The sequence below is a fragment of the Semicossyphus pulcher genome, unplaced genomic scaffold, assembly GCF_022749685.1.
Source record: "Semicossyphus pulcher isolate SPU_LCO1_2020_fin unplaced genomic scaffold, fSemPul1.0.p SCAF_9, whole genome shotgun sequence".
Classification (NCBI taxonomy): domain Eukaryota; kingdom Metazoa; phylum Chordata; class Actinopteri; order Labriformes; family Labridae; genus Semicossyphus; species Semicossyphus pulcher.
The window spans coordinates 18,388,860-18,632,652 of NW_027211770.1; the positions used below are offsets into that span (position 1 = coordinate 18,388,860).

A 243,793-nucleotide genomic window follows, 5' to 3' on the forward strand; every position below is an offset into this window, starting at 1 on the left:
GATCTTTTTCACTGTAAGATCAGGTAGAATCAGAGAGAACATCAAAGGCAGGTGGGGCCTTAACACGATCATCCATAGAGGAAAGTTTCACGACTTTTCAGGTAAAAAAAACCCCAAATTCTCTGATGCTTTTTTCATGTTAAGGACATTTCAAAAAGTTTCTGGGTTAATGTTCATTCATTCAACATCATCATATTAATAGATTCATTGAAGTGTTCACGCCCTCAAAAGCAAATGTTAGCACACGATCACAGTGTAAATATACTGTAAAAAAGATCGCTCATCTTCCTGTGTGTCCCACAAAGCACATCATAGTTTCATAACCAGAAATAGTCCAGTACCCATAATGCCTCACCCCTGAGAACTACAACTTCCACAGACAGACGTCTTGGCTGTGACGTCCCTGCGGGAGTGCGTGTGCGCCGCTCTGAGCCGACTGCGTGCGTGGTTGCCTGGATAGTGATGTCATCACACAGACCGAGGCTGCGGTCAGCGAAGTGGGATTGAGGTTTTGGGACCGCGTGGAGCTGCAGCAGCTGGAGCAGACTCCCGAGGGAGAGCTGGGAAAGTGGCCACAAACCTCCACCCCCCCAAAGGAGAGAGAGCGAGGGACGACCCCGAACACAGCATGTTCATAGCGGATGTGTAATGATGCTTCTCTGTTGTTGTGCGCCACATTGTTGAGCGTAGTCACTGAAATCATCTTGTGTCTTTATGACTGTGGGTGTGTGTGTCGCGTTGAGCATGGTGACGCTCTCACACCGCCCACCATTGATATTACAAAGCTCAAGCTAGCGAGCGTCTGCCCTCCAACAAACACATGGAAAACTACCATAGAGCTGTGCTGTGGTTATACTGGTGAGTAAACTACCGAACACCGGCTCTGTAAAGGCTGAGTCAGGACACACTAGTCTCTGTATGTGTGTATCAGCGTGTGTTTGGGGACAGTGCAGAGATGATGGCAAAGCAAAGTGGTGTACACACACTCACATACTCCTCACAGGATAAACATCGATTTCCTCGACTGACGTTAACACCCTGTTGAGTAAACACACACCTTAACGCATACGACAGCCGCTGCGACACTCTGAGGCCTGTACGCACGTCGGCAGCGTCTACAGCCGTCTGGTTAACGGCGACAGGCCCAACAAACAGCGCCAGTTCAGGGTTCAGAGCAGCCTCGACGCAGCTCTCCCACACAGGTGACCACTGAACACAACAACACGTACCTGTATTATGGCTTTACGGCCTCCCATTGTCAACACCTTCACTGTCATGCCCGACAGGGACAGAGACAGAGAGGCACAGGTCACACTCCCTATGGTTCTTGCTGTCACACTCAAGGCCAGATCGTGTCTTTCATATTCAATTCAAAATCAAGCTAACATCAAAAAGACTGAAGCTATTTGCCCCATTAGCCTGTTGTGGTGCCTTGGGGCATAAATGTGCTCTTGAACTCACATAGCTGCAGTATAGCTATAAGCATAAATATGGGTCATAATGAGCTGCTTGCACAACTGATATCACACAAGGGGGAGTGCTGTTGTACTGAATATTAGCATGGCTGAAGATAATCACAGCCATGCTGATACTCTTATCATATAATCATTTCTATTTTATATCAAAACAGCACACGCTTTTGTTCTGTTTTTTTGTGTGTGTTTTGGTTTCAGGGCGACAAAACAATTTGACCTTTGATAAAGTGATTAATTATATATACCCAAATCAATTAACACAGTGAAGCAGGGGTCCTATGGGAGTCCGTTCAGTTTGTCAGCTGAGGCATTTACACTGTAATGAAAATGCTTGAATGATGTAGAAGGTAAGACTGTGAGATTGACAGAAGGGTTGGAGCAGCTTCAGCAGTTATGCGGGCGTTGTGCCGGACCATCGTGGTGAAGCAGGAGCTGACCCGTAAGGCGAAGCTCTCAATTTACCAGTCGATCTACGTTCCAACCCTCAGCGACGGTCATGAGCTTTGACCGAAAGAATGAGATCGTGGATACAAGCGGCCGAAATGAGTTACCCCCGCAGGGTGTCTGAGCCTTATACCCCTTTCCCACCAGGATTAGTACATTTACGCAGGTTTTTCAGACCCGGGAAGACCTGCTTATAGATGCCGATTGTTTCTGTTACCATTGCCAGTGAAGTATACTCCTGTAGGTCTCTTTTCTGCTGCGTCACCGTCTGACGTCACAAACGCGCCAGAGACAGGGTAAGTAAACAGTGAAGATGTTACGGTGGTTAGGTCTTTATTGCATCTATTACTCATTCAGTCTGTTTATCAAACTCGGCACACACAAATTTGGAACGATGCTCGAGTGCTGCCTGGATGGAGACGGGCGGAATTTGTAGCTGAGATGACAAGGAGTTGCAGAGGTTACTGACGGAGCACAGCATCGCGCCGGAGATGGGGCGGAGATTAGCGTGTCGACACGGGTTTTGTGTTCCCATCAATGCCGATCGGAGCCGAGGCAATAATTACCCGCAGTCTACTGCAGAGTCATTTGACCCAGGTCACCCATGCCGTTAAGCAAAAAAGCCGGGTGTTAGCAGGTTTTTTGACCAGTGGGAAAGCGGCTTTAGAGAGGAGCCAGTTGAGGTGGTTCGGGAATCTGATTAGGATGACTCCTGGGTCCCTCCCTGTGAAGGTTTTCCGGGCACGTCAAACTGGGAGGAGACCCCGGGGTAGACCCAGAGCTCGCTGGAGGGATTTTATACCCCACCTGACCTGGGAATGCCTCGGAATCCCCCAGGAGGAGCTGGAAAATGTTGCTGGGAAGAGGAACTAAGGGCTAACTTGCTCAGCCTGCTGCCACTGCGACCCGACCCCGGATAAGCGCAGGAAAATAGATGGATGGATGTAAAAGGTAAGACAACGAACAATCAGGTTTTATAACTTCAATTTGGCAATGGCAATGCCGAATCCAAAAGATGGAACATGAAAACAGCTTGTGAGGCAGAAATAAAGGCTGTTTAAAATCACAAACATTCTCACATGAAGACCACGATGGAATTTTGTGAGACTGTGAAGGGAAAGTTAGACTTCAGCTGCTCCCCTCAGGCGCGGGGCTGATAAAACTCTGAGCTCAGGACGTCAGTGATAGTTGTGAATACGTGTCTTTGGGCAAAGTGTGAAGTTGTTGTGCGTGTTTGGAAGAATTCTGAGAATTCTGTTTTTTTGGCCTCCTTTCATGAATAAGGGTCTCTTCCTGAATTGTGTCAGCGTGTGCTGGTGGTGTTTGTGCCCTACATGAATGAAGCACTTTCCTGTACCAGAAATACAAGCGTCAGGTGTTTCTGTGCGTGCAACATGCTACGTGTGAAGAGGGACGTTTCCAGGGGGAGGCCTGAGGTGGCTCCGGAACCAACAGAAATCTGATTATGACAAGTTACTGGGCTTTGTTTCAACAGGCTGGTCGTTACTTTTGTGGCATTTTAATGCAGCACATTTTCTTTTGTTGGTATTTTTTATTGTTGTCATTTTGCATCCTTAAAGCTCCTGTGAGGAGTATTTTGGTGGTTATGAAACAAACCAAAATTAATATTGATGCACTTATATGACCTACAAAAGTAAGCAAACCAATAGTGACAAGATTGATTATTTCTCTGTAGACATTTTCAGTGCCAGTAACTGCTGCTGGGGCGTAAGTGTCAGACGAGGAGATTGACAGCATGTGGGCGGAACAGCCTTTGTTTACATTTTTCACTGCAAAGATTCTCGATTAGTGATATGTTTAAATCATAAAAGAAAGGAGAAGAAGATTTTTCACCAGAAAACACAACTTACATGTGTACAGGACAAGATCAGCAAAGGCATAATAGGTACTTCTTTGTCCACAGGGGGCACCAAAATCGACACAAGAACTGAAAGTTCCTCACGGGAGTTTTAAAGATTTAACCATGGAAAATTCATGTAAGTTGGCACAATTGTGCAGTGGTTGGCACTGTCGCTTCGCGGCAAGAAGGTTCCTGGTTCGAATCTTACAGCTGGCAGAGGCCTTTCTGTGTGGAGTATTACATGTTCTCCCAGTTCTTGCAAGAGTTCTCTCCTGGTACTCCAGCTTCCTCCCACAGTGCAAAGACATGGTGACTCTAAATTGTCCATAGTTGTGGATGTGTGTGTGTACTGTTGTCTGTCAGCCCTGTGATCGATTGGCAGCTCGCCAATGTGTACCCTGCCTCTTGACCAATGACATCTGGGATCAGCTTCAGGCCCCCTGAGACATTGAATAAGATAAGCGGTATACATAATGGATGGATGGAGATTCGTAGGTTGCCACTCCACCTCATGCCACCCCTGCATAAGTCAGTGGCCACCCCAGTCTCAAAAGTCTAGACACGCCCCTGCATATGAACATGTGTATTCCTCAACTACATTTAAACCCCGTCACTTATCTCCCCTGTTTGTCCTGTCGTCCTCTCAACTTATCACTAAGTCAAGCCACGACAGAATCAGGGGTCGAGTCCCCTTCTCTCCTCTCATCAGACACATCTGTGAGAGGTAAGAAAAGACTGAAAAGCACACGCAGCGTCGAGGAGGGAATGTCCTGAATGTGCGAGTGTGAGGGGTGGAGGTGGGCTGGAGCGTGGTGGGGTTGGGTTTGCACTGGAACTTGCTAGAGGATAAGGCGTGTTCCCTTTGGCAGCGCAGCGCAGTGTAAATCCACCGGTGCCATCTGACGCCTGCGTTTGTGACGGTGCAACAGTGTGCAGCGGACGCTGAGAAAAGATCTGGCAGCTATAAATAGGCCGTGTGTTAAAGAGGAGCGTTGTAAATATAGTGCCCTGGTGTGGTGTCACTTTACACCCCTACCACCCACACCCCGCTCCCACCCTCATCCACCCCACCTCCTCTTGGTCTCGGCCCCAGTCTGTACTGGACTCCTCTTAACAGTTTCATTATGCCGGAGTGCGTCATGAGCGTTGGAAAAAAAAGGCTTGAAAACAGAGGAAGAAAGGAAGAAAGAAATGAAAGACGGGGTTGGGCAGCCCAAGTTGTGCGTGCGTGTGTGTGTGTGTGTGTGTGTGTGTGAGATGTAACTGAGGCTAGCCTCCTGAATCCTCTGGTGTCTGCAGGTACAAGAACACAGAGGTGTCCCATTGAGAGGGAGGTGAACCCTGACTCTCCTCCCTTCATGTCCTTGTCTTTCCTCCTTCCATCCTTCCTTCTCATCCTTCCTTAAACTTTGTTTCCTTTTCCTTTCTTCTTTTTTCATCTTCATATTCTTTCCTCTCCTTTTGTTTCCTTTCGCCTCCTAACTTTTCCTTCCTTTCCGCTTCCCTCCTTCTCTCTTTTCCACTCTCTCCCCTCTCATTTCCTCTTTCACTCTCTCTGCTCATCTCCTCTTCTTCTTCCTCTTATTCCCCCTTCTGTCCTCCCAGGTTTATCGTCTCCCTTTTTGCATCCTCTAATGTCCACTTGTTTCCTCTCCTCTCTCCCTTTTTGCATCCTCTCATGTCCACTTGTTTCCTCTCCTCTCTCCCTTTTTGCATCATCTTATGTCCGCTTGTTTCCTCTCCTCTTCCCCCCTTAGCATCCTCTCAAGTCCACTTGTTTCCTCTCATCTTCCCCTTTTGAATCCTCTTATGTCCACTTGTTTCCTCTCCCTTCCTCCTTTTTGCATCCTCTCATGTTCACTTCAATTCTCTTCTCTCCCCCCTTTTGCACCCTCTTATGTCCACTTGTTTCCTCTCCTCTTCCCCCTTTAGCATCTTATCAAGTCCACCTTTTTCCTCTCCTGTCCTCCCTTTTGCATTCTCTCATGTCCACTTGTTTCCTCTCATCTTCCCCTTTTGCATCCCCTTATGTCCACTTGTTTCCTCTCCTGTCCTCCCTTTTGCATCCTCAAGTCCACTTGTTTCCTTTCCTCTCCTCCTTTTGTATCCTCTCATGTCCACTTATTTCCTATCCTCTCCTCCCCATTTCATTCTCTCTTCTTGTTTCCTCTTCTCTTCCCCCTTTGCATGCTCTCCTTTCCTTTCCACTTGTTTCCTTTCCTTTCCAGTCCACTTGGTCCCTCTCCCCTTTACCCCTTTTGCATCCTCTCCTCATGTTTCCTCTCTCCTCTTCTATCCTTCAACTCATCTCCTCTGTCCTCTCCTTCCCCATTGCATCCTTTCCTCGTTTTTACTCCTCTAGTTTCCTTTCCTCTCCTCTCTGTTTGCCTCTACTGTTTCATTTTCTCTTGTTTCCTATCCTCTCCTTCCTTCTCTTGTATCTCCTCCTCTCTTCCTCCATTGTTTCCTTCACTCTCCTCCTGCCTTGCCTCCTCCTTACTTGTTTCCTCTCCTCTTCTCACCTGTCGCTTCCTCTTGTCTTTTCTTTCTTCTCCTCATCTCTCCCTTTGCTGTTTCTTCTCTTGTATCCTCCCTTCTTCTTGTTTCCTTTTCACTCCTTGCCTTTGCCTCTTCTTATTATTTCTCACCTATCCTCCACTTTGACTCTTCTTCCCTTGTTTCCTCTCCTCCGCTCCCTCCTCTCTCATGTCCTTTCTCTCCTCTCTTCTTCCCTCTCCATCTTCTTGCCTCACCCCCTCCTCTTTTCTTTCCTACTTTTTTCTCTCCGCAAACCTGTTGAAAAAGTTCTCTGCCGGGTGTGGTGTGGTCTGTCGGTAGTCAAACTCCAACCGCTGTGTCCACTGTGTTTTACACTGTGCGTTTGTGTGCGACTGTATGTGTGTATTACAGCGTGTATTAATGCGTAATGTGTGTGTGTTGGGGCGGATGAATTGCTCCTATCACATATAAAATCCTTCCTATGACATCACACAGTGACGTCCCTTGACATTCAAAGCTCCACTAAGCCTACTTTCAGGGTCACAGTGGTGGAGTGTGCGTGCGTGTGTGTGTGTGCGTGTGTGCGTGGTTGTGCTCTCCCACATCTGGCAAAGATTTTCAAGAGCTTTTCCCTCTTTGTTCCTTTTCAGCCCGAACAAGCCACTTCTTTACAAGACACAAGCCGGATACACTCTCCCTCTCTCTCTCTCTCTCTCTCTTTCGCACACACACACACACTGTGACGCAACAGCCACTGGTCATGTTCCCAAGGTCCTGTTCTCAGAGCAGTCTGACTGGAGGCCTTTGTCTGAGCTCACTTTAAAAATAAAACTGGAGCAGGGTTACCACACACACACACACACACACACACACACACACACACACACACACACACACACTTTGCGTATGAACTAAGCCTGACCTGAGGTGGAAAAGGAGCCCACTGCCAACTCATGATGCTGTTTAAGTAAAGTGTGTCTCTGTGTGCACGTATGTGTTCTCACATACTGTATTCATGTGTGCATTATTCCACCCAGCCTCCTCCTGTCAGTGTAATTACGGGCTTGTGTAACACCCATGTGTATACGACACACACACGTATGTGTATGCGCCTCACACACGATCACACCACCTGTCATTTTACAGCTGTGCACAGAAACAAGATCCCCCAAATCCCCTAAATTACAGGACGCTGATTAAAGTCGTCAAACTCTTCATAACACCTCATAAACTGAGGAGGCTTTCTGTTCCTACGGTGTCACTAATCGACACTCCCTGGATGGGATTAGATTAAAACTCTATGACCGTCTAATTTATAACTTCTTTACAAAACACATTACAGTAAGAAAAACATACAAATACATGAAGTGTACAGCCATAATCCACATCACAGAGAGCTTTGGGTGTTAGCCAAGCAGCACTAATGAGGATAAAAGGGCCACAATGATGCCTAACAAGGCAAAACATATGTTGTTTCCCCTCCAGCTGTAAAACAAGAGCGCTAAAGAAACTATAAAATATACAACGGTTCTTTAGATCCTGGAAGCTCGTTGGTATTCCTTCTGCCAAATCTATTCCAATCATGTGTAATCACCTTTCCATGATGGACACCCACAGCAGGGTTCAAACCCTTCGCTGTGCCATGTTTTTACTAATTAAGAAACACTTAATTAGCTTTTGTCAACTGACTCCGAGATCCTTTTTCCTTCTCCCTAAGCTTCCACTCCAAAAACACGTCGGCCGCAAATGAATCACTGCCACCCCGAAGGTTTGAAGGGTGCATGTCGCCAGTCAGAACAGATGATACCCAATGAGAGCTCTCACGGACGATTAGCAGAGCTTTGACACAACAAGGCCCCAGAGTTCTACATCAATGGTAATTAAGGTGGTTAATTGAGAGCCACTTGGTAAAATAATTGAGAAAATAGGCCTTCTTTCTAAATTTGTTCATGTAACTGTATTACTTATATGACTTATTGATCTGTCTTCAGACTATAAATAAAAGATAAATTGGTGAATATCCCTTTAAAATGTGTGTTTTAAAACCATTTCTCTGTTCTGATGGAGTAAGATTATCAATGAATGAAATGCTTTATAAGCAGTTGCGTTTCTATCGTGAGCCCTCAGCCCCCTCCCTTTGCCTAAAAAAACCCCTCATCCCCCTGGCTTCATACGATAGGTGTGAGTGTGACCCCTGGCAGGTCTGCCGCCGGGCCGCATCACAAGGCAAACCCTCCTCAGGACACTCAGACCCTTTCCAGGGAGCCAGAGAACAGCGAGGACATTCAGGGAGGGGGGGACACCTGCTGAATCAGGCGCTTCTACGCCACAGAGTGTGATGGAAACTGATCCACTAGTATCAGCCATGTGGCTATTAGTGCCCTGTACAAACACACTGCCGTCTATTAATACTGTAACCTGGCACACACACGCATTGCTCTATAAATGCACACTCACGCGGTGGCTGTCACACATACCTGATCTGGTTTCAGCTGCACAAACCTTCCCGGCAACACATTATACAAGCGAGTACATTGGCCCACACACACACACACACACACACACACACACACACACACACACACTAGTTGGCCGTGGCTCTCAGTAGTGTCCCGTTCAGCAGACACTTGAAAGGACACCCTAGAGAGGGGTCCTTTTCACAGTAATAGTGCCCAGCAGCACTTGGCGCGAACCCGGTGGCTCACTCCCACTGTAGTGAAGGAGATGAGGGTTCTCAATTCCACGGCAGCCCACTCTTCTCGTCCCGCTGAGTGGGGGAAGAAGAGTCTTTCATGGACACAGCACTCCACCGGCTGCACACTCACGCACACTCCAAAGCACTCACTCAGCCGCCGTCCACCGTGGAGTGCGAGATCTCAAATTTGAGTGACCGAACAAGTGGGAATTGGGGATGAGTGTGAAATATTTCTGATTATATTCAGATTGTTCACACTCAAAGCGCCGAAACTCAGCTGCCACAACAGAACGAGCGCATGATGAATGACCAGAATACACACACACAGAGGCTAGTGATGAGTTTTAGGACAAAACAACAAGAGACAGTGTCTCAGTAAGCTGTCGGGCGGCCATAAACTGCCAGAACAGCTTCAGGCTCTTTAAAGACAAACTCTCTTAGTTTCAAAAACTTGATTTTAATGGTATTCTCTCAATCTTTTTTATATTTCTGATGTGTGTTTTGATGTCCTTAATTTCTCTCGGGATCAATAAAGTATCTATCTACCTATAAATGTGGTGGAAAACATTGTTAAAGGCCACATCCTGATACGCATACTTTCTGTCAGAAACAGCTTAACTTGGCTTGACTTTTGTCATGACATAATGTGACCACAGACTGTGTTTAAGAAGTGGAAGTAGCCTCAGGGTCGGAAAAGTGAAGCCAGTACAGAATTGTCTTTAACCTGCATTCTTTGTAATGTCCAGCAGGGGACAACTCCAATGACGCAAAAAGTTGCTGCACTAAAAGACACTCAATGCGATTTTGTTTTATGTTTGATTTTTGCTAGCCAAATGAGCATTCCAGTTAATCTCAATGTGAACAGTTATAATTGATGCGCCTTGCTAGCCAAGCTAGCTAGCTAGCTAGCATTAGCTAATAACTAAGCATTTGCAAAGTGCAAATCGCTGCAGCTAGGTTTTAAAATTTTCCTAGGAAGCTTTTCCAGAAGAGCTGAGGCAGTTAGAAAAGACAACACAGTTTGAGTGAATAGTCGATTCTGACTGGACAATTATGGCATTCTACAGTCTGTTATTTTTATAGAGCACCAAATAACTGCTACGGGCGTAGTTTGGTTGTCTTTTTTAAAACAAATGAATCATTTAAATCAACATTTTGAGTCCATCTATTTATTTCTTCAGTAAGCGGTGTATTTTATTTTATTACGCAGCTGTGTTAAATACTTGATTCTGACTGGGTAATTACGGCATTCCGAGGTCTGCTATTTCTCGATGACAGACCGTTGCTATGAAGAACAGACTGTTGCTAGGGATTCAGCTCTAATTGCACAATCCGGAGGACTATCTGTAATCATATCAATCTGCCGAAAGAAGTCCAGTAAATTTGACGTCAGTCTGTTCACAGAGGGAAGAGAGGCTAAAAGATGCAATAAAATGTAAGCTACAACAGAGAGATCTGCAAAACTGGAGATGGCACATGAAGTAAGTGTAGTGTTACAGACCATTTTTAAATGGGAAACAGAAATATAATAATTTTTAAATGAATAAAATTATTTCTAAATTAATATTAGTAAGTAAATAGCTGTGTAATATGTAATGTATTTGTCTTATATCACATTTCATCACCCTGTTTATGTCTGTAATAATGACCTGCTCCCTGTACATTATCCCTCATATATATATGTTCAGGGGTTTGGACTGAGATGACAATCACAAAAAGGATTGTTTCGGTGTCTACATACTTTTGGCCATGTAATGTAGCTACCACCCTTATTGAAGGAAAATCTGTCTTGCTGCTTGTCTCTTCACCTGCTGACTCTGTGTTGTCTAAACACAGTGCAGTGCGGACCCTCACTTCACCCTGACAGTGGAAAAATTAGCCCCAGAGCAGCCTGAGGGTGAGGAGAGGGCCCACCTCTCATAACCACAGCAAGCAAACCCCACCTTTCAACAGGCTGTTTATCTCTCTTTCTTCTTCTTATCTCTCCTCAACATATTGTGCATATTTTGTGAACCTCTGTGGTATTCCCATGTGTGTTTGCCAGCTCAGCATCACTAATGGAATTCATCTCTCGTTGTTTGGCACGGCCGGGATTACAGCATTCCCTGCTGCTCAGTCACGACGTAAATTCAGCTCTTCAAAGTAGATAGCTGGGCTGGTTGGACTGTGTTTGTGTGGGTATGTTTCTTGGCGGAGGATCTAGACAGGATGAGCATAATACTAAGCCGTTAGGAATCAGGAAGATAGTTCCCCGGGATGCCTGGAATTCCTTCCGGAAACCTCGCCGTCTGACATGGAGGGTGAGTTAGAGTCCAGCGCGAGTGTGTGTTTGAAACGGAGGTTGAAAGTGAGAGTTACAGCGACTATCTCCCCCTCTCTCGCTCTTCCTTTTGAGGCCAGAGCCGGCTGTATCTACTCACGAGACTAGAATTATGGGACAGTTATTCAGAGGAGCCTATTATGGTATGAGGACACAAGACACACACACACACACACACACGCTCATAGACAGTTACACCATCGCAGGTGATAGGAATCAGGCCGTTCCACAGTTATCAGACCAGAATGTGATGATGCTGTGGATTCCTCAGATACCTAACTGGTCAGGTTTATTCCTCGCTATAGACGAGTTGTGCAGACAATTGCTTAATAGCGCTCCAAAGTGCAATAAAACTAAATCTACGATTGGTCGTAACGCTCATGAAGTCATGCAGAGAAAAAAGAAACAGGTCCACAGATGAAAGGAATGCAGAGGAGAGCGAGGAGCCGGACAGAGGCTGAGATAAACTACAAATACTCACAGGCTTTCTCCGTCCCATTAACCCATTTTTTTCAACTGTTTTACAGCGTGTTGACAAGAGAGACAGACAAGTGTTTACACAGGAATGTAATACCAAACTACTTAACTATGCCTTAAAGGAGGATTCCAGTCTATTTTCATAGCTGTGGTCATTATATCACTTATAATAACTTTGTACGCACAAGAGTGATGACTGTGATCTGAGTAACCAAACAGTATCACTACAGCAAACATGACCAGACAGTTTATGAACAAACGGAATAATCAAAAATTAGTTATAATATTGTCCACCAGAAATTGATGTAGTGATGTCATTTCAAAGGAGTATGATAGGTCAAAGTTGAACCAGAAAGTGGGTCTTTATACCACACTGAACATCATTTTAAAGGATGACAATAGGAAGTAATGAAGGAAAGGAAAAAAATATGCAGTAGTAGCTAAAATATCCTGACTTTTATTCTGAAGAATGAGTCAATTCATTATGAATTTTCCATAATGCAGTTCCAAGTCTATAGAGTCTTTAATCACACTCAAACATAAAAGGTACATGAACTACACTTAAAAAGCACTTTTCTTGTCTTCTGACCACATGTCACGTTCACCCTCACCCTTTGCCAATCTCTAATCAGGAACTAACTACATTCATTCATAGGGGTGGGAATCACAGGGTAACTCACAATACGATACGAGGCCCACTATCACGATAATATCAGGATACAGCGATTCTGTGATAAATGATATACTGCAAGACAATTATACAAAGATACTTCACGATATCTGATTAATTTCTTCTTTGGCCAATTCATTTCCGTTAATGTTAATCTCATTCATGTCTTAAAGGAGAAGTTTGGTATTTTTAAACCTGGGCCTATTTTTTTAGAAATTTGTCTGTCGAAATGACGCAGAGGAAAACTTTTGGAATCGGTCCAGTAGATGGCCTCAGCCGTAGCCGCAAAACGGCCGCAATGGCTGCAACATAATCCCCTGGCGCAATTGCACCCAATCAAAGTGCGTCCAGTAAAGTGCTTGTTTTTGCCACTGACAGGCTCAAATTAGTGTCCGACAACATTACAGAAATGATCCCTACCAGAAACAGAAAATCTCGCTCAAGCCGAGGTCTCGCTCTGAAATCTCGCGGGAAACCTGGAGGAACAATCTGAGCCTCTCAGTGGCAAAAACGAGCACTTTTAGTGGATCGCAGTTGCCCCTGAGGATTATGCTGCAGCCATTGCGGCATTGCGGAGGCCATCTACTTGACAGTTTTTGTTCCTATGAGTCATTTCGACACCCAAATTTGTAAAAAAATAGAGCCCGGCTTTAAAAGTACAAAACTTCTTCTTTAAGCGCCACTGGGAGGAGTCATGAAGTAGTGATATTCGGCGCCAGCCTATCAAATATTGTATAGCACGAGTCAGGATGACATATATTGCCGTATCAATATTTTATCCCAGCCCTACTCATACATGAAAGGCCATGCCTTTGGGAGAAATTTTGGGGCTCCCTGCTTTGCCCAAGGACACTACGACATGTAGACTGAAGCAGTCAGGGATCGAACAGCCAACCTTTTACGAATTGGAGATGACCAACTGAGCCACAGCCGCCCCACATCTGTCAAACTTTATGGCGCCAGCTTGTAACTTTCAAAGCCCAAGATGAGATACATTATGATGACGTCATTATTTTGAGCAGTGTCCGAAATCCCTTACCGTGCTCCCCAAACCAATATTGTGTACTGACGTGTGAAACACTTCCATCATAATGCATCTGCACTCACTTCCCAGGAGCATCTAAGAGCAATCTAACCGTCTGTCCTTCTGTCTGTCATGATTTCTGTCATAGCAGCTGAGACAAAGGACGTGGGTCATGTTCACCTGGCAGGCAGGAACTGATATTATCATGATTTCAGAAAAGGCACAGAGGCACACCTTGCTGGATGTTAGAGCGGTAAAGAGAGAGAGAACATGACACTCATATCTTACAACTCACTCTCACACACACACGCAAATATAGGGGGGTACAATGCCAGAGTCAGAACAAAGACAAACTGCGTTTTGGTGACTGCTTATAAAACTGATTTTTCCCACAGCACGAAACTCGCAGAGAGAGAATGCTCCAGTTTTTTTCACTTGGCTTTTTTGGCACTTTTTTCTACTTTCTCCAAAATGTTTGCAGCTTTCTTTCTAAAAAATCCACCATCAAATCTATTTTTCACACCCAGAATGCACTGGAAAGAATCCCTCCGTCACCATTTCCCACACCTCACCTACAGTAGGGCATGAGGGACAAAAGATGCATTCAAGAATGAATAGCTGGCAGCTTCCTGCAAACAGGGAACAGGGTGAAAGGATACTCCTATAAATTCACAGTCAGTCACATCGAGAACCTTTGAGGTCATTTGTTCTCAGGGCTCTTTTTCATACACTTATTTCTGTCCCAAATGCAACCTCCTCCTCTCTCTCTATTATACTGAGTCAGTTCACACAGTGATTCTGCATTTTTTCCTCTTCTCAAAAACACTCAAATCAGAGAGTTTGATGATTTTGAGTCCACAGAGACGCGACTGCAGCGTCTAACGGCCGTCTGACAGGACTGCGCTGATAACGAGGTCATTTTCTGTTTCTTCTAATAAATGGGCAGTCGCTTGTGATGAATGCTTTGATCTCAAAATGATCATCCACTGTGTGTGTGTGTGATATCTGTCACTCGGAGGCTCCCAGCACTATTATAACGAGCATACGGTTGGCGTCACACACGGCTCATATTAACCCGTTGGCTCTTTTTGTGTCTGCAAGATTGTGTGTTTGTATCTTCCACTCCATCTTCGCAAATGTACACACCAATCTTAGCGTAGGCGTGCGAGCGTCCTCGTCCACTAATGGCTAATGTAAGTGTTTTACTCATGTTTTAATGTCTGATTATGTGCAGTGAGTCAGGCAGAGGATGAGGCAAAGTCTTTGGCTCAGAGCTACGACTTGAGTGCCGCCTCGCTCTCCTCATCTCGCCTCATCATCCGTCTTTAAGCGAGCCCGCACCCTCCGGTCGCTGTCCTAAACTTTTTCGCGGTCAGCGCCCTGAGAGGAGTCAGCCGCGCGCCCGGAAAACTCCCTCACACACTCCCACAGCCGCTCAATAAGGACTATTCACTGCCGACAATATAGGCGGAAACAGAACAGAACATTATGCCGATGTAAGGGTGAGCCAGAGGTGAGCGAGAAACCCCAAGAAGACCCAATTGAGTTTCACAGAGATTTCAGTGGAAAAAAATCACAGAGACACAATGAGATGTTTCAAGTGCAGCTCGAGTCTCTGAAGAACTGCAGAGAAACATCCCGACGATCCCACACTCCCCTCCCTGCTCCGAGGCCGCTCTGCTGCGAGAACAAGATCCATGAGTGGCTCCTGCAGATATCTAACCTGGCAAGCATATGAATGTGTGTGTGTGTGTGTGTGTGTGTGTGTGTGTGTGTGTGTTCCTCCGGCCGTCCCACAGGGAATACGTGCGTCTCGTCTGTGAGTCACAGGCAGGGTCTGTGTCTGTGTAAGAGTCCATCAGAACACATCAGCGTCAACATCCCCTAGATCACCTCAGGCAGACACACACACACACACTTATATTGTACATGGTTAAACCTCCCCAGGGCTATGTGCTACCCCCCCACTCACACACACACACACAGACACACAGACACACACACATCCCCTCGAGCTCAAACCTCGGTTCCTCTCCTCCCTTCCAACATCCATGTCAGACAGGCCGTCCCTGCACGCCGGACAACTGCGAGCATATGCCGCTCGCCTGGGAAACCAGAGAGAGCTGTATGGGCCTGGATGAGACATTTCATAGCACACGCACACACACACACACACACACTTTCACCCAAGACACAGTACAGAAAACAGCACCAAATGGGTGCCCAGATTTTTTGAAAGCAGCACTGTTTTTACCTTCACGAAGAATTTATGTCATGACACACAGACACGCCTTTAACGTATTGGTTTCCAGGAAGTGAACATAATAAAGTTGTTTTTTTTGTTTTAGATTATTGTTTTGTTTTATTGACAGGATAGCTGAAGAAAGACAGGAAATGTGGTGAGTAGAGTGCGGGATCTGATTGGCAGACGGGGAGTCGTACCTGCGGTCAGTGCGTCGAGGACTGTAGCCTCTATACATGGGGCACCTGCTCTAACCGAGCTAAACCAGCGCCCAGATCGAGTTTTTTATGTTGTATAATTTTCACTTACAAACTGGGGATAATTAGCCAAAATTTATTTGTAGAAGAGACACAGCAAGCAGACAGGCACTGAGCGATGGAGACGAGGACAGACGAGGACAGTTCAGAAAGGTAGACAGGGAAACAGACAGAAGAACAAGAACAGGGAAACAGACGAAAAGGAGGAGAGCGTGGAGACAGGCAGGCGGACACACAGAGACAGGGAAGTGTAGAGACAGACGCATAAAAAGAAAACAGTGAAAGAGAGACAGAAACAGGGAGGTGTAGAGGCACAGTGACTGTGAGTGGACATCAGAGCTTCACTTTGTGTGCGCTGCTTCAGCGAGCCTCTCTGCGCTGAGAGTCATTATTGTTCTATGACACAGATGAATGGTACATTAGCATAAGCGAGGGCCTGACATGACACACGACAAACACAACTCAGTCTTTTGCTCCGTCACCTTTCTATGAGCTGTCTTACAACCAAACGTGGCCGTGACTTGTTTTTTTTTCATGTGAGTGCATGACTTCAACATCCACAGCACATGCAGAGAGGACAGGCCATTGTGCTGGATTGAGACAGCTGTGCAGTGTGTGTGCGTGTGCGTGTGTGTGTGTGTGTCAGAGAGAATAAAAGAGAATATAACAGCTCTGCAGAGCCTCACTTCACAGTGAGTGTTAGGTAAGAGCCTCTGTATGGACTTGTGGCCTTGTTTGGAGTGTGTTGTTCAGTGAAGAGGCTCTTAGAAAATACACACACACACACACTCACTCACTGCAAATGGTATCAATGGCTTTCTAGCACACGGAAAATGAGAGCATGTTTGGTGGGTGAAGGTCTTCCATCCGCTGATTGTTCTACATTCCTGTTAATAATTTCCAGCGTGTGTATCCGTGACGATTCCTGGCACGTGATGAGGACTTTTGTGTTGACAGGAACGAGTGCGTAGAGGGAAAGTCTCTTACTCTGGCTAAGCTCTAGGTTTCCGGTTCACTCTCTACATCTCTGCTGACTGCGTGGAAGTCACTTCTTGGCTTCTTCCTCGTCTTTGCTGACTCATCGGGCAAGGCAGTGTGTGTGTGTGTGTGTGTGTGTGTGTGCGTCCACAAAAATAGCAAGGGGATCCTTTGTGCGTATGAGGTGTCCTCCTGATGCGGTGGCATAGTGCCAGTTAAGCACCTTTGAGCCGGGAAAACACAGGGATTGCCCGGCCTATCCATGCAGTAATAATTGGATCAGCGTGTGTCCGAGGCGGCCCAGACAAGCCTGCTACAAACTAATGTCCTAATTGGATTAGTGAGTGAGGCAGTGTGTGTGTGTGTGTGTGAGGGCTTCCCCCGCCTTACCCTGTCCCCGGTGTGCATAGTAAATCTGCCGGAGTAAGACGTGCGTGTGGCGTCACTCTCTTAGGCAGATGTCCGGCCCATGTTGTGACCCGATGACTGCCTTTAGCCGGCTGCCACGACAACCCCAAACAGGAGATTCCATCAGCAGCGGAGGTCTGACGTCACTGCGCAAGAAGGGGAAGACAGGAAAACATTAATTTAACTGACAGGATCGGGACGAAGGAGGTTGTTAACGAGCGGCTAATGCTGCTAACAAATTAAGTCCTGACAGATGGTGCAGAAGCATGCTGTGTGGGACTGCCTGAGAGCCCCATAAACTCAAAGGAGTAAAGTTCAACATGGGGTCAAATAGATGACATTTACAGACATGTGTGTTTTTTTATTGTATTATTTTTGACCAAGAGGCGGGATCAGAAGTCAGCGCCCTTAATAGTCACTATGTCAGAGAAAGTAGATCCTGAGTTCTCCTCACATGACCCATTCATTTACAGTTTAAGTGAAGCACGTGAGAGAGAGGTGAACCGTCCAGGCTGTCACCCGCCTTTCACACTGACAGACTGACAGAGGGAACATTAATGGGATTACGCTCCAAGCTAAACCGTAGTGTAAAGGTAGAATAAGTAGGGACTTAGTGAAGTCAGTAAACAATCTACTTTTCTTTTTTTCCAGTGGTAAGATAGCCTTCATCTCATTATTTCATTTAGAGCACAACTGTCACTCTTAACCTCTGGGTTAACTGAAAGTGTGTCACTACTACCAGGCCTAGAGGTCTTAGAGGCTCCTCCACTCACGGAAGACTGTTTAATCCTTATAATAAATGTTAGAATACAATACAAATCACCAACACAACCATCCTTAAAGGTTGAATTATCTTTAAACCTATTGAAAGTCCATCCATCCATCTATTTTTTTCTGCTTATTCGGGGCCCGGTCGCGGTGGCAGAAGTCTAAGCAAGCTCCTCCTGAGGGATCCTGAGTCGTTCCCGGGCCAGATGGGATACATAATCCCTCCAGTGATCTCTTGGTCTGCCCCGGGGGGGTCTCCTCCCAGTTGGACATGCCCGGAAAACCTCCACAGGGAGGCGCACAGGGGGCATCCTAATCAGATGCCTGAACCACCTCCACTGGTTCCTTTCAATGCGAAGGAGTAGCGGCTCTACTTAGAGCTCCTTACCCTATCTCTAAGGCTGAGCCCAGACACCCTACGGAGGAAACTCATTTCGGCCACTTGTATCCGCGATGTCATTCTTTCGGTCACTACCCAAAGCTCATGACCATAGGTGAGGGTTGGGACACAGATCGACTGGTAAGTCAAAAGCTTTGCCTTCAGGCTCAGCTCCCTCTTCACCACGACGGTCCGGTACAACGCCCGCATTACTGCTGATGCTGCATCGATCCGTCGAGCAGAAAGCAGAAAGTCTGTTATTTCTAATTATATACAGAATTTCCAGAACAGAATAAATGCACACAAAGCTCTTCTTATATACCACTAACAGACATGACGTCATTATTGAACATGTACTTGAACAGAAACTATGTCCTCCTCTTGCAAAACTAAAGAATTGTTAGTTAGGGTCCAAGTTCATAGCATCTGTGAGGCCTTAGGTTATTGATATTGATCACTTTAAGCTTTAACACCAATGCACAGTTAACACATGTGACTTCCAATGATACATGTTCGCTTATATGAAAGAGCTCTCTGTGCGTGTTTGTGCTTAAGTTCTCCACAATACACAAACAAACAACAAAACAACTAAGTGGTTAGCATGACGGGACTGTTGTCCAGTTTGATTAGTGTTACTTGTGAACACAATAATACTCAAAGAGTAGCCCTCCTGTCACCTGACCGATGCAGCAAAGTCTGAATGTAGCTCGCTCCGGTGTTTGCATGTGTGGGCGAGTGAGTGGGGGCAGGGACGCTGAATGTGCCGATCCATAAGCCCCATCGACAGAAAAACTACTGTTCCTCAACCGGAAAGAGCATTGGAGGAGAAACACTCAAACTGCATGTCCTCAGAGCGGTTCAAACACACATATACACACACTAACACTCGCAGCGAGCAGGCAAGGATGTCAATACTGAATTTTGGCAAAAGAAACATTGGGCAGTGTGAGTGGGAGGAAAGGAAAGAGAACTTGTTAAAAAAACATCCTGAAACTTTGCTCCACTTTGTTTTTATATATTTTAGCTCATGACCGGAATATAAGGATTTGTGTAAAGGGTATCAGACATGTAGCTGGTACTAGGGCTGCACAATTAATTGGATATTAATCCGGATGTTGGCTTACAACGATTAAAAAAACATGACTGAGAGTGATATGAGCGTTAAAAATGCGCTGCATATTGAATCAAGTGCTTCCTAAACTAACAGCCACTCCCCTAGGGGGCGATCAGGAGGTTTGGCTTCACTTTTTTCGGGGAGCTGGCATGTCGTGTCATGAGCGCCTACCTTGCAGCTGCAGTTTAGAGTGGAAGAGGAAACAAAAGAGACCGGTCTTGGGAAATAAAAGTCAAATGTTTGGAACTGAAGTCCTTGGTTGTTTAAGCTATTTCGGATTAAGGGCAAGTGACGTTTAGCAGTTGTGTAAAAAGGCCAAGAGGAATTATGTCGCTACTTCCTGTCCTTGTCCAGCGACAAGTACAGTGTGACGCCCTATCCACCCAACTCCCAAAGACTTTAAATTGGAAATTACCAATTTTAAGCCCAATTGTATGTTTTAGTTCGATGCTATATTTGTGCAGGAGATGGAATGGAGCACAAAATGGGATTGAAAGCGTTACTCTGTTTCTTATTATTTATATTAGCATCATTTTGGCCATAATCGTGCAGCCCTAAATGGTAGATCCTTGCGTCTTGCTGTTAGCATTTTCCTCATAAATAAGTGGTTTGTGGTTGTCGTTCCATCACGCTTTTGCACTACAAATGGTCGATTTCCCCACAGTTTGGTCAAATCATTTTCTTATTCTCACACTTTCCATGTAGATTTGGTAGGAATTTGAGATATCACATGGATGTATTATAAGAACTGGATACTGATCTTCAAGATAAGGCCCGTGCATTCGCAGGACAATTGTTAGCACAGTGCTGAAGCTTAACCACGTCTCTGAGGCAGCAACAGTCTGTAAAAACCTGGGAAACAAAACTAAAACTATCACCAAAGTTTTCTGCACACCTAAACCAACAGTCTGATGATAGTTTGGACAAAGCAGTGTATTAATTTCTTCTGAAAACACACAAAATAAACAGCAGAACCGCAGCCGAGCGCATGGTGATTGAGGGAGTCCGTTTACAGCCGAGAAAAGCTGTTAGAATATGGAGAGCTTTAATGTGTGAGTGCAGGTGTGTGCCTGTGTTTGCTTGTGTTTAAGCGCTGGATGTGGCTTGTGACCACAGATCTTTCATGGCACCTTAATTAAACATCAGCTCTTCATCTAAACGGTCGATGAAGCAATGCTAACACTAAAGGGAACTCAAACATGAGGCCGCATCTTTCAGCACCTTGCTTTTTATCAAAGTAACGCCACAAACGGATCAAGTGAAGGCCACCAGATCCACCATGTCCTCTCCACGGCCCCTGTCAGCTTAAAGCCCTGAACCTACCAGCCGCACTCGTTCACACATCAATCAAACACCTCCGCTCTCCCAGACCACTACCACACACCAACTAACACACAATGCATGTGCGTATTTACAGCACATGGGTAATTAGGTACAGGACTGCACACGTCCTCTGACATTCTCATCCCAAAAAATACGACCTCAGGGTTTGCATGTTTGAATTATCCAAAGCGAGGTGGATCCTTTCAGCGTACTTGAGCGTAAAAGCCTTGCAGCCGCTGTCCTTACATACAAGTACGTGCACATACTCGGGGTGAAATTTATTTCTTCAGGCCTTCAGGAGGTTTAAAAAAAACTAATCTTGACAGCGTTTACAAAACCACTTCAGAGGGCAGGTGCAGCAACCTGCTTACTAACAAGAAGATTACAGGGCTGATAATTGTATTCTTTAATAGTGGAATAAAGATCAGGAGAAAACTTTTGTGCACTTCAAATAGGAAATTAGATTAGAATAAATGTGTCTATTTTGATTATTAAAACAAGAAAATTACATAGAATGTTAAAATCCACTTACTTTTAAATGTCATCTGTCAACAAAACGTATTAATTATTTCAGTTAAAAAAGATTAGAGGCACTGGTTTCAGCTCAGTTAGTACACACTTTTAATGCATTTTTTCCCATCTAAAAAGTGGGCTGCGTCCTATACACCGGTGCGACCAACATACCATATACCACCGTATAAAATGCAGAGAGAGGTATGTTATAGTGTTACTGTGAGTTACCCGGGCGATGGCGCTAGCCGGTTATTAAGTGGTGTTGTCACATCTCCGCATTAAACTGTTTCCGGGTCCAAGCCGCGGCAACGCCTCCTATTTACAATATGCCGCAGTGCTGTTTCGTGTTTTCCTCACTGTTCAAACTAACTTGATAGTTGCTAACGCATCGTCACGGACACGCACCCTCACGATCGCCATTTCAGCCGCCAACAATCAACATTACCGTAGGCTGCCAGCTGCCGCTAGCTACAGCACTGGTAGCTAGCAGGATTGCAAACTCGACATGGTGAAAACAGATGGTAGGCTGTAATTTGTGTGTGTACTGAGTGTGTTTTAAATGAAAATAAATTGTTGAAATAACTATACACATTAATAAATAGTTAGAACCCGCTGTAATACCCCCCAAAACAGACTGTGTCTAATATTACAGATTTTACGGTTTGAGTCCTTTTCTAGTCTTCCGTCACATATCACATCCATCCATTCGCACACACAGTCACACAATGACGACAAAGGCCTACGGGCCAGTCTCCAATCAGGATCTATTCACATTCATACCTGACGGCTACGCCTCCAGGAGCAGTTTGGGGTTCAGTGTCCTGCCCAAGGACACTTCAACATGCGACTGTGTCAGCCAGCGATCGAACCCCCAACCTCCCAAGTGAGAGACGACTGACTATACTCAGCCATAGAGCAGGCACCCCACATACAGTGCATCATCCCCACTCTCCTCCACTGTCCTGTCAAATAAAGGCAAAAGCCAAAATAATAATGTTAAAAAAATAATAATGAAAAGATTAAAATCAAACAATGTTAAATAATCAACAGTGAAAAGCATGAACTGTAAAGTGTTTGCATTAAGTGAGTGGGACAGTGAGTGTTTGTGTCATGGCTGAGGGAAGTATCATTTGTCACATTTCTGTTCCCTCACGTCAAGAAACGTGTGAATGACTTGTGAAGTCGCTGCAGTCAGATTTCGAAATGTGCTGTGTGACATCTTTGGAAAATAAAAACTGATTCTCTCCTGCCTTGGAAACAGGATGTTTTTATCAATTATCTCTGAGAAGAGGCCCACTGAGACCCCCTCAACACTCTGGCCCACATGCATAAACGTGCAAATGCACACACACACTAACACACACACACGTACTCCCACAACAAAAAGCACAGTGTCGCAACTACCTCAAAGACGCACAGACTTTACCAGCGAGAGGAGAGCTTCAACCAATCAGAGGGAGGAGGGCGATAGAGGAGGAAGTGTGGTCACACTGTATGTGTTCATCATCATCACTGACAGAAATAGCTCTGTCAGAGAGTAAACAACACATCCCATTCATAAAAAAAAGAGCGAACGCCTACTCCGCTACAGTGCAACGATAGGAGATAAGACATGGAGAGAGATAGAGACAGACATACACACAGACAGACGGGTAGTGTGCACAGACAGTCACAAAGAGAGGCGGAAATATAGACAGAAAAACAACAGAAAGAAACAAAAGAGTCGCGAGAACGAGTCTGATGATGACATCACATCCTCGTCACTGCTGGTTCCACTTCTTTGGTTTGGAAAACACCAGAGACCTGCGTCACGTGGTGAGACACCACTTTCCAACTCGCACTCTTTCTCGACAACTCACACACAAAATGACACACACACACTCGCACATAAATGTACACACACATGTAAAATCAAAGCTGTAAATATATCGTAGTAAGTTGTCACCCAGGACTTTGAGCATCCATGCGTGTTAAACCAGCTGTTTGCCAGCCCACACATTGTGCCATTACATCAAACCACTTTCCACTTACACACACAGGAAGACACGCAATACCAGATAAGGAAATTGTTAAGCGTTGTTAAGTTACATGCACCTATATGTGTGTGTGTGTGTGTGTGTGCACAGAAAGAGGAAGTGATGCAAGCTGCAATGGAAGGTGTATTTTTAGAAAAGAGCGGAAGTGTCCATCTCACTTCTCTTTCCAGGATCAGCAAATACACATGAAATACAGACGAGTGAACACACAAGAGCAGCCAGTGAAAGTGCACACTTCCTCGCCACAAACACCGACACAGTCTTCCAGTGGTGCACGGCGGATGACGTGATGCAATACGTAGTAGTTTTAAATCAAACTTGCAGGTAATTTTTTTTCAGTCAGTGTGGAAAACATATGCAAAGAGCATCCACCGATCAGAAGTGACTTGCTGTCACATGTACAGTACTTCACCCACACACTGTGTCATGTCAGCATCACCCAACCAACCAATCAGTAACCTTCTAACCCTACCTTCAGAAGTAGCCCACAGGTCTTCCCAGGTGAGAATAAAGCTGTGTCATTGCAAAACTGATGTCATATGACTGTCATGGCACCGAGTGGAGAGTGGGTGTTTTCACTTCCATTTACATCACATGGTAACAGCACGAAACCAGCAAGTGAGACTCAAGTGGGCGGCCACATTTCTACCTCGATCACTTGACCACAAACCTGCTCTGGGAGACATCCCATGACCGGAGGAGACACAGAGAAAGATGGCACATTGTTGAGGCGATGCCAGTCTTACAGATTAAACCTCAAGGCCTGTGAGAGTATCGAGAGTGTTGGCATCACTCTCACACAGCCTGGTTATGAAGCGTGGGTGTTACCTGGTCTGTTTTGTTTCACTTTATCATCAGGAATTACAATAGAGGACCTGTGTGAGAAGAAACAATGCAGTTAAAGTTTCTACCACAAACACACTAAAGCTGCCATTTTAAGAAAGCATTGGACGTAAAGAACATTGGGCATGTTTTTAGACTGACTTTTTGCAATCAACGTAGCCATTTGCTTTCATTTTTATAAGACAGAAGCACTTAGATCTTAGATTTACTAAACTGTTATGACTCTAAATGACTCTAATAAACACAGAGGCTGACAGTGGAGTTTGAAGCCTTAAGCATTCTGCATTCAAGGACGCCGGCTGCTCGTAGTGACTAGTGACTTGAAAATGCTCGGCAAATCAAGAAATAGTTCGAAGTTGGAGATCCCCACAAGCGCCCGAACGCATCAACAAACAAGGAGTTTTCAACATGATTCAGTTTTGAAGCTGCTTTACTACATGACGATGTTGCAACAATGACAAGACAAATAGACGAGCCAGTTCGCGATGACGGATCACATTTCCACATATTTTCATTGTGTAGTGAAATGAGTGGAAACCAAGGATCAGTCAGAAGTCTTCTGCGGCTCTTAAGGAGCTCAAAAAATAGACTGAGGATCTGAGCTTTGGACAGGAAACGTGAAAGAAACTGGAGATGAGGAGCTTGATTAAAGTCGGCAACAAAGATATTTTATGGACTTGAATTAAACAAACTTTTTAGTATTTCTGGAGCTTCACCCTTAAAGAAACAATCAGGATATATTGCACATCCTTACTCTCTCTCTAAACTATTAAAAGAACCACAAGTGTAAAGATAACTGAAATATTCTACTCAAGTAGAAGTTCTGATACTTGACTGAAATTGTACTCAAATAAAAATAAAAGTAGCTCACTTAAAAAGTAGTCAAAGTAAAAGGCACTTAGTTACTTTGGCAATTTATATAAACACATTTTCCCACAGGTGACCTTACACATGCATCCTATGCAATGAACCGAAAAGGAAGAGAGGGACTGACTGCACAGTTGGAACAATTAAAAGGTTTACGTAGTAATAGGTGTTCCAACTCGTGCCATGAACGGCTTCATAAAGCAGGGTTATGAACGCTTATTGTGTAATCTGCAGCTATAATTAAAATGACATATATATTTTACTCAGAAACAGATGGATGTACAAATGTAGTGAATTAGTTCACTTCATTTAAAGCAAACTTTAGTAAAAGTAAAATTACTGACTTGAACTTACTGAAAAATACACATATAAAGTACAAGTACACGTAAATGCTACTAAATTCCAGTAGCGTGAGTTCCACCTCTGAAAACAACCACCTACACCAGCTAAGGTAAGGAAACTGTTCTTGGTGTGTGACATCATAGAGTGAGCGATAGAGGATGTTTTGATAGAGAACAGCATCTCCAACCTTCCACCAACACACACGCAAACACACAAACACAAGCACACACTTCGCTCAAGTACAAGGCCCAATCCCCTCGCCTCCCTGCGGTGTTCCTCTGGGGGGGTTAATGGACGCACTCACTCACCCTGATACTTTCCTCCCCCCTTAAGCTCATCTTCCACTGCCCCTGTCCTCCCACTCCCCTTTTTTTTTCCCACTTCACGAGAGTTTTCCACCCCAGTGGAAACAAGGAGGGGTGGGTGGCACACCAGCATCTACAGTGTACACAGGAAAATGGGTCAGATACAGGAACGGAGGATGGAGGGGGGGGGCTTCTATCCCGATCGTGGAGCAGTGTACGTGGTGCTGGGGGCAGGGTGTGTGTTAGTGTGTGCGTGTTTGGAGGTGACAGGGGTGAGCTGGTGGTGAGAGCCCCCAGGCTGGCAGCACCTTCAGGCACATGCTGCTGGTAGTCCTCTCTCAAAGACACACGGACACAATCCATCACTTTCACCTTTAAAGATAAAAATACATCTTTCAGTATTTTTACTCATGATGTATGTTAAAGCATTTAAAACAATTGCATTTATATCTAAAAAAGATTCCAAACAGGGTGCGTGATGGTAAAATTAGCTGTTTTTCAGGCCTCATTTCCTACATCAGTCTAAGGAGGGAAACCGGCAGCCTAATTTTATCTCATAAACAAGTCTGTGAGCATATTTTGACACAGTTTAAATGTGTCGTATACGTCGTTGGCGTGTGGGCGTCTTTGTTGTGTGTGTGTGCGTGTGTGTGTTCGCATGAGCGCATGTGTGATGTTGATGCGTAGGAGACAGTTACGTGTTTTGGCTTACAACATGGTTGTCGATGACTTGAGTTGTCATGACGATTTTTAGTAGGACTTCACCATGGTGACCATGACTGGACACACACATATACACACACACACACACCGTACACACACTTTTAATCCTGTTCAAAGGAATATTCGGTTAAATAAGTGAATGACACACTTTTGTCTCTTTTTTTTCTTACTTTGGCTGACCCAGATTTTCAGACAGGAAAAGGCTTTTAGTCAAAATATCTGCTACACGATTGATCATTTTTAAACCAGATCAAAAGACTTTTATTATAAACATTTGGATGTGAAGTGGAGGACGAACTGGTCCACTCCAGAACCAGAGCCTGCAAGGTCCAAATCACTCTAAATCAAGGATCAATGATCAAGGACATCTTTATTACCCTGCAGGGCAATTTGTTTCACAGCCCACAGTACCGCACAACCATCACTCAAACAACAGAAAGAAATAAGAAGAAAAAAATACATGGATCATCAGTAAACACACTGATTAGGTTAAAAGTCTACTCTGGTCAGGCAGGGTCACAGTGTATTCTTGCAGCTCAAAGGTCTTTGTCACCGGCTTTGGTCCCTCGGATGAGACAGACAGTGTTTACTTCAGGAGAAAATGACATGTACTACTGCTGTTTTCGACCACAGCTGCTCTGCTTGCATCCAATGATCCTCAGATCTATTGGGATGGTCCCTTTTCGACAATCAGGTACCCCTCTTTTTTTATGCACGTCACGTTCAGTAGTTATTCCATTAATCTATGTTGGATCAGGCCCAAAGGCCTCTAGTCTGATGTAAAATGACAACAACAATCCAGCATCATTTAAATGTATCTTTTTTGCGTGATTTTTTTTGCCATCATTCCAATTCATAGAAATAAAATACAAGTTGGTGCGATTTTAAAATCTGACAAGAAACACAAGCAGTCACCAGACAGGTTTTAAATGAGGTACAGAGTAACCAGGGCCCTTAACAATGGAAATAGAAGGCATATTATTAAGCTGTACTATACTTGCTGTTGGAGAGTACACACATTTTTCCTTTGTTAGGATTCATTATTATGAACATTAAAGGTTCAGTTTGTTTATCAAACTCGGCGCCGACGAATTTGGAACGATGTTCGAGCGCTGCTCGGACGGAGATGGGCGGAATTTGCAGCTGAGATGACAAGGAGTCGCAGAAGTTACCGATGTATGGCATCACGCCAGAAAGGGGTAGGAGATGAGGGTTTTGTGTTCCCATCAATGCCGATCAAAGCCGAGGCGATAATTACCTGGGTCTACTGCAGAGTCATTTGACCCGGGTCTGAATGCCGATTGTAACCTTTCCCATTAAGCAAAAATGCTGGGTGTTAGCAGGTGTTAGCAGGCTTTTTGACCAGTGGGAAAGCAGTTTAAGTGTAAAAAGTGGAATTAATTTTAAGCTGCTCAGCCAATTTGTTATTTTAAGTTTAGTTTAAATCTATTTTTCATGTTGCCATTTTGTGGCTCCAGAGGTCTGATTTATTGTTATTATTGTTAGTTATGTTGGAGGACTAAAAACAGAAAGAAAACCTGGTGCAGAGGTGTAGAGACGAAAGAGGGACGCTCATCCGCCCTCTTCAGCCCGCTCCCATCTCTGCTGGAGGTAAAGCTCAAGGCTACATAGGCTGCTACTAGCATAACAAACATGAGTCTTTGACAGAAATGTTCAAACTTTAGGTGCATTGTGGGTTATGTAGGCGCCAGGATAAACAGGATATTGCTTGTTCCGCTGCATTAATAGTTATCTTCTTCTTTTTTTCAGATAATGTTTTATATCTGCAACTCTTAATTGTTGGAGTACTTTTAAAGGGGCCATATCTTTTAAATGGATATTCTCATATTTTACACGAGTTTCACTTGTGTTTATTGTTCACAGTGAAAAAGTGAAAACTGCATTAATACATGTTTTTCCAGAATTACATGTTTAAAAAGGTCGCCTCTGAAATGGGCCGTTCAGAACAGCTGCAGGTTTCTATGTAGAACCTTGCTTTCGCTGAAATCGACCAATCGTCATTCACCGTCATTCACCTCAGGTTGCCAACTTACCATTCCGATACCTCCTGGGAACTCCTGGGTTGCTGCACTTGCTCTGGTGTACTGTCCTCCAACTCAGGGTCAGATTCTGGCTCGTACATATAAGGCTGAATAACCGATCCTAGAGCGGCCATGTTTTCCACAACTTTGGAGGGACAGTGCAGTACGGCCGCTCCCTGACGTGGGATCGCACACGTGGGGGAGGTGCTACGCGGTCAGTCCAAATACTGTCAGCGAATCGTGGCTGAGGTCTAACCTTTGAATGTTAAAACGCGTTGGTTTCAGGAGGAAGGAGGAGCTCCGGTTAGTACAATGTTACCATAGCTGATATAATTGCTAGCATACACAGCAAAATTAAGATCCAAATTGTGACAAACCTGACTTTAAAAGAGAAAATCATAAAATATAAGTGTTGGTTTAATCTTTCCTTCTGTGTTCACATTTCTCATCTCTGATGCTACACCCAGCACTGGGTTAAACTTTAAAGTGCACAGTTTAACATATTACACATCTGCCTACACCAGTTCTGGGTCACTGTAAAGGTGAAACTCGCCTCAGTGACATACATGAGACATATTTTTACACTGCTGTGACAAAACAAATGCGAGTGATCTACTGTAAGGCACGAGGGCCCGGAGGTCAGTTGACCATTTCCACCGCGACACTTTGTGGCACCGAGAGCGACTCGACTCCCACAGAGCATCTCCCACACACACAGGACGCACTCAGACGTCAGCCAATCACACACAACAAAGCTCTGACATCATGGCTGACATGACAGCTAAGCAGGAACAGCTGTGTAGTAGTTACAGGCCACACCACAGGAGAGTGACGCAACAACGTGTGTGAGCGTAGGAGTGTGTGTGTGTTGGCATGCGTGCACTGTATGTGAGTCTAGGTCAGCAGTGCGTCTGAATGGGATATAGGACAGTGCTGGTGTGGTCAGTGTGGGAGAGATGAGTCACAAGGTCAAACAGAAGTTACACTTCAGCGAAGGGGGAAGAAGAAAAGAAAAGGTTTAGAGAAAGTGAAGTCAGATGTCAGACAGAGTCGGGGGAAGCAGACAGACACACAGACAGAAGCAGTGTATGTTTCACTGATCTGGTAACATCCTCATCATGCTAATCAACCTTTGGCCCAAAGCAGAGATCTCACGAACTGTGCGGCGAGGTTACATCCACATAGCTGGACATGTGTTTCATTGCTTTGCTGTGCTACGTGTTCATGTTGCGTACAGATAGCTGTGTTTCAATGGTCGACTCCGCTGGGGGAAAAGAGGGAATCCTGCCCGGACATTCCATGGCACGGATTCCCAAAGAGTTTCCACTACAAGTAACACACACGCACACACACGGCCTCTCAGGATGAATTCCTGTCTAATGGAGGATGGGAGTCAAAGGAAAAAGCAGAAGACAAGGACTTAAAAGAGGCACAGCACGGGCACTCTGACAGCTAATAATCTGTTGGTATATTAGTGTCATGCAGAGTGGCATAGACGCATTCAATCAGGCAGGTTGTTACAGTGAGCGCATAGCACCACAGCTAGCACCCAGCATGCAAATCTCTAACAGCACAGCTCCGAATGGGGCTTCCCATGATGCAAAGTAAGGACAGTCCCTCTGATACAGGAGTTAAAGGTACTTCTGTTCTGAAGAATAATATACTAAAACATGAACGCCCATGTGTACGTTCAAGTTATCATGCTTCAACAGTAACAGAAGGGATGTACTATCGCTGTATAGTGATATTATTGTTACTGTGGGCCATGTATGGCGTATCGTATCTTGAGTTATCTTGCGGTTCCCACCTCTGCATAGTCTGAAATATATTATTTGTTTTGTTTATAAGGTAATTATTTGGTTTTCTACTTGGGTTTAAAACATTTTCTTGTTGGGGGATGGGTGGTAAAGCTGGCTTTCATAGGCCTCATTGAACAAGCGACGTATGCCGACTATTCGCAGAGCTGATATGCTTTCGTGAGCTTTCATTTTGGGACCATGTCGGATTGTGTCTCCAGTTTTTGGACCTAGTATAGCTCTTTGAAAATGTCACCAAATTTGTGTGAAATAGATGAGTCAACATCTTCAGACGACAGCAGGATGTGTAAGGGAAAACGTCACTAAGGAACTGCCCACTGGGGCGCTGGTTTAGCTCAGTTGGTAGAGCAGGCGCCCCATGTACAGAGGCCATGGGTTCAATTCCAACTCGCAGCCCTTTGGTTCATGTCATCCCCTCTTTCTCTCATCCCCATTTCCGTCAGCTTTCCTGTCCAATAAAGGCAAAAAGGCCCCAAAAAAAAGAAACACAAAGGTTTTACAAATTATCAATTTCACAGCAACCCATCCAACAGTTGTTGGACATTTCCCTTAAAACCACAAATGTCAACGTCATGGTAACCCAAGAAGAAACATCAGAGGGTCACCAAAGTCATTGTAAAAAGTCATGTCATGTCAAAGTCATGTACATCTTCACCAAATTTCAGCGTAATAAGTCCAACTTTTGTTGAAATATCTTTAGCATTTACAAAAGTAGTAGGGCAACTGACTCAGCTTAAAATTGCAGTTGACAGTATAGAGCTACGAAACAAGACTATTTGAAGTTTGATCTGCTTGTTTTGGTAGTGAGACAGTTCAATGTTCCACTGTACAAATGCAGCAATAATCAGAAGCAACAAGAAACAAAGTGAGCTGTGACAGTGACATGACTTAAGCCTGTCACGTCGACTCTGCAGCCAAGTGAAAACAGAGAGGGTCTGCTTTACATAAGATTAAATTAGCACAATTTTTCCGCTCTCCTTCTGCCACCGTCTCTCTGGCAGTGCCGCAGCTCAACGGCTCCTCTTCTTCTTCTTCCAAACATCAGAGCTCCCGCTCCCCATTCATCCATCCGTTCGTCGGCCCGTCTCTCCGCCGCTGTCCCCACTGAGCAGAGTGGGGCAGTGGAGCATTTCCACAGTCGCAGCCAGGAGAGCTTCCAAGGCGTCACAGACACACACACACACATTTACAATCACACTATTGTAGTTCCACAAGCTTTCCAGATACACACACAGAAACTTAAAGCGCCAGGAATTATGTAAGTCCCAGGCATACCTTATATAAAGACCAGATATGTTCATGGAGAAAAGGAATATCTTGAGCATGGAAAAGGCATCTTTGACAGCCACACACACACACACACACTCACAACAAAGGCTACTGGTCATTGTTGAGGTAATGGCTACTGCTTACGCCACTGTGGTTACCTCATGCATTCTGTTTCTATTCCTGTCTGCTTTGAATACGATGAATCCGCCAGTGTTTCCTCTCTGTGTGCGCACGTGTGTGTGTTTGTTCCCCCAAAAGCTCCGACCTGCGTATCTCGTCTGTCCATTAATGCTGATAAGTAGCCAATTATAGCTGCTGTCTTTCAGGACAAGATCCAAAATAACACGCACATGCTGACAGATATAGACCTCTAGTTTGCATGCGGCAGTCGTTTCGGATGCTTGCAGGATGTTGAACTGTAATTTGAATGGGAGTGCCGCTAATGATTGATAGAGAGATAAAAAGCGATCTTTCTCTAATGCGTGTAAAAGCGTGTCCGGCCAGGCTATTGAAAGAAGCTGTATGGCAGCGAGAAAAAAGAAATAGTGTTATTGCTGCATGTTGTGAGAGTGTGAGAGTGGAAATGTGTGTGCGTGGATGGTGTGGAAAGTGAGCGGGAGCCGTGTTTCCACAGTGGAAGCCTGTTCCTGGATAGAAGCTGCAGTGGAAGTTCCCCCTCATGGAGCGAAGGGAACACAAGAAGGGAAAGAAGAGAGGGGAAGAGGAAAGACAGAGCAGGGGAAGGACTGAGTGCGGAGTTTAACGAGAGGGCAACAGCGAGAGGAGAGAGCACCGAGAGACAGCGAGAGAGGAACAAAGAGACAGAGAAGAGCGGAGAAGAGACAGTGACGAGGAAGGTGGAAGAGGAGGAGCAGGAGGGGGCTACTTGCATGGGTTAAGTTGGTCAGACTGAGGTCATGACCTGCCATTGACCTGGGTCTGCGCTGTCAACTTGCTGATAGATTGTACAAGCGTGGCCTCTTTGACTGAGACCAAATGCACATGTAAACAGCTGATTAAAGGCCTCCCATGGAGCTTGTGACCACTTGTGGTGCTGTGGAGCAACATTTAAACCACTATGTTCCTGTTTTACTTTCTTTTTCTTGACTCAACACGCACATGGAGGTGGTTTTTGAATGTTACACATTTAGTCTTTAGGTATTTATAGCTTAGCTTTTCACCTTTAATTGCTAAATTTGCAACCTGGGTTAAATGTTCATCATTTCAGGGAAGTGACATCAATAAGAAGGCATTGCAGTTGTAGTGAAAATCTAAGTGATTAATCTAATGCAATTTTTCAGAAATTTCACCACTTTAAAATGTTATGTTTACATATTTTCCCACTATTATTCTGGAAACCAAATCGGCCATTAAAAAAAACAAAACACTTTTTTTACAGTGTAGATTTTGAAAGTAAACATGCAGATAAAAGGGAGAATAAATGGAACTGTGGAACTCAACTCAACTGAGAGAAAGAGAAATAGCCGTTACAGTCATCACTGACACGGACTACAACTGTTAACCAGATACAAACTGCAAGTACAAACAGTAGTATTACTTTGTTACTCATTCTACAAGTCAGATAAAATGCAGCGAGTGCAGAATTCAGGGAGAAACGTGAGGACCTCTGAAGAACAGGTCGAACGTGGAGCTCAGCAGCTCAATCAGGCAGAACTGATGGAGCTTGAGGATCTCCGTCGACAAAATAAGCAGCAGAAGTTTGACTTGAGGACGTCACAAAATCAATGGCTTAAAACAAAAAAATTGAAAGATGTGTACATCGACAGGAGCAAACTGCAGAGGAAAGAGTTAGAGAAACTGCATTATTACAATGACGACGAAACCCTCAAACTAGGACAGAAAAAGATTACGAGGAGCTGCAGGTGGCACATTCAATCAGCCAGGAGAAGTTGATGAAGGAGCTGCAGCAGGAGAAGGAGAAGAACAAACTTCTCCAAGAAGACCTCGAAAACTTCAAAGTCTCTCACCAAAACCTCAGCCTTAAGTACGACACAGAAGTCCCCACTGTCAGACAGCAGGTTGACTTCCTGAACCGTGAACTGGAGAAGGAAGTCCAGACTCATGCTGATGAAGTGTTGGCGTACCAGACAGTCATTACTCATCTGAGGGTTGAGCAGGATGCCCTCCGTCAAAATATGGCGGAGGAGATCAACATCCTGGAGCAAACTGCTTTTGAAAAGGAGAGGGTTCTCTTGAAAGAGCTGGAAGAGCTGAGGGTTAAGGTGAACCTCCAGCAACTGCTCCAACAAGAGAACGAGGAGCTGAAAACTCGGCTCAGCATCCAGACCTCTCTCAACCTTGAGCTCTCTACAGAGCTCAAGGTTGAGCTCTCTACAGAGCTCAAGGCTGAGAGAGAGAAGCACATGCCTCCTCACACAAGTATCACCAGCTGTGAGGAGAAGCATGAGACTGCGCTATGCCAGCAGGACTCCTCCCTCCCTGATCCACCGGCAGTGGACCACCAGGAGGAAGTGACTGACTCTCAGGACGAGACCAAAAATCATGAGTCGTCCCTCCCTAGCCCACCGGCAGTCGAGCAACAGGAGGTAGTTAGAGACTCTCAGGACGAGACCGATAAGCAAGAGCTGTCCCTCCCTGGTCCACCGGCAGTCGTACTTCAGGAGAAAGTTGAAGACTCTACTCGTGAGTCATCCTTCCCTGATTTACCGGCAGTCGGCCGCCTGGAGGAAGTTACAGACTCTAAGGACGAGACCGACAGTCAAGCGTTGTCCCTCCCTGATCCCCCGGCAGTCGAACTCAGGGAGGAGGCTGGAGCTTCAGCTACAAGAAAGGAGCCTTCAATCTGGAAAAAAAATCCGGCACGCTTTGGGATTGAGGAAGCCAAAGAGGTGGAAGAAGAAGAAGGAGTCCACCACTCCTGATCCCCAACTCTCTGATCCCTCCTCAACCCCAATCTAGACCCTAGCTTCAAAATTCAGTCATTTGTGTTCCTGTAAACTTTCCTGATATTTGACTTGAAATTTGGGTGGTTAAGCTCAGATATCATGAAAATTACACGATTAGTTTCGCAAACAAACGTAGGAATAGTAACAAGGCAGCTGTTACCCCCAGCGTTAGCGTTGTCCTATTATATTTTTATATAGTTAATAGTTTATTATTGTTATTATTATTTATTTATTATTATAGTTTAGTTCTAATGTGGCACTAGCTAATGCTACTAAGTCATCATTTAATATTGCATTCATAGCCACAAGATTTAGTAGGGGGCATCTCAACTACAGTTGACTGTGCATGCTAACTGCTGACTATCCCATGATATTGTAGCATGAATTTTGTAACTTAAGTGACCAACTGCTTTGAGATATTTTTTATTGGAATGTCAGGTTGTTTAACATTATTTTAAATCTTTCAGGACATTTAGTCTTTAGGTATTTATAGCTTAGCTTTTCACCTTTAATTGCTAAATTTGCAACCTGGGTTAAATGTCAGGGAACTTCAGGGAAGTGACATCAATAAGAAGGCATTGCAGTTGTAGTGAATGTCATAAGGAATAACATTATTACATTCATTAAGCCGCAATGTGTAACAAGCTGAGGCTTTATTGTAAACAAAGACAACTTGGATTAAGGTCTTAACAGTGTATTATGATTGGTGCTGTAACCAAAAAACAAAGGGCTGTATTTTTCAAAACTTGGTTTGAAGTAAATGTGTATTCTCTGTGGTCGCGTTACAATCCAAAACAACAGCGTCACTCTGTGTCTGCAGAAATCCCAGCCCCCCTTTCTAAAGACCCCCCCTCCCCTAAAAACCACATATTGCACAGGCTCAAATGAAGTTATTTATCTGACAAGCCGAAACTTTCAAAACATTACACAACATTACTGACCAAACATTTAGACAACAGAGGCCTCTCTGAAGCAGAGTTAGTGAGGTGAATCACATCCGGTGAGTCAGCAGATTATTCAACAGAGAAAGAGGGAAGGAGTGTTGTCTTCTTCGTCCCAGTGACAGAGCTGATGGTCACTCCTACTATCACCACAGGATCAATGGCACACTATCACTGATATTTTACATCAATGCAATGGTGACTTAGAAGGAACAGCTCACTGTTACACTATTATAATAATACCATAACAGGGCAGTTTGAAAGTTTAAAACTTGACTACATTCTGCAACTAACATGTTTTTAACAAAGGTGCAAAATCTACTATTAAGGGGGAACGCCGTAAGGTCAACACACTACTGAGTTGCATAATGGGAACTTTAGCGGGTGGGATTTTGCGTTTTTGGAGATGGAAACTTCTGGAAAAAAGAAGTCAGCATAGCTCTGCCTTTCCTGCTTTGATTTTGGACTAATTTTTATGGAACTAAATAATCAAGAAAAAAGTAAACACCTGAGAAGTTTGTCAACCATATAGAGAGCAGCTGCTTCTGATCTTAAAGTTGTAATCTTGAAGATCTCAGTCTTGTTCTCTTTGGCGGCACCTATGGCGATAAACGGTAAGTGCGGGAGCACACTTCCCATATACCTAAACAGTTTTGCATGTGTAGCGTCCACGGTTGGCTCTGGCTGTAGATCTTGATTTTCCTCGCTGACGGTCGCTTTCCTTTTCAGACTGTTTGCTTCATCTGAGCGTCAAATTTGTTTCTTTTTCTTTGGATTTTCACTTATTTTTGAAGTTGTATCTTTAGTCATCCATCTTTCTTTGTTTGTTAAGCCATAGAAGATTACTGTTTATTCAAAACACTTGCAGAGACCAGAAAAGCAGCCGCTTAGCTCCGCCTACCCTCTCTGACAGACCAGCCACTGCTGGGAGATGGAAAACCAAATTTTCCATCACCCAGCGACACTCAGTCCGTAATACCGCAATTGCAAAGGCCTTCATCAGTGGGCCATAGGCTCAATCACCATTGTGTTCCCTCATACGGTGATAAATAGTGACTTAACAGACATTTATTTAAATAAAAATCGTAGAGATTATTACTTTAAAGACCCCAAACAATATCAAATGTACGAATCTATTACAGGTTTATCTAACAAAGGTTTATGAGAAGGTTTCAAATGATGTATTGTGGTTGCTTGATATCCAAATGTCACAATACCAGGAACTTTAAGATGTGCATCAAAGCACTGCAATCAAGCTCTCATTATGTGCACCACAGGTCTGAGCAGAGAAAGTAGGACCTCTGTGGTCTCGGACTGGGCAGAACACTGAGCCTCAAAAGCCTCCGCTCTGGTTGGAGCTCTCATGTGGTCATCTGAGTGTGTGCGGGGGAGGACACGAGCAGCGTAAGTCTTCTTCAAATGATGCAAGAAGATGGTTTTTTTATAAATATAATTGCACTTTTGTAATTACGCTTGCATGTGGGTGTCTGGATGTTGGCGTGCGTACAAAGAAGCAGATTTTTTTCGTTTCCAATATTCCTGAAAATTAGACATGACGCTGGAACTCCCTCTGAACAGCTTGCATCAGCAGCAGATTATGTCAGCATTTTTGGGCACTGCACTCCCACTCAACAAGTCAGCACTTCCAGTCATGGGGAGCGGCACGCGTAAATACTTGCTCTTCAGGTATGCAGCTGGCCGGGCATCAGAAGGGAAGTCCTGATGCTCCACTTTCACCGGACCAAATCTGTCTTATGGAAATTTCTGGGAGTGTCTCTCTTAGTGCGCACAGAGGGCTTCTGGGAAGATCACAATGGCGCATGTGGGTGGTTTGTGTTTATTGCCAGTTGGTGCCCACGCAGTATCCGCCATGTTGCATATGTCTGGTTCCCGTACCCAGGTTAATTGTTGAGCGCCAGGTTTCAATCGTGAGAAGCAGATAAAACTTAAATGTCAAAGTTTAGATGCAGTGAATCATCAGAAGTGAACTTTTTAAAAGAAAAGGTCAAGGTTGAGACGAGGCCAATTTTAAAAAAAAACAAAACGAATCCTCTTGAGCAACTCATAGCGAAAGGTTACTCGAGCGATGTTATCACGCTGTGGCACGACGACTTGTAGTTTCTGCAAAACAAACAGCCGGAGAGTGAAAAGAAGAGGACGGGCACATGGAAACTATATATTCATTTGAACAAGATCTAAAACAACAAATCAAACTTATTAAACTGAAAAGAGGATTGTTGCTGTCGACGATGACACGGCCGGAAGTGATGAGGTTACTTTGGGTCACTCCTGCATGCTGAAAGGTGCGCCTAACCTGCCTGAGTGTACGATTTGTATAACCTTACATGTATTGAAGAAAGATAGCATTTAAATCATTATAAATACATTAATATAACAAATATATACATTGGAATTATAGGCAGAAAAGCTTCTTTTTTTTTTACCTTTTATCTATTTTGTTACATTTTTGTTTTTCACTTACCTGTCCTTTCTATGCTTGTAGGTCTGATGTTTATCATTACATTTACAATACATACTTTTTTGCCTCTTTGCCTCCCATGCACATACTGTATCTGTTTATTTTTATCATTCTATGTATGTTACCATGACGTTTAATCTGAGCATACAAATTAACTGTTATATCAGCTTAAATGTTGTCCTTAAGATATAAAGCAAGAAACAAACTAGAGCTGAACAATTTTGAAAAAATATCTAATTGCATTTATTTAGACTTATATGGCAATTTCAATTTGCGATATTAAAGGGAATGATCATTTTTACATCGTTATTCTCATTTTCATTGAAAAACTTAAATTAAAATAATTTAAATGGTTATGGTGGATTTTAGCGGGGATCTGTCCCAAACAAAGATATTGACACTTAAGTCTGTGTATGATGTGTAGGTCAGAGCAGCACAATATTTAAATTTAAATGGTGTTTTGGGGGAGCTGGTTTAGCTCGGTTGGTAGAGCAGGCGCCCCATATACAGAGGCTCCGGTCCTTGACGCACTGATCGCAGGTTTGACTCCCGGCCTGCTGATCATTTGGTGCATGTCATCCCCCACTTTCTCCTTCCAAAATCTCCTGACTCTCTTCAATGGTCCTATAATAATAGTTTTTTAAATAAATAAATAAATAAAATGGTATCTTGACACACAATAGTAGTCAGTTGTCCATATTGTGATTTTGATAACATTTCGATGAATTCTTCAGCCCTAATACAAACAAAGCTTTTCATTGCAGTTTTCATAGCTGAGCAGTTTTCACATGTATATCTGTATGAATCACACGTTTCTTACACCGTTTGTTCTGTATATGGACACAGTTTAGATTTCAAAACAAATTTGTTTGTTTCTTCAAAAACAACACGTGTAATTTACATTTGTACAATACTGACTGAAGGCACGTAAGGCATGAGTCAATCAACAGACCTGACTACGCTGGTTCTAACATGGTCTATTACCTTATTGCTTTCAGGATGAAAAACTGAAATACCAACAGCTTTTAAAATACAACCTAATTAAGAAGTGAAACTGCTGTTTTGTTTCTGAGTTTTGAATGACTAATACGTGTCAGATGTCAAATGAAGAGACGTACATAAGGTCAGATGAGTTATGTATAAAGTAAAGTAAAGTAAAGTTATGTATAAAGTAAAAACTCCCAAAAGATTTAACTTTAAATTTATCTACAAACCTGACAAGGATCTTTTTTTTCCCTTTCATCACTTTAAAGTTTGTAGTGGAGAAAAACATTTACATATTAGCCATCAATAAAGACAGTTGACCTATAGATCCCCAAATGCCAGTTTAGCGAGTAGTCACCTTTGACATTAACAGAGTTGATGAGTAAAAGTTAAGACTGTGACACTACATTCAAAAACTATTTAAATCCCGCCCACCCACAACATACAAACTATCAAAAGGTCAGGGGGTTTCGACAAATGTGAGTCAACTTTTATATTACATGTACATGCAGGCTCGTACCACACACATGTGCAGTACACTCACAGACAGCCACAGGCACAGACGTGATTAGACAAGTTCTCCTTTAAGGCCGACATTAGCTGTTCCCTCTCCATGCTTAGCTGCACATACCTGAAGTTTATGGAGCATAAAGGTATTATGTCTCATTAACAATACACTATGCAGCATTTCATCCATGCACTGTGAGGGAGAGGGAGATCGGGGGCCTGGCTGGAAGTGTTGTCAGAATTTGTTCAGCCTTGGATAATTAATAAAAAAAACAAGTCATTAATAAAAGTCTGAAGAGGTCCCGGGGGTCCTGGGGGGCTCCGGGGTGGGTGAGGTTGTTTTCTTTCTCTCTCTCTTTCTGTCTTCTTTGTGTAATTTGTTGTTTTGTTGTATTTGATTATTATTATGGCTTGAATTACACTTATTTTTTTGTAAAAATTTTGAAAAAATAAAACATTTGATCAAAAAACAATTCAAGCTCTCAATAAAAGTCCTTATAATGCTATAGTGGAAACACAAATATTTACACAATCATCCACACTGTACGTCTTAATGTAACACCAGAGTGTGAGTTTGACAGTGTAAACATGGTTTAACACAGCAGAAAGTTTTCTCCCCTCTATTGAGGGAAGTTTCACCGAGTGCAGCTTTCTCTTTTTTTTTGCAGGAACGAACTCACATCACCCGATTACACACTTTCACACCTGGAGGCGGCACAACCACGGTCTGATCCTGATCTGTTCACCACTGAGCAGCTAAACCGGGGCAATGTGGCGTGTTCAGGGCCTTTGCTCGAGGGCGACTAGGAGGTGAAAGTGGGGCAAGGGCAAGTTTAGCTCTTTCACTTTGCCCTGGAAAAGATTATTAAAAATGTTAACTAGTTGCAACTTATTTTTTTTTTTTTATTGTCTTTTATCTGCCAACTATTATCTGAACAAATCTTTTTTTCGAGTAGCACACTATAACAAGCTATGTATCTAAATTAATATCACACATTTTACTTTGAAAATCATGCAAAATAAATCATAGCCAGCTGTACTTGATGTTGCAGTGTTACCATTTGTGTCATCATTATTATTGTTTTCATTTTAATTTGTAAAGCCAGAGGACAATATCAAACATAAATGTTACCATTTTAATGTATTGTATCGGAATCAGTGTCCATCTAGATAAGATATTTGTTTAACACAAGTGCGGTTTTCACAGCAGCCATGTTGGCAGGTCGCAGTCCGACGAGCACAGGTGAGAATAATAAAGTTAACGATGCATGCTTCAGGTTCGCGGTCCTGATATTGTTTATAATGACTCACTGTCATACTGTCATGAAGAAAGAGCCGTCGTTAGCGTGATTAGTAACACCTGTGCTTTTCCTATGACAATATAAAATGTGTGTTGTGAAAAAGGCAGCAGTAACACTTCACACTCACAAACACAAATCATACAGAAAAGGAAATAAAAACACAAAGCCATGTCATGTACATGTTATATTATATACACTGTGTGTGAGTGAGCAAATAGAAAGAGAAGGAAACTAGGATTGCATGTGCTGAGCTGAGTCCACTACAAGTTGACTGAGGATTAGAAACACATCAGATACTTCAAAAAGTATCAAAAGTGTGTCAGCAGGGGGGAATAGCCCAAACAAGGAAACTTTCCACCTCTGCCCACGGCTGTGACTCATTCAGAAATGCAGCCACTTGTTTATCTGTAAGTGTTAGTTGATGTGTGTGCGTGCGTGCGTCTGTATGCCCGTGTGCATGCCCATGTGGTCGATGTGTGACCCAGAGTGACATTACTCCACAGTAAGAGCGTCAGTGTCCGAGCACATATTTAGACCCCGATACGCTGATTAAAGAATCACAGAATAAACACACACACACACATACACACGCACACACACATTCTGCTCAAGTGTTGAATATCTGAAAGGCGACGAAGACACTGACTCAGCCTCCAAAATGTCATCACTCCTTTATATGAAGTAAGCCTGAACTACAATTACAAGCTGTCAGGCAGATACCTGGGCTGGAGCTGTGGGAGTGGAATGAGCAGAGGTGAAACTAATAGAGGTGTGCAGGGCGTGCAGCCAGACGGCATTATGGGATGTCTCCCCTAAGCAGGGCAGAGATGTGCAGAAATAAAGGGCAACTGTTTCTCACACAAACACACAATACATGTATGCCAAGCTGCACATTTTACACACACTTTTGCATGCAGCTGAATTCCTGCACTACAAAAATAACTTCCACCATCATGTTTAGTTTATTTACTGACTGCATGCAGCTATTTAGTTCGTCTTTCTTGCTCCATCGCCCACGCTGTGTTTTCAAGAGGACACCTCACCGCCTCCCAGCCCCGAGGAGATTCTGCTTGTTTGTTATCTCCGTCCCAATCTAATCACTTTTAAGAGGGGGAATCCTGCGATGTTTCAATTCCAGTGACTAAACCACATCACAGACACTAACATGCACACAAACACATACACACATACTATAACATGTTCCTGTTTCTGATCTCCTAGAAAATGCCCTTTAAACAACTGCCTACACAAAGGTGACTCATACACCCACTGTTCACATATTTCCACTCAGCAAAATTACACCCACGCACACTTAATTTCACCAGCGGCAGTTAAGTTGTAAACCAAATACCTGCAATAGTGACACAATTAGTTTTTCCAGTAACCTCATACAACAGGTCGACAGCCAGGCTCGGCAAGTATTGATTGACAGAATGTTTTTTTTCTTTTAATGCAAGATGATGCAAGCGGCGACAGACACAGACTCCCTATAGAAAACTAGAGCGATTTTGTTATTGCTCAACACAAAGATATTCAGATTCCAGTGGGTTTAATGTCCTCAGGGTGATGTACCGTGTCTGTCTTTTTTTGGCAGCTTTGCAAACTACTTTATCTTGTATGCAAAGTTAGGTTCAGAGCATCAAAGCCATAGGCATCATGGGACTTGATTCCCCCCCCCCCCCCAAAAAGTTCAATGACTTCATTAAAAATCCTTAAAATTACATCTAATCTTTCTGCATCATTGCAAAATCAAGACTCTATTAATATGCAGAATATAACTGCTGCACATGCTCTCCCATGTAGCTTATAGTGCTTACAGTTTCCATGCTTTAAACCGGTTATGCTCGTATGCACCTGTTGCAACTCAAATTGAAGTGAAGCACAGACAAACTTTCGCCTCTTAAAACATGATTATTAAAAAAAGCCTTCCAGTGTCCAACCCTGCACTTGCACCACCCTGCTACATGCAAGTGAAGTAACAAGAAGACAACACATTTCTGAGCTCAGGGGGAGTCCTCCGTCATTCTGCTCTGTCAGTGAAACCAGGATGTGAATAAGGAACATGTACATTTGTGCTGATGTTCAAAGCGCTGCGTGTTTCTCTTGAGTCAACAGCTGCGCCTCATGAGCGCACCGTCGACCTCATGGGATCCTTACTGTTTCGGAGCCTGTTTGATCTGTGCGTAACTGACATGAGTGATGACCCGTCAGTCAACAGTCCAAACCCCAACAATGCAAACCTATCTTTTAATTACTGATGTACTGTTTCACAGTGTCTCATTAAACAATACTACTGTTAGCCACGCTGTTGAATACAGTCAGCGTCTGAGACTGACAATAGTCGCGCCCATGCACATAACTGCAGACCTGCTATTAATGGAGATACCTGCCTCTTAACATACAGCTTAGAGGGTGTAGACACTTGCACTACTCATAATTACAATTATTATAAAGGAGTGGAGCCAGTTTCAATGATTAGCAGCTTTAATTCACAAAACCTGACAAAAACAGTACAATGTTTTTTTCCACCTTTAGCTTAAATATTAAATAATAACAAAATATAATGCAATTATGAATATTATACATCAGCTCATAGCCAATCACAGGAGATTCCAATTGGGGGGCGGAAATAATCGTGTAGTTACGAAGGGATGAACTCGCACACACTGTTATGTGCTGTAGCATGCTGGATCCTGCCTGACACACACCTGCTGCTTCAATACATACGTGTGTGTGTATGTGTGTGTGTGTGAGAGAGAGAGAGAGGGAGGGGGTTATATAGTGTTCTTTTCAAGTGGTTCTTAAAGAAGCTTCTACATAAGTGCTTCAGGACAGATGTCTGAGATGATGTAACGAGAGATACAGCACATAAGGACACTTCACCCTTTGACCCATCATTACTGTCAGGAAAAGCGCTTATCTTTGTACAGAAATGTATAGATGCACTGTGGGGGTCATTAGTATATTCATTCACAAACACAACCACATGTTCAAAAGAACTTATATCATGGTCTGTTTAGATTCTGCGTTTAGATAGTGGTTTTGCTGAAACAGCCCGTTCACGGTTCTTCATTAATTCACAGGCTACGTATCAGCCTGCATCTAAAACTGAAAGTCATCATAGCAGCAGAAACGCAGTCAAAGTGGTTTACAATTAATGCAACTTGTTTTCAAACTAACATCTAAATACATCATGTCGGGGGGGCGGAGCCGGACACCAAGCATGTGAGACGTGCTTCTCCCATGCTCTGTAGCTATGCGACACATTTAATCTATAAACAGTTTCCGAGCAACTTTTTTGGGCACAGTGTGACTCTTTTTTCTTCACATATCAGTTCGGCACACTTTTTTTTGGACTTTGATTCAACAATGTCCTCTGCTAGGCAGAGAACCGATACATCACATGCAGGCCGCAGCAAAGCCTCCCAGTTGACGCAACCACCGTCACTGCCGGGTGAAGCCGCTAGCACTAGCATGGCTAACATACCCGATCTACGGGCTCTACAGTCAATGCTGAATGCTCTGAAGGGGGACATATGTGACAGGATTGACTCATTGGCAACCAATTTAAGAACTAAATACATCATGTAGCGTCCTGGTACTCCTGATAATGGACACCTCGTCGGGCGTTATCCCTTACTCAGTCTTGGATCCCATCCGCTATAGTCTGACGACGATATAGCGCCTGGGGACACCTGTGAACATGCCAAGCGTCTAGCCTACAGTTAGGTTGAATCAATCTGATGCATTCAAGGAAGTCTGGAAATCTGAATGCTGAACGGCTTTCGTGACACCTCGTCAGGGAATTTATCTCAAGCTGAACTTTAGATCTAGAACAGATTGTTAGCTGTTAGCATGCAGATGTCTGTTTATAGAGATTAATAAGAAGATAAATCATCGTCAGATAGCCGCTGATGGGAGCCGGGATGTTATTATGGCGCATTATGTTCCGCCTGATTTTGCTCTCCACTCTCTTTCCTGCATACGTCACAGCCTGCTGATATGTGATTGGTCAATATTACACCGACTACAAGTGTAGTACAAACTGAAACCAGAACACTTGCCGTCCCGGAAATCCACGTCCCTGCCTACAGATTCTACATTTCTTTGTTGAATCTGTAAATAGAGATTATCCCTTAATGCACACTCAAACAAAGGAAACAAACATGGGGTTCTGCTTCTCTCACGCCGTCAAACAACATTTCAAAAAATCACCCACAGTGTTGAACCACGCTGTCAAATTTCATTGCAGGCACATAATACGAGAGTTGATAAATCTGCCAAGATGAAACGAGCGAGGGAAACTACAGAGTATTACGTACAGGCGAGTATAAGTCTTTCATCTCTCTGTCGGCACATACACATAAAGTGTAAAAAAACACACCATGATAACATCATATAATGGCCCTCACTGCCTGAGTGATATACAGTACACCTCCTGTGCTTCATGGAAACACTTCTCTACACTCCTCTCTCCTGTGTTTGGGCACTGGTGTGATAAGGCACTGATGGGTTGTATTACTTCACTTGGGTACTCCCAGGGGGAATCCCCCTAGTGTTGCTGTGTGTGTGTGAGTTGTCTGTGTGTGTGTGTGTGTGAGTGTGTGTGTGTGTGTGTCCCCACAGAAAGGGAAGAATGCCACCATTGAGCACCCTGCCATTGCGCCAGCAGTCCTCTCCCCCGCACCCCGCCCCTTCCCGTCCTCGCTTGCACTCTGACGTACAGTTGGAGCAGATTTGGTGACACGGAGATAAAAGCCTTCCTCTGTTTCTCTCTGTTTCTCTTTTTTTTCTTTTTCTCCAGTGTCACCAGAGCGCTGAGTGTGGCTGCCCTGGCCGTACCACATAGAGAGCTCATTCAAACTGACACAATCACTTTTCACTTTTGCTGTGTGATAAGCCAGAGTTCAGAGCGCCTCGCTGCAATATGCTCACCATATAGTCAGCGGCGCTGTACAGGAGGTCTAATGATGCTGGAAAACCACTGTATATACACTACAATTGTGCACTGACATGTGACAAGCAGCCCCACTGAAGCTCTGTCTATGCAAAGGACCCTACTTCCTCTGTCATAAATCTGACAACACTGAGAAGCCTGCAGAGGTTTAACAGTTCTGCACAGAGGCAGCAGACACTTAACCTGTCAGAGCAGTTCTTTATGGCCGGATAATTAGTTTTAGACGGAGGAAGAAAAAGAAGAACATAAAATTATTGATTTGATTTGACAAATTTCATTCGCCATCCAGGAAGAAGCGGTAACAAAGTCATTCATTCAAGATGTCCATCTTGTTCTCTTTCCAGGGAAGCCAAAATGAACTTTGACCTGAAGCAGATTTCAGAGACAACGGGACAGATTCACTTATTCTTTCACACGTTTTAAATATTCCTGTTTCTTGTATCTAAACCTGCATGCTGGACGAATGAATGCAGCAGATTCAAAGCAGTGTTGCAATGATGGCAGTGAGTACAAGGAAACAGATAAACAAAGAACAAGAACAAAGTGTTTTGATAAATAGGTCCATGCTTTTCAGGTTTTGACTTAAGACATAGGTGCCCTTAAAGCTTAAAGTAAAAAGAGGGGACAAAAAGCTGGACCCTAGATGGAAATGTAACTTATTTGTTCCTTATGTGGGTTAGGTGTAACTTAGATTGGAGGGTAAAGGTAGGTTAAGTGTCAAAGGAAATGAATGCAAATCAATCCAATATTCCCCTCAGTGAGTAAAGCAAGTGCTTGTGCTCGGGTGTGTGTGAGTCACCTGACACGAGATGCTGGTGGACGCAGTTGATTACCCACACGTCCAATTCTATTAAAAGGATACGTCATAATCTCTAATCGCTTCCACGTCTGGCGGAATAAGACTGCAGGTTAATCTGGATTACACGTCACTACGATGAGGTCACACAGCCGAGGCAGCTGATACCCCAACTGGCCAGGAAGAGCTGAAGAGGAAGACACCAGGTGAGGCACAAAGATGGGGGGGACAGAAACGAACAGTTAAGCAGATGAGTTTAAAAGACAATTAAAGGACAAATAATCCACTTAAAAGCAACATGACCACAGCATATTTACGGATACTAAGGAAACACGAAAGGAAAGTTATTGACATGAGATAGTACAAATATGAAAGCTCCTTTGATAAAACATAAACGACCCTTTTATCAGTTACCCTGGATGACCCTGACAAAGTGCAATAATTCTAACGAGAGAAAATAGTACAGGACATGCAAAAGAGCTTGTGATCTATGCCTATAGGATATGTTCAGCCTTAAAAACCCATATGGTTTGAATTAGGCCGGCTCATTATTTATTTATTTTTATTTAAAAAATGACAACATGAGAGCTGAAAATCATGCATTGGTGTTGGCAGTGTTACCCATGAACCCCTCCTGCAGTTTTTGCACTTGCACTATCAGGTGTTCACCCGCTACAGATGAAAGAAACAAATCAAACTATTCACAACTGCTCCAACAAGTGTGAAAATGTGAATTAAGAGGGTTAATTTAAGTTTAATTACAAATTATCTATGCAATCATGTTTTTGGTTTCCCTGGAAGTCTGAGGTCTGGTGGCATGTGATCTGCATGCCCTGCAGCTTATCCTATTTAACTGTGGGACTGACAGTATTTTCAGACATTAGCCATCAAACTCTCTGTAACAAGCATGTTGTGATGAATGTGATAAACAGGGACAACCTGCAGACCTGGTACGTTTGTTTGGATGAGAATAGCTTTGTTTTTATTAAGCACACATGCGCACAAAAATATGTGGCTTCCTTTTCTGCAGGTCAGAGAGCACGTGTAACACAGGAGAGGGGTTTCCCCAGGGCTGATGGGTAAACAGTTATCCAACGTGACTGCGTAAGGTGTGTACACTCGCCTTTCACGGCGTTTATTTCACCATTATTCGGAGTGCCTTTCGCCTAAAACTTTCGCCTAAAACTTTCGCCCAGACTGCGAAGTTCCCAAACAACAGCAGCAGCAGCAGCAGCGTAGCCGGACTACAGTGTTTTTTTCTCCGCCGGTGTTTTAAATGAAAACGCTCAGCTGGTGAAAGTGAAGCAGCGCTGTTATGCTAAGCTGCAAGCCATCACATTCACAAACCTGTTCTGTGTCTGCTTGTCGAGAGTACGGTCTTTCTCTCTCCCGCTTTCCAACCTTGTTCCCGGGCAGAGAGGGAACCTGTGACGGTCAGAGTTACTCTCGACAGCTCCTACACTTGTTTCTCTCTGACGGTCCTATCAGCTGACTGTAAAACTATCTCCTACTATCTAATATCAGGTTAACACTGAGCGTGCTGATTTTGGAGCCCTAGCTCGTTTCAAACTGTTTTCTGTATGGCCCAGGTTTCCTTCGCCGAATGAAAACGGGGACACGCTTTCCGGCTAAAAATACCTGTCTACGACTATATTTGGCTTGGCTGGATCACAATCACAACGCTAAAATAGTTGGGCCCGCCCCGGCTGCACAATGAATGGGCTCTCTGCTATCTCACTCAGCCTCCGTCCGCCAGCCAGGTGCTATATTTAGCAACGAGGCTTGCGTCAATCACGAGCTTAGTGCGTCAAGGCTTCCCCCGCCCCCCGTAGCTCGTCATTGGTCAAAATTAGGACGTTGACCGAAAAATACGCGCCTCGTGATTGGCTGTTGTGAATTATTGTTCTCAGAGGCTCCGGAGGTACTTTTTAGTTTTGAGGTTGCCGAGTTCGCCCGAAGGCTTTGGATTCTCCTGATATCCTGTTCACCGGGTGGAGTCTGCCTTACCTGGTTCGTTATAGTATTTTCACACTCTTGACGAAATTTACCTGCAAGTTTAAGTGACTGTAGTCAAAATTTCTTTAGTCAGGTATTATTGGTGTACGACCTTGGCTATAAAGGCCTATTTTCTCTATAGGTAGCTGTAGGTAAATTAAATGTTATTCTTCATTCAGAAATAAGTAAGAGAGTCTAATTATCAGCCTTCTTGATTAAATGTTTTTAAGTTAAAACAGGAGCTGCTAACAGGATAACATAAAACTGCTTGTTACCTCTGTAATTATCCTTGTTTTGTTACTATTCTTTGAATAAGTGTCAATGTCTTGAAGAATGGACACCGCCTTCCGGCTTTGGAGCGTAACCTGAAAAAACCTGATTTGTATTGAAAAAAGGGTCAAATTAAACAACTGGATCATTTTATGAAACAAAATAACATTTATGAGACCCTGTGATTTTAAATAACTTCAAGCTAGAACAACCAAAAAGAAGCAATTCAGATATCTTATCGGCTGATCTATATTGGTAGCTCTCAGTGTTCTGTGTCTTAACAAAAAAACACACAGATACTTATTACAACCCGGAGCTACAGAGTCTGTAGTGAACCTCTTCACAGGCAGGCTCATGTGTCCCAGAGAGCACACACTCTATTCAAGACACATTAATATTAGGAAGAGGATCCTTTTTTACACTTATTAACATTAGCCTTTTCTTATCATTACATCAGAAAACATACAAACTATAACAAAGATTTAGCTTCTTGCTCAAGGGCACTTGTGAAGTTGATAGGTTAGAAAGGATTCAGATGTTATGCACTTTAAAACATATTTTTACGTTAGTTTAAGCTGTAAAAGTAGTAACACCACAATGAAAAAATATAAAAGTATGTGCTAATATAGTAGTAATTAAAAAAAAGTAAAAATCTTTCAAAATGGCCTCTTTTTAAATGTTTTATTTCTATTAGCCTTTCAGTGCAGCTAAAAGTGCAGAAATTGTCTAAAGTGTAGTGAAGTAAAAGGTAACTTAAAATAAAATGTGTGTTAATGTACTCAGTTACTTGTCCTGACTGACACTCTTACATTTCTCATAGAAAAGGCAACACCGGATTTGGCATTTATATATTTGACCTTTGGCCTTTCATTTACTTGACTTGAAAAGTTTGATAAAGTTAGTCTTTAATGTCTCACCATTGGCACGTTTTTCTTGGACACTTATATTTCATTTTTGTTCTTATGCTTCTAAGAGATTCTCCATTATTATAAGAATGAAATTTAGAATAAACAACCCGGAAAATGCGCGAGCTGCGGACTGTCAGCCACACGAAATTGTGCAAGCTCGCACGCAGGATCCCCCTCTACTTCCTCCCCTGCAACCAGCAAACCAACCGTCCCTCCCCCTCGCTTTCTCTGATCCTCTCTCCACCTCTCTCTCTCTCTCTGGCACAGAGCGCGAGGCTTATGTGTCTGGTACTGTACGGAGAGAGAGAGAGAGAGAGAGAGGGAGCTCTACTTTGAGTGACGTCACCTCTCCCATGGCGTCACATTGACGTAGCGCATACCAGCCGTTCTATGTGGAAGCGGAGCTCTCATAAATGCACTATTTGACTTTCTCCGCTCAGACGGCACACATAAACAAACCAGCGTTACAACTCCACACTTTGCAAAGCACTCCTCAGCCCTGACTGACACACTCGCAGCTCTCGGGGACGGACGCAGACACACTCCTTATACCTGGGAGTTTTTAATTTTTAACTACTTTGTGAACTTTAGAGAAAGTAAGAAGAAGAAACTTTTTTTTTTTATCGCCGATGCGCTTCGTTCCTCTCTGCAACATTACTAAGAGTTATTTTTATATTTTTCTCTTCATTACTTTGACTCTTGGTGATTATTCTGGATGGAAATAGGATATTTTATACGAGGTTCGTACCACATGTAAAGACGGAACCGCTACAGCAAACAGGTAAGTACATTGTGAATGAATGAGTGAATGAATGAGACAAACTTACTGTAAGCTATATGCAGATATATTACCCCAAATCATGTATCGTGTAGTATTTTAACTCTAATTTCACCATCTGTGTCTGCTCTGTACAACTGAGTGTAACCTGTTGATATGTCAGGCTCCAACACGCGTACAGCTGCTCATACTGTGTGTCCGCGTGTGTGTGTGTGTTCGTGTTTTCTCTCAGGGAGCAAATGAAGCTGATTTTGAATTTAATTTGCGCTGGGAAGGTATCATATCCTTTCTGGTTGTCATGGAAATGAGATGCCTCACACTCACACAATGAATAGTGGAGTCAGACGCACTAATGGTCTGAGTGGAGAATAGTCTAACCTACATTCAGGCGGGAGCTGAGAGAGAGAGTTAAAGCTCTTTGGTTTCATGTGCTGTTCTTTCCCCTCATCATGTAGGATTTTCTGGGGATACTGTGATTTTAATGAGCGACTTATATGATTTACAAATGTTGGTTGCGTTTGAGTGTGTTAAGGGGATAGTGGGTGTGTTTGTGTTTATGTCACTGATAGTTCAATTCCAGGAGTACCACAGTATTTTGTTTGACTAAGGCAGCAATATAAGTGTTGTTCTGCTTTTTGGGATTAAATTTACAGTGTTGCTTTTTAAACAGTTTTAAATGAATATGACCTGAGCTGTCGCCTAGCTGGTGGCCACTCGAAAATGTCAGCAGCCTCGTGTCTTGTGTCTCTGTGAGGACATGGCTTTTCCTCCTATTGATCGCAGGGGGAAAAAAACATTCACCATAAAGCCGCATCAAATTTCTGGAGCCCTCTGTGAAATATATCCTGGAGACATTTCAACTTTACTCTGTGGCAGCTGCTAGGCTAAAGTATGTGACGAGAAACTATCACTGCTGAGTGAAAGCACTCTTACCTTCCTTTCTTTCACACACTCAGGTTTACGCACGCACGCAGCCGTGCACGCTGAGACTTCTGACAGCGTCCCTCTCAGGGCTGATTTACAGTACTCACATATTTCTCTGCTCCCTCCTTTATGTCCTCTCTTTTCTCTGCCTCTGTTTGCTTGAAGCCTCGCGCTGTCCGGGGTTATTGGTGCGAGGGGGCTACCGGGGGCTACCGGCGCTCCGGGGCGCGTGCTTTGCAGCTCTTATTTCGTTCTCTTGGTTACCGGTGCGCGCAGGGCCAGAGCCCCACCGACCGGCTCGGCCTGAGAAGAAGAAAGCAAGAGGGGACCCGTTTGCTTATTTAGGAAAGAAACACAGATTGTATGTCTCACTTAAGACAAAATATGTGTTTTATAATGAATATGACGGATTATTATCACTCTTGAAACCCTCCACAAATGTTGGGAAAGGAACTCAATTACGCACAATTACGCACGAAACTCCACAAGTTTATGTAAGAAAGAGGCTATTTAGGGTTTTATCAAAGAGTACATTATATCTGCTGCTCTAATAACAAACATTATATATAGGCGTAAAGGTTTTTCTTCTGCACTCAAATGGCTCCACACAAAATTGAATAATGGCTGTTCCAAATCAGCCTTAATCAAATAAATGTTGCAGCCTTGTTGTTTGTTTAGTCGTTTTTCTTGATTTCAACATATTTGGAGGCTTTGTGGGGCATCACATTAGTGTAAGAGCTATGCCTTGACCTAAGAACCATCAAAAGAGTTCATGGAGGTTAAAGGTTTCCTCCTCAAATTGGTTTGGAGAGAGACCGAGAGAGTTTGTAGAAAAGTGGCTCAAACACAAAGTTTGATCTGTTGACACAAAGATAAGAGAGACAGCAGGCTGCAGGTGCCTGTAGCCACGAGAGGAGGTAATGGGGGCTGTGGCTCAGTGTTCAGATGCATACAGGGGGATTTGACCGTATCACAGAGGGTCTGTGAGTCTGGAAGAGAGAGAGAGAGAGAGAGAGAGAGAGGGAGTGAGTGTGTGTGGGATTGTATATAACAGAGTGTGTGACAGAAAGGGGGCGCTCTGGGCCTTGAAATCTGGCGTCCACAGAGCGCGCTGCTGCAGTGAGAGGGAGTTGGAGGCGCAGAGCGCACAGAAGTCCGCTGGTTTGGTTTCAGGTCCGACTCTCCAAAATTTCTAGATTGCTCTCTCTCTCTCTGGATGAACCCTTTGCAGGCGAATGCGGTGGTGATCAGAGGCAACAGAAGCGATGGGCTGGAGGCACTGGCACACACTGCGTTTTTAAAAGTTGTCACTTTTGTAGGTCTGTATTTGTAGAAGTTGTGCGTAGTTCTTAGACTGGTCGGATTTGTCTTTAGCGATGCAAAAGTCAAATTAAAATCATAACGGACTGAGAGCAGCTTAGTGTTAGAATGAAACTTGTCGCCCACGTAAGCGCAGTCTTGAAATGAGCTAAAAGTTCTTAGTTGTGGTTCTTAATATTCTCTTTGTTGCTTGAGTTTCGTGTCAGAATAGATGTCAAACTCGGTTTTTGTGCCATTTTCATGTGTAAATATTCCTCTTAATATGTGTTCCTCTGGATTTGCATTGATAACTGCAATGATTTATTCCGTTTCGTTTCCTCTCCTCTGATGTGCGCACAGTTTGCATGCTCGTTTCGTCGTTCTGCTTCTTTTCATCCGATTTATTGACTTTGTCTTCCAGATTATATTTTTCATACGTGTGATGTCACTTTAAATGTTTTTTTCTTGTTTCTTTAACAAGTGCGAACGTCTGTGCTATTTTTGGGATGTTAGAAATGTTCCAAGCTCAGCCAGAATTTTATTAATGAAGTTTTGGAGTTTAGTTTATATCGAGAAAATAGCAAAACATCGACTTCAACTTACTTCTAGAGTTATATTGTTGCTGCCTTGTTCTGATCGCTGAGGAGAGATGCAGGCACTGACCTTTTTTAATCAGCGTGCCGCCACATCACTGGCTGTAACCCAGACATCTCTCCTCCAGACACAGGTTCGCACGAGCGCGCCCAGCCGAGCTCGGAGCCCCGGCGATCGGACACTTCCTCTGCGACGCCCGCCGAGTCCTCCCCGCTCCAGGAGCCCTGTCACGGCCGCAGCCACGCCACCCCTCAACCCCGGACACCCAGCACCATTCAGCGCGCGGCTCTTTCACCAGGTACAGACTGCAGCCCGTTCTTTTTCAGAGTCATTACTTCTTTCTTTTTCGGTCTTTCCTTTCTTCTTTCTCTTTTCTTTCTTTCCTCCTCCACTTTCTCTTTTTTTGTCTCAGCGGATGTTTTTGGTGCGACTGTTGTACCTCAGGTCTGTTCTCGTGCTCCTATAGGTGTTTGGTTGTGTTTGATTGTTGGGGAAAAAATAGCCCCTAAAAGTCTGTTGCAAAGTTAAGGCTTAAACAGAATTAAATGTAGATAATAGACCACATTTTAGCTCATGTCTTCTGTCTGCTCATTATTGATTAACTTTAATAGCAAATTATAAAGTTTTATGAACATGCTGCTGGTGATATTTTCTTTGGCCGCGTGAGTCTCAGCTCGTGTGAGTGTGTACGTGTGAGTGTGTATGTGTGTGTGTGTGTATGCTGGCAAGTGCGGACTGTGTTGACATTTCAATCATTAGACAAGAAATAAGAAACTTTAGGCACACCTAAGTGTACAAACTGTGGTGAATCACATACGTCATAGACAAAGATCCTCTTAATGACTCAACAGCGTCTTTTAAAAGCTTGTATGACTAAAACAGAAATTATGGCTCTATTTATGTATTTTTTTCATGTTTCTATATTTACTCTTTAACCCTGAACGTGAGGAAATAATATTATATTTCCCCTTAATTTTATAAAATGCCTGTAGTAAATTAAACAGATGCTAACACCTCAAAATGAGGCTTGACATGTGTGTGTTTGTGTGTATGAAAATGACTTGTGTGAGGCCACTGAATTCAAGCTATTTATTCTCATGAAAAAAAAAAATCCTGTGTTGTTATATTTATGTCTGCAACTTCATGTTTTTATTTGTTAGATCTATGGCATTCTGACAATGAACAAGCGCGCTCAGTTATTGGAACAGCTGCAGTTTGTCCAGTTGAAATGCACCCCTCGAGGTTAGAGACTGTTTCCCTTCGCCTCACTTTGCTGCACCACCTGTGTCTGACTCTGCTTGGGTTGTCTTGTCCTATTGCTTGCACATATACACACACATATGCACACCTGCTTGCATGCATGTGTATTAAAGGCAGTCTGACGGTGATGTTGGGAGTGTAGAAGATCTTCCTGCAGATTTGCTCCAGTGTTTTAAAAATAAAACTGCTCCTCGGATCAATTCGTGTTAGGGAGTGTGTGCACGTTTGTGTGCATTGGCGTGTGTTTGAGTGTGTGTTTGTTACTGAGTGATGGCTATAGGCACACCACCAATAAGTAAAGTAGAGAAGAGGATGAGACGTTTGCAGACACGCAAGTGGTTTGACAGGTTCCTCTCAGGATAAGGGCGCATGTTATTGGCAGAAAGAGCGTATACAGGCTCATGTTGACATCTTTAGTGATGAAAATATATATGTGTGGGTGTGTGCGTGCTTGTGTGCATGTGTGTGCTTCTTTCCTCACCTGGCACACAAAGTCCGTACAGTTTGCAGTATCTCTCAGCTGTCAAGTCTATTTGTTTTACAGTATTTCTCAGCCTCTGTCTTTTTGTCTTTCATCTCTTATCAGGCACATAAAACCCAACTGAAAACTTGTTGTATTTAAATATGTATGTGTGTTCGTGTGTGTGTGTGTGTAGGTGTGTGTGTGCATAAAGCTGCGTGTACCGCATTTGACAGGTGCAGTAAGTCTTAAACACCCCCTACCCACACACACACAAATGCCCAACATTGATCTGAGGCTTGACCTACTGACACAGCACAGAGCCACAAAGTTCACCACTGTCTCTCTCTCCCTCTCTCTCTCTCTCTCTTTTCTTCTTCTCTGATGCTTAATCAGTTCTTTAGGTGTAGCCCAGTAAAAGCCCCATGACGCCCATAATGCTGCATGTATGTTTTTCCATGTGGGTTGAAGAGCTGGTCAATTGTAGAAGAAAAAAAAAACACGATGACGTCAAGCACACGTAGGCCTACAGCTTGACTCATATCCTCAATACAAGAAAAAAAGCTGTTTGATATTTCCATTCAAACATAGGTCTGAGTGAGTACACTATCTGATACAATATTAGTGAATATTTCCGGGGGGTGGGGGATTACACTTAAACCTTAATGCAACACTAAAAACGTTTCAAATTCATTTTTGACATAATTTTTCAGTCAGTCTGAGAGGTCAGCTCGCTTTTGAACTTGTGTCCCTTTATTTTGAACCCAAAAAAAACAGTCTTGAAGAAATATTAAATAAGCAAAATAATAAATAGAATAAATAAAATAATGCAGATGTGTGTCACTCATGTTGTATTTCACTTAATTAACGCTTTGAGTCATCCTTTGTTGTTCGCTGCTGCCCCTCAGCTTCAATTTAATTATGACAGAGCGAATAAAATGAATGTGTCACTCATTGTACTTCCGGAATGAGGGACAGTCATGTCGAGTATTCGGCTGAAAATTGTAGGCTAATATTTACATGTATTTTTATTAGCCTATTAGTAGAAGCTAGTATAAAGAGGGAGGACATGCATGTTAACAAGTTGCAGGACTTTTATTTTGTTAAAAGTTTTTTTTCCTTTTTGTAAAACAACAGGGAAATAGAATTCCCCGTCTGAGCCTGAGTGGATGGAGGTATTTGTGGGTACTTTAACAACAGCAGGACCGATATCTCCCGTATTTAACTAGACAAACATGACGCGCGAGGAACAGGGGCAATTACGGCAGAGCTCGCGCATGCTGGGCGTCAATGGGAGCAGCGCTGTGTTGACAGTTCCGCGCTCGAGAGCGACGAGCAAACACCACAAAACCCTGCCTGCGCTGACACTCATGACTGATCAGCCCGCATGCACTCATCTAACACACGCGCGTGCACATTTGAAAACACGCACGCAAACGCAGGTGGGGTGAATTACGTAAGGGGGTTTGATAAGACATATAGTGCACGCGCTGCTGCGACTGTGACTGAATTAAATCAAGGGGAAAACTCAAGACATACCGACTGGCGTCTGCATCAGTTAGAGGAAATATCCGTGTCTGTGTGTGTGGTTGACTTTGTCTATGTGTGTGTGTTGTCTATGTGTGTGTGTGTGTGTGTCTTCATGAGTCAGTGTGTGTGCAGAAAGCATCCAGCACCACCATGGGGTTCCATTATTTTTTAATGTTATCTCATCTGCTTTACCATCTGACTAACCAGAGTTCAGACACACACACAAACCCTGCACTCACACACATATTCGTCACATACTTTGGATTGGATCTTTGCTTTGACTGCTTGGCCTCAGAATTGTGCACGGATGAAATGCAGCTTCTCTAACCGAACTAACTGTGGGAGTCTGAAGTTGTGTGTGCGTGCTCCAAAAATTTCTACTCTACTTATTCAGTGAAGTTCACGAAGTGTTAAAGCAGGAAATTGAGTAAATGGCAGTACATGGAAAGATTTGTTCAAAGTTTTCTTATAGTCCTTGAAAGGTGCATTCAGAAAAGTTTTATAACATTGCGAAATCTCTGACACCTCAGGAGCTTAAAAAAACTGCCTGTTCCAATAGAGCTGTGCAGAAATATTTCACTGTTTAATTGTTGACCCTGTTTAGCACGACCCTCGTGTGCATGTGCCTCCTACAGTCTGCCTGAACCCTGTAGATTTACTGTGTCCTTGCTCTTTAAGTGCTGCTTTTCTGTGTCAATCAGTGGTTAACTAATAGGTCAATAAACCCTCCTCACTGACTAATGATTGTTGCCGTACAGCTGAACTCTACTAACACATAAAAATGCTTTTTGAATGAAATGTTTGTGTTCGGGTGTGCCACGCAGCTCTAACCCCGTGTGTGTGCTCTCTCTCCCTGGCAGACATGCCCTGTGTGCAGGCTCCGTACGGGCCCGCCCCGCCAGGCTCAGCCTACTCAGGCCAGTCCTTCAGTTACCAGGGCGACAGCTACAGCTCTGACCTCATGACCCCAGACTACACCAAGCTGGACCTGGGCGGTGGTGACATCTCTGCTGCCGCCGCGACCACCTCCCTGCCCAGCTTCAACGTGTTTGTGGAGGGGAGCTACGAGCCCAAGTCGTCCTGCCTGTACCAGATGCCTCCTCACAGGCCCACCATCAAGAAGGAGGAGGAGAGCTACCCGACAGCTCCACCCCTGGAGGCCATGTCTTCCTCCACCATGTACTTTAAACAGTCTCCCCCCTCCACCCCAACGACACCGTCCCTGCCGCCCCAGCCTGGAACTTCCTTCCTGTGGGAGGACCACCCCCTGGCCCCTCCGTCGCACCCCCACTCTATGGGCTCCGGCCTGGATTCAGGCCCCCTCAAGTCGCCCCGCTTCCCACACTTCTACCAGCACTCTCCGCCCCACAGTGGCAGCAGTGTTGGCGGCTACGAGGGTCTGGGTGGAGGACTGGTCCGCACTTCCTCCTCTTCCTCCTCCTCCTCCTCCTCGGTCTCCCATCCTCACGGTCCCCCCCTGGAGCAGCCCATGTACCAGCTGCACCGCGGGGCCGGGGGCAGCAGCCTCGCCTTCCGCTCCCTGGCTCTTGGGCCCTGTGGCCCCCTGCTAGGAGACAGCCTGCCCTCGCCACCTCCACGCGGCCCCCCAGGAGAGGGCACCTGTGCCGTGTGTGGGGACAACGCCGCGTGCCAGCACTACGGCGTACGCACCTGTGAGGGCTGCAAGGGCTTCTTCAAGGTAAATACCCTTCAAGAATAATAGGACTAATTGTTGCAGTTTAAACTTTTCAGTTTTACTTTGAAAGGGCTTCAAAGTGCAACACTTCCTCCTTCCTTTTTTGGAGTAAAGCTACTTCTTTATATTTCAAATATCAGCAGATCTCGTGGTTTTTTAAAATAGTCGATCCTCTTGTTCCTGAAGCTGCTCATTCAGTCCCACAAACAGATCCACACGCTCGTATTAATAACTGAAAACAGCTACCAGTATCTGTGGACGAGCTGCAAACTGATATTTAATATGACACAATTTTCAGTTTGTCAGCTCCCACTCTGCATCCGTCACTGCGCTCTCTAAATCATCTTTAGAGTCATTCCGAAAGCACAAAACACCCACAGGGGTCGTCTCTCCCCCAAGTGGGCAAAGTGTGTGTGCGTGCATGCTCTGCACGCGTGTTGTGTTAGAACACAGGATGATAAACACCGTCTCACAAACAGGGAAAGAGTAAGAGTCGAGTGGAAAATGAACTCTGTCTTGAAATCAAAGTTTCCTTTCAGCGTGTTTCTAGTGAATCAGTGGCCATAAAATTGATCACATTTCACTGACACAACACTCAGGATGAAATGAGTCAGATTTGGTCCGTCAAATGATTCAATCTAACACTCATCATCTCGCTGTCTCACATCCCATGTTACCGCACACATGCTCACACACAGCTCATATTTTACCATCCACAAGAGACAGCTTTTAGTCACACAGTCATCTCATTTTTACACAATGCACACATCACAACAAACTTCTGTGACACGTGCGTGTGGCTCAAAACTTCATTTAAATTACAGTGAATTCACACCGAACTAATTCCTTTCACTGATTTAGAATTTATTTGACACACTTGTTAAGCTTTCTATTGGTCGCATGAGACAAGAGAGCAGAATGAAGAGACGGGGAGGAGGAGGGTGCAAACACAGAGGTAATTGAATAATGCCTCTGGTAGGTGGAAATGAATTATCCTTCCTTTCAATTAGTTTCACAATTTGTTTTTATTTAGTAATTAATGAAAGCAGCGTCTGGTGGCAGCGGGCCGCGGGCTGTCTGCTCGCTGCAGCAGCCACACAGCCTGTCAGAGCTCGCTATGTTTCCTTTACACACACGTGCAGATGCAACCAAGCATGCACACGACCACATATTCATGCTTGAATCCAGGATGCAGCAGTAATAACTGAATCATTCTTAACACACACCTGCTCCTTTTTTTCATGTTCATATTATCAGGTACATTACTGCCATTATGCTGTTGGTTTTATTGTCCCCTAAAAGTATGTTCCTGATTCTATTTAATTATCCCTGAATAGTTATTACACATTAAACCGTGGTGGAGGCTTGCTGTAAATTAATGTTATTTCATTAGTGCAATTTGAAACACATTTTCACTGTGAATTAATTTTGACTCTTTAACAAGTTTTTCTCTGTTTTTATTTTGTCAGAATAATGTAGTCCATTCTGTGGTGTCCATTAATTGAATGACGCTACACAGAATTAGAATATCAAAATAAAAAGCTAGATGTGGCTATTAGTGAAACACAAATACCAAAATAAAACCATAAAAAATTACTGTTTTTATACACTCCCTGTCCTAACCAGTGAGTTACTTTCGTTGTGCTTCTATCAGGGAAAACCTCGGTCAGCTCAGTTCATTGCACAGTTTTTATCTCTCTGCTTGCACAACATGCAAGTTGTAGATGGTAACATACACATAACTTTATCACTTAAATGCACAAGAGATACACAAGTCCTAAGCACTTTGAATCAGTTTTTCAAGTTAAGTAAGCTCCCATATTTCTTTCCTTTAAAATTCCCCTGCACACAGAGTGAGCGAGAGAGGGAGAGAGAGCGAGGCCTGATCGCCTCTGATTAGGAAGCAGAGGAAAGGAGAGGAGGGGATGGAGGAGACAGAGGGAGGAGAAGGCGGAACAAAGTCCCTAAAGGCTTTTAATTTAAGCCGAGGCTATTAGCACATGTTACATGTCAAGAATCTGCCTCTGCATGCCTCCATCCTGCCCCCACAACACCCACAACACCCCCAGCATGTGAGCTTCTGCATGAGCGTGCGTGCTCATTTGTGAATGAGCGTTCATTGGATATAAATCGCTCCTCAATTCTGACTCTCAACATTTACTGGAATTAAGTTCTTCCCAACACAGACATCGCTGCCACTCTGAAATGTCAGTTTCTGAAGCAAAGAAAATTTTTAATTTGTCATTTTTTATCTTCATAATGAAATTCAGCCACTAAAAAAAGGATGGGTTTTAAAATAGGTTAGGTTCATTTAAATGGAAGAGGAACATTATCACACACGTGCTCATACACACGCTTAGAGGCTGGCCTATACATGTAGACAATGTACAGGCCACAGGACAGATCTACAGATTTGTTAATCATGTTACATGATAATTTAATCTGTGTGTGTGTGTGTCTGTCTGTGTCTGTGTACATATATAGAAGGCTTCTCATTGATGAGTATCAGAGCTCTGGTATATAGAGTCTCTACTGAGACGCTAGTCATGCTCCACGCTGCTTATTAGAAAGCAAAGTCACAAGAGCCCACACACACACACACACACACACACACACACACAGAAATGGAGAGAGAGACAGGAGACAACAGACAGGCCTGCACTCACTCATAAGACCCTAATCTATCAGAACTTTAATTGATCATTTCAAGGACAAGCTTTTATTGGAAGCAGTTATCTTTATAAATGAGACCCTGAGGTCACAGAGTGGAAGGACTTCCCCCTCAACCCACTATCAGGGTCCACTCAACTTTTAACACATTCATCTAAACTCCCACTAAGCTGCAGGTAAAACACAATTATTGCAAAAAATGCGTTTGAGGGGAAAAAAGAATCAAAAAGTGTCACACAATTCAAAAAGTTTGCAGAACTCATATGTGTCCTTTTTTATTTTTCTGTTGGATGTGTAAGAAATTGTGTCTTAAAAAGTCCTAAACTTTGTGTTGTCTTTGGAGGACAGTTTTGAGGTGTAAATAAACGCTGTCATGTTGAGGCGTCATGCAGCTTCGGAGTCCCACTAAACGGATGCTATTTTCCCTCGACCACATTAATGACCATAACTAACTTATCCCCGCGCGCACGGGTCACTGACCATTGAAGGGATGAGAGGGAGACATTCACAGCGATCTGCGGTGCCATGGCAACGACTCTCATCCGGCACTGGCGCCCATTAAGCGCTAGTTCCGCACTCGCGCCGGAGCATATGGAATAATTGGTGTGTTATTGGTCTCCCGGGGGCACGGGCATGTGTGGCGCGAGGGGTTCCTAATTGGATTTATTTGTTTTGATGTGTTTTAGAGGCGTTAAAGAAGAGTAGAAGCCGCGACACTTTCCGTGGCTTCCGTTCGTTGAGTTTACAGTTTGCTCTGGTGCTGAGGGGACTTCCGGAGTCACAGCCTCACAGCGGATAAAATGTGAACACTTGACTAATGACAGTAATTATAGGGTCATTATCATTTTTTGCAAATGTTATCGTTTGGGTGTTACAGATGTGCACCCCAGAGTTTAAATACTTGTGTCAAATACGCGTAAAGAGATTGGCAACACAGTTACAGTGCTGGTATAGATCTGTGGTCGTAAATATTAAACTATAAACACGCTTTTCCTGCAGTCTTGCCCTGAACTGCTTTAAATGAATTAACCACGTTCAGTGTCTGACTCTTAAAAAGCCTCTTATTCTGCTGAGGGACGTTTTTATTGCCTCATTAATTATTCCACCTTATGAGAAGCTCACTTTAGTCATTACACAGAACTCTATCCAGTCCAAAGCGCACGGGATTGGTTCATTGGTGCGCGTGCACGTGGGCATTCACTACCATGTCTGTTATTATCGTCTTCCATCCACGAGGGAAGCGCACCCGGCCCCCACGTGGTCCGTTTCTGATTTCATTTTAATAAGGTCAGTTATAATCGCGCGAGCCAGCCGAGGAGAAAACAGCTCCCGCGGGGCCCATTGAAAGAGGCGCCATGCGCGAGGCCCCGGAGGTGCCACGAGCTGACCCGCGAGCTTCGCAAACAATCTGATCAAGCAGCTCTTGCGGACGCTGTCCTCTTGTCTCGCGGGACCCGCCTCGGCACGCCACGCGCTCGGTCCCCCCCATTGTCAGCTCCGGCGCTAATAAAATTGTCCTTCCTGCAGGCGAGGCTTGTTGGGAAATTAATTTTATCTAATTATACTGATGTCACCGCCGCCTTTCAGCGCGTAATTAAAATCTGACCTGCGAGCTTCTGCTTTCGTTCTTTGATGGGGAAGGAAAAAAAACAGAAATTGAATTAAACAAATCAAATATTAGGTGCTTGATTGTTTTCGGAGGCTGATTATCGGTATGTCTGTTTCTTCTCTCTGCAGCGCACTGTGCAGAAAAACGCCAAGTATGTGTGTCTGGCCAGTAAGAACTGTCCTGTGGACAAGAGGAGACGCAACCGCTGCCAGTACTGCCGCTTCCAGAAGTGTCTGAGTGTGGGCATGGTGAAGGAAGGTAAGAGACAGGAAGTGACCATATACCTGATGCTCCCTGAAAAGTTTCTCCACAAGCAGGCGAGCAAGTTTCGGTCTGCAGTTAAACAGACTTGTAATATTGTGACCTGTGGCAGCATCACACACACTCATGGAGCAGTAACTTCCTTCTGTGGAAGAGGAAGAAAGTAGAATCACATCAGTTAGTGCTTACACCTTTCAAACAATGACATCTGGGTTATTTTAAAACAAACAGGTGTGTCCATCCTGCTCAGAGATTCTCACACTTTCCATCTCTATATTTGTGTCATCAGGCCTGACTGTTGCAACATGAGGCCCTCATTTCCCTGAGGTTTCTCACCTGTCTCACACACACAAAAGCCCTCAGCACACACACTTCTCTTCCTGTGCACAAGTCTGCAGCCCGTAGAACAGCTCCACTGCCATCTGCTGGCTGGTCGCCTCCTGTTTCAGGATTATGGGAATGTTGGTGCGCTCCTTTCAGCCACACATGTACCACAAGAAAATACTGTTAACAAGCAGTTAAGGAACAGAAGATCTTTGTGCATGAATATAACCAGATCTGACTGCACAACCTCCTCACTGTGGCCTGTTGTCTGCTCGTTTGCTCTCGTTCACAGTGGTGCGCACTGATAGCTTGAAGGGGCGGCGAGGCCGTCTGCCTTCCAAACCAAAGAGCCCCCTGCAGTCAGAAGCGTCTCCTCCTTCTCCTCCCCTCAGCCTGCTCTCCGCTCTGCTCAGGGCTTATTCCCACTGCACGCCCCGGGACCTCGACTACAGCCAGGTACCCACCCGAAACACCCCACCTTACATATTTAATAAGAGAAATTCATGTGTTGTTTTATTGAAGTTCTCTCCGTCTCTCCCCACAGTTCAGCGCTACCGACCCTCCCTCCTCCTCCTCAGATGCAGAGCACATCCAGCTCTTCTACAGGCTGCTCACCGCCTCCATGGAGACCACCAGGTGCTGGGCTGACCGGCTGCCCGGGTTCTCCGAGCTTCAGCGCGAGGATCAGAACCTGCTCATAGACTCTGCCTTCCTGGAGCTGTTTGTGCTGCGGTTGGCTCACAGGTAAGACGGAGGAAAGGAAGTGTACAGCTTTTTTCCACAAGATTTAAAAAAAACAAACCGACAACTTTATCGTCAACTTCCATTTGACGTCTCTCTCAGTTACTACCCTTTGCCAGTGCATTTCTGTGTGTAACCGTGCTGGCAGGGCTGCGTGCTGCTGTGTTGGTGTATCTCCAGAGTGGGAGGAGTGGAGCTGAGTAATCGCCATATGAACCAAAATTATGAATGGAGTCTGCAGCTATGACAGCAGCTACACCCACAGAGTTCCGTCTGATATCTGACGCACAGAGAGCACTGTGTGTGTTCTGCCGGCTAAAACTGTGCTAACATTGTGAGCTGTGAACCGACGGGATCAATTCCATCTAAAAGCTAGTCAGCTGACGCACTAAAGAGGGCCGTTATGGGGGGAAATACGCTCTTAATTCAGCTGACTGGAATAAAAAGACTTGACTTCATTTACCTCATGCGTCTGATGATGTGAGTGTGTGTGTGCTCGTAGATACCTGTGGTGCCATTATGACTGCCTGTGCCCGTCTTTGCACCAGCATCCCCCCGGGTTACCGGTCTGCTCTCGTAAGGCATGCGGCTGGTTAAATTTATGAGGAGGAGGGGGGCTCGGGCTACAAGCTCATCCTTTTGTCTGCGCTGTCGTCTAGGGCAGAAAACCAACACAGTCACACACAAGCACGCTTACTCACACGCACGCACGCACACTGATGATGTAGAAGCCCAACTTTCTCTCCTCCTCCCCGTGCAGGTCCAGGTGCAGGGTGGGTAGATTATGGGTGGTGGCATCACAGTCGCAGCAGGAGGGAGACTCTGATTCACTGTGGACTCAGATTGGGCCTTCATCACACACACACAAACACTGCTCATCTTCCCATCGGCCAAACTCCCACGGCACAAGGGAGAACGCACACAAACGCAGCACTGTCTTATTCGTCCGTGTTCCGTGAGAGCAGACGGATGCGCTCCACGCTCGCATCTCATTGTTTGCAGCCCCGCGTTGACCCCACGTTGAACCCAGATGCCTCGCAGACCCCCGTGCTTGGACATGTCTGTATGCGTCTGCATGTGTGTGTGTGTGTGTGCTCAGTGTGTGTAGAGTAAATTTGCTCCACTCTTGTGGGCCCACATTGCTGTAAGCACCCCGTCACCAAACAGTTTCTGTGGTTATTGGTTGATTACCGTGGTGACAGTGTAGTCAGGGGTGAGAGGAATGTGTGGCAGACATCCAGCTGTGTGTTTGTGTGTGTGCGTGCGTGCGTCTGTCTGTGTAGTTTTGCTCATGTGCTATAATCAGACACTTAATGCTTAGCATTTAACCTGCTCAGTGAACCATTGGACGATTAACTGAACAAAGACAAAGCAGGCATTGTCAGCTTAAACTCTCAGATGTAGCTCCATATCTTAATGCATTACCAATTTTATTTTATAAAAATTGTTTTTCTGATTAACAAAAGAAATTTCAGACTAAATTTTGCACCAGGCAAACCTCAAACACGCCAGTAATTTCAGGCGTCCTCTCTCCTACAAACGTTCTGCTCTCGCCCGGCATCTTCCATCACTCTTATCTGATTTCAACCCTTTGTTGTCTTCAAGATCTACAAACTAAACACACAACCAGCTCACTGAAGAAAGCCACACTCTGCTTTTAGGCACTAATAAAGACTAGTCATAGTCCTCCCTCATTTGCGCTCCATGCTTAAGGAGTGGGATGTTGTGTGTCGTGAGTAACCGATGGTTAAATACATCTGAGAAGGCTTTTCATTTCCTCATTAAGGCTTTGTGTTTCCTCAGCACACCACAGCATGGGCACATTAAAGCCACAGTTTACCTATCTGCAAACACATGGAGCGGCCCTCTGCCCTAACCCTTCACCCCGCCCCCCCCTGAAAGGAAACGCAGGAATGTTTTAAAATGCTATAATTTGGAAAACACAACCTTAATCAGCTGCATGCCTGTGTTTGATGTGTGTGCCGTTTGAGTGTGTGCGAGCATACTGCCAGGTTTTCTCATTGTTTTTATTGTAATTGTTTCCTTGCCCCGGTATCTCCAGCCATATTTACAATACAAGAGGGAGAACGGTGCGTTTCATTGGAAGAGAGGTCTAACCTGAGTCTCCTTTTCTGTCTGTGTCTCAGGTCGATGCAGTCGGAGGATAAGCTGGTGTTCTGTAACGGATTGGTGCTGCACAGGTTCCAGTGCCTTCGGGGATTTGGAGAATGGTTGGACTCCATCCGGGACTTCTCCACTCACCTCCAGAGCCTAAACCTGGACGCCTCTGCCTTCGCCTGCCTGGCCGCCCTCGTGCTGCTCACAGGTAAAGACACCAATCAGTGACATCAGGTTACGTGAAAGTGTAACAGCATGGACGACATTAACAAAAACAGTCAGCTGATCCTCTCCACCACATACAAACAAGCCCTGTCGATCACACAAGCTGCTTTTGCATAAATGTATGAAAACAAATCAACACACACACACACACACACACACACACACACACACACACTCAGACCTTTCCTTTGTCAAGAGCTTTGCCGGTGGATGATTCAATGTGACAGCGATCAGGTGGATGCATCCACTAACGTCACACATACGTTGATAGACACACATGCACACGCGTGTTCTCACACATCTCCGTCTCAAACAAGAACTCGATACCCAGAAGCACCTGCTGCACCTGCCACACACCTGGCCCTCTAATCAGCGTGAATCCGTGAAAAAAGGAGGCAGAGACGCAGCTTTGTGTGCGGAAAACACACATGAGAGACGCAGCAGAAGTTTTCTGTGCAGTGCATTAGAAATGCATTAGAAAGAGTCAATTACAGAAGTAGCCCAAGGAGACGGAGGACACACGTGCGATTAAGTGTTCACATTTCATTTATTACACGTCAGAGTCAGAAACTATCACAAACACCCCTCCCCCTACGCTCAGCTTCCTTACCTCACCCCGCCCCCGCCCCCTCCTCCTCTTCCTCCACCTTCTCTTCCTCCGTCTAAGCCCTCCAACCCCGTCCTGGCTCTCTGGGGGAGCACTTAACTCTGTGCCTGATCGACCAGCCCACCGTGGAGCGCAGTTCTGGAATGGCGTCTGCGCTGTTCTCAGTGGCGCTCTGCCACCTCGGCAAAGCACACAGCGCGCTGCCACGACAGAGCCGCCAGAGCCACCGGGCGATCGAACGCTTCAGAGTGGCCTGTGCAGAAAGGCAGCCATCGATCCCTCCCCGGGAGCTCGCACACACAGAGAAAGAAGGGACGGGGAGAAAGAGTGTGTGAGGGCTCTGAAAGCAGCGGTGAAAGGAGGGCTGGAGTGACTCTGCAGCAGCAAACACTGAACAAACAAAAGAGTCACATAAACAAACAATAAATAAGCTTCAGATAATGGATACCTCAAAGTGAGACTGGTCTTAGTGACAGCCTCCCTGCAGCACCGAGCGGCTTCTGTGTGTGTGTGTTTATATATGTGTGTGTGTGTGTGTGCGCGGCTGGACACCCTGTTCTCTGCAGAATGAGTTAGTGTCACATTAAGCCTGGTACGGGTGCCACTGGAGTTGCTATGGGCAGCAGCGTGTGTGTGTGTGTGTGTGTGTGTGCATGTGTGTTTCTAATTTAATTTGGCTGCTCACAGGGCCGAATAATCAGCTAATTGTTGAGCACTTTTGTGTCTGTCAATGTCTTAAATTGCAGGGACAATTTGTGTGCCTGTGTGTGCTTGTGCAAATGTTTATATATGTGTGTGGGTACACACAGTGTGCAGGGGCTTATTAGGTTAGACTGTGTATTGATCTGTAGTGAGTGAGACAGGTTAGGGCCTGTTAAGGACATTAGCCATACAGGGTAATGAGGTGGAATTCAATATAAAAGAAGATGTAGCTAACGCTCTTTCAGCTGAATGAGCTGGGATCTATTTGTCTGTGTTTCTGTGTGTGGATAAGTGTGTCTGTTTTGCTGTTGAATGAATTGTCCCCCTAACGTCTCTGTCTGTCTGTCTGTCCACAGAGCAAGTTCCAGGTCTGAAGGACTCAAAGCGGGTGGAGGAGCTGCAGACTAAAGTGATTTGTTGTCTCAGAGAACACCTGGGCTGCAGCCCTTCTTCTTCCTCCTCGTCCAAGGCCACGCCCCCTTTGAATCGTATCCTGGGTCTAAGGGCGGAGCTTCGTTCCCAGAGGACCCAGGGCCTTCAGCGGATCTTCTACCTGAAGCTGGAGGACCTGGTCCCGCCCCCTCCGTTGATTGACAGGTTTCTGGACACTCTGCCCTACTGAAGGCCTGGACTGACCACACACAGAGAAAAACAAAAGTCACATCCTGACCCCCCCTGCAGGAGCACGCACACACATCCAAGACTCACTCCCCTCTGGCTGACGCCGAGCAGAGAGAGCCAATCAAATGCTTTTCACTCAACAGGACAACCAATCAAGAACGGCTTTCACTCAAACGGACAAACCATCTAAACGCTTTTCACCAGAGACAATTACTCAAACGCTTTATTACTTTTTATTTGATCCTCCTGTTTTCCTCATGCGGGGGAGGATAATAAGGCAGAGATGGACGATGGAAAGAAAACTGACTTTTTACAGTCCTCTCCCCGTCTGGGTGGCAGCTCACCCAGCATAAAAGAAAGAACACCACGGTTTGTGAGCACTGTTCATCTGTGTTTTGGCCTGGCTCACGCAGTCTGAGGACTTCTTTTGAGTAAAGATTTAAGGGGAGGTGTCGGTGTGATTGAATGTTTTCAAATCTGAAGGCGTCCCAGTGAAGCACAAGTCGTTGTGTATTCTAGTTCCTACTAAAAGAGAAGAAAGGGGCGGGCGTTTTCAGGAAAGGTCAGAGGTCAGACAGTGCAGACACGCAGAGACAGATATTTCATAAACACATGGAAGTGGCTGTTAAGTTGGGCTCTTGATTCCAAGTGCAATTTCTTAAGTGCTATCTCAAGACAAAAGGAAGAGACGGAGAGGAACGGTTTAATTTCAAACTCTAAATTATTGTAATGCAAAGTCCTGTACTGTCGGTAGCTACGACAAAGAGAGACAGTGTCCGTCCTGCTTCAGACAGCAGAGGAGAAACTGTGCACTAACGATCGATGACTGAGTCACCCAGACTTGAACTTGCTCTAGTATGTTTTTTTTTATTATTAACTCATTTTGAAATCATAGGTCAGGTAGGAGTACGGAGGGTTGAGCAGGGACAGAAATTGGCTTTTGAAGCACTTACACCCTGAGAAGGGCTAGAAGCACAGACACACACCCTTCCTGCTCCGACCCCGGAGGAGAGCGGGTGAGTCGGAGGGTGCTCGACAGATAGCTGTACGTCCAGGGGTGAAACATTCCGCAGTCATGCTCTTTTTCTATTTGTTTCTATTGTGATTGGAGGGCCGTGTGAGAGTGTGGAGGACATACTGTCTTTGTGTGTACGCTTAGAGAAGCCAGGATCATATGCATGGTGTGTTAAAAGAGCTGCCATAGCCTGTCGAAACAGCTCGACCTGTGTTTGTGTCTCTGACTGCGGCTCGACGGGGGGGATCTCCCCGGGCCTCCACATCCCGCTCACACACTCACGGCAGAAGTTTGAAATAAGAAAAAAAGCATATATATAGATATAAATATAAATATAAATATATATATATATATACAAAACTAATATTTTGAAGTGTTTTTAGCTTTTTCAAATATTGTGGTACGAGTTGTGCATTGTTTTTTGAAGAAGAGAAACAAAAAAAGAAAAAAAGTTGCTGTTTTTTCAATGTCTTTCTTTGGTTTGAGTTTCCTGTTCGATTATTATTGTTTTCTTTCTCTTTGGTTCACTGGATTTTCTGTTCAGCACTTTGAAATCATAAACTAGTTCTGATTACTCTGCCTGACTGTGTCCTGTGTTTTGATTATTTAAAAATGACATGCCTCTGTTTCAAGACTGTTTAAAATGGAAGTCTGTGTGTGTGTGTGTGTGTCTCTAACCAGGACACAAAAGCCTCTTGACAGGTAAAAGGCCTCGTCTGTCTCTCCCGAGGGACCCTTGGGCTCTCACGGAGAGTAGAGGGGGGATTAGGCGGGTGGGGAGGAGGGGGAAGAGGGAGGAGAGGAGAGCTTCATGTTAGCATGAGGTCCAGATCAGCCTCCAGCCTCGTTAAACACCATCGATCGCCACGGTGACATTTCACAGCACATGCCGTCTATACTGTCACTGCCATCACTCTCACACACACACGCACTCTCTCTCTCTCTCTCTCTCTTTGGACAGCCAGGTGATTGATAGTAACTGTGGTAGTGAAATTGTGAAGAGCTCTATCTGTGGGTGAAAAAGGAGTGAAAAGTCAAGTTCAGACTAAACACTCACTTTGTTTGTCTGTGCGTGTGTGTGCGTGTGTGTGTGTGACAAGAATCAGTTCCACACCTCCTTCTCCTGTCGGGTTTCAGTTGTCTCTGTGATCATTCAGCATGCAGGAAAAGACCATTCACACCAATTTAGTAGTGGTGTGTATGTGTGCACGTATGTGTGTTTAAATGAATGTGTTAATCTATTCCTACAACAGTGACATGTCTGAGTGACAGGTAAAATAACATGTCTGCGGACATGTCTGCAGAGACCTCTGCTTGAAACTTCACAACACTCAGACTTGCACACACACACGCACACACACAGTGAGCTGTCAGTCTGTGGGCCGATCGATCAGTGCTGACAGATAGCAGATACCTCCAGAGTTTTAATTAGAGGTCCCATTAGAACATAAATACACAGAAACACAAATGCATATGCACACGCACACACACAGTCTACAAGCAGCTGTTTTTCTTGCTGTGGGTTCATAACTTATTCTAATCCATTCAGAAATGTAAAATTACTCCTTTAAGACTTTGCAAATGTAAAGCCATGCTGACATGACAGAGAAGGGAAAACAAGATAAAACAATCACAAAGGGCTGAATTCCATTTAGCTGCTACAATTTCAGGGACCTGGCAATCTTAATAACGGCTCATAGACAAGCAAAGCAATCATTAAAGTTATTGACAAAAGTCAAGTCAAGATGTCAGCTGGGTAAAAAGGTTTATATCCAGTGAGCTGTCAGGACGTGCCGATCACACCTGCCTTAGAAACAATCAGATGCAGGAGGTAAGACATGAACAGAGCTCCCTGCTGGCTTCCTCTCCTGCTGTCAAACTTCCTGGATTAGACTGAAACGACCAGCACCTGAGTCCTCCTGAGTCTTACATTCAAACACACACTAGCACAAACACAGGAGCAGACACACAGACCCAAACATTTTTGATGACTTGCCATTTACACAATCACTGTCAGCTTGGTTCTTCCCCCTCAGACGCAGCTCTGGGAGTCCCCTGGAAGTGGACAGAGAGACACACACAAAACACACACGCACACACACATACACAGCATGTGTATGGTACCAGGGGAAATCCCCTGTAGCTGGGGACTGTGTTTCACTGTGGCCCCTCGCATGGAGCATCCGCTGAAGGAGTAGTGTGTGGGGGGTTGGCCTAAATGTCAAAGGTAAAAGGTGGTGAGGAAGGGAAGTGGAAACATGCAATAGACCCACTCACAGCGGCTCATCTCAGAGAAGAGGAGGGGGAACCCCAACTCTGTGTCTATGAATTTCTCCCAAACACAACACAGACAAACATTTCACAATATATCACAATGTTTCTTTCCACGAAATTGTCACTCTTTCTACAAGTAACCAACTGTCAAAAGCAAAATTAAATAATAATCAGACCTGTGTCATCAAAGGTAGTTGGGTCTGGGGCCACACCTCAAAAATGTGCTACTTCCACATTATTAGAAAATCTAGCTGTTATGAGTAATTGTGATGCATTTTTAAAGGTCACTCATTTTAATAGCTGTCATCACATGTAGTCAACCCACGACCCCTTTGGAAAGACCTTTTCTCAATAATTTTGACCTCATATTGGAGCAGGATTGTAGGTTTGTTTAAGTTCAAAGACCCTCAGCAAAACCCCAGCTGCCAGATTTAAATAGCCCAATCATGAACATCGTAAGCTTTTGGAAACACTTGTCAACATTTTTCAACTATTTTCAAATAACTAATCGAATAATCAAGAAAATATTCAACAGCTGAATCAACGACGAAAGTTGCCTCAGGCCACTGGTTTACATAGAAACTACTTTCCATTACTTGTATGTAACAAAATTAAGGACTCTTTACTGTTACTTTTGTATGTTGTACCTGTCTGGTGAAAAACAACAAGAGCAAACAGAGTCAATACGTTGGATAAACACTTATAATCCCAGTAGGATCATTTCACATATCACAAGACGTGTCATTAGGATGTCAGGGGGCACGGTGACGACGAGGAACACAATGTGCGGTGGGTGCTGGTTTAGGTCGGAACCTATTCGTGGACGCACTGGGAAGAGAGTTGTTTACAAACAACAAAAGTGTCTGAAATAAACCGAAGGGGATGCTGAAAATTAGGAAATGAAATAATTAATTTTCTCTTCAGTATGGAGGCTCACAACAATCTTCAGCGAATATAAATTATATCCTCGGCTTTGTTTACATATTTTCAGTGGTAAGTCTCGTTGTGTATTCTTTAAGTTTCGTAAGGCTGACTCATTGTCGGCAGGAGAAAAGGATTTCAAGATTTTCAGGCTTTGTTATTGAGTCAACTTATGGCTAATATCCTTTAACTATTAGTTAAATGTTAGCTAGCTGTTAGCTTTTGATGTTACTTGGCTAGCTAGCCCTACTAGTCCGTTCATCTACATACTTTTCCAACATACGCAGCTGTTGTCACGCTGTATGCGTGCGAACATGATCAGTTTCTATTAAGACGAAAGATCAAAGTTGTGTCACGAAACCAGAATGACAGAAATAAAAAAACATGTTATGTCAGGATCTTTAAACAGCTTTCTTGCTCCACGTTACACGTTTACATGCACTCAAATTATTAATGTTGTTTACTATAACCCTATGAGTAATAGAAATAGCTATTTTGATGTTTTTTGGGGAGAAAAGAGGGCTAAATGGTCAGATCCCAGCTTCTTAAATGTTAGTATTTTCTGGTTTCTTTACTTTCCTGTGACAGTTAATGAATTCATATGAATTAAGTTAATGAATGTCTTTTGTTGTAAACAAAACGAGACATTTTAGGATGTTTGGCTTTGTGAAACTCTGATCAACATTTTTCACAATTTTCTAACATTTTATAGACCAAATAACTTATCAATAATTCATCAAATAATGAAAATAATAACGTACTGACTACATTTCTAATTCATCTCTTAATTATTTTTTTCTGATTAGTTTTTGGCCTGAAAAGCATAAAAATGTAACTGATTGATCGAGTCATCGTTTTAGCGTAGTTTTGTCGTCAGTAAGTCATACTTCAGTTACTCTTTTCACTAAGAGGATGGTGGCATGCTAATTTTTATTAGTCTCATGGAAATGCCAATTTTAGATGTGTGGGCAAAAACTTGTATGCGTCACTGAGTTTATTCATTTGATTTACGTATTTATTAAAATCCTTCTCTGCTGGTATTTCTGCGGGGGCAGTGAGATAAGGCTCAGCAGGTGCAGTGTCCAAGTTACACAGAGGTGTTGGCAGTGGGCAGTCGGCAGGACACATGGCAGAGGAAGGCAACAAGCTGACACTGAGGCGCCTGGAGGCACCAATCCACAAGTTCATTAAAGTGGCTCTACCCACGGACCTGGAGAGGCTGCAGAAACACCACAATAACATACTGAAGGTGACGGCTGAAATCTGGCTCCAACACATGATCGCACCCTCACATCCGCGGTGTCACTTCCGGTACACAGATGGATAACAGAAAGTTTTTGCTTCGTGTTTTCAGTACCAACAGAGCCAGCAATGGGAGCGGCTTCATCAGGAGCACATCAATGCCAGCAGAACTGTCCAGGTATAAGATAATACTCTGTACTCTTCATGTTGTTAACCAGTAAGCTGTATGTCTTCATAGCGCAAAACTCCACATTCATAACTACCAGCTTGTAAGTCATCACAGAGGAATCTGCTAAATTACAGAAGTCAGAGCCTTGCAGATATGTGAATGCGAGGATTGTTTGGATGCTGATGTGACTCATTGCCTTTTGAAATTCCAGAAAAAAAGCATGACCCTTCAACTGCAGGGAATTATTTTCTTACATATTGTCTTGACATTTAAAAAACACGAGGTTCATCCATCAAAGACCTGACTGTCATAGAAAACACTTCCCTGTCTGAACTGGCCGACTGGACCCAGCCACACCACAGTCAACAAAGCAAACTTTTATCTCAAGATTTTGAACACAAAGTCCAACTTACTTGCCATTTCTGATGCTTTGTAACATTTTTCTTCTCTAATCTTAGCCGATGGAGTTGGCCAGTCATCATTTAAGGGTGAACTTATTTTTAACATCACATGATGACAACTTAACCATCTCCTTGACATCTGAGCTACTCCATCTGCTCATGAAGGCAAAGATATGTGGTTAAAAGCATTAAAAGCAATAAAAAAATAGTTAGCTTGCCCAGAAAATATATCTTCTGTTCCTGTATGTAAACAAACACATACTGCTCATGCTTGGACACATATTTGAATCGAAATTAACTCTTTGTATAGAAAAGCACTCTGTAAAAATCAGGGCAAGAAAAAGAGCTGCCACCAAACCTCAAACGCACCGTTCTCTTGTGTGTGTGTGTAAGTACTTGCTTACTTGTTCACATGGTGGGTGTGAATGCCTCAGGGGATGTTGTTGCCTGGAAGCCACCATGTCTCTGAAGGTGAAATAACTCCAAACAGGCACACACCTATCCTCTCACCATTACCCTGCGAACCCCAGGGACACGCGGCGAGTGCTTTCCCGTGTCTTCATGGTGTTAATCCAGAGTAGGGCATAGTCTACTCTGCTTCACGTGTGTGTGTGTGTGTGTGCTTATGTTCTATAGTGTATGAAGATAGATAAACAAGTTAGAATGTAGATATTTATTGGTTTTAGTCTTTTTATTGTCACGCCTACTTTTGATTGACATTGACACTCCCACTAGCCTAGCATGTAGCTAACCAACAAGAAAAAAGGCACGTGCAGACCCAGTAGCCCCATATACACTCTGAGACAGGGGAGCAGACTGATCTATCATGAGTATCTGCTATTGAGTGTGTTTGGTTGCTCTGTCTGTGTCTGAGCTTGGAGCCTGAGCAGACTGTCTCTGTGTTAATCAGTGTGTTTTTCAGTTTATGCACATGAGGAAAAGTGTCTACATGTATGTTTATTCATGCAGTGTAATTAGCAGAATGTGTTATCGGTAGTGCGTTGACCCCCTGAGCCTGAGTGCCTCGGCCTGGAGGGCTGATGGCTGGGATGTAATCCTCCTGTCACCCTCAGGGCACGGGATGGGATGAGGGGGGCTTGTGTTCCCCGGTCTCATATCTGAACCTTATTAAGCCCAGACCTCTGTGCACACACACACACACACACACACACCTGCTTGAATGTTGGACCGGTCAGCATGATCATTTCTCTTCAACAGGCTTAAAGAAAGACTTGGTTAATGTTGGGAATTTTGTGCCCTGTGTTAATTTGATACCAGGCAACATGGAAGTATAGATTTATTTTATAGGTATGACTTGTAAACCTGCCTCTTCTCTGTGTCCCTGCAGCAGCTGAGAGCGAACATCAGAGAGATGGAGAAGCTGTGCGCTCGGGTCCGCGCTGAAGACGCGGCCCCTCTGGAAGCGCTTGTCAAGCCATTCAGAGAAAGAGCGTCGGCCGCCGCACAAGACTTCCTGCTTCTGCACTCTAACCCGGTGCCTCAGCCTGCAACAACTCGACCATCCAGCGGTGTGTCCAGCAGTAGCAGTGCTGATGAAGACTTGGGCCAGGAGCCGGTGTCTGGCAGGCAAATTCAGCTCCAACTTCCAGAGATCCCTTTAGATCAGAGTGCAGCAGAGTCCTGGGACAACCTGGAAGAGGTATGCATGTTTGGAGGATATAATAAGCTCATGTTCTGGACATCACTTGTAACATAGAGTGTGGATATCATGCTGTATTTAAGACAGTAAAAGGTTTTCTCGTTGCTTAAAGTAATAATGTTGAAGATTTTCATTTAATTAAATGTCGATTAAGTCACTGTCTGTCGCTGAATGAGGCCTATGACCCACTGATGAAAGCCTGTCTGTTTTGTGACTTTTGCGTAAAAAGCATGATGCGTTTTCCATCACCCAGCAGTGGTTGTTCTGCTGGGAGGGTAGGCGGAGCTAAGTGGCTGCTTTTCCAGTCTCTACAAGTGTTTTTTTTTTTTTTAAGATTAAGATTATTTATTAGACATGACAGCTAAAGAAAGACAGGATATGTGGGTAGAGAGTGGGGGATGACATGCACCAAATGATCTGCAGACCGGAAGTCGAACCTGCGATCAATGCGTCGAGGACTGTAGCCTCTATACATGGGTCGCCTGCTGCCCCCGGTCTCTGCAAGTGTTGCGTGTAAACAGTAATCTACTATGGCTGAACAAATAAAGAAAAGATCGATGACTACAGATACAACTTCAAAAATATGTGAAAAAGAAACAAATTCGACGCTCAGATGAAGGCAAACAGTCTAAAAAGGAAAGCGACCGTCAGCGAGGAAAATCAGGAGTTACAACCGGAGCCAACCGTGGACGTCACACATGCGACACTGTTTGAATATCTGGGAAGTGTGCTCCCGCAATTACCGTTTATCACCATAGGTGCTGCTAAGCACTTTAACGCTTCACTGGTTGTTACGATCCATCTCTCTGATACGCGAGTATAAGGTGAACAGCATAGTCTTGGTAAACACATGAGAATCTTAGTTAAACTTTATTTCCTAGCATAAAACAAACAATTAAAACTGGACCAGAGCACATATTTAACCTGGGGAGGCACTGCTCCACCCTTAGCTGATCTGTAGCTTTGTCTTTCATATTTACACTCCCTCTGTCCCTTTTAGTGATTATAAAGAAAGGAAGTGATTGTAATTTTTGAATAATTAAGTATTAATACTAAGTATTATACTAGCTTTTACAAGAATAAAAAACAAGTCTATGCCTCAGGATACTGACTAGATATATTTATACTTACACACAGCAATGATTGTGTCTTGCTCTCTGTAGTTGTAACTGTCAATTTGTATTCTGCAAATAGCCGCCATGTGTAATTTCTTTGTCTCTCAAAAATGTAAAGAGAACAAAATGCAAAGAACGTCTTACATAATAGCTGAAACATTATGAAAGCAGAGGTAGTGCAACATGTCAAACAGCATGCCTTTTTCACAGTAGACATTTTGACTTGTCTTAGTAGGAAAAGCACTGTTGTTAATAATATATATTAACGATGGCTTTGGTGTGACAGCGTGAACAATACTGCTCAAAGCAGCTCAAAAGAATACTTGATTGTGTTGTACTTTTCCTACTGTGACACGTCAAAATGTTTAATTTTAAAGGGGCCTATATTGAATTTATCTTGATCTACTGTGGATGTAGATTTGCGTGATAAAGACATAAATCTGTTGTTGTTTCTCTCCCAGGATCTGAAGCATCTGAGCGGTCTGGTGACGGAGTTCTCTCTGCTCGTCCATGTGAGTGCGAGCATCAACTCTTCTGTGCGCTCCCCGGCTGCCACGTTCACATTCGCACACTGTATGCATTTCTCTTCATACATGTGTGCACAGCTACGCCTGTGAGCGAAAAACAATGTGGCAGAAGCCGTCTGCCTATAGCGTTTCCAGGAAGTGGTGTGTGTATTTGACCATGTGCGCTCCTGTTGCCTGGTAAGGCTCCTGTGAGAGGAGGTTACACAGATCAGCTCAGTGCGGCCGGGGCCCCAGAGGCCCTTCACCGAGGCGAGGGGGAGAGATTGAGGAGTAGACGAGGGCAAGTGGGAGGATTCGAGGGAGGACGGCGGGTTGTCCACAGGGGGAGAGGCGAGGAACCAGGGATACATCGGAGCAGGTGGAGAACAGACGGCGCAGATTATCACTCCACCTCAGGGATGGAGAGAGAGGCAGGGAGAGATTAACAGAGAAAAAGAAAGAGAGAGGGAGGATGTAGTTAGGTTGAAAAAAAAAATAGAAGCACGAGGGGGGTGGGGGGGGCAGAAAGAGCATAGACATGTTGTTGTGGTGTCTCGAGGGTGAAAGACGCCGTTAGGGGAGTAATATTCCAGCGCTCAGCCACAGTGGAAACACTGACTGAGTGTGTGGTTGTGTCTGCCTCTGAACCTGCGTCATGTTAGTGGCTGTTCCGATGTTTGTGTTCTCATCAGTAGGTTCTTCTCTGTGTTTCTCACAAGCATTAGCCAATAATGTGATTATACTTCCTTCAGGGGTTAAACCCGATTAATACAGTATTCAAATTATTGAAGATTTTATCATTAATAACTGATTTATATTTCCAACAGAAGGAGCAAATGCCCGTCACAAATAAACCGAGGCTAAATGTGTCTTAAAATTGCGCACGTAGTCTGACGAGGAGCTCGACAAAAGTGTCTTTGATTAAGATCATCACAACTTCACGACACAGGCTGTTATGTGAAAATATGTATTTTATTATTGCTTAATAAACCACTTAATTATCACGAATGCACCAAAAGATTATTTTAGCACTATTTTACTTTGACTGTGTTGATATTTCTCATATCGCTTTAAAGGCCATGAAATGATTAGAAAAATAAAACGTCTTCAATACAAATCTTCTCTCAACAAGCTCCATTAAATGAGTTGTTAAATTAAATCACAAACGTTTTATCAGCAGGAGAGTTTGCAGAGTTGTCAAGTGTTAAAATAGACATAGATGTGGTAATCAGACCAGGCTGTACACTTACGACCACATTACAGAAAAATATTCTGATCATTTAAAGCTGCAAAAATATATTTGATTTGTTGATCATCAGAAAAATAATCAGCAACTATTCCAATTATGGAATAATAGTGTCTTTATTTTTGTAGCTATTTTTAGCCATTAAGCAAAAATGGAGATTTGACAGGATACGCCAAGGGACAGATATGACAAAGATTATTAATAGAATAATAATAATAGAGATGTATTATTATTATTATTTTGGCCGAGGGTGGGAGTCAAACTCGGGGCCGCCCCATCGAGGACTTAAACTGCTGGTGTTCCTCAGGTTCCTCACCCTCAAACCATGAGGGCTCCACGCTTTAGTAATCTTTTATGCAAAATACATGCAGGTTAAAGCATCTTCAATGAGAGAATTAGATTTTTATATCACTGTAACCTGAATTTATTTTTATTTTGAACAGTTGAACAAATACATGAAAAGGTACAGGTGTAGCATCTTGGCCTTTTTATGTTTTATAACCAAAATTGTTCATTACAGCCAAAATATCATTGAATCTCTGATAGCAGCGGCTACATTTTTTTAAAAAGACGACCCAAGAAGGTGTGCACTGTGATTGATCAGGTACAAATAATTTGTACCTCAGAGTGAGGAGCTGAAACAGGGAGAGGAGGTGAAGAGGGAGAAGAAGAGTGCTCTGGTTGTTGTTTGGTCACTGTGTCCGTCCAGCCCTCACATGGAGAGAGACAGCTGCCACTCTGAATATTTCATGAGATCTACACAATGCCACACACACACACACACACACACACACACACACACAAGGCATATGACCCCACCCCCAGTGAAATCTCCTTTGAATATACCTGCAGCCTCCGCACACACACACACACACACTCTCACACCCTTCCTGTGTTAACTTGTGCCATGAAGCAGAATTCTGGCAGATACAAAAGCGTACTACACGACAGGAGGCGGCTCTGTCACACGTTTGTGTGTGTATATGTTGGGGAACTTGCTCGCTTGAGCGTGTGTGTTAATGTGTGTGTGTGTGTGTGTAACCTCTGTGCATCAGTCCCAGCAGGAGAAGATTGACAGCATAGAGGACAACGTCAACACAGCCGCTGCCAACGTGGAGGAGGGGACCAGGAGCCTGGGGAAGGTGTGTATACGTATGTGTGTGTGTGTGTGTGTGTGTGTGTGTGTGTCATGATGATCTGATGTGTGTGTGTGTGTGTGTGTGGTGTTTGGGAGATGGGGAGATCGATGGCACTTTGCCTCCCAGCCATTCCACAGCGTTTGTCCCTATTGATCGGCTCGAATACGGAGGAAAGCTGCAATTAAGGAAATAGAGAGAGGAGAGGAGGGGAGGAAGAGTGATAGAGAGGTGACAAGAGAGTCTGTGTGTGTGTGTGTGTGTGTGTGCGTGTGTACCGTTGAGGAGAGGTTTGAATGACTGTTTAATAGTTTTTCAAGAGCAGCATTCGAGCTTCCATTATCAATTCAGTTCACTCTTACACACTGAGTGTAACTCAGAGGGACAACTCAGTGCCCTTCACACGTATTACACACTTGAAATGTTGAACTTTTCGTCTGTTTTACTCAGAATGAATCACCTGTTTTTGTACGTCTGCGACAGAAACACGCTTACACACAAACGGACGGACGCTGTTCAACAAAAAAATACTTTTTCTAACTTTGCGCAGTATTTTCGGCCGTTAAATGAAAAGTCAGAAATGCTCTATTTTGATCTTTGTTGTGCTCACACTTTTAGGAACATAATGGAGGTGTGAAGTCATTAGACTGTAATTACACGCTCTGAGAGATGTGGTTGATGACACACAGCTGTGAATTCTGTGTGCTGAAAGAAAAACTTGTAAATGCGAATACTGGACAGCAAAGAAAACTCTCTCGGAGCTGTTTGTACACAGATCAGACACGGCTTACTGTTCATCAAAGTTAAAAAAACAATGACGCCCAGTGGTGTCGAGGCATGCAAATACTAATTATCCCTGGTAACTGAGATTTCTGTCAGCACTAAATGAGTAAAGTAACAGTCAGAAAAACTCTCGACTCTGGTTGGATCACTAATTTCTCCCATCCACATGTCAAAGTGACCTTTAGCAAGTAAATGAGATATTCCTAATTTCTCCCTTATTTTTTGATAAAACTGGCTTTCATCTTATTGGTTGATTGATTCTTTAATTGATTCTATAATGACCACACAGCCAGGCTGGTGGAATTAGTTTTCAGTACAGCTTGGTACAGGTTCCAACATTAAACATATAACATAGATATACATACAGACGAACACATTTCATGCATAAGGGCCATGCTTAATCCTCAACGTTCAGAGTTCAGAATGTTTATTGCAATGGGGATGAAACTGTTTTTATTATTATTGGATTTCATATATTTTGATTGTGGTTCACCTCTTTTGATGAAGAATAGAAGGTAGAATTTCAGAATTATGTACAGACAAATACAACTAAACTCTGCACGGCAGGTAACAATTAAAAATGTGATAAAAATATATTTTTTAAATAAAATCTGCACTGCCGCTTTGATGGTTTGTACGGAAGCCCTTAGCGGACATGCATCCGTACATTTTATTGACTTTACATTTTAGTTATCCCGGGATAACAAAGCTGGTCTTCTCCTGATAACGAGTTAATTTCAGTTGATATCTCGGGATAACAGAGTTTTTCAATTATAACGGATTAATTTGGCCCATTGTCTTGAGATAACAAAGCTTGTTTTCTAGTGATGACAAGATAAAGAAAACAAAACAATAGGCTGGTCACTGTGATGTTACAGACCACCACAAGGTTAGTTAAGCCTATTTCTATGTTCGTTTTGTGCCTTTGCAACTCTGGGGATACAAGTTATGTTTATCTGATGTTACACTGGTGCCACATCGTTAGCTAGTGATAAATAGTAAGTCGAGATCTTGAGAAAACAACCAGAAAGAAGTCATTATCACGGGAAAACAGAGTAGATAAAATGTATGGGCGCATGTCCGCCTAGGGCTTCTGTAGGTTTGAAATGTAGTCCTAACATTTATAACACATGCAACTAATAATAAAACATATTTTTGTAATGATTATTTATAATTAAATTCACCTAAATGGCGACTCAAACAAAGGTTGACCACTCTGTGCGGTTGCTGGTCGGTGTAGTGGGCTGCACATCAGACGAGGGAGGTGTGCAGAGATAAAGCAGATGAGAGGGATGTCAGATGTTTGAACGTGTTTGAAAGCTTGTAATCTGTCATCAGGTCGAACCACATTACACACACACACATTTCCTCCATCCTCTACAACCTGCGCCCGGACTCCTTTTAACTCAGCTCAGATGAAATTAAAATTTCCTCGACTGCCACAGGGGTGGGGACAAGCGACGCTGGCTTTTGAACTACGTAGATTAATTTAATGGTGAAGTGTTTATCAAATGTGTGTCCGTGCTCAAACGCCTGTGTGTGTGTGTGTGTGTGTCATTAATTGTCATCAGCAAAAAGCACCTTCCTCTCTGATGATAGCAGCCGTAATAACACACAGGCCACATCTCTCTGATTCCTCCTAAATACAGATAATGAAAAGGCTTTGATGCAGCGGTGGAAGGGTTGATTTTCATTTGCAGGCTTGTTTGTGTTTTTTTCTCTTTCGTCCCTCTGTGAGTCGATGTCTGATCATGAAAGGAAAGACGCGTCCCAACTCTCTCGCAGACTTGTCTTGAAGTCACAAAGTCCTCCGAAGGTGTGTGTATGTGCGTTTAATAACAACATACCTCTTCTTCCTGTCTCTCTCTAGGCGGTGGGGTACAAGTTGGCGGTGTTGCCGGTTGCCGGGGCGCTGCTGGGCGGTGTATTAGGAGGTCCTCTTGGCCTGCTGGCTGGGTTCAAAGCTGCAGGGGTGGCTGCTGCTCTGGGAGGTGGTGCATTAGGGTTCGCAGGAGGAAACCTGGTACAGAAACACCGCAAAGCCCGGGTGGAGCTACAAATGAAACAACTGACAGCACCACCGCCTGAATCACAGACAGAACCAGAGTCGAGCAAGGACAAATGAGCCAACAGCTGTGGTCAACCTTCTGACCTCAGCTGCTGAATAACCACTGACCCAACGGAAGCACAAACTCGACCTCCTGCTGCGCTCACACGCCTTAACGACACTCGTATTAGAAGCTGTCAACAAGCTTTGCGGTTAACAAGCACTGCTGTAAAAGTAATCCTTAATAACAGCCTTATTTAGGAGTCAGATGCTTTGATGTTCAGCTGTGAATGGTGTTCCTGTGAGGACATGAACGCAACTAAGTACTTTATTCTGACAGACGCGTAGCAGATATTAACACTACTAAAAGAAATCCTGAGCACATAAAGTTAAATCAGTTTAGCAGACCCGACCGTCCTGTCAGATGTGATCACTAACATGTTTGAGCTCACTTTTTCCAGATTCATTTTTTACACCAACTTTTCTACGTGTACCAGTAATCATGCCACAATGTTCTATTATGCACAATGCATATCCTGATGTGAACAGCTGTACTCCTGAGACTTGAGTAAGAGCGATGTATGGAGAAGAGAGTCTTCTTTTGACTCACTGTGGTGTTGTTTAATAATGTACATGAAAGTGTTCCTGCTTAGATGTTTGTATAAATTATACTGTTTATAACTAGACTTCTTTTTTGCACTAAAAGCACCAAAGTGCCACCGTCCAGATCCCCTCAGGGCCTGGAGGGGAGAACCTGCCATGTATTGATTATACTGTACCTGGTCTCTGCCAAATAAAAGGTTCCTTTTTCAACATTCATGTCAGAGCAGTAAATGACACCTTACATACAAACAGCAGACACAGAGGATCCTGTAAAATGGTTTTTAATTTACTTTTTTACTCTTCCTCCCCTCTGAGATGACTGGTTTAGAAATGGCATCACGCTCCCCCCCCCCTGTAGCTCTCCTGTGTGTGGGCTGATATGTCTCTATGCAGGCATCTGTTGGCTTCTATGGAAGGGAAGGACGCTCAGTCAAACTTAATGTGTACCCCCGTCTTTATCCGCTTCCCACCTTTTTAGATTAATGCTCAGTGGATCTTGGGGATTCAAACTTGTACCAAAACCTCAAAGACATAAAAAGAGACAACACATTTTTTTAAGAGAACTTGTATAAAGTGGCAGACTTTAAATTTCCAACCTTCATGACATGTTTTTTTTTCTCCCTTGTTTCTCGGATATTGGAGCACCAGGAAGTTTGTAGTCCTTTCTCCCCCCCCAGCGTGATGACACATTTATCAACAGATTAACAGCAGAAACAACAGCCATTTGAGAAATCCATCATCATGTCAAAGTACACCATTTTTAAGATTTGATTCTCAGGGTCACAACTGGGAGGTTTAACAGCAGATACTGTGCCTTTAAAGGTATCCACCCCACTTTGACTTGATTTGTTTGACTGTTTCACAGAAGTGGAGGAAAATCAGCATTTAAGACGCTGATCAAAAGATTTCTACAGATTGGACTTGGGCACAAATTTTTTAAAATCCTGATTGCATAAGTATCCATGTCCTTCAATACTTAATAGAGGCACCTTTGGTAGCAGTTACAGCCTGGGGGCTACTTCATTAGGACTGTAACAGCTTTGCACATCCGGACATCAAGTCATGACACCAATGCTGGATCTGACTCAGGTCTGGACACTGACTTAGCCAATCCTAGACATTCACATTCTGGTTTTTTAAAGCCTTTCTTCTGCAGGTTTGGCCTTACGTTTGGGCTCGTCTGCTGTAAAATCAACATATATAGTCGCAGATGCATTTGAGTGAAAATTGCTGCATCAATTTAACCTTCCACTGCTGATAAATTAATCCTAATTACAACCGCTAGGATTCAGTGTTATAAAACAATAACACATAAAATGGTCAAAAGGGGGCAACACTTTTTAAAAGCACCGTAAGAGACATCATACTCTACAACCATCTAGTACCAGGAAGAGGGGGAGGGCGGGTGCATCTCAATAGGCTGGAGTAGCTCTGTCTCTTTATCTTCTGTCTCAAGTCGTGGTTTAAAATTATGTCACCCCCCACCAAGTATTTCAAAATATGTTCTATTCCTTCAGAGAGTGTGTGGAGAAGATATGGAGGTAAAGCTACTTCAAACAGGCATATCATTATAACTTGTGCTATACAAATGAATTAGACTAGAGTTGGTCATATTGAGATGCAGCCATGAGGTCAGTGAGACTAAACAAGCATCTCCTATCAGGCTTGAACTACCCACAGATAAGAACCGTACGACTGGAGTGAAGGAACTGTTCTGGGTTCTTTTTTTCTACAAAAAGCCGGGTGATGTCAAAGAAAGGAAAAAAAAATAAAGAAAACTCTGTATTTAATTTAGACCGACAATGAGACTCCCACGTAGCACAAACATATTTACAAGCTCCAAAAAATAAAAGTAAAAACACTTCTCTTGATGCCCCTAACCCCTGCCCGCACACGATTTCTTCTTTACCCCATCCTTTTGATCCAAAATAAAAATTGTACGTGAAAGAGTTATGAAAATATAGGTTATCCCAACATGGTTGTGTCGTGGACTTCTTCTCTTTTTCCTCCTGTTCTCCTCCTCTTCATTCCCAATCTCATTATCTCTCTCTCTTCAGTAAGGGCGTTGGGTGTTGCTGTTCTGTCCCGCTGGCCTGTCCCAACCCTAACCCCTTCCCTGACCCCGGGGCGCGGCATTGAGTCACAGGATCACTGGATGGCCGCAGAGGCTCACAGCTCGTCACGTTCCCGTTTGAGGATGGTGTAGCGGGTCTCGCTGGGCTGCAGCTTCTGGAATGAGCTCTCTGGAGGGCTGCTGGCCACTTCTCCTGCCGTGTCCTCCTGAGGGGAAAATTCAAATTTAAAACAGTCAAGTTTCACAAAGATGTGAAAACTTTTAGTTGTGAAAACTGAACCAGTCTGACCTGTCCAGGTGTGATGTCTGTGGGGTCAGGGCCGTGGTGGAACTCTCTGTGGAGCTTTCCGGAGTGAAGGTCCAACACAAACTGTCTCAGCATGCCAGGGAACCTGAGGAAAAAACACTATCTTTTAATATTAAGGATGTCATCTCAAAGATCTCAGTTTCGTTCTAATTGGCGGCACCTTTGGCGATAAACGGTAATTGTAGGAGCACACTTCCCAGATATTCAAACAGTGTCACATGTGTTTCTTTGGATTTTCACTTATTGTTGAAGTTGTATCTGTAGTCATCCATCTTTTCTTTGTTTGTTCAGCCACAGTAGATTACTGTTTACTCGCAACACTGACCGGAAAAGCAGCCGCTTTGCTCGACCTACCCTCTCTGGCAGACCAACCACTGCTGGCCGATGGAAAACGCGTCACTAACTGGGCAACGCTTGTGACTTTCTCCTGTTAAAGTCGCACCAGACACCAGACCAGTCTGTAATTCTGCAAAGGCTTTCACCAGTGGGCCACGGGCTCAATCACCATTGTGATTCCTCATTCGGCGATAGATAGTGACAGACATTTATTTACATGAAAATCTTCGAGATTATCACTTTAATCAGTTCATTTTGATGGGTGCCACCTGTTCCTGAGTAGGTGGGTTTGATGAAGATTTAATTATTTGCATAATTAATGTCCAAAGGGCCTTACAGTCCTTTCTGTCCTGTTCAAGAAAATGTTACCTAAGAGCACAAAGCGTTATATTCTGCTTTTCCAACCATCAAACGAAAAGATAAAACGTTTAACAGTAGTTATATTGAGGGACCTTAAAACACAGTACTGTTTGTTTTTAGTGTTGTTGAATGACTACACAGTAAAAATAACCCTAACACTAGAAGAAGGAATATTTAAAGTCAGTGTGTTTGCACTAGTGGTTCTTACATAAGCCACATTAAATGTGTGTTTGACAGAGGCATTCCTACACACAGAACTCAGCAATACAGACGGACCTGCTGGAACTACAGAGCAGGTCAGAGTTGATGTGAGACAAAACAGCAGCGGAGGACATTAGTCCCTGCAGACGTGTCATGAAGCAGCATTAATCCACATCAATGCTGTCCTGTGAAGTGCGCTCATTAACGACAGGTCATGAGCTGTTGTCATATCACACAGGCGGAGCTGGTCCCCAGTCACAGCTAACCCTGTGTGTCAGAGCAGCATGCACACGCACACACATGCAAACACACACACATATATATATATATATATAACATACACTGCACTAATATAATTACAAGCTGTGTGCCACATGCAGTGGTGATGTGATGTAATTAGGTTGGGGAGGGCTGGTCAGTCCTCAGGGCTTCTGTCTATCTGATCAAACTCTGATTGGGGAGGGGGGGGGGGGGGGGAGATTAGTGGGGGGCAGAATAAATACGATTAAATTAGATTAGACTGGATTAGTTTAGCACTTATTGCACGTGCCAAATCATGTCACATTAGCTCCGGTGTCCTGGCCCATTCATAAAGGACAGATTTTAGGAGGTGTGACATTTCTCTAGTGTTGTGTGCACACTGGATTATGTGGTGTGTGTGTGTGTGTGTGTGTGTGTGTGTGTGTGTGTTTGTGTGTGTATGTGTGTGTGTATAACGGAATTAACTTGATTTAAGGAGACCTTGTTATGAACAATTTCACACACGCTATGAGCACCAGGTAATAATTGCCCAAAAATGTCCATAAGAATGCTGAATGCATCAGACTGCTTTGACATGTGGATGATTCATTTGTTAATTACAGGTGCATTAGTGGAGTTTTCATTTCTATTTGTCTTTTATTTTTGTATGAAACAATTACCAGCTGTTAAATTCCTCCTTTTAAGGACTACATTGCATCCTTATGCAAAACTAAATCATTATATAGAGAAGGTAAAAAGGTGATACTTACTCGATGTCTTTGAAGTTGGAAAAGACGTACATGTGTCTGAATGAATCGATAGCTATGACGGGACAGTCGGCGGGAGTTTTCTGAATGTGGAGCAGAGGGTGGCGGAACTTATCGCAGTCTGCGTGCAGAAAGTTTATAGACCCTGGAGAGGAGATACCGATGTCATAACCACCACTTCTATACACGGATGTTTGGCTGAAACAAATAACTGAAATTCACAAGGTAACGCACCTTTCTCACTGATGAGCTGGCGAGCCACTTCATGCTGGAACTTCTCTAAGCTTTCTGTGTCTTCTTTAACGTGGAACAAGATGAGGAAAGGGATTCCTTCTTCTGTCAGCTCCTTGAAAACACACAAAGAAACACACAAAGATGTTCAGCAGATGAGCTTTAACAGACTCAATGATAACCCTATACAATGTTGTTTAAATGTCTATAGCTGCTTTCCCACTGGTCAAAAAACCTGCTAGCATTCAGCATTCAGACCCGGGGCAAATAACTCTTCAGCAGACCCAGGTAATTATCGCCAAAAGGAGTATACTTCACTGGCAAAGGGAAAAGGCACAATTGGCATCTATAAGCGGGTCTTCCCGGGTCTGTAAAACCCGCGTCAATGCGCTAATTTTGGTAGGAAATATGTATATGTGTAGCCTGCAGCCACATGTCCAGATTCACACATCTAAAATTTGCTGTCATATTAACGCTCATTAAGAAAAGGCATGTGACAAACCTCTCCATTTTCAAAGGTGATCTCCCTGACCAGAGGCACACACTTGTCTTGCGCCCAGGCGAAGGACAGGTCGAAGTTGTTGAGTGAGCTGAGGTAGATCATGTCAGGGGCGCTCTCCCCCACAGGCTTGAAGATTATATTGTCTCCACTGAAGCGCTCAGACTCAGATACGGTGCTGTAAGAGTAAATCAGTTAATACAAGTCTCAGATACATATGGGCTTCATTTGAATGATTAAAGAAGGTGCCATGTCTCACCCAAAGGCACCGAGGAATGTGCAGTCATCACGAAGGATATTGGCAACTTTCTCATATGTGTGGTAATGCTCGGAGTCCTTTGTTTCGAAGTAAGCTATGATGTTTCTCTTGCTTCTCTGTAAATAAGAAAAAAATGTGGCGTTTTATTTTACAATGACAATAACAATTGTGTTTTTTTAGATACTGTTGGTTTAGCAACTCACATCTAAAGCATTTATCTCCTCCAGTGAATGAATCTCTTTCACGGGGTCGACCTGCTGCTGGCGGATGAAGTCTGCGATGGCCACCACAGATCTCTGACCCCGGTACTCCCTCTTCATCATCATCCCATTGCGGAACAACTTTAGCGTGGGATACTTGGTAATGCGGTACCGCTGGGCTATGTCCGCTTCACAGAGGCAGAGAAGTAAAGAAGGACAAATCAATTGATGAAGAGGAAGAAGCGCGGTAAAAACACATGGGGACGGGTGGATGAGGAGCAGAGCGGCGACAGAGACCGGCGGTTAAACCTCACTCTGAAAACACTGCCTTCAGTCAGCTCTGAGCTCTGATCTCCCACATGAAAGCTGCCCCCCACCAAGAGTAAATATTCTCTCTGCACACAGTGAATGAGTGTGTGAGTGTGTGCATGTGGCAGGTGTCAATCTCCCTGCGGGGTGTCTCTAAGCCTCCCGTCTTCACAGGAAGCAGCAGTTTTGTCATTAGTCTTCAAACAGTTTGCAGGTCATCAATAATTCTCTTTAATTTGCTTTATCTCAAAAGGCTGAGGCTGGTGGTTTATGTGGCTGTGCTTTTGTGTGCTGGGCATCTATGTGTACATATGTACATCAAATATAGTGAGAGAGAGAGAGAGAGAGAGAGAGAGAGAGAGAGAGTGTGTGTGTGTCTTTTTTTCTCTCTTGTATATAGAATGAGGGAGTTATAGCAGCGTAGAGCATTAGATCACCATAAACAGCATCCACCCTGCATACTAATAATAATACTAATACAATTTTGGATAACAGATTCATTATTAAATATATTATAATTACATTTTAGTAAATACATTTTAGTTCTTAAATTACTATAAAAGTTTGTCCTCAATTCACATTGTTATAAAAAATAAACACTCTGGTTGATGATCAAATAAATTAATGATACATCTGGAAATATGTGACCTCATAAATAAATACAATTATATTACACATAAATTGTATTTAATTGCTAGTTGCATCTGTATGCTGCGATTTGGTGCTACTGTTAGGAATTGGGCGAGTATACTCACAGTGCTGGTCGCAGTCGACACGGGCAAACACCACCTGCTTGGTATTAGGAAACTCCTCCCTCACTACATTTGAGGCCTCCTCAAAAATTGGATGGAGCATCTGACTGAACCTGCACCTGTTAAGGGTGTGAGAGGAGTGTGTGAGGTCAGAAGGATTTATTACAATTTGCAGGTATCTGACAATGTTGTCAAATGTTTTTGACTGTAACAGCTCCATAATCCGGAGCTGTTATAGTCAGGGGTATTTATGTTACAATAAATAATGTTCAACAAAATCTCTACTCAGGATGATAGCTTACACATTTGAATTTTTGCAACATGTGGAACTCAATTTTTAAAAAAAGCCTTGACATAATATACGAGCTCCGCTGGCTGTGGGCGAGAAACGAAAGACTTACCAGTCTGCGTAAAAATTCACTAATGCCACCCCAGCATTATCTGCAAGGAAACACACACAAACAGCAAATAAATATACGCCTCTACGCATACATGAATACACTCAGGAATGTATGTTTTGCTAGTACATTTAATTAATAAGGCTAATCTTTCTGTCACTTAAGGAAAAAAGAAAGGAAGAAAACTCTTATAGAGCACCTTATTAACAGAAATGCATGACCTCTGAACTCGTGGTCATTAGAGCACCTATTGGTGAAATGTAACCAGGGACTTTTCAGAAATAAATAATGAATTAAAAAAACATTCCAGCCAATCCAGATATTTAAGTAACCATATGTTGTTCATATTAGAAGAATTTCTGGGGCGCATGTTGGAAATGTAGTGCCTGCAGTAATGGGTGAGGCAGATACTAAGAGTAAACTCTCACACTCAACCCACAACTAAATATGTAGCTGGCTATGTTCTTCCAGTTTCCAGTTTTACAAATTAAAGTGGACTAAAAAAAGCACAACATGCTTGGCAGAGGTAACTATACAGTATAATAAATATGTATCTCTTCAATACAAATAAGAAAGATAGTGGGACCTGAATGAGCTTTAAAAGATTAGTTAAACATTTTGGAAAATATTTACTTCAGTACTGAGAATTAGATTAGAAAGGACAACAATGAATTAAGCCCTTACGCGTGCTTCACGTCAAACTAAGCCAAACAGCTGTTGGCTGTAGCTCTATTCTGAATGACTTGAGAGTTGTACTGGTCACCTCCTCCTCCACCCTCAGTAAGCAAATGACTGTATTTCCAAAAAGCTCTAACAATTACTTTAAGATACTTTAGAGGGAGATGCCTTACTTAGGATGTCATCAATGTTGCCTGAGTCCAGACTGGTGATTTCTCCTATTCCGGGAGTAGAGAGGCCCATCGCCTACAGACACACAAGAAGAGGCAGATCAGACATCAAAACACAAACATGCTGAATGAGATATCTCAGGGGTGGAAGGGAGGAAAGATTTTTAAGATATCTGACCAAGATAAGAAAAGTTTACTGATCATCAGACGGTATATTCAGGTCTAAAAACACTACACACTGAGTGAGCCAACAAGTCTACACATTGTTAACCAGCCAGCAATCCTAGCAAGGTAGAATATATTCAGTACTACATTTATTTTACTTAATATTTCTAGCTAGGGCTGGGCAATATGACAATATATATTGTTAAAACAATATGAAAATATCTATTGCGTGTGTTTTTCTGTATCGTGTCTATCATGATGTCACAAAACCAGAGTCGTCATGTTTGACGTTCTAATAGTTGCATGTGGGAGTGAACCATAGAAGGAGGTGCTGTTTATTAATTATTAATTAATTAGTTGTTAAATTACCAGAAAACATGATATATCGTGATATATATTGTCATCGAGATATGAAAAATCCAATATCGTGATATAGATTTCCTATCCAATATCGTGATATAGATTTCCTATCCAATATCGTGATATAGGATTTTGGCCATATCGCCCAGCCCTATTTCTAGCTGCATTAAATAATTATGTTGGTGTGTTAGGGATTGGGTGAGCGGTAGAGCACCCAAGTTGTCACTTTAACAAGTAACATTCTCCAACTCTTCCAGTGGGACCTGAATGTGTCCCTGGAAAGTTGAGAGGTGTAATCTCTCCAGTGGTTCTGCCTCAGGCTGTTTAACCAGGCACTTTTTCCTGGTACTAGAGCTAAATATACAGCAAACAATTTAACCTCTGGTCTGTGCATGGCTGCGGAGCAACATGCAAATTATACTCTCATGACTCCCAGCATAACCCAGTTTAACAGGAGATAGTTAAATGAGCATTATACTGTTTTTACATTTTCACCAGCCACCTAACAAATCTCTACACCAATGATTGGTTGCAATGTTGAGCATGTTTTCTCTCCTAAATATTTCCTATTTGTCCGGTAGCTGTTGAGATTTGACCTCTCTGCTTTAATGAAATGAGCAAAAAAATTTCGACTTCAACAGAGCACATTTTTTACCTCCACCTAGATAATTGAACTCTATGATAGAATGCTAGCTAGGGTGCCGGTTTGGCTCAGTGGTTAAATCGGCGACCATTTACAGAGGCTATAGTCCTCGGTGCGGCAGCCCCGGGTCTACCCAAATGTCTAATGTTGGCTCTACTCCACTGTAGTGTACTTTGCATGTGCTGTGTTTGCATATATTCTTTCAGTCACTCTTTACTCAAATAATAAGGTCATTACACACAGTAATAGTACACAAACTTCTTCTCTGACAACTTATCTGCTGGAGATCATGGGCTTGAGCTGGGACCGTTGTAATGCTACAAGCCAAAGATACCAAAGAAATTCCATTTTGTATATTGCGCAAGGTGCTTCAGGTTTCTTAGAGATCCAGTTTTTCCACTTCATTTAATCAATGACATACAGAGGTTGGATTTGAACCATTGCATGACTAAATGCACAAAATCATAAATGTCACCGAGCATATTATTCTTTTTTCCACATTGAAGTAAAAAATCATCATCAAATATCCCTGACGCAACATTAGCCTGGGGAACAGAATTATGTTTTAAAACATAAATCTTGTATCTTGAATCTTCCTTGCGGGTTAATTCATAAAAGAACAAGCTCTTAGTTATAATGTTTCAACAAGGAACTTCTGTATTCTAGATCTGATTGCAACGCCATATAAAAGAATCCCACATAAAAGAGATCAGCACAGAAAAATTTTAAGGGCTAACATGGCGTTTAATTGAGGGTGAAGGAGTGGAAAGAACACCAGTATTGGTTAGGTGCCGTGTGCAATCCGTAAAAACAGACGCAAAAAATGGCCTGAATGAACTCCTTCATGAAAGATCATATGTTTTACAATGCAGATGTCAAAACCAAACAAGGCCTCTTTATCTCTGTTACTTAAAAATACATTAAGAACGCAAATGCAGTCCAATATTTTCTGCAGCACAATGACGCCCAATGACCCTGTTTGACGTAAGCACTGTAGTTAACGCTTCTACATTAAAATGTTTTACAGTTGTGCCTGCACTCACTATCCATCTGTTGGATCTTTGCCGACTCATGATCCTTTTCAAACAGGATATAAGGTGTCATCATCCTTGCAAGTATGACAAACAAAATACAAATATTGGCTGTAAGGAAGACTCCAACTTTATGTGTGAACAGTGAAACAGCAAGAGCTCACACTGCTTCATGTTTAACTGGATATTGGGAAACTTAAATATGTAACTGAACTTCTCAGAGTCGACGCCACTGTCCTACCTTTAGTTTCATATTGTTAAAAGGTTTCCAGATATAAAAATATGGCTGTGACTAAATAATATTTCTATTATCGATTATCTTTCAATCACGTCTTTGGATAAATAATTTTTAAAACCGTGTCCAAAATCCATTGCAAATCTATAAGCCCATGATCTGCAGTGAATCCTCACATTTGAGAAGCGGTGAGCAGTGAAAGTTACATGCTCATTCATAAAAATCATATGAAGAAGTAACTATTAATTTAAAAAGTTGCTAAAAGTTAATAAACTTTCTCTTGATAAACTAATCAATTAATAATTTCGGTTCTACAGTTAAAAAAAAAACTAATTCCCCTCTGAAAGTGGAACCATTTCAGCACTGGGGGGGGGGAATCGCTGTGCAAGCTGAAAATTGATACTAGACGCCACAGTTTACGTGCTTACACTGATCCGCAGCTCGGAGAGAAGTTTAAAGTTTTCATTTCAGGCCCAAACTCTCACACCAGCAGAACTGCTTCTCTTTATCTAGTTCCGGGTTGTCAGCCAATCAGAATGAGCCACAACAGAGGAATTCACCAACCGGCGAGCATCATCCGGAGACACATACAGATACACCAAGAGTCGTTCAATAAACACACGTATCCGTATAATAACGGCGACAAGGCATTATTAAAAACATTAGACAAACCTGTTCGATAAACCAAACGTTAAACTAACCATGCTAGCAATTAGCAATTGTCTCGTTGCTGTCAATCAGATGTAGCTGATGATGCTAACTGGACGCTTCACTGCTCCTAAACAAAGTTATCAGGAGTACAGCCTCAACTCATTTTGAAGGTCTGTTATGCGAGTAACATCTCTCTTGTACAGCGTTAAGATGGATTATGGTTAAGTTAACTTAAGCTGTAACAATGTAGCTAACATTCTCAACACTACCGGCTAAGTTGACATTGCAGTTGGATAACTTGATTAGTTATAGTATCTGTTTGGTGTAACCCAGATAAAATGCCTCTACAATAAACCTGCTGAATAACTGCAATTCCAGCAGAGAGTGAGCAGGCTCGCTGGTCACCACAGCCACTTTAAAAGCCACGTCTCATGTCAGCAGCTAGCTAGCTGCTAACTATCCAGCGGCAGGCTAACTAACGTTCATTGCTAAGGTTAGCTTGGTCCTGTGGCTAAAATGAGCTAAATACCCTGTCCAATGCTGAAATACAAATGCTTACCAGCAGTAAAACCGTGACGAAGCGGATATTGAGAGAGGGAGGAATTGCTAACAGTTTCATTGTACAGTGCGGTTGGTGTAGTTGGTGGTGTTCAGGCTTCCCAGTCTGTCTCGACGCCGCTCTTCTAACTGCAACAGGAAACCAACGGCGGACCGATCTCATGGTGACCACGGAAACGCGAGTCAAACTTCCTTGACTAGGCTTGGCTTTATGGGTAATGTAGTTTACAGAAATACCAAACGACTGACCTGGATAATGAGGGAAACTCTAATCATGGCGATGTGCTGCTTTAAAACAGTAACGGGAGTTGTAGTGTTTTGTCACCCAGAGGGTGGCGATTCAACGGGACTACTTGGAAGAAAACTTTCCTGAGATTTTCATCAGAGAGCAAAGGAAATCAAACGGTAAATATAACACCGTCGAAAGAGAAGTGAACGGAACATTTAATTAAAATATAGTTACCTTAACGTTATAATCAGGTTATCCACTGTCACTTATTTGTTCGCTGTGCTTCTCTAGTACGCTTATGAATAACTGATTTCTCTTAAAATGGGGGAGTTGCATCATTATGCCACATTTTTTGCAATACTTTGTTCAACTTATTTTTAACAATCAAGGTATGCGTTTTAAGTTTTTGCGCCAAAACATACTTTGTACCACAAAACTTGTTCAGTGAGAAACCCTTTAGATACTCTGATTCGCAGCTCAGCAAAATGTTTTTATTCTCCTTAAATCCCGTAAAACTTCGTATTTAGCTGCTGCTCAATCAAACACAGGCTCCACAAATCAACACCAAATGCTTTAACCTAATGTAAGGACCTGGTCAGATAAGTCAACATCACTGGTTCACTCAAATAAAATGTCACTTCAAGGCATCATCCCTTTCTTCCTGTAATCAGTACATTAGCAGTGTTATGCTGGCAGTTATTTGTTTGAACAGGTGGGCTGATCTCAGTATGTGAGTGATCCTCTTTCTCTTTCCCTGCAGGTGCCAGGATCAGGGCAGGAAGGGGACCTGGACGAGCATCCACACCCTCGAAGGATGCTCTGAACTGTGCAACATCTGCTGAAGTGTCCCCCTCAATGCGGCTATGGTAAGAATCCAACACACACAGAGCAGCAATCCAGGTTTAGTTGAGGTTTGTAAATCCTAAAAGAGTTTTTTTTCTGCAGCTGTTGCATGTATCTGTTTAGTCTTACCTATATACTACCGGATCTTAATTCTCTCTCTAGAGTCAAGACCATTGAGACTATGTGTAACAAACTTAATTGTTAGTGCCATAACAGCCTAATTGTTAAGGAGATTAAGGTGGAATGTTGAATTGAATCCCAGCATTAATATTTTATGGGCTAAAGCTGTCCATAGGGGGTTCACAGTGTGAGAGCAACACACAGATGGAGTCAGAGGAAAGATCTCTCGTTCTCTCTCTCCCTGTCTGAATATCATAGATGGAGAGAAAGTATAGCACAGTGTAACACAGTCTTCTTAAGTTGTTACTGCAATAATGTAATACAAAATAAACATGAAAATATCCAGAAACATCTGTTGAGTTGTCTAATCAGTGTTTAGTGCCTAATACTCTTTCATGAAGAGAATTCAAACCTGAAAAGATTTTGCGCAATTCTCTGCTATAGAGAAAGTTCAGAAATCAGTTTTACATTTGATTTAGATGACACATTTGTACATTATAAATAAAAATAAAATGACATAAAAACGTATGCAATTTTAATAAGATAGACTTTATTGATCTCCCATTGGGGGAAATTCACTTGTTACAACAACTCAGAGTAAAGGACAGAGTAAAACAAGTTATAAAAAAGGCAAGACAAAAAGTCGATAAAATACAATAATAATATTAATAATAAATATGTACACTATGTACACCTTTCACTTATTGTGGATGGTTAAGTTTTTGTACATAAAAAATGCACCAAATCAAAAAACACACACGGTGTGTATCATGGTTGATGATAAGTAAAGTGAAATGATTGATGATGAGGAAGTGAAGCAGAGTTTAATGATAGTAGTCATTCCTTTATGTGATCTTAATTACATGTATGTGTCATGTATGTGTGATGTCACTGGAGAGGCAACATGTCTTTTCTCTGTTTGATCAATAAAGTTTCGATCCAGAAATGTCCAGATCCAGAAAGGAGTCTTTGAATTGACTTCATCTGCAGTCCAAAATTTCAATTAGCAGCCATATAAAGCAAAGAAAAACAATTATTGACATTTTAAGAGCCTCCAGCAGCAAGTATTGCCTCTTGTCTGATGAGGACTATTGATTTAATGATCATTTTTTCTTGATTGAACTTAGGCCCACCATAACCATTCAATGCAGTTCGCTGTGTTTTATTGGCAAGAATGTAGCAAAGAAAATATTTCGCAAGTGCCTTTTGTCACGTCACAAGAAAGTTAAGTTGTAAGTAGTTATTTGATTCCCATAACTATATAATATGATTCACCTTGTATAGCACAGTATTCTATCACACTTCATGCAGCACACACCCTCCCTGCTCCCTAATTTCATCTGTCCATCCTCTCCTTATTTCACCCTCTCCTCCCTCTCCTCTTTTCTCCATCGTTTTCCATTTCGAATTGCTGCCATTGATTTTTATGTTTGTTTTTCCAGCTGATTATGTCCCTGTACTCTGATTCGCCGGTGGGCACATTGCTCTCTGCACTTTAATTGGATGTTTAATTAGATCACAGTTTTAGTCCAATTAGACTCAGAGGTGTTGGGGAAAAGAGGATACGGAGGGGAGAAGAGGAAAAAGTCCCCGAGCTGGTCTCTGTCTCCCTTCCCCCTTCTCATCCTCTCTTCTCCGATTCTCTTTTTCCTCATCTTGTCTTTTTCTGTCAGCCTCGCCTTGTCTCTCCCCTCTTGTCCCTCCTGAGGGCGGCTCATTAGTGATATAATGGGATGACACTAAACACACAGCTCCCCTAACTCTCAGAGTGGCTCAAGAAGGGCCTGAACCACACACACACACACACACACACATTTTTAGGCAAGTCTTTACAACATCTTGCACCCTTCCTCTCAGTTGATACTGAAGCCATAAAGGGCTACGCTAAAGTATTATTAGTTCCTCTGATGAAACCAGCACCGTCTGACAGTCTGACAGTCACAGCAGCATCGACCGGCCCGCACACACACACACACACACACACACAAACATTAACGACGTGCTGGGCAGAACCCTATCGACTCAGTGGAGTGCTCCGGTATGATATCACTACACCTAATGAGACGAAGATAAGCCTCATTACCAGCAGCGCTAGCTCACACGCCACTCAAATGCAGCACTATTCTGCCCCTGTGTTAGCCCCCCTCTGAGGTGTCGCCCTCTTCCGCCTTTTGTTGTCACTGTCCCCACACGGAGCTCTGACTCTGAGCATAAACAACATTCTGCCCCAGTGGGCAAAGACACATGGGCAAATGTAAACACACACAAACACACACCAACATGTATGCCAATATGCACACACCTATGCTCAGGTGTAAGTCCTTAGAGAACTTAAGTCAATCTCTGAGTCCCTGAAGCAGTCACACACACATCACCTCCCCTTCTGACTCCCTCCTACCCTCCACCCGCAGGAGAAAGATAGAGAGCCAGCCTCCACTAACTCTCTCATACACACACTTACACATGCAACACTTCATATCTGCTGCAGTGGTTTGTGCGCACCCTCTCTATATGTGTATAAATGTATGTGTGTGCATGTATAGAAAGTGCGTGTGAACGACAGGCAGCAGGCAGGGGTGTTTTAGCCATGGGCGTCGCTACCTGGCCCCCGTAGCTGTGAGATTGACAGCTGTGGTCCCGCCTAATTGCATTACTCTCCCAGGTGATTGGCTCACACCCTGGGGGCTCATTTGTCGGGATGCATTGTGGTAATGATGTAAATTAGCAGATCTATGTGTCACTCAGCCTTCTCCCCCCCTGCTGATTGGCCCCGCTGTGCCCCGGGGCTCGGCCCCCAGTTGAGGAAGCCAGCTCATTGGTCCTTGGGGAACCAGGAAGTCCCCCAGAAATAGGGCTTTACAGATTGGGCATCCCTGTGGGCTCATATTATCCCTCCTCCTACCTCTTTACCTGTCAGTCAAAACCCAGGGACTGATCCCTGCGGCCTCTATCTCCTATATGAGACTTAGATACACGCATACACATAGACACACAACATGTAGATGGTAAAGGCACCTGTAATCGCCCCATGTCGCCACACTCTGTTATAACTTTATAAAAAGTGTCTTTGTGTGTGTGTGTGTGTGTGTGTGTGTGTGTGTGTGTGTGTTTCTGTGTGTGCACTTGTCTAGAATTGAAATAAAGGCCACAGGCTCAGGCTCTGTTCCCCACTGCTTACCCAGCATGCCTTAGTTATGTCCTCCGTCGAAAGCAGACACCTTCACAGTGACAGACAGCTAGAGACATACAGACAAACACACTCTACACAAATATACACACACAAACACACTTTGACTCCCCAGTTTCTTTGCCTGTCTGTCTCAACAGCATCAATTGAAGTATTAGTTACAGTATGAGTCTGGTGTGTGTGTCTGTGCGTGCGTGTGTGTGTGGCAGGAGGCAGCAGTGTGTACGAGCCCCGCTCTCCTGTAGTGTTGCTGAAAGGTTCTGTTGGAGTGTCTGGATTCTTTGTTACACTCGCTGCGGTTATATGAGGCCGAATATGAATAAAGACAAAATAATGTCAGCATCAGCATGAATCAATACTTATACAGATGCACACTCACCTGGTCTGGACCTCAGCCCGTGATCAATAGTTGACTCTGAGTTATTGTCTTCATATTAACAAGTGGAGCGCTCCCTGAGGAACACGTATGAATGGCTAAATGAGACCACTCCAAACCTCTCAACAGGACCTAGTGTTGTTTTTACACCCTCCTTTGTTTGGTTCAGACACTGCATCGCAAAAAGCTTTTTAGCCAAATTTGGATGCACTGTAGGTGTTTCCAAAACACTCGGGTCCTCATGAAACTCTAATTGCCTGCTCTTGGCGGTATGAATGTCCCTCACAAAGATTCAGATATCGACTCGTGTCCCTCATGTCAGTGTTCGGCCAAATTCAGCTTTTTTTGTCTGCTTCTAAGATTATGAATAAATCAATTCATATTTTATTGTGGCACCTTGGGGCTTTGATATCGACTCCAAACATGCAAATAAGTCAACAAGAGTAAAGGAAAAGTTTGAAGCACGGTTGTTGTCTGTGTAAGAAGATGTTACTCTCTCTTAAAGTGCAGCTTTGGCATCTCTGCATATGTTAGATATTAGTATCAGCAGTCTGTGCGTCAGTATGTGCGCATGCACGTGCATTTCTGACTGAGTAATCATTGTAAATTAGCATTGTTTGTGGTTGATTTTGGTAAAACCCCTGTAAAAACTCTCTCTCACGGAAAATCACTTCCCATGACATGGCACATGGGCCAAAAACACACACGCATACACACCGACGTGCGCACACACCTTAAAGTGCCGCACGTAACATCTCTCCCTCCCATCCTCTTTAAGCGCTCATAGACCCACTCTGCAATAAATGTATTAACTAACCTGTATTAAGTCTCCGACAGTACTTGGCAGAGCGTGAGAAAGCAGCGAGCATGATGGGTAATTGCCATGCTGCACGCAGTGTCTACAGGAGCACTCTTTATGAGGTGATGGTGGTGGTGGGGGGTTGATGGAGGACACCGTAGTATTCCCTCTCCCCTTCAGATCATTCATTCTTATGAGTTTAAAAGTTCTCATGACTGTGACAGCTGTAATCAGCCCGTCAAGACGTTACCAATAATATATATTTATACAAGCTGCATTATATAAAAGTCTTTTATGTAGTGACTTCCTTAAGTCGTGAATCAGATCTGCTCATGTGATCGTTAATGAAAATGTCTTGGAGAAGTTTCAGATTGTGGCATGACTTTGTGCCTCCAGCATTTATGTGTTTAGGGGCAATAATTGATTTCTGTGTTGTGCCCCGCAGGGCTTGTTCCACATCTCTAAAACCCCTACACACACACATGCACCCAGGCTCACGCACGCACACACACACACGCACACACAGCGAGGCATGCTGCAGTATTAATGAGACATGAATAAGACATGAAGAGAGACCCCCCTCTTACACCGCTCACACAGGGTCTCCCTCCTCCCCAGCTGCTTCCTGTCTGCAGATTACCCAGCTTTCACTGGGCTCTGGTTAAGTGGGGCCAGGAAGAGATTTAGCCCCCGCAGCAGGGGCAAAAACACATACACACGCACACACCAGCGCACGCGTACACACACTCCTTACTGTGAGCAGATATCTGTGTTATTGTGAGGTCTGCTAACAGAGCTTCAGGTGTTTGTCATCGGCCTGGAATATGATCCATGTTTAAGGATAATGATTTTATGTCGTGGGCTCTTACCCATTCTTTTATGCTACAGAAGCTAAAGCTATATAGTAAATCATACATATTTAGCTCTTTTGAATGATCTCTGTCGATGTGACAGTTGGTGAAATGGTTTTGAAGGTCCCAGATGAGCCAATTCATCCGTTGAAGCTATTTAAACGTGGCATATACTGTGTGCGTCAGTACCACTGCGTCCAGTTGTGGGGTGGGCTTGGAGCTAAATAAAGGTAAAGGAAACCGTCTAGACTCAGCTGAATGTCACTGTATGAAACACTTGATAAGTTCGCTGAGTGTATGTTGCTGCAGGTTGTGACCTTCTCTCTGTTTGTGTTGCAGGCCTCAGCGACGTCTAGCCCGGGACCTGCCTCTCTGGGCTCGCAGGTTCATGCCGCAGCTGTCAACGGAGATAGGAGCGCCCTCCTCAAACTCATCACAGGTTAGTAGCACACAGGCCTTTTAGCATATTAAAGGTTTATGCGCTACATCAGCTCTATTGCTGTATCGCACGCCTTTAAACCACTATGCCGTCAAGATACCCCAAACACACAGATCCCATTAATATGTAGCAATGTGTTGCTTTATTGATTTTTTATAAGGAGAATGTCTTCGCGTTTTCCCCCATTGGTAGAAAGGTCAGAGTGCAGGGTCACCTGCAGCAGCTGGATGGAATTCGGGGTTTTGCACACTACAGCAGGGCAGGCGCTTTTCAGCAGTATTGATGCTGCAACCTCTGTCACTCCGACAGAGAATCAGATCTTATCTGGACATTTATTTCTATTGTAAAATCTTGAATATGCAGAAGAGTCTTGCTCAGGCATAGTATAAAAATGTTGTGCAGCAAATGATTGATCTCTTTCTGTTTGCAGGGAGGCCACAAGGTCCTCCATGTTATCAGATTTTCCTTGTGATTTCTCGTTAAACCAGAGAAGTGGAATTTATAACATATTCCATCACAAGCCACATAATTGACTCTGTTTAAATGTTAGTGACCCAAATCTCAGCCTCGACTCAACCCTCTGTATTAAACCTTCAACTGTGCTTGTTTTTATGTTTGTGTGTGTGTATGCAGCAGATCCCTCTCTGCGTGACCGTGAGGACCAGTTCGGCCGGACCCCTCTGATGTACTGCGTGCTGGCTGACCGCCTGGACTGTGCAGAAATTCTGTTGAAGGCCGGAGCCTCGGTCAACAAAACAGACCACAGCCAGCGTACCGCTCTGCACCTTGCTGCTCATAAGGTGTGGACACAAGCAGGTGTTATAATAATCATAATAGTAAATAGGTTTTGTTTGTATAGAACTTTCAAATTCTTTAAAAACTCAATGATAAAATACCCTGTCATGTATGAATAGAACTGGAAGACATATGGAATAAAAGATGAACAACTTAAGATAGTTAAGAAACCATACATAAGAAATACAAAGAAGCCATTCAGAAAAAAAAGGTCTTTAAAAATGAAATAAAAGATAAAGCCGGAGTCCCTCAGGCTGGTTGTCCAAAAGCACAATATCCAGAAAGTTCATAGTTCACAAGAAAGATAAGAGTATAGATTTTAAAGTGTTGAACAAGAATTTGTGTGATCTCACATATTTATTTTGCAAAGACAGAAAGTTTGAGTCCCTAAGCTCCAGTGGGAAGCCAGTGCCCCCTAGTGGCTGTAATCATGGCCTTAGGGCTCAGTGGGGTTTGGCCACCCTGCCACACAGATGTGGTAGCTGTGAGTTATGCTCACACGCTCTGTAATAAAGATTGATTCTGCATATAAAAGTCCTGATCAAATATCGGCTGTTGGAACTGATGACAGAAGAGCAGCTTTATGTTATTTTTGCTTCCGACTAGACCCAGAAACAGTCAGAGGAGACGATGGTGATAAAAAGGTCTCCTGACTGGGTGGTGTGTTTTCTCTGGAGGGGTGTAAGAGGGGATCAGTGTGAATAATATCTCTTTAGAAATCAGTTATTTATTGTTGCCTTCTTTTATCTGATTGTACTGATACAGAATCATATCATTGAAGGAGGAGGGGAGTAATGGGTTATTGGGGTCTGTCTCATAGATGGTGTGCGCGTGTGTGTGTGTGTGTGTGTTGGGGGGTGCTAGTGATGGGAAGCCCTGTCTCTTTGACATCTGATCAATAAACGGCTGAGACAGGCAGAGAGGCCAGGGATTACCGATCTAATTGGACTGAGAATAGGGAGGACGTGAACACACACACACACTCTCTCGAACACACACACTCACAGTCTAGATGCATGCTCACACACAAGATAGATCTGTCAGACTGTGGCTTTGTGGTCACAGGATGGCAAATATACAAAACGCACTCACACATGTGCATGGTAACTCTGCCGTATAGCGACAGATGTTGCATAAAGCATCACCCAGCGGCCCGGTGGTTTTAGGCCAAACTTGCGGACGATGATGATGATGATGATGATGTGACAGGCCACAGAGCTGCTGTTTACAGTTTAGTGGCTCATCACAGACGCCAGGAGGAGGGAACAAAGATGGATGACCTGCGTATTGAACCAGACAAAGATGAAACCCTGGGAAGTCTATGTGTGTGTGTGTGTCAGTGCTGTTTTTCTTGATTAGTATTGAGGAGAATTTGTGATTTCTGAGCTCTCATTTATGTGTGTGCATTTTGTTTGGCAGGGGAATGTGCGCTTCCTGAAGCTGCTGCTCTCCAAGCGTGCTAACTGGCTGCAGAAAGATCTCGAGGAGATGACGCCCCTCCACCTGGCCACTCGACACCCCTCGCCGAAAGCCCTCGCCCTCCTGCTCAAACACATCGGACCCGGAGAGGTCGACACGCAAGACAAGAACAAGGTACCACAGTGCAGAAACACACAAATAAAATTGTTTGTCTTCCCAAATTGTGCACAGTTTGTGCTCAGTCAGAAACCAGCCGCCAGTCTGCGATAACCAATAACCTGCAGAAAGATAGCTGACCAACTGAAGTCTGTTACTTAGAAGCAGCAGTAATATGAGGTCAGACACACATAAACATAAAAAGGCACACACACAACAGTGAGCCGTTTAACAATATGTGGCTTTGTCCTGTGTTCTGCTGATAAGACCACAAACACACAGTCTCCTCTGTCTGTTGGAGCTGACGTATATCTGACATCAGTTAGTTTTGTAATAATCCAATATGCATCATCGTGTCAGATGACAGTGGTTTCCGCAAATCTCAGAATAGCTCAACGCCCGTTATGGAGGCAGAATCTGGGCTACAATCTCAGCGGGATACTGAGCTTTGTGGAGCATGTTGCCCTCATATTTACTGACATATGAGGAGGAACTTTTTGAAGATGAAAACTCACACCTGGTGTTACAGGTGGCTTTTCTATTCTAAACTCCATTCTTAACTTATGTCTGTTCATTTTCTGTCTCTCTTACTCTCTGCAGCAAACTGCTCTTCACTGGTCAGCGTTTTATAACCGACCCGAACACGTTCGCCTCCTGATCAAGCACGACTCCAACATAGGCATCCCAGACAGCGAGGGCAAGATCCCTCTGCACTGGGCAGCTCACAGTCAGGAGCCCAGCGCTACACAGACTGTCCGCTGTATACTGGTACACACTACTGTGCACACAAACACACACATGCGCGCTCCCAGGTGATCAGCATCATACTCTATCCTCACACATCAATCTACATGTCTTTTTCCTTTTTGTGGTTTTCTTGTGTTTGTGTGAGAAGGAGGCGGCTCCCACAGAATCCCTGCTGAACTGGCAGGACTATGAGGGGCGGACCCCCCTGCACTTTGCCGTTGCTGATGGTAACGAGGCAGTGGTGGAAGTGCTGACGTCTTATGAGGGCTGTAACGTGACAGCTTATGATAACCTCTTCAGAACACCGCTGCACTGGGCGGCTCTGCTCGGTGGGTGAACACACATCCTGTATGTGACCTAATGGGCCTGAATGACAGCTGAACAGAAATGAATGTTTTCAGGCAATGTGGAAATTCTGACCGCTTTGTTCCAAAAACAAAACTGTAATTCGATTTTTTTTAATGCAATGGTTTGATACAATTAGTTATCGTAAGACAACGTTTTATTTATTTGCTGTCATGCTAGCGGCTTATATCTCTACATGTCTGTTCACCATATGTAAACAACCTTCAGAAGAACTGCCATGAAATTTTTCATAGACTGTTAGCTAGCCGACACGCTAAACTAAGACGTTAAATGTTATACCGGCTTAACATTAGCATTGTCATTGGGAGCATGTTAGCATGCTATCATTAGCATTTAGCTCAGCCCAAAGCTGTTTTATTACACTTTTATTGGGTTTTATTGGGTTTACATATCTTACTACTTGTTTTTATGGCATCACACAAAGACAAACCGTAATTGCGTAAGTAGCTGATTTAGATTGACAGACTGTAGAGTTTTATTGCTTCACCGTTTACAATTTTCTAAACTAAAGTTTCCTTTGTACAACAGTATAATAGAGCAAATGTCCAAGCTAATAAAGTTGTTATTATCTGCCGCCCCTCACATGCCACTAACTAACGTTTTCAGGCCATGCCAGAATCGTCCACCTGCTGTTGGAGAGAAACATATCAGGCACCATCCCCTCAGACAGCCAGGGAGCGACTCCTCTGCACTACGGTGCTCAGAGCAACAATGCTGTGAGTCATTTGCACTCATACCAAGGCTGCTGCGTGGACATTTATTGAAATGTACCTGTATTATTCTTCTTATAATTTGTATTCTGCTCTTTGCAGTTTAACTCAGAGTGGTTTAAAAAAAGATTATCAGTGCTTTTGTTTTATTGGTGTGTTGCAAATATGATGGCTGGAGTTTCCTCTCTTTATGACCTTATGTAAGAAGTGTATCATCCAATTCTTCGCTATTCTCATAAGATCAAATAAATTGTCTTTCTGTGTGTGTGTATGTGTGTGTGTGTGTGTGTGTGTGTGTATGTGTGTGTGTGTGTCTTTAGGAGACAGTGGGTGTGTTTCTGTCCCACCCGTCAGTGAAGGATGAACCAGATCTTGAAGGGAGGACGGCCTTCATGTGGGCGGCCGGGAAGGGCAGCGATGATGTCCTCCGCACCATGCTGGACCTCACCCCTCACATTGACATCAACATGGCCGACAAGTACGGAGGCACTGGTGAGCAGCTGAGAAACAGGAGGAAGAAAATCTTTGACCCGCCCTCTCCCTCATCTCTCTGTCTCTTTCAGTTTGTTTTGTGTCCTGTTGCCTTTTTGAGGCTAGCCGTGATGATGTCACAGGGGTTTCCCCCTAAGGTGCTAGAGCGAGGGAGAGAGGGAAATGATACTGTCAGCAAAATTAGTGTGAGCTCGCTGAATATTCACCCACCACTGCCAGTACTGTCCTCTGATACACACACACACACACACACATATGCAGACACACATGACTCGCTGCCACGCTCTGACCCCCGGCGTACAATCTCCATGGCGATAGACCCTCTGCTCAGCCAGGCGGTCATTGTTTATGCATGCATAACATGCCACGGTTGAGTCATGCTAATGAGTCGGTGTGAGAGGCAGTGGAGCTGACTGGTGCCCCGATCACTTCCATGCACTTGACTTTAGTCTGGACTGTCTGGAGACTGGACAGAGGGGGGGAGGGGGCTTAAGTGTTTTGCTCCTCATTAAATTTCTCTATTTAACCCCCCGATTGACCAGGCTTTAGCCACAGCCCATAGAGACAAGAGGATGAATGAACAAAGGAGATGGCAGATGAGGGATGAGGAGCTGACCTGAGGGTTTTATTGACCAGTTACATTCAGGAAATAGTGTCCTAATCTCAGGGTGTGTGTGTGTGTGTTCACACAGCGCTCCATGCGGCCTCTCTCTCAGGCCATGTGAGCACAGTGAAGCTGCTGTTGGAGAGGGGAGCGATGGTTGACTCTCTGGATGTGATGAAACACACGCCGCTGTTTCGCGCCTGTGAGATGGGTCACAGAGATGTTATACTTACACTCATCAAAGGTGGGTGTAAATTGTACATAGGCGCAAATATAACATATTATGCTTGTCAGTTAAATGTCTCAACTTAAATGTAACAAATAAAGGTTCTGCACGTGTGGACCTGGTGGATGTGGATGGCCACACGGCTCTGCACTGGGCAGCTCTGGGTGGGAACGCTGAAGTCTGTCAGATACTGATGGAGAATGGGATTAGTCCCAATGTACAGGTATGGATACACAGAGACTTAAACAAAATGGTTCAGGATCTTTAAATCACTGATAATATGTTTGCTTTGGCTAAACTTTCAAATTCAGTTTAGTCACAATTGATGTAATTTAAGCATCCAGTTGTTGCACTTCTACTTCTGTTTACTCCAATAAATGATGGCAATAACTACAACTACATACTGCATTTATATATTTTAAACAGACACTCACTTTTCCCTCCACTGGGTTGTGGATTTTCCCATTAATTACAACAAGTTTTAACAGCTGAAGCAGCATGTCCTGATCTATTCTTTCAAATGTCCTGCATCTGACTTTTGAATTGTTGACTCCTCCTCAACAGGACCAGGCTGGACGGACTCCATTGCAGTGTGCTGCCTATGGCGGCTACATCACCTGCATGGCTGTTCTCATGGAGAACAATGCTGATTCAAACATTCAGGACAAAGAGGTAAAACGAACAACTCGTACGTCTACAAATGTGTCTATGTAATCTGGGTGCTATAGATGTATCGGTCGCTCTTTTTATGTGTGCACAGGGGCGGACTGCTCTCCACTGGTCCTGTAATAATGGCTACCTGGACGCTGTGAAACTGCTTCTGGGCTACAATGCCTTCCCTAACCACATGGAGCACACTGAGGAGAGGTGAGGACATGCGAGGCAGAGGTAAAGAAGTGGGAAAACTGATGTATAAATGACACGTGGATTTTGTGCAGGTACACCCCTCTGGATTACGCTCTGTTGGGCGGACACAGCGAGGTGACTCAGTTCATGCTGGAGCACGGTGCTTTATCTATAGCGGCCATCCAGGACATCGCTGCTGCCTCCATCCAGGCCGTGTACAAGGGCTACACCGTCCGCAAGGCGTTCAGGGAGAGAAAGCAGCTCCTCATGAGGCACGAGCAGTTGCGCAAGGATGCAGCCAAGTGAGACATGAGCACACACGCATATACATACGTACATATTTTTGTGTGTAGACCTTTAGAGACACATTGAATTTGTTGTAAGACTCACATAAAATCTCTGTCACACAACAACACACACTGTCATCAACTCCCGCTTCTGTCTTCATGATCTGTCTCTGTCAGCCGTATAGGAACAGTCGCACTCTCACCAAATCCGTCTTTCCCTCTGTCATCTCTGCACACACATACATCTTCTCCCCGTCTCTCTCCTCCGGCTCGCTCTCCTTTTGTCATTTGCTCGCCAGTCTCAACTTTAGTCTGTCCTACAAAATGCTTTCTGAGAGGCAAATTCTTTTAAAGAGGGCACAGTGACTCCAACTTTCTTGGTATTTCAAGCAGGTAGTTTTATTGAGATCTAATACAAAGTACCGACAGTATTCATCCGGCCTTCTTTTCAGATGTTTTTCTTGATAGGTTGCCAAGTTGCCAAATGAATAAAACTTTCTTTTGCTCCCCAATAAAAGATCTTTTTTAGCGCACACATGGTAACTGGAATTTGCCTTGTTAATCGATTTTAGTTTTATTTTGTGTGGAAGCCTGATGATAAAACAGTACAGCTAGAGTATATGAAATGTTAAATATTCTCCTTGTTGATCCTTAAGTGATCACAATTTTTTGATTTATTTGATTAAAAACTATAAAACAGGCCATAAGTCTTTCCGCTTGCTTCTTGCTTATTTGTGTGGCATACTTTTTGTTGTTTTCAGGAAACGAGAGGAAGAGCAGCGGAGGAGAGAAGCCGTACAGCAGGTGTCTGCGGCCTCTCCAGAGAAACGGCGGGTCCCTTTGGTGAAAACGGAGCAGGAGAGGCTGTCCTTAGTGAACGTTATGGAGGACTTATCCATGAATGAGTCAGTGGTGGACACAAAGAAATCAACTAAGACCAAAGAGGAGAGACATAAAGGTGCTAATGTGCAGAAATGTCATCAATTTCCTATCTTAATTTTTGATTGTCTGATTGATTATTTCCTTTTCTTTTCTCTTCGTTTCTCCGTCCAGTCCACAAAAGCAGATCCTCAAGAAGAAGTAAAGCAGCTGAACCGCCTGCGGCTCCTGATGCTTCGAGCTGCCACTCTGAAGTCACCAGTGACACTGTTCCCGGTGCTCGCGAGACCACCAGGCTGAAGGAACTTCTCTCTCCCGTCGGCTGCATCCAGCCACCCACCCTCCGACCCAGACCGCCCTCCATGCCCAAAGCCCGGGAACGTCCCTCCTTGAACACATGCATTCCTTCCACAAGTGTCCCCCTGTCGCATCAAACTGACACTATTACAAGAGAAAGCGTCCCTCTGAAAAAGAGGGAGACTGACGTCCACACCTCTCTGCAAAAGCACAGAAACCACAAGGAGCAGACTTCAGACAAGGCCGCCCCCAAGGACAGAACTCACGGTCCCTCATTAAGAAGCAGTTCATCTTTAGACCACAAAAGCTCTTCCAGGAATACCCACTCAGCCTCACATGCACCTATCTCAACACGCACGCACAGGGAACATAACAAAGAGCAGCGCAGGACCAGGAACAAAGCCGCGTGCACCATCCAGCGAGCCTGGCGAAGGTGAGTTTACGTGTGTTTCACCTGGAGGGGTGTTGAGTAGCTTATCGGGCTGTGGGAAAATTGGCACTGCCATGTGGCGCCCACATGTGCCCTCATGCCGATCCATTCTCATCTCTGCCGTAACTCCCCCCCTCCCCGTGTTTGGTCTGGATGCCATCAACACTTTAGCAGTTGGGGGGGTTGAGCGTGGGAGATGGGTGAGACAAGGAGGCAGGGGACAGACGGGCTATAATCTTGAGCTTTCATACTGGTTTAACAAGAGGCGAAAAGTTCAGACGTGCTGCTCTAATAGCTACCAGCAGCCTCCTCTTGCTGTTCTCTGCGTCGTACACACTCTGTGTTTCTCTTAGAGGCTGCCAGTCCGCCACAGGACGCCTTCTGGTTCCATTCAGCTTCACAATTATATTCTGTATGTGCTGCCTATAAACTGCCGTGAATAAACTCTGTTTACTCTGTTTATGCTTCGTGAGTATTGGTGTGAGGACTTGCCAGCTTTTAGGCCTTTGAACGCTGTCTGAGATATTTTTATTGAACGCTAATGTGCTTGCATGGATGTGTGTCTGTAGGTTCCAGGCACGCAGGCGGAGAGAGGTAAAGAGTCATGTGGAGGCGGAGTCAATTGTTTTAAGCCACGCCCACAACAGGAAGAAGATGGAAGTACGACATCAAGCCACCAAAGTCTCAACGAGTAAGAGCTCAGTGCTCCAAAGTATCTATGGTGAGATCACTACTTTCTTTGCAGGTTATTAATATATATAAAGAAGAAAACACGGGTAGTTGAACATACATTGGAAAACTCCACACCTCTTTCTCCGTACCCACCACTTATTAACCATTGGTCTTATACTACAAGACTAACACAAAAAGAGGATACAAATAGTCTATATCTGGATATGGGCTGGGGCTGCACGGTGGTGCAGTGGTTAGCACTGTTGCCTCACAGCTAGAAGACATGCTCGTTAGGTTCACTGGTAACTCTAAATTGCCCGTGCGTGTGAGCGTGAATGGTTGCGTGTTTCTATGTGTCAGCCCTGTGATTCCCGCCTCTCGCCCAATGACAGCTGGAATTGGCTCCAGCCCCCCCACGACCCTGAACAGGATAAGAAGGATATGGACAAAAACTCCATAATTACAACAAAAATCTATTTATTATCTGTGTAGCCACATCATAAAAAAGAGTTTAACCCTCTGTGCAGTAGAGCTCTATTGTTGCCCTGAAGACAAGCTGTTAGACATGATCTTTTACTACAATACACACAGACAGTAGTTCAGTGTGAGTCAATCCCACATACACCATCCTGCTGACACGTTAAATGCTTGTCCACCAAATTTGAAGCTGAAAGAAGTCCCAATGAAACAGATTCATCTCCTTCGTGGGAGCTGAGCGCCACAGAAGGTTTTGTTTTCATTCAATCTGTTGATATAAAAAAAAGAAAGATAATCACCAGATTCTTTCTTCAATGGAAGATAAAGTGGGACTCGCTTGTGTCCTAATATGGAGCACCCCTCTGATATCAGTGTAATTAAAAATATATACATGTAATTATTGCATTTATTATGATTAATCGAGGAAGCTGTAAATGAGGATGGTTGTCATACCACTGTAAGTAACTCCAGGAACAGGAACCCGTCCGTTTAAATGTCTTGGTGACGCTTCAGTCCACATACCAGGACAGTATCAGCCTGGATGGGTGTGTGGAACCTCTGGCGGGGTTTCGCCCCACAGACAGGCCTGACCTTCATCACACATCACCAGGTGATGATGGGAGAGCAGGCAGAAACCTTGCTGCGCCAAAACATACAAGCATGCACGCCATCTCCGCTCACAGAGAGACAGATAGATAGATAGCCCCCTCCGAACTCCTCGCTCCAACTCAACCCCACCTTCTGACGTGGTTGTCCCCTCCCCCTTCTCACCTCACCTCCCTCCTTCTCTCTTTCTCTCCTTCTCGCTCTCTGACAGTCCTGGCACTGTGAAAAGTTCAGAGCTGTCGGGGGGAATGTCAGACGACTGCGTAGAGCAATCTGCTAAACACACACACACACACACACACACACACACACTCAACATACAAACCCCGACGTGGTGGCACACACATTCATGAGACTCATTCTCGTACTTTTTTTTCGGAGACAACTCTGGGCCGGGTCACACTGCTCCGTTCATCATAATCCATGTCATAGTGTGCCTTTTAATTATTCTGCCTCAAATATCTGAAGCAACACTTTTATAGACACATTCATTTTGGCATTCTACAAAACAAGGTACATAAAGGTCACAAGGTCACAAACACGATGAGTGCAAGATGATTGTAGGGTTAAAAAAAAAAACATACTTATGCATTGCGCTGAAAACATCAGAAACACATTACACTGTATTTACTTAAAGTTACATAGAGCTGCGACACTTGTCCATGTTTGAGGCTCAAGAAACCATTTGATACGATCAACTTCAAACATGTTGGGAGACGCTATGATTGCACTGCAGCGGCATTCAATAGTTATTTTTTTAAAGATTATTTTTGGGGCTTTTGCCTTTATTTATAGGACCGCTGAAGAGAGACAGGAAATGTTGGGAGTGGAGAGTGCAGGATAGCATGTTACCGGCAGACAGGGGGTCGAGCCTGCGATCAGTGCATCGGGGAATCTCGGGGACCTCTCTACCAACTGAGCTAAACCAGCACCCCAGCACTAAATAGTTCTTTCCTCTTTGTGAAACAGTATTCAATGTGTAACCACATCCCCTGAGACACCAGTCAGTGACTTAAATGACTGGTGAGAAGTTCCCTTAATATATTGAACTTTTCTAAATGATTCAGCTTCTTGTTTGTGGCCACAAATGATTAAAAAACATCAAATTTTAAGGCTCCAGTGAGGATTGAACTCACGACCCCTGGTTTACAAGACCAGTGCTCTAACCACTGAGCTATGAAGCCTTTGTTAAATACATATATGACAAGTCTGTGTTATAAAGATCAAACAATCATGGGTGTGGAGCCTGACTAGATCAACCAGTTACTGCAGCATCCTGAGCTTTGTTATGCAGCTGGTTTAAGCCGTTCATGCAAATCTGAATGATGATATCATCAATCTCGATTCTTCTTCTCGTCCTTCAGGCGGCTCTATGGCCAGACGAGGGCGTTCACTTCGGGGGTCTCAGTCTCAGCTGCTCCTGGACATGCCTTTACGCACACAGAGCCAGTGTAAGTGCGACACAAACACTTTATTTTTAATACAGTGAAAGTCTCTAAAAGGTCATCCCATGTGCTTATTTTACAGTGAGCGGTATCGACTGCGTGCACCTGACCGACGCCCTGAACCAAGCCAAGCAGTACTCCTACCACCTGAGACCACATAGCGCCGGACAGGGGACCAGAGGCCGCGGGAAGCATTGAAGCCACACACACACACACACACACACACACACACACCTCTCATGCTCTTTGATGTTTTCTCAGCTGGCTGGCGGCCTCACCTCTATAGAATTACTACACACATTGTTCGCTGAATGTGCCGAGCTTTCTAAAATTAAGCCATATGACATCAGAGCCATGACCTCACAGGGTGGGGTTAAGTCTACAGAAACGGTGTGTGTAAAAGATAACCTTTCATCCATTGTGGAAGGAACACATACACACGCCATCGCGCTCGTTCTCCGTCGTTCTCGCACACACACTGAGATAACCTTTCCTCCTGTTGTGGAGAATGAGGCGGTCTATCAACAGCCGGTCATACAGACAGCCCACCTGCAGCCACACACACACACACACACACACACACAGTTACACAATCTGGTATGGGCTATAAGTGCTTTCCATCTCCAGAGAAACAGTTTCTTCTGAACTATGCAGTTTCTATTTGCGTTGATAAGCCTTTGCACAAAATAATCCACATTATTTTAGATTTTTTACCTCAGTTTTGTTTTGTTTTTTTATTGTATTATAAAAATTCAATAAAAATTGACAAGCACTCTTCAACTTGTTGTTCAACTTTATTTTGTTTTTGGGTTTTTTTCAGTTTCACTTTTTTAAATCAAAGGTAGTCGTGTGCCTTCAATAAGCGCTGGACAACATTCAGCAACATCTACTCTCAGAAGAGGCAAAAGGAGGACAGATAATTACCAGACAAATAAAGAAGCAGCTTAAGATAGAAACAAAAGCTGGACCTGTTAAAACAAGAGTTTTGACGTCACTTAGAATAAAAAAAACACTTTTTGTAATCCTGTCTGAAAATGTTTCTACTGAACTGTTTTTGTCAAAGTAGCTGTAAGTTGTTTGAGAGGGTAAACTGACGGTCAGTACATGTCTCGAAGGCCCAGGTTTCCACGGCGAGCAGAAGAGCCGTGAGTCACGGTGACACTGTAACAGTAGAGCAAGTCCGTCAGCCACTGCTCCCTGGTCGCTCCCCGAGAATACCTCTGAAACACACATGCAGAGAGAAGTAAAGCAAACAGCCTCCATGAGAGGTTAAGAAACTTTCAGTTCTGTGTGATGAATTTCTCTTTACCGTGAGCTGTTGGAGGATCTCTTGCAGCAGTGCAGCGTTAGCCAGCAGCTGGTTTTGGATGGGCGTGTGCTGCAGCAGCATGGACAGGATCTGTCCCAGCTGTGGAAGCTCGTCCTCGTTCAGATCTCCAACATGCAGCAACTGCAGGACCATTCGCAGCAGGCGGGGAACTGTGCTCAACGCTGACACACAGGCGCCCCATATGGCCTCCCTGCAAATGTGACACAAGGGTGTTTGAAATCCAACAGCTGTTGCAAAGGTGAGCACAGATCAGTAAAGGGTTGGAGCCATTCTACCTTTTGTGGTTGGTTTCTGCAGGTAACTCCTGCTGCAGGGTGACGAGCAGAGCCAGCAGGCTGAGGCAGCACTGAGACAAGAAGCGCAGCACGGGCTCGATGGGCAGGACGGACAGGTCCATGAGTCTGGATACGGCTCGGAGCAGCCCGGCCGCCATACTGTCAGGCACCACCCCTAACTTTGTCTGAGAGAGACACACATTGTGTCCTCAGATAAAGACAACAGCAGACCAAGCAGTAAAACCAACGATGATTAAGAATTTTCCTGCCTGACGAAAACAGTTTCTTACCAGGTATTTGCAAATGCCATTTTGCAAGATGTCGAAGCACTGAGACTTTGAACCCAGAGTTTCCAGACTGTGGCAGACTTCCTATGAACGAAGGAGTTACATTAACATATATTTATGCCATTCGAATCAGAAATCCTTTAATCCTTTAATGATAGCTGGGAAATTTAAAATGTTGTGATGTTTTATGATGGAAAACAAATGAAACATAAATAACGCGACTAGTGAAACAGAATTAAGAGACATCTTCTCTCTCCACAGCTTTAACTTTCATCAGAAAACTTTGTTACTGCTGTAAATAAAGAAAGCTTTAGAGCATTGGTTCCCAACCTGGGGTCCGGGCCCCCCTTAGGGGGGCGCCAAAGATCGCTGGGGATGTACGAGGCTTTGTCTGCACTGAGATTGTCAAAATCAGATTTGCACGTTAAATAAAATCATTAAAAAAGCACTTACTTGATCATCAAAAGTCTGTTTAATTATTAAAAAATATATTTTTTGGTCCTCATTCAAATATAGTAGCCACTTTGTAAGACACAACTCTGCAAACTGTAGGCTGACTGGTGTTTTTGCCAATAAAGATTTGGAATGAATCACTTTGTTTTGGTGTACATGTGTGCAGCTAGGGGGGCTCAGCCTGTCTAAGATACAAGCGGGGGGGGCTACAAGGAAAAAAGGTTGGGAACCACTGCTCTAGTGCCCAAGAAAACATACCAGAGAATTTCTACATGTGTGTCTGGATGAAGTGAGGCTTTCACTTCATCGTCTCTGCACCAGATGAAAGACTCAATGACGATCTAAATTTTACTGTCACAGGGGGCAGAGAGCAGTTGAGCATCAGGCCTGAGAAGCCGCCACAAACTTTTTAAAAGTGGAAAAAGGCCTCAGCTTTTTCCTCATTAACTTCAAATCAAATTTCTCATTAGCTTTTATCAATTTGATTTGTGTGTGTGTGTGTGTGTGTGTGTGTGTGCGCGCGCGCTGAAGTGCAGGATTAAGTGCGAGCCAGTGTGTGTCAGAACGCTGCACCTGTTGGCATTCTCCTCGTCATTAAAAACAATCCCATCTCATTAGTCGAACCGGAGTTGACACGGTCCGTCCCTTAATGCCTCCCCCCCCTCCCTCCCCTCTTGCCACCACACGTCCCCTCCCTCCTCCTTCCCGCCACTCGCCTGTGATTGACTCAGACAGGGAGATGAGAGAGGCAGGATCTGAGGGCTTAATTGAGGAGCTGAATTAGTGATTATAAGCCCCCCACTTGTTCACACACTCACACACACTTGCCCCAGGGCATAGTAACGTTAACTGTAATTTCTGTGCAGAAATGTCACACTCCCATCATGCCATGGGCTCTCATTAGCATTTGTGCATATCCACTATGCCCGATAACCACGCATCTCCAACCTGCGCAACGCGATAAAGGTTCCCCTCTCAGCCAGAGTGCCACGATAAAACTTCCACCCTCTGAGCTCTTTATGAGAGACGGAGAGGGACCGGGGGGACGGAGAGACCGCTGCTGTGTCCAGAATATCAACACTTTCCAATTTTCAAAACAATGTATTTTCTTCCTCTTACTCTCTGTCCCTTCGAGATTCAGTTTCAACGTTCAAGTGTGGTTGATTGGCAGCAGCTTTGGTATGTAAGTTTATAAGGTAGTTGTAGGATAGACGGTGTCCAGTGAACGCACCTCGACAACATCCCAGTGGTGTGTGAACTGCTCCAGCGGGGTGGTGTAGAGGCTGAGGGGCGAGATAGGGGAAGGAGGCAGGGAATCGTCGTCTCCGTCCTCCTGCAGGGAGGCGAGCCTGTCGGACGAGAAGCCCGTCAGGGTGGAGAACAGGAAGCTGATGTAGTCCACGTCCTGCAGAGCTGCTTCCTGGCTCCCGACCGACCAGCCGCTCAGAGATGACCTGGAGAACATTACCAGTTAAAATCAGGTCATACAGTCACAGAATTACACAATTAATCTGTGTGTCAAACACGAGCTCTTCTTGACGACCAAACGTCATCATATTGGAAAAACCATTTTAATTAATTTCAAAAGTATGTTTTCCTGCGTATATTCCTTTTTGCATCACTTGAAATTATTCGTGAGGCCGTGTTTTGTAACAGCATAACATCGAGGCCACACAGTTATTAAATATCGCTGCCTTGTCTCGAGGGGAGGATAGATCTGTTACTGTAAGAAAAGTGAGGGAATATCAACTGAGTTTGTGAGAGCGGGCACGCACATGCGGGCAGAAGTGTCTTCTTAACTACTACTCCATGACGACACTGCATTCCAGCCTCCCAAAGAGCTCTTTGTATCAGATCCATTACACACACACACACACACACACACACACATTTCCCATCCCAATGAACTCAGCGCACCCTTAGCTGATTTGTATAACAATGCTGACACAGAAGATTAAACACACGCACTGTCACAGTAAGCTGTGGGTGTAACAGAATTAGTCAAATAGTCACTGGTAGTCAAAATATGCAGGGCCTCCACATCAGTACCTGTCAACATGTCTATAAGTAGCCTGATTCAATATCATGTGTGTCTGTGGAAGTGCAATACTGCCATCTGGTGGTGGAAAGAGAGCGTTGAGTGTTTATTGTCTGCTTGATACCAGAAGTGAAAGGCATTTCTGTGCTGACAAAAATAGTTCCTCAGCAGGTGCACCGTGGTTTTAAAGCTCACCTAAAGTGGACGATACGAATCAGAGAGGCAGCCAGGCCGGCAGATATTCGCCCGGCCGTGCAGCAGCAGCTGAGATTGGCCAGCAGAGGCTGGGACATCTTAGGCAGGAAGTAGAGCAGCTGCACCATTTGTTGCTGGGACTCTGCTGGTAACAGGACCACAACTCCCTCCTGTGGATCTTCACACACAAACACACACACAGACATCACTCTTCATACAAGCAGAGGCAGCAATGCACTGCGTACTCTGGGGTTTAACATGACGCTGCAACAAGAAAATTAATCGATACCAGGAAAACCAGGCTACTATCAGACCAGTAAAAAAAAGACAGACAGGCGTAACCACTATAGTGAGAGCTCAGATTATGTGTGCGCGCGCTGTGTTCTTCCTCTGACGCACATGCTGATGTCAGAAGACCTCAGACAAAAGGAGTCTTGTGATGGTGAATTTCTATCCATATGCCCCCCCCTCCTCCACTTCCGCCTCTCCTGGCCCCCTTTGAAACACACCAGCCTAAAGTTGTCTGGGTTGGGAAACATGGAGTTCCATTGCCTCCTAGAGAAACTATGGGGTAACTTGAGTTTGTGGTTTTGCTTGCTTGTAACTCTTTGCTAATCGGACCATTGTTGCTGTATTCTGTATTGTATTGATCTGCATTTCTACAGGTTTACTTTTTCAGTTTGCAAACAACTAAACAGAAAATTTACTTTTACGTAATCTTCCCTTATTAGGGAAATTGGGACAGAGCGGAAATATATTTCATAAGTCAGAAATGGAGCAAAAGTTCCAGACAACAACTTCCCAGCTTCGAACAAACCCTGATCAGTGCTGCCATATCAGGTATCTGGTCACTTAGAAATAACACCTAATCGCTGACTGGGATGTGTTTAGAGAAGTAACAAACTTTAAACAACACAGACAAGTGTGATAGCAGTTATCTAGAACAGTGGTTCTCAACCAGGAGGTCCCAAGAGGATTTCGGGGGTCGCCAGATGGTTGTGGAGAAAAAATATAATAACATATTTTATATAAAACAACACATTTTAGACTGGGGTATGTTTTTGACAATGATTTAATTTGCCTTAGAATAGATTTTATTTTCAGTTTACTAGAATCAAAATATTTCAGGCTGGCATATAAACCAGGCTCGGACCGGCATAATAAACTTCTTTCCTTCCACTGTGCCCCTGTACGCGCAGAACACACACAGGTCACTGTAAGATACATGCGGATGCACGGATTGATGTTGAAACCACTGAAGCAACCCCAATGAAGAAAGATGCTGTGTACATTTACGCACCAGGCACAGCAGCGTAACTTATTAAAGCTCCGTGTGCTGACCATTAAACAAAGGTCGGCTGTAAATGTTTATTTACTTATTGTTGATGCTGGATCACACAGCTGTATTCTCCAGTGTGTGGGTAATGGACACTGGACAGTGTATTAAAGTGTAACTGCACCCCCAGGTCTGACCATAACTCCACCCTCTGCACAATTTTGAAAAATTTGAGGCGATGCAAGTGCTCATGCGCCGACTGCGTGTGCAGTCTGTTACAGTTATTTCTGATTCTGAAGAGAGAATGGGCGCAGTCTCTGAGTGGTAATGTAACGTTAGCTAGAAGGCTAATGTACAGTGTGCTAGCAAAAATGGTATAAACTCCAGTAAATGATGTGTCTCGAGCAGTTTCACAGACGACCTCTCAGAGAGAGGGGCTGGGGGGGGGGTGTACCGCCCACCTCTGATTGACAGGCATTAACATTCCATGATGTTGATTTCATGATGTCATTTTGTCCCAAGCGGTCGACTCTACGTCACCATCGGCTGGCAAGGTCCAGGGCTGATTTAAAACAGTAGATGGCGAGTTGAGCCATTTCCAACCCATGAATATTAACACCAGCAAAATAATAATTTAGACTACATCTCAAAAAACATGTTGAAGTGTGCAGTTACTCTTTAATATCTGTGGGCACGATTGTCAGTGCCACAGGCAGTTATGTCTGAGGATTATAATAAATGTACCTCTTAGTTGTGCGTGTGTGTGAGCGTTGTGTTTGTGTGTGTATTACAGAGAGCGCATATGATGGACAGCTTGGTATCTCGAGCAGGAATCTCCCTGAGGTGCAGCAGGCGTGTGGAGGCAGCAGTGGGCTTGTCCACATCTTCTGGCATCACCAGATCGCGAACACGGAGATTGATTACTCTTGGGGGTTACGACTCTAAAAGGTTGAGAACCACTGATCTAGAAGTATGTATATATCTAATAACAATAAATATTTTAGATGTCCCAAAAAAGATGCTTCTATGACATGTTGCCCCTCTTTGATCATGGTCTCCTGGTTTCTTTCTCTCTAACTGGGTGTGCGTACCGTAGAGCCTGCAAGCGTGTGTCTGCAGACTGTTGAGCATGTCTTTGTTTCCTCGCGAGGCAGCAGCCTGGATGGACAGGATGAGTCGTGCAGAGAGAGCAGGGTTACGGTGGCCCAGTTGGGACAACTGCACAGGAAGAGATGCCAACCAACGACACAGCATCTTACTCCTTCAGAGAGAGACAGGAAGGGGTAACATACAGTTACAGAGTTACAGCAAGGAATCATGCGTCTGGATTTAAAAGACAATGGTTATGAATGACAAGAGTTTTCAGACCAATTATATTCAAGCAAATGTGTATTTTCATTTTGTTACATCCTAAAGCCCGAAAACGTAGATAAGAAGATTAGAACACTGTGCTTTCATTTCTTTCCCCTTCACTGCATTTACAAGCACGAATCAGATATGAGTTTTCAGGGAGGGTACCGTCCTGGATTAATTAGCCTCACTAGAATGTACAACATATGATCATTATAAATCCTTCCAATAGCTGATTAGATAACAAACAACAGTACCTGGACTGTTCTTAAACCTTTAAACAGAGTAAAAACATGGTGGATGCTGGAAATTAACAATCCATCAAAATTAGCTTTTGAACAAACAAAGGATGCAGAACATTAGAATTTTGTTAATAAATTATATGTTCCTATTCATTTGGGCGGTTTGACGAATCCAAAACTGAAATATAAACATATTTTTCCCACTTAATTGCAGAAAGCATTAAGGCTCTCCTGTAGCGGAATTAAAGATTTTAATACCAACTTGTACTGTAACAGCAGAACGGTAGAATACGATGCTTTCAAAATGAAAACTCTTCATCTCCATTTATGAGGATCCCATATGTTGAAAAGAAAAAAGTTACCTTGCTATGTGCGTGTGTCCTTGCTCCTCCTGGTAGAGCTTGCTGTAGAAAGACAGCAGTAGAGATCGTGTCTGTAAGGTCAGGTTCCTCTGCTTGTAGTACACATACACCGCTGCCAACAGGTCCTCTGTCACTGCTGCACAAACACACATTAATGTTCAAATGACCAAGCATTAAAGAAATGTCTTTTAATTGTCATAAAGCACTGAAATAAACACTCAAATTATTGGGGTGTGTTTTGTGGTGCACATCGCCTCATTAATAACACCTCACATGCTTACTTTTGCTCCTCTGTGTGAGCACCATCTTCCACACAGTACCCAGCAGCATGTGGAGCTGCCTGTAGCTCAGCTTCACTCCGCTGCTCAGAGTGTCTCTGACAAACGACCTCAGAGGTGTCAGCCAGTCTCCGTCCGTCTCTCGGCCGAGTCCTTGCCTCTGGCTGAGGGACACCATGACCTGGCAAAGTGTAATGTTAAGAGCCAGAGGCTCCACTGTCAGTCCTGGGACAGCTGCAGTCTGCTTACTCCTAAAGGAAGGGCGACAGCTTGTTTGAGCAAAAACACAATGCCACAAGGATGTTTGATTGACACATTAACGCTGATATTCCTCACCTTTTGAGATCAACCTTCTTTCTGTGTTTGGGTGTGTCCCGACTACCATAGGGAAAGTTCTTCAAGAAGTGCTGCTTAAAATCTCCCAGATATTCCTTATGGAACCATGCATCCTAGACAAAGAAAGTCCTTTTTAATTCACCTTTTCCTGTTGAAAAACTACTGTGAGATTTTTTGCACAGCTCATCTCACCAGTGCCTCCTGGTGCTCCTGCTGTGGTGCCAGTTTTCTCAGCAGCTGAAGAATAGACAACACTTGGAACATCACTGACATTGCATCTGGGGTGAGCAGGTGAGCGCCATCACTGCTGTTCCAGGGACAGTCGCTGGTACTGGCTTCTACCCAAACTTCTAGCAGAAGAGGCACCAGTGTGGCTGCGAAGCTCTGCACAGAATCAGATGAGTCCAGACCCTCGCCCACTGCAGGTCCAGGGTCCTTCTCCGGTCTGATAAAATAAAGAATAAACATTAAACGTGGAATATAATTGATCAAATTCAACTGAAACAAGGTTAATTATTTGTTTTGTCATGTTTTTGTCTACAGTTTGTCTCTCATTTCTCAACTGTTTTGGTATCCTACCTGAGTTTAAAGGTGGACTGTGGAGTTGGTTTAGCCCCAGAGTGCTCGTACACCCTAACTCCAACCTTGTTGTAGGTGAGCTCTTCCCAGTTAAGATAGAGAGGTGTAAGCCTGTCCTCTCCACTGGAGCCAAACACTCCCTCAGTTTGGCAGAAGTTATCACTTTCCTCCACTGGTCTTTCCTCAACTACTGCTTGTAGAAAGCGTCCAAGCCTGTAATGCAAGCGGCACAAACAAAGAGTTAGCAGCTAGAATTATATTTTATAATTACTAATTTCTTCAGAAATGAATGGGCCAAACCTGAGGAGCACAGAGAGCCGCCACTGCTGGCTTGTCACAGCCCTGCTAGGGTTGACTGACAGTGCCCAGGTCCTTCCTTTTGCATCCTGGGCCTTTTTGGCACCACCACTGCTTTGTTTGTGAGAGATCAACTCCAGGAAGTTAGTCAGGAGCACCGCAGGCCGAGCAGCTAGCAGAGCAGGGTAGTGGTCCAGCAACACATCGAGAACCTTCATGGCATCCTCCTGGATACCTGTCTCAATGTGGGTCATGGCACAAGACAGGTGGGCACTGAGAAGGGGGAAAAATGGAGCCACTCGTTCCGCAGGTACAGACTGTGCTATGAACCTAGAGTGCAGAAGAAGTGTAATGCACAAGTTTTAACAGCTTAGACAATGTTAATAAAGAAATAAGTTATTTTATATGTATTGTTGTTGTTAATTAACTAACCGAAGCACACGTGTAGCTGCCACTCGAACATTGCCATCCTTGTCTGTGAAAACAGCTGCCACTTCAGAAAGCAAGCGAGAGAGATGCTGCTCTAACAGAGAAGGACTGAGAGACAGCAACTCTCTCAAACCCAACAAGGCACTATGTTTCACATTGGCGTTGTAATGGTGTAGCTGAGACATGAGGTCCTGGCGAAGGAGGCGGAGAGGGAGAGAAAGCAGACAATTTATTAGGTCCAAAAATGAAATTGTAATAAAAATCATTCGAGATAGTTTAGTAGAAACGTAAAACACAGATAAAGAGCTCACATTGATGCCAAGCTGTCTGTGTGTGGTGGGACCACTGGTGTCTCTCTTCAGCTGTTCAGATAGATGGATTCCCTTTGTACGGAAGTTGGTGTTGGTGGCATTATCAGCTTTGGGCTTCGTCTTCCCCACCTTTAACTTGACCTTCTGAAAGTCATCCTGCCTCTTCTTCTTCTTGGACTTCATCTCTGCAAGCTATACTGCTGTCTGTGATGCAAGACAGGCAGGTGAAATGATACAACTGAATTAAATGAGAACCATACACACTACTAGCATATGTTTGGACTGGGCGGCTGATGGATTAAAATAAACATTTTGCAACACAATTTGTACAAATGTAAACATTTTTGCAGTGAATCGTCAGATTGATAAAGTATCTAGATTAAGACACAGATATCAGAGCAGCTGCACCTACATTAACGGCAGCTAACGTTAAGACGGATAGCTTGTTGCTAACCATCTCGTACCATGTTTCAACATCACGCTTGTCAGTTGTTCATTTTTCTTACCACAGAAAAAAGTCCTTTGTACTACCGTCAGAGGTTTGCACAGCATTAAACATTTACCCAGTGTCTAGCACTAAAGAGTAGCCCCCATGTAAAATATATTAAAACATTTAACAAGAAAATATTCTGTATTCAATCTCGTGCTTATGCATTGGGTCCTCTATCTCTGTGTGTACATGTTTACAAAGCGTCGTTAGATGTGTCGACCACTTCGGCTGCGGAGTTTACAATAACAAATCTCTATGATAGGGACCCCGTAGTAGTATTTTGAAAAGCTAAAACAGTATTTTATACATGTACTTGTGATAAATAAAATACAAAATTTTCCCTAATTATGAATTATACGAATACATTATATATCAACTATGAATTACTTTAATACGTTGTCCAATTTTGCTACGGCAGTGTTTAACGGCAAACCCTGGCGTGCAAAACGAGCGCACTGCATAGATGTCCGCACAAATGCCTTAAACATATTAAATTATTCCCTTCAACTGCCTCACTATGCTCGGTTAAATTTTACACATCTTGATTTTGTTTTATCATTAGAGTGTATTAATTTGTTGGGGGTTTTTTGGGGTAAAGCAGGGAAATAAGATTAAATTTAATATTTTTAAACTGGCAAAAGCACAGCTAACACTGCTCCCTGAAGCGGCTCCTGGCATTGTGGTTTAACATCCTAGTAGCTAGTCTGACGTCTCGTTCTTTTACGTGGAAGAGCTCGCATTTTGCATTGAAATATCTCTGGTACGGTATTGGATACTATCTTACTGTTTAACTAGTAATGATGCATATATATTTGAATTTGGACTTTGATATTTTTTACAGCTAGCGTAATATTGTGTAAAAACACGGGTCGGACATAACATAAGGCTCGGCTAGGCCTGTCAAACCAGTCACGATTAATCAAGTACATCTTAGCTCTATCTTTGAGGACATCAACATCTCTACATCTAAGAATCATTTTTGATACATTCTCCTTCTTAATCTCGCAGTTCAGAAACAGGAAATGGAGGTTGAGGCTACAGTCAACAACCCTCTACCAAGAAATGGGCCGCAGCCAAACCAGAGGAGAAATAACAGGGTAAATATCACAGTTAGGCTGCACGTTAACAACACATGTAACAAAACATCACACTTGAAGGAAACATGAGATTTCCTTTTGATACTTTTTTTAAACTGGTTGTCGTGGTGCCGGGTGCAGAGCCAGGCGGCAGCAGTCCTTGGCTGGTGGACTTGGTGCCAGTCTCTGTGCTCTCGGGCCTGGTTTTGTTTGCACACTAGTTTAGCAAGACCCAAATCAGTGGTCTGGCCTCACAGCATTGGACTGTAATCACTGTTGTGGTTTGAAAGATTTTTTTCGTCCAGTGTGTGAGCTTCACAATGCAAACATTTATTTAGTGTGCTGAAACTGTTTATAGTTTTCTCTCAGACTTGAATTTAAGCTTTGTATGTGATGTGAACTTGGTTCTTCGAACCAGTATCAATTGGCACACTACTCAGGTTTTACGCCTGAGTGCTGTCATGCTCAAAGACAAATAGAAGGGCTTCAGGGGGGATCCTCTCAAATATGTTTTTAACTCAGTTACTTGCATTGTTACACGATACAATATCAACGGCAAAAGACAATCACATGACTGCTGTGATTGCTGCACACTAATGAAATACAGTGCAAGAGACCCCACTGTTAAGCTCTCTGAACTTCTTAAAACATTTCTGAAATAAGATAATATTAATTTTTTCACATTTATTTGCTACAAGCAGCCCTTTTACATTTTTTTGTGCATGGCTGCTTGTATTTGTCTGTTGTCTCTTGGCTTGTCTATTACCCGCCTTCAATAAAGGGAATGCTTGGGAACATATTTACTTGTTCGATGGTGCCCTAAGCCAAAGTTGTAGCCACTTCAAGGCTACAAAATATAGCAGGAACTTCCAGATTTTTTTCTACTAATGATTAAAAAAATGACTCCTCTTTTTTCCTTCTGAAAAGGGGGTGATTGTTTACTTGTTTTCATCTCAATTGTGTTAGCTATGGCCAAACACAATACACTGGGTGTAAGGCCACAGTTCACAGTGTTAGAGACTTTCTAAATCTTGCTTTTATTCCTTGCAAGTGTTCTTTAAAGTAGTCACTGCAACTAGTATGAACTTTGTGTTTAGACCACTGCTTGCTGCAGGGTTGATGGAGAACGCTGAAAATAATGCCTTTATGGCATACATAGGGCGGCGGACATAAACAAGGAGTCCAGTCCTCTGCTGAGTGTCATTCTGTCACTAATGCCTCTGTGTGTCTCTCTCCTTCATGTGGGTTTATTCCCTCCATTGACAGAGAAAGCAGCCGCAGCATTCTGCTGATATAGGTAAGTCCTTAATACACGGTGCTCCTGCCAGTGCTGAGAGTTGAAGCTTGAGATGGTGAAGTCCCTGCTTCATGACATGGGTGGTGGCATGTTCACCACTCTTTTGAGACTCTCACTGTCACACATGGGGGCTGTTTTGGTGCCGTTATTAGTGAAAAAATCTTGCAAAACATTTTCCACTATATTGCACCAGGTTTGCCATTTCGAAAACCCACTTTCCAATATTGAGATTATTTCAAAAGATGTATATACACTGAACAATTTTCAAAATGTTAACCCATTCTCCTAAGATGCTGCTACATTGAAGACCAGCTCCATGGGCCCCTAGAGACACCTACACATTGTCTCTAGAAAGCAGGACATGCAACCGTTGCTCTGCGATGGTTACTGTTCAGGATTGATGCACTTTTTGTGCAGAGACTTTATAACCTTTTTTGTTTTTGTTGTTGTGTAAAACATTTTGAACACTGCTGAATGCAGTGTATTCGATTGTTTTTGCTCCACTGGTTTGAGAGATAATGTTTTAGATTACATTATTTCTTAACCTAAGTGAAGCTTACCTGATCACAAGAGTGTTCTAAATCTTGGCGGGATTTGTCGTATGTTCGCAGTTCAACTGCTTCATTGGTGCGACATAGAAGTGATACTTCTGTGGTCAGGCACAGTGAGGAGCAATGCCTCTTGGGAGCTGGTGTCTCCATTTTGGGTGTAAATGGGGGTGAGCTGAGAAACTGCTGTTCTTCTTCTCCCCCCTGGCTTCAAAGGCACACATGAGGAGTTTGGGTTTCTAATGGTTGTTCAGTTAAAATAGTGAAAATAAAACCTAATGGCCATCAGACACTGAAGGTTCTGACCGTCTTAACTTCAGTGCCGTTTTTACTATGATCATTATGATTACTGAAGCTTGTTGTCTCAGTAATGTTTCAGCTGTGTACCATTATAAAGCTTTCTCTTTCCCATACCACGTTTTATTTCCCAGTGTTCACCAAAGGCTCGTCTATCCAGACCACGCGCTGTCTCAGCAAACTGTTGAAGGGGGTCACAGAGTGTATTGTTGGTGAGCAGAAGGGCTATTTTCCTCACACACATCTACGTTGCCTCATTCGTTTTCTCCAAATGCATAACCAATGATCGCCGCGTGTCTGCAGGTCTTCAGTATGTCTGGGAGTACCGAAGCCCCAGCAAATCTGTCCCACCACATTACCAGTGCAAACTCTGTGCCGTCTCCCGCCTGCAGCATGATATGATTGCCCACGTGAAAGGCTGGAAACACAGCTTCAGATACTTGGTGAGTATTGTTGGTTTCTTAATCTGTCTCAAACTCACAAGAGCTCAGTTATTTATAGTATTTTAATATTTCTCTGCCTTCTACACAGAAAAAGGTCCACCCTGACAAGATCACCTGTGAAGAGGAGGAGGGCGTCAAAGACCCTGCTGTAAGAAAGACTATTAAAGAAGCTGCAGCTGAGGTGGAGAAGACAGAGGGCAGGGGGCAACTTAAGGTAAGGTATCACTGCGGAATGGCACATAAGTTTTGTTTTATCCTCTTGGGCCAAAAACAGATTATGAAATTTGCCAAATTTTCTTTTTGACTATTATGCTCAGGAAATGCATGTCTGAAAAAGTGTTAAATTAAATGCAAAATTAGTTCATGCTGGATGAGTCATAAACATTAAACATAAATATGAACTCTCATTGTTTGGTCACATACTAGTGTACAGGTGAAAATCAGCACACGTGATTAAAAAGATTTTATATAACATCTGCAGTGATTTAATTGGAACTTAAAGCACCAAAACACTCCATAGCAGCCTACATTACTATGAGAGAAAACATCACAAACTATTACACATCATTAATCAGTATCTTTCATCTCTACAATAGCAAGGCAAACGTGGATCTTGGTGCAGTCAGATTGTAGCCTGTCTTAAAAATAAAATAAATACTTAACTCATTTTGTTTTAAACCTCATGACCACGGGTTTGACTTATTTTTGTTCTTCATGTGACTTTTAGGTGATCCTGAAGGAGCCATGTGAAGTACTTGCTTTCAAAGGACTTCGTAAGTTACTCTGCTGGTATTTAGTATAATTATAAGTCATTTTGGCGCCGGTTAAGTCAGCAGTTAAATCGCACAGCCTGGATACAGAGACTAGTTCTCGATGTGGCAGCCAGTGGGTTCAACTCCTATCCTTGGCCCTTTGCTGCGTGTCATCCCCCGCTCTCTTCCCCTGTTTTCGTCACTGTCCTCTCCTTTAATAAAGGCATAAAAAGGCCAAAAAAATAATAGAAATATCTCTCATCTCTTACTCCTGCAGGTTCTGCAATTCCTAAAGTTGTGCCTCCTCTAGCACCAGGGATGGGACTAAAGGGACCACCACTCTTTGGTAAGTCATTTTTAATATTCAAGAATAATCTGTGCGATAGTGTCAATGTATGCTTTTGTGTTTTTTACATATTACAAATTCTCTGTGCATTTAAATGCAGTGAACCTGTCTCCCTCACAGGTCCCAGGTTCTCGGACCAGAGTTTTCCTCCTCAGGGTGGTCTTCTCTCTGACTATCCAGTGGGAGACTTTGGGGAGCCTGGCTTTGGAGGCTACTCGACCGGGAAAGATTACCTCAATTCTGGTATGGATCGAAGACCTTTTCCAGAGTCAAGTCTCCGCCCAGATGGAGATGATTTCGGACCAGGTGGTAGGAGAGATAGCTATGGAAGAAGTGGACTACTGGAGAACCCAGGAAGAGCATATCCTGACGAGTACCGTGGCGCCTTATTGGACACACCAGTCGACAAATCACTGGAGAGGCCAGGCCTGATGGGAGCAGCTCCAGAAAGTAGCAGCCTACCCAATACTCTGCTTACCTACCTGGTACGCGTCTTAATTTCAGGTTCCTCTCAAACTTAACAAAACTGTCACTTATTTTGTTATTCCCGAGTTTGTATCCAGACAAACAGTATCTTCTCAAAATCTTTCATCAGGATACTTTCCGGATAGAGAATGAGAATGACGCACAGCTGGTGCTGAAGGTGACACAGAAGCTAACAGATGTGCTGATGGAGTACAGACTGAGGAGCGTATCGTCTGTACGTGCTTGTTGTTACTAGCATAAGAGTATTCCTGTTCTCACATCTTAAACTTTTTTTATTTTGAAACATGTACGTTGAGTCTTGCTAAATTTTCTGTCTTATCCATTTTCCTTTCAGGGCTCCAGTTTGAACAGTTTTTCAATGAGCTCCACAAGCTTCTCTTCTACACCCTCAAGACTGCAGCACAATGACCGATTCTCAAATAGTCTCTCGGGTATTTAAGCATCAAGTGTCCTCAACCTTTCCAATTGATGCATCCATGACTTCAACAAAGTCAAAGTTTGTATATGTTTAATCGTGCTGGCCTTTTGTTTATAGTGCTCTTCTTCTCTCTACAGGTCCATCCAGGTTCTCTGATGGTCCGTCCAGGTTCTCTGATGGTCCATCCAGGTTTTACAAATGACATTGAGATGCGACACCGTAATCTTCCCATCGATGTTTCCCATGGGTGCATCGGTCAACGTTGTTCAGAAGTTCAAAACTTTGTGTACATTCACTTTTTAGCATAGCTAAACTTTGTGTTGCTAATTTTATTTCTTTTTTTGAAATGTTTTTTGACTTTTTAGAGGATCTTTAATTTGGAAAGTTTTACAAATAATGATGCTTGTGCATATTCTCAGCAAGTTTAACTTTAAGTAGACAACTGTTAATTACACATGGTCCAGTTCCAATAAAAAAATATGGGAAAAGAAACCAGCATGTGTTTTGACTTTTGTATAATTCCTCTTGGCCGTGCAGTTAGTGTTAGTTGCCTCACATTATCATATTTCTACAGAAGAAAACCGACCAGCAGTTTAAGTGGATCCTGGTGCAACATTTCAGGAGTGTCAATATTTTTATTTTAGAATGTACAGAAAGTTCAGAGTGCGTTGAAATGCTTAACTTTGATTGTGCTAACATCTGATAACAAGCAGAAAACGTAGTTGAATAGATTGATGCAGTAAGATTACAGTTGACAGATTAACTCTTGAACAAAATTCAGATCTCAGAATCAGTCTTTGGTCACTGGGTCTGCACCGAAGCCTTAATGTTCAACTTCAGACATTTCCTGTCCCAAAATATCCTCCATCTGCCTCTCATTTATGACGGTAAGAAGCACTCTGGACCCCAGGAAGTCCTGTCCATGGAGCCTTTGAGCCAGTGTAGCAAGCTTGGATGATTTAAACTGAACCACGGCCTCGCCATTACTTTTGCCGTCGCTGTCACGCAGCATGAAGATATTATCCTTCCGAAGTTCGTATTCACAGAAAAGGCTTTTTATTTGACCTTCCTGTACGTCTGCGGGCATGTTCCTGACAAACAGGCACGTCTGAGCTGCTGTGTCCAAGTTGGTGCTTGGAGACTTCTCTGGTGTATCAAGTGAATCATAGTTCCCCAGTTGAAATGTTTTCTTATTTGTGCCCGTCTTCAGACAATGATTCTGATTCCTTGGACGGCTTAAAGACATCATTTCCTTCATCATCAACCTTGTGATTGAGGATACCTCAATGGCACCAGAGCCCACATGGCAACCAGAGAGATTCATTGCATAGTCATAATCTCCAATGCGTTTAAAAATGAGGAAAGCAGTGTCCGTTCTGTTACTTTCCTTGTCAAGCAAATGGAGTACATGTTTGTGTGGAATCGCTGTGCATCTAAATAATTCTTTGATTTCAGTCTTGGTCATCGTCTGGGGTAGGTTACAAACCTTAACGATGTACTCTTTTGTTGGTGGTATTGCAGTTGTGGAGTCACCGTCAGGTCTTGGCTTTATGGCTGGTTTCATTGGCAGCCAGCTGACAGGTCCACTCTTGGTCCGCGGTACAGAGGGCGATTTTCGTTTGTGGTTAGCAGTTTCCCTAAAAGGGCTTCGTTTACGTTTAACTCGTTCTCCTGCATCCCAAGCATTTTCACACTCTTGCAGCGCACTGGTCCACATCTTCTCAGTTGCTCCACGCACCTCAACGGAGATGGTGCCCAGTAGCTGTTGATTGAAGAGAAGGGCTTCACTTGCATCTTGCATATTCGCAAACTTCACGAGGCAGACATGACCCAGTCCCAACTTCACATTCACTATGGCTTCCTGCACAGCCAACCCTCTGAAAAACTGGCAGATTTCCTCTTTGGTGGTTGAGGCTGGCAGACCAAAGAGCCTGACGTAGCCTGGCGTTGACTCCAGACTCTGCTCTTGTGTCTTTACTTCAGACACAACTGTGTTGTCGGCTTTGGTGAAATCAACTTGTGGTAGTATCTCGTTTTCTCTTTGATGGGATGACTGGAGACCTTGAAGGACAGTACAAATCCCAAGAAGAAACGCAGTACTGGAATCAAGTGAGAGTGGAGGTTGCTGATTTGAAGTATCAGGATAAAGAGGCTGTTGCAGATTTGCATTGTTTGGATCAAGTGGCCTTGTTGTCGTAGGTGATAGGTCTACAGGAGTGGAGCTCAGATTTCTTCCACTCAAATGTAATTTTGTATCTGAAGAGGGATTTGGTGTGTTGACTGGGAGCTGCACGGGGGAGGGTTTCTTTCTCTTTAACAATGACTTGAGTTTCCACTCCATCTCAGCCATGTTGCTTATATGTAGAGTCACCTTAGACCCTTTGAGGACATTCCCTGTAAGCTGCATGGCAAGCTGGGCATCTCTTTCTGTGTTAAATGCAATAAAGGCCTCTCTTCGACTCCCTCCAAGTATGTAGACTCCACCCTCAGGTATGTGAAAGCATTCAAAGAACTTTCGTATATCTCCAGTTCCTGCCTTCACATCAAGGCCTTGCAATTTCAGGATTGTTGCCATTTTCTTACCAGGCCAGGACGTTTCTGAAACAAACAATTAAGATAATGGTGATAAACACACACTTCAATAAGAAAAACAAGAACAACGCCAGCTCGGAGTCGGGTGTCAAGGCAGGATATTCAGACGGCTTAAAACACGTGCGTCATGCAGGAATGATATTAAAGGTGGAATCGCGGGGAAAATTACAAAAAACAAATCATCTTTCTCCCTGAATCCCACACAAAACTCACCGATACAACTGGTTACAAAATATAATGGTAAACAGGTGGTGTTCAGGGCGTAGTCATTGTCCTCCTGTGTCACATTAACCGTAACTACTGAAGAATGTTGCTCTGCCCGTATCTCCACGCACCGCAATGCATCTGGCGGAGAGCGTTTTCCCTCCCTTCACGTTCATCTGCTCTCAAACGTCCAGTACAGTAGACGGCACCGCATTAACGCCACCCACTGGACTGGAGTGTGTGCTGCAGTCTAGACGGTAAAAACTTTATAACTACAATGCAAATGCTTTTTTGTTTTTTGACAGAAACTAAATCGTTAATCTACTGTGTTTTATTTGTGACAGCAATGATAGCCTACTTAAAAAAAAGAATTTAAATGTCTTTTGTCCACTGTGTTATTTGATTAAACATCTACACTTTGCCTCCTATCCTTCCAATTCCAGTTATTTATTTATTTTTATTCTTGCAGTCTTCAGTCTTTAAAAAAACCGCAACATCCAGATCACATTGAAATATGGCAGGGGACCAAAGTCACCATAAAAAGGCAAAAAAAACCCTCAAAAAATAGTAGCCAAATGAGGCAAAAACTGACACGTTTCAGCTTGAATAGGTCGCTGATAATATTAGACCAAACAAATAGCAATCAACGCTCCCTTTTCTCCACTATTTCTTTGTTGCTCTTCAGTCACAGGTAATCATTGATGGAAGAAGCCCAGCTGCATTTGTAAAATTGTTTCTTTGAGCCAATTTCACTTAAATGCTATTTAAAATTGTACTTACTTTACCTTGTTATTTCGGGGGTTCTCTTCTCCTGGGGGATGATGCAAACATAACTGTACAGTGTCATGAGGAAGTGCGCAAGATAAAGCTGAAAGGCTGTCACTTACATTTCCTGCCGAAAGTCCCCTATGACTCATATACTGTACTGACAATCTTTGACAACCCAAAAGAAAAGCAGTTGTTGAATAACAAATCTTTCTACAGGCAGTCCAGTTTTATTTTTTTCTCTCAAAGAATGTTATTACTAACCTCAACTGTTTCGTAATATAGCCTATGTTCAACCATTTTCCTACAATAAAAACAGTTATGCACTTCATCAAACACTTAGGTATGTCTCCTTTGTAGTCAAGCTCTAAAATACCTTGGTTGAAAATTACTCATATTATATTACTTAAACTTAATGAAGGCTTTTCTCTTCTTTCTGAAACCCTCCTTACTTTACAAACATTGCAGTGGTCTGCTTTATGTGCTTCATTGTAGCAACCATTAAATTCAGTAAAGGTCATCTTTTGCATATACTTTACACACATCTCTGCTCCTGCATGTTTATCTGTGATACTGTGAATCATCTTTGTTTATACAGCATGACAGAGGAAGGTATATTTTTGCAAAAAGTTAGGATGGTGATATATAGAAGAGCATATTCTGGATAACATGGGCTCTAGATGGATTACCGGTGCTTTTGGTGGAATGTTAATCCAAGGGTACTGTTAGACTACTAACTATCTACATGACTAAGTTCCTGATGTCCTCCAAAATAAAATAAAAAGAAAAGAAAAATCCATACATAACACAGACGGCTTCCTTTGCATCTTAAAATTGTCTTCCAGTTTATATATATATATATATATATATATATATATATAAACTTTCTTTACAGTCTCTTTATTTAACAGTATTCAACAGTGTCGCTTGACTGACATGTGTTTTTTTCTTACGCACACTAAAATTTGCCTGGCGTCATCACGCAAGGTGAACAGGATTGTGGGTAAAGGAAGACCGTTGTTTACCATGGCGACGGGGACGCTACCGTTTGCTGTTAAGAGATACAAAGTGCCTCTAACATGGTTAATTTTAATTTACATAGACCTGCTTGACTGCCAACAGTTTCTCATACCATATAAGACTCCTTCAGACTGTAGTGTGGAAGAATTTTTCGATATCTCGAGTCTCTCGTGTGTGAGGTGCGGTCCAAATCAGCGACGGAGCACATCAGGTCGGTTATCAACACACAGCTTCACAAGTAGTGATTTACGAATGCTACTCTGCCGACAAAAGTATCAATGGTTGTCTTTAAATAAAACTACTAATATGCGGTAGTAAGCCAAGCACGAGGCAAATAAACCACAATGTTATCACCGTTTGCTAGGAACATTTGGCTAATATATTTACAAAATCGAACAAGGACCATCCAAGCTAGCTAGCTAACGACTATTTAGAGAACCGTTAAAGGGAAAATCCGCTCTAAAACAGAATGCACAGTGTGCTCGTTGGATAATTATGTTGTAGTGTAAAGGTAAGTACCCAAAGACAACAGAAGGGTTGCATAATGTGGCTAAAATCAACATTGTAGATGACGTTATATTTCTGTGTAAATAACATTGTCGCATCTTGTTAAGTATTATGTTATGCTAAATCATATAGAATAGTCAAAGAAAGCAATACTCTGTGTTCCACTTTTGTGCATAGACGCAGAAAAGCAGCACATTTTCATAATTAAGCTGTTTTGAGTTTTTGACATTTTTTCAGAAAAATACACACTTTGTTCTTTATAAATTGATGCTTACAATGACTTAACCTGATTATTGTAAAAGATGTCTTTGTACTTTAAATCCAGTATATCCATATCCTTTATATGGAGTAGCACAAACCGACATCCATCTCCATGGGTAATCTTCTGCCTTGCTTTGTGTGCTGCATTGTTGGCAGACTTATTAATTTTATTACTATAAAGACGGAACATGCAACTAAGATCATCTCCCAAAATGTAACTGTGTACAAGATCCTCTGTTCCAACTAACTTTGCACTGGTTTCTCTCTTCTTGCAGGACTGAGCTGCACTTGCAAAACTGGGTATCAAACTCTCACCACTGATAAGGCGTCCATCACTTGTCAGCAATGCCCAGCTGACAAACCTGTATGTGCAATTTCTCGAATACCTTTATTTGCTCTTTACCTCACGTCATACTGAAGATAATCCGTGTCGCAGCCTTTAGCTAATTGCTATTTGTTATAAAGCTTTGTTGACATGTTGTCTTTCTTAACAGGCGGTCACTAAGGATGGGTTCGGGTGTATTCGCTGCCCTAGCAGTCTCAGTGATGACGGGAAGTGCCAGTGCCAAAAAGACAATGTCCTGAGTGAGTCACCAGTGATATAACTAACTTGTTAACTGCAAGAATGCCTCTAACTAACAGTCTTTAATGCCACATGTGTTTGCTTGCCTGATTTTGTGTATACATGGCTAAATATTTGCTGTTTTCTTCCAGTGGAGAGAGATGTCAATGGAAACCTTTTGGATGAGGCCAGATGTGAAACATGCAATGGAAACTCTCCTGCTTCGTCTGTTCCAAACACTAGTGGAAATAGGTATGTGTTTATACCCTACAACGGACATGATATATCCAGTTGTTGCAGACACATTCACACTCAAAAAGTTGACATTTGAGGTTAAACCTTTAAAAAATTATATAATCTGGAACAGTTGCGAACCAGTCTTGAAAATCTTTAAGGCAACTAAGGCAGGAGCCCCATATGCAGCATGCAAAAAACTATAATGAAACTCCCAATTGCTTAATAGACAACTGCTTTTTTAATTCACATTACTTCAACAGTCTAAAATGTGTAGCTGTAGAGCACAGCACATGCATGAGTTTGAATGAGCACAAAGAGTCTAATTCTAGGATCTTTCTAGTTGCATTATGTACATTTTAAGAGCCAGTAGTTTTGAGGCTTTGTTTATAACATCTCAACCTCACCTGCTTCAATTTCCACCATTCCCCCAACTTTATGTAACCTACTATTAAATCGTCTTTTAACAGGCAATGTGACCCGCAGCATAGCAGACAAAAGGGGGACAATCTGAAGGGAGGATTGTGGATTTAAAAATGTTGAATAAACGTGAACTAAGGCTACTGTAAACAATCAACATTCTCAAATGTCTAATAAGATGTGGGTTGAAGGTCAAAAGTTGTGACCTGTTGCTTATGTTTCCATTTCTCTGGCACTTCTCAGGCCAATTATGGTTGTTCTACCTCTCTTATCCTCAGTGTATCTACCCTGTATTTATACCTCTGTTCTTCTCATTAACACAAGCCTATCACCCTCATCACTGCAAGGACAGATTTGATTCCTTCAGTAGCATCTTTTCTCATCTTCTTTGCTCTGAGGTTTGCCTAAAGCCTGCTTACTCTCTCTTGTGTAGTTCTCTGGTACTTTCAGCGTGCTAGATCTTAGCCTTCAAAATCAGAAGAAAGGAGGACTCCATTCCAGTTTTTTTTGTACAATATACAAGAGCTGGAACAGTCTCCTAAATTGTCTTTCAGGTGTGAGCGATGCCAGGCCTCCTTCATTAACTCCTCCTGTTCATGTAATCCTCCTAATGTCTTGGTGAGTTCTGCCTTTCCTCTACCCTCATACCCTCTTATCAACATGTCACACACAAACACACACACCAGTCAGTAAACGGCTCATAGAAGAATATATGTGATTTTCTAGGCGGGAGGATTATGTTTCCCTCCAGGCAGCCTCTCCACCAATGTGAATCCCAGCGTGAACTTTGCTCAGTTGGTGAGTCTCCTCCTCTCTCACTTGCTCTCCTAATTTCTTGGACACATTCTCATTTGTATTTCTCTGCTGTGTTGTAATTGCAGAAGTTCAGCGTGCAGTCTGCCTGGTTCGTCCAAAACCTGTTCTCCTCATCAGCAGCCTGCCTTGTAATTCCAGTTTTTCTTTATCTAACAGCACAAGAGTTGGAATTGGTATTGAACATGCATCTAATCAGCCACTGTGCAATAACAAGTTATGTGGTTGTAGGTTTTCTCTAACCTGACGGCGTGTCAGGCTCTCGGGAACATGTGTGTGATGAACATGCACTCGTTCAGTGGAGTGTCTACCGATGCCTGCGGCCTCTTTAACACCATCTTCAGATCCAGGGCAGCTCTGAGCTCAACTCAGGACATTTCCTACTGGTAATCAACATTTATGTATTTATTGTGATGTCCTTGCAGATATCATCCCCATACTGTAATGTTGTTCCAACCAGAGTGGACTGTAAGCACTTTGTGCTATGTGTCTCCAGGAGAGTTAGTCTGCCATGGCTTTACTATGGGGATGAACCTGGACTGGCCGGTCGGGTACTTCAGACCGATCCTGTTCCCATTGGATTCAGTTTCAGAGGCAGAAACAAGGTACGTGACCATCATCAAAGAATCATTTTGAATAAATCACAATGAAAAAGGAGCAAGAGAAAAGTCAAAAAGAAAAAAAAAACAATATACAAAGATAGTGCTTTTTTTTGTTTGGTTTTGTTTTTGACAGAACACTGACATTAAGCTGCGAGCTGCTGTCTATAATGTCAGAGGAGAGTTCCTCAGATGGGAACCAGTAGGGGGAGGCAACCTCCAGGTAAGATGTCAATCAACTGATGGTAAAATTGAACATTGGAATTTATTATAAACTGTATATAGAACTGATTAGTTCACCTGGATAGATTGGTATTAGGGCCAAATCCCAATCAGTGTCAACCACCACTCTTGCATCTTAACAAAATAGATGTATTTTTACTTTTGACAAAATGAAGTACATTTTCCTGTCATTCATACAAAGTACACACAAAGGAAATGCTGTTACTTCGCACCACCCATCTCTTCTCTGCGCTTCTCTTTTAGCTTTGTCCAGACACGGCCACCAAACAGACGGCAGCCTTCAGCTTTGGAACCGCTTACCAACAAAGTGTGAGTGGTGTTAATTTTAGTAAAGTGCACAAACCCTTTTGCAATACCCAGCTGTATTATAAGATGTGTGTTTGTGTGTGTGTGTGTGTGTGTGTGTGTGTGTGTGTGTGTGTGTGTGTGTGTGTGTGTGTGTGTGTGTGTGTGTGTGTGTGTAGTGTTCTTTATCGGTGAAACAGCTGTTGGATTCATACCCCGAGCCGTTGTTCTACGATGTGTTTATGGAGCTTGATGGAGGAGACAACAACAAACTTCTCCCCTTGCCTACACTGGTCTATAACCAGCAATACAACGGACGCTTCATCAACCAAGGTGGGATTTTATGTTATAATGTGTGTGTGTGTTTTTGTGTGTGTGAGTGCGATTCTTTAATATATATGTCTTCCTACAGAGAGCATGAAGAACTGGTACCTGTCACGACGTATGTTTCTCGTGGACGGGCTGAGCGGAAGAGAGAAGAGCTTGAGTGTCCAGCCTAAAGTCATCCGTGTTGCCAGCAGTGTTAAAATCAGGTGGGCTTCAAAGGTCCAGCATGATTATTTGTGAGAAATAATAACGGCCTTGTGAAGTACTCATGATGTTATTGATTAAATGTGTGTGTTTCGTAGGTTTCAGCTGGTCCCACGAACACTGGAAGGACAGGTTTATCCTCCTCTGCTGATCGTGACCTATAGAGACGTTCCCATCACAGATATCAATGCTCAAACTGTGTCTGTGAGTACAGCCCATACACACACACACATATGCTGAAGACTAAATACTACAGCTTTTTTCTGATAAGATTACACTGCCGTTGGGTTCAGGGAGTTGAACATTTTCACACAAAAAGCAGAAAAGATAAAGCATCACAGTTAAACATTAGACAGTTCAAATAATGAATGAATGAGTTTACTTTGGTTGAATTTAGCTGATTATTCTGTTTCTAGATCAAGTTTGCTGTGGAGTATGAGATGGATCAAAATGAGGCTCGCATGAAAACAAATGTAAGTATGAGCATGAATCATTAATTATGTCTTGTGTCTGACTGATGCTTCTCAGTGTTCATGTATTGTAGTACCACCTGTGAGTCTGATGTTTTTGTGTGCGCACAGACGGCTCTTGGTGTGATGGGCGGTGTGGCCGTGCTCTACTCCCTGCTGAAGACAGTCAGCTGGAAGAGGAGGATCGCCTCTCCGCTTATTGATGTGGAGGTACTGCTTCTTTAGCATGTCATAATTAAAGAGAGTAAAATCCACATGTTGGCTTTGAATTGATGTTAGTCTCTCCTTTCTTCCTCAGACGATGATGAAGTTTTTGCTGTTCTATGCTGGAGATCTGGCCAATGTTTTCTTTGCCGTCACTGTGGGATCTGGACTTTACTGGCTCATCTTTTACAAGGTTTGTCTAATTTTTTTGGGACTATTTTTCTAAGAGTTGAAGGTTTTCATTCATGAGTGGTCTTTAATGTTTGCACCAGAATTTTCTTCCTTTAATCCCCTTTATTTCTTTTCCAAACACAAAGCATGTGTCTCTTGTCTTTGCATGGACTTACACACTTTTTTTTCTCTCTGCACTCTTAAGACGTTAGAGGCAAGTTTTTTTCCTCCTTTAACTTCTTTGCTCTGATATATATATTTTGAATGCATGGATGAAGGTGTGATTATTATGGGCTACTTCCTGGGATTAATTAGAGTGTGTGTCTCAAACAGGCACAACAGTTTGTATCAGTGATGTTACCGCTGCCTGCCCAGGAGGAGCAGTTTGTGACCTACATCGGCTGTGCCTTCGCACTCAAGGTAAGAAAATAGAACATGAGCTGTATTGTTTTTGACAGCTAGAAGAAGTGCTTTTATTAAAAAGGAATTTTTTTTTTACATTTTAATCCAGGCTGTTCAGTTTCTTCACAAGCTGATCCTACAGGTGTCAGTCGATGTTTTCCTGATGGACTGGGAGAGGCCACGAAGCAAAGGCAGCAGGACCGTGCAAGGTACACACATATTTACTCGAAGCTTCTATTTTGCAGTGTTCATTAGAAGTAATTTTCCAGCTGTTTTACTCAATTCGAGATATTTTCTGCTCTTTCAGCTACTAGCGAGTCGAAACGTGACCCCTCTCCAGTCAGCATCTGGAGGACCTACTTTGTGGCCAATGAATGGAACGAGATTCAGACAATCCGCAAGATCAGCCCAACGTTTCAGATCATGGCTGTGCTGTTCTTTCTCGAGGTTTATATCATATAGCAACACACTTCACTATTTTTTGCAGCTTTTGTCCATTTTCATATTGTTGACATGTTCCCTTGTATTGTTCAGGTGCTGGGTTTCTCTAACCTGGCCCTTAGGGACCCCTGGCCAACTTTAGAGCGCTCCCCAGATGCATACACCCCATCATACAGCCTGATTCTGCGCTACGGTCTTGCAGCCACTCTGTGGCTCTGCATTGGACTTCTCCAGGTGAAATTGCCACCTTCTCTCTTATCTCCTCCTTCTATTCACCCCCTGATCTCTCACCTCTTCCTGTCTTTATTAAGAAATTTGGAGTATATACGGTACAAGTTTGGGGAATTTGTTTAAAAGATTATCATTTATTTGGACAGGTGATTTTCTTCACTGTGTTTTACGAGCACTTTGTGGAAGACAAAATACGTCAGTTCGTGGATCTCTGCTCCATCAGTAATGTAAGTCACAAAGTGTATATCATATATTTAATAATTCATTAATCTGGAGAGTTTTACACAAGTGTTTTTTGTCTGTTTACTTCGATATAGATTTCTGTGCTGATGTTGTCTCACCGTTGTTTTGGCTACTACATCCATGGCCGTTCAGTACATGGGCATGCAGATACAAACATGGAGGAAATGAACAACAACTTGAAGAGAGAATCTGTAATACACCAACACAGTACATGTTATTTTAGTAGGTTTAGAAAATGTATGAAATTATAGATGACACGTTATTTCCTTGTGTGCCTCAAGGAGTCCCTGTGTGGTCAAAGAGGTCTACTTCCCAACACGGACCTTCAGACCTTTCAGGTGTCTCTCACCAACCGTCTGCGTATGCAGTACGATAGGATCCGGGAGCCGAGCTTCAGAGTATGTTCTCTCTCTGTTGTGTTTGTAATGCAGCTATTAAATGCCCAACAAAGAGAATTCCTGACTTTTTTTCTCTTTAAAGGGTAACTTGTTTCCTGGCTTCCAGAGGAACGCTCCATCACGGCTGATGGACGCAAGCACGGCTAACGGGTTTGAGCTGCAGGCTAGATCTTACAACATAATGAACCACTTCCTGGGATCCGTAATAGACCATGTTAGTCCATATGCACTTAAGTAAACTCCCACAAGCACACTGACCCTGATTTTACCTGATTGTGTGTCCTTATATTTTTCAATTGGTGAAGTATGTGCGTTGATTTCATTGACCTGAAATTTTTTTTGTACACACCATTCTGTCCTGTCTCTCGTGCATTTTTAATCTCAGGCCCACCCAGACATGGACTTTATAGTGAAGGATAAACTGATGTTTGAGAGGGTCATAGGGATGGAGTTCCTTGAACCCAGTGAAAAAAGCATCTTTTACAAAGGTAATGACCTCATGGTCCATACAGGCTCTAGCCTACATTTCTGTTTGTTTATACATGTACATATGACTGTATGTGTGCATATAATGTCTGTTTGCATTTCTTATTGCAGATGAGGCCCATTCCTTCAGTGATCTGCTGTTTTATGGAAACGAGGCCACACTGCTGATCTTTGACACTTTGTTCTTCTGTGTCGTCGACCTGGGATCTCAGAGCTTTGTGCTTGCAGCTGTTCTTACATATGTGCAGCAAATGGTGAGTTTTTGGTTTAAATTCAGTATGTGGCCTTCACCGTGCTGAAAGTTCAGGAATTAAAAACCGTGTCATTCATTACAGATATTTCGCCTGCTCCGTAACGCTCTCGGAAAGAGGAACCTCGTCAGCAAGACTATGGTGGATAAGAGATTTCTGATATGAAATGACCTACTAATAATTAATGTCAGTGTTGTTTAGTGGCATTACTGTTTACAGCCTGTGCAGCTCTTTTTGTACTTTTCTTTACATAGTCAATATTTTCACTGCTGTTTCATGATGTAAATATCAAAATTTTGTAAAGATTTTTGATCTTTTTATTAATTAAAGTGTTTTGATATGGAGTCTTTTTTCAATCTTTTTGTCATTTTAATAAAACACAATTGCTTTGACAATCTTTAGGTAAAGAAAAAGGTAAAAGTGCACGGCAAAATACGGCGAGAGACTGACAGTGAATACACTGATCAGCCTTCAGAAGCCAATTTACCATCAGACTTTTTCCTTTTACATTTCTGGGTATACTAGACCATTGTAGAGGTGTTGTTAAACATAGAGCAAGACTTTCAGATTTTTATGTTTTGTTGAACCCAAAGAGATTTGATCTGATTTTATGCAGTAACATTTATTCAATTGCCTTATACCAGGATATACATATAGTGCTATAAAATGATTGCTTGATTGAGAAGGATTAAGATGGATTGGGTCACCTTAGAACAGAAAGACAGACCTTGATTATTCAGAGTGTACAACACACATCAAGGACGCAAGCGAATTTCTCTTATATCTTAAGGCACCAAAATGTCAAAATCACAATTTTTTTCATTCTTTACTATTTCTACATAGCTTGTTTTGCTCCTCTAAAATGTACACCATTAGTGTATAAAGTCTGCAGAAAGATTTCATCATAATGTGTCACTTGTTTGCACAGCTTAGTCACTTTTTAGAAATGTATGTCATGCCTCGAAGCTTTTGTAGTTGCTCTGACATGGACATGGTGCACTTAGAAAAAATTGTATACAGTTATAGCTCATTTTCAAAGTCATCTTGCCCTTTTAATTGAAATTATAGGAAAATATATATAATATGTAGTTAACTTCAAACATCTGTAGTAGACTGAAGCTCTCGCTCCTTTTTCTGTGCGTATGGGTTTAACCTGACGTCATCGCGGCTGTCAGAGCTCAGCCAATCAGCGATCACTCTGCGGAGCGGCGCTCTAGAATGATACAGACCAGAGGGGTCGGTGTTCAGTCATGAACTTCAGTAACTTCTTCACATCCATCGGTTAAGGTGAGTGTTACTTATGCGTTTCATGCACACTTGTAGATAGTTTAAATAGAGAGTTTGCGCCTGGCGTTGCGATGTGTCGTGTGAACGGACATTGTCCAGGTTGACAACAGTTGCTGGGTGTAACCCAGATACCACTAGCTTCTATTAGCATGAATTTGGCTGCCCTGCCTGGTTGACCGACGCACGTCTTATCCTTATCCGTTTAACGTTACACTATATGTTAATGTTGTGTCGTGGTGACACCGTTTGGTAGTCCTAATCAGCTTTGAGACTGATGTTCTGTTTCCGGAGACCCGCTGAATGCTCTGAGGTTAGCTTACAGTTTTAAGGACTTGCTTTGCTGTTAGCTAGGGGAGGCTAGTGATGTCAACAGACATGGCAACTTTCTTGCAGAGCCCAGAGCTGGGACGGGCCTTTTTAGGTTTGTGTGACTCATACACAGTGAGAGTTAGGGATACTGTTTGGCTGCTCTGTTCTCCCAAACACAGCGGAGTCAGCCTGTAGGACATTTTCCATAAAACAGCGGATATTTTCACCTCAGCTGTCACTCCTCTGTTGCTGCTGCATCCTTATGCAATACCAAACTACCTGAAAGGACATTTCACTCTGTGGAGCTGCAGATACTAAAACTATCTATGCAACTAGGACAGATTATATGGTTAGACGCAGCCAGATTCTAGCTCAGTGGGTCATGATGCCCGGAACATTTCTCAAGATCTAAATGTCAGGGCTGAGATTCTTGCCAAAGCTATTTTGGGGGGGAGCGTGAAGCCCTGCTGACCTGTCGGCGGAGGGGAGGGCGTATGTTGCAACTCAAACTAGACCGTCCCTCTAGTGTATGCTCTGTTGGTACCATCTGCTGACACACATTTTCTTTAGACTTGAGAAAAAAATCAACTGTCCCGAAAACCCGAATTTCACTCACAAGTTTTAATATTGTGTCCTTGCTTTTATATTTCTGCATTTAATTAATATTGTACAGGATGCATGAGCAACATGCGCGTAGGTATGGTAAATACATAAAGAATTTTGGTAAATGCAATCTTATTTGGTACACCCAACTTAAGGCGATACAGTCTATTAAAACTGCCCTGCAACAAACCTTTATAATTATGGAGGATGTAGTTTGTGGTGCTTTTGATCCGTATTTTGTTATCTAGAGAGGTGTTTTCGTGAGCCTTTCCTCACTCGACTAATAATAGAAACATTTGTCAGTATGATGCAAAACAAGTAAACATCACTATAATGATAATTGTGAATAGACATTTAACAGGCATGATAGCATCCTTTCACACACATACACCACCTTTATTACTGTTACCTCTATCTTCTCTAGTCTCTACCCCTGAACTCCTCCTCGTTTAATGTCCCTCAGCCCTCCAAGTTCACTAGAATACTAACCTGCCAAGGGCAGAAAAATATTTATTACCTGCTAATAAGATATTTTACCCACTAAAAAAAGTTTGAATTCATTCCCAGTTGCTGCTACTGATATACGCAGAGACTTGCAGCTTTCATCACATGCAAATGACAAAGTTTTGTCAAATGTAAGTCTCAGTTAAAGATCCAGGAAGCAGAGAAATGAGATGGATGTTTCTCCAGTACAGTTAATCAACAACCAGTTGAAACCATTATTCAAATCTAAACTGAATTGACTGCAGGCGTAATAAGTCAACACTTGCCTGCAAAATGGAGTTAAAAAAGTTAAGTCAAAGCCACTGTATCAGAACGGTGGGTTCGTGTTTCAGGTTATTAAGACATTTAGTGTTTTGAGTCACTTTAAGGCCCTGATATTTTCAACCTGTCCCAGCTTTAAACCTCACATGATGTGATTCTGTTTACACAGCATTTGCTTAATGGTGCATTAGGAGAACACTCCATACTGTAAAGCATCTTGCTAAGCTTGTTCAGCACTTCCAGCTGTAGCCGACTGACTGCTTTGCCTTCGAGCTCTTTATAAATGCCTCTTCAAAAGGTGTGTAAACATCAGTGCTGTTTGTGTGTGCCCACAGTGCTCCTTCAGCCATGCCTGTGACGTCTCAGCTGCTCAGGGGTTTGCCCCGAACCAAGGTCTTGGCTTCCGGTCTGTTACCGTGCCAACACCACCAATCCCAGTTAGGACCCATCACTCACCGACCTGCCTCGAGACGGCCCTCTCATTTATGGCAGAGCCACCGCCACGCAAGAAGTTACCAGACATCGTCAGTGCTCCGCAGCTACGTCCTCACTCCCCCGCAGGTCAACTCTATCCTGAAAGCCAACGAGTACAGCTTCAAGGTTTGTCGGATCCTTCACACAAAACACTTCTCACCATTTCTGCATTTCAGAATAAAATTTTCCATATTTATATGTTGTGGTTTTAGGTGCCGGAGTTTGATGGGAAGAACGTGTCATCAGTGATGGGTTTTGAGAGCAATCAGCTGCCCGCCAACGCTCCTATAGAGGACCGTCGGAGTGCAGCCACATGCCTGCAGACACGAGGAATGCTGCTCGGTGTGTTTGACGGCCATGCTGGCTGTGCCTGTGCACAGGTAAAGCTGACTCTGTTATCATATGCTACACGATAATCTAGTGTTACAGGTACTCTTATGCGGAATAGAGAAAGAATGTTTTTTGCATTCTTAAGTGGCTGTTGTGTTGCGATAAATATGTTGAATTGTCTGCAAACAATACATTTTTTAACATGGTGCATTTTTGGAGGACACATTAGCGACAAGACAAAGTTTGTGAACATAAAAAAGCTTTAAGACAATACGTAGGTAGTTAAAACTAAAACATTTTTTAATGCAAAAAATCTCTATCTGCTATCTCGTCACGCCCTGTTCCTCTGACATCATTATTTCCTCTTTGCCAGGCGCTGAGTGAGAGGTTGTTTTACTACATAGCAGTGTCTCTGCTGCCCCACGACACGCTGTGTGAGCTGGAGGCAGCGGTGGAGGCCGGCAGGGCGCTCAGTCCCATCCTGCAGTGGCACAAACACCCCAACGACTACTTCAGCAGGGAGGCTCAGACGCTCTACTTCAACAGCCTCCGGACGTACTGGCAGGAGTTAATAGATCTCACCAGGTGAGGATGGGAAGCACAGAATGGATACATGGATTGTCTGATTATTTGCACTGCTTTGACCCAAGCCTTTAACTTTAAAAAACATAAAGACAGAGGAGAAAATAATTGAGCTTTATGTCCTATTTAAAATATCAATTACTGTTCAGTTTCAGGCTTTTGCTAGCATGCAAACTGGACTTCAAACTGGTTTTGTATTTATCTTCATCTGTACCTTCTAGCAACACGCCCACACCAGCACTGGCCCATCTGTTGTTTTGCCAATAGTGCTGTTGTTGCTCTCTGTTTTCATCCTCTGGCTTCCTCTCTATCTGCCTCATACATTTTACTCTGTCTCTGTTTTCAGCCCAGGCGAAGTTCCAGACACCCAAGAGGCATTACTGAACGCCTTCAAGAGGCTGGACAGTGACATTTCCCTGGAGGCTCAGGTGGGTACTTTCCTGTTTAATATGAAACACAGCTGCTGGTTCTTCTTTGCCGTGACAGGAAATCTTACAGCAGTCCGTGTTTGCAGGTTTGGGGAGTCACACACACAACACTTGTTTGTTTATAATTCATGTAAAGGCTACCACTTGACTAACAGTGTCTTTAGCCCATGGCTGTGCTCTGCGCAAACTATTGATCTCACATGTTACATAAGATTCCATGGAGTACAGCTTGTCCACATCTGATGTAAGCCTAAATTATCAAACAGCTAAATGTCCAGGCGCAAAGCCAATGTAATGCTTAAAGAATGTGTGTCTGAATCAAATTACAGACACTAAATTTGATCTGAGCGCAGGGCTTGAGTGCTGTGTCACACATTAGGTAACATATTGAATCTCCGCTTAATCATAGGTGCCAGTGCACAAAACTTATGAGCATCCAAATTTAAACTTTTATGGATGTAAGAGCAGCTCAGGTGTCACTGGCTCTAAATGTAATTGAAACCATGCACCACATCCTGCCTGAGGGCTCACAGTCTTATTTCTCTCTGCAGGTCGGAGACCCGAATGCTTTCCTGCACTACTGGGTTCTGAGAGTTGCCTTTTCTGGAGCGACGGCCTGCGTGGCTCACATCGATGGACAAGACCTGTACGGAGAATATACACATGAACTCACACACACACAGAGAACAAGTGTTGCATAACTGGATTTACTTTAAGATTCAAGATGAGATGCTAACGGTTCTTTCTCTCCGCTCTGTTCCTGTAGGTACATAGCGAATGCAGGTGATGCTCGAGCAGTGTTAGGGGTCCAGGAGGAGGACGGTTCATTCAGCGCCCACACACTTTCTAATGACCACAGTGCCCAGAATGACGACGAGATGGCACGGATACGCGGCGAACACCCTCCATCGGAGAGGAAAACGGTTATACGACAGGTACTACACCTATTAATGTGCTCAATTTGGTTGTTTTTTTACTGCATTTATTAGGCTAACATTTTTTTTTGTTGTCGTCGTTGTCAGGACCGGTTGCTTGGCCTCCTCATGCCGTTCCGTGCTTTTGGGGACGTGAAGTTCAAGTGGAGTATTGAGCTGCAGAAGCGCGTGTTGGAGTCCGGACCTGATCAGCTCCACGAGAACGAGCACACCAAGTTTATCCCTCCAAACTACCACACGCCGCCCTACCTGACCGCAGAGCCTGAGATCACGTACCACAAACTGCGGCCACAAGATCGCTTCCTGGTGAGAGAAGAGCTTCAGCCCTTACAGATCCTTTATAATACAATACATTACAACCCTGTTTTATAATCTTTAGAGTTTAAAAATATCATATTTGTTGACGTTTTTTGGTCACTACTTGAGGATGTAGCTCAAAAGAATTATCTCAAATCTAGCCTCTAGGCTCGTGATCGCTTGTTACACGGCCGACTTTTTGATTTCTCTGGTTCGTTTGGCATAAAAATTCTACGACCTTTACAGACAAAGGTTGTGTTTGTGAAGAAATAAGTAGTTTATATAATCTGCATCCATTGCGGGTATTTCCCAAAGAGGAAAACAAGTGTTATGTAAGAATAAAGCTTTGCTTATCTGATGCTATAAAGGTGGGTTTTCTGCCCCTGCAGGTGATCGGCTCCGACGGCCTCTGGGAGACCCTCCACAGACAGGAAGTGGTTCGTATTGTAGGGGAGTATTTAACAGGGGTGCACCAGCGTCAGCCCCTCAAAGTTGGAGGCTACAGGGTCACCCTCGGACAGATGCAGGGGCTGCTCGAAGAGAGAAAAGCCAGAGTGTCTTCAGCTTTTGAGGATCAGAACTCGGCGACCCACCTGATGCGCCACGCGGTGGGAAACAACGAGTTCGGCACGGTCGACCACGAGAGGCTGTCGAAAATGCTGTCACTTCCCGAGGAGCTGGCTCGCATGTACCGCGATGACATCACCATCATCATCTCTCAGTTCAACCCTCATGTGATCGGAACACAGAGGCCGGAGGGGCAGTCCTGAGATGTAAAAATACCCTTTACTGGTGTTCCACTCAGGAGTACACACACAAACACACACCAGTGTTCCGGTGTACTGAAGAGCTACACATAAGCACACTCTGTGGACAAACAGGCCATATGAAGATCTGTCCAGCTGTCTGAATGAATAGTTTTAACTCTATTTATGTAAAGGATTTATATGTTTGTATGCAGTGGTAGAGATGATCTGATTCTATATGAAATGAGTCTCTTATATAACACAACATGTTATTTATGCTGCAGATATCCTCTGTCATCTGTTTCATACACACCTCTCCTCCTGGCTGTTACAAACTGACTTTTGTGCCAAAACATTTAACCTCCCGTCTGCTGAAAGGCGGGGTTGAAGTTACTGAAAATTCCAAAGAGGGTGAAGGTTCGGACTTTACAAGGAAAGGGGTTTCTGTTAAACGCCTTTTATATGGCACTGAGTTCCCTGCCGCCTGGTTCTCTTGTTTCCTTCCTCGGCTCCTGCATCTCTTGGATCTCCGATGTTACGACAGAAACAGTTGCGTCTTTGTTTGTGTCATTGTGTGATATATTCTCAGTACTGTCCAAACACACATTTTGTTCTGTAATCACTCTGCAGCCTGGCAATATTTGGATGATGTTTACTCCAGTGTTGTGGTTCCCTGCTTGTGTGAGTCCGAAGATACAGTCAAACAAAGAGTTACAGGATGATCGTAGAAGAAATAACTGTTACACCAAGATTTTCTCTATTGTAAATAAATACCTAATACTTTTACCTTCAGGTTTCCCTTGTATGAAAAAATGTTACTAATCAAACAGGAAAGGTCTTTATTTTAAAGGGTCACGAACATAAAGGAAACCACTGATCGAATCTGCTGCAGCAAAGAGCAAAACAAAACTATCCAAATATTTACAGACTGCACCGTCTAATATGTTATTTACTGTTGGAAGACTTGCACTGTGCAGAGCGACAGGTAGATTACCTGCTTTTTCTTTGACACTATCACTTTATTATTGTGGTATAAGACAGTATATGCATTATCTATCGAACCTCTATTGCGACACATTCAGCGCCACCAGTCATCACCTCCACTAACAGCTGTGAATACTTGCATGAAGTTGTATCTCCTCCAAGATTTGTGGGTTTAAAAGGGACATTTGCTGAAACATTATATTGCCTTATGTTGCCGCGTTGGTTACATATTCTATTGGTCACAACAGCAACAGCAGCAGACCCCTCTCCTGATACTAACACTACCGTCAGGGTCCTGTCTGTGTGTTAACGTGTATTAAAGCCAAAATGAATGGGCAGAATGTAAATTTGACAGAAGCTGTTTGAATATAAATGTTATTTATCAGCTTTAGCAGTATGTTACACATGTTTAACTACGGATGTATAAATTGTAACTTATGTGAGTTAAGTTTTGTATATGGTTTAATAAAACACTGAATACACGCCACTTTGTACTGGTGATGCGTATTTTATTTGACTCAAACTGGTGAGCAGTAAACACATTTGAACACAGCTGACTGCTGCAGGTCGTCCCACTGACCCACAACCACCTGGGAGGTCTCAGGTTACAAGTGTGACACTTCAGACAAGGACTGTATTTTAGTATAAATATGAGATACGTGTACTTAAGAAATTCAGTTCTCTTCTACTCTTTAGGGAGGGGAACTTTTTACCCCACAGATACAGCTGACGGTTGACTTTTTTCCAGATTAAATATAGAAACATTGTCAAAGAGTAAACTACCAAAAGGTTGATCCAATTTAATTTAAATGTATTTTTGGTCTTAAGTCTTTAGATACAGCCCTAATTTAAATAGCTAAAAGGAGTTTAAACAACTACAACAGTATAATGCTGCTTACACATTGTAAAACACCATTAACAATGTAATATGATAGATACTGTAACACCTAGAAGAGGCATTTAATTACACTTGTGTGGTGTTACAACTAAAGTAAATTGTCGTTCCTCCACCACTGACAGTTGTTTGTTTAAATGACACAGTCATTGAACTGCCACTAGATGATGCTGCAGTATCAACCAGGACCAAGTGTCTGATAGAGAAGGTCGAACATCATCAACTGGAGCTTTAATGAAATGGCTTCATTCTACAACAAAACATGACTTATTAATCGAATCTATAAAAAGTACTTTGAATGAAATTATTAAAATAAACATTAAATAACATCTTTATATTTTTTTACTTTAGTCTACTATCACTGATGGGTTGGACAAAATCATGCAAATACCTGTCAGACACCGTGCAGGTCAACTGCAACACAAACTACAGACTCCAAAATAACCATAAAGTAAAATCAACATTTCTTTGAGACAGTTTCAACAACACTGTACTTTAAATCATTCATGAAGGTCAATTTATCGCAGGACTGTTGAACCGGCATTAGTTCTAACTATAGGTACATTAAAAAAATGGCAACCGGGTATATATCTTAGCAAGAAAGGTTGTGATTGCTGTCAAATACTGTCTGCTAGTGAACACGTTTCCTTATGTCTTTCAGCTACATAATAGATTATACATCAGCTTGTTTTTCATCAAACTCTAACTTATGCTTAACAATATCTTCATCACTAATTCAACACTTTGTATTAAAACATAAATGTGTTATAATAACATTGCAAACTCATCTTAAGAGAGTTTAAATAAAAGATACATTTGAAATTCAGGGATAATTTTCAATCACCTTACTGTTTTTCTCCGTCACTAGGACTAAAAATATCCTCCCATGGTTCCAGATAATAACACATTGTGTTGTTAAGGCCTGACTTAGTTCTCTGCTGGGAAATTATGACGGAGAGCGTGGGTCATCAGGCCAGATGTAATTTGCAGAAGTACTTATATTTATTATAAACCCACACATTATCTCGGGGGAGATTTCAGTCTGAATGAAGTATTTTTTCTTTACTTTGTAGAAAAGGGGACTTCTGGTCAGAGAAGAAACCAGTTTACTTTAAGCCAACGTCACTTTTCATTCGTCATCCCACTGACAGACTGTAGGCGTCCAGGATGACTGCAGTATTTGTTTAAGGTGACACTCAGTTTACTGGAGATAAACTCCTCTACATAATATTTTGGTCGGCGTGCCTCATTTCCGCTGCTGCGTGGATGTTTTTCCAGGACGACTTCGTAAAAGCAGGCCGGGTTACCGAGTTTATTTACATGCTTGTACTTTACCGGGCGATTAAGACGCAGGAAGTGTAATAAAAATCATCCCACATAAACAATATTGCAACGGAGACGGGCTCTAATTCAATGCAAGTTTTCCACAACCTGCAGCTGTAACAACTCGTCAGGTTTTCCACTAAAACTGTTCAGTGTTTCCCACAGAGTCAGAGAACTGTCATCTAAAGAGTGACACAATTTGTTCACTTAGCGGGCAAAGAAGATAAATTCAGTCCTTGGCTGCAAAAATTATAACATTTAACACAGTACAGAAACTATTTAATTGTATGTTTGCACATGATAAACAGGTCATAACAAGCAAAGGTTCATATCTCCTGCTCTGCAATTCAATCTTGCTCAACCTCTGCTTGCAAATTCAATACCAAAGGAATATCTAACATAAAGATTTAAGTGTAAAAATGTTTGCCTGGATGTTTAGCAATTGTAACAGCAGTAGAAGAGGATATACTTCCCTGAGGGGAAATTAACAGTGTTCACTCTGTTATTATTAGAAACATGCTACACACATAGGCCCGGAATACACACATGCACAGGGACATGCATTAATGGAGAGATGTCAGAGTGGGGAGCTGCACATGAACATGCAGTGGGGGATTCAGTGCCTTGCTCGGGGGCATCTTTACAGTGCCCAGGAGATGTCACGGCAACTCTCCAGCTACCAGTCCCACTTTCCATGCTCAGTCCATATGGGGTCTTGAACTCTGCGCTAATACAAGTGTTACAAGTTGTCTGCGAGTAAGTCATGTCTAATTAATGTACCTCGGATATATACATTTAGAATAATAATAAGTGAGTGAGACTTCAGAGGTTGAAAACAGGAACAAAAACTAATTTCAGTCCTTTGGCAGAACTTTAAAAGAATCAAAAGACAAATAATCTTTAAGTGCCCAAGTGTAGATAATAACTTTTGGTCTTCTGGCAACTTCTTGCAAAACAAACAAGTGTCAGATCAGCTGATCATTGTTGGCTGTGATGGTGAATTGTCACTCCTTTAATATTTCTATATTAGGATAAAAGGGTTCTGCAGCCCATTGACACAGTAAACAGAACAAAAACGTGTGTGTGTTGATGGTGAGGTCTGATATCCAGAGGCGGTCGGATCATCCATCCCACAGTTTACTCTCACCGTCTCTCCTCCACCTCTTCTCCTCTGTCCCTCAAACCTTCAACGTCTACCACGAGTTTTCTAGGTCTCTGTGTGTGTGTGTGTGTGTGTGTGTGTGTGTGTGCGTGTTGTTGTGGAAAGTGTTGCCAGGATACAGGCGAGGAGAAAGTGCAGACATAAACACTGGAGAGGCTCAACGTTGAGTTTGTCGTTATGAGGCAGTAGCTCAGTCCACTCCTCTCACACTGCACTACTTCATGCTTTTGAAAGCTGAAGCAGGTTGTTTGATGACTAATCCCAAACACACACACACTCACACCCACACACACATTAAGCACACACATGGCACATGGACTGGAAGCATGGGGGTGGCAGCACATGTGGCACCATCATTCACCTCGCACATGTGTGTTTCTTTGTGCGTGTTGCAGCCGCTTTGTGCAGCATAAAAGCACACAATCACTCCATAATTTTTTCAGCAGCGCTGACAATCTGTGTCCGTCTCCCGCCGTCTGAGAGATGACTCACAGCATCTCTATCTGCGGCGGCACCGTGGCCTTGACTGCTCAGCGACAGACCAGCAGTGACTGAGAGAAAAACGAGAGAAGCATCAATACTGGCAGTAATCGCTTTGTAAATATTAGTCAGAAATGTGAACAGAAGGCCACCTGAAGAAAGAGAGAGGAGAGGAAGTCGTGTGTATGCTCGTGTCTCATATCATCGGCCATCTGCAGCACCACATGTCTGTCCCTTTACATGTGAACGCATCCACACAGACAGACACAATAATGATGTGAAAACCAAAGTGTTTCCCAGTTTCTTTGTTTATTGGAAGGACGAGCAGTAATCACCTGTTACAAAACACAGTAATTATCCTTTATTGCACACAATTGACTACAATGACATTCTGGGTTTATGATGATTCAAACAGAATTCAATGAGAACAAAACAAGCTGTAGGCCAAAAATAAAATAAAAAAAGAAGTTTAATTGAATTATTTGGACATGATGAAACAACTCATGGAGCCACCTGAGCCTGGGAGAGTAATTTAAATAAATTACAATCAAGCTTAATAAATGTACGATTAGCATGGGGCCGCCGCAGTTTCATTAGCACTGCACTTAATAATCAAGCTCAACCTTCTTTGTAATATAAAATAAAATAATCTAAAGTAAATATGTGTGTGTGAGAGTGTGTGTTTTTATGCACATCTATGAACTTAAGAAAATCCTCTTTGATCAACAGAAAAATAGAAATGAGACAGTTAGAAGTCTAAAAAAGGAACCATGGAAAATAAAAAACTTGAATTGTGTAGATGTGACAGTTGATGTTGAAAAGATATACAGTTTGTCAGTGAGGGTCCTCACAAGTATAGATGTACAAGTTTGTGTGTGTGTATTTGTGTGTAGTCTCTACATCATGACGTTCCTCTCTTCCTCTTCAGTCGGGGTTTTCTTCTTGTTGTTCTTTATGCGCCTGATCACCACGATGAAGGCAATAACTGCAACAAGACAAAAACAATCAATTAAAGAAGGGAACAAAACGGAGTCAACACCAGCGGCACAAAACTAGACAAAAACATCTGTACAGTATAACGTAAAACCCGTTCATGTTTGAGTTGGTTTAATGAAATTACAGATTGTCTATGATGTTTTTGAGACTTACTGCAGAATCCCAGAATGCCGGCCAGGATCCCGATGGTGGGTCCCGTGCCAAGGCTGAAGTTTCTTGCTTCTGGTGCTATGTAGCAGTAGCCCAGCTCTGTGCAGTTACACACTTTCACTGGAAGACAGGGGAGAGAGCAATCATCAACGTTTGAGCCCCAAAGTGTCATCACATTGTTTCACTTTAAGGAGCGTATTTCTTAGTGTCAACTAATCCCATGAAAAGACAAAAAACAATGTCAAAGTCACTAATCAACAACCAATATGTTATCTCAGCTATTGAAATTGTCTCTTTATAGATTTCATTTATTTTCTCACTTTTTCACTTTTAAAGTTTTTTAGTCTGAAGGAGGTATCTGATTTGCCCTTTACATCACAACATGTTTATTCTGGGTTCATAAGAAACTAATCCTAATCCAAAGCACAAAGTACAAACCCTTACAGACATGTGCTCAATGCAAACAAACCACTTTATAGCACTCGCTCGGAACAGCGTGAATAGATTTAGTATTGACCAATAGCTAAAAGGAATGTTGTCTTTCTTAACAATAGAGATAATATATATGGTTTAAAGTAACAAGACCCTTAGATACATTAGAATTATATTACACAAGATATTTGGGGACAATTTTTGGATATTGTTGAGCAAAGTGATGTGGTAAAAGTCTGGCTCATAAGGGACCACTTTGTGGTTATTTGCTGGTTATATTTGTGGTATGGTAACTTTTAATATGCTTTCTCAACTTCAATACTTCTTGTTCAAATAAAGAGAAAGCAATTTATTTAAACATTGTTTGCAAAAAAAAATTGTCTTTCCAAGTCAGTTGTAAAAACATCTGTTGCCACTGAGAGGTCAAACTAGTTAGCAAGATAGCAAACAAATCAAAGTAGTTCGCCATGAGAGAATAAGCCTTTGAAATAATTAGCCAAAAGTAACACACAGGCAGTTGACATAGTAAGCTTAGAGTAAAAAATAAACAGAGGAAAAGTTAGCTTTGTTAGCTTTAGCTAATGAAACAACAGGAAATGGTAAGCTAAAGGTAGTGGATAAACATTAATAGTGAAAGAAGCGGATAAACAGAGTAAGCTAAATGTAGCGGATATACAGATAATTAGTTAGCTAAAGGTAGAGGATATACAGATAAATAGTTAGATAAATGTAGTGGATAAACAGATAAATAGTTAGCTAAAGTTAGTGGATATACAATTAAATAGTTGGATAAATGTAGGAGATATACAGATAAATAGTTAGCTAGAGGTAGTGGATAAACAGATAAATAGTTAGCTAGAGGTAGTGGATATACAGATAAATAGTTAGCTAAATATAGCAGATAAACAGATAATTGGTAGCTAGCTAGTTTTTTATGTTTCCCATTTAAAATCCCCCCAAAAATCTGTTTGACTTTTATGTCTAACTTGGTACTTTCACTGTCTACTGTTTGTCTTGTGTTTGTCAGGTTTATTGTTCTTTGTTTACTCACTGTTTAGAACGACAGGAAATCCGCAGAAAAACCCACAGATATTAACGTTTTTCAATGCTCCGCTATTTGAGCTGCTAAATTAATCAAATAAAAATACAATCTCTAAACAAACAGATACACTTTCCCTGTCTGTGGAACAAAGCCCCCAAGCATCTATTCGTACTGAAGACAAAGTCTAAATATAACTTATCACAAAATAAAATTCTTACAAGTTAAAAAAGGCTCAATGATTCTCTGAAACAGCTGGGCACTGTAGTTCTAAGCTAACATTACTCAAGCAGGAGGAAATAGTGCAGTAAATTTGTTGGGGACTATTTTCAGCAGCAGATCAATACACATTTTGGTCCATAGCGAGTATTGAAGTAGGGCGATAAATGGAACAGGATCTGACCCCCAAAAATTACAGTGACTGTGTTCATGGTAATGACAGTGTGGCTCACACAGAGAATACCTGTCAGGACCTTTTTAACCTTAGTTTTTTTTTTATTTTTATGGCAAACCTTTAGCCTTTAAATCTAACTAAAAGAATGAACTCACCCTCAAACGCGTGTGTGACTCCCAAGCCTGCATTGTCCTTGATGTTAATGGGGAGTTTGAAAGTTTTCTCTTCAGTTGATTTTTTAATCAGAGACAGTTGAGCTGTTGTACCTGCAAAACAAAGGAAACAAGATGTGTGTCATAATCTGTTTGTAAAACTCAGTTTAATCCAGAGTTCTGATGTATCACTACAGCATGTGAGCGTACCGTCAAGAACTTTCAGATCCCAGTTGGGAGATTTCTTGCCACTACCCAAAGTGAAGGTGAAGGGCTGTGAGAAGGGGGGGCTGTCTGAATCCTGGGCCTTTATGACGACAGGTCCTGGTTTCTGCATACAGATGAAGGCCTGGTTCTCTAAAAGTTTGGGGACGTTGTCGTTCACATCCAGCAGCCTCACAGACAGGACACGCTCAGAAGACATTTCCGGATTCTCTATGGAGGAAAATTGTTCATTTTTAATGAAAAATCTAAATTTGATTCAAAAACATTGTGTGGCTTTTATAAAAACTTTATAACAACAAGCATTTAAAAGCTGTGAAATAAGTTAATTATCTCACCCTTTTCGAATGCAGTGACAGTGACTTCAAAAGCCTCCAGGATTTCTCTGTCCAGCTTGTTTTTGGTCTTGATCTGTCCTGTAGCAGCATCGATCTGCAGCCAGCCCTGAGTGTCACCGTCCAACTTGAAACTGCACGACACAAAGACACACACACACACACACACACACACACACACACACACACACACAGAGGGAAGCAGATATTAGAAATCATTCATGATACACCAGACACTGAACTGGGGCCTGGGGGATATAATGGTAGTCAAAACAAATCCATAGTCTGTTTAAAGTACACGTGATAGTCCTGACAGATGAAACTCCAAACTAAAAGCCAGTATGAACCAGTAATATTAAAGATGAGGCCAGTGCTGAGCTAGTGGAACAATTCTGAAGCTAGAAAAGCCATGTGTTCAGCCTGCTATCATACTGCAGCATACTTACAAACTGCAGGGAAACATAGGGTTAGTGTTGACTTTCTGAGAGGGTTTTTTAAGCATGTTTTTGGGTGATATTGACTTGACCAAAATATACCCACACATTTTAACAGAGGGTGGGATAGGTGTTGGAAGGAACTGAAGAAGACAGTGGCAACTATGGTAAAGCTAAACAATATATGTTTTATGACACATTGGATTTTACAGCTATTTTGCATAAAGCAGTCCTGACCAGGAAGCTGAGCGGCTGTAGGTGTTTACCCGATGTCTTTGCCCTCTGGATCCTTCGCCTCCACAGTGAGCAGCACTGATCCCTTGGTGGTGTTTTCAGGCACAGTGATGTCCAGGATGTCCATGCTGAACTCTGGAGCCTCGTCCACGTCAGTGACAGACACAGAGACGAAGGTTGTGGAATCATCACCATACTCCAGACCCTTCATCAGCGGCTCTGGGTTACGAGCATCAATCTGGAGCCTGTAGGTGGGAGAGGCCTCGAAGTCCAGAGGCTGTTAGGAAAAGCAGGAAGAGAAATGTTGACGGCCATGGAAGAGTAATGTGAAGGTCACCAAAGTCATGACTCTGTTACTTATCTTGGAGACAATACTCTCTGATCACATTATAAATACCCAGATAATTACAAGACATTGACTTTCTATTTCAGCACACACAAGTATCCAGTCAAATGTAGCGACTAAAAATAGATAAAAATACAAATAGAAAAATTCAAAACCTATACCATTAAATCAGAATTTTATCGGGGACTGTAGTTTAAGATTAAAGTCACTGGGTGGTATGACAGTCATCAGTGTGTGTTTGTGCAGGAGTTGTAGAGAACAGAGATACCGTACCTTAACAATGACAAGATGTCCGACACCTTTGCCGTCGGTTTCCACAGCAAAAACTCCATCCTCGTCGCCCTCAGAGATGTGGAACTCAATGAGAGAGCTGCCGCTGTCCGGGTCATCAGCGTCTGTTGCACTGATGTTGACCAGTGTGTGTCCCACAGGAGTGTCCTCTGCTAGAGTGTGAGTGCCGTACTGCAGACATGTACAGAGACATGAAGAAAATCAGCCAAACAACAGCAGAAATAGATGAGACTACAGTGGTTAACATACTTACAAAATCCTTCTCAAACACAGGCATCTCATTGTTGATGTCAATGACCTTGATGACGACCTTACACTCGGTGCTGAAGACTGTGAGACAGAAGTCATAATCGCATGATTAAAAACTTTAAACTTACCTCTGTTAAAAGGTGTTTACGTCATGCATGATGTGTGTTACCTGGGTCGTTCACTCTGACATTAAGGTTAAAGATCTGCTGGTCTCTTCTCTGCAGCAGGCGCAAAGCCTGAATTCTTCCAGAAGCAGCGTCGATTGAGAAGGCGTTGGGTTCGGTTGGAGGGTCTTGGGACAAGATGGTGTAAATCAGCTGAGAATTCAATGTCCCAGGTTCATCGCTGTCATAGGCCAACAGGTCACCGATCGGGCTGCCTGAAAGCACAAGAACCAGAGTTTAAAAATTACAGCTAATAATGTATTTGCATATCATTTAATCCCTGATTATATGTCATAAATAAGAGTTTGTTGTTAACTTCAAATGTTAGTTGCTACTGGAGATATAAGGGATTTGTAAAACATAAAAGAAACCGCCCCAAAAAAAGAAATTACATATGTTTATGCACGATGGAACAAAAGGGCTACGGTGGCCCTGAAGTGCAAAACACAACAGCAAATCAGAAAACACAACGACATTAACCAAACGAGGGTACCTATTTTTTCCGGTTTGGTTAATGTCGTTGTGTTTTCTGTTTTGCCGTTGTGATTTGCACTTCAGGGCCACCGTACTTTGCAGATTAAAAATACTGATAGAAAATATATTTAACTAATTACATAGTATTTATTATCATAGATTAAGCTAACCAGCAGTATGTTAAGTAGTTGCAATTTGGCCTATCTTTACCAGCTTGGGTACACCCTGGACTGATCGGCACTCAATCACAAAGCTGACACATTGAGACAAACAACATTTCACGCTCGCACTCACACCTACGGATCATTTTAGAGTCACTAATGAACGAGCATGTCTTTGGACTGTGGGAGGAAGCCGGATTACCCGGAGGGAACCCATACATGCACGGGGAGAACATGCAAAAAAAGGCCCCCTACGTCTGAACCAGGATCCGAACCAGGAACCTTCTTGCTGTGAGGCGACAGCGCTAAACACTGCACCACTGCAGCCCTATTTTACCTCTTATTAGATTAGATTTTTTTTTTTTTTAATTAGATTTTTAAGTAAAAAATTGCATTCAGAATGTGTATTGCTTCATTGCGGTTTTGCTAATGTTCCTTAAGTCAGGGTACTACAACCCTTTTTCTCCTGACATGACGCTCTGGATCATTGTTCAGTCTAAATCTTTGACAAATGGTGAGTTATAGGTTTGTTAATTAGGACCCAGGAACACAGAGAACTGAATGCGGAGCAAAGAGAAGAAGCGATGGTGAGATCACAGCAGTAGAAACTGAACGAGGGAACATGAATCACACCGCGTCATGAATGGGTTATGTAACTCACAGACATGCACACACATCTTACCTACAGGCTCCCCCTCCTGCACCTCAAAGACACTCTCCTCGTTTTCACACATCGGTATATTGTCATTCACATCCTCCACCTTGACTTGAATCTCCATGGGGGGTTCCACCTCTCTGCCAGTGTGATCCACAGCCAGCACCACCAGGAAGTACTGAAACCCAACAGAAACACATTCAGGAATATTCTATAGAGGTAAGTTAAGAGATAAGATGTATTGATCAAGCATGTGTCCTGTACCATGTCCTTGTCTTCTCTGTCCAGCTCCTCTGTCAGAAGTATCTCTCCGTTTTCTGAAATCTGGAAGGGGAAATTCAGCTCTCGGTCTTTCTGCACTAATCTGTAGATGGCGCTGGGCTCATTAGACTGAACCTGGGTGGGAAAAAAGGATGAGAAAGGTCATCAAGGGATGGTAAATACAGAGAAGGAACAGTGTCTGTTGGTGCTTTAAAGTGTTTGTAAGATTGAGTCAGCATGTGCACACCTTTGTGATGACCAGGGGGTAAGTTTCCTCTAAGTTCTCTTTCACAGTGATCACTCCAGGATTGACCCACAGGTTTTGCTGCACAACAATGTACACTCTAGAGTTTCCACTCAGCGCCTTCTCTGACTCTCCTCCCAGGTCCTGTACACGCACAATCAGGGTGTAGTCTGGGTCCTCCATGGGGTCCACATTCCTCCTCCTCAGTTCTGACACCACAGAGGAAGACAAGGTACAGGAAACAACGAGAACAAGTTAGATTGGAAAGCTGAGTCACATGGACACAGCCTTTGAAAGCGGCCATGGCTTAGCTCCTCTCCTCTGCCAAACTCATCAAGTTCACACCCAATAAATCACACAACCAGCACTAATCGCTGACACTCATTACACTGTGTGTTTATCTACACTGACACCATCCACTTCTCTGTGTCATCACATGCTCCAGCTTCCACCAACACAAATCCCTTCACTGTGATCGCTCGCTGCTTTTAATTCAGAAACACGTGTCAAAATAAATGTCGGCGCCGATATTCAGCATTTTGGCGCATATTGGCATCGGCCTTTTTTTTTTTTTTTTTTCGACGGCTGAAAAGAGTTCATTTCTTTGCAAATTTTATTTAACTTTGTTTTATTTACTTTATAAAACTTCAGGAAGTTATTTATTTATTTATTTAAATTTTCAGTTAACTTTATAAGAGATGCTGCTGACCCTGGGAACTCCCTGCGCTTTTTGTTTGTTTGTTTAATAAACATATGCTTAAAGGCATTTAAACAAAGTTAAGTGTTGGAGTTTGTATTATTCAAAATTTTGACGCCAATATTTTCACTTTTACTGCAAATGAATATCGGCTCCAAATATCGGTTATCGGCCTCCTTGACTACTAATAATCGGTATCGGTATCGGCCCTGAATAAAAACATATCGGTCTATCTCTAGTTCAGAGATCAATATTTGGTGGAATAACCTGGTTACAGCTTTCATGCATCTTGGAAAACTGATATGCCACACATGTTGTGTACCTGCTGAAAATATCCCTGCGGCTGGTTAATGCTCCACAAACTGAAAGAAATGTACATATCTACTTAACAGAAAATGTATTAATAAGAGGCATTTAGGACTGGCTTGAAGTGAATCAGTGGTGTTTCTTCGTCTAAACTTCAACTATGTTACTATAAGATTTATTTGTTGTTTTGTTCCTGATGGGATCATGGTGCAAAGGTTGTTGAACTTGGATCTATTGTGCAATATATTTGAGGTAATGTAATAGTTTGTGTAAATATGCCTCATCCATATGTCCATACTGAATGGCTCTACATTATACACCTTTGTATACAAACCTGCTCTCTCCACACAGGTGAAGAAGGGGTTTTCATCATAGGGGATTTTCTGCACTGGACAGTATTGGTCAAACCTCATCTTCAGAGCGTCGATGCTCCTGTCTTCTCCACGGCCATAAAGGATGCCCTCCTTGGCCTTGAGCATCTGTTCACCTGTTGACGAACACACATACATCGAATATCATTCAGCATGTTTCCACACATTAAAACATGTTTTCATCCACATCAATGGAAGTGTGATCAAACTTTCTCTCACAGATGTAAACAGGCATCTTTAAACTCATTCACACGCCCACACACACTCAGAGTAATCCGCGATCAACATCACGCGACACATTTAGGCAATCTGCCTCCAATCAGTCTTAATCTTGAGCACACAAGATGAGCTGTGTAATCTGGATTTACAGTGGCACAAACAGTCAGATTGCAGGCAGAGATGGACAAACTACAGACTTTCCCACAGACAGAGCAACCTGTTCTGTGTGTGTTCAGGTGTGTGTGTTCTCACCTTGCTCTGTGGTGGAGATCTCTCCTGTGTTAGGGTCGATCTGGAACATGAGGGTGTGGTGTTTGCTGGGGATCTGGCTGACCAGGCTGTAGCTCAGATGAGCGTTGGGGGTCTCAGGGTCGTCCCGATCGAACGCAAACACACGGGTAAATGCAACACCTAGAATAACAGACAAACTGATGTTAAAGTCAAAGTAAGATGCTGTTGTTTCAAAATACACACAACGGAGATTTACTGTAGTATTACTGCTTTACCCATATTAACACTGGGAATCATTGGGGGTGCTTTTAGTTGCTAAAGTGCACACTGGTCGTATCTTATTTTAGCACAAAAACTGTCAAAAGCACGACAGTTTGTGGGTTTAAGGAGAGCTTCCTTCCTTTAAGACGGCCATTGTTTCCCTGCTCTTGACTTTATAGGAAAGTGACAGCTGAAGAAAAGAGGAGATGTGAGGTGGGGGAGTTACTGGTGCACCACTGTTTTCACTGTTAGTACAGTATGAAAATCACAGACTATCCATCATATTGAACACTTTTTTCTCATCAAAAGTAGGTTAGAACTGCAATGCAACAAATCTGTAATGAGGGGGAAAAGGCCTCGTTGATATCTTGGAAAGCTCCTAATATCAATAGATTAAAAGGTACAAATGGAAACCTTTACGTCCAGTTTTTGGCCTTAAATTCTGAAAAATTAGCTTTAAGATGTCATAAATAATCTTATTCAACACGGTCAATATTTGTGAAATATTCAAATCGAAGCTCCATATTTTGGCAAATATTCTAGTCTTACGAACTGACTCTGACATACTTTCTATATTTGGAAAGACGAGCATTAAAAAAAGATTTTAGAATTTGTAATAAAAAAAAAAGTTTAATCAAAAAAAAGAGTCGTGCTGACAGACCAAGCGTTGGGTCAACAGAGTTGAAGATCTTAAAGGGCCAGTTCACCGTTTTTCAACCTCAACCTCTATCATGCTATTATGGGGAGCTAATGCCATTATGGGGAAAAAAATGCAATTTTTCTTTTTGGCAGCGGCCAGGGAGCTTCTAAACTACACTTCCTCAATCATGGCTCCTTCAAAATCAGGTTTGAAATGTAGACTTCAGATTTTTTAAACGATACACCGGTTTATTCTCATCTAATTTCGGATTCTGTACCGCTCTGAGCCATTGCCTGCAGCAGTCACTGTCCTTGACTGGAAAACGGTAGTATTTCACTCCAGCGTCTCTTGCTGGGCCGTTCCTTTCAGAGGGAGGGGCGCAATGCATGCTGGGTGTTGTAGGAATGTAGAATGGGCGAAACCACGAGCTGTTTGTACAACTTTCTCCGCAGCTATGGTGCCAATGTCAAATATTATTATTGCTTCTATCGATTACAGAGAACACAAGCTTTGACTGACAGTGGCCAGTCCAGGGGTGAATTGCTCCTTTAATCCTGCAAAAATTAAGTTTTCCTTTTCATGTAATATTGGAGATTGCAGATGTTAATTTTGTTGAAAAACCTACAGTATCTCAATAAATGTAATTTATTTATTATCAAGATACAAAAATGGGGCCCTGGATAGATTACACTCAATATTCACAACTTTAAATGTTTACAACCTCTATAGCCATGCTAACTGTTCTAAAGCAACTGCATACCTTTCATTCACATCTATGACACACACCGTTTTAACAGTTTACTTGTTGTATCAGGGGTGTTTTTTAGCTTTTTACTTAAGAACTTGTGACACACACACAGACACACACACACACACCTGTCCGACTGTGTTCTCTGACCACAGCTGTGTAGTCACTCTGGTTGAAGTACGGAGCGTTGTTGTTGACGTCGATCACGTTTATTGTCACATAAACTGGCTCTCCCACAACTTCATCATCCTCCAACGCCTCCACCTGGATACAGTCACAAACACAGGTATATTTACACATAAGTACGAATATTTATTAGTAAACTGTCTGTTGAAACAAAAGAGAATGATCTTACCATTAATATGTAGTGGTTATCTCGAGACCAGTCCAGAGGCCTGTCCAGGTACAGCCAGCCGTCCTTTGAGATCCTGATGTCATCTTTGCCTTCTCCAGTCAGCCTGAAGTCGTTCACGTCTGGATTCGTCACCTGAAACTATGGAGTGATAGAGACGAGGAGGGGAGATGAATGAAGAGACTTAAAACAAAGAACAGATTAATTTACAACTTTTGAGCCTTTTTTTGATCACAGTAAAATAGGAAAAAAGAGGCATTGGATGTGAAAACCTTTACTTTAGTGTTTAATGTAGAAATGATAATGATAAAGTCCTGATTGAAAGCCTAACGTGTTGGAGCACGTGTTATCAAAGAAACTGGACATATGCTTCAAAAGTAAAAGTCCATTAGAATGATTAATTATCATATTTGTAATTATAAAATTGTGAATATAAATGTGTCAGTGTGTAGGTACCAATTTACTGTTATAGCAGGTCAAGGTGTAGCATGTTTTAGCCACTTTGTACACACTGAGCTAGTTTGATTCTAACCAAACACAAAAGAAATGTCATAAAAGGATAATTAGGTGATCAGCTCCCACCACAGGGTCACATGACAAATCTTTTTTTTTGTCTCTGTTTAGAACTCAAAACTATTTTTAAACTGAGAGCATGTGAAAAGTTTGAAAGAGGAATGACCCTTTGGACAACCTGTTAACATGTCAAAGACACCTAAAACTTGCTGTGCCGCGGGCCCTCAAGACGTCGTATGTTAAGTCATGTAAAATATTAACCTTAAAAGAAACTGCAGCTGTCAGGTATGTGACACATGTTAAAGAAATGTCTCATTATATCTCCCTTTGAAACGTAGCAGAATATGACGCATGCATATATGGAAAGATGAGAGTAAAGTGTGTGTAAATGTACTGAGTCACTCCCCACCACTGAGATCATGTGTGTAATACCTGATGCATGGTATATGGCACTGGTGTCCCCTCTGGCACATCCAGCTCTGTGTTCTGAAACGGGCCCTTCCTTTCCTCCAGATCCGTCCCAGCAGCCTATCAGAGGTCAAAGGTCATTGAATATAGTACAGGCTGAGGTAAAATCAAACCTCTCACACTCACGCCCACGTTTGCCCTTTTTCACTCCTGCTGTGTTACTGTAACTGAATGTAGTCAGGCATTGAGGGCCGGTTCTTACAGCCCAGTTATTTATTGAACCAAAATGAGACGACAAATAGGGGAACACTTAAATCCCACTGCAGGACAGGAGAGCAAAGTCTACAGACAGAGGACACATGCTCACTTTAAACGTCCTTTTGGTGTTTGAAATAAGTTACTGAAGGGTTTTCTTGCACACTTTAACCTTGCAGACACAAAAGCTGTTTCATAAATCACAATATTACATAACGTACATGAATAAATCCAAGCATTAATCCACACTGACTGTTTCACAAACCCTCTAACAGGTCCGTGTGTTTGACTATTTACGATGAATATATGTATGGAAGGACAGCAGCAGCGTTTGGCAGTGATATGTACTCACAATGCTGAGCAGGAGTGGGAGCAACAACAGATGCACCACGGGAGTCATGATCGCAGTCTGGGAAGGGCGAACAAAAGAGGGAAGAGGAGGAAGAGGAGGAGATATGGGGGATAGGAGGTAGAAAAGACAGTGAAGGAGGCATAGGATTTCAATTACACATTTTCACTTTCCTCTGCTGGTAATTGAACATCTCATGCTTGTAGAAATCATGAAAATCCGTGTGAATAATTATAGCTCTGTCTAGGAAGAAACAAACCCTCAATACAATATTTTTTCTATTCAGGCTGAGTTATTGATTCATAAAGACAAAAGGCCCTCTGTCCTTGAGTTTCCGCACATGTCGCTATCTCTGCCTGCTTCATACTCCGAGCTGAATAGGAACTTTAAAGTCCCGCAGCTCCACCTCCACCAGCACACTGAGAGAAACTGAAAGTCTCACATGCAACGCTCAACTTGGGAGATTTTAATCAAGCCAGCTTTTGACAGAGGGTGTCAATGTGAAGCAGGGGCCCAAAGGTCAGAGTGTGCAACACCAGTGCCTTATAGGCGTCAAAAATAACATAACAGCCTGTCTGCTTCTGACTGGTGGCTTCTGTGTTTAAAAAGAGTCACAGCTATATTTACTGTTTTCTCTAACATCCAAAAATTACACATGGAGCATTTATTTATAACTTTCTGTGTCACACACTTTGACGCTGCTCTGTGAGTCTCATGGACGTTATGAACTCAGTGTTATATTCAGATGGCAGCAGAATATATTTATAGTTTTGTTTGAATCAACAGTACCGTGACACTGTTTGGATAACATCTGGAAAAGTAGGATTTAATATCCAACGAGACTCACATCACGTGCAAGTGTTTGACATAATTGATCAAAATGTGTTTTTAAATGACAAAGTCTGAGAGTTTAAGGTTGGGAGAGGGAAGGTTAAAGTCTGCCACAGAAAAGTGAAGGTGACATTGAGTCACGGCTAATGACCTCTTTGTAGCACAGCACACTTTTAATGTCACCGCCCTGCCTCACTCCTAATCAACATAAGACACATTTTACTCAAACTTGCTGGAATTTATTGTCTAGTTTTTAGTGTTTCGTTCTCTGCGTTGACAATTACCTACACTGGCTGCCATTTTCTAATTAACATTCCCAATGTGGAGACATGTACGCACAATGATTTAACTAACTTCCAGTGAGGAAGATATGACATTAATAGAAGTATTTACTGTATTTTACCGACAAAGGTTTGATGAACAAAGTGACAAACTCAAAAGTGACACATTGATTTGGGTGTGGAGACGCTCTCTTTCTGCATTTGCGCAAGAACTGGATGACCTTTCTCAGTTTAAATGTCCGCACCTATGCACCAACTTAAGGGTCCTGTTCAGGTAATATCCCACAATACCGCAGGCACTGACAAAAACCCAGGAAGCCATGAAGAAGAAGAAGTTAGTATCCCGACCCACGACACTAAGGCCTCACCAAAGTCAAGTCAAGATCACAGCACTTCTTTAACAAACTAAAAGAATTCCTCACATTGAACGCAGCCTGGTAAAAGCAACCGACACTGTCCACTTTGTGTAATAATCACACCCCGAATATCTACTTTAAACCCTCAATATATCCAAAAACTGTGCGACAGGAGTGTGAGGAGACTTACCTTCGCTGGAGAGATCAAGTGAGACACTCCTTCAGACTTCAGAATGATCTGAACAGCCCCATCCTGCCTGGTCAAACGTTAACCAAGTGTTAACCAGCTATGTTTTATTGAATCTAATGATTGTCTAATCACCCTGCCCTTGTGGCCGGCTGGCCAATGGGGGGAAGTAGCTGACGAGAGAGAAGGAGGCAGGAAGAACAGGACAATGATACACAAAGTTCTTTAAAAGGCAAATCCATTGTTACTGTGCTTAATACCAGCCGCTGATTTGACATAAATCTGTAATGCTTATAGTTTGCATCCTGTTGGTGCGTTACAGTCACAAAAAACAAACTGGCTGAAGGAATCTCTCCAGCTTTAGTCCAGTTTTGCACTTTTAAGACAGTTTGTGTGAATTTACGGACAGAAAGAGAAAAGACAGAACTAATAGGCGATAACAATGAGGGGGACCTTCTCAACAAACCTGCAGTTCAGCTTCTTATTTAGCCTCAGACTTTGACCTCTGCACCTCTGCACTGCTTCCTGTCAGAATTCCATTAGCAACACAGTGACTGATAAGGAGTGTGTGTAGACAATGGGAGGAACAGAGTGTGGTGACAATACGATGCATCATCAGTCATGAGGCTGATTCAGCCGGTTAATGTACACACCATCAAGCTGATAAAGAAAGTTTGATTCCTTGATCTCTCTGAGGTTTTCCTACTCTAATAATGCGTCAGTGAATGCTTCCTTAATGCTGATCTAATGGGACGATGTCAGCCCATTAAGTGTTATCCTATATGTTACATTTAGCTGGGATTATTTTCCATATATCCTGATGCACACGCTATGATCCTGGGCTGAAAGCAGTGAGCTTTAAAAGCTGAATTAAGCTGCCTGTAAACAAGGTAGAGATATCTGTGAATATGTAAGAAAAAAAAACAGCTGCGAGTGAGTCACTGTTTCACACGACCGCCATTTAACCAGAACCTGTGAGCGCAGTGTTGACGGTACAGCGGATGAAGCCATAAATTTAGGTGGAAGCGACTCCATTATGTAAGGCATGTATGTATTAGATATTCTGGTCAACATGCATCAACACCATCTGCCTGACACTGCCTGTACCGAACATTCAAACCACACACATGCTCACTTCCCAGGCTCCTCTGAATGTTACATTTGCACAACATGCTAGCGCTTTTATGAAAAGAGTTTGGGATCAGAGCATACAGGCCGTGTTCGATGTCAAACTGTGACCCAAATCTCTGATCAGCCCCTGAGCAGTCGGATCCCGTCGCTCATTCAGCCGACACACGCACACACACGGGGACTCATTTTGCGTCTAGAAGTTCAGCTTTAATGTCACCACCTGACTCATTTTTGTCAGCACAGTTGTGTTGGTGTTAAACCCTGTTTGAGTGAGTGTCTCTTTTGTGTTAAGGCTGAGTCACCCGTTAAAATCCCATTAGCGAGGTTGAGATGACAGACAAAAGTGGATTATGTAACTTTATTTCAATAAGCAGCACATTATCTACACACAAGTAGCAAAGAGCATTACATTATCCATCTGGTATTTATTTACAAGAAGTGCAAAATACAGCATGTTATAAATAAAGTCAAAGTAACAACTAAATGTTAAACTAAATAAGAGAGCATCGTATCCTATCATAGCTTACAGCTGGTAGTGTTAGCACTTGGGGATCGACAGTCGACACATTTGGCAGGAAAGAGAGCAAAAGAGAGGTGAGAGAGAAAAAAACAGAAAAGAACAAACACCAAATCCTTCTGTCAGTTTCCACCTTAACCTCCAAGAGGTTTTTTTCCCCACAAAGGAAATAAAACGTCATTATCCAGTCCGTTTCAAAGGCTGGCAAATTGAGCTCAGTCCACTCAGTCTGGTTCAGACTGCAGCGAATGGATGGCAGTGCAGAAATGCTGCAAACACCGCTCATGTGCACCACACTGGCTGTGAACACACTGAGGTCCAGGTGTGAGCCATCCAACCTTTAGGCCTTTAGAAGCAGGCTCCCCTACAGCCACATCATCTGCAGGCTGAAACTTGTTCACCTGCTCAAAGGTTTAGAATTAAAAACAGGAGTGCCTGTCAGGCTCCTATAGCACAGAGAGATCATGGCAGGATTTGGATTTCAGCCAGAAGGCCACACTGGGATTGTTCTTTGCCACCATCTTGTCGAGGAAGCGTTTGGCCTTCATTGGGAGGCTCTCACGGCGCGTGTTGTAGTGTTTGTGCTTGCGGCGTTTGTTGGCTTCCTTGGAGTCTCGGCGAAGACGCAGCTGACGCACGATGCCGTAAAAGGCCTCCCAGACGTTGTGCTGCATGGCGGCAGAGGTTTCGATGAACTTGCAGTCAAACACAGCAGCACAGGCACGGCCCTCTGAAAGAGAAATCACAAATACATAAGTACTTGTAGCTTAAAGAGTACTGGTAATCACATAGAAACAGACAGGATATCTGTGTCCTCACCGCTGACTGACACCTCTCTGCGTCGCACCAGGTCACATTTGTTCCCCACCAGGATGATCGGTGTGTGCTGGGCAGGACGGAAGCGGCGCAGGGTTATCCGGAGCTCGGAGGCTCGCAAAAAGGACGCCCGGTCAGTCACAGAGTACAGCAACAGGTATGCATCACCTGTCTGCATGTAGCACTCCTGAGCCCATTCAGCGTCAGTCTGCAATACACAAACACAGACATTTAGACACATGTCTTAAAGTGCAGTGTGTATGCTGACACACAAGCTGACCTTTGAAGTACACAGGTCAATGCAGCTGTTTTCCAACTCACCTCTGAATCCCATGTGTCAAGAACAGTTAAAGTTGCAGGTTCCCCATCCACTTCAATTTCCTTTTCACACACTTCATCTGAAATGATATAAAAGACAAGCACAAGAGTAAGTATTTCTGATGAACATCAATGTGTTAAACATCATCATACTATCAAAATTATTATAGGACTCTCTTGTTCAATAGAAACAGTATAATTCATTCATAAATCATGGTTTTTCTCACCTCCACACAGCTCGCAGTCGTCACTGTCCATGCTGTCCGCAGCTCCGGCGAAGATGCTGGCGAACGCCGTCTTTCCGACCCCGCTGGCCCCTAACAGAACCACCCGGTACGGGCTCCCGTGTTCCGCCTGCTCCCCGGCGGAGTCGGTGGAGATAACCGAGTCAGACGACGACCAGCTCCCGCGGCTCCCGTCCGACTCCCCCGCGGAGCTGGTGCAGGACTTGGAGCGGGAGATGCAGGCGGGGACCCGGGCCAGGAGGTTGTCCGGGAGCAGGTGGCTGCCAGGGTCGCAGATGCTCCAGCGGTGCAGCTCAGACTGCAGACGGAGGCTGTGCCGGCGCACACTTGACATCATGGTGGAGTAAATTAGGATGAGGTGGATTAACCGACAGCAGCGGGATTAAAATGTTTTTCGAGGTGCTGCTTTTAACTCGATTATTACAAAAATATACAACAGAAAGAAAAAGTAAAGCGAGTAAATTTCTTCCTCTAAAAGTCGCTTCAACAAATTCTTCTTCGCTTCAAATGAACATCATAGAAGTCCTTTCGGTTCTTGGAGTTACTTGACAAAATATATTAAATAAAAAGATTAAAGTATGACTTTTAGCTGCATAAATTACAGCACCGTCAATATTAGACCGATTCAGAAGCAGAGACGCGCATTAAAAACAATGTTGATCTCGGACACAGCAGAAACATCTGGTTGGTAAATCCCGAGCTGGTGTGTCTGATGTGTCTGCTGTCGCCTGTAATCTCCAGCTGAGTGTGTCTAAAGCTCGGATGGGGTTTCCCTGTGCTTTATATGAAGAGGAGGAGGAGGAGAGTGAGGGAGGGAGGGTCACACAAGTGGAGCATGAGTGTTCAGAGTGATGATGGAGGGTATTTACTGTTTTGACTCACTCTCATGGTCAGGCCGCTGCTCGGATTATACTTACACCAAAAGGGCAAAGTATTGTGCAACAGGGATTTAAGACAAGAATAATTGTAATAAAAAAATATAGAAATATAGAAATATAGGAGAGTTTAAAGCTCCTGAGAGGAGTTTTTATTTCTTCAGTTATTTTTAATGCCTGAAACTGCTGGCAGGGGGGTAGATGTCAGACGAAGCGATTAACTGTACGCTGCCTTTTTTACATTTTCCAGGGCAAAAATGTAAAGTGAGTGACACATATGACTGTTAAAGAAAGCAGGATGACATTTTTGGTTAAAAACCACCACTTTAACAGGTAGGCTACAGGACAAAATCAGCAAAGAGATAAGAGGTACAGCTTTGTCCACAGGGGGCGCCAAAATCAACACAAACCGAAAGCTGACATGGGAAACAAACGCGACATTTCTTTACCCCACATAGTCTGTTTTTTGCAGTCTTACTTTACCTGTTATGACTAGTACAGAGACTAATGTAAAAAGAAAGAAATATCGCTCTATAACTTACACAACAGAGTCTTTTAACTGACTCTACTACTCTTCCCCATTTTAGCAATTTAGCTAAACGCTACAAAGAAGTTAAGCTAGTTACCATACTAGTACCTCACTTGAGTGATTCCAATGTGTGCCCTTTATACTTTTATTGTATTTATTTATTATCCTCACCTTGAACCAGCTATAAAATGTAAATGATTAAAAAGAAGAGTAGAATTTGGTTTTATTTGTAGTAAATATTTAAAAGCTAAGGAGCTAAAGACCGACAAGTTTTCATACCAACCCCTCAGATAAACAGATGTACAGACGGAGTGGTACATACAGATGAATGCGTTTAAATTAGCTATGTTGCAGAAGCAGGTAGAAAATTTAGTTTTAATAATATACATGATAGTAAATGTATTATCAGTGTTTTAATACATTTTGTTGCTAACATGTTACAAGTTATATGGATTGCTTTTTTATGCTCTAAGAATGAGTGCGCTCCATTCTGGATTTGTTTCTATATTCGTGCTGCCTTGTAAGCCCTGCATAGTTTTATGGATAATAATAACTCCACATCATCATCAGTGCAGCGTATTAAAATTGAATTAGTCTGAGAGATATGAAGAGTAAAAACAGAGGAACACAGAGAGAGAGATAAAGAGGAAGGTCATTGACGTGATGCATCTGCTGACCTCTGCACTGAAAAGCTGCTTTAAGTCTGATGAAATAAATCTAGTCTGGTACACGCTGTCCTTTAGAAGATATTCTGTTCAATATTATTTTTTCTTTGACTGTATAAGCAAATAAACCAACAAAGATTTACGTCCCATTTATGGCATTTTTAAAGAGGTTAAATTTAATGTTCTAAATCTACCCTTAAGTGCTGATTTTATCTTTTGTACATGTTGGCACGAGTTCAATGCAAGTGTTAACTAGAATATATGATCCAAACCTTTGCTGCAGCCTGTCCAGTCTGAGAGATGATTAACAGACGTGCTAGATTGCATCTTGGGCCACTAAAGGAAAACCTAAATTACCACCAAATCCTATTTTCTCCAATCTTTAACTCCAGCTTGACGTAGAGATGCTACAGATCATTTTTAAGAATCACTATTTGGCAGATTATTTGAATTCACTAAACTATCCCTAATAATCATTTTAATCAGTTTAACACTCTCCGCTGCCATGTGCTTCAGCCTTAATAAATACTCATCCAAGATGCAAGTCACAACTTCCACTCGCATCTCCAAGAAAAGAAACCCAGTCTTGTTCTTGCCTAACCAACACTATAATGAAAGAAAGAGTGTGAGACAGACGTTGTTGGGAAAGGCACAAGGCGTGTCTCAAAACTGATAACAGAGTTTTATATCAGACAAATAAACACACCCTGGGTGTGCATTGGCAGATAAATGAGATTTAATGCCAATAAGAGTTAAAACAATGATATCTAGACGCCTGACATCCACATTACTTTCTGTTTAGTGGCTAAACATCATATCTAAACATACACCGATCAGGTTGAGAGAATAACATTGATTATCTCATTACAATGGCCCTTGTCAGTGGGTGGGATATGTTAGGCGATAGGGATATTTTGTCCTCGAGGTTGATGTGTTGGTAGCAGGAAAAATGGGCAAGTGTAAGGATGTGAGCGACTTTGACAAGGGCCAAATCATATAATGGCTAGACGACTGGGTCAGAGCATCTCCAAAGCTGCAGCTCTTGTGGGGTCTTCCCGGTGTGCAGTGGTCATTACCGACCAAAAGCGGTCTATCCGGTGAACCAGCGACAGGGTCATGGATGTCCAAGGCTCACTGATGCATGTGGGGAGCAAAGACTGGCCGGCGTGGTCCGATCCAACAGTAGAGCTAATGAAGCTCAAACTGCTGAAAAAGTTGATGCTGGTTCTGATAGAAAGGAGTCCGAACACACAGTGCACAGTGAACCGGCTCAGGTCAGAAACCACACGTCAGGTTTCTGATTCACGTCTGTGAGACAAAGAAGAAGCTTGTCCTTAAACACACACGTTGAGTTTGTACTGCTGTTGAGTCGTCTGACATCGCTACTCATCGTCCTCACTTGGCGACATGAGCATCAGAACCATCAGGACCACGAAGCAAAGTAAGAAGGTGGCCTGGTCTGATGAATCAATTTTCTTTTACATCACGTGGATGGCCGGGTTCGTGTTCATCGCTAACCTGGGGAAGTCATGGCACCAGGATGCACTATGGTAAGAAGGCAAGCCGGTTGAGGCAGCGTGATGCTTTGGGCAATGTTCTGCTGGGAAACGTTGGATCCTGCCGTTCATGTGGATGTTATTTTGACACGTACCACCTACCTAAACATCAAACACCCCTTCTTGGAAACGGTGTTCCCTAATGGCAGTGGCCTCTTTCAGCAGGATAATGCGCCCTGTCACACTGCGGTAATTGTTCAGGAATGGTTTGAGGAACACAACGAGTTCAAGGTGGTAACAGATCTCACTACACAAGTCCGATCCAAGGAGGCCACACCTCGTAACTTAAAGGACTTAAAGGATCTGCTGCCACGTCCTGGTGCCAGATACCTCAGCACACCTTCAGAGCTATAGTGGAGGCCATACCTCGACGGGTCAGGGCTGTTTTAGCAGAAAAAGCGTGGTCCTACAGAATATTAAGCAGGTGGTCATAATGCTATGGCTATTCAGTGTGACTTCCAGTCAAGAGTATCAGAATAAAAGCTTAAAGCAGAGGCTAAGCGTGTCAGCCTGAGGTCTCCTGCCAACAACAGCAGCAACAGCATATTGTTAATGGGCTGAAACCACCAGTTGGTATTTTGTGAATGATCCATCTAAAAGCAAATGTCCTGAGAGACTATGCATCACATCACGTACGACTCGTAAATATCAGATTTTCATTTGCCAAAGCGCTTTGTGAGTGAGCGAGAGAGACAGCGGCTGAGAGCAAAGAGAGAGTTATTATGCTGATTGTGGGATTATGCTGCTTTTTCGTCTGTTGGTTTTCAGGACTTTTCTGTATCAGGTTGTGGCCTCATCCGCGGGACCTGCTGCTGTGTATTACAGCTCTGATCTGATCTGCCTGACAGATGATTGGGCGACATTAAATCCTTGTTAAGTGCTGGAGAGCAACCAGAGTCAGGAGGAGGAGGAGGGGTGGATGGATGCAGGGGGGAGGTCAGTGCTCTGGCTGGCTGCAGAACAGAGGGGTCACTGTGATGGTTATAGATAGGAGATTGAAGTGACCTCTTTCGGTCTGTCTGTCTGTCTGTCTGTCTGTCTTTCACTTCATGTAAAACGTGCTCGCCGTGTAATGCAGGTCAGACAGTTGAGATTTGGACAGAGTAGCAGAGTGCACAAAAAATAGGAGCAAAGATATTTGTGTCTTCATGACGACCGTTTAAATCCAATCCTACGACAAATATCTGATTTTCTAAAAAGTTGAACATAAAACCACAAAAGATTTCCTGGATGGCATCTTTGCTGAGCTAGATCCGATTCTATCTCTTCTGCTATGTGTTGAAGTGACATCAAAGGGCTCAGATTTTGTGCAATATAACAATCACACTCAATACTGCCAACACACAGACCTCTGGGACAGCAGACACAGCAGCTCACGGAGCAGCGAATTACTCTGTACCCAAACTTTTTTGGGGTCAATTCTTGTGTGCAAATGTAAGATATCAAGCAAGGGACAAACAATTGGTCAATACACTGTACTCAAAGTCTACAGGACACAGTTCACTTACTTTCAATGGGTAAAACTGCCGGTAATAAGTCTACTGGATATGTTTACAAGTGAGGTCTGTAGTCTGTAGTCTTTTTAGCTTTGGTGACTTTATTTCAGTTTCTTTGACTGGGCCAAGGAGGTGTTTACACAACCAAAGCTTTTAGGGTATATTTTAACAGCTCAATAGCAAAGATCACTGCAGAGTCAGGTCAAGAGGGACAAATCTAATTGCACCTAAACTATAGATAATTATGATAATACAAATACACTTTGTATGGCACCTTATGTACAAGAAATGCTGCTGGAAGAGTTTTACAGTGAGAGAAAAAGTGCTTTATGACAAACTACAAGACTTCTGGCTTTGAAGCTGAACTCCGTACAGAGTCTTCTGTGAGTTTATGTGTGGGCTGTAGACAGTCTGATGTGGATCTATACGTGTCCAATGGGTGTACTTTCAACAGTGTTTTTTTGAGCATTATTCTCAGGCTGCTGCATTTTTCAGGCAATAGATTAATGTTCTTATTGAACACCGACTTGTCAACTGGTGATGATAGATAAACAAATCTAGTTTATGAAACATCTGGTCTATAGAACATCAGAAAAAAGACCCCAAGTAGAGTCTCCAAATTGCTTTCTTTCCACCACATTCAAGGACGTGGTATCATCACATCTAAATAGAAAATTGTGAGATTAGGAGGAATAAATAAGAATCTTAATGTTGTGCTCTAAAACCATCAATGACTTTAGATTGTATGATGAATGAAGTGTGAGAATTGTGACCTCTGTGAGGGTTAATACCCTTGGCCGTCCAGCCTCGACAGTACATTCAGATGTTCCACAGAGGTCTGGGGATCACAGGGAAATAAATCTGTGATTCAGTCTCTCCATCAAAACAGCTGTATCTCTTTCTCCCCCTCCAGCAGTGGAAAGTCATCCATTCAATCCATACGCCTGCATTTTGAGCTGTCAGGCTTGAAGCACGGCTTAAAAGAGGGCTTGGCAGTGCAGCCAGAAAGAGCTTTACACAGACAGACAAATTCCATCTCATGCAGCCACCGTCACATGGCCCCTGAGACTGTAAGAGAAGTGATTTGGATCAATATCCAACTTGGACGAGTGACACTCGTCTGCCAAACACGTGTCCGATACCGAAGCGCGGGGACACAAAATGTGATTGCTGTGAAAAAACTAACAGTATCTTGCATTGCCAAAGCCCGGTCAGGGCAGTGCTGCAGTGAGTTGCTTGGGTGACAGTTGCCATGCCACCTCTAGTTTGTGTCTGAGACTGACACGGGTCTGTTTCCTCTTCTGGACTAATGGAATGGAACTCCATTGTGTTAAAGATAACACTAATATGGCTTCACTAATATCATGGCTATAGCAATTACAATGAAGTTTCTCAACATACCTCTACATAGAGATAATACCTGCACATACTGTATATTAACACTGGCTGGCTTTAAACTGGTACGGCTATTCATGTTGTCAGGGGATAAATCCAAACATGTTTCCTTCGTGCGATCATGAGGTTGACATTTGTGGTTTTGCATGATGGAACGACAGATTGCCATGACTTTTGTTACAAACTAAAATTGTGTCATATTAAGGGATATGCCCTGTGTCATTAGGAGCATGCCCATTGGTAGAGATCTGGCAATGTAGTTTCCACCGTGGGAGCTATCGTCCATCTGGATATTCTCACAAAACCTCAACCAACAGTAACATCATCTGAGCACACATGACGACGGAGGGAGAGCTTTTACAAACAGAACTTGTAAGACTTAAAACTTTTGTTATCAGGAACCTTTAAGCTTTGAAATTGATTTATTGTTTTACTGTTTTGAGTCTTTTTTTTGTGTTTTTAATGTGAGGCAGGTTTTTATGTAAGTACAAGAGTTTCAGAAGGATATAATAATCAAATGTGACAGGGAACAGAATGGCTATTTTAAACCATTTCACAATTTAATTTACAGAAAAATCACTGTATCTTGATATAAAGTAACGTCTAGTGTGATAAAAGAATTTGGCCATGTAGCCAAATACGCCCCCTAAAAATGAATTCTACACTGATTTATGTCTAATTGCAAACATCCAGCCTCAGCTGCTTAATTAGACATTAGCATATTGGGACGCTAGTTTAGCTCAGTTGGTAGAGCAGGTGCCCTATGTGTGGGGCTACAATCCTCAACGCACTGATCGCAGGCTCGACTCCCGGTCTGCTGATCATTTGGTGGTCATCCCCCACTCTCTACTACCCGCATTTTCTGTCTCTCTTGAGCTGTCTTTTACAATAAATGTAAAAGCCAAAAAAAATTATCTAAAAAAAAAAAAACATTTTAAAAAAGACATTAGCATGGCAACATTTCAGCTGATACCATCTCCATTCTGAGGATTAAAGATGAAACGATTGGTGGATTAGTCGATCAGTCAATGGAGTAGAATTACTGCGCGATGAACCATTATTATTTAAGACATTTTTAAAATCACTGTCTTCAGCTCCTAACATGTGAATATTTTCCAGTTTTCTTCATGTTTATGACAGCAAGCTGACGGTCAGATTAAACAACACATTTTTAGGATGTCACCTTTGGCTTTGGACAATGCGATCAGCCTTTTTCACTTCTTGTTGACACCAAATAGAAAAAATAAAAATGACGGGCTCCTCGAGGTATTCATTGGATTTTACTTAAACTCCACAGAGTCTAGTATATACTGAATACATTGAACGTACTATGTGAGGTTAACATGAGGCTGACTTTGAATGCTGGCGTAGGACTGCCACTAACAGTTTAGATTCACACTGTGGCCACAGAGAAACAGCAGGTATCTGCATAATCACCATGCTGCCTCCAACACACCACACACACACTCACAGACAAACACACTGACAGGCCGCAGAGCATCAGCTGTCACATGTATAAAGGGAAAGCTTAACATCCCAGAAACCCATTTATTACACAACAAAGTTTCTTAACAATCACGCAGAGTGGTGATCATCCAATAAATAATAATTACTCTGTTTATGTAAAGATGCTTTGTATTGGAGCTTCGTCAATCTGACAGGCAGGAGCACAAATCATATGTGAAATCAGGACGCACACACACGCACAACTACGTAACTCCCACGCAGCAGCTTTGTGTTGGCGAGCATGAACAGACCAGTGTTATCCAAAATAACAGACTGAACTGATTGGAATATGGCCCACATGGAAAACCCACACAGATTCGCTGGACACTATGTGTGAGGTCACTCCATCAGATATACAAAATGTGACATTATAGCACAGAGCTCAGGATAAAGACGTTTCATTGTTAACTTTTATTCCCCTATAAGAAGATTCACTCTGCAGACAGCCGTAAACTCTGGGTCACCTAAACATGCCCCAGAACAACATAAATCCTTTAACTGACAGTTAATGGACACAGGAGTAACTCTCCTGCAAGCCTACCCACAGTATCTGGATATAAAACACACCTGGCACACACTTCGGTCAGCCACATTCAAAATGATCAGCTTCCCCAAAGAAGAATAGCAAATGTCCAACTCCTTAAAAGCCTCTTTATTAAAGCGTCTCCTTCTAAATTTCATTCAGGTTTTACAGTAAATATCTTTGGATGAATAAAGAAAGTGTTCAAGGAAGCAGAATCTCACAAACAACGTCACTGAAGTGTGTTGATGTTGTCGGCGGCAACTGTTGAGTGTTTTAGTCTTATGTTGCAGCTGCAGACGAAGCCCAGACACCCTGCAGACAAGCACGTAGAGGACTGCTCACATGTGTGCGCGTGAGTCATGTATATCTACGCCGTCACCCAGAGTGTGTTTGTTCACTGAGCTGTGTGAGAGATGGTGGTCTGGAAGGCGAAGGTGATGTGGTTTCGTGCGTGATCGAGGTAGGGGTCTGAGAAGGTGTGTGTGTCACCAGAGAAATGTCTCCACTGCATCAGCTCGGACATGCTGAGGTGCTTCTGCGCCGACCCACTGCGGTCACCTTGGCGACCGAGCTGGCACGGCCTATCAGAAGGCTGCTCCTCGTTCTCCTCTACGTCAGCTGAGAATGAAGGAAGGAAAGTGAATTAATGAGTGAAGTCAGTGAAGTCAAACTCTTGCGTCTGCGTGCCGTGTGCCTACCTTGGACTGAACCATCCATGCTGCAGCTGCAGCTCAGCAGGTCGTGTGTCAGACAGGGCGTGCTCGTTAGGCTGAAAAGATCTCGCAGATCACTAGTGGAGAAGCTGGTGTGCTCCGCCCCTTTGCCTAGGTCAACCACCGTCCCAGAAAGCCCCTGTTTGGACACCTGCCTCTGGAATATCCGCTCCTCAATCGTGCCTGTAAACAAGTAAAAAGCACCAAGAAATAAAACTTTATATCAGTGTTGTTTCATTCTTACATGATGAACGTGTTAGGCAACTAACACTGGATGTCTGTTTTGTTCTGTATTGATTTTGGCATTTTATTGATGAAATTTAATGCGTTAAATGGCCCTGCTCCAAATTAAATCAAGGATTTATTGACTTTACATGTGCGTGTGATTCTCAGAAATCGATAGATGCAGCACTACTGATTGTTCCGATATGCCAGCTTGTGACTGGATCATTAGCATCTTTTATAACTTTTCATGTTAGAACCGTGTTTATCAACATTTATGTTTCTGTATTTTATCTTCCAAAATTTGCCATTTTACAATTTTATTGTGTTGTTAAATTGTTTGATCATTCGCTCGTTTTTTTATTGTTGATTTGTTTTGTTTTGTATCGCAAAGCACCCACACTCTGTTTGGGCCGGCTGTGGCTCAAGGGTAGAGTCGGTCGTCTCTCAATCAGAAGGTTTGGGTGTTCGATCCCTGACTGCTACAGTCACATGTCGAAGTGTCCTTGACGCTGAATCCCAAATTGCTCATAGCCTTCGGTGTATGAATGTCCATAGAACCTGATTGGGGATTGGCATACTAGCCTTTATCATCAGTGTGTGAAGGTGAGTGTTAAAGCGTGAATGTGACATGTAGAGTAAAAGTGCTTTGAGTTGTCGTAGTACAGTCCATCAACCATTTAGCACTTTGTTGGGAAAATGCTTTAAAAAAAGTTTAATACTATTAGAATATTCTGGCTCATTTTGTGTGTGTGAGTGTTTATTCACTTCGGATCCCCATTAGTTACTACTTCAATAACTATTCCACCTTGGGGGTTTTGTATTCTGACCTGCAGTGAGGAGACGATAGATGTGCACAGTCTTCTTCTGCCCATCTCTCCATACTCTAGCCATGGCCTGGACACAACAGAGACAGACGATGCAGGAGAGAATGACACACATGAACACAGCACCATCTGGTGGTGTGACATAGCCTGAAGGTGTTTTCACGATTGCAGTTCTATTTATTTGGTTCTGATAAAGCAAAGATTTTTTTATACAAAGTGTATTTTAAATAGAAACCAAAGGGTCATTTATTGGACATTTTGGAGATGTCATTCCGCGTAATCAAGAGGGGGAAATTAATCTCTGATGATCATAAATCATGCAGCACTTTGCGTATATTCATGTTCTCTAGTGGTATTAAGAGGTCCACAAAAATAATTAATTATGAGCATCATTTTTGAGACTACCTCCACTTTTTTGTAAATATTATGGACCAGATAAGATTAAAAAAAAGGACCCCAAAAGTCATCATAATACCAAGGCCGTGTCAGGTCAACGTTCACTAGATTTGACTCCCTTTTTGACGAGCAAATGCCAAAAGACGGAATACAACAAACCTCTGTTTATTTCACTTTCTGACTAAAATCTATTACTAATGAGATGACATGCATACTTGTTTCTATGGTTACCAAATTATTTATGTAATAGTATGGGATTTGATAGTTTCTCAGACTGGAATTTATTCTGTATAGTCACAAGAAAAAAAATCCTGTGATTAGTCTGCTTTTAGAGGACAAACAAACAGCACCAGATTTTGTCTGGAAGTAGAACAAGACCATTCTTTTCAGGCAGTGTCTGTCTGATCCTTTAGTTCACACTAGACTTTGATTGACAGCTTTCAAACCAGCCTAAACATAACGGACCCGACGAGCAAACGTACAAGAATTCGCTTGAAGTAAAACAGAGGTTAGATTTGAAAGCACTCCTAAGAGACCAAAGCTGGTTTAAGAACAGTGCTGTAGACTTTTAACTTTGTGTCTTACCTGAATGTCATTGGCAGGGTTCCAGTCAATATCATACAGCACAAGATGGGAGGCACCCACCAGATTAAGCCCCACCCCGCCTGCTTTGGAGCTCAGCAGAAACAGGAAGTTGTTCGAGTAGGGACTGTTAAATTTGTCGACCAGCCGCTGTCTCTGGCCGGTGGGGGTCTGCCCATCAAGTCGGCAGAAGGTGTAGTCCATGTGTGCGCACAAGTCCTGCAGCATGTCGAGTGTCTTAGTATAGTTGGACACCACGACCACCCTGCAGGGGGACACAGTCTTTATAAGTATGCATGGACAAAAAGCATGAATGTAAATAACACCTGCTCACACACACCTGTCTGACGGGCTGAGCTGTCTGATGGCGGTCAGCAGGTCAGACAGAACCAGGAGTTTTCCAGAGTCTGCTGTGTTGAATCCACCTGAAGAGTAGGATTCTGGGAAAATCTCGACTAGGCCGTCGTACAAAGAGCTCTCCAATGATCCACCATCTGATCTTTCCTTTAAGAAAATACATAACGCAAATATATAAAGGCAGTCAAATAAGATCAATATATATTAACAGACTGCTGCCTGAAAGAAATGCAGGTTTCATTCCCCGACCGACTAACTTTACCTTGACAGTGGAGTGGAGCAGGCTGGGGTGGTTACAGAGCTTCTTCAGGGCAGTGATGCAGGCCAGGTGTGTGTGAGTTTGCGTGGAGCCCTGAAGACAAGCTCTGAAGACCCTGTGACAGAGGAGTTGCTCGTACAGCTCCAGCTGCAAAGGGGACGGTTCGCAGAACAACGTCCAGTCCAGACGAGGAGGGAGGTAGCGGTTGATGATCTCCTGCGTCCGTCTCAGGATGAACATGCCAGTGAGGCGAGAGAGCTCTGCTGCTCGCTCCTCTCCTAAAACTCTCTCCTCCTGTGGGCAGATATAAGATCAGGTTTCAAGCCAGATAAAAAAAAAATCAAAGGATAATATGACTTCATGGAAAGGCAAGAGGAATTGCATTACCTCTGTGCAGGAGGGCTGTCTGGAGCGAAGAATGGGCTCCTCATACACTTTCCTATACGCTGTTGACGACCCAAGAATCCCCGGGTTTACAAACTCTATAATAGCATAGAACTCCTGCAGGTCGTTCTGCACTGGGGTGCCTTCAAAACATAAAGATGAGTCATTATAAACATTTACACAAAGCTGAAGTTTTCTGTAAGAGTCTCCTTAAAGATTTCCCATCTCTGTCTTTAGCATCTGTGTGTACCTGTTAGTATGACTCTGCGAGTACAGCTCAGGCTGCTGAGGGCCGAGGACGTTTTGATGCTGCTGTTTTTTAATCTGTGACCCTCGTCACAAATAACAAGACCAAACTCCACTTTCTGTACCTGAAAACACAAGAAAATATTGCTATAACTCAAGAAAAAGATGATATAAGCTGATGGAGCAAGACACAAGGTGAACATACCTGCTCCAGGCAGCGCAGCAGCATTTCATAGCTGATCACGAGGACGGTGTGCAGAGGGGATAACACAAACTGCTCTATCCTGTGATCCTAAACATATGACAACAAAGAATGCATATTAATGTCTTACCACATGCTAGATAGGGAATAGGGATAGGAATAAGACTCCTCACCTGATCCACAGTGAAAACGGTGATCCTCTCTCGACCCAGCCACTTGTTAAACTCTGCACCCCAGTTCTGCACGAGGCTGCCAGGAGTGACCACAAGGACACGCTTAGCGACCTGTTTCCCACCGTACGGCCCTTGTTTGAGCAACGTCCAGGAAAGTGCCACGCTCTGGAGGGTCTTCCCCAGACCCATCTCGTCAGCCAAGATAGCTCCGTGGCGACCCACAGCTCTGAAGCAAACACAGTGAATACACATCAATATGATCCTATAGGTATTCTAGCGACGGCTGTCTTTACTTTTCATGATGCTGAGGTTGAAACTGCAGAATTACCTCATGCCCATGACACACTCGTACAGAAAGAGCAGGCCGTCTCTCTGGTGGGGTCGCAGGTGATGGGTCAGGTGTGGGTCGACCACGACATCAACCACAGGAAGGCCTGATTTGTTATTGGACCACTGGTGGTTAGGAGAGGGGCGAGGCATCACCAGAGAACCTGCAAAAGAAACTCAATGTTTGTATATATAAAGTGTGAATTGTCAAACTATAGTGCATAATTCAATAACCCCTTTTATGAATGAAGTTTCTGTCTACGTACCTGCGGCCAGTGGGTCGTGGCGTGGCCTGCAGGTTTGTTCCTCCTCAGGTGTGTATCCTGGACGATCAGCTCTCCCCAACATTGTCGGGGGGCAGAAAGGTTTGGATGCCAGGCGACGTGAGGGAGGGGGGCCGGACTGTTTATGTGGCTCCTCTCTCTCTACTTGGACCTCTTGAAAACAGCGTCCCTTGGCAAACTCTTCAGCAGAAATTAGCCCCATCACCTCCACCTCTTTCCCTCCGACCATCAGGGTCTCTCCCTCAGACAGGGAGGCCAGCACGGACACCTTGTAGCCACTTCCTACACACAAAAAGACAGTGAAATTATCATTGATACAAGATGTAAATTTAGATTTGCTTAACGGTCACGCTGCTCCTTCACCAACCACAGTGAAACATGAAAATAAGTAAAAAACTAAAATATAACTTGCAGTGTCTCACCCTTGCCAATGTCTTTCCCCTCCATGTCTTTCAGTGTGGCTGTGCGTCCTCTTGTAACCAGGATTGCATCACCCTCCCAGCGCTTGTGTTTCTTCTTACTAGCCTTACACCACACCACACTGAAGTAACGCACTCCGTCCTGACTGCAACCAGAGTCTGAGCCTGCAGCTCCAGAAACACAAGGTGACCGCACCGGAGGCCGAGGGGTCAACTGAGGGAGACCGTCCACTCCTGTAACACAAAGACACACGACAGTGAGAAACCAAAGACACAACTCACCAGCAGAGGTCACCGTTGCACCAAGTCTACACACACACTTATATGCCTGAAAATTTGACTGCTACTAGTGCAATCTTTAAATTACAAGTGCATGAAACCCTCGCCGTGTGCTGATGTTTGTTAGAGATGTAATAAACAGTAAAGACCAGTAGAAATTTAGCCTCATTTTTTTATAGAAATAAAAGAACATATGGACAAACTCTCGTATACCAACATTACAATACAATCGATGTTGTAGTCACATACATTAAATAACAATAACGTCACAAAACCGACTCCACATCTCCCTTCTTTTAATCACTTTCTCGTCAGTTCAGGAGGAGAATTTCTGACTTGAACATTTTCGACTCACTTCTGTGTGAATTCAGGAGCTATCATCATAAGCATCACGTGTTTAAGGCTTTCGACAGTTTAACTTGTGCTTCAATCCTGGCTATCTGAACATTTCTCAGCTCTAAAAGAGTGCTGCTTCTTTATTTGTAACCTCATTTGCTTACCTAAAAGTGGCGAGAGGAAATGTCTCTTTAATTTATCAGATCAGCTTTTTTTTTACCAAAGTTCAGATTAAGTGGAAAATTTCTTTACAGAATAAATAGAGCGCTAAACAAGGTGAGAGAATCTGAGCAGGCTCCCACCCTCGTGACTATTTGGTACATCGTTACAGTAAATGCTGTTAGAATGAAATTCAAACCTGGATAAAACCGACTACGCTAACATTCCCATAGATACATACTGGTGGCAGGAAAATGACCATCATGGTGCATAACATGTGTTGCTACTAATATTCCCTTCCAGAACCTGGACTTTCACATTTATTTTACCTATTTTGGCCCGTCACAGTGTTTCTAAAGTGAGCTTCTACAAGTTTGTGAAGAATGATGAGACGTTTTTTAACACTGACGAGCACAAGCACAGACTGATGGCAACACAAACAGGTTTTCAGTGTCTGTACGAGGCACTATGTCTCCAAAAGTAATAAAGTTCTGAAACAGCTCTCAAGCATGAAACTCCTCAGTTTTCTCTCCACACTTCAAACTCCTCTCAGCCTCTCCCTTTCTAACAGCGGCCAATGACGTGCGTGTTCATGCTTGTTAGAGAGGAATCGGCAGTCCGTGTCTCAGTCGAGCAGCCCGTAGTTTCTCCACTTTGATCTTGGCTCTCAGTAGTTCCTCCTCCAGTTCCTGTTTCCTCTTCAGCCCCTCCCTCTTCTCCTCTAGGTACAAGGAAACCTTCCTGTGATTGGCTAACACCAGCTCATGCTCCTCTTTAGCCAGGTGCAGGGGGCGAAACCTCTCTGGCTCGTGGTGGGGGTAGATGTCGTTTGGGTAAAGGTCGTGGCGTAAGGGCAGCGGAGAGGTGGAAAGAGGGAGGTTGACAGAAGAAGGGGTGGGAGACAGGGATGCTTCGTAATCGTGGACACTGCCCAAGTCCTGCTCGGCATCCTCCTGCTCCTGGCCTCCGTCCAGCCCTGCCCCTGTGTGCGAGGAGAGGACGGGGAGGTCTGGCGGTGGTTTAACATCCTCTTCAGGGTCCAGCTGGACCACTTCATGGGGGATACTTGGGACAGCTGCTGAGTAATCCTGGAGTCCAGCCAGAGAGGAGCTGCTGCCAGGATGTTCGATTGGAGAGCTGTGCTTGCTGTATATTAATCTGAAATGGAATGAGGGATAAAATAAGTGAAACATTTATTGAGAGTCAACATAATGTTGATAAGAGACCTGTGTTGGTTATCATGCACGTATAATAAATCAAATGATCAGTTCACTAATTAGAGGTGATGAAGTGATGGCACAAAATTGAAATAACAAACCTGCCAACAGCTTAACAGGTGCCTCATTTAGAGCTCTAATTTCAATATGTATTTTTAGGTAGGTAGCTTTGTATCATTTAAAATATATATGTAACTCTATTTGGCCTTCTGCAAACTCCAAACCACAATCACTTTATTCTGCCTCAACACCCTGTAGCACTGACAACTTCAGTAGAGTCATTACATGGAGTCCAATTCTGTATCAGTTGTCTTGTTTTCAAAAGATTGAAAGATTAATCAAAACAAGAGTATTTTGAATGTACATGTACAATTTACAAATATAAGCAGGACAGTCAGTATTTTCCTGTTCAGCCTGACCATGTGCTGCATGTGTAATCCTTCTTTTTCTGCAGTCAGTGAGTCCAGCCCCTCCCTTCCCTCCTCCTCAAACAGTTGAATCAGTATCATGACTACAAACTGTTTTGGAGCAAACTGTCTGTGTTCTCTAAACTCTCAGCTTACTGCTGTATTATCCCCTTCAGGTCTGCATTAAACTGTGTGTCTGTGCTCGTATATATACTGTACCTGCGCAGCGCCTGGTCCTTTTCGTGGATGGGCACATGGTGAAACAGGTGTGGGATCATCTCCATAATTCTCCTGGTTGGCTCTGAGATGCTGGCTCTGTACTCTGGTTGGGCGTGTCTGCGCTGCATCACTTCCTGCTTGGCCGATTCCTTCAGTCTCTTGTAGAGGGTCCTGAGGCCCTGAGCAGTGCGATGGGGCCGGTCCCCTCCCAGGGCGTTGTACTGTTCAGCCACAGTGTCCCAGCACTTGTTCTTGTCCACAATGACCGCATGCTTGTTGGTGTGCTCCTCCAGGATGCGGATGTGAGGGCGGACCAGCTTCAACAGGTCCAGCTTCTCAGAGAGGGTGAAGTTTGAGGAGCGAGCTTTACCCACCATGCTGGACAGAAACACAGAGCTGGACGCCATCTTATAGCATAGCGGACTCGCACAGACCAAGTCAGGCCTATGGGTGTCCCCTGTCAGTATCTACACTTGATACTCAGGCTTCTCACTCTTCCCACCTGTCTTTTTTGTCCCTGCTGCTGGCTTCTCTTGGTCCTCGGTGATAAAGCCAATACTGGTCTAACTCCCACTCATTTCTAATTTTCCTTCTCTTCTTGCTCTCTGTATCAAACATAAGCTATGCCTAACATGTGCATGGCTTCATACACTCCTCCTTGGTTCCCTCTCAGCTACGTTGCACAACAAAAACAGGCTGTGCTGCACACAATAAGAATCAGGCTTAACTAGGCCAGCCTCGTTTAGGCCCCCGCCTACCGCGGAGGGCTTTGGATGAATTCCTCCCAGCTTAGGCTGACGTAGCTAAGCCGCTTAAGCCCAGCCCGACCTACTTACAGCTCGGTCTCTCTAAACCCCAAACCCAGCACAGCACAGAGCACAGCCACTCTGCCTCTTTATTCTAACACAGCGACGGCAGCAGAGGCTCTGTGCCCTGCACACATGAGGGAAACACTCTTTAAACTGTGTATTTACAGGTTTTTTTTAGGGGGTCAGGGGTCTATTTTCCAAAACTGAATGACGCTTTGAAATAGCGCTGGCTTAACTAACTGAGTGGGGGAGGGGCTAGTGAGCGCGCTGCGCATGCCCGCGGAAACGGCGCGTCTATCCATATTGTGCCATGAACGGTAAATGCATAAAATAAACCTAAATTGCATCGGGAACGGAGGTTCATATGATTACAGCACCTGTTCAGAGCGCGTGTTAAAAACGTGTTGAACCGGAGGCAGGAAGCGTGTCTGCCGCGTGTTTTTATTGTGGAAAACAGGCACTAGTTGCTCTGGCAGGAGGAGGCAGCGGTGGCTCACTGATCCCGAGCACAGTCCTAATCTGCCCGGTGCTGCCGCTGCACTACCCCGCTAATTTACATAATGCTGGACCTGCTGTCACTCAGCCTCAGCCCGCTTGGTTTAACATCCATCTTCAGCTTGTGTGTTTGTTATTATTAGCCACAGAGAGACAGTGAGAGTAAATTAAAAGAGAGAGATGTCGCTCCGCAGCACTCTTCAACCATCGCGTGGTTGTTAATGGTTAAAAAGAAAAAATAAGGGCCATTTAACTGAAGAACATCTGTCCAAAAGTACTAATAAATTGTATATGTGGGAGTAAAAATAACATTTGGAAAGACCCGGTTAGGGGTTAGGTATTTAAGCTGTCAGGAGTTGTGTTGAGGTAAAGCAGACTGCTTCCTGCCTCTAAAATAGGCAACTGAATCAACTACCAAGACTTGTAGGGTCGTAGTAATGATCTTTCTAGTTATACAAAACAAAAACAAAAATAACCTACGATAACATTTGCTCAGGAAGAAATTCAAACCGTCTGACTGAGAGGACTCAGCGACATGTTTCCATGCCGCCTGTCTACTTTTAGTGGAGATGTGATCCTGACCAATGAAGGATATCATTGATTACCGTGAGTTATTACTGCAGGTTGGATTACACAGAAAAAGAAACCACCCATTTAGGTTGCTTACAAAAAGCATTTAAAAATGGTACAGCATCAGTTAGATGTATTTACAATGTATTATACTGTATATTTACGTATTTCTTTTCAAGCTCACATTTGTTGTAAATAACCCAAAAAGGTGAAAAGAATACATATTTAAAATAAATTTCTACATAAATCGACAAAAGTGAATAAGTTACCTAGATGTAACTGGAAATGACCCTTTTTATTCGCTTCAAGTTGTCTTGTTAACATGAACTGCCATTTTCCTTCCCCAGTGACTGCTGCATGTTTAAATGTTCACATAGACCTGAACTTATGAACTCAAGAGAATTTTAACTGGCACACAATAACTCTGATAACTACAGCAGCATTACCATAGAGGGTGTTGGGTCATTTTGTTTCATGTCTCTTTCTCTTCCTTCAGGTAGAATTTGCCAGAAAAAGACTTATGGTGGGCTGAAACATTGCGTAATAATACCAATATACTTCTACCCCCGAGAGGTTTGTTGATGTGCAAAAACTCAAGACTATTCCTGCCTAGGTACTGCCCAAGCACCAAAACTCCTTACCTGCTGGTCGGTTGTCCTCTTTGAACTCTTCAGAGCCATTGTCAGGATGTTCTGTCCCAGTCTCATTTTCTTTGCTGTCTGTTGTACTGAGAACACGAGCCAGAGCCCTTGACAAGGCTGGAGCAGGCTGAGCCGCTTTGGGCTGGACATCATTCTCTGTTTTAGTCTGAGCTGGTGCTGCTAGACTCCTCTGGACCTTCAGGGAGAGAGGAAGAAAAAATACAATTACTGATCTGAGTAAGTTTAAAACAGCACTTGATGATAAATGCAGGTGATTTGAATCAAAGGATAATATGCGATATGCTTAACATAATATGATTTACCTTTTCCAGTGCATTGCCCAAACCAAGTTTAGGAGATAGGGGTTTTAATTCAGCAATGGGGGATGAAGTAGATGCACCAGGAGGCACAAAACGAGGCTTTTTCACTGCATTGCCTAAGAGCTGGCTGGGAGCTCCTGAGCGTCGCATCCTTCTACTGGAAACAAGAAATCTCTTAGAGAGACAGAAAGCAATAAACAACATAATAACTAATACTGACAGCTGATTACATCACAGTATATGGACATGCTATTTAACAAAGTGGTCCAGAAACACCATGGGTCTTTAATAAAGGGGCTCTGACTGAATGAAAAAGAAAAATATTATGCTAGAAACGTATCCGCAACAGAAAGGCTACTGGTGAATATATTTATACCAGCCTAAAAGCAAAATGAAAACAAGCCTTATAACAGGTAGAGTAAGTGTGTGTGGTATTATTACATAATATACTCATTCATTAAAACTTTCATACACACTCTCTTGAAACACTTATGAGACACATACCATTAACGCTGTCTGCCCTGCATCTGAACCAGTATAACTCAATGCAGTTTCCCCTATTTCAAGTCACTTTGTTAGCCAAATAAAATCAACTCCTTTGGTTCTGGAAGCTCATGGTGGGCACTTACTAAACAAAATGCATTAAACCATTCCGTTTCTGATCTGTCAATATTACGGCAAGGAAGAGACTGAGGGTCTTTAATTGCTACACCTGGTTTACACTAACGTAGAGGTTATCTACACATCAGGCTGTAGTTACATCAACATCACTTTGGCAGGTTAGCAAGCTAGCTAGCTACACAGTCGTTTGCACTGCGGACGCGGTTTTAAACTCGGCAGTAATGTCATGTTTAATAATGTGTGACAACTTGTCATACATACCGTGAAAAACAAAAACGGCGATAAAAAGGTTAATGTCACAAACTGTCACTCAATGCAAGTTTAAAACATTGTTTTGTCTTAGACTTCCTTCTTTGAAACTCTCGATTCTGTTCAGTTTCTCCCGCTGAATGGGTGAAGGACGTGATTGGTTGAATCCCGGAAGTGGGCGTGAGCAAAACTAGTGGGTGCGTTTGTTTTCTAATATCACAGCAGTTAAGTGGTTACGTTTGCCTTGAACTCCCTCAACCCATCAATCCCTGGGTTATAAATCGAACTCCCCGGGTGCCTTCCTGGGATGACCTGGCTTTACCCCTTTAATAACATCAGATGGAGACACATTTTCAAGACATTGACGAGGAGTTATGTGGACTGAAATTGATTTGCAGTCACTTTGATTTGGAAGACTGATAATTGAAGTAGTACGCCGACTTTTAAAATTTTATTTTCTGATACTTATTTTTTTAGAAACATTTTATATTGGACTTTTTTCCTGCACAAACGCAGCAGCCATAAAATATGTTATATTTACGCTTAGATTGGCTATACTACAGTATATTTTGCTTAGCTCCCTCTGCCTGCTTCGTCACTAGTCTATAAAATAGCTAGTATTACTATATCATGACTCTCAATAACACTGAAATGTAGCCTTCTTGTTAGTATATAAGTAATTAAATCAATAATGTGATATTTAATAAAATAAAACTGACTGGAGCCACAACATTTGGCAGAGAAGTGTATTTAAATTGCACACATCTGACTTGTAATGGAGTATTTCTACATAGTGGTATTGAGTCAAGATATGAATATTACTTCGAACAATTGACTGCATTGCAAATGGAAATCAAAAGAATATTATGGAAGTAGGATAAGTTCAGTGTTTTGGGTTGCTCTTTGATTTCTCTGCTCTGTGCCATCTGATGTCATGCAGTCTGTAATCCAATCAGGGAGAGAGAGAGTGTAATCCATGTTAATCCCACATTGAGTGAGAGAGAGAGAAACCTAGAATAGGGTGGGTCATTAATAGAGCCAGAAACAGTTGAAGGACAGCAGTAATCTCTGAAGGCTACACTACAACACAGCAGTGAGGATAACATACTACTGCCGAATTTCTCTGTTATCTGAGTGTAATTCTGTCTGTCTGACTGACTGTCTGTCTCTCTCTCTGATCTGATGTCGTCTGACAGCTGCTTCCCTGTGTCCTGAACCTTGTTGTCAGGGATACCTCTCCATGGAGACGCATTCCCAAAGGTGGAGAGGAGGGCTTTAAGGGAAAGGAGACCCTCACTTTGATGGAGCAACAAGTCAGGAGAAAGAGGATGAAGAGGGAACGACCGTAGAAGTCGAGATAAGAGAGAAAGATTACCCTGAGGAGGAACAAGAGGAGAGGAATCAACAGAAGGACAGAAGAAGAAAGAGTTGGATGAAGTGAAAGTTAATTGTCAGGTATGGACACTATTTAAAAAAAAAAGAAGAAGAAGAAAAATACTTATATTCCATCAACTGTTGTAATGTTTGAATAATCCCTGTGCAGTTGCAGGATGGGCTATGATCTGGAGAGGTTTGTGGGCTATGTGAATGAGGGTCTTCTTTGCTGTGTGTGCCGGGACGTGTTGGAGCGCCCACTCCAGGCGCCCTGTGAACACGCCTACTGCAGCTCCTGCATCAGCAGCTGGCTGCTCCATCACCACTCCTGCCCCGAGGACAGACTGCCTCTGGACGTGGGCAGCCTCAAACCACTGTACAGGTCAGTCTACGTCTCAGCATATCATCATCTCATCATTGTTAGTTCATTCTTTAGTTTAATATTTCCATCTAATAAGATAAGATAAAGAAAGGAAATTGTTGTGCCGGATTGCTCTAGAAATAACAGCACAAATTAAACTCACATGATGGATTTAAAAGTTGTAATAAAAAGCTGTATGTTTCCGTGCTTTGTGTGCTCACTCTTATTTCTCTGATGCTAGTTTTACCTTTAACAACAGGTACATGCGTAACGACCTGAGCCGCCTGCAGATCCGCTGTGTGAATGCAGGGCAGGGTTGTGAGGTGGTCTGCTCCCTGGAGAGTCTGCACACACACGAGGATGAGTGCGAGTTTGCCTTCGTCTCCTGCTCTAACACAGGTATGAAGCCTCACACTGAAATCATCTCATATGCTATTTGTTATAATGAGTTTGCCTGTATAGCGTTTTTGGTTGTTAAATGGTTAAATGGATGTGTGGGCTGTAAAGGTAATATGACACGTTTCTGTGAGTATGTGGGGGGGCAACAGGTGGCTCTGTAGTTGCCATGGCTGCCTCCCAAACTAGTGCACCTATGGGACTTTTAGGCTCCCACAGGGTGCATTCAGGGTCAACTTTCCATCACTTTTTAATGAGAGATTTTATGGTGTGTATGAGTATATATATGTCTATTTTTCATACTGTGACTGTGACCTGTCATTGGCAGGTGGAGAGTACATTTGTTATCACTGTGGTAGGTACAGATTTGCAGTGTGTGTGTGCATGCAGTGTGGCATTTTGCAGTGTTGCACAACATAAAGTTATAACAGGACTCATCCCAATATCTTTGTCGCTGTCTATCATGGCCGTGGGCAAAAAAAGTACAGTGAGGAGTGTAAAAGTTAGCATGATGTTCAGCATTCAGAAAACACTTAATAATTTTTTCTAGTATGCTGTACTTAAAGTTTTCAACACAAGTAATCTGTATCAAGTCAAGTAACTGCACTTCTATAACAATATCATTTCATATAAATACAGTACATGTTTGCCGCTGTCCTATTAGGTTGTCCCGTGCAGGTAGAGAGGCGGGGTTTGGAGGCTCACCTGTCAGAATGTAACTACCGCAGCAGAGAGTGTCCAAACGGCTGCGGTCATACTCTTCTCTCCATCGATCAATCGCAGCATAACTGCGTAGCAGAGCTGCGCACAGAGGTGGAGATGCTCAGGTATGAATGTGTGTGTGTGTTACAAAGAGGTCGCTGCTACTTTCGTGTTTTTTTAAGATCATAATTTTGCCTCATTTAATATTTACTGCAGGGCAGAGATGCTGTGCAAGGTGGAGGAGGTGAGACGAGAGATGGAGTCTCGGTTGGACTCACAGAGGAGACACATGGTGCAGAAAGAGTCGCAGCTGAAGAACGACGTGGAGGAGCTCAAGGTGACCTGTCAATTAATTTAACTTGACATCTTTTTAGGTAACAAGAGGGAGGAAACCTGGGCTTAAAATTAAGATTGAAAAACTTCCCAGGATAAAAAGTGTAACTGTCAATAACCTCTGCCGTGAACCATATTCATGCATGTTTGGTGACCTTGTGTCCCCTCTGTGCAGGGTCAGCTGTCCCGTGTTATGTGCGACATGCGTGCTCTGTTAGGAGCCGAGCGTCTCAGAAGACAGGAGCTGGCAGAAGCAGAGCTGGAGAAGAGGGAACTGCTGGAGCTCCTCAGAGACTTGCAGCCAACCAGGAGTCAGCATCCTGTGGAACCGGCAGGCAGGGACCAGCATCAGGGAGACCTGCACACATCTGGATGGGACGTACAAGCTGAGCCAACAAGACACCAGCAGAGGGAGGCATCTTTACACGCCTCCAGTCTGTCACTGCATTCGGCTCAGGCCGTGAATGTATCGTGCCCACCTTCGTCACCTCAGCTGGGAGAAGGCGCACGCAAGGGGGGGACAAGGAGCCTGACTCTGGACTGCATTAAGAGGAAGAGCCGGGAGGTGACGGTCATCTGAGAGGACTGGATCAATAGATAAGCCAAACATGAAATCTTTATTTTTCCTGACAAAAGTAATGAAAACTTACTGAATGTACTGTAATTATGTAGCTTCCTGAATGCAGAGTTTCAGATTTTTTGATCAAATGAGTCTATGAATCAGGTTGAACGTGAAAACAACTCTGTCTGCTGTGGAATTATTATTGTGTTGTGTTTGAGATGTAGGTCTTTTCTACAAACTGAAGTGAACTTTTACTGTAAGACATTTACTCATTTTGTACACTCACCCTGATCATTTCTGCAAACAGGTAACTGTGATTTTGTATCAGTCTGGTTTCAATTAAAAACACCTTAAGTAATATTCTTGATCTCTGGAATGAATTATTTGTACTTTCAGCATTAGTAAACCATCTGCTTATTTTCTACCGGGGTGCTGGTTTAGCTCAGTTAGTCGAGCAGGACAGGAGGCTACAGTCCTCGATGCACTGATCGCAGGCTCGACTCCCGGTCTGTCATCATTTGGTGCATGTTATCTTCCACTCTCTGCTCCCTACAAGTTCCTGTCTCTCTTCAGCTGTCCTATCAATAAGCAAAAAAAAAAGTTAAGTCTTTAAAAAAGTATTTTCTGCTTAAAAAATGTTTTCAAGAGTTTTTTGAGTGGTCTGGGAGAAGTTGGTTATACCCCATATTTTAAGGTTTTTTTTATGTCACAGCAGACCTAAGATGTTGACTCATGTTTAATGTTTCGAAGATTCCTCAAACAAGGCCCTTAAAAGCGAGCTGTAATTTTATACTATCATGACGCAGTCTGTCTCTCAAATGCTTCCTTTGTGAACAGTCTCACTCATTAAAATATAGAACTCAATATTTCCTAATTATTATTTTAAAATGGTTAGAACAGTGTAGTTCTAAAGCATGTGATCTGAGGAAAGCTTGTTTGCAGACACTAAATAGTCAGTTTCACCTGGAGTGCGTTCACAGAAAAGGGGCATTGTTCAGAGCAAATGACCAATCTAAACACAGGCAAGTCTGCCGTCAGCTTATGGGCGTATTTTACAACCTCAAAGCAAACTATGATTTTAGAAAGATACGCAGAAATTACACATTATCCAGAATACATCAACTCAGCTGCAGCAGCTGAGTGCAGGAAGGACAAATAGCAAAAAAACACAGACTAAGTATAATAATATCACTGCTTCATCATTAAAGCATGATATATTATAACTCTTGTGTGTTACATTAGATTAATACATTGCAACGATTTTTTTGCATTAATGACAGATTTAGACTTATTCTCTCAGCCCAGCCGTATCAAACTATGGAGCAAATAAATATAAAAACCATGATGAATAGGTTATCTTACATTAATATATTTAATAAAATCAGACGGTAAAGCGGAAGTGTTTAACCGCTCCTTCTCCCTCCTCTCTTCACGATCTGCTCACAGAGCTCCTGAATCAAAAGACCCGATTGGTCAGCAGGTGGTGTTTAGTTCAGGTTGATCTCTTATCTCTTAACCTCGGACTTAACCCTGAAGCTACCTCGATATGCGCAAATCCTGCTTCGTTTTATACCCCCCCCAATTTCCCTTAAAAGAAAAAAGTGCGAGTTTGTGTCTATGACCTTTATTCTCTGAATACAACTCATCATAACAAAACATAAAACATCAACACAGAGTCTGTACGCAATTCTGACAACATTATCCCACCACGTTTCCATGGAGACAGTATATATAATATCCTGATTGGTCCATGTGTTGCCATGAAAGGCTGCAGTCATTGCCCAGGTGAGTTTACCTGGTGAAGGAGCGAACATGTCGGCCCCTCCCACCTCCGCTCCCTCCCCCGCCACTGAACTTGCTCCCCTGAGATCCTCTCCCTCCTCCTCCGCCTCCCCCACCTCCTCCTCCAGCGCCTCCGCCGCCTCCTCCCGCACTAAGCCACGACAAACCGGCGCCTCCTCTGCCTCTCGGGGCTCGGTCCCGTGGAGCCAGTCGATATGCTGAACCACCAGGAATGGAGCGAGGGGAAGACAAAATAAAAAACACATTTGAAGGTCAGAGTTTGGACATATAAAGAGCAAAATAAAGCATGACGTGTGTGTACATATGGATTTCATACTTGCTGGTGGTTGCCGTGACGGCAGCGGTCCACGTGTGAAGTTGCTCTGGCCTCCGCGTGGTTCACTGTAGGTTCCTCTGTGGGTAACAGCAGGAACTTGTCCGCTCCATGAAGAACCGCGGCCTCCTTCTCTGCGAGTGTAGTTACCTACAGAACCCAAAAGTGAGGATTTATCTCCCTCTAGTGGCCAACAGCAGGTACTAATCATATGTAGCGTGTGTCTGTGTGTACGTACCAGACAGCAATACACCTTTCGGCTGTGGCGGAGTGAAAAAGCGAGTCTGGCTGTGGAAAGCGCCTCTGCCTCTGTTTCCAGTGAACAGTCCTCTGGTGGGGGGTTTTGGGGAGCTCTTGGGGGGCCGTTTGGGGGGCAAAAGTCCAAGAGGGGTCGTAATGTCTTTAAATTCAGCTGCCACAAAGTCATCAACATGCATACTGGGAGGACGGGAGGTGTTCTGTTTACGCTGGCGGAAGATATCATGGGGTCGGCAGAGATTCTGTCCAAAGCCTCCTCTGCCTCCACGTCCGCGAGGAGCAGCCATGATGTGCGCCCTCTTAGCAGGCTCAACGTAGTCGGATTTCCCGCTGCAGAGACAGTTCATATTGAGTCAGTCGATCAAAACAAGACTCCAAATGCTTGAACTCTGCAGAACGAACACTTAAAGCTCAAAAAGTTGAAAAACAACCAAAATACCGGACCTGTACCTTGACGTGATAAACGTCTCGTGCTTGTGTTTGCCCAGCCGGAAGCCTTTTGTTGTCTTTGTATGTCCAGGAGAGGACGGCTCGGAGAGGAAGGAGCGCTCCAGCTCAGCCTTCAGGTCCAGTTCTGGACAGCACTCCTGAGCCAGACCCACCAGGTCCACCTTCACCTGCCGGACAGACAAAGTGACAATACTGATTGGTGTACTGCATTTCAAAATCCATTTAAAGTCTTATGTGATTCAAGAAGCTTTCACTACACGAGAGCACAGCAGCATGTTGGGAGAAAAAGAAACAGGAGCAGTAACAGCGGCTGGATGGAGTCGATGGAGTCTGGTCATGTCTGAACATGGGAAATTATTTGTGAGTCAGTGTCTAACATTTGGAAGTGCCCCAGGTTTCAACCAGTTTATTTTATAAAAGTACATATTAAGTTACTTGCCTTAGGGTTGTAATAATCTATAAAAGGCATGTACGCATGCACACTCACCATGTCAAGGTCTGTCTCTATATCATCAGTTTGGAAGGGAGAGAACCACAGAGTCTTCAGCTGCTCGTCCAGAGCTTCTGACAGGATGAACACAGTCCTGCAGATAACACACAAAGGCATGTACTATAACGTCCACTGTCAGTCTCTGTTTGCAGAAGTAATCTATAAGACTAGTTTTGTACATGATCTTTAATGGTATTAGTCATGATGTACCTGTGGTTAAACTGGGCCCCGAGCGTCTCGGGAGCTGGCAGAGTGGGTTCGGTGTCGGCTGCAGGAGGTGTGTCTGTAGCCGTCTCCAGCGTCTGCCTCAGAACAATCACATTCTCCAACAGAGTCTCCAGTGACTCATCATCCTTACACAGCTTCTACGGACAAACACACAGACATTAAGTTACAGAGGCAGCAACAACCCTTCATTTGCAAAAACAACTTTACATGTGTGCAGGATTTGTACCGTAATCTGTTTCTCTAAAGTGGGGAGCGGATGGGTCTCAGACTCCTCCCACTGCAGGAGAGCTTTCATCTCAGTGCCTGACAGCAGCCGTGGAGCAGTGAAGACGGGCTCCTCGCCGGACCCCTGGGCCTCGTCGACACACTGGATTAACAAAAACACACAGAGGTTACATTAAAATCAAACTATCACATAATGTATGCAGCTCTGCAAATATATAAAGTAACACAATTAAAATACCTCCCATGTGCAAAGGTATTGTATCATACTTTTTGTACTTCAATGTCAAACCCAAACCAGTAATACAACCAGGTACTGACCATTGTGTCTGTGTTGACGATCTGTCTGAGGAAGTCTAGCAGAGCTGAGAGCAGATCAGCTGAGTCTTTATTGAAGGCAAACACCAGTCTCTTCAACAGCGAGCACAGACCCGCACCATGTTTCTTCAGAGCACTGAAACAAAGAGGAAGTCCAATCAAAACAAGGACACTTAAAGGACGGCAGTGATCCAAGAAGACAGTGAAACAAGAAGTGAGCATTACACTTTGAGGTGGTAGAGTCCGTAGTCGTGCTCAGTGAGGAAAGTCAAAGTCCTGATACTGGTGAGTAGGAGCGGGACGCTGCTCTCTGCATTCCCCAAAACCTCCAACAAGGTGTTGCACACTGCTGACATCATGTCTCGCCCCGGGAGTGCATTAGCCAGCTGCTCGGCCTCTGACACTAAGCTTTCACCATTTGGAGAGGTAACCAGAGAAATGTCCTGGAGAAGATAGAAATACGTTTAAGACTTCATCCTGTTCTGTTAGGATGTATGTTGTTTGCCTTTATGTGCACCATGCTGCCTACCTGGTCACACAGTGACTGTAATACTGTCCCCACTAGTTCGCTGCATTGCTGCTGCTGCTGCTGCTGCTGCTGCTGCAGGGAGTGATCAGCTGGAGGAACCAACAGAGACAGCAGCAAGGGGAACAGGTCTGCTAGCTGTTCATCTCCGGACACAGAGCCGGACAGCAGGTGCAGCGCTGCGCTCTTACAAGCTTTCTGTGACACCAGAGCATCCAGCAATGACAGCAGACGCAGGACCTGACCCCAGCACACTGCTTTCCCCTCCACCCTGCAGTCAGGACATTGAATACACTTAAAATACAATTCACAGCGCACACAGCAACAATGCGTGGGGAGTTCTTTTTTTTCACTCACGGCTGCAGCTCCTCCAGCAGCAGCTCCAGCAGGGTCTTCATGATGAGTGTGGCGGTGGGTGAGGACAGGTCTGCCAGTTGAACACACATTCTCCTCAGCATGGCGAGGAGAGGAGGGCAGCTGGTGGCGCACACACACCTCAGCGCCTCAGAGAACACTTTCCACTGCGCCCGTATGTGCATGCTCCACAGCTTCCTCGTGTTTAAGGCTACAGCCACATCTTGGACTGAAATCACCTACGGAGCATAAAGCAAATTATTATCAGTGTGTTTATTCAGAGGATGAAAGGAGGCAGAGGATAGTTTGGTGATCAGGGAGGAGTTACCTGAGTGCTCTGCATTGGCAGCGGAAGAGGGAGGAGCTCAGAGAGTAACGTCAGACCGGAGAACAGACCTTCAGGAGCCTTCAGCAGTGAGCCCAAAACCTCCTTCAGCATCAGAGACCATGTGTTACTGGCCAGAGTCTCTTCTGTGTGAGTCACCTGCACCAAACACACAGTGACTCAGAGTTATGACTACTAATGGCTCTTTTTGCTCTACAGCTCTTGACTAAACAAACACTTGCCCACACTCTTTCCAATTCACACACCTCCTCATTGACACCCTGCGTGAAAGTGAGCAATACATCAACGATTAGCGCCTGCACTCTGGTCTCCTCTCCGTCTAGACGTCCAGACGCGGGGATGGAGCACACGATCATGTGCAGCGTCACCAACACGCTGGCAACGCGAGTGTCCCTGAATTGGAAAGCTCCGCCGCGGAGCAGCTCCATCAGCATGGTGCGCAGCAATCGCAGTGTGCTGATACAGATACTGAGGATCATGCAGCGTTGCGGCGTGGGGCCCATGTGTCCGTGCACGCGCCACGGCTGCAGCAACACGCTGCACAGCTTCTGTAGGACGCGCACACACGTGTCAAGACCCTCACCGGAGAAGAGCTGGACCCCAGCAAGACTCCACTTAAGATCCCTCTGCTGACCTGTAGAAAGGAGGAGGACATTTGAAGAATGTGTCAAAGATTGAAACATCTGTCTCTTTTGTAACTGCTGCAATCAACATCCATGAACACGCTCACTGGTGTATATCTTCAAGGTACCAATTGGAGGTTTTGAGGACTTGTAGCTCTATGGTGCAGTATTTTGTATAAGTGGGTCCCGGTGTTGTTTGTACTGCAAATGGTCTCTTACTATTTTATTAATCTACAGATGTCAATAATGCAGTTATAACAAATTTAATAGCACTTTATTATATCCCCTAACCTCATCACTGATCATACCACAAACCGCACACTTAGCTTTAAAAACCTTTTAATTTTCTACTATCTTATCCATCTGAGATAAATCAATAAATAAGTGGACAATCTGCCCTCACTCTCTCCCTGTCGCGAGCAGGTTCTACACACACGCTCTACAGAGAAACACACACACAGACAGAGATGTCCTCTGGTACCTCCATACTATAAATTCATTCATTGAGCAGCGGCCTTTCCCTTTTAAAATAAACAGAAATATGTCACTGTTTTAAAGTGCTACGTCATTAATAACATCCCTCGTGCGAGAACTGCATATTAAACTTTTGTGACCTAATAAAACAGACTGCTGATGAAGACAGTCAACAGCAGACAGAAGGAGGGGGGTGGGGCGAGCAGCTGTGTGCAGAGGTGCAGGTGTGTTTGTGAATTGAGACTTAAGAAGGGGAAGAAGAGAGAACAAATAAAGTGCAAAAGTAAGATATAATGATCCAGAAACAGGGTAATCCTGACTGAGTAAGTCTACATGTGATGTGGTGCTTCTCAAAAAATCATTGATATATTCAATTAATTGCAATTAATTAAGGCCTGTAACTAATTTGAGTATTTTTTTGAATTGCCTGACATCACTACACTGTATGTAAACCCAACTTTTGTTTGCTACAGGACCACAGGGTTTTAGAAAAAATAAATAAATAACCACATGTGAACAGAAATCCTGTTTGTTGTCTTTACCCTCGACAGCAGGTGGGGGGCAGGCGATGTGATACAGGACCCTGAGAGCAGTGACCAGTCCAGTTCCCTCAGCAGTCAACACATTTTCCACATTCTGAAATTAGAAAACACGCATGTTAAAAATTACATATGGCGCTCTTATTTGCATATAGCCTTCACTCAAATATGCTACAGAGCAGGTAGACGTCTGAGCAGTTCAGACTTGTAGGTAAAGCTATATGGTGGCTCAAAGGTACAAAATTAGATGTAAACATGTTGTTGAAGGTTTTATTTACAGATATACTTCTTGCTTTGTTAAACGTATTTTAGTCAGTCTAGTGTGGTAGTGTAAAATTCTCTCTTATACCCCGTCCCTGTGGTAGCATGAGAGTCCTTGACTGAACATACTCCATGAATTAAATGTTAAGGACATTTCATTGGCTGCTTTCCAAACACTGCCAACAGCACAGATTTATCTGCCACTGAATTAAAAGGACTGAGGAGTTATTAGGACTGCAGCTAATATAAGAAGATGAAAGCTCACATAGTTACTGAGAATGAAAGCGTAGTGAGAAGTTGATTTGCTTCGGCTCTGTGTATATCGGCTGAGACATTTGTACCTGTTTGATGTAGTCTATGAGGGTGGGAATGCTGCCAATCTCAAAGCGAAGTTTGTCCAGAGGCTCCAGCCATTTGCTGAGCTCTGAAGTTCAAAAGAAGCAGAAGAACAAACTGTTACTAATCAGAAAAACCTTCATGGCGAAGAACTGAAATGCAACATTGCTAATGTTTACCCTGTAACTTGGCATTGGTGTCGTCAGCCTTGGCTATGCAGAGAAGTGGGGCGGCATATTGTTCCATCATGCGCAGTTCATTGGAGCTCTGCACCACCACTAACACCAGCATACAGGCATAGTTATATGTCACTGTTTTGCGGGCTTTGGCCTCACTGCAAGAAAAGAAGAAAAAAGGTGAAGACATACTCAGGAGTCACTGCGTAAAGAAGAGACGTGAAGAAGAGAAAGCCGTACCCCTGTCCCTCTTTGCTGCTGTGGTGCTGCAGCAGTGTGACCAGACAGGACAGGTTGTTTTCCAGGCTGAGCACATGGGCCACAGCACTGCGCCCAGTCTGTGTGAACGTCATCAGGTAGAGTGCATGAAGCATGCCCAGAACCTCCGCGTTGTCACCCTCCTCTAGCCCGGCTCCTCCGTCTCCTCCTGCAGCCACATGGCTCATGAGCTCAGACACCCCCTGCAGGGCGTGCAGCGCCTGCATCAGCCAGACCCCGAAGCCCTCTTCACCGAACCCTGGCCCACTGAGAGCTCCCTCTCCGCCTGTAAACGTGGTCTCCTCAATCTCCGCTTCTGCCATCGACGCCAGGAGGCGCAGCAGCAGGTTTGCAGGAGTGGGCTGGGCGAGAAGGAAGAGCAGACCCGACTGGGTGAGCGACAGGAAGCGGAGGATGTCTCTCACTGCTTGGGTGACCCCGAGGTGGCCAGCTGCTGCGGCCGCTGACAACACCACCGCTGTGCTCTCCAGGAAACGGCATGCGTGCATGTACCTGAGAGAAGAGAAGAAGTTAGTCACAACTACGTTCAACGTCATGCCTGAAGTTCTGCACTGTCATACATGTTTTAATGTTTACCTGTACAGTGTTGGGTACGGATCATCCCTCTCCTGTGGCCCTGTTATTCTCGCACTAGTCGGGAAGGCTTTCCCCGGCGCCTGCACCATATGGTTGGGGGCCGTCTCTAGCAGGTGATGCAACTCTTCCAAAACCCCTGCAAGCCTATCAAGCTCTGTCTCGCTAACAGGGGCGGGGCTTAGTGATGGTTCCTCCTCCATGGGGCTGTCAGCATCTTCCATCTCCTCCTGAGAATTACAGTCAATCATGATTAATGAAAAACAGTCTTTGGAGTAAAATAAGTAAGTGGGAATAAGCGTGTTTGAGTGTGTCTACCTGCTGTGGTTCACTCCATGCTCCTGCTGTACGCTGCAGGTCCGTCAGAACCTCATACATGTGGCTTTTCTGTAAAATGGCGTTGCCGGCTGTTATGACCCTCACCGTTTCTTCACGAAGGAACAGCTGGACTAAACGCTGTAAAAGCATGAACAGTTTAGTGTTAGATACAAAAAATCAAGGGGATGTTTTTCTGTAAATGTGAAGGGCAATAACAAAATCAATATGCACTGTATTTAAAGATGACACAAATGGCAGGATGGTTTCCATTTGTAATTTCACATTAATACTTTGTGGTGCTAACCTGATAGCCACTTTTCTCTGAGTCTCCTGCATGTAGAAAAGCCTCCACGCCAGCAGGAGCGCTGGTCAGAGCACCGAGGGCTCTCAGGAAACTGAGCTTCAGAGTGGAGGAAACATGGTCCGCATGGAGCAGTCCCAGCACCACATCCAGGGCCCCTTCGTGCAGCAGCGCTGTGAGACCCTGCGGGCACTCTGCTAGGCATGATGCTAACTTGGCTCCAGCTTTCAATTGTCTGAGATTAAGAGCGATTGGTTGTGTGAGCGCAATCTCCATACTCAGCGCTTGGAGTGCCCATCGGGCTAAAACTCCAACAGGTCCCTCCATCTCTTGATCTCCTTGTTTAATTAAATGACCCAGCCCTTTGGCCAACAGTCCAGGAGCCTCTTCCACGGCAGTGACCCAGCGAGCATCTCTCTCTTCTCCAATGCTGGGTAGTAGCTCTTTCAGCTGTAAAACAGCCTCAGCCTCCTCTCCTAATGCTGGTTCTTCTGTTCCACCAGTGTCCCTGGGTTCCTCCACACTGGCCTTCTCAAACTGGGTGTCAAAGCGGGTCTTGTACGGGGGCGTGAAGTGGAGCAGCGGTCTGAGTTCTCGCTCATATGGGTCATACTGGACAGGTGGCACAGACGCCAGGTCCTCAGGAGTGTAGTCCATGTCAAAGCTGGGCAGCTTGAAGCTTCCGTTATCAAGATCGTCCTCATCGCTGGAAATCTGCTCGTAACCATCATCACCTGTGAGGGCGGGACAGACGAAAGAGGAGGGACATTTGTAAAAAGTTAATTTTTTGAGATTGAGATCCTTCAAAAATTCATAAAATATGTATGTAAGAATGAATAGAAAACCAGGAGGCAGCAACTACTTTATATTCCCTTGCTCATTCACAAATGTCTCACAAATGTCCACTCACACATGGCAGCGTAAGTCCAAGCATGCAGTTTAGTTTGACATGCAGGATGAGACTACAGCACAAGCATCAGCCATGGTTCTGTGTGAGGCAGACCTCCACACGACAGCTTATGAAAGATCATAAGCCTTCAGAGTAGCCCGGAGTGAGCTAGCTGAGAGTTTGGAGAATCCAGCGTTTGTAGATGAAGGCAGCATGCCAGAGCAGAGCACACACTCTCCAACTGTCACTCACTCCCAAATGGAACCTGCTCCCGTGGCCCCCTGGAGGTCTGACGAGTAAGCAGCACCAAGGGGTTCAGGGCCCGGCATCCATTTGGGATTGTAGACTATCCTACTCTCACAAAATAACTCCCCTACCTTCCTCCATTTCCTCTTCCTCGTCCTCACCCTCATCTTCCTCTTCCTCCTCCTCGTCTTCCGGGATGCTCCCCTCGGTCCTCGCGTCCTCCTCCTCCTCCTGCTCCTCCTCTTCCTCCTCCTCGTCGCCTTCGTCCTCTTGTTCAGCATCTGAGTACGCTTCATCGGCAGGCAGCGATCGTTCGGGTGACACGGCCTCCAGGTAGTCTTCTCGGCCCTGGCATGGCTCGTCTTTGACCACGCCCACTGTAGATGGAGGGCATATAGATCAGACAACACAGCCATAGGGCATACTTAAACATGAAGTACACATTTATCAGTATGTAAGGTCATACTGTGGCTTTTCATGTTTCAGCCTGTTAATACAAATGCTTACTTTTTTACTTACCATTGTCTAAAGACTAACACTTCTCTTAAATATATGTTCACACTTGGCAGGCAGCCACTAATCTCAGTAAATTGTGATAATCAGCGTGCAGAGGCTTGCTTTGGATGTGTAACCCATGGTAGTGAACATTATGTGCCTTTAACATGTACAAGAACACAACGCACATAACTTCCAACTGCATTTATGTGCAACAATAAGAAAATCGAGAAAAGTATAGTGCAACAAAAGGCTCACTGTGATAAATTACCAATTTTAAACATGGACTTTTGTATTTTCATATTCTTACACTAGTACTGAAATTTACTAGAAAATAAAAGAGTAATCAGGAAAAAAACAACAACAATAATAGACTAAATGTTTTTACACTGTGGTAAATAGACGAAAGCATGCAAGCATGCATTATAACAATTTAATGCTGCTGTTACATCTGGATTGGTCCCAGAAATGTTTTTCATAGAGAAATAAACACATATTTTAAAGCTCCTGTGAGGAGTTTTTCGCTGATTATGAAACAGAAATTCATTCTGATGACTCTATATGAGCTACAAAAGCAAAACAGACCATCAGCGACAAGATTGATTATTTCTATATAGTTATTTTTAATGCCTGAAGCTGCTGGTGGGGGGTAGGTGTCAGACGAAGCGATTTACTGCATGATGCTTTTGTTTACATTTTCCACGGCAAAATTTAAAGCGAGTGATAGATATGAAAATGTTAGAGAAAGCAGGATGAGATTTTTTTTTTAAAAACCACCACTTAAGCATGTACAGGACAAAATCACAGAAGAGATAAGAGGTACGGCTTTGTCCACAGGGGGCGCCAAAGCAACACAAACCCAAAGTTCCTCACAGGAGCTTTAAGATAAGTAGCCCAACTCCAACAAAAAGTAGGAAAATGAATAATTTACCTTTAAAAAAGAAACACTACAAATAACGAAAAATTAAATTTCAAAGATTTGCTGATTGCAATTCCAAGCACAGAATGTGTAAACCCCAACAGTGATGTTTTATTTAATTATATTTAAGATTATATTACATTTATTTTTTGCCCTAAACTAAAAAAATACAGCACGGTGCCTACAAGAATATGTTATCATATAGGTGCATATCTGACAACGTGACCCGATACACATATACCAATACATCTGATATCTTCTGTCATTTGTTCCATCACCAGTTGGGTTCTGAAACAAGGTGTAGGCATTGTTGCCATTGCACATAAACCAAGGACTGTTGGCTTTGTGTCCATCATGATGACATCCATGGGAGCATCTATTATATGTATGTATTTATGTCTCCTGTTGTTGTACCTATGTCTTTTTTCTTTTATGATGTGTATTGCAAACCAAATTCCCCCTTATTGACAATAAAGATTATCCATTCCAATCTAACTGTGAAAGGCTAATATCAGCCGAATATATACAGTGAATCCCTAATTTATACATTTTCTGTTTGTTTTGTTTCTAAATGTTTAATCTATGTATGCTAGATTAAATCATAAGATCAACCAGGTCGTGTTGATTCATGACGATGCAACAGGATGATTCACAGTGATGGAACAGAATATACGTACAGTTCTTACCCGTCACTTGGACCTGCTCTTCATCATCATCATCCGGAGGGGGAGGCCCAGGTGGAGTACGAGGGCCTCTGGGTGCTGGTCTGGGTGGGCTGCCGTTGTACTGGTCATCTTTTTCCCACTCTAAAATAAACACACAAAAGAGTGATGGTTTAACACGCTGATCAGAGAAAGTCAGAGGCAAACTGTTCACTGGGTGTTTCAGTTTCAGGCAATGGGTGTGAGGGCGAGAGCATTTGGAAGTTTCGGCTTAATGATGCCCACCTTGTTTAATGATCCTCTTGGGCCCGCTGGGCTGCTGAGGGGGTGGGGGTGGAGGAGGAGGGGGTGAGCCTTGGTCATGTCCATGTGAGCGCTCTGCTGTCCCGTACACTGCTACAGTCAGACTTGTGTACCAGCCTCGCAGCACCAGGCCATCTGTATTCACCTGCACGAACAAACCCAGGTAGATCATTGATTTTATAATAAACAGAAAATACAGAAAATATTGATAATTTGGTTCGTTAACGATCGTTTACCTTTCCACTGGGTCTGAACACGATGGACTTGTTCTCATCATACTCCAGGCTGAGGACAAAATAAAAGACAGGGTGGATTATAACATCAGTTATCCTTAAACGTGCGAGTGTTAATCATGACTCTAGGACATTTTATTTTTAGATTATAGCATTTAACTGCAATGAAGATGATCAGCAGTCTGTTAAGCCCTAGATAAACTTTCTTCCATCCAGCATAAATTGTCGTGTAATTATGTCTCAAAAGCACTCCCTGTCAACTCTCCACTCTCCTCTGACTAATAAGAGCATAACCTCACTTAAGGTTTCACCATATAGCATGAAATTAAAGACCTGCTTCACAAACATGCAAACATAAGTATTCTGTAAATCCGATAGGGAAAGAATTGTCTAGGATCATGTATCATTATGTCACATTTTTCATTCCATCCAAAGATTTAATCATTTACTCTCGCACAATGTTGACCCAGATAAGCAGAAAATGGATGAATAGATAGATGGTCACTTTGTTTCCTTATGAGTTACTGTGGAAGCAGTGTTTGCTTCAGAGCTGATGGTTTTGATTGAAAGTCGTACTAATCAACTCTCTATACAATCTCAATTTTAGTTTATAAAATAAACACACACAGACAGCCCACAATCGGTTACAAAAACATTTGCTAATTAACATAAGTGGGTACAGTAGACAGCAAAATAAAGAAAAAGAGTTATCATCTTCCAATGCTTTTTATATGCAGCCAAATACCCTGTAACAGGAAATACAGTATATGCAAAAAAAAACATAGTTCTGCTAGAAATAATTGTTTTTCTTTATCTATTCTTTGGTTTTTCTTGTGGGTGAGGAGACTATTTTTCCGCTCCAGACATCCTTATTTTATTAAACAATCTGAGAAGGACGAATCCATCTTTGGCTGAACTGGTCACTGCCCATTGTTATAAGCAAGTTGTCCCAGGTGGACAGAGGATAGTTTTAAGGGTTTTATGGTTTGGAGAAAACTGTCTAAGTCCCATACAATATAACTGGTATATATTGGGTTCCAATGTGTCTCTGTCACAAAAAGTGCATCATTATTGTTTGATCTGAATCATAAAGCTTCTGATCATCCCCTGATCTGACACAATGGATCAACGGGCAAAGAGCCATTTATCAAAAAATACTTTGACATTTGCAAGATATTAAAAAAGCCATCAAACCTGTTTAAAAAAAATCGACTCCCAACTTTCCCAGCAGAGATAATAATCTGGGTGCGTCTTATTTACAGTTTTCAACAACTCTTACACATTTAGAAGTTGAAAGTTGAAAGTTTACGCTCTGGTGCTACTGTGCAGTGTGCACACCTCTGTTATTATGAGGTCAGAATAAAAACATTCAACTCAAACATTTAACCGCTTGTCCTCTTGGTTTTTGTGTCACTTTCAGCTACCATGTGGGTGGGGTTCGGTTTCTGGAGAGACCAGTTAACCAGAACAGGAACAAAGAGGCCGTAATATGGGTGGGTGCATCTGAAAAGGGCTCAGATGCTGCCGTGACTGGTTCTACAGGTGAGACGGAAATCGGCATCTTAAAACACTTTTGAGAAAGTGATGCTGACCTGCCCAGTCGGTGGAAGGAAGAGTTGTTGGGTTTGGTGACATTATTGAAGAACAGCTCCAACTGAAAGGCATGAGGAGACGTCTCCCTGGAAACACAGAAAAACAAACACACACACACACAAAGTTATTAAGAGTATTGATAAAGTATATGGGGATTTGCGATAACAGCTACTGAAGATATACTGCTTGTACAACAGCATACACTCAGTGGCCACTTAATCAGGTACACCTGTACAATCAGTTAAAATTCAATACAAGATCTGTACCATATATTCTGAGTTTAAACAGTATCTGTGTGATGTTCTGTTTATGGTGGTAATGTTGGAAACTTAAAACACATCTTAATTAATCATGATACATAGTGTATATGTATCTAAATATTTCATCTCTACACAACACGGAGAGAGCCTGATGTGCTCCGGTTTGTGCATTGTTCAGCACTGAGCCCATTCATTCATTTAAATTACATCACACACTATTCAACAGTCTCAGTGGGAATCAGGACCCACACAACAATGGAGCTCCGGTGTCAAACTACTTTCCTACAGGCGCACACACATACATCTCAGGTATCTGTAGCAAACGAACATATCCAGAGGCGATAAACCATGAAGTTAAATATTTCCTGCAACTGGGGTTGCATCAATCCAACATTTCCCACCTAAAACAATTTTGATAGCTGGAATCTTGTTTATCTGCCTATACTGAGGACTGACCTAATATCATTGCTCTTTCCCCCCCAATTTCAAAATCTGTATACCATGCTTTATAGCTACAAGTTTAATGTGGGGTAAAATGAGACAAGGGAAAGCTACCCATCATAAATTAATCAATGTAGCCATTGCCAGAAACAGTGAATTTGACCAAGGACAGATAAACTGGAATTGTTGGGAATACTGACAAAATGATCATCAATACCAAATCTATTCAAGTTATCAACTTAATAACAGATAACAGAACTATATTCAGCTGTCAGATTATAGAGTATGCATTGACCCCCCTTATATTTAGAATACCCTTATAAATATATATGATTTATATATGTTAAAAATATTGTACATAATGAACAAATAACTAGAAACAACTCTTAGCTAGAAATAATGTTTTAGCACCAACAACATAAAATCGAACCAAGGCATATTCCAACAAAAAATAAACATGATAACTTTCATGAAAGGATAATTTATCACAGAGTTGCTTTATTATACTGCATAAACTTTATCTAGGTGGTTCTGATCAACTGTGAATGTACTGTGTTCAGTCAGTGTGCCCTTACCCAAATGCTCTGTTGTCAGGTAAGTTGCTGTGTGCTTTGATCCCTGGAGGAATGACCCGTACCTCTGTGATTAGCACCCCGCAAGGAAACCGCACCACATCCACGTTGGTTAACTGAAGTGCATTAAAACATCACAAGTCATCCAAACATTTAGATTATGCAGCGTTTTAACTAAACACATTAACACTACACATTAGAATGGCCACTTTAGCTGCCCGCTCGGAGGTACACATGACCGGTTGGGATTGTAAAGTTACCGTTAGCCACTGAGCTAACTAGCAAACAAACTGCGCAAGGATGCAAAACAGAACCGCGTTGCGTGAAATGATTATATAAATCAATTCACGTTTAACGTATATATGTGGTACAATTGCATGTACAATTAGACGTGTAGTAAAGTAAATCTGTGAATTGCAACGGTAATATAACAACCATTATAAAGCTGCTAATATTAGCAAACTTGACAACGTTAGCTTGGAAGTTGAGCCGACTTCTCCATAACTCCTAAATATAACCGATATGAGACTGAAATTAAATGCAGGCAACTCAGATCATCAAGAAGGTGACCAGGATTCAGAGAAATTACCTCTGCACTCTGATGCTTAAATGTATCTAGAAAAAGCAGCTCCGTTGAAGTCTCCCCCGCCATCGCTTTCTTGCTGTCCGTCGGGCCGGGGGGTAAACTTCCGGTTTGGTGACTACTTCCGGAGCAGGTCATCCAAACATAAATAAACAAAAAAATGTACATAAGAAATACATTTTAAACTTAGTTTAAATTTAGTAATTTCATTGAAAAGAATACATTTTATCAACTATTTGATCTTAATCAGATTAGAAAAGATGACAATTAACTTAAATAGACATAAAAAAAAAAGCTTACATATCCTTTAAAATAGTTTTCATATCATATTTTGAATTATTTAGCTATTTTATATGTATGCTTCCTGACCTTAATTAGTTGCTTTTCAGGTTTTTGTTATTTCCATACTACTGTATCTGTGTATTCATATATTTTGCACTTTAAAGCTAAGGTTTATTCTTTGGCAAAAATTCTGAATATCATCATTATTATTATTGTTGTTGTTGTTGTGAAACTAAAGGATTGATTAAAAACTTCTGTCTGTGGTGTTAAAATCTACAGTGCCTTTTTTCTGTGCACTCATCAGTATGTAATTTTAAGGTATATTTAATTGTTCAATTAACAATAGCTTTTAAAAATTATGAATTTAATAATGAATTGAAATGAAATATTTTTACAGAATAGTTATTCCGAAGGTACATTTCACCATAAAGGAAAATGTATTTGGTTAATTTTCTTTTAAATACCAACACTTTATTTGGTGTGTTGAGTATATTTCATCTCTTCATAAAGTTGTATGATTTCTTTTACTTTTTGAAATTTCGTGTGCTGATTAATAATTTTAGCAAACCATTTTATTCTTGAAAGAAAGAAATATGTAAAAAGTATTATACATAAAAATATACTTTTGTCCTACACGGTCTGCCACGTCCTAATTTGTAAACCACCTGAAGGAGGGAGGGGGCAGGTGGAGAGTCACGTGGTCACACAGGTAGGTGCAATACAAAAACGGGGAACGTTCAGCCATTACTCCGCGATGGTGACTGCAGGAGACTTTACGTAAAATCTCACACGCGACGAAACTTGGATTTACGGAGCTCATCTTTACGCTCAGGTGTCAAAGTAAAGGTGTTTATACCTTTCGCCTTCCGCGTGTATTTTCCCTCCGTATTTTCAGTTACTGTGCTTTACTTTTTTGAAGTATTAGATTTGTTTTTGTGGGCTGCGTTTGTGCTCAGATGACGGCGCAGGTAGACTACCTGGTGGTGGTTTTCACCGCCACATCTGGCGCGAGCGGAGAGCTGCTGGGATCTGACGAGAAGGAGCTCGTGCAGTTGGTTTGGCAGCTGGTGGATGTAAAGAACAAAAAGGTAAAAACTTATGGCTAGACTACTTTATACAGCAGTGATTGTTACTACAAAGCATGGTTGTAATGGTAGATAAAGGAGTGGAGAAGTAAACGAACTCAACACGTAAATAGACTTAAATACAGTTAATTTGTCTTGAAAATAATGTGTCAGGTGAGTTTTTATAGTGTTCGTTTCTGTTTCAAAACCTATAAGTAGAACAAACAAGTAAAACGTTTCTACTCCAAGCTACGTGTACGTTGTGAGATATTTTAACAGAATCTTGTTTTTTGTTGTTCTTCTGTAATACTATGTAATAAACCTTACAGCCGTTTATGCTATTGTATCAGCCTACAGGCTGTTAATTTCTATGTAGACTTCTGTCTGAAGACTGACGTCTTTTTTTCTTCTTCTCTGAACCAGTTGGGCAAGGTGAATGAGCTCCTCATTAAGCCTGACCTCTCAGACTTGACAGATGAGAAAGAGGAGGAGGATGTGGTGGAGGAGAGCGTGGAAGAGGAGCATGGATCCAGAGCAGATTGTGTCTCTACAGCCTCAAGTCTTGAGACAGCATTGAATCAGGTAATACCTTCAAGAAATAAGCATTTTAGCTTTTTATTACATAGTAGTTATTATATTCTGGGGAGATACTAGGGCTAGTAATGAATATTTTCATTTCTTTTCTCACTGTCTTACATTTGCAGTTTCATCTACAACTGACAAACGAGGTGAACAGCGCGGGCGCAGGCACGTCGGTGTGTTTATGTACAGACGGGCAGCTCCACATTCGTCAAGTGATTCACCCTGAGGCTGCGAGCAAGGTGAGCGAGCTGGTTGGGTGAACGCCTTGCAGCCAGGGCGGATGTTCCCTCACGGCTGCAGGAACATTCAGGGCTCACACAGTCACAATGGGGTTGTCTCGTGTCAGCACTTGGCTCCTGATTAAAGTTAATGCTATGCAGAGAGTTGATCTACAGCAGTTAGCTACTCAAGCAAACCTGTCTAATGACACACGCCCATCTACATACCGTACCTGTGCACATAAAACAGCAGCACACAGTGAAGCTTATGAAATTCTCCCACATGTCTTTAGAGATGACAACTCCGCTGGCTTAAGCAAACAGATATCTGATGGCAATAAAATGGCAGCTGGTTATTGGCCACATGTTCACATCCTTAATCTCTTCCCTCTCCAGAACATCCTGGTCCCAGACTCTTTCTTCTCTTTCTTTGACCTTCGGAAAGAGTTCAAGGAGCACTTCCCCACATCTGACCTCAAGGCTCTGAATGTACACGTCATGGCAGAGTGTATCCTTGAATACGTTGACATTTGTTTACATTTGGTGTGCCAGTGAATGACTGCAAACTACACTGTAATATGTGATGCATTTAATGTTTAACTCAAGTTTTTATTTATTTTTTATCCATGTTTAACTTGATCTTGCACACACAGAACACATATTAGTAGTTTATAAGCCATGGGGTGTTGGCTGAAGGACTACAGGTTTTGAAATGCAAATAGGGAAACAATGGCATCACCTTACTAAGCACTCATGGAACGAGTGTGTGTTTAGGCAACAGGGCAAACCCCACACACCCTCTGCAACAGGAAAACTAACATATCTGAGCGTGTGTGTGTCTCTGTGTGTGTTAGTTATCTTGCTGTATTATCTTTTTGTGCCCTTTTAAATTTACACCAGTCACACACCCAAACATACATGTATAAAAACACCTTCTATTACTCTCTCCAAGCTGTGTTTGGCTCTTCCTCATTTGCTTTCCTTGACCGCCCCCTCCTCAGCTCTTAGTATACCTGTTGATGTGCCCGCCATGTGGGATCCCTCAGCCACACCGGACCCCTCAGCCATATTGCCTGCAGAAGTACCTGTGCAGCAGGTCCAGGCTATGGGCAGCATTGTCCTTGCCCTGCTTTCTGAGCCATTTTGTGAGTATTATTCATGATGTAAAACAATGAGACAAAGTGAAACATTTAATTTTGAGTCAGTTTGATATACAGTATAGCCTAATGTGAGATCAGCAAAGTATGCACGTCCAATAGCACTGTTATTGAAAGAAATAGGGCTGTAACAAGACATCTGAATATATTATTTGTGTCTCTGGAATAATGTAAGGTTTTGTTTTACTATTTACCGACATATTATGGACCAAATATCAATCAAGCAAGATAATATTTTGCATATTAAAGATAAAAATAAGGCCTTAAGCAAAAAGCTTTTAATGTTAATCAATAAAAGAAAACACCCAGTTTATAGATCTAAAATACAGTCTGAATTTTACTTCAAGACTTGAAACTATTATGTTGATTAAAAAAGTACCATAAATTGTTTCAGTAATGTCGTTTGATTGAATTGTTCTTCTAATCATCTTAATCATCAGGCCACACGTTTTCTAACCAGGAGAGAGTCAGTGAGAAGTTTGAGACCGGCACTTGGTAAGTAAAGTTTGTTCAAGGTAAATATTCTTATGGAGCTCTACCTCGGATATCATTCCAAGTGCACTCCTTTTGCGCTAATGTCAATTTGTTTGTGTGTGTGTGTGTAGCAGTAAGATGGAGAAAGTGTGCGACAACACAGTGATCAGAGCCCGAGGGTTGCCATGGCAGTCCTCTGACCAGGACATAGCTCGATTCTTCAGGGGACTGAACATTGCCAAGTACGTTGTTGCTACATAAACTGAACACCTGAAAAATACTGAAACCTGCTGTTGACACAAGGTTAACATCCTCTATCATGTGTTGTGTTGTGTTTTGTAGAGGAGGGGCTGCATTGTGTCTCAATGCTCAGGGGAGGAGGAACGGAGAAGCTCTAGTTCGTTTCGTCAGTGAGGAGCACAGAGATCTGGCGCTGCAGAGACACAAACACCATATGGGCAACAGATACATAGAGGTAACTTCTCCGAACCTGTTAGCTGCTGCTAATGAAGTGAACCAGCCACACTACAAAGACCGTATCTCATCACATTTGAATTTTCCCTTTTTGGTAACAATTCCTAATGTTTCCTTGTTCTCTTCCTATGACAGGTTTACAAAGCAACAGGAGAGGACTTCCTGAAGATAGCAGGAGGTGAGAAGACATAACCATGTGTTTTTAGTATTTCACCAGGAGAAACATGGGGTCTAATAAAGATTATGTTTGGTGCTTTGGATGAAGAAGGCTAAATTAAGTCCTGAAGCTTTTTGGTGTTACTGCTTTCACTTTCCCAGGTTTTCTTTGTTGATTTTTAGGGTTTGAAAAAAGTTCCAACAACCTATCATCATGTTCATGAAGGGAAAAGAGTCACGTTTATTTCTTATCAATCATTGAATATAAGGGGGAAAAACTCACAATGGGCATCACTCTAAACCAGGAAATCGTAAATGTGTTGGTATCAGTTTCATACTTTTACTTTTAATTTGTGGTTAAACGTGTCTGTGTCCTTGTGTGTGCTTCAGGTACCTCCAACGAGGTAGCAATGTTCCTCTCCCGGGAGGACCAGATCATAGTTAGGATGCGAGGTCTTCCTTTCACTGCCACACACGAGCAGGTGCTCACCTTCTTCTCCCCGGGGGAGGGTCCTAAAGAAACGTGTCCTGTCAGCGGAGGGAAGGACGGCATCCTTTTTGTTCGCTATCCTGACGGGCGTCCCACCGGTGATGCCTTTGTTTTGTTTGCCTGTGAGGAACACGCCCAGTGTGCTCTGAGGAAACACAAAGAAATCCTGGGGAGGAGATACATCGAGCTGTTTAAAAGCACAGCAGCGGAGGTCCAACAGGTATGTCAGGGTGTCTATACTTCTAGATGTGCTTTTTTGTGCAGTAGTTACTTTTGCAATGTGGTCATTTTTTACTTTAGATAATATGTTGTCAATCTCTTGTAATCCTCTTCTGCCTTCTGAGGGCAAGAGGAGGGTTTAAGAAACAGTGTTTGTTTGTGTGTGCACACAGCAGAGCGTGACAATGTGTGGGTATGTTTCGTTTGTCCCCTGTTAGTAGTAGTAGTTATTGCAGAAGGGCTTATGGGTGTAGACCCGCACAGCAGTGTGCCTGTATGTGTTTCCCTTAAGTATGTAGGTACACACAAGTGCTCTGTGACAGATCACTCGGCTCTCTTTCTCTCTAGTTTCTCTTTCTCCCTCTCTTGTGAGATGAACACATGTGGACTCATTTTCTTATCATAGCTGACTGATAAGCTCACAGCCCTCATTCATGACCGTGCAGAGGCGTAACTCATGTATGACCCACGCAGGGGTTTTATTGGTGCTCTCCAGAAATGCAAACAAGCGGCTGTCTAACATTGCAACACATTTAAACACAGTGTGGGCTTTTCTTTGTTGTAAATCAGATGTCTACTAAGTATTAGTTGAATTGTAACAGTTGATAACTGTTGATGATTGTGTTTGAATGTTTAGGCTTCCCTAAACAAGACTCTGTTTAAATCACTTCCCCCTCCTTAATTTGAGCTGTGTTTGTGTGTTTAGGTGTTGAACCGGTACTCGTCGGCCCCTCTGATCCCCGTGGCACCCGCCCCCTTAGTGTCAGTGCTGCCCACAGTCTCTCTCCTGCCCCCTCCTGGTGGTATGAGGGACTGTTTGAGACTGAGGGGGCTGCCGTACACAGCGAGCATAGAGGACATCCTCACCTTCCTGGGCGAGTTTACACACGATATCAGACCACATGGCGTACACATGGTCCTCAACCAGCAGGTACATGCAACCACAGCGCAGACACACCCATAGACTCCCATGCTTCCTGACGCAATGCTGCAGAGTAACGTCTGACTGTCTGTGTTCCCAGGGTCGCCCATCAGGTGACTGCTTCATCCAGATGACTTCACCAGACCGAGCACTTCAGGCGTCACAGCGACTCCACAAGCATGTGATGTCCAGCCAGCGCGGGGCTAACAGCCGCTACGTGGAGGTGTTCCCCTGCAGCGCAGAGGAGATGGGCCTGGTGCTGATGGGAGGCTCGCTCTCACACACACATACACACACACACACCCGGAGCAGGAGTGGGACAGGGCTCAGCCCGCCGCCATGTAAGTCCAGACGTAAGTGTTGCTGGGAGCTGGGGTTGCTTCGGGACTGCAGGGTAGGTGGGCTCCTGCTGGGGGGGTTCAGGGTTGCTGGGTTTTCTCCAATCTAGTACTGTGGGAGGTAGGGGACTTCTGGGCTAACCAGGAGGATTCAAAACTGTGTGTGTGAGCGTATGTGTGTTACCTGCTTTGTAATTTAGAGTGATTAAATTACCCATCTGCATGCACTGAGAAACCTCACACGTTAATGCTACCTTTTCACCTGTTCACACATCCTGATTGTAGTTAATCTTCTTCAGCGGCATGTTTGGTACTCATTCTTAAATTTACTCCCTAACCACTGCTTTAGTAAAATCTGATCGGGTTGGAAAAATGAAAGCAAGACAACTAGTCTTTAATAATGCGAAATGGCTTAAATCTCCAGTCTTATCAGATTAGTAGTGGTGGTTGTGGGATTTAGCTTGAATAGACTGATATACCTCCGGTGTGTGTCAGTCCAATCAGTGGAGCTGTGGGAAAGGTGGGCAGAGCTGGTGCGTAGAAATGTGCTTTTTTTTCTGCGCGTCATTCACCGTAAATGTGCTCTGGTGCACCTCAAGTTTTCATAAAGAGGTACAATTAAAAAGGGGTCTTAATGTTTCTGAATACTCTGTCCATTTATTTTGCAAATATAGGCTACATCAAGGGCCCAATGCATTCAATAGTTAGACTTTAGCTAGCTTCACTATGTAACACATACATACTGTAGTGTGTCAGGTGCATATGTTGGTCATTGTTTGCTCATTTGCATGAGCGCCTCTCTCAGAGACAAACAATGACCAGACCTTAGTATCATGACGCTGTTGTTGTTTGTCTGTATATTAAATATGTTATGTCCTCCTCTGTTCTCCCCTCTTCAGGTTTATCTCCACCCTCCTACTCCTACGCTCCTGCTCCACCTGTCCTGCCGACAGAGGCTGCTGCTGCCCTTTACCCTCCCATGGGTCAGGTGCTGCTGACCCCTCGCCCTCTGCATCCAGGACATGCCTACTACCCCGCTTCAGCCCAGCTGTACATGAACTACACAGCCTACTACCCCAGGTACACATTGATGCTCACACACAAACAGAGAAAGAATCATGCTGGCATTAAAATACAGCTTTAAATATGAATTTAATTTCTCATAGGTCATTAGGACTTTAATTAATTTTGTTCTGTCATTATAGTAATTTTCTGCCAATTATTCTCCCAGTGTTCAAATTACTTGTGATTGCCTTTAGCAGGAGTTCAATAGGATTGTTTGTTTATCCAAGTAATTGTGTCATGGACAGAATGTATTCAACAGTTTTCAAAAATAAATAAATGATTAAAATACTAATAATTAAAATGTTAAGATCCAGATTGTCAGACAGTGTTTACCTGCAGGCTGGCTTTGTGCTGCTGTATGTGAATGATATACTCAACCGTTTTACATGTTTGATTATCTCAGCCTCTTCGTTTGCAGCAGTATTATTTTGGTACCTTGAACAACACAGGTGCAGCAAGTGTTTTGAGATTGTTTTTACGTTCACTGGTACTAATTATATGTTATGCAAACTGCAGATGAGGCCTTGAAATACTCACTTTCTTTGCTGCTGATTTGCAATTCTGTGAACAAAGAAAGTAAACAACAGATTGCTGCCACTTCCATAATTGCAGCCTAAATGGTTAACAAGGAGAAAGGCTGAGAGAAGGGTAGTTAATAACTGATAGCTGATTGGTATTAGAGAACCTGGTAAACATCATTGACCTCTGGTTGTACCTGGTCAGCCCTCTGTCATTGAGAAAACGACCTAATCTTACTCCCAGTCCTGTGAATCATATATGAGCTTTATTTGCTGAGAAACATGCAGCATACAACTCACTTAGTTGTTATTGTGTTTTGTTTTGTTTAAATACTTTCCCGATTAACAGATAGCGTCTGTGTTTTCCGTCTGTCTTTCTTTTCTCTAGTCCACCTGGCTCACCTACCACCCTAGGTTTCTTCCCCTCCCCCTCCTCCCTCTCCACCCCAGGGGGGTTAGTGCGCATGCCAGGCCTTACCTACAACAGCGCCGGAGTCAAAGACCTCATCAACGCAGTGCAGGGTTACCAGGTAAGAGGCAGTTCTTTACTTATAAAATACATATGCTTAACTGGTTATTGATACAAGTATTATACATGACAATCCACTGTGCCTTCAGAGTTCACATACCTCTCTGTAGGACTCAAGTGTTGTATTCAAATCTCCTCCTGTTGTGGGTGTGTATCGTCAGGCATCCACTGTGTTTGCCCAGAGGCCATCAAACGAGTTTATCCTGTCTACTCTCCCTGTTCGGTCACACATGCACAATGCTTGCTTAGACTTGAATTGGAGGAACTCAAGACTTAGTTAAACTTGGAGGAGAGTAAAGACTCTTATGGATATGATTAATGACAGTTTATAGTAAATTAAGAGACAGATGTTAACTTGAATGTCTCTTTCAACATGATGCTGGAGTTCACAGGCTCATGAGGCCTTTAGATTAGGGTCTATATGCCTGTCTCTCAGCCCCCTGTCTCTGTCGTTCCTCCCCCTTCCTTACACAACAGTATGCCCACGAGGATGCTCTCATGCACGCCCACGGGGCTATGCACGCTCACGACCCGTCCGGGACATTGCTTACGCAGCCCAAAGAATGGGTGTGTATTTAAGGTGTCTGAGGCAGGTGGCAGGTAAGGATTGGCTGACGGCTCTGTGAGGGGGACTTAGTTTAGAGAGGGGCTGTAGCTGTGGCTTTGGGTCTTTAATGGTTGCTAATTATAACAGGGTTCAACACAATGAGAGGGACTTTTCACATAACCACACACAACAACGATGGTAACATTTTTGATTGGGTTAAGTGGTAAGAGGAAATTTCTAATCAATCTTTTGATTTTGTGGAATCATTTTGATTTGGTGCTTTTTTCCTGACTGACAGAAGGACCCATTTATGGCAATATAAGGCCTAATTAATCTAATAATTGCATCCAAATTAATCTCCTGGCTGGAAGATATTTATGAACTACAGAAATAATAAAGTGAAAGTGGCTAACTGAGCATTTACAAAACCCTGCCTCTGGGGTAGCTAGGTACAGCAAGCTCTTTTCTACATATGCCTAATTTCTAATAAGGGCTATTTGTATCTCAGTAGTTTGTTCAGTAGTATCCTTTTTTCATCTACTTTCTTAAAACCAAAAAACATTACAGCTACTTCATAAGGAAGGCATTAGAACAGTGTTTGTGTGCTCTAACATTAGCTTGAATCGTTAGCATGTACAGCTAGCTAGCTTTTTATGTAACCTACTGAAGTTACCCAGCAACTTTTAAATCACATGTTTAGCAGTATTTAATTAATACAGCACTTTTATTTATTAAAATAAGTTCAACTAATAACTTTAGTTCAAATTTTCCAACCTAAAGTGCAGTATCTTCCGCAGGTGATGCTTATGGGTACTTTAGAAACTAGAGCTGTTAGCGAGGCGCAGCAGCAGTAGCTCAGGGGCTGAGGGGCTTAGCAAACGGTCAGTTGGTGGTGTTGTAGTGTAATAATAGTTTGGTAATAACAGGTATTGACTTCAGGTGGTCGAGAAGGTGATGGGTAACATCTGGTGCTGGTGTGAGGGCTCTGTGTTTGACGCTTTTACACTGGGATAAAACACTCCTGTCCTCCCTTTTCTCTCCCTCCCCCCTGCCTCCCTCCAGAGTCCCGCGGAGTCCGTCTCTCTCCTGAGCAGCAGTCTGATTGGTCAGTCCAGCGGAGGTGATGCTCCTCTCATGTCCCTCCCCGCTCTCATGACCAAGCCGGCGGGGCAGTACCTGGACCTGACCCTGCTGTAGGGTCACAAATTTACAAAGGTCACGTGACAATTTGGTAAACGTCAAAGACTTGTAATGTATTTTTAGCTTTTTAAAAAAAATAGTCTTTTAGATGTGTTATTTATATCTTTAAGAACAGAAATTAATCTATTTTATATCAAAATCATTGTGGCCTTAGCCAAACATAGCAGTTTTGTCGTATATTGCACAGTATGTATTTTAAAAGCTTTATAGAGATTTCTTAACATGTTATGATATTATAATCACTGATGTATTTGCTAGCCAAACTAGAGAATAATGACGTAGTAGAAACTGAGCTCAATCCTTTTCTTAAGCTTGTCTGTGAAGAGTGAAAGTGTGTGCGTGTGTGTGTGTGTGTGTGTGTGCGTGTGTGTGAGTGTGTAAGAGATAAAAGTGAGTATTATGCATGGCCGTGTCGATGCATCTTAATACACTGGATGTGTTTATATACGTTTGATACAGTACACAGTGATTGTATTGGAAGCTTTAGTGCATGAAGAAGTTAGTAGTTAAACTTTAAGATGTTTACATAATGCCAAATATCAATGCACTGCTAATCAATAAGACTACTATTGTATATTATAGCAGTATCTGAATGATAACATACATGTTACACTGTGAGTTTGTCAATCAGTCTGATCCTTGCATCAGGTTTCACTTACAAAAATGTGACATCTCACACTTACCCCGTCTCTTCTTCCTTTTTGTGTCTGTGTACATGTTGTGTAACGCCAATGTTGTCTTGCCTTTTGTTTTGGACCACCATCTGAACAGAGGTCAGTCCTATGTAACCTAACCACAGGGCTGCATTTATCAAGAGGACTCATGTCACAAGCTCTCAGTTTACTGAGTGAATCTCAGCAGCCTGGGGGAGTTTCTATTACACATTTTACTCCAAAGATTTATCTGTCCATCACACTTTCCTTCTCTCTTCCATCTACGCTGCTGTGGGAGTAATGGAGCGGAGCAGCTGTGCTCCCTGCAGAAATCCCTTCGCCATTTGTCTTTTAAACTAAATCATTTGGAGAGTAGATGGAAAGTTGAGAAGGAAAGGAAATGAAGGACACCCCTGACATGTATCTTGTGAATTTAACACTTGTTTGTGCCCTGCAAAGTCGCTGTTTGGGCTCCATGTTGCTGTAATCATGTCCTACAGTAGGACTTACTGCTGCTCAGGACGTCCTGATGTGACATGCTGAAAAAAAAAAAAAGAATAAAAATAACATGTGAAGTTTGTCGGCCTTCACCTGTTTGATTTCACTATTTGCTCTCTCTTCTCTTTGCGTGTGCTCTTCTGTACTTTGGGAGGGTGTGTGAAGCGCAGGAGAACAAACACACAGGTGGAGTTTTCTGATGACAGAATTTAGCTGGAGGCGAAACTGTGGGAACTCCCTCACACTGTCCTCAGTGATTACCTCTGTTTCCCACATACACACACATGCTATAGCAAAGAAGCTATTGTCACTCAGACACACTAAACACATTATCTGAGAGGATGGCTCTTTTTTTTCCAACAGGCTGGAGAAGTGAAGAATGGAGAGCTCAGGAAGGGGGGAAGAGAGAAGGAAGGCACACAAAACCATGTCGGACCCCCTCAGGGCAGATTTGGCATTGTGTAATTCAATCTTGTGCACCCCACCCAACTTGATCCCTTTAAACACACTCAGTCATTCTCTTACACACAAAAACACACTGTCTAAACCAGCGTAGCAACACCATTAATCTCTATACAACAAAGCCCCTAATACATTTACTTTTTACCACCTTATTTGCAGAGTTTAAAATATGTCAAATTTTAAAATAGTGCAACTCAACACAGTTCTGAAAGACAGTGTTTTGTCTTTGTATAAAGCCTAACATAAGAGCAACCATAGGGGCCTTGTTTAAAATGTGAATATATAGATTCTGCACATAATATTTAGAGCGTAGTATACAAAATAATTGTATCTATTATTAAGAACAACCAAAGCGATGTTAAGGATTAAAGGTGAGAGTTAAGGGCCAAAGGTGAGGATTATGTATTCTTTCATTTAGCTTAAGTTATGGAAGTCCGATGTAACTATAGTTTGTTTTTTCGAAACTGTTTCTCCACACCCCTGATTTATATATTCACCTTTTTTTTGCAATATTTAAAGTAATACAAGCTAAAAGATGTATCAAAATCGCAACACCAAAAAAATCCTTTTAAAGGATCCATTGATGGGAGATGACAAGAATCATATCTAGTTAGTATGGATTGAGCACTGTCTCTCTTACATTGTCTCTCATATGTTTCCATTACCCAACAGCCCTCTTCACTTTATTTTGCATCATTAAAGTCTTTAAAATATATCATACACGATGAAATGTATGTTAAACAAGACCTAACCTTGTTCGTTGCTTACCTTGTTGGTACACCTTGTACTCAAATTAAGCAATATAACATGAGAGGGAGTGATGTACTGAATATCATCATGGCTGTGATTATCTGCAGCACAAGGCTGAATCACAGCCATGATGATATTCAGTACAATATCACAACCCCAAGTGTGATGTTGCTTTTATACAAGCGGCAAATAGAAGTTAAACGTAACAATTAACAACTTAACTGACTGAGGCGGAGTGATACACGGAGGGAAAAGTCCCAGTGGTGTTGTATTGTATATATCATTGTATCATCGATTACCTCAGCCTTTATCATTACTCTGCTTCTCTCGCTAATTTATTTATTTATTTTGCTAATCTTCACACTAGTCTACCACTATTATTGGCATTGTAACCATAAGTATGTGTCTGTTGTTGTTCATGTAACAAGGACATATGTTGTTGTTGCTCTCTTTGCCTGTCTCTATCCTGCATCTCCTTCTATCCCAGTTTCGGCCCATCCAATCGAGGCAGATGTCTGTTCAACATGAGTCTGGTTCTGCTCGAGGTTTCTGCCTGTTAAAAGGAAGTTTTTCTGCCAATGTGCCGAATATTGCTAAGTGCTGCTCATGGTGATTCATGTTGGGCCTCTCTTTAAATAACATAATAAAGAGTCAGTCAAAACCTGCTCTTTTTGTAAAGTGTCTCGAGATAACTCTGGTTATAATTTGGCGCTATACAAATAAAATTTGATTGATTGATATCACCACTGTAATGCCTCTTATCCAACCAGGATACTTCATCAGAACTAACTGTTGTATATAATGTGAAATATTACTAAGATGCCCCTGAACAGCCACATACCTGCCAAGTTTATTTAGTGCACGTTTTATGCCCATTTAGTTGCATGTGGTTTAAAAGTAGTGAGTAGCTTGAATGCTCTGTAAACGAATAGCCTATTAGTTGCTAAATATCGTTCCATTGGGATTTTAAGCTTAAAAATCTGGGTTTCTTGAACACAATGTTCTGCCCCCTCTCCCAACCAGACCCTTATATATTAAAACAATTAAAGCAGGTCGTAATTGGTTATGCTTTGAAAGTCTTGTTTATTGGCTCACCCACATAATTATTTCAGTCGAGGTCCACGTTAATTCTTTCAGACACAAACATTTGCAGCACATTCCCACAGAAGCCTCTCCGCTGTGCCTCGTCTTGAAGATAAATTGTCTAACTGAAGTGGTTCACTGAAGGACAGAACAGAGAGGCAATTACAGTCTGACTCATTGCGCTGTACCTGAGAGGTGTGTAGAGGCAGATAACTCAGTAATATTCTTTATAACTGCATTCCCTCACAGGGTGGGTGAGGCCTACACACACACTTACCACACAGGCACGCAGGGCGAGGCTGATCCACATTCCCATGTCAGTGCAGAGACCAAAGATGCTGCTACAGTTGTCAAACTGATGAGGTGGCTTTTATTATGATCCAACCGAGGGCAGTAAAAACACAGTCAACACATACAGTAAAGCAGCAGATCACACGCTGTCTCAGATGTGGTTGTGACAAAACAGAAGCTGAAATAAAGTTGTTAAAGCAGCGGGGTTATGAATAAAATAATAGCCAGTGTCCAACAATATGACTTCTGAGATTAGTTTAGCATTTAACCACTGATAGAAACTCAAACTTCATGTGAAAAAAGCAAAAGCGATCCATGATCGGACAACACAGGATCAATGCGTTCAGCTGCCACAGGAGCTGTGACTGCAGATCTGTCTCCCTCTAGTGGCTGGATTGAGACTGCAGCTACACCGAGGAAGTTCGCTTTCAATTTACTCTGTTCAGGAAGTTTCTTAAAAGTCAGATGCTATAAAGGTTTCAGCATTTCATATATGTGAACATAAGGAAGCTAATTTCCCAGTAAATTAATTTGAATGTCTATTTACATTTTGAAAAAACTGACTTGAAAGTGAAAAGACTTTCCCTGTAGCTTCTGTTCTTTAAAGTGCAGGGATCAATGCTTCAACAGTCGCCGTCTGAAACAGTTTAGGCATCAACATAGACGCAGCGTTGATGAACTCACATAAAAGATATTCATAACCCCAAAAGCAAATCAGATAAATATTTTATCATGTAACATATTTATCATGCAGGCAGCACCAGTCACATCTGTAGCTTATCTGTAATGTGTGTGAGTCAGTCTGTTAGCCAGTGAGTCCATTTTGTTTTATCTTACAGTTTGAGTTTGAATATAAAGAACCGTCCTTCTAAAACAGTTAAGCAAATATAACAATAGACTTTATGCAAATATATATTTCTAGCTGCTGAGGGTTTTATGCAAATATACAAATGTTGATTGAAGCCAAGAACTTTGGGTCTTCTGTCTCCTCACTTCAGGTCGGCAGCGCCTGGCAGAGATGCCACAGGGGTCAACGATCAATGGCTCAGAGCTCCGTCATCAGGAGGGCTCGTAGTATTTTCTCTCTGTCCAACCTCACTTCCTCTCCGCTGCAAACACAGGAAGATAAGAAAAACTTGTGTCATAAGAAGTGTAGGCTAAAGGTTTAAGTGTAAGGGTTCCTGTTTTTCATAAAAAATGTCCATAATGTAATCAGGGTCAAGTCTCTTTGGAGTAAAACCCTTTTTAAAGAAGAATATGGCCAAAAAGGCTGCATAAATACATTAACACAACAAAAAATGATGATACAAACACCAAAAGAATAACTCTGTTCATAAAAGGCAGAGTCAGAACTGTAGATATTAATGAAATCAGAAAAATAGTTGAAGTTCGAAAGTTAGCCAAACAAAGTAGAAGATAAACGTCTGTTTTTGTTTATACTTTCTTTTCATTTTTAATTAAGATCTTTTAGTAAAGTACATTTTTATTAGATATGTAGCTTAAATCACATGTATTCCACTTAAGTCAGAATCTGCAGACAGAAGGCCAATACTGCTACTCTGCTTAGCTAGGTTAGATAGCATTTAGCAGTAGGCAACTAGCTTATCGTGTGTTACTTTTTTCACATAATTATTACATTTAGCCATGTTCTTATTCAAGTGCTATCACAAAGTCTTATTACACAAAGTCAATTACTTCGATGTTGGAGAATCAAACTTGATTAGCTTTTAACAGGAAACAGGGAAGGCCAAACACCAGTTAGCTAGCACGAGTTTCTGTGTTTGCTTTGTAAGGTGAACCCTGTCAAACATTATATAGGTAGACCAGGTGAGAAACATAGGCTTGTTATTATTTTAGATAATGATCTGAATTAGTGTCCAAAACAGTAATTTAAACACAAATGCATTGACCATAAGTTTTTCATTTTAGTTTTCTACAGACAGGAAACCATGGGAGAAATTGAGGAATATCAATTAGCAGTTGCTAAACATTTAAAGCAAAAATGCCAAATATTTGTGTGTTTCAGCTTCAAAAACATTATAAATTTGATGCTTATTCTTTGTCATGTATGATAGGACACAGAATATCTTTAGACTTTCTGCTCTTGGTCAGACAAAGCATGGCATTTGAAGCCATCACCAGTGGCTGTCGGGTATTATAACAGACATCTCCTAAAAATAAAATATATAAAAATAAATCAGATAAATAGATAATGAAAATAACAAAAGCTAGCTGCTGCCATTGTATTTGGTATATCTTTACCACAAGGCCACGAGGAAACCCCGAAAATGATTTAAACAAACTTGTGAGATCACAGGAGGAAGGTTCAAACAGATGTAAAAGAGGCCTGAAGAACACAGAGAGTTCAGCTGTGTTACCTGTCGTTATGTGCAGCAATGTAAGGGACCAGGTGAGGGATGGAGCTACGGTAGTAAGAAGGAGAGAGATGGGGAGAGGGCGAAGGAGAGGGACAGCATGGACCACCCAGCTCCAGGGCGGGCATATTATCCACCTGGAATATACACACACACACAGACACACACACACATACATCCCTCTGTGTAGTTACAGGTGATGCTGAGAGGCTACATTGATAAGAGAAGTGTAAGCATGCATTCTTAGTGGTTTTTAAAGGTGTTTGTGTGTTACCTGTGGGTATATGGATGGCTGTATCTGTTTGTCCAATGAGCTTGTAGATCCTGACTTCACTGCACTCTGGGAGGAGATGGCTGCAAGTGCTTCTGGGAGATTATCCTCATCTTCATGGTTACTGATGACAAAATACATTGAGAGAGACTTACGTGACCTGAAGATTGTGCTGAGTAAAATGATTCTGAGTTGAGTCTGGAGATAGCATTTCTCAAGTACTCTGTGGAGTAATCATTTCCCTCTCTGAGCTCATTATTCAAAGTTGTTGAGTACTCACAAGCTGAACTGTCTGACCAGTCGTTTTCTGCGGCCGGTGCTTGTGTTGGATTTGGACTGCAGCGTGTCTGTCGTCAGGTTGCGGTCTTGCCGATGTGGCGTCTTGTCTGCAGTCAGACTGGATGCAGCTGAGTCTTGGGATGAGCTCTGATACCTGAAGACCAGAGTAGTAATATAGAGAGTTAGTCTTAATACACATGTGTAGACATGTGTGTAACAACATGAAGACAGGATGAGGGAACTGGCCTGTCATTGAGCGTCTGGTTTGAGTTGTTCCCTCTTGGCGTCATTGGAGCTTCCTTCTTCATCACGGAGGAGAAAAGGACGCTGCTGTTAGTTTCACTGGCCAAGGATTAGATAGTTTGGTGAAAGTTTGGTACTTACCCTGAAAGCCGCCTCCATCTGGGCCTTAAGGATGTTACACTTAAGATGGTCAGGGTGTATCGCGGGAGAGGCAGGAGGGTGCAGAGACTTTTCCGACAGCTGCTTCTCCTCGCCCTGGCAGCAGAACAGAACAGGAAAGAAGGTCATAAAACTGGGGCAAGTTCTTATTGTGAGCAAAATGGAAAAAAACAAGCATGTGGGGAAAGAGTTTGACCTTGTTGTCCATGTTGATGTGCAGCGAGGGCCAAGGGGCAGAATCACTGTCTGACTCCAGGGCCTTGAGCAGAGACTGAGAGATGTCCAACTCATCTGCAGGGCAGGGAGGGGCTCGACGCTCTAAGACACACAAAGTTTGATAAGAAAACAAACTAAAGGCTACATTTCATATTGTATAGATATTTTATTTATAGAGAATAGCTAAAGACCTGCGGGCTGGGTTTGATGTTTGATTTTCCAATTTTCTTTAACCTTCACTCCTGAAACTGACATAATTTCTGCAACAACAGTAAAGAATAAATCACTTTGTTCTTTGCTGGATTGAGCTGATGATAGAAGTCTAAGCCATGGATATTTTAAAATCTGCTCAAATAAAACCAAAACATCTGCATGGCAAGATACCATTGGATCAAAGGATAGGCTTTACACAGTATGTAAAATGTGTTTCAGTTTATCTTTAGCTAATTTGAGGCTTCAGGCCTCAGTTATATAAATCAAGTGTGTACCCTTCAAAGTAAAAGTCTTTTAGCGTGAAATTCCCTCTTATTGATGATGATCATCTGCTTTAGCTCAGCAAGGAAACATAATCAGGTGCAACACATAGAGGAGACTTCATGCCGAAAAAATACACAGGTTTGATGTTTAAGTGTAAGTTAGAAAAGTTAGTTATTAGCTTTAAATATACTTTGGAAAACCTGTTTTAGAGCTAATATTGGGACCTAACTGTAGTCAAACTCTTTCTTTAAAGTGTAAAAGTTTGGTTTGTGTGTAATTTGAGTGAAGCTGTGAACATAAAGAGAGCATCAGTATACTATACAGTCATGTAGCAAATTTGCAGACGGGCACTGAAAGTACTCACTGTGCGTGTGCGTGTGCGTGTGGCAGAGCGTGTCCTGGCTGTGTGTGTGGCGTCGGTGATGGTGGTGGACTTTGCCAGAATATGAAGTCTCATTCTCTTCAATGCTGAACTGATGGTCTGAAGTAGGACCGCTCAAAGGGAAACTGAAGATGACATGCAATCAAAACAGATTCCCCTGAACAACAAAGATACTTAAACCCAACTTCTATCTGGTGTTTTTGAAAAAAGACACCCAGGTGGACTAAATCACAAAACAATGAAGGACAGATCTTCCCACAATTTTGCAATAATAAACATTTTGTTTATTTAAAAAGAAATATGGCAACATCCCTAGGCATCGTGTGATTCAAGTAAAGGTCACAGAGTAAAAGGCAACACGCAATAACATACAAACATTGGCCACATTTTCTGTAAACGCTGATTACCATATCAATAATCTGCTATAATTCAAAAGCCTACCTTTAAAGCACAACACCACAAATGCAGGATTCTAGTTCATGCTTCTACTTCACACTGAACTATACACTACACATCCTAAAGCAGCTTTATCCCTAAACCAGCATACAATATGTGCTAAACTCAAGCCCTTCCACCTGCTGAGATTTACCTTGCATCACTTTATCTCACACAAATTAAAGTGATTTGGATGAATTTGGAAGATTTCTCAGTAGTAAACATATCCAGGCACTAAAAACATCAACCCAAGATGACAAGACAAATCAACCAGATGTAATCTCTATTTCACTTGTGTTAGTGTTGCCTTTTGGTGCATTATTCTTGCACTGTGTATCTGTATGTCTGAGGAATATAAGAACCAAATTAAAGGGACATTCTGCGACATAATAAAAATAGATATATATATATTGATAGTGCAAGGGGTTTTGTGAAAACTAGTGTTCAGAACTTGGGAATTAATCTGGGATAATAATGCACTAACTTTCGGAACAGGTCAATAAATGTAGGGGCTTGGGGTAAGTATAATGCTACCATGGCAACAACTTGAGCCCCATTTTTAGCCTGTATTAGTTTTTGTTTATGGCTAATTGCCATTAGCAGTATGCCAAATATGTCATTAGCTGGTCCTGTTTGCGATGTACCAACGAATGTACAGACAACATTTCCGGATAACTTGGATACCGAAGAAAACTTCTTCTGCTCTGTAGGTATAAGGTGCATTTTTCATGATTTCTAAGCAGTTTTATGGTAGCTTAAACAAATGGTCTCAGTATATAGCACACATCCGTAAAGTGTAGGTCACACTGAATCTAAAGATATTTTTATCATGTCTGTGTGTTCAGATTTGACTGAGTTATGACCCCGAGAACGAGTGTGTTTTTTGACGCATATTACAGGAATCTGGGACACTGACAGTTAAGGGATTCTTAATTGCCTCCATCAGCTTTGTGTCATCGGCAGGCCAAACGACAATGAATAACTTCCTGTTGTTTTAGAGTATCGTTACACTACTGTCCCTTTCACCTCATGCAGCATCTCTGCCTCACTCTATTCTTTATTACACTCTCTAGAAGCCCCCTGTGAAGGAGATAAAAGTCAGTTTTTGGAATGTCATGAAGGTGTGCACAGAAACACGTGAGGGGATGTGACAAATGGATGATGACAGAGTTGATGAGTACGATAGACACAACGTTGTTTTTCCTTTGAGTCCATCAGCAGAGCTTCTCTCTTTGGGACAACAGTCTGTGTCAGCGTCAGAGTAAAGAGTCTGGGTTTGATTCCCAGCTCAAACAGAGGTCAGAGTGCCGTCATGACCTTATCCCTGTAAACCACACTGATGGATCCTGGGAAGGCGCCGCTGGTTCGCTCGGTGACGTGAGGATGACTGGGCATGGGACCTGCTGCCTTGACAGGAGGCCTGAGCATGACGGGGAGATGAGGATCACACCCACACACACACAGACACACAAACATGGAGGTAGACACAGACACATGAGGTTTATGAGTGTTATGACGCATGGTAAAATACAAATGATGTGCAGTAGTGACGGACAGCAGATGAGCGTCTAAAAATAGAAACTTAAACTCCTGTCAATGAAATGTTAATGAAACACCCCACAGACTAACTGAGGTGCCATCACCTTTAACCAGGTTCAGCTCAACTTCTGATCCCACTGTGGTTTTTCATCTTACCTGTGTGGTGTTGTGTGTCCGGAGGGCTGCAGGTACATTGGAGGTGTGAGGGCAGGGTGGGGCGGGTGCCACGGCTCGTGACCAATAGGGATGTTGTGCTGGTACTGGAGGGGAGGAGAGAAGACGGATTGAAGAGACGCTGAAATTAAATGTTGTCACAAGGCTGAAGCCAGATCAGCGGCTACTGCATGTGTGTGTGTGTGTGTGTGTGTGTGTGTGGGTTATCTGAGGTCACTCACTGGATGCAGGCTGGGATCAGGGCTGGCGTGAGAGCTGGAAAAGAATGACAGCAATCACTGAAAAACATTCGTTTTCTTAAAGTTTTTTGACAGATGACCACTGTACTTCTTATTTTCTGTTACAAAGAGTTATTTTAGTGTTAGAGTTCCGACTATTCAGGGTGTTATGTTGACTAAAGTCAAGGTTACAGGATTAGGATTGAATGTAATAAAAGGAATGTCCTCACAAGTGCAGTAAAATGCATGTTTTTGTGTCTTTTTTACCTTATATGTGGTGGCTTGGCAGGAGAAATGGCAACTGAGAGAGAAAAACACAGAGTCAGTTAGAGCACAGAAGAAACCAGGAGTGTTTGTCATCTCTATCTGCGTTTTGGACGCAGTTATCTCGTGTAAATCTGTTTGTCAGTCCGGCCTCTTGATGCTCAGCTAACACCTCAATCTTCATTCATTTTTTCTATTGCAGGGCTGACACCATCCAACAAATAAATAGGTGCGTGCACGTCAGCTCTGACAGCCCTGAAGTAAATACGGTCTGCAGTCTGCACTTGATCATTCATGTATAATAGATGATGGTGAAATAGAGGTGTGTGGGCCTGTGAAGCTGCTGGGGCTCACAGAGGGTGGGAAGTGTGGAGGAGTGAAGAGTGCTGCAGGTGCTTTTGACAAAGTAGAAAGGTGACACTTAAGAGTAACAAGTAGGCACTTTTTTTTATAAAGAACTAAAGCTTTTAAAGTTTTATGGCCCTTTTGAACTACCACTTTATTTTAGACATTTCTTACAGGCTGTAAAATGCTTCTCATTTCTAGTAAGATAATAAGTTCAATTGTCATTTTGGACAAAAAAAGAAAGTTAAATGCAGTGAATCAAAACAGTACACGACCTTCATCCTAACACACTCTGGTGTATAAAGCAGGAAATAAGTGCCGTTAACAGTGTGCTGATAAGACTCACCTTTGCCCAGTGACTGAGTGCGAGACGGGTATCTCTTACTCGGCCTTCTCTCGAACGTGCTCGCTCTCCTCAGTCTGCCTCCATGAGTGGCCTGATACTCTGTCTTACCACTGAGAACAAACACACAGAAGGAGGTGAGAGTCTTTTCACAGCGACCACACGACAGTCTGACCTCAGTTTTAGGGTTTGGAAAAAGGATCACAAAACAGTTCATTGTTACTTTAAGTGTGATATAAAGATTTAAATTTAAAAGTTGTTCTTAGGAATACTGTTGCGAAAACTTTAATATGTATAATTTTGATTAGATTAAACTATTATTATTTGCTAATTAAAAGTGAGAAACAAAAATATATAAACATACAAAGGTGAATTTTGTTTCAACTAATCTGATCTGAGGGTCTTTCCACTATAAATTTCAGGCGTCAAACCCTCATTTCCTGCATTCTGGTGATTTCTTAATTTCAAAATAAAAGCTTTTCTTAATCTGGGTTTCAAATGCATGTGTTCTAAATTTTGAGGGGGGCAAATCCACACCTGTTACATGCCGTAGTGCTTTGTGTTTACTCTCTTTCCTGTGTGCTCCTAAGGTGCTGCTCTCTCCCTGCACCTGTGCCGACTTTCCAATCAAGGGTCAGAGCATAAAGAGCTGCAGACAGGAGGCAGTGAAGGACAGTGGGCCACGGCTGCGTGTGCGTCTGACGTCAACTCACTAGTGTGTACTCCTTCTGTGGAAGCAGGGTGTTTTCCTTGGTGCCTTTGTGTTTTTGTTATCGCTGTAATTTTAGTTAATAGATTTTGGGACATATAGATCAGCTTCTCTTTTGTTTGTTTTTGAAAGGAGCTTGTTTTATGTTGAAAGTCTGCAATAAATTCATTATTTTTTCTTGTACTTTGTTTCTCCCTTCTTTTCTCCTGGGTTTTATTGTATTGTTACTCCCCTCAACCCCTAACCACCTTCGGGGAACGTCACGACACTGAAAAAATAAAATAAATTAAAATTAAAATGGTTTATAAACAATATAAAATTGCTCTAAAATTCATCTTGTAGTCAACAACACAGAGTTGAATCTGCTATGCTCATTATAGAGATGACTCATCACACTGTACAGGTGTTCCTCTTTTTACTTCCACCACCTGTTGAGAGTTTTTAATCTGTTGACTCAGATGTTAAACAGACTTCACTCTGCTTTGTTCAGCTGCTCCGACAAATGACAGGAAGTGCCCGTCGCGTGTGAGAATTAGCTTCGACCTTCTCTGATAACAGTCAGAAGTAAACAATATGGAAGGGGATATTTCAGTCGCCATAGGAACAGATTCATGTAACCATAGATACACTGTAACCATAGATACAAAGGCTTCCCCATACAGTGGTATTAGTGCCGGCCCCGTCTACCTGAGAGCCATCGTCTATTATCCTTCCTCAGTGCAGTTTCAGCAGCTAATAACACACTTTACAGAGTATAAAAAGCTGGCGTGAGTGTGTTAAAGTGCTTTACCTGAATCTGAAGCGGGACCCGAGACGTGTGAAGTCGCTGTGGCTCGCCTTGCCGGTAGTTGGTTGACGTAGCCGGAAGAAGGCGTGACTCTCCACCGCACACTTCCACAGGTGTTTGCAGCTCTTGGCATTATCCAGCTGGAACACAAACGTGTGCTCCTGCTCCCGACCCTGCTCGGTCAGGAAACAACCTGTTAGCCACCTTATGTGGGTGCGTGTGTTTGTTTGTATGCAACCATGTGTTTGTGAGAGGACAGGACAAACCTGATCATCATCCTCCACCACGACTAATGTGAGTCGACTCTTCTTAAAGTCCAGCCGAGTGATTTTGGGCCTTGAAAAACACACAGAGACACACAAACAAAGGACTCTATGTTAGAATGTGAGTGTTATTCAAGGAGGTTATTAAGGTGATTAGAGCATGAAGCACATAAAGTGAACATGGACATCACAGGTTTGTCCTTAAAGTTCGATTGAAATCAAAATCGATGCGTAACAATGAAACAAACATATAAATATTTGTACTGGTATTTTAGGGTTTGTCATTTCATTAAAAAAACATTAAAATGTTGATGAGTCATCCCTCACTCGAGGATGCATAATAATGTCTATGTTCAATGAAATACTGTCACAAACTTTAGGCCCCTCCCCCATGATGCACATCACCTCCAAGCTAGCTTACAGTCACAGGTCGTCACTGTGTTCTCACATTCATTATTGGTTACTGTAAACGAGACCTTCCCTAGCATCAAGAAACAAGTAAAAATGTAGAGTCAGCTAGCGCTCTGTTAGTCTTTTTAAAGTCACCACAGTTTGGCAAGTGCCCACTTAGGGAACTACTGGATTAGAGAAGCGTTCGATGCACTTACCAAAAGAAGAGTCCAATTTTGTTGGAGCCTTCAAACACTAAGATGCCAGTAGGAGTCAGTCCTAGTGCGTATTCTCCTCCATCCCTGCCCTGAAGACACAATACGCAACTTTAGTTCTCAAACACACTTGTAACACTGCACCACTTCTGAAAATGAAACACATAAACACACCTTGACAAAGTGCATATCTACTCCGTAAAGCTCCAGCCACTTGCACTTGTTGAGAAAAGAGATCTCAGCTTGAGACGGGCTTTTCCCCCTGTGGATTTCAAAATAAGACACCATGAGGAGTTTTCACAACAAAAACATCACTCCCTCCGTCACTTCGGCTCTGATACCGACAAAGACATGTATTAAAAACGACAGTTCGTGACCTGAGCCTGTAATAGGTGTCAGCTGAGGGGTGTGCTGAGTGTGTAACCTTGAGGCTGCGTCCCTGACTCAGTTTTCATGTGTGTAAAGACGACTGTGAGCTCAGTGTGGGTTTGTCCTTGTGTGGCACATTCAGCTCCGCAGAGCGCAGCATATGTGTGCGTAATCTAATCCGAGATGGGAGCAATCGGACCGCGGCTGGGTTAAATACTGCTCGGAATCAATCAAGACCCTCCAGGGATTAATCCCTTAATCCTTCATACAGGCCAGTGAGAGGGAGGCCGAGGCGGAGGAGGCGAGAAGGGAGGGAGAGTGAAATTTAGACGCCCTCATCAGGGGGAGCGCTGGCGTGGGAAGTCAGCAGCAGTATGACTCCCTTTCCTGTTTTGGCTCTGCTCTTTTGCCCCAGCTGGTTTATCCAATGAGGAGATGAACCTGCTGAGGTCAAATAACTGCTAAACACCCACCAATAAGAATATAAGAAGTGTGTATGTGTCCTTTGTTTAACTTACCTGAGATCCAACCACGTGCCGAAGATGTCCGCCTCCATGGCCTCGCTCTGTTTGGGAGTGAAACGAAACTCCGACACCAGCACAGGAGAGTGCTCCAAGGGGTCGCAGTCTCCCATCTCACCTAAATATGGACAAAGAAATGTAAAAACACAGAGGTCAGAGAGCAACAGATGGAGATCTACAAAAAAATCAATACGGACCAAAACATGAACCAGGTCTTTAAGCTGAACCTGTTTTTAAAGATGAAATAAAACAATCCTCCTCTTACAAAAAATGCATTCTTGTTTAATCCTACACACTGGTTTCTAGTGTTAGCAAACTTTAGTGTGCTACTGTAACTCTACCACTTACTATTATCTAGTAATGTTCACTTGTGGCCACAAATCACTGTACAGCAACAGTTGCACTGTCTTTCTTTAAAGCTGCACCAGAGTACGTGAACATGAAGAACCTCTTTTAGAGACACTTTGGCTAATCCAGTGTGACTGACTATTTAATTGGTGTTATTTTAAAACAACTGTTTCTGTGTCGGTGCATTTTAGGAGGCTTTGACATTTAAAATTAGAGCCCAGGCTGCAGAGGACCGCTAATGTCATACTGTAGTTTTCACTGCATCTCTTTTAGCTCATTGATGGTCCTCTAGGTTTGATTTTCTGATTGCATAGATCATAACTTTCTCGCTTTGTTTTTTTTTTCAATCATGAATATTTAAGTAAAAGCAGAACCTTCCTCCTGAAATGAGCAGGCCGCTTTGCTCTTCAAAGGTTAGACCTTAACCACGATTGGCTGACAGTATTTGGACTGACCGCGTAGCCCCTCCCCCACGTGTGCGATCCAACGTTGGGGAGTGGCTGCACTGTACTGTCACTCCAAAGTTGTAGAGAACACAGTTGCTCTGGGATCGGTTATTCTGCCTTATATGTGCGAGCCAGAATCGCCAGTAGGTATTGGAATGGTCAGTTGAAATCTTGACTTGACTACAAGTTAGTGCAAGAAGGCAGCTTGACGATTGGTCAATTTCAATGAAGCAAGGTTCTACATAGAAACCTGCAGCTGTTCTGAACGGCCCATTTCAGAGGCGACCTTTTTAAAAATGTGATTCTGGAAAAACACTGAATTATGCAGTTTTCACTTTTTCACTGTGCACAATAAACACACGTGAAACCCATGCAAAATATGAGACTATCCATTTAAAAGACATGGCCCCTTTAAAATAATAATTACTCAAATATATAAGTGGATTTCAAATGTGCAAGTTCATTTTCATATCACAGAGGAATGGATTGATATAAATGGCCTCCTAATACATCAAAAATGAATCTTAATGCTTTGAAAATTAGTTTGCCATAGTAGTAATTGTACATGATTTGTAGGAAATGGCTAAATATATATAAGTAGGTAATGTATGTCTACTTACTTTGTAAACAATATGCCGCCAGTTCTACTGAGACATCATACGGACATTTCAACCTGAGCAGAGGAAAGAGACACAGGTGATGAGCCGCATTCATACACATGTTGGAAAGACATTAAAGTGTTTGAATGCCCTCCACTGTGTGTGTGTGTGTGTGTGTGTGTGTGTGTGTGTGTGTCAAAGAGGAGAGAAGCAACCCTTTTCCTAAAATAAGCAGCCCTCTCCTGTTCCTGATCTTGAGCTTTATAATAGAGCTGGACTCTGGGGATCCGTGGCCCAGATAGAGCCGGGGAGGAGGGAGAGGGGGTAACTCGCCGCCTGAGTGTGTGTTTGTCCGCACAGGGTTGTGTTTGTGTGGCTAAAAATCAGGCTCCACTGTACAGAAGTCCCCCAAACTCTAATGTAGGTGACCTATGTGAAGGCTACTACAGGTGAGTGTGTTTAGAACAGTTTTAACACAGCCTGTGAGAGTCTTGAGTCTTGTGAGATCCAGGACGACGTGTTTCACATTCATGAGGAGAGAAATGTATCTTAGGGTGAGTGTTTTCTTCTGTTCAAGTGAGGTCAGATTTAAGAGAGTAAATCCAAGCTTATATTCTCAAAATGGATTTATCTTAAACCTTTAACTGTCTTTAGCATCTACAAAGTACAAGGTTTTACTTGTTCACTTGGTTCAGAAGCTGGGCAATGTGACAAAAAACTCAAATCACTCGTCTGGCCTACTTGGTTAACTCATCCTCTCCTCTCCTGTTTATTTATTTTTTCTCCATCCATTTAACTTCCTGCCAGCATCATCCCCCTTTCTGTTGATTCATATCCACTGCCAGCACATGTCTCTCTTCTTTCCCTTCTCCAGGTATTTTCTAGCTCAACAGCTTGCGTGACACATCTCTTTCCCGGCTCTCATTACACCTGTCCCTGACCTGCCTACATGGATGAATTTCTCGTCCCACTTATATCTTCTCTCTCATAAACATCCATCCATCTATAAACTTGACTTCATAACAAGATTGAAAACCACTCTTGTGACTGTCCACTAAGCTAGCAGCCAGTTAGCTTAGCTTAGCTTAGCAGGACTGGAAACAATCCTTGCCCTCTCTAAAGGCAACAACATCCAGGAAGTCCAAGTAAGAGTCTGACACACGATTCCCTGTAACAGTTTTTACACCTCAGTTATTTTACAGATTAGCAAAACAAGAAATAACAAGTTAGCTAGCGAGCGTTCGAGGTGCTGTAAGTGGATTTTGTGAACGTTAGACAGAGCCAAACTAGCTGTTTCCTCTTCTTACCAGTCTGTTAGCGAACTTAAGCTAACAGTCTGCTAGTTGTTTTCTTCTTACCAGTCTGTTAGCTAAGTTAAGCTAACAGTCCGCTAGTTGTTTTCTTCTTACCAGTCTTTTAGCAAAGTTAAGCTAACAGTCCGCTAGTTGTCTTTTTTTACATTTTTCCCTAAAATGTCAAACTGTACTTTTATGTCAGATATAAAATGGTTGTATATGTGTTTATCTTAACATGTATACATGTCTATATGTGTAACATGTATACGTGTGTCTCAGGTGTGTCTCATTTTACTGTCTACACGTCAATTTTCCGTGCATTAACAGTATCATAGGAACTTACTTGCCAGACAGAATATCTTGTCGAAGCTGCAACACAAACAGATACCTGTTGGAGTGAAAAACAACAAAGAGTGAGAGGCTCAACAAGAACATAAATCAATTGAAGTATCCCCGGCCTATCCTCATCCCTGACACATAATTTGTTTTAACAAGTCTCTGTCCATTTAGCCTTGATTTGAATCTGCCCACAGCAGCAAAGTAATTAGCCCCACATCCCCCTCGGACCTCGGCACTGGGCTCCTGAGAAAACTCTGTGTGTGTTCCTGTATGTGTATGTGTGAGAGAGATTTATACCTTGTAAATTCCTCACGCAGGTTATTTGGCTCAGAGGAGTAAAATTTCACTCTGAAGAACAGTCTGTATGGAGGCCCGTCTAAAAAAACACAGAGAGATAGAAGAAAGGGTAAAAACAAGTGTGTGAGACGAGAAGAGAAAGCTGTGTAGAGTAATTTATCAAAGATAATTCAATCAAATCTACTCATGATTTATCTTATCCAGTCTTTTACCATCTATCACCGACAGCCAGGACATGAATCTTTTTTTAACCCCATTTCTTTGTATCCTACTTTAAAGCTTCTTTCCTGTTTCACTTTAACATCAGACTTTATTTTAGAGAATCTACTTAGTGAAAAAAAAGCAGCAACAGACAAGTAAAACAACACTAATTCATCCATTCATCCCCCTGGTGCGAGCAGGTGAGCAAACAAGGGTACTGCTCCTAATGCACATGCTAATCGCCATGTCAACATGGGATAATGCAGCACCTGCTCCCCACTCACCTGCGCCCACATGCACATACAGTACGCTGCACATTTTCCGGCTCACACGCACAACACGGTTAGGCCTAATTAGAAAACAGGTGACATGAACGTACCTCGGATCTGTTTCTTTATAAGCTTGGACATATCCAGCCAGTGCTACAAGAGAGGAAAGGATGAGAAGGTGAAAATTAAGTAAATATAAGCTTGTGGTCTGCTGTGAGAGAAGTAATAAGAGATTTTAACTCACCGAGACTTGTTCTGTGTCCATGAACTGCAACCCAAAGTAGTCCGTCTCAACCAGATCTATGTGATACATGATCTGGTCAAATAGGTCCTGGCCTTTGGATTTACTCTGCAAAAACACAACAAAAATAGAAATCATTTGAGCTTCAAGTGAATTTATTTGAATCGCTTTTGCTGGTGTAACCAGAGCCTGATCGATATATTGGTTGGCCGGTATCATCATGTCGTCATGGGCATGATCGGTATTGGACTCTCCCAGCAGTCATTGGGCGAGAGGTGGGTACACCCTGGACTGATCACCAGTCAATCACAGGGCTGACACACAGAGACAGACAACCTTTCACACTCACACCTACAGGCAATTTAAGGGTCACCAATGAACCTAACGAGCATGACTTTGGACTGTGGGAGGAAGCCGGAGGGCCCGGAGAGAACCCACGCATGCACGGGGAGAATACCTTACAATACTTTCAGCACTGTCTGCTGCACATGAGTATTACAGCTGAGCAGACAAAGGCCAACACTGGAATTGCTTGATACTGACGTGTTATGATGTTAAATAGTCTTTAAAAGGCTATCTGTTTAAGAAAAGAGCCTTCTGAGTACTTTGACATAGTCATATCAGTGCAAAATCAACTAAATGTCTCGTTTAAAACTGACTCTATTGGCTGGGATATTGGTTATAAGTGAATGTTCTGGAAATTTACTTATTGGTCTGCTTTAGTGGTAATCTTCTTTTCTTATGGTAAACTTCTCTTGATGAGTCTTTAAACCAATCAGACTGCTTCTGTATTTCCAATTACTTTAGGTATGAAATTAAATTAGAGGCAGACCTGTTGTCCATACAGGGAGCAAAATTGTCTTCAAGTGGATGTGAAAGTGACTGTTAGTGTGAGTGTGTGAGAGAAATGACAAGAACAGCCCCCCTGAGGGAAAGACCTTTAGTCAAGCCTTTGTCAATAACACACACAACCAAGAACACGACTCGCTGAACTTAAACACAGCTACTGTAGCATCCAAACTTCATCTGAGCCTCATCGCCCTGTGTGAAGACCTCACCCCCAGCCTGACCCATATAACACACAGTGGGTGTGTAGAAAGATAACAACCCTGTACTTTGGATCCTGATAACCCGTCTAAACTTCCTGGTGTGTGTATGACTGTGTGAGGAAATCAGTGGTATTAAGGGATTGGGGACAGAACAAAAAAAAACAAATCACCAGATCGCTCTTGCTCATTCTGCAGCAGGCCCATTGAAATCAGAGCCTCTGTCACATGTAGTGTATTTGACTGTTCCTGTTCTTTCTCCTGTTTTGGCTGCACTCTGCCTGAAGTGACAGACTAATGAGCTTTAATAGACGAGTTTCAGCTCTGTTCAGAGCACCTGACATGAGCAAACTTGTTTCAAACACACCTGTGACTAAGCCGGCCAGCTTGACAAGCCCTTTGTCGTTTCATTATTGAAACGGTAACACCTAAGAAGAAGCTGTGTCTTTGTATTATTGCTGTAATCTCCCTGTAGGTAGGACAAGAGAAACACTCTCTACCCTGAGAACACACTATACACTCAGGCCGGAGGTGACGCATGCACGCTACAGCTTCTGTGACACACACACAACCTTCGAAATGAAAACATCTTTATGAGAAGCCACTTACGCACGAATGCCCACACACTCGCTCATCAGCCCACCTGCCCCCTCGCACACTAGCGGCGCTCGTCTGTGACACAGAGTCCCCACAGTGGTAAATCAGATCTGGGAGTCGGGGAATAGAGGGAGACAGAGGGAGATGGATGGAGGAAAAAGGGAGGAGAACAAGAGGGAGGAGGATGAGGAGGCAGAGTGTGAAAGAGTAAGATGATGAGCGAGAGGAGCAGGCCACAGAGGGGGTGTAGAGAGAAGATTAGGAGGCACGAGGAGGGGAGTCAGAGGGGGAGAGCGGTGCTGGCGGAGGATCAGATACAGGAAAATAGACTGAGGAGGAAAGAAGAAGAAAGTGAGAGGGAGATGCTGCGGGAGAGCAAACACGAGGGGGCAGCTTCAGGTCTGTCTTACTTAGATTTCCCTGCAGTCAGAATGGGGAAGTAATGTGATGGATTGGCTGATCATAACACCATCTGGAGCTGCTCCTCTTACTGTACAGGGAGAGACACACTCGCCAACACACACTCATACAGTACAGGCCACCGCGGTACTACAGGCGCTGAAACTTTGGGAACTTATCTCTGCTGACAGGCATTATTTTAGACACTGACTTTAACTTGAGATGCATTACCAGTCATCTGCATTATTGATTACTTTGTAAATTGTGTTGCCAGTAAAAAAAGGGCCAAAAAGTGTGACTCAGATCCCAATAACAGGTCATCATGTTGCTCATTTAGTTTGGCAATCAGTCCAAAGCTCCAAAGATCAAGTTGCACTGACATAAAAAGGAGAAAAGAAGAAAATTCTCACATTTCTGAAGTGAGTTTTGAGTTGTTTTGCTTTAAAAACAAGAAATGATCAAAACTGGGAAGTTAAAAGTAGTAATGGGGAAAAAATATTCACTCTTACATATTTTCTATTCAGGATTGCATTTAACTTAAGTTATATTAAGGGTTTTTGATTTTAAAAGTTTAAAGTAACTTGAAAAAACATAGAGTCCTGTCTGATAAATTAAGCACATTCAATTCCAGCAGCTGTGACCCTGTCTCTCATTTATGCAAGGAACTACCAGGGACCCCTACAATGTCCCGTACAGGTCCCAGGGCCACACTTTGACACACACAGACCTACAGGCTACCACCTATAGTCCTGCTCCATGCACTCTGTTTACACTGTGCCGGTCAGTGTAAACACACCGGACAGGCTTCAGCGCACTCACAGGCAAATCCACATTGACATCCGAGCCGTCCAGCAGCAGCACGCGGCATGTGATGGTGGTCTTCGCGGTCCCAGCCGCCGGGATGTGGACCGACGCCCCCCCGGTGACCACGGCGGGCGCGTGGACGACCTGCTGCTGATGGGCCAGTAGCAGGGGGTTCCCGGTCACCCCTCCACCTGCTCCTCCTCCCCCTCCTTCTCCTCCCCCTTTACCGTCCCGTTCGTCCCTCTCTCTCCCCTGGAAGCGGCTCCGGGAGCGGCGGCTGAACGTCCGGCGCAGAAAGCCCATCATCTTCCTGATCCACAGGGCGAGAAGGTCTGCGTTGTGTCCGTGAAAACTGCCCCGCGCAACAGCCGGTGCAGCCGGGGTCCTGCTTCTGCTGCCGCCTCCTCCTCCTCGTCCTCCACGGGGCGAGGAGTCACTTAGCAGGCACGGAGGAGACTTCAGGGCTGCCGATCGCTCCTCAGGCTGGATGTCGGCAGCAGCGAGGGCACTCTGGCCGCATACTAATGGAACTGACACAGATCGACCTCCGAGAAGCCAACCAGTTGATTACCAATCATTCGGCCGGGTGTGAACGACAGGACTCTCTCACGGAAATACAAGCAGCCCTCCTCCTCCCCCTGTCCTGTCCTCTCCCGTGCACCTGCCTCCTGCTCTGCTCGCTGTTGCGCACCGACACTAAAATCCCGGAGAAATGCCGTCCGACGCTCCGCAGTGGGAGCTCCTGAGTCACACGAGTCCGGGGAGGGAGGAGGAAAGTCCTGTCACCTCTGGACCGGGCCGAACCCTGGTGGTTGTTGTTGCTTTTTGCCACCGGCGAACCGAAACTAGTCTACCTCTCAGGTAAAAGTCAACCAACGAAACTAGACAAACAGAGTGATCTGCGCCTGCGTACAAACAGCGCAGAACAAACTTCTGGTCCTCCCGACAGACCGACCCATGAGAGCCGGAGATCCAGCGCCACCTGTCTGTCTGTCTGTCATGGGCCCGCCTGGCGTGGGAATAGTTCATAGTATATTAATAGCGGTTCCAAGGTGTGGTCCACGGTGCCCCAAGGGTCGTTAGTGGGTCTCCATGAGGTCCCCAGAGTGATGCTGATTGTTTGTCACTGTGATTATCACTAAGGACTACAGAAATCCCCCAAACACAACCCAGTGAGAAATTTTGAAAATGT

General features: G+C 43.1%; 16 protein-coding genes and 1 non-coding gene across 26 annotated transcripts; 8 read left to right on the top strand and 9 right to left on the bottom strand.

Moving 5' to 3' along the window:
* The first annotated feature begins 50,209 nt into the window (after window positions 1–50,209).
* nr4a3 (nuclear receptor subfamily 4, group A, member 3) lies at window positions 50,210–69,769 on the top strand. Of its 3 annotated transcripts, none has more exons than XM_069655570.1 (8): window positions 50,458–50,537; window positions 53,479–53,649; window positions 57,462–58,300; window positions 62,705–62,834; window positions 63,454–63,617; window positions 63,706–63,905; window positions 66,050–66,228; window positions 67,911–69,769. In XM_069655570.1, exons 3-8 carry the CDS (start codon window positions 57,464–57,466, stop codon window positions 68,174–68,176), a joined length of 1,776 nt encoding a protein of 591 aa, XP_069511671.1. In that variant the 5' UTR covers window positions 50,458–50,537; window positions 53,479–53,649; window positions 57,462–57,463; the 3' UTR covers window positions 68,177–69,769. The 3 variants fall into 3 exon arrangements, with proteins under 3 accessions (XP_069511670.1, XP_069511671.1, XP_069511672.1); XM_069655571.1 differs by lacking the exon at window positions 50,458–50,537 and adding an exon at window positions 54,512–54,593 and having other exon boundaries at window positions 53,482–53,649; XM_069655569.1 differs by lacking the exon at window positions 53,479–53,649 and having other exon boundaries at window positions 50,210–50,537.
* Window positions 69,770–72,276: 2,507 nt separating this feature from the next.
* Window positions 72,277–83,503, top strand: stx17 (syntaxin 17). Its single transcript, XM_069656292.1, has 7 exons — window positions 72,277–72,457; window positions 73,441–73,634; window positions 73,740–73,805; window positions 75,546–75,857; window positions 77,434–77,484; window positions 79,780–79,866; window positions 82,514–83,503. The coding sequence occupies exons 2-7, from the start codon at window positions 73,512–73,514 to the stop codon at window positions 82,766–82,768; spliced, it is 894 nt and encodes a 297-aa protein (XP_069512393.1). The 5' UTR covers window positions 72,277–72,457; window positions 73,441–73,511; the 3' UTR covers window positions 82,769–83,503.
* Window positions 83,504–83,565: 62 nt separating this feature from the next.
* On the bottom strand, window positions 83,566–94,847 carry erp44 (endoplasmic reticulum protein 44). Its single transcript, XM_069657084.1, has 11 exons — window positions 94,719–94,847; window positions 91,078–91,150; window positions 90,230–90,269; window positions 89,832–89,947; window positions 88,771–88,955; window positions 88,568–88,683; window positions 88,312–88,486; window positions 87,813–87,924; window positions 87,582–87,723; window positions 85,657–85,759; window positions 83,566–85,573 (listed from the first exon to the last, which is right to left on the bottom strand). Exons 1-11 carry the CDS (start codon window positions 94,776–94,778, stop codon window positions 85,463–85,465), a joined length of 1,233 nt encoding a protein of 410 aa, XP_069513185.1. The 5' UTR covers window positions 94,779–94,847; the 3' UTR covers window positions 83,566–85,462.
* A 7,481-nt stretch (window positions 94,848–102,328) lies between these two features.
* invs (inversin) lies at window positions 102,329–113,601 on the top strand. Its single transcript, XM_069656512.1, has 16 exons — window positions 102,329–102,361; window positions 103,776–103,949; window positions 104,532–104,699; window positions 104,827–105,007; window positions 105,651–105,760; window positions 106,075–106,246; window positions 106,939–107,094; window positions 107,178–107,299; window positions 107,641–107,748; window positions 107,837–107,943; window positions 108,015–108,224; window positions 108,971–109,167; window positions 109,263–109,818; window positions 110,385–110,536; window positions 112,935–113,021; window positions 113,098–113,601. The coding sequence occupies exons 2-16, from the start codon at window positions 103,845–103,847 to the stop codon at window positions 113,211–113,213; spliced, it is 2,547 nt and encodes an 848-aa protein (XP_069512613.1). The 5' UTR covers window positions 102,329–102,361; window positions 103,776–103,844; the 3' UTR covers window positions 113,214–113,601.
* Window positions 112,682–112,754, bottom strand: trnat-ugu (transfer RNA threonine (anticodon UGU)). The gene has a single exon. It is a non-coding gene; the product is annotated as a tRNA-Thr (tRNA).
* A 400-nt stretch (window positions 113,602–114,001) lies between the features above and the next one.
* tex10 (testis expressed 10) lies at window positions 114,002–123,711 on the bottom strand. Its single transcript, XM_069656279.1, has 16 exons — window positions 123,560–123,711; window positions 123,054–123,257; window positions 122,746–122,933; window positions 122,317–122,643; window positions 122,017–122,229; window positions 121,630–121,882; window positions 121,438–121,550; window positions 121,105–121,352; window positions 120,824–120,959; window positions 119,961–120,130; window positions 117,594–117,771; window positions 116,592–116,814; window positions 114,911–114,991; window positions 114,621–114,805; window positions 114,325–114,535; window positions 114,002–114,235 (listed from the first exon to the last, which is right to left on the bottom strand). The coding sequence occupies exons 2-16, from the start codon at window positions 123,234–123,236 to the stop codon at window positions 114,113–114,115; spliced, it is 2,832 nt and encodes a 943-aa protein (XP_069512380.1). The 5' UTR covers window positions 123,237–123,257; window positions 123,560–123,711; the 3' UTR covers window positions 114,002–114,112.
* Window positions 123,712–124,226: 515 nt separating this feature from the next.
* LOC138584801 (uncharacterized) lies at window positions 124,227–129,686 on the top strand. The gene is made up of 12 exons (XM_069657113.1): window positions 124,227–124,303; window positions 124,552–124,640; window positions 125,886–125,916; window positions 126,896–126,973; window positions 127,065–127,204; window positions 127,293–127,418; window positions 127,932–127,977; window positions 128,234–128,302; window positions 128,423–128,787; window positions 128,898–129,002; window positions 129,123–129,219; window positions 129,344–129,686. Exons 2-12 carry the CDS (start codon window positions 124,566–124,568, stop codon window positions 129,406–129,408), a joined length of 1,197 nt encoding a protein of 398 aa, XP_069513214.1. The 5' UTR covers window positions 124,227–124,303; window positions 124,552–124,565; the 3' UTR covers window positions 129,409–129,686.
* Window positions 129,687–133,793: 4,107 nt separating this feature from the next.
* On the top strand, window positions 133,794–141,811 carry tmem67 (transmembrane protein 67). Its single transcript, XM_069656302.1, has 28 exons — window positions 133,794–133,998; window positions 134,831–134,919; window positions 135,050–135,140; window positions 135,270–135,369; window positions 136,326–136,389; window positions 136,498–136,569; window positions 136,653–136,715; window positions 136,816–136,970; window positions 137,081–137,189; window positions 137,320–137,406; window positions 137,670–137,735; window positions 137,891–138,044; window positions 138,124–138,244; window positions 138,341–138,446; window positions 138,659–138,715; window positions 138,824–138,922; window positions 139,011–139,109; window positions 139,421–139,507; window positions 139,599–139,698; window positions 139,797–139,936; window positions 140,024–140,164; window positions 140,308–140,388; window positions 140,479–140,595; window positions 140,686–140,802; window positions 140,909–141,016; window positions 141,188–141,290; window positions 141,400–141,542; window positions 141,624–141,811. Exons 1-28 carry the CDS (start codon window positions 133,794–133,796, stop codon window positions 141,702–141,704), a joined length of 2,955 nt encoding a protein of 984 aa, XP_069512403.1. The 3' UTR covers window positions 141,705–141,811.
* A 939-nt stretch (window positions 141,812–142,750) lies between these two features.
* On the top strand, window positions 142,751–149,759 carry pdp1 (pyruvate dehydrogenase phosphatase catalytic subunit 1). The gene is made up of 9 exons (XM_069655838.1): window positions 142,751–142,826; window positions 144,839–145,103; window positions 145,190–145,357; window positions 145,681–145,892; window positions 146,236–146,317; window positions 146,869–146,963; window positions 147,084–147,252; window positions 147,340–147,558; window positions 147,939–149,759. Exons 2-9 carry the CDS (start codon window positions 144,852–144,854, stop codon window positions 148,317–148,319), a joined length of 1,578 nt encoding a protein of 525 aa, XP_069511939.1. The 5' UTR covers window positions 142,751–142,826; window positions 144,839–144,851; the 3' UTR covers window positions 148,320–149,759.
* A 4,276-nt stretch (window positions 149,760–154,035) lies between these two features.
* On the bottom strand, window positions 154,036–165,773 carry cdh17 (cadherin 17, LI cadherin (liver-intestine)). Its single transcript, XM_069656848.1, has 18 exons — window positions 165,726–165,773; window positions 165,143–165,238; window positions 164,201–164,338; window positions 163,974–164,109; window positions 162,218–162,376; window positions 161,710–161,862; window positions 160,376–160,581; window positions 160,132–160,263; window positions 159,895–160,045; window positions 158,583–158,792; window positions 158,418–158,494; window positions 158,147–158,335; window positions 157,560–157,804; window positions 156,863–156,993; window positions 156,513–156,737; window positions 156,306–156,416; window positions 154,289–154,405; window positions 154,036–154,124 (listed from the first exon to the last, which is right to left on the bottom strand). The coding sequence occupies exons 1-18, from the start codon at window positions 165,771–165,773 to the stop codon at window positions 154,036–154,038; spliced, it is 2,613 nt and encodes an 870-aa protein (XP_069512949.1).
* Window positions 165,774–168,891: 3,118 nt separating this feature from the next.
* gem (GTP binding protein overexpressed in skeletal muscle) lies at window positions 168,892–170,741 on the bottom strand. The gene is made up of 4 exons (XM_069656723.1): window positions 170,387–170,741; window positions 170,163–170,239; window positions 169,845–170,049; window positions 168,892–169,755 (listed from the first exon to the last, which is right to left on the bottom strand). Exons 1-4 carry the CDS (start codon window positions 170,739–170,741, stop codon window positions 169,472–169,474), a joined length of 921 nt encoding a protein of 306 aa, XP_069512824.1. The 3' UTR covers window positions 168,892–169,471.
* Window positions 170,742–179,092: 8,351 nt separating this feature from the next.
* On the bottom strand, window positions 179,093–189,942 carry rad54b (RAD54 homolog B). Its single transcript, XM_069656269.1, has 15 exons — window positions 189,796–189,942; window positions 189,473–189,668; window positions 184,344–184,574; window positions 183,904–184,203; window positions 183,639–183,801; window positions 183,311–183,536; window positions 183,141–183,227; window positions 182,940–183,060; window positions 182,693–182,832; window positions 182,309–182,599; window positions 182,030–182,193; window positions 181,693–181,954; window positions 180,715–180,781; window positions 179,648–179,845; window positions 179,093–179,567 (listed from the first exon to the last, which is right to left on the bottom strand). Exons 1-15 carry the CDS (start codon window positions 189,940–189,942, stop codon window positions 179,344–179,346), a joined length of 2,817 nt encoding a protein of 938 aa, XP_069512370.1. The 3' UTR covers window positions 179,093–179,343.
* LOC138584116 (fibrinogen silencer-binding protein) lies at window positions 184,912–187,364 on the bottom strand. Its single transcript, XM_069656270.1, has 2 exons — window positions 186,958–187,364; window positions 184,912–186,272 (listed from the first exon to the last, which is right to left on the bottom strand). The coding sequence occupies exons 1-2, from the start codon at window positions 187,362–187,364 to the stop codon at window positions 185,714–185,716; spliced, it is 966 nt and encodes a 321-aa protein (XP_069512371.1). The 3' UTR covers window positions 184,912–185,713.
* Window positions 189,943–192,212: 2,270 nt separating the features above from the next.
* On the top strand, window positions 192,213–194,408 carry rnf41l (ring finger protein 41, like). The gene is made up of 5 exons (XM_069655423.1): window positions 192,213–192,418; window positions 192,657–192,796; window positions 193,458–193,620; window positions 193,712–193,832; window positions 194,004–194,408. Exons 1-5 carry the CDS (start codon window positions 192,213–192,215, stop codon window positions 194,406–194,408), a joined length of 1,035 nt encoding a protein of 344 aa, XP_069511524.1.
* Window positions 194,409–196,004: 1,596 nt separating this feature from the next.
* Window positions 196,005–210,859, bottom strand: virma (vir like m6A methyltransferase associated). Of its 6 annotated transcripts, none has more exons than XM_069656971.1 (27): window positions 210,781–210,859; window positions 210,195–210,307; window positions 208,918–209,004; window positions 207,329–207,377; window positions 207,075–207,237; window positions 206,814–206,933; window positions 204,845–205,090; window positions 203,582–204,312; window positions 203,278–203,415; window positions 202,963–203,189; window positions 202,348–202,878; window positions 202,111–202,265; window positions 201,937–202,019; window positions 201,338–201,431; window positions 199,944–200,332; window positions 199,681–199,836; window positions 199,356–199,591; window positions 199,002–199,269; window positions 198,698–198,915; window positions 198,476–198,608; window positions 198,159–198,299; window positions 197,915–198,069; window positions 197,702–197,798; window positions 197,215–197,381; window positions 196,745–197,094; window positions 196,510–196,656; window positions 196,005–196,390 (listed from the first exon to the last, which is right to left on the bottom strand). In XM_069656971.1, exons 1-27 carry the CDS (start codon window positions 210,841–210,843, stop codon window positions 196,182–196,184), a joined length of 5,466 nt encoding a protein of 1,821 aa, XP_069513072.1. In that variant the 5' UTR covers window positions 210,844–210,859; the 3' UTR covers window positions 196,005–196,181. The 6 variants fall into 6 exon arrangements, with proteins under 6 accessions (XP_069513072.1, XP_069513071.1, XP_069513073.1 ...); XM_069656970.1 differs by having other exon boundaries at window positions 197,209–197,381; XM_069656972.1 differs by having other exon boundaries at window positions 197,209–197,381; window positions 204,875–205,090; window positions 206,805–206,933.
* Window positions 210,860–211,828: 969 nt separating this feature from the next.
* esrp1 (epithelial splicing regulatory protein 1) lies at window positions 211,829–222,480 on the top strand. Of its 3 annotated transcripts, none has more exons than XM_069656624.1 (16): window positions 211,829–212,144; window positions 212,544–212,702; window positions 212,825–212,941; window positions 213,317–213,428; window positions 213,922–214,065; window positions 214,518–214,572; window positions 214,683–214,793; window positions 214,894–215,026; window positions 215,161–215,203; window positions 215,572–215,891; window positions 216,597–216,821; window positions 216,913–217,165; window positions 218,050–218,230; window positions 219,122–219,263; window positions 219,740–219,829; window positions 220,872–222,480. In XM_069656624.1, the coding sequence occupies exons 1-16, from the start codon at window positions 212,013–212,015 to the stop codon at window positions 221,004–221,006; spliced, it is 2,352 nt and encodes a 783-aa protein (XP_069512725.1). In that variant the 5' UTR covers window positions 211,829–212,012; the 3' UTR covers window positions 221,007–222,480. The 3 variants fall into 3 exon arrangements, with proteins under 3 accessions (XP_069512725.1, XP_069512723.1, XP_069512724.1); XM_069656622.1 differs by having other exon boundaries at window positions 219,740–219,862; window positions 220,872–220,949; XM_069656623.1 differs by having other exon boundaries at window positions 216,913–217,153; window positions 219,740–219,862; window positions 220,872–220,949.
* A 2,362-nt stretch (window positions 222,481–224,842) lies between these two features.
* Window positions 224,843–243,477, bottom strand: epb41l4b (erythrocyte membrane protein band 4.1 like 4B). Its single transcript, XM_069655924.1, has 23 exons — window positions 242,617–243,477; window positions 239,759–239,863; window positions 239,625–239,667; window positions 239,045–239,123; window positions 238,752–238,796; window positions 237,135–237,187; window positions 235,718–235,838; window positions 235,005–235,092; window positions 234,834–234,922; window positions 234,229–234,298; window positions 233,966–234,135; window positions 232,470–232,579; window positions 231,782–231,815; window positions 231,518–231,551; window positions 231,279–231,382; window positions 229,131–229,273; window positions 228,270–228,391; window positions 228,056–228,169; window positions 227,918–227,973; window positions 227,673–227,825; window positions 227,396–227,516; window positions 227,125–227,258; window positions 224,843–225,855 (listed from the first exon to the last, which is right to left on the bottom strand). The coding sequence occupies exons 1-23, from the start codon at window positions 242,905–242,907 to the stop codon at window positions 225,792–225,794; spliced, it is 2,343 nt and encodes a 780-aa protein (XP_069512025.1). The 5' UTR covers window positions 242,908–243,477; the 3' UTR covers window positions 224,843–225,791.
* Between the last annotated feature and the right edge of the window lie 316 nt (window positions 243,478–243,793).

Excerpts from the sequence above, each read along its gene's own strand:
- gem (XM_069656723.1), bottom strand. The coding sequence starts at position 170,741 with ATGATGTCAAGTGTGCGCCGGCACAGCCTCCGTCTGCAGTCTGAGCTG. Across the intron at positions 170,240-170,386 it reads CGACTGCGAGCTGTGTGGAG|ATGAAGTGTGTGAAAAGGAA; the intron begins GTGAGAAAAACC and ends ATATCATTTCAG. Across the intron at positions 170,050-170,162 it reads TTGACACATGGGATTCAGAG|ACTGACGCTGAATGGGCTCA; the intron begins GTGAGTTGGAAA and ends TGTGTATTGCAG.
- tex10 (XM_069656279.1), bottom strand. The coding sequence starts at position 123,236 with ATGAAGTCCAAGAAGAAGAAGAGGCAGGATGACTTTCAGAAGGTCAAG. Across the intron at positions 120,960-121,104 it reads GCTCACACAGAGGAGCAAAA|CAGTGACAGAGGACCTGTTG; the intron begins GTAAGCATGTGA and ends GTGTTTGTGCAG. Across the intron at positions 116,815-117,593 it reads ATTCGTATCGTCCACTTTAG|GTCATCTCTGAGCGGCTGGT; the intron begins GTGAGCTTTAAA and ends AATGTTCTCCAG.
- invs (XM_069656512.1), top strand. The coding sequence starts at position 103,845 with ATGACGCCCCTCCACCTGGCCACTCGACACCCCTCGCCGAAAGCCCTC. Across the intron at positions 103,950-104,531 it reads ACACGCAAGACAAGAACAAG|CAAACTGCTCTTCACTGGTC; the intron begins GTACCACAGTGC and ends TACTCTCTGCAG. Across the intron at positions 110,537-112,934 it reads AGTGCTCCAAAGTATCTATG|GCGGCTCTATGGCCAGACGA; the intron begins GTGAGATCACTA and ends CTCGTCCTTCAG.
- erp44 (XM_069657084.1), bottom strand. The coding sequence starts at position 94,778 with ATGAAACTGTTAGCAATTCCTCCCTCTCTCAATATCCGCTTCGTCACG. Across the intron at positions 90,270-91,077 it reads CAACATTGATGACATCCTAA|ATAATGCTGGGGTGGCATTA; the intron begins GTAAGGCATCTC and ends GTTTCCTTGCAG. Across the intron at positions 88,487-88,567 it reads ACATTCCTCGGTGCCTTTGG|CACCGTATCTGAGTCTGAGC; the intron begins GTGAGACATGGC and ends TTACTCTTACAG.
- tmem67 (XM_069656302.1), top strand. The coding sequence starts at position 133,794 with ATGGCGACGGGGACGCTACCGTTTGCTGTTAAGAGATACAAAGTGCCT. Across the intron at positions 137,190-137,319 it reads GTTTCAGAGGCAGAAACAAG|AACACTGACATTAAGCTGCG; the intron begins GTACGTGACCAT and ends TGTTTTTGACAG. Across the intron at positions 140,389-140,478 it reads ATCTCTGCTCCATCAGTAAT|ATTTCTGTGCTGATGTTGTC; the intron begins GTAAGTCACAAA and ends ACTTCGATATAG.
- epb41l4b (XM_069655924.1), bottom strand. The coding sequence starts at position 242,907 with ATGATGGGCTTTCTGCGCCGGACGTTCAGCCGCCGCTCCCGGAGCCGC. Across the intron at positions 231,816-232,469 it reads CACTCAGTCACTGGGCAAAG|TTGCCATTTCTCCTGCCAAG; the intron begins GTGAGTCTTATC and ends TTTCTCTCTCAG. Across the intron at positions 229,274-231,278 it reads GGACACACAACACCACACAG|TTTCCCTTTGAGCGGTCCTA; the intron begins GTAAGATGAAAA and ends TGTCATCTTCAG.
- LOC138584116 (XM_069656270.1), bottom strand. The coding sequence starts at position 187,364 with ATGGCGTCCAGCTCTGTGTTTCTGTCCAGCATGGTGGGTAAAGCTCGC. Across the intron at positions 186,273-186,957 it reads AAGGACCAGGCGCTGCGCAG|ATTAATATACAGCAAGCACA; the intron begins GTACAGTATATA and ends ATTCCATTTCAG.
- rad54b (XM_069656269.1), bottom strand. The coding sequence starts at position 189,942 with ATGCGACGCTCAGGAGCTCCCAGCCAGCTCTTAGGCAATGCAGTGAAA. Across the intron at positions 189,669-189,795 it reads TGGGCAATGCACTGGAAAAG|GTCCAGAGGAGTCTAGCAGC; the intron begins GTAAATCATATT and ends CTCTCCCTGAAG. Across the intron at positions 183,537-183,638 it reads GAGTGTGTCATGGGCATGAG|AGCTGTGGGTCGCCACGGAG; the intron begins GTAATTCTGCAG and ends TGTTTGCTTCAG.
- pdp1 (XM_069655838.1), top strand. The coding sequence starts at position 144,852 with ATGCCTGTGACGTCTCAGCTGCTCAGGGGTTTGCCCCGAACCAAGGTC. Across the intron at positions 147,253-147,339 it reads GGAAAACGGTTATACGACAG|GACCGGTTGCTTGGCCTCCT; the intron begins GTACTACACCTA and ends CGTCGTTGTCAG. Across the intron at positions 147,559-147,938 it reads GGCCACAAGATCGCTTCCTG|GTGATCGGCTCCGACGGCCT; the intron begins GTGAGAGAAGAG and ends CTGCCCCTGCAG.
- cdh17 (XM_069656848.1), bottom strand. The coding sequence starts at position 165,773 with ATGACTCCCGTGGTGCATCTGTTGTTGCTCCCACTCCTGCTCAGCATT. Across the intron at positions 161,863-162,217 it reads GATCTCCACCACAGAGCAAG|GTGAACAGATGCTCAAGGCC; the intron begins GTGAGAACACAC and ends GTTCGTCAACAG. Across the intron at positions 160,582-161,709 it reads CACCTGTGTGGAGAGAGCAG|AACTGAGGAGGAGGAATGTG; the intron begins GTTTGTATACAA and ends CTGTGGTGTCAG.
- rnf41l (XM_069655423.1), top strand. The coding sequence starts at position 192,213 with ATGGGCTATGATCTGGAGAGGTTTGTGGGCTATGTGAATGAGGGTCTT. Across the intron at positions 192,419-192,656 it reads AGCCTCAAACCACTGTACAG|GTACATGCGTAACGACCTGA; the intron begins GTCAGTCTACGT and ends CTTTAACAACAG. Across the intron at positions 192,797-193,457 it reads CGTCTCCTGCTCTAACACAG|GTTGTCCCGTGCAGGTAGAG; the intron begins GTATGAAGCCTC and ends CTGTCCTATTAG.
- esrp1 (XM_069656624.1), top strand. The coding sequence starts at position 212,013 with ATGACGGCGCAGGTAGACTACCTGGTGGTGGTTTTCACCGCCACATCT. Across the intron at positions 212,942-213,316 it reads ACCCTGAGGCTGCGAGCAAG|AACATCCTGGTCCCAGACTC; the intron begins GTGAGCGAGCTG and ends TTCCCTCTCCAG. Across the intron at positions 214,573-214,682 it reads AAGTTTGAGACCGGCACTTG|CAGTAAGATGGAGAAAGTGT; the intron begins GTAAGTAAAGTT and ends GTGTGTGTGTAG.
- nr4a3 (XM_069655571.1), top strand. The coding sequence starts at position 54,530 with ATGAACAAGCGCGCTCAGTTATTGGAACAGCTGCAGTTTGTCCAGTTG. Across the intron at positions 63,618-63,705 it reads GGGACCTCGACTACAGCCAG|TTCAGCGCTACCGACCCTCC; the intron begins GTACCCACCCGA and ends CTCTCCCCACAG. Across the intron at positions 63,906-66,049 it reads GTGCTGCGGTTGGCTCACAG|GTCGATGCAGTCGGAGGATA; the intron begins GTAAGACGGAGG and ends TCTGTGTCTCAG.
- LOC138584801 (XM_069657113.1), top strand. The coding sequence starts at position 124,566 with ATGGAGGTTGAGGCTACAGTCAACAACCCTCTACCAAGAAATGGGCCG. Across the intron at positions 128,788-128,897 it reads ATACTCTGCTTACCTACCTG|GATACTTTCCGGATAGAGAA; the intron begins GTACGCGTCTTA and ends ATCTTTCATCAG. Across the intron at positions 129,220-129,343 it reads ATTCTCAAATAGTCTCTCGG|GTCCATCCAGGTTCTCTGAT; the intron begins GTATTTAAGCAT and ends TTCTCTCTACAG.
- virma (XM_069656967.1), bottom strand. The coding sequence starts at position 210,843 with ATGGCGGGGGAGACTTCAACGGAGCTGCTTTTTCTAGATACATTTAAG. Across the intron at positions 206,934-207,074 it reads CAAGAGGATCATTAAACAAG|AGTGGGAAAAAGATGACCAG; the intron begins GTGGGCATCATT and ends TGTTTATTTTAG. Across the intron at positions 198,916-199,001 it reads TACAGTCACTGTGTGACCAG|GACATTTCTCTGGTTACCTC; the intron begins GTAGGCAGCATG and ends TATCTTCTCCAG.
- stx17 (XM_069656292.1), top strand. The coding sequence starts at position 73,512 with ATGGCAGAGGAAGGCAACAAGCTGACACTGAGGCGCCTGGAGGCACCA. Across the intron at positions 75,858-77,433 it reads CCTGGGACAACCTGGAAGAG|GATCTGAAGCATCTGAGCGG; the intron begins GTATGCATGTTT and ends TTTCTCTCCCAG. Across the intron at positions 77,485-79,779 it reads AGTTCTCTCTGCTCGTCCAT|TCCCAGCAGGAGAAGATTGA; the intron begins GTGAGTGCGAGC and ends TCTGTGCATCAG.